The sequence below is a fragment of the Ictidomys tridecemlineatus genome, chromosome 3 (assembly GCF_052094955.1).
Source record: "Ictidomys tridecemlineatus isolate mIctTri1 chromosome 3, mIctTri1.hap1, whole genome shotgun sequence".
NCBI classification, from domain to species: domain Eukaryota; kingdom Metazoa; phylum Chordata; class Mammalia; order Rodentia; family Sciuridae; genus Ictidomys; species Ictidomys tridecemlineatus.
The window spans coordinates 115,348,078-115,636,435 of NC_135479.1; the positions used below are offsets into that span (position 1 = coordinate 115,348,078).

Consider the following 288,358-nt stretch of genomic DNA (forward strand, 5'->3'; position numbering starts at 1 on the left):
ATCATAGCCGTCTTAGTTTGTGCGACTGTACTCTGTGACGTCTGCACAGGGATGAATCACCTAGAGATGCATGGCTCATTACGTGATGCGTGACGGTGTATGTTTGGGGTTTACACTGTGGCACTACATTATGAATGAGGCAGTATTACCATGACATTCTTCAGAGACTGAGTCTCTAAATGTCCAAGGCTGACCTAGAGCTAAAGGATTCTGTGCTATCACACTGATGACCATATTTTCAGAAACCCCAAATACACTTTTTCCCCCAACTGAGAATTTATACACATCTATGTGAAATGATGCTTACATCCTGAACCCCAAACCCCCATATACATGTAAGCCAAGCTTCCATGCTAAAGAAATCTATTCAAGTGTGGACTCCTGAAGGAGTAGAAGAATCCTAAACTGATATGTGCCAGTGTAGAGAGAGCAGCCATGTATGGGGTAACCTTGAGGGTGCAGCTTCTGGTGTTTTTCTCATTGCTTGATGAGAGGTGCCTGGATGCCCTTGTGGTTTGTTAAATATCTGAAAAGACTCTTATGTCACAGGAAATAAAGATGAATTGCATTTATTTCTGATTATAACAGTAAAAATGTGCTTTGAAGAAAATCTGGTAAAATGTGAAAAGTAAAAAGAGGAAAATGCAAAACCATCTCAAATCAAACTCCTCAGACAAAGGGGAATGAGGGAAGTGAGAGAGAATGATAATAGGAAAGACAGTAGAATGAATTAGACATAATTTTCCTATGGTCATATAGGAATACATGACATAATAGTGAAATTCCACATCATGTATAACCACAAGAATGGGATCTTAATTAGAATAAGTTATATGTATGTATAATATGTCAAAATATACTCTATTGTCATATCTAAAAAGAACAAATAAAAAATAAAACCCTCAGAGGTAACAATAATTGATATTTTATGTAATTTCCTTCTAAGTGTTTTTCTATGCTATATAAATTCATATATATGCAAAATGAAAGACTTATTATATATAATTTTTGCATACTGCTTTTAGAATTTCACATGGCTAATGAAGATTTCCCATGCTGTTAAACATTCTTTGAACACGTGTTTTTAGATGGCTGCATAGTACAGTTGGTTCTCTGACTTTGGAGGTGTTCTGCATCTTGGATTTAAATAACCACAGATTGAAAATATTCAGGAAGAATGCATTTGTACTGAAAGTGCACAGATTTGTTTTTTGTCCTTATTCCCCAAACAATACAGAGTAACACTATTTACATACCATTTACATTGTATTAGGTATTATAAATGATCTCAAGATGATTTAAGGTACATGGAAAGATGTGCAGGTTGGTTATATGCAACTAGTATACCATTTTATAGGGAATTTGAGAATCTGTGGACTTTGGTATACTTAGGGAGTGTCCTGAAACCAATCCCCTGGGGCTATCAGTCACCCCTGAGGAGTGACTGTATTGAGTTCTTTTATTGTGTTGTAATTAATTCAAACAATTTCCATTTTGGGGTATTAGATTGATTTCAATATTTTTGGTTATTTCCCCCTGTAATAATAAATATATTATTTAGCATAAACTCTTGGCCATATCTCTGATTATTTATTTTCTTAGGATTTATTTCTAAAAGTGATTCAAAGTATATAACATCTGTCAGAGAAGTGGACTGTTATTTTACAGAGTGATGGAAAATATTCTCCACTTTAGCAAAAGTGCAGTATGACGGTGAGGGCCTCTGGATGATGGAGAAATACTTAAATTTAATTTCCTTTTATCCATTTATTTGGTAGATTTTTAAAAATGCTTTTAGTTGTAGTTGGATACAATATCTTTATTTTATTTATTTATTTACTTAATGTGGTGCTGAGGATTGAACCCAGTGCCTCACACATGGTAGGCAAGTGCTCTATTACTGAGCCACAACCCCAGCCCAACAGATAATTATTGAATACCTTTCGTATCCCAGGCTAGGCACCGGCTGCTGGGGTACAGCAGGAAGCTAAAGGGATGTGTTCACTGTCCTCTTGGCAGTGACCTGGGAAGTTAGAAATCGTGGGTCAACTTCTTGTTTACTGGGTCAGCTTCTTGTTTACACATAAAGAAAGAGGGGAGGTGGCTTGCCCATGCTTATGAAGCCAATGATGGAGAGCTGAGTACAAGCCACTCACAGTCCAGGGCTCTGTGCACATCTTTCCCCTCAGTGGTACCCAAAGCTTCATTTCAGGGTAGATTTTTGGTGTTCTCTAGCTTATCATATTTACATTTAGCTCTGGGAAAGGTTGTAAGTGTGTCTTTGGTACCCTGGTCTCTCCCTTCTGTGCCCTTTCCCCATTTTGGTTTCCCCCCCAACTCTTCCCAGGCATGCAGGGACCTCATAATCTTTTTTTTTTTCCCACGATTTATGAAAATCTGCTTTCTATGAAGGAGCCTATGGTATCAGTCATTTATATTTCATGGTGGACAAGTTAAGACCCTGTGTTCCTTCTTCTGGGGAAGTTAGCAGTGAAGGTATTTAAAGATTCCCTTCTTATTGAGAAACACCAGACTTTGTTTCCAGTGGGAGAATTCTAAGCATCAGGCAACAGATAGGGCAGAGGTGCTTTTCTCTGCTGGGCTTCAAAGTTCCCAGCTTTTCTATGGAAGGATCCTTGGCAAAACATCTGCTTCTAGGGCTGGGGTTGTGGCTTAGTGGTAGAGCACTTGCCTGGCCTGTGTGAGGCACTGGGTTTGATCCTTAGTACAACATAAAAATTAACAAAATCAAGGTATCGTGTCCATCTACAACTAAAAAATTAACAACAAAACAACAACAACAAATCTGCTTCTAGCTGGGTGCAATGGTGCACACCTGTAATCCCAGCGACTCAGGAGGCTGAGGTAGGAGTATTGCAAGTTCATAGCCAGTCTCAGCAACTTAGTGAGGCCCTTAAGAAACTTAAGGAGACTCTGTTTCAAAAGAAAAATTAAAAAGAGCTAGAGATGTGTCTCAGGGGTTAAGTGTCCCTGGGTTCAATTCCTGGTACCAAACAAACAAAAATACAAACAAACAAAAAATCTGCTTCTATTTCTCTGCCCATTTCCACCAAGTTTGCTTAGCCCAGTTTCCATCTTCTTGTACAAGACAGACAAAGCTGGGGGAGAAAGTCAAGGACATTGTATCAAACCTTGAACAAACTTAATCCCAGTTTTTTCTAGAGGCTTGTTTGGAGCTTTATGGAACAGGGAACCCCATTGCCAGGAAACCCCTTTCCTTTTCCCCACTCCTCCCAATGAGGAGGGTCTCTGCTCAGAAGGAAATTCAATCATGGTCGTCCAGCCACCAGAACTGAATTTGGATGGACTGTTTCCTCTTTGGATTCGGTTCCAAATTGCATTCCTGTTTCTGTGTTTGAAGTTAATTAGAGCCACAAATCATTTGTATTTCCCTTCTATGAAAGAAAGCCTGCCATGGTACTTATCTCATCGAGTTAATTGACTAACAGAAGGCTCGTTCTTTCCTGAAAACACTCTAAATGGCACCGATGGGTAAACACCAGGCTTGATCATCCGTGTAATAAAAGCTTAGAGAATTCGAATTTCTAGGTTTTAGAAATGGGGGTATGTGATTTCTTTCTCTGAGCCACACAGTCAAGCATTCTGCTGTCCTGGATTTGATTGAGACCAAGGTGAGAATGGATGAACCTACCCACTTGGTAGGGGACACAGTGTGTGTGGACAAAGGAGAGGAAGTGAACAGAGCATAAGAAAGACTGTTTGCCAGCCAGTGGGCTATTGACAGCTGGAAATCAAATGTGGAAGCTCTGTCAATGTAATAATGTTTGCATTATGAGGACCCCTTAAATTTCTATTAGAATATTTAATTTTTAAAAGAGTTTTGAGTTATGGCCTCAGGAGAAGATGGCCTCTAAACCAGCTTTGATACTCTGAATAAACTTTTAACCTCCCCCAATTTGAAAAAACTGTGATGAAATACATATAACGTAAAATATGCATGTTAACTATTTTTAAGGGTAAAGTTCAGTGGTACTAAGTATATTCCCATTGTTTTGTGACTGTCATCACCATTATCTCCTGAACTCTTCATCTTGCAAAATGGAAACTCTGTATCTCCTAAATATAACTCCTTATTCTCGATCCCATAGACCTTGGCAACCACATTCTAGTTTCTGTGTCTAGATTTTGACTAGTCAAAGTACCTTATGTAAATGGAACCATACAGTATTTTTATTTTATTTTATTTTTTTGTGACTGGCTTATCCAGTTAGCACAATGTCCTCAAAGTTCATCATGTCATAGCCTGTGTCAGGATTTCTTTCCTTTTCAATTGTATGAATTTTACCACTTGTGTAGTAGCATCCATATTTTGGCTACTGTGAAAAATGCTGCTACAAGCTGGGTATACAAATGTCTCTTTGAGATCCTGTTTTCAGTTCTTTTGGATACATGTAAAGATTTGCTTGGAGGAGGTCAAGGTGCAAGTCTCTTTGGTCATCCCGAATCCGGCTTCATTTGACACCAGCCACCTCCACCATGCCACCCAAGTTCGATTCCAATGAAATCAAAGTCATGTACCTGAGGGGCACTGTTGGTGAGGCTGGTGCCATGTCTGCTCTGGCCCCCAAGATTGGCCCCCTGGACTGGCTCCCAAGACGGTTGGTGATGACATTGCCAAAGCAACTGGTGATTGGAAGTGTCTGAGGAATACAGTGAAACTGACTATTCAGAACAGACAGGCCCAGATTGAAGTGGTACCTTCTGCTTCTGCCCTGATCACAAAAGCCCTCAAGGAGCCACCAAGAAACAGAAAACATTAAACACAGTGGCAATATCACTTTCGATGAAATTGTCAACATTTCCTGACAGATGTGTCACCAATCTTTAGCTAGAGAACTTTCTGGAATCATTAAGGAGATTCTGGGGACTGCCCAGTCTGTGGGTTGTAGTGTTGATGGCCGCCATCCTCATGACATCATAGATGACATCATTAGTGGTGCAGTGGAGTGCCCAGCTAGTTAAGAAGTACATGGGAGAATTTCTTTCCCACAGAGTTAAGAAATACATGGGAGAATATTTTAATAATAGATCATCTGATATAAAATAAAAGAATTGCTAGATCATATGGTAATTATATTTTGAATTTTTTGAGGAACTATATTGTTTTCCATCACAGCTGTACTATTTTACATTCCCATCAATGTAAAAGGGTTCCAGTTCTCCACATTCTAACACCTGTTTTCAGTAAACTTTGAATTGCAAGATCCATGTAATGAAGTTATATTTTGAAATATTAAATAATTATTTTTTATATTGATAACATAGTAGTGCCAGGTTGGCCAGTGACTCCTCTTGGATACTCTATGGTTTCTTCCATGATAAAATATGGATAACTCTTCCGTGAGTCATGAGACTTATTGTCCCTAAGAAGAAGAATGAGGTGTAGAGAGTCCTTTTCAGACAAGAGGAAGAATGGAAATCTAGCCCCTCCTGGTCCTGCTGGATGGTGATCTGGGGAAGGGAAATCGAGGTAGGAAGGGGAGGGAAAAATACTGATTCAGACTTTTCCCTCCTCTGTGGGTAGAGGTGTAGCAGGAGTGAGGAAATTTAAAAACTGTGAATGGGTTAGTGGTGTACTTGGTTGAAAGGGATATAAGCTGTAGTGTGCTGGTAAATATTTGCAGCCAGCTTTTTGTAGAAATTAAAAAGTCTCACTTTTGTAGCGTGTGCCAGTTTCCATGGTCTAAGTACTCCCACCATGGCTGATTTCAAGTTACCAAGGTGAGCTCTGTGCACATGCAGCTGGGAAGGGCTGTGCAATAGCTCATTATTAGGGAGCATCCCTTCCCCAGACAAAGCAGTTCTAATTAACTTCAAGAACATAAATAGTAAAATGTAATAAAAATAATTAGCTTTGAGTATTTATTACCTTTTTTGAATATAATTAATTTAATTTTTAGTAATGGTTGTGATTAGCAACTGAAAAGTCATGAAAAATTAGCCATCATTCTCATGATCAGGTTGCAGCACACCACTGGCTCTAAGTCTCCATGGACAGAGCCCAGAGATGATAGTGCTTACTGATGGAGGAAATGGCCCGACGTGCTGCTCATGATTCCTTTATCAAGTCTCAAGGCAATATTGCAATGGATCCTAAAGTGGACCAGCAAAGTCTGGAGTCTGAACAAAGAGGTGTCAGTGTGCAAGAACTTCACGATTGATTGAATTCAATGCTGGACTAGTGGACTTTGAAAATAAACATCCTCATGAAGTCTACATGACTGGATGGACCAGTGATCACCTGTCCAGGAAGCAGTCCAGGTAGACACTGTGCAGCAGCCTCCATTTAAGGTCCAGAGCATCCTATTTCTCATCTGCAACCCCAATCTCCCCCTCCTTAGGAGATCATATAAACTCTGTTCCCTGATGCCATTTTGGAGAGAAGCAAGATGTTGGGTAGAGAGGGGTAGGAGGAGATCCAAAAGATTGAGCGTTTACCCCAAGGAGACTCACTCATCTAAAAGACACTAAACTGGAAGGTAATTGTGATTCTGTAAATTAACACATTTAACATATGTTTTCTTTCTCTGCTACCCAGGCAGGTGGAACTGTGCAAGGGAGATCAATGAGTTGTAGAAAATGAAGAAGTTGCAGGTTCTTTGTATTTCATGTTTTGTGGAAATTATGTGAGTCTGTTACATCTTCTACCTTTTCTTCAGGCGTCAACCTGTACAATAAAAAAGAAAAATAAATTAAGCCACCATTATGCTATAGTAATTGGGTTTGGGGCTGAAGGCAAATAATATATATTTTCTAAAAATCTTGGATTTAAAATGAATGGGAACAATGACGGAATGTTCTGTATTAACCATGCTGAGGGTAGTGAGCGGCTATGGCTTGCGTAGCAGCTGATATTGGGGATGGCTTAATCAAGGAGGCAGTATAGTGAGCAGGGTCCAGATATAGACCTTGTATCCTTGTTAGAGGGAGATTGAAACCCACTTTGGGTTGTCCCAAGTTCACTAATTGGAACTTCTCTGCTCTTCTTTCAGAAGTAAAGTAAATTTAAAAAGGTTGGATGGCACTGACTTTTTTCAAGTTTAAATTTTATTAGTCGATCAGCTGTCATTTTTAAAATATTTTTATTCTGAAAATGAATTTTCCACAATAATGCAATAAGTTTCAAAATGAGATATTTATCTGTCTCTTCTACAAGGAAAATTAAAACACTTAAGGCAAAATTCACTCATTCATCTCCATTTTAGGATGTAAAAAAAAGTAACAGACTTCAGATACTATTAAGGTTAGCATAATATGGGAAGCTTCTTTGTCTTTTTTTCCTCTTTCTTTTCTCTTTCTCATTGTCTCCTATGTAAGAGCTTTCCATTACTATGGATATTTTTAAAGTAAGACACTTTTGTTTCCAACTTTCTTTATAAACTCATTTTTAAATTTAAAGGCACACCAAAAAGCTTTATGCATTTATTAAAATATACACATTTTGGTAAATTTAGAATTTTCCCTTAGAATTTTGACAAATCAATATATTGTCAACATCATAGTCATTTAAAAATAAAATACACTCAATAATACATCTGCATATTATTTCTTTCTTCATGGTACGTTACAACACCCCATTGTACAGTGCACCAATGGGAATTAAAAACCACACAACAAACAAACTTTAACAAGTACAGCAATTCTATACAGAAAAAAAAAAAGTAGCAGAAAACGACACCAGAAATCACCATCTGCAAAATGCAAGTTGAACTTCTCAAGGACCAAACAAAAAATGAAACAAGTTAGTAGAATTTACAAGCTGTATTTATAACTTTGGATATGAATTAAACAGTAACATTTCTTTACCACAGTGAGAGAGACTAGAATGTCAAGTCCTGTTGTCAGATGGTTGGAACCACATGGAATGAGGACTGTAGCTGCTCTCTTATAAACCTGCAGCCCCTTCTCTCAGCCCAGACAGTTGAGGTATTTATGCGCCATCGTAACATTAACAGTGTCTCTGCTTGGGAAAGTGAGGGTTCATGGTTTCCAGTGTAAATTCTCAACTTTGGGACCGTGAGTGAGACAAGTGTATCAGCAACTGCCAAGACCAAGCAATAGGTGTGCATGGAACAAACAGTTTCCTCATCCCAATACTGGAATGAACACAATCCTTCAAAGTCTGTAACGTTGGGAAAAATTCACATGACCCACAATTTCCTTTCGACAATGTCACCCATGTCAATGTCAAGAAAGCATAATAGAAATAAATAAATAAATAAATAAGCACAGAGGAAGTCCCTAGCATGAAAATCCAGGCTGCCCTTGTTTCCTATTAGTAATAAAGAGCCATTTTCTTTCCTCATATGCCACGGGCATGCACTGCATGTCTCAAAGAGTTAAGAAAGCAGAGCTACCTGCTGTCAGGCCCAAGCTGATTCCGGGAAAGTTCTGTATGGGTTGTGGAATTCCATGCATGTAGTGTACTGGTTAGTGACTTATAACACTATTTTAGTTGATACTACAGAATACATGTTCACTTTTGATGGGCTTTCAAAATTCCACTGATCCTTTTCAGGCTTTAAATCCTAAAAAGAAAAACAAAAACACCATTCTATTTTTCTTAGAGAATTAATTTTGGCAAAAGGCAACTGCCTGGGTATTTCAGAATGATGCACGCGCTCCTCCAGCACAGCGAGATGAGCCCAGAGAGAAAAGCATTTCAGAAAGGAAGCTGCTCTTGAGGAGGAAAATAAAAATCTAAATAGCCTCCTCTCAAAAGTCTTAGAGAAAATCAAAGTAGGACATAGAACCAATTATTATGTGCACAAAAGGGGCTTTTTGCTACCCATCACCATTGAATGGAGAAATGCAAAGGAAACACCTCATGAACAACATTCCAGCTCTTGCTCATGGCCTGGGATGCTGTTTCTGTGCTTGCAGATTGTTTAATTACAGATATTGGCTTGTTCATGACCAGACCACCACTGGTTACCTACTGGGGTGTCTTTATTAGGGTCTCCAAAAGAAGTCTGTAGACAAATGGATCTATGGCATCAGAGGGGTATGTGTGAATGGGGAAGCAGAGGGTCCACGAAAATTGTAATGGAAACACTTATCTGAACAAATCTTGTTGCACAGGGAATGAAAATGGAACACTGAGACACAGCCTGAATGGCCAGCTTTGGGGTGAGTTTCCTTGCTCTCTTCCCTCTCTCTGCTCCATAGGAAATTAAGGCCATCTCTGGACAGCTCACTAATCTGAGGTTTCAATCCAAGAGTTGGACCAACCACTCACTGCCACCAGAACTCCACATGATCAGATCCCAGCTCTGGCTTCAGATAGTTTCCTATCTGTCTTCACACAACAAAACAGTGTAATCTGAGATACAAAATTAGGCCAACCTGTGATTGACTTGCAGGGGACTTTCCACTGACATCTTAGGTCCCTGGTAAAACCTGGTGGCAAAGGGGACAGCAATTTAATTTAGCCCTGTCTGCAGACTCTCAATCTCCTGTAGCTTCTATTTATGATGCAGAGAAGAGGTAGTCTCTTGAAAGTAGGCTTCCAACAAGCGTGACTTAAAGGATAAGTTTGTCAACCTTTTCAGCAGTAGAGAGTAAAGACATTTCTTTGAGTTTTGTTTCCTAATAATTCCTGGGTTTGTATCCTGACTGATCCATAGGTTCTAGAGAAGGATGAATTGTTAAATTCACCCATTTCCCACCCCCCATCCATTTATTTAAACAGGTTCATCATGACTACCATATAGGCATTTCACTTGTTATTTGTTACTAAAAAGTAGAACTGGATTCTTCACCTAATTCTATTATTCAGCTTCTTCTCTATTTCAAAGTGGCTTCAAATTGAATAAAACAAGGAGCTGAAGTTTTAGTGTTTAGATAAACATAAAAATTGTTAGATTTGTTGTTGAAATTTATTATTGAAAACTTTAAAGTAGTTGTAAATAACTTTAGATTGTGAGCTTGCTGTGTTAGTATTTTAACCTGCCTTCCCAGCATCATTTTGTATTGTTCTATGTTTAAATCATGCAAAAATTGTAAGTTCCAGTCAAACTAGCTCCTTGCTTTCCCTTGAAGGAGGCACAGTACAAATTATTAATCAGAGGACAGCCATGAGCCACAGTCTGTGTTTTTGCTCACTCCCTGCTTGGCAGGCCTGCCTCCTATTTCTACCCGGCAAGATCCTGCTCACTCCACAGGCTCAACACAGGGCTGTCTTCTTTATGATCTTTCCAATGGAAGGAGTTCTTTTCCATATTTGAACCCCCACAGTATATTCTCACCTTCATCTCATCTGGTAACATTCACTGTGATTCTTTACTTGTATATCCCAGTTCCCTATTTCTTAAGATCTGGATTTCTATCTTACTGATTATTGTATCAACATATGCCATGTAATATAATAGGAACTCTATGAATAATTGCTGAATAAAATTTGTTTTCCTTCAGTCTGTTCATCCATCCATCCATCCGACATTTATTGAATACCTATTATACACCAGGCACATACTTAGTGAAATCCAGGTTTAAAGAGTATCTACAATTTGTGACATTCAATTCTTGTTATTTCAATACTTTGCCATAGCCTTCTATTTCTATATTTATTGAGTTGCTCACTTTTGTGTATTTTAATAGCAGCCTCACACCCTTTAGAAACAACACAGTACCAATAAACAAATAAAGAACTTTTAAAAATCAAGTAACTAGCTCCAAACCACAAACCCACACACTGAAACTTCACTGGAAGAACTCTTGCTGTAGAGAAAAATTCAATAAAATGTAGATCTTCCATGAACCCTTTTCAAAGGAAATGAGTTTCTAAGTTAATTATTATATGTTCTTACTTCTAATGTGTCCCACAAACATGGTGTTCAGAAATCTGATTAGAAAGCCCTGATATATTAATTCTAGTGGTTGATGATATATGACAATTGCATTGTGAAATCTGGGATCATTTCCCAAGCTGGAAAACATGAGAAAAACATGTCTACATGCCTTGAAAACTTTCCCTACCATTTTAATTTTTATTTTTGAGCCAAGATTACCAGGATACAATTTTTTTTTTTTTTTTGCCATCACCCTAGGGATCTTCCCAGGTAGTCACTCTGAGAACCCTTCTAATATCCTTGCATCCATTAGGATGCTTGTAGCTACAAGAAGATTTCCTATCACCTTTTAAAAAAAGGAGAGCAAGGCTTAAAATACATAAAGATACTGTTTTGGAAAAATGGCTTCTGAAATGTGAGTGGCTCATAGGATCTGTACAAAATCAAGACCAATAGTGTTAATTAAAGCTTGTGTTTTCTTGTGCTACAGAAATTGCATATACCTGTCATCTGGCTAATGCTACTTTAATACCTAAATGTCACCAGTAAGAGGAAATTATTTACCCACATCCTCACTTGGGTAAATTGGTTATTTTGCATTCATATTTCTCTTGAGTGTATTTGATGATTATCTAGATGTTTATCAAGCTTAACAGATTCTATTTAAACTGAGAAGATTCCTTGAGCTGTAAAACCAATTTAAAACTTTGTTTTCATGAAGACGACCGGATAGTTAGTTTACAGTAAATCCCCAAGGATATATGTCACAAACCAGATCCTCTCTTTATGGTTAAGTTTAGGGAGGAGAAAACAGCACTGTCAAGCCTACATTAAAATACAAAATGAACACAGACAGCTGGCATTCTAAACAATTAATATGGAGAAATAAAAAAAGAAGATCTAACAGATTGTTGTGTTTGAATTTAATGGTATACTTTGGCTAGGGAAATGAAATGCAATTTATCTAAAGGCATATTTTTAAAAAACCTGGTTTCAATTGATCTTTGTTATGTTAAAGCCCAGTTCACCAGTCATGAAGACTTATGTTTGTTTGTTTCATCTACATTTATCAGGCTCCAGAGCTGCTCCTCCCTGGATTGTAATCTTTCAAGGGCAGCTGTTGTAATTGTCATGCCCATGGTTAGCACTTGGTATATTCTCAATCACTGTTAGTTGATTGAAGAAAAAAATTGGACTTTGGCCTTCTTTCCACAACCCTAAAGCATTGCCAAAAAGTCATGAGCCTCAAATTTCAATAAAGAATAGATTTGCTGGGTGCAGTGGTGTATGCCTGTAATCCCAACAGCTTGGGAGGTTGAGGCAGGGGGATTAAAAGCTCAAAGCCAGCCTCAACAATTTAGTGAGATCCTGTCTCAAAATTAAAAAATAAAAAGATAATAAATAAATAGGGCTGGGCATGCAGTTCATTGGTTGAGCTCCCTTGCCCCTGGGTTCAATTGCTGGTTATATATTAAAAAAAAAAAAGACTTAAATGTTAGTTGATGTGTTTTGGTAAACTTTCGGCAAGATGATAAATTGAGGAGACAGAGGGCAAAGAATTTTTTCCTCCTTTCAGAAAATTCTCATGAAGATTTTAGCATATACATCTCAACTCTGCCATGGGAATCCTTGCAGGGTTAAAGTAGAATTTACAGCCTTTGTTGCTGTTGTTGTTTTCCTTGTTGCAAATTCTCTCATCTATCCTATTTCTGAGAAAATTCTTTTAAGAACCCCTCTGTGACCCCAATTTACATCTAATCTGGTAGATATTTTGCTGGAGTTTGATGAAACTGCTTTGGGAAATAATAGGAAAAATAAAAGTGGGTTACCCCAGAGGAATAAGGTTCCGAAGTGCAATGTGATCTCATGGAATGCAATTACCTAAGTGGATGTGCTTCCAACATTTGTTTCCAGAGTAGCCCTCACCAATCAAGTGGTTACATGTCCCAAAAAACTACAGAATTTATAATTTTGGAAATATGAAATAGAACTTGCAATGTGATCTTAGCGGCTGGGTCACTTATCTTTGCAAGGATTTTTATCTGATCCTAAAACAAATGGGCTACTTCTTCAAGGCATATTAATGCTATGAAATCATGTTCCACCTTTGCCCCCTTTCATGTCAGCAGGAGCTTAGGGAAGGTATGACAGACAGTTCATTTCTGCCAATGCATTTCTGGCCTTCACTTCAAGAGAAGGCTATTTCATTTTCTCTGGGCATGTAAGTAGAACTTTGATGGTGCTTCTTACTATATTTTTGGGTCTGCATGATGCTTTACAGTGAATCTGAAATCTTTGGAGGAAAGATCTCAAGAGTCCTTGACCTTTGTTGGGTTCTAAAATTATAGTGTGGAAATTAAATAAAAAGAAGTTTGTGTCTTCTTCATGAATATTTTTTTGGGGTGAGATTTCAGGACCAAATGTTGCTTACTGAGGGAGAGCTGTCCCCTACCCACCGTGACCCTGGAGAGCAGCTGTCAGCCCTACAGGCTGAGAACAGAGCTTTGCCATGGTGATCTCAGGTGGTTGAAATGCTGCCTTGTGCCCATACAGGCTGCTTCCGTGCATCTCCAGAGGAGCTGCAGTCTTAATGGGGTCCAAGAAGTTTTCCCCTTGCTTCTTGGGGTCTCAAAAAAGAAGCAAAATGATTCAACCAGCAAAACAAAGGCCTGAGAAACATTTGCAGCCAACAGATCCTGGAATTTTGTGTAGCCTTTTGTTTAGTGCTGTTTACAAGGGGACCAGTTAGGAACCCTGGGTTAAACACTTTGACAGATCTATCCTGAAGAGCAAAAATAGCAAATGACAGGCTATGACCGGGGGATTGACTTTGAGGGCAGGCTGGATTTGTGAAATGAGAATCAAAAGAGTTTTCGCCTTCTAGCCCACAGGTTAAAATACTGAAAATCAATCACCATCATCATCTCTACCCTCTTGTGTTTACTCTTACTCTGGAGAGTAATCTAACTCATCATTTGCAATCAGGGCCTCCGAGTTCTGTTTGTGTTTGCTTTTGCTCTTTGCTTTGCTACTCGTCCGGCTGTTTGTCTTCGCATCTGACATCTGTTGGTAATAGAAGCCTTTGTCTTCCGCCGGCCCGCCCCAGTCCTCCTGGCTCTCGCCCTCAGTGGCGTAGGAGAAACCGTCCTCCACGGAGAAGGGCTCATCCATATCGTAGCGCTGGTACGTGCTTTGATGCAGAGCCTCCTCGCGGGCGCTGATTTCCAGGGTGCTGTTCCAGATGCCATACCCAAAGTAGATGAGCACACCTGTGGAGGAAAGCACAGGCGAATAAGAAGTTGCTTGGGGATCCAGGGCACTAGCAGGGGAATCACCCTTGGCGAAACCAGAGCAGGAAGCTATATGTATTCTTGGATCTGTGGAGTGTCTAGAATTAGATGCTATTTAAAAATTAGGAGATCTTTATAGGGTGTGGTGGCGCATGCCTGTAATCCCAGCGATTCAGGAGACTGAGGCAAGAAGATCGCCAAGTTCAAGGCCAGGCTGGGCAATTTAGAAAGACCCTGTCTTGCAATAAAAAGGGCTGGGAATGTAGCTCAGGGGTAGAGTGCCCCTGGTCATTCCCTAGTAGGGGAAGGGGTTGGGGGGTGATCCTGCTATAAGCATATTACAGCTTCCCTAAGGTCAAAAAATCTGACAACATTGCACCCGCATTCCTATGTGGCAATTTTTGGCTAGAGGTGAGAACCAGCTGCCTTTTAGACAGGATACAGACCCACTTCCCTTGCTGACATCCAGTTCATTACTGTCATATAGCTGCTAGCCAGGAATTTGCATTTTCTGGCCTGGGTTAAATATTTATGGATCAGTAACAGTATATTCCCAATCTTCTCATAACATGTTATTATCCCTTGCCTTCACTTAGGTACTCCGTCTCTTGTTTCATGGCTTAGCAACATGTATGAATCATTTTATTTCTTATCTTACCATTTGTCAACTTGCCAATAACATAATACATTGCTGCCCTCCAAGTTGCCCACTTTCTTTTATGGGCTCTCAGAGTGTCTAGTACACAGCACTTCTGTGGCCCTTAGAACATCTGTTGTGTGATTATCAGCACAGGGTGGTTCTGTTTTATAGGCTGCAGAAAACTGGCACTCAATGTTTGCTCAATGAATGAATGAGAATTCCTGATGAGCATGAAATGCCCAGCGCAACTTCTCTGTGTGGACGTCATTCCATCCAAAGGAAATTTACCTCCCCTATGGGCTCATGCTTCATTTCTATGATCTTTTTGGAGTAATATGATAATATAGTTTGAGAGCCCCCATCTTCCACTTTGAAAGGCCCATGAGAACCAGAGTGGTGGCAGCCATAGAGCAGGAGGAATGAGAGTGTGGGCTCCATGTTCAGTATCCTGCCTCTATCACTGCTAACTGTGCAACCCTGGGCTGTTACTCAACCTTTCAGGTTTCTGTTGTGTAAAACCACGAGAGTCAGAGCAACTGTATAAAGTGGGACTGCTTGAGGATGAAATGAGTTAAGTGATAAGCCTCAACCCTGCTTGCGCTGGAGAGTCACTTGGGGGAGTTTTTGAACAACTCTGATACCCAAGCCCCATCCTTGGAATTTGGATTTAATTGGTTTTCGGTATGACCCCAATGTAGTTTTTTTTCTTGGTACTGGGATTGAACCCAGGGGTGCTTTACTACTGAGCTATATCCCTAGCTCTTTTATTTCTTATTTTGAGACAGATAGGGTCTTGTTAAGTTGCCAGGACTGGCATTGAACTTGCAATCCTCCTGCCTCAGTCTCCTGAGCTGCTGAGATTATAAACGTGCAGCACTGTACCTGGCTCATAGTTAAGTATTTTTTTTTAAATATTTTTTTTGTAGTTGTAGATGGACACCATATATTTATTTGATTTGTTTCATTTTTATGTGGTGCTAAGGATTGAACACAGTGCCTTACACATGCTAAGCAAGTGCTCTGCCACTGAGCTACAGCCCTCATAGTTAAGATTTTTAAATCTTCACAGGTTATTTCATTGATCAGGCTGAGAACCCCTGGGACAAATTGCCTGATGCATATTCTCTACTAGCAGGGCCCTACCACTTGGGTCCACCAGTCATGCAACCTCTTTCAGACCCTCAACACCCTCTTCTAAGTGGCACTGGCTCCTTTGACTTTGCTAACCCTTACTCCTTTGTGGTATCTGCTTGGTTGTTTGTACAGAACCACAAGTTAATCCTGCTTTCCTGTACTGGGCTTGAGAAATCTTGCTCCCTTTTGCATCCAAAGTATGTCTTTTTAAGCTTGGATTTCTCCCTCCTTGTCTCAAATGACATTTCCCCTTCCTCCTCCCCAGCGCCCCCCCCCCAGTGAAATAAACTTTCCAGGAGCCAAAGTAAGCAGAGATTTATAGTCCTAATTGGTAATAAATCCTAGAGTTAATCATTTGCAGATATAGCTATTACTGCTCAAATAGCAACTTCATCTTTTTGAGCATGGGTCTTTACTCTTTCTTGTCTGGTGGGGGGTGGACATGGGAGGTAGTTATTATTCTTGTGAAGAACAAGGCATCACATTAAAGCTTATTCAAAAGGGCCAATGGGCCAGTTCTTGGAGAATGCCTGTTTGAAGCATGTCTGGGACCTGAAATGAATTTTAAGTGACCAAGTGGGACCAGCAGGCACATACCTTGTTTTACCTGATTTTGCTCTTTTGCTATCTTTATTTCTAGATATCTAGGCAGGTGCCAAATCTTACCGCCTACTCCTGCTTAGTATCTATTATGCCATTTCTTTTCTTTCTGATCCCTTACTCTGACCCTATTTATAGATGGGTCATTTTCCTTTCGAACTGACTACAATTTACCCCTTTCCCCTAATTTCCCTCTTCTGCCACTACATAGGCACTACAGAACTCCATCACTGGTAGACACCTATTTCTTTTTTCTTTTTTTAATTTATTTCTTACATACATGACAATAATGGAATGCATTACATTCATAATTATCCATTCACACCTATTTCTAAAAAGCCTTTCCCTTGCTCCAACCTGGAGTGGGAATTCCTCTGGGAATTCTCTAAAAACGGTGGTGTGATTGCTCACAGAATCATAGATGCTTGAGTGGAAAGGATCATATAAGTCATCTATGTATTTTAATGTCTTCACTTAACAGAAGAAACAGACTGGCCAACATGAAGTGACATGCCCAGGCTCCTACAGGGACAGAACTGGCTTTCCCTATGGGTAAGGTCTTTTTCATATGTAATCTTTCACACTTCTCTTCCCCAGCCTGTCTTATAAACATGCTTATTGCAGTAAATATTCAGTAAATGCTTAGGTGTTTTTTGGGAGTAGCCAGGCCTGGGAGGAGCATGTTTGTGCATATGCATGTGTGCTTGTGTTTGTGTGTGTGTGTGTATAGACCATGATTACTCTGGAGAAGGCAACCCATGGAGACCTGCTCCATAAATATTTATGGGTCTTTTAATGTTTTTCCAGCCCCTGCAGTTCCAAAGGTGTGTCACTCTGTCTTCAAAAATACAATTCAAATATGGAAGTAAGAAGCGCCTGCGTGAGGCAGCCTGAAGGAACAATCCGTCAGTCGCCTCAGGCAGAGTCATTTTCCCAGGTCTTGGCATTTTGTCCTTTCTGCTGGTTCTTGAATCAATTCAGGAAAAGTAGTATGAAGCAGAGGAGGGGAGAAAAGGAATATTGGAGGTGGACAAAGAAACAGAAGGGAGCAAATGAAGGGAGTGAGGGAGGGAGGGAGAGAGGAGAAGCTCTACCATCTGTCACACATAAACAAGGGCTTTGTGTGAGGAGTAAACAGCGCTGCTAAAAGCCTCCTGTGTGGAAGCAGGGTGTTTTGTTTCTGCTCCTTTTTTTTTTTTTTTTCCACTTGGCTTGGAGAACTGTGCATGAGGTAGCTTCTGAAAAATCTGCCGGATTCTGGGAAACCTGAATTAACTAAACTTCGCACAACACCTGTGTGCTGAAGCTTTCTAATCATGGCAGTGAAGCTGCCCCTCTCTCCTGAGGAGCTTGAAATGTTACACAAACACTGTCTTGTTTAGACTCCATCTGGCCTGTTTGGGAAGGTGTGATGCATGCATGCGTGTGTGTGTGTGTGTGTGTGTGTGTGTGTGTGTGTGTGTGTGTGTGTGAGTGTGTGTGTGTGTGTGTTATGGGGGAGGTGGTCATTATGAACATCTCACAGACAGGAAACTGGTGGGCAGGAAAATTAAGGGGTTATCCCCAGCAATGTGGTGAGAGACTGGACCATAAATCCTTCCAGGTCCTTGTGCTCTAACACAGGGGGCTTGGCCCTCTTTTATTTCTCCCATCGGCCAGAGGAGGCTCTGAGGTATATATTGATGGGAAACAATTTTGCACTTTCAAACATATAGGAAAGGGTGATGAGTGGTATAATGAGTCCCATGTCCTCTCCTGCCTGCTTCTCTTTAGGTTATTTTGAAACAAGTCCCTTCTATCATGGGTTTCATCTGTAAATATTTCAGTATCATTAAAAATAGGTTTCTTTGAAGACCACTATTTAGAATCATTACCATATCTAAAAATTAGTAATAATTTCTTAAAATTCTCTATTATCAGTAGTATTAAAATTTCTCTCAATTGTTACACATGTAGGGGAAAACTTTCCACCTTAGCCTACACACTTGTTCTACCAATGCTATCATAACTTGAAATAGTTTTTGGGTACTGTTATTTAAGAAAGTCATTGGTCCTGGCATCATATTCTCCTGTGAACCCTTACAGACAGCCAAGTTTTATCTTTTGAGGGTAGATTTGATTATCAGCATAAAACAGAAGTGGAAGCAAGCTTCAGGAATAAGGTAGCTAATTAAAAAAATAAGCTTTTTTTGGTTCTACCTCAGTATTGTGTTCTACCTGTTCTTATCTACTTTGATCTATTGCTTTGCAATTACACATCTTCTATTAGTAATGAATTATTTAAAGTAGGTGTGGTGCTAAAAATCAGAAGGGAGTAGGCTTTTGTGTTGTAGCAGGGTCTGGAGGCCTCCCTGTTGGGCTGCAGTGGTTTTCTTAGTTGTTGGGTTACACAGGGTGCGGTCAGGGCAGTGAGCCCAGAAACGCATCAGCATTTTAACAACAGCCAGGGCTGCACCGGGGCTCACCGGGCGAGTGCCAGCCCTGGTGGGGGTTCTGGCAGTGGATCCTGTGAAAGGCTGCAGTGAAGGGGGGATATTCAAAGGGAGGCTTTGGCTTCTTTTCCAGGCAGAAGTTCCCTGGTGGAGAATGTACCTATGAGAGGTTCAGGTTAGACAGGATAAAGAACTATGCCTGTACCAATTGAATGGACTTTGTTTATATAATAAAATATTCTGTGATCTTAAAGCCCTTAATGAAGAAGTACTATCTCAGCCATCATTCCAGAGTGATGTCAGTCACTGAAATAGTGTTGGAGCTCACATCTCCGGATGCTAAAGCTGAGGGCTGTTCCTGGCCCACTCAGGTGCCCCTTGAGAAGATTTAGGAATGTCAGGCCTGCCTCTAGATGCTGGGGTACCTCAGCATCATCATCCAAGCACTACTCCCCTATTTGTGTTGATCTATCCTGTGCAAGTTAAGCAAATGATCCTCAAACTATAAATGAGAGGGGTCCGGGGAGGTGGATCTCCAACAGGTGGGAGAAAACCTGGAACAAAAATTGAACTCTGAAAAGAGACTGGGTACCATAAGCCATAGCAGCAGATTTCTGACTCTGTGGGTACAAACTCGTGTTGAAGAACAGGTCTCTGATCTCTAGAGTCCCCAGGGAGTTCCTTGCCCTCTGTATGAAGCTCCATACTCAGGACCAAGAGGAGAGGGGCCACTTGACCTCAGGCTGGGTGGAGCTGCCTCTTCCTGGGGTGTACTTTCCAGCAGGAAGCCCTGCCCTCCACAGATAGCTGAGGCCCTCTGTTATGCCCGGAGGGGTTTTTATTTTGACTACTCTGGGATCAACTTTCCAAAACAGACATTTGCCAACACAGGAATGGAGACTGGATGGTAATGAGAAGGTGTCCTCTCCACCCACCACAGTCCCCACCAACTCCCATTCTTGCTGATGATTTTTAAAAATACTACTGTGTCCTGTTGATTGTAATAACAATGAGGTTTGTTTAATATGGTGTGGTCAGGAGGAGCAGGCTTAGCGTGCAGTTGAAAGGAGAGGAAGGTTTTCTCCCTGGTCCTGCAACTGCTCCGATATGAAACCATGTGACTTTATGCTCAGTTTCTCATCTGCAAAATGGAGTTAGAGACCCTTATTTTATTTGAGGCATATAACAGCCATGACAGGTAACACAATCCTCTTAAAAGAATGTGGAGCCCATGCGTTGGCGCATGTCTGTAATTCCAGCTGCTCAGGAGGCTGAGGCAGGATGATGGCAAGCTTGAGACCAACCTTGGCAGCTTAGTCAGACCCTGTCTCAAAATGAAAAACAGAAAAGGGCTGGGGATGTAGCTCAGTGGTAGAGCATCTCTGGGTTCAGTCCCCAGTGCTGAAAGAAAAAAAAAAAAGGTGGGGGTGGATGGGAATCATCCAGTATTAAGAACCAGCAATTCCACTTCTAACTTAACAAAAATTCTAGAGATATGTCTGTATGTGTCCACCAAGGACATGCACAAGAATGTTCATAGCAGCCGTGTTCTTAACATTCCCAAACTGGAAACCACCTAATGTCTGTGGACACTGAAATGGATAGATATTGTGGTGTATGAAAGAGGTGAAGGCTAGCCAACGATACAAATAAACGATACAAATAAAACTATAAAACCACAAGCAACAATGCCAGTGAATCTCACAAACATAATGTTGAAGAAAAGAAGCCCATTGTCCCCTATTGGTGGCTGGGTATCTGTTCCAGGTAAATGTTCAAACCAGCTCTAGGGCCTTCTACCTCTGCAACAGTTCTCTCCCCGGGCATCCTTTTGGCTCAAAGGTAGTCAACATTCTGGCTGCCACTGGTGGCAGAGCCCTGCCATTGCCCTGGCTCTTCCTGCCCATGCATCTCTGGTTGCCCTGGCACCCACTGCCTGCAGGCAGCCCCCTCTGTTGCAGGATTCATCTGCATACACCCTCTTTCTTGAAATGGCATCAGCCCTGTGCCTTCCTCATCCTGGACTTCATGACTTTTTTTTTTTTTATTTTTTTAGCATGATTTTGATGTGGAAAGTACAAATTGTTTTCTGCTCTGCCTCTGAGAAGAGTTTCAGATCTATCTATGGGATGCGTCATCAAGAATATGGTCATCTTGGTGCCTTCTCTGACCCAAATTCATAACCTTCTCCTTCCCTCCTCTTCTTTCCCTAACAATGGCTGCTCCTGGTCAATTTCCAATAGGACTTCAGATGATAGCTCAGGTAAAGACCACAAGGGTGTATCTTTTCTTTGGGATTTTTACATTTTGGTATGGGATTTATGAAGTCCACTGCCCAAATCCCAAGTTCTGCATGTTCTCTAAATCTATAGACAATAATTCATTCTCCTCAGAGGGATTGAAAAAATATTCCAAATGAGACCTTGGCAGGTCTCAAGGTAAGGGTGCCAATGAGCAAGGCTACCAGATGATTAATTCATAGTAAAGGCCCACAGAGAGCAGTAAGCCTGAACCGTGTCCTGGAAAACACCATGGTAGGGTGTTCTCTCTGAGTCCCTGCTAGTTTCACATTCCCCCAGACTCTGCCCAGCCCCTTGAGATGTTCTTTTACGATTCTGCATCAGCTAAAAGGAAATGAAGGCAGCTTTGTGTTCACTTTGTTGGGATTAATAAACATTTACTGTTTGCATTATTGCTCTTGTCTGAAGGAGAAGAAACATGTGCTGGGTAATCTTGTTGGAGATTGTATTACATTTTACTCTATGAGTTATGCTTTTCTGAAGGTCAAAAGCTTAGCAAAACATTGTTACAAAAATCCTATAATTAAGATTCATTTAGAGAAGGTTGAATAAAAAAATGTATCTAAGATTATCAAGTTATGACTCAGCTTAACCATGTAAATTTTCTTTTTAAAAAGTAGCTGATGTTTCGTAAGAAGCTCCATTTAAAAATATCTCTACTGCTCTTCCTAGGAAACTTATACAGTGAATAGAGAAATTGAGAAGAAAAATCGGATCTTTTAGAGGCTTAGAAGTGAAGATATGGGGTATTTATATGATCATTAAACATTTGATAAACCATCCGGGCGGGGTGCATGCCTGTAATCCCACCAGCGCGGGAGGCTACTCTGCAAGGTGGGCTGGCCAGTCTCAGCAAAAGCAAGGTACATCCCTATTTTGTATTTTTATTTAGGGATGTTGCTCAGTGGTGAAGTTCTGCTGAGTTCAATCTTCAGTACTCCCCTCCAAAAAATTTGATAAGCCAATTTGGGGTTCTGGGATGACTATATTTTAAAATTTTGTAAAAATTTGTTTTTGAAAAACAATTTTTGTAATAAAATTATTTGCCCTGCTTGTTAATCTATTCTTCTTCTCTTTAGAGCAGTGGCTTTCAAATTTGAACATTCATTAGAAACACTGGGAGGGCCTGTTAAACCCTAAATAACCCTCAGAGATTCTGATTTGGTGGGTCTGGGATGGAGTCCAAAATTGCCCTCTAACTACTTCCCTAGTGATATGGCTGCTGGTCTGGGACCACACTTGGAGAACCATTGATCTCCATCATTGTAAACCTCACTGCCTACTAAAATGACCTAGGGGAGCTTTCAAAAGTACCCCAAACTTAGCTAACCCAGGCCAATTGAATTAGAAAATCTACAGGGGGTTGTGGGGGGGGGAGCCTGGGCTTACAGTATTTCAAAAGGAACCCACAGTATTACTGATGTTTAGCCAGGGTTGTCAATCCTTGGTTGCCTTAAAAACTCATGATACCAAAGCAATTATCAGCAGCTGCCCAGAAATACCAGCCATTTTACCCAAATGTGGTTTGTGGGCTGCGCATCACGATCAGAGTGGTGCCTGCTGTCTGGCCAGCTCACTCTGCAGGGTGGCCTCCTCCTGAGTCAGTGAGTAGCAGTTTCTGCAGGGACCTTGGAGTTTGTGCTATCAGCAAGATTACAAGAGGCGTTCAGGGAGTTTCCTCCGTTTGATAATTAGAAGGGCAGCCTGAGTCAGTACATGTTCACATTGTGCTTTGTGATAACTAGTCTGTCCACACTGGCAGACAATGAATCATTTTTAGAATTTTCAAAAGAAAAGCAGGAAATAAATATTTCTTATGACTTTCTCTAATGTTTTCTCATTTGCTCCCTAAGCAGGAATCAATTTAAGGATGATAGAATTATCTGCATTTTTACAGATGAGTAAACTGAGGTCCAAAGAAATTAGGTGAATTTCTCAAAGTCATAAGACAGGAGGTGGTGGGACTATCTATTGTTTGAAACTAATGCAAATTCCAAAAGCGAGGGCCCCTGCCACCTTCCCAGTTTTGCAAAATGCCTCTGATGCTCCAGAAACCATAGCTATGCAGAATCAGTTATAGATTTGTGAAAAATGAACATATGAGGACTCTTGTTCAGAAAGTATAAGGAATTCAAGATGCAACAGCAACAGCAGAGCCTTAAACCAAGCTCAGGAGGTTGTGCACAGGTTGTATGCCCACAAAGCTGATCCTGATGCTAAGTGTCAATCCCCACCAAACATTTTTTTTTTTTTTGGTGGTGCTGAGGATCAAACCCAGGACCTTGTACATGTGAGACAAGCACTCTACCAACTGAGCTATATCCCCAGGCCTCCACTAAACATTTTGATCAAATAAGAAAGTCTACTATGTAAGGGATATAAAAAAAGAAGCTATGTAAGGGACATAAAAAAAGTTAATAAGGAATTTTAAAATTAGGCTTCTTTTAGGTGCTTAGAGAAGCCCCACAGCTGAGTGTGAGCATATTGGATTCTAGTAACAGCCCTTCAAATAACTTCCTGTTGCCATGCAAGCTATCGAATTTCTTAGTTTTGTTTACTCTTCTGTAAGCCCATAGAGGGCAGGGTAGGGAGGTAGTGGACTACATTAGTGTCTCCCCAACTCTAATTATTTATATGCACATTTTTAATATAGTGGTTATGACCATGGACTCTGGACCAACCCTTCCTGAGTTTTAATCTTGACTTTAGTTAAGTGATCTCAGGCAAGTGCCTCAGTTTCTTAGTCTGTAAAATTAAGACCGCGAGACTAAATATGTAAGATGAGTAAATGAATTCACTAATAAAGCCTTCAGAATGATGGGTGATGTGTGATACATGCTTATTAGTATTGTTACTATAAATCATATGGCACCTTTACTAGTACTACTAGTACAAATGCTTTTTTTTTTTTTAAAAAAAAACATGATTTGCTTTTTAAGTTAAAAAATCATCTATAGTTTTGTCCTAAGCAAAACTATCTGTGAAACCCCAGATTCATGTGTATGTGTGATTTTTTTTAATGCATGTGAAAATCTAGGACTATGGAATATTCTAGAAAGTTCATTTAATGTCTCTCTAAAACCAGCTGAAATATTACCAATGGGATGGGTACCACGCTGTGGGTGGCACTGTGCTAGCGATGGAAGCCCCTCCAGCTTTAATCATCTGTAAATGAGGGAATGTGTATCTTCTTTCACTTGACATATTCATGACTGAAATATTTCTACCCACTTTGGTCACTTCTCCCCAGAATAAAATCTTTCCATTGGTTAGCTACATGTTCCAGTGGCAAAGTATTTAAACAGAGATGAGAGATTGTAAGTAAATAATATAAATGGTGAAAATATTGATGAATCAGTGGAGTCCTCTCAAGAAATCTCCTTAAGTCTAACAAGGGATGAGACTTAGAGCAGTGAAAGATTGGGACAAAATACAAACAGGAAGGCACAGAGTGGCCTGCAGAGGCAAGGAATCTGCTGGAAGATCCATGCCATTTCCTTTGACTGCTGCGTTTTACCCCAGTTTCTTCTACCTAAATCTTACATCACAGGCCCTGTTCAAATTCTACCTCTTCAAAGTCCTTTTTGACTGTTCTAACTTGACGTTCCTTTTTCCCCCCATTTGCAAAGTACTGTATAATAATGTAAGACATATTTCTTAAGCACACAGCATAGGCACTGTTCCAGGCACACAGGACACATGCTGAACACCAGTACCCTGGCCTAAAGCAGTGGACAAGTTGCTAATGAATAGGAAGCAGTTCTGTTCCCTTGGCCAGGATGGTTGATTCAGGGATTGTCTTGCCCTTTGCAGGGGGGTACTTAATCTATTGCTTTTCTATAAGCTCCGAAGGATCCTCCTTAGCTAAGTATTTGTTATCAAAGAAGCTATGTAAGGGACATAAAAAAGAGTTACATAAGGAACTTTAAAATTAGGCTTCTTTTAGTTATCCCTCTCAAGTTACCACGAATTCAATCTCTGACCTTCTCATAAACATTAGCAATTGTTAGATGTGAAAAATCTGTAATGAAAATATAATACAAATTGATCAGAAGTAAAATTTGAAATTTCAGAAGAGGTAAGACCTCGACATCAATGAAAGTGAATTTAGAGAACAAGTTGAATTCATACGTAAAGCTATGAACAGTTGATCTAAGAGAGTCATATTAGTTATTAACAACAAAAGAGAGACAATCAATGAGGATGATGGTGTGGTGGACACTCTCCAAGGGAATGGTTGGAATATCCAAGGATGAAGAAAATACCTTGGAGGAAGAAATGAAAAGATCTTGAATATTCTACTGAAGTCAGTATGAAGTGAAGGCTGTTAAATGGTATCATGATAGCAATATTGTCAGAAAAATAATGCCCTCAAACCCACATTTAATCCATACTTTGTTCATTTTAAAAACCAGAGTACGATTGTTTTTCTCATTTAATTTTGCCAAATGAGAAACAAATTTTTTTCATAATTTTTTGTTTCACCATTTTAATTTTCTTTAAAAATTAAAAAAAAACATTTTTATTTATAGATGGACACAATACCTTTATTTGTTTATTTAGTTTTTTTATGTGCTGCTGGGGATGGAACCCAGCTAGGCAAGAGCTCTACTACTGAGCCACAACCCCAGACCCTTCACCATTTTTATTTTTTACAGCAGAATTCCAAGCAAACTCTTCCTCTTTCTCGTTTCTATGCTATTTTTGTCCCTCCCCTCTTTTATATTTTAAAAATATTTATTTTTTAGTTGTAGGTGGACACAATACCTCTATTTAATTTATCTATTTTTATGTAGTGCTGAGGATCAACCCAGGGCTTTGTATGTGCTAGGCGAGTGCTCTACCTCTGAGCCACAACCGCAATCCCCCTCCCCTCTTTTAAAAAGTGTATTTATTTTAAGCAATTTTTTTTTCTGATACTAATTATCCTTGTACAAGAACTTCAGTCATTCACTATTCACTAATTCCATCAGGGTTGGTCAGCATTATTCTTCCAGAACCAAGCAGGAAGGAAGGGGACAATTGGCTTTCTTGATTCTAATGCAGAGAGCAAGGGTTCAGTTTTTCACAGATTAAAAACAGTTCTAAAATTCATTTGGAAAAATAAGAAACCCAGAATGGCCAAACTAATTAAAAACAAAAATAAATGCTGAAGGCATCACAATACCTGACTTCAAATTATACTACAGAGCTATAGTAACAAAAATTGCACAGTACTGGCATAAAAACAGACACATAGGCCAGTGATACAGAATAGAAGACACAGAGACTAAGGTGCCAAAATAATATGTTGGAGAAAAGACAGTCTTTTAAATGAATGATGCTGGGAAAACTGATTATGCATATGTAGAGGGAGAGATTAGTCCATATCTTTCACCCTGAACTCAGAGTGGATCAAAGAACTAGAAATTAGACTAGAAATACTGCAACTTCTAGAAGAAACCACAGGGCAAACCCACCAAAATATTAGTGCAGGCATTGACTTCCTTGATAAGACCCCTAATACTCAAGAAATAAAACCAAGGGCTGGGGGGCTGGGGTTGTAGCTCAGTGGTAGAGCACTTCATTAGCATGTTCGAGGCACTGGGTTTGATCCTATGCACCACATAAAAACAAATAAATAAATAGAATAAAAGTATTGTATCCATCTATAAACAACAACAATAACAACAACAACAACAACAAAATTAAAACAAACAAACAAACACCAAGGGCTGGGGTTGTGGCTCAGGGTGGAGTGCTTGCCTTCACATGTGAGGCACTGGGTTTGATTCTCAGCACCATGTAAATAAATAAATAAAGAAAAAAAGAAAGAAAGAAAGAAAGAAAAAAGAAAGAAAGAAATTGTGTCCATTTACAACTAAAAATATTAAAAAAAGAAATTAAACCAAGAATCAAAAAATGGGATGGAATCAAATTACAAAGCTTTTGCATAGCAAAGGAAACAATAAAGAGTGTGAAGAGAAGCCTACAGAATGGGAGAAAATCTTTGCTAGCTACTCTCTGACAGGGGATTAATATCCAGAATATATATAAAAAATTCAAAAAGCCTCTAACCCCCCCAATAATCCAATTAATAAATGGACAAATAAACTAAACAGACACTTCTCAAAAGAAGAAATACAAATGGTCAACAAATATATGAAAAAATATCCAACATCTTTAGCAATTAGGGAGATGCAAATTAAAACTTCACTGAGATTTCATTTTACTCCAGTTACAATGGCAGCCAGTGAGAATACAAAAAATAACAGATGCTGGAAAGGATATCAGGGCAACGTTGTTAGTGGTGTTGTAAATTAGTATAACTGCTATGGAAATCAGTATGAAGCTTCCTCAAAAGATTAGGAATGGAATCACCATTTGACCCAGCTATACCTCTCCTCAGAATATATCCTAAAGAATTAACACATGCATACTCATGATTATAGCAGCATAATTCACATAAGCCAAATTATGGAACCAGTCTAGGTGTCTCCATCAACAGATGAATGGAAAAAGAAAATGTGGTCTACATACCCAGTGGACTTGTATTCAGTCATAAAGAAGAATGAAATTATGTAATTTGCAGGAAAATAATGGTACTTGAAAGCATGATGTTAAGTGAAATAAGCCACATTCAGAAAGCCAAGGGTCATATGTGGAAGCAAGAGAGATAAAAGAGGGGGCGGGGGAAAGCAAGCAAGCAAGCAAGGGTCCATAGAACCAGCCAGATTTCTCTAAGAATGGAGGCGTCTAGTCCAGTTAGGAGGTAATTTTGGGATAAGCCTGTTCAAGACCTTAAAAAAAGGCTCCAGGGGAAGTTGCTTACCCACAAAGCACCAGACCGCAAACCGGATCCATGTGATGGTGGAGAGCTTTAGCATGAGATAGATGTTCACCAGCATGGCAAAGGCAGGCACAAAGGGGAGGCAAGGCGCCATGTAGGGCAGCTTCTTGGGGTTCTCTGGCTGCTGCAGGATCACAAACACCAGGGCGCTGATCAGCAGCACCATCAGAACAACCAGAAGGATGGCCCACCAGCTCTGCTCTGAGATGTAGTCAGAACCAAAGATGATGAAGGAGCAGAAGATGAACATGAGGATGAAGAGCAGGAGCACACAGATGGTCACCGTGTGCCCTGTTGCTGCTGTGGGCCGGTCCATCTTGCCTGGAAGGCCCAGTCGGATTCTCAAGGTGTAGTAACGGGGCCCAATCAGCTTCTTCAACTTGATGAGATAAATGTTTTCAGATTCATCAGCTTCTATGCCTGTGGTCATGTCCACGGTGCCATAGTTGGGGTGGTTGACATTGTAGGTGGACTTGTCTGATTTCCCAATGAGCATCTCATTGTCTCCCAAAGATGGTAGGTTTTTGGCCCCACATGTATTGGTGGCTGGGCTGGAAAACTCTTCCCCTTCACTCACAGGAGAACAGGTTTCCTTCTCACATTCGGCCAGAATGCCCTCCTTCTTCTTGGTGTGCTCCTCAGACAAGAACTTGACAAAACCATCAATGTCACTCTCTGGTTGGTATCGAAGGAGCAAGACACAGACGGAGACCAAGGTGTAGGCAAGGAGTGTGCCGATGGACATCATCTCTATCAGGTCTCTCAGGCTCACCAGCAGCGAGAGCAGGGCTGCCAGGAACCCTGACACAATGCAGGCCACCACTGGAGTCTCTGTGTAGGAGCTTACGTGAGCCAGGAACCTGGAGCAGAGGAGCAAGCGGAGAGTTAATGGTATGCCACACAGGTGGTGACTGATTCTAGCATGGCCAATGTAGGGGACCAGAGTGTTTGTAGGTTTGTGTGGTTAGCTCCTCCTCCTGCCCTTCCAATTTACTTGTGCACAATGCCTGAATTCTAATTGCTATTTCTACTTTATGGGTTGGGTCCTGGAGTGTCATTTAGAGAGAATTCACTTTAATTCCTTGATTTTGAGGCAAATGTCTTCATTAAATTTTCTATTCACTATGAGACAAAGAAGGCTGATGGAATCTAGGAGGTCTGGGGAGATCTAAATTAGAGCCCAAGGCTTTGCTGGGAAAAAGGGATGGTTAGAGGAAGTCATGCAACTGCTTGGGAATCCCCCAAACCTGCGGGTTTGCAGCATCAGCATCACCTTTAGCTTGTTAGAAGTAGATATTGTCAGGTTTTACCCAAGATCTGCTACCTCAGAATCTCTCAGGGTGGTGCTCAGCAAATTGCTCTTTAAAAGACATCTAAAGGGTTCTAGAGCTTGAGAAACACTGCCTTGCAATAAAAGAACAGAAGTGTAGCTGGACAAATAGCACAATAATCAAGAACCTGTGCTCAGAGATACAGGATGTGATTCTGCAATCTGCATTTGGGGTAAAATTGGGAGTTCATAACCCACTTCAATCTAATGTATGAAATATGATATGTCAAGAGCTTTGTAATGTTGTGAACAACCAATAAAAAAAATGTTAAAAAAAAAAAGAGATACAGGTTCAAGTTTAGCTAGTTACTCCCTAAAGAAGAGAAGACCAACAGGGCCATCAATGACAGGCACTTCTGTTGCAGTTCCTATAGGATGAAGGAGGCTCCCTCTTCCTCTCTCTCCTTCTGGTCCTGCCTCCTTCATTCTCTGTCATTTCTCCCTTATTTTCATGATTCACACAGAACTATAAATTTGCCCAAAGTCCTTGCATCTTCCCTCTTTGTTTTCTTTGACAGCATAAAAACATTTTGGATGTATGACATGTTCACTCCTCCATCAATGAAAGCCCTTCTTCTTCTTTTTCTTTTCTTTCTTTCTTCTTATTATTTTTTAATTTGTTCTTTTTTTAAAAAATTTTTAAGTCATTGATAGACCTTTATTTTATTTATTTATATGTGGTGCTGAGAATCAAACCCAGTGCCTCTCACATGCCAGGCAAGTGTGCTACTGCTGAGCCCCAGCCCCAGCCCCTTAATTTGTTCTTTTTAGTTATACATGATAGTAGAATGTATTTTGACATATTATAAATACATGGAGTATGACTTCCCATTCTTATGATTGTACATGGTGTGGAGTTACACTGGTTGTGTATTCATACAGGAACATAGAAAAATTATGTCTGATTCAGTCTACTGTCTTTCCCATCCTCATCCTCCCATTCCCTTCATTCCCCTTTGTCTAATCCAATGAACTTCTATTATTCCCCCCCTCTATATTAACTTCAGCATGTTAGACAACATTTGGTCTTTGGTAAGCCCTTCTTGATCTGCTTACCAACCCATACATGGAGCAGATGACAGTTGGTGGTAGAGATAAAGTCCCTGGGGCAGCTCTGTCTGCACTCCTGAGAGTTCTTTAGCTTCCCATGGTGGGCCTGGGGACCAAGTGACAGGGCCACATCCCTTTATACCCTGGGCAGATAGGCCAATTCATTGCCAATGTAGGGGACTAGAACTATCTATATGTTAGTAGTTAAGAGTTTTGGCTTTGGGAGTTAGAAAGTTCTGGGTTCAAATCCTAGCCTGCCACTCAGTGAATCAGAGATTTGAGGTAAGATTTGTTTTTTAATATAATTCCTAGTAATTTTAATACTAATTCCTAGTATGCCCACTTGCAAAACAGAGTTGTTGTGAGAACTAAATGGGATACTATACACAAAGCACCTGGGAAAGTCCAACAATAGTAGCTATTGTTGCTACAGTTACTAGATTCTGTTGTGAGGATTTTATCTTCTTTCTGATTGTTGATTGATTTTTTTTTTTAACTTCAGTGGAGCTGTGAAGATAGGGACAGGCAGCTGGTCTCAATATGAGGGCAGGTCTAAAATGTCCCCTGGGCAGGTTCTTCCCTTTGGAGCCCCACCCACACCCTTTCCTCTAGTCCTTTGTATAGTGATTTGACACTCACCATCTTCACAAGGGGGATACAATGTCAAAGAGAGAAGGGCAGGTGAGGGAACAGGTCCATTAGTACCAGTTAGTACCAGACTGAGGGACCCTGAGTCACTCTGAGGGACTGTTTTAGGGCCTGAGCTCTTTAGACTCAAACTCTCTCTCAGGATATATAACAAGGTCCACAGTGTATGTGAAAAGCACTTATCAGAATTCTGTCCAGTTGACAGTGGGTGACAGTCTTCCTTGAAAGACACAGGACAGCAGAGGACATTTCACAGAGCATAGCCCTTACCTGAAAAGGAGCCCATCACCAGCCATGGCATAAATGACCCTTGGCATTGGGAAGAGGGAGCCCAGCAAGCTGACTGTCAGTCCTGCAACCGACCCAATAGCTACTACAAATTTTGCAGCATAGAAACCGTGAGCCACAAACATCTCCATGAGTGGGGACTCTGTGTCAATGGCGTAATATGGCACCATCAGAGTTAAGATCATGCTCACCTGTGAAAAGAAGAGAAGATATGGCTGGAGGTGGAGGAACTGACAGCATGGTAGATGGCCTGCAGGAGAAGAGGTCCTCTGGACCTGAAGGCAGAGCCTTGCACAGCAGTTTGGATCTACCACTGATTGGCATGTGGCTTTATTTTAGATCAGTTATTCAGCCTCTGTATTCCTTATCTGTATTCCTTTTACTCCAAACACCCAAGATCAAAACTCCAAAGGTAAGCTCCTAGGAGGCCCATAACCAATTAACAAATGCGACCACAATGAAAACTCATATTTCCATTTCCTCTCTCTAGCTCAGTTATGGGGGTCATGCAAGCCAAGGAAGACATTATGGCATCAAGATGGAATCCAGCCCTACCTTGGTAAGACCACTATGGCTTTGCTTAACCAGGGAATACTTGGCTGGGGGCTCCAGGACCTATCTTCCTTCACATGGCATAGATCTGCCATGACATTGGTCTTCAGAATTGGCTCAACAAAATGGAGCCACCGGTCAGAGATCAGATATGAGTTCCCTCAGGCCTGTGAAGACCAATCCTGAACTAAAGGAGTTCAAAGCCTGAAAGGGAGAGGGTAGTCATAGGTAGACCGTTTCTTTGCCAGGTCCCCAGGAGCCAAGATCCTCTACTGAAAATATGAGATACTAGGGAAGATAGCAAGATGTATCATCATAGTCTAGCAATTTGGGTTTTACCACAGTGATGGGGCCTGCTGACCAGTACAAGAGCAAGCAGCTCCCGAGGCAAAGCTAAAGCCCACATAGTCTAAAATAGAATGCTTCCCAGGGATACCACCACTTGCTACATTCCCTTTGGGGATGGGGTAGGGTTGGATTACAGCAAGGCACATTGAGTCTCCTGGCCATGTTAGATCAGGATGAGCAAAAATTTGGTAGAGGCAGAGACTCGTTCTATAGTCTATAACATTGCTTTTCTAAGAAAGGAACTGTGAGTATTGACTTTTTGTGTGTGTGCTGCCAAGGATCATTCTGGAGAAGGGGAGGCATGAGGAAGGGGCAGAAAGCAAATGTAGAGCAGGGTGTCTCTGCTGCCCCTACTACCCTGCCACCCCTCCCTCAATATTCTGCCCTCAGGAATAATTAAAGTGCAGATAGGATGAAGCTGCTTGCACCTGTGTGTATAGAGGGAGGTGATAAATTGACCCATGCATAAAACATATGTCTGGGCAACTAAATTGCTCTCAACCATATCTAAGGATGCTCTCCTGTTTTTGTTTGGCTTCTAGGACAATCCTGTTTTTGCAGATTGCCTTAACCATGAATAGGTCAGACTTTCTTAGTTGGTTGCAAAAGATGATTTTTTTTTTTTTTGGAATGAGGAATGGCAGGGCTGGCAGGCTGCACCCCCAGCTGCTAGCTCTTTCCTAATCATGACCCAAGTCAGTAGGACCCTCAAGACGTTGGAGCATTTGTGTGACCCCACACTTGATGGCTCAGCAGCCATCAGGCTCTCTCTGTTGCCAGGCGCTGAGGGGATATCGGATATTTCTGTGATAGAAATTGGAAGTGGGAGCTGGAAGATGAAACATCAAAGGTGTACGAGGAGCGTCTCAGGGGTCCTGAGAGAGGAGCTGAGGGCTTTACTCTGAGAGTCACCTTAGGCAGGGAAACCCCAAGGATGGATTTGAGCTAGTGTGAAAAGATGGGGCAATAGACGAAAGAAATTGCATCTCCCCCATCCTAGGATGAAGGGGAAGAGAGTCTCCAGAGGACAATGGATTCTCTCTCCCCATTGCGGGAGCCTCGCCTCTTTGCTGCCGGGAAGCTCCCAGTAGACAGAGGAGCATTGAGGGCTATGCACAGAGGCCACAGTGGCTCTGCTCACACACCACCCGTTACTGCCAGCCTATGACCTGAGCTCCTTGGACGGCAGCCCACTCCCTGCACACCATGCCCTGGGACAGCGGCAGGAACTGCGAGCCTGGGTGTAGCGGGGGATGAGGGTGGGGGACTCCAGAGGTGAAGGCCGAAAGGGCCTGGGGCTGCTCCTCTCCTGAGGGGAGTCCTGAGTTTCTTCTTGATGTCTTGGCATCCAAATGCCCAGAAGGCAGAAGGCAAGGCCTACTTCCTGACAGAGGAGGGGACACAGTCCTAGAGCCACATTTTCAGGTTAAATATAAAAAGTCCAGGAGAAGGGTCCGTTCAACATTTGGTACTCACAGACACGTAGGCTGTCAAGCAGATGACCAGGGAGGCAGTGATAGCGTAAGGGATGGACGTGTTGGGATTCTTGGCTTCCTCTCCGGTGGTGGCAATGATGTCAAAGCCAATGAAAGCATAGAAACATGTGGCCGCTCCTTGCAGCACCTGTAGGGATAATGACATCTGTCAGGCTCAGGAGTTTAGGGCAGCACCAGGGCCTTCAATGTGGCGCCCACAGTGGCCCAATGTCCTGCAGAAGTCACTGAGTAGAGGAGGGAGTAACATGGTAGAGCTGGCACTGAACACCCAAGTTCTGATCTCCTCTGCATTCTCTCTGTGTGACTGAGCAATTTCCTCAGGTGTTAAATGGAGATAAGAATTTTTTATGGCCAAATAAAAATTGGATCATTTAACACATTTGAATCCTTTTTTTGGAAGCAAGTAGGAGTATATCAGTAAATCAATATATCGGGTATCTATGTCTTAGGGAACTCATTAGCTTTTATTTTCCTCCAACAGTTCTCAACCACAGCCATGGGCTATGTGGCTTAAGGATGTTTGGCGAGGGAGGGAGCTTCTGACATTTAGTGGAGGGGACTCAGGTACTTCTGCACAAAGAAGAATTTTCCTGCCCCATGTCACGTTAGTGTCCCTGATAGATGATCTCTGTGAGTAACTTCCAGATCTGAAATGATATAAAAGATTTTTCAGATCTTTAGATGTTCTGTTGCCTTCAAAGGGAAAACAGTAGAGACAGAGTTTGATTTTCTGTTCCTTTTGGAGGTTTAATTGACCTAGCTGGGCATGAGGCAGGAGGTCAGAGTGAAGCTGGGGAGTGGGCATTCAGCCACATCTGCTGCATGTCTGTCTGCCAGAGCCTGTGAGCCTCCAAGGGTGGTGGGGTCTATGTTTAGACGTCAGTGAAAATTTTCCACTGAGGAGTGTGTGACTTCCTTCTAAAGAATCTATTGAAATTTAAATGAGGTTTCCCCATCTCAGTATTTTCATTATTAGCTGGAAGTAAAAAAATCTTCCTCTGGATACTTGGAGGATCTTGTAGGGGAAGATGAGAGATTTTTTTTTTTTGGACTTGTGTGACAATGAGGGGAAAAGCTGCAACCTCTAGAGGGGTCCAGGAAGTGAGGTCCCTTGTAGACTGGAATATTTCCCCTGCTTTTTCTCTACATTCAACTTATAAATGATGTCATTCAAAGCCGAGCAGATGCTTGTCTAAAATTTTTGCTCTTACCTTACACACTAACTTCTTCATATGGAAAAACCAAGATACTAGATACTAGAACCTACAAGGTATATCAAAAAATTGAAGAGCTTCTTAAACCTTCAAAAACAACCTTTGCTCATCTGTAAAATGAGCTAGTATCTTCTACAGTCCCTCCCAACTGAGATTCTAATGTTTCCATCCCTAGCCTAGCTAGGGGTTCTTACCCTCAGGTCAGGGACATTTAGGGGCTCTGCTGGGAAAGAGTTATATTTTTATTTTCAATAATTTCCAACTGGATATTAGCATTTCTTTCCACCATGAATGCAGGTGACTCAGCGTACCTGTGATTTCTGTCACCAATAACAATTTGATATAATAATAGATATTAGTATTTAAAGCACTAATTAAGAAGCACATTATTATTATATCACAATTAAAAAATATTTATTACTCTATATTAATATGATTGATTTACCTTGAATTACTGCATAATTGGGTTCTTCATTGAAAATCCTAATTTTCATAAGGTGTCCATAAGCCTCATCAAACTGCAAAGGGGTCTATGGCACAAAAATTTAAGAACTCCTGACTATTCTAGTAAGTCAGGCAAAAACAACTTCCCAAACATAAGTGGTTCCATCTTTCGGGTGCTACTTTCTGGGAAGCAAGAGAACTACTTTGCCTCCTGAAAAACCTTTCATGTCAGGGTATGGAAAGTGGATTTGGCTGCCAGACAAGGAGAGAAAACAGATTTCACCTCCCTATCCAGGGAGATTCACAGTCTTGAAATGGTGCTGGCTTTCACTTGTCTAGAACACATCACTGGTATTCAAGGATGAACAGATGATGGGACTGCAGGCTCACTAGGTTATCCTGAGCAAGCCAAGCCTCACTTTAAGACAGCTTCCAGAAAACAGGTCTTGCTTTCCTTTCCTTTAGCATCTTTCTTCCCTTCCACAGAGGAAGACAGGCACATTCCACAGAGGAAGACAGACACTCAGCCATGGGCACATCCCACTCTTGTAAATCACATGGTACCTGGCACAGTAGCAGGTGAATTTGAATAATATCCTTAGAAAAAGGCAAGAGGTCTATGAACCACAATACGTGAGGCATAATGGGGGACCCAGGGATGTGTAACCTGAAGAACGGGAGGCTCTGTAGAAAGCATGGATACCTACAGATTTCTGAAGTACCAGAAGTATCACAGCTGAGGTGGAGGTGCCCTGTAGGCTCCAGAGGGGACTCCAGAACCATGAATTTGTGGATTTGTGTTTATTAGAACAGTAGACCTTGTAGACTGTCAGACCTAGGCTGGTTCTGCCACATATTAGCTTGATGATATAGAACAGATTCCTAACCTTAAGTTTATTTATCACTAAAAGGGAGATAGTAATAACACATAGTTTAATTTCATTGAATATTGATTTTTACCACCATTACTATAATTACTATTGTAAATTTTTTTAGAGCAGATAAAACCCAAGAGAACAAATTCCTTCTCCTTCCTATCTTTTTCTTTCTCCTCCTCTTCTTATTCTACTCTCTTTCATTTAGAACTCTCTCTATTTCCATATATATATATATATACTGAGAGAGAGAGGGAGAGAGGGAGGGAGGGAGGGAGGTCGAGAGAGAGAGAGAGAGAGAGAGAGAGAGAGAGCGAGAGAGCGCTGCCATGTGTCAGGCACTGTGTTTGGTAATGGTGATAAAGTCATGAGCCAAAAGTACTCTGAACATGACCTTGGGAGATTTGAAGTCTGGAATATTTGGAGTCTGCAAGAACCTAAATGCAAACTTGACTGTAATAACAAACTGGAAAATATTATTAGGTATTTACATTATTTGGAAAACATAAATGCTTTTATTTTCCAGATGAATGAAAGAATGGATGGCGATTATTGATAACGATTAGATACCAGAAAATTAAGTATTATCAAGCTGGGAAGAGAGAGAATGTTTATAAAGAGGATGTATGTGAGGCGGAATTTGGATATATGGAATATGAAAAGCAATTAGAGTTGAAGAAAAACTGAACAAAGTTAGGACATCTGGAGGTTTTGCTGCATTAGGCAGTCAACAGAATTTAACTCAGATGATTCAAATGAAATGACATCAAAGAAGGAACTATAGGTGGATATGAACCAGTAGGACAGGGTTAAGGACCAACTTGGGATATTGAAGCAATAGTAAGATGGTATAATCCCTAAGCCCAGAGGCAGGGTAGAATGGTGTTCCTGGATGCCACCGGGAGCTGGAGAAGTGGAGCAGGGACTGCCAGTGTGGTTCCAGGGCTGGAAGGGAGTGAGGAAGAAATCCCCTGGACTTTTCCTCTTCTCATCTTCTGCTCACCTGATAACATCTTCCACTGGCTAAACCCAACAGGAAGCAATGAGCAGGAGTCTTCTGGAGCATAGGACAGAGCATGAGGGGTGGAGAATGGACCTGGGCAGTGGAGGCAAAGGGGCAAAGACCAGCACAGCTGCCAAGGTCAAGCACACCTGGCTAATCGAGACACAGATTAAATAAACAGATTATCAAAGGGAAGACAAAATTAGCAAAAAGGTTGCCTTTGTACTTGAGCTAATTCAAATGAGTTTTTCTTCCCTGCAAATGGTAAATATAAAAGAGTCATGAAATGAGACTGTGTAGGTACATCTCTACCCAAATAATCACTAAAACTGTTTTCCACTTCACTCTCTCCAGATCTCCTATCTGTCCGTTTATGATTAGGATACCTTTACATGCATGAAAGAATATGTGAGGTTCCCTGGGAGTGAGCATCTGGGAATAAAATTGGTGAATAAAGTGGTGTGTGTGTGTGTGTGTGTGTGTGTGTGTGTGTGTCTGTATGCATGTGTATGTGTTTCTGGGGTTATTGGTGCTTTATCCTAATTCTTTCCTTTAGCGTTTTACATAATTTAGAAATTGTATTGACTTTTAAATTTGATGGCAAAACTGAAGTTGTTTTCCAAAGTAAGCCAGGTGATCCAGAATGGGTCCATGCCTCTGAGAGCTTTGTGGGGAAGCAGCGTGTGCCTCAGTTGCTGGAAGGCTGTGGCTTACCTCATTGTAAAAAAACAATGTCACAGTGGCCTGCTACTCAGTGTGTGGGGTCCTTGAAAGCAGGCTCCCGTGCCTTGATGATATTTGAGAGGCATTAGGATGAGGTGGCCCTCTTATATTCTGTCATGGCCAGTCTGCCAGATGCCTGGGAGACAATTAGGCACCTTTACATAATTCACTCCCAAGGTACAAGACAAATTCCCACTTTAATAGCATTTTTCAGCCACCCTCGGGCCCCAGCTCTATTAGCAGCCCATCCACCGTGACACTGGAATGTGCTAATAGGTTCCAACAAATGGATTCAGATGTGGGGAACATGAGAAACAACTTTCTCTTTGTTTGGGAGGTTGTCAGAATTCCCCACACATGCTTGCTGCAGACCATTTTCCTGGGAGCTATTTGTGCTGGTAGAGTATCTTACGTGGTGAAATAAAAACTGTAAGATAGCATCAAGAACAAATAACATAAAGGGAACACATATCCAACAATTTTCAGGGGATGAGAAATTGCAGATGGAAGCCGGGGTTCAGCTCAGGGCTGGAGTTACTTGATATAGGGGAAAATGTTTGTTGTTCTTTAGCTCTTCAAGACCCAAGAAGCATTTGACCCAGACCTGCAAGTGAGTAAACCATTCCTTAAGCTATTTTCTTTGGAAGGAAGCAATTGGAGCAGGGGAACTAGCAGGCTTGTGAGGACTGGCTGTTCCTTAACCCTTTTGATGTTCTTGAGAATTATGTTTAATGTCATCCTTACAAATGCATCCTTACAAATGATGGCCCGAAAAATGGTGATCCCCAGTCCATCCTACCCAAAGTAGATTGGAACTCTGCATTTGTCTCCCAGTCAGCAGTAGGGGTCAGGGTTTCCCAAAGGAGTGAAGAGTTCATGCAGCTGCAAAGTAGGAAATACACTTTTGTTGATATTTGTTAGGTAAGAATCGGAAATGTGTTTACTTCCTCAGTGGATAATATGCTCATGAGAGGAGACCTTCAAAAATAGGATTTAAATTCACAGGGGCCTTGCTGGACTGGAAAAGTGACCTGAAACCAAAGTTGAGAAAGAATAGGGCCAGGCCCACATACTAGGGAGGAAATGTACTCTGTAGCAATCCAAGGCCAAGCAGAGAGCAGAGAGGATGAGTCAGCAATGTCTTCACACTGGGCTGGGCCTGGGCCTCAGATGATACTTTTAGTCACAGTCACTAGGACGTACACTTGAGTTCCCTTCAGGGATAATGGTTTGGCGCTGAAAATCCAAAATCCCAGTTAAGCTTTTTTGGTGATAATGACAAGTCGACTGAAGATAGTAGGTGTGTGTTGGAGGAGGTGGTAACCAAGGTGTAAAAAAAGACAATGGGTCCCACAGGTCCAAACCTGGGGTGGGGCAGTGGAGTAAATATGGGCGTTGGCTCATCCAGGATGGGGATTGGATTTTCCTCTATTAGAGTCCAGATCTGTGATCTGAGATGGTCATACTTATTTTATAGGGCTCTTATGAAGATTAATTGAAAAGTATATATGAAAGAGTCTATCACACAGAAAATGGAAAACGGTAGGAAAGTCTGGCTTCTTTTCTTTTCTTTTTTATGCCTAAATTCTGATCTTCCCTTGGTACAGAAGCTGGTGGGAACCCCAGGACGAGGGACCCCTAAGGCTGACTTGATTACTGCTTCCTTGACAAGGTGGTCCTTAATGGAGGAGGGCTGTGGAGCCCCTGAGAAGGGAAGAAGGGACCTCAAAAGAAAATCAAGACCCCAGAACAAAGCACCAGGGGAAAGAAAAGCCTACAAGTCTTGTTTAATCTTCTTTTGAGTGTGGAAAGAGCTTTTTCACAGAGGATATGAACTCTTTCTACTTTGCCTGGGGCCTGAGCTACAGTGTGTGCCATGCAGGTGAGCCATTAGGAGGACTCTGGCAAGAAAAGAGCCCGATGATCTTTTAATGTTCCTCCCAGCTCCAAGATTCCAAGACTTTGTGAAAATTTAAAAAGAAATAGAACATGCCACATGAATTACCTTATTATTTTATTGTTTTTAAGAAGGCTTACAGCAAGGTACTTGATAAAGTAGAAAAGAGCTTGGGAGTTACACAGAACTGGGCGGGAACTTTAGTCCTGGAACTAACTGGCTAAGTGAGATCAGGTAGGTTACCCCACGTAGGCTGCCCCACAGCTGGTCAGGGGTGAGTTTCTCTGCACCCTACATTCTCTGCTTTTAAGTTGGGGCTAACATCACCCACTTTGAAGTATTATTATAAGAGAGATAATATTCAAAAGTGTGATGCCAGCATTCCACAGGGTAGTCAGTAAAGTGCCAGCTCTTTCCTCTCACCACCATAACTATTTGTAACTGCAAGAATGTACGCATAAAAACAGCTAAGGTTTTGTTCTTGTTTGAAAGCATATGGTGCAATTTGTTTTTCCGCTGATACGAAGAGAAGAATACCAGGAGCACGAAGGTTAACTGATGCCAAAGTCTTGTACGAAATCCATGATCCGATAATTTCTTATATTGTTAAGAAAATGGTGAGAACATTTTCATGAACTATAAGAAAAAAACGCAATTGAATTCCAGGAAAACATTCTCTCTTTTCATTTTTATAAGTTGTTGTTTCTTTTATGTGATAGGAAGGGAACAATTTGTATCATAAGAAAATAAAGATGTGGAAATGCAGAATAGGGTCAACAGTATTTCTTTGTCTCTTCTTCTGGTTTTAACCAGTTTCATTGTTTTTTCATTTCAGAAGGGAGTGATGAACTTGGTGGTTCTGCGGAATTCGTATAGATAAGCACAAAGATAGAAATTTTGACTTAAATTACTCCCTTGCTTGTTTCTCTGCATTGAACAGCATGGCACAGTTCAGAATAAACAGAAGTGATTTTGAGTGTTCTCCAAGAGTGATTTCGGATCCCTGGACATCTTGGAGGGAAACCAGTTTAAGCAAAAGCTACACAAGCAAAGCCAGTAGACTCTTGGACTTGCATTTTTGCCCCCAGAACTAAGTAGTCTCTTCTCTCTTGGCCTCTGGTTATTCATTCTTTTGTCAGATGAGGGAATAGGACCAGAGGACCTCTAAGATTCCTGCCAGCTGAAATTCTCTAGAGGATTTATGTTCTACCATCAAAAAAAAAAAAAAAAAAAAAAGCTTGTGAATTTTACCAATAAATCCCAAAATGAGCATTTTTAGTTACACTAGAGAAAGAAACCAGACACAACTTAGAACCACCTGTCATTGTAAGGAATTTGCCACTCTGACCTTCTCATTTGGGTTTAACATAAACCACACCACCAGATCATGGGGATGAGACCTGAAAGTGTCCTTTGGTCTAGCCTGCTCTCTTGCCAACTCCCTGACAACATTAGGTAGATTTCTCTGCTGTGAACCATGCCTCTGGAATGGAATTTACAACCAGCCCTCCACTGAGCCAGCTCAAATGCCCTCAGACTTTCAGCGGGTCAAATGTTGGGACTGGATTAAAAACTGTCCTTTGCCTAGTTTTATACCAAGGCAAGCCTCATCCTTCCCTTTTGTGTCCACTCTCCCTGGCTTCCTTTACTGCCTTTTCTATTTATTTAGGTGCCTGTTTGTCTTAGTAAACTGGAACAGACTTCTACAGAACTGAGCTGTTCTTGTACAGGCTTTGGAGTCCACAGTCCTGGTTTTGGGTCCTGATTCTGCCACTTAAACAGTGTGCTTAATAGCAAGTCCTCTGTCTTCTCCAAGCATGTTTTCTTTTTAAAATGTGTATCTTTAAAATAATTTTTTTTAGTTGTTGATGGACCTTTATTTATTTATAAGTGGTACTGAGAATCGAACCCAGTGCCTTACACATGCTAGGCAAGCACTCTACTACTGAGTCACAACCCCAGCTCTCCAAGTGTGTATTCTTTGACCTGACTGTAAATACTTTCCTTTTGAGATTATTGGGATGATGAAATGAAATATCAAATGCAGAGTACTTTGCACCATGTTCGGCATATTGCAAGTGGCCACGTGGGGGGTCATTATTATTATTTGTATAGAATAGAATCATGACAGATGTTTGTGAAACGAATACTTTTTTAAAAAAAAAAGACATTTCTTCAGAACATTCCAATTAAATTCAGATGATAAGGATGAAGAGGGTGCCATGAGAATTAGGGAACAGAACAGCATTTTCTTGAAAAAATGTCTTAGACGGATCTCAGGGTGGAAGACAGGCAGCATCTACAGGGCTTTAGGAATGAACTCACCCCTGACCAGCCATGGGGCAAGAACTGGCCTTCCGCCCAGTACTTTCCATTGATGAAGAAGAGGCCTGCGATCATGATGAATACCCACACTGCCAGGTTCAGCACATTGAGCATGTTGTTGAAGCCCACGGAATTCTTCACCCCCAGAGCGACAATGATGGTCACAATGACAGCAATCACCAGAGCCAGAAGGTCTGGGTATGATTCTTCACCTTTCCCTAGAGCAGAGAAACAGGGTTTAGTATTGTCCAGAGGGAAGAAAGGGTCAGGTCAACTCCTGACCCACCCCATGTTTCTGCACTCAGCTCTGTCCCTCCAAGTGATGGTCAGTCTGTAGGGAGGAGAAGGAACTCTGTGTGTGTGTGTGTGTGTGTGTGTGTGTGTACATGCCTAAGCTGTGGTCCATAAGCAAATATAAGTGTCTATCAGGTAAGATGACCTGATATCCTGGACCCCAAAATTGGGATGTGTGATGTGACAGTTACGGCAGTATCTATGGAAACATGGCGCAGAGTTTTTGAAATCAGGACAGTCCTAGAACCTTTGGGATATATCTAGAGGTCTAACATGTTCTTTGAAAATGGTTTTATCTTCATGGTGGTTAATTTTCTAGTGTGTAAAATTTCCACTACCTTCCAACAGTCTTTTATTAACGAATTTAAAAATGCCTGTCTCTCAGCTATCCTACTCCTCGGTCTATATCCAAAGGACTTAAAAACCGCATTCTACAGGGACACAGCCACATCAATGTTTATAGGAGCACAGTTCACAATAGCTAAAATGTGGAACCAACCTAGATGTCCTTCAGTAGATGAGTGGATAAAGAAAATGTGGCATATACACACAATGGAATATTATTCAGCATTAAAAGAGAATAAAATCATGGCATTTGCAGGTAAATGAATGGAGTTGGAGAATATAATGCTAAGTGAAGTTATCCAGTCCCAAAAAACCAAATGCTGAATGTTTTCTCTGATTTAAGGATGCTGAGTCATAATGGGGGTGGGGGGTAGGGTGATGGGAGAAATAAATGAACTTTAGATAGGGCAAAGGGGAGGGAGGGGCCATGGGGGTAGGAAAGACGTGGAATGAGATGGACATCATTACCCTAAGTACATGTATGAAGACATGAATGGTGTGACTCTACTTTGTGTACAACCAAAAATATGAACAATTGTGCTCTATATGTGTAACATGAATTATAATGCATTCTGCTGTCATATATAACAAATTTAAAAAAATACACTGAAAAAAAATGCATGTCTCTGAAAACAATTTTAAGAGGAATTTTCTTTCGATTCATGGGGATGTAATTATAGAGAGAAAATGACCAGCACAAAGGACCTGCCTGCTTAGTGTTGCCCATTAGTCAGTGAACTCCTGCCCTCTATAGAGTAGAAAAGGCACTGCTGCCACAGGCATCTATGGAACATAAATGAATTTTGTGCTTAGATTTGGGTCCTGAATTTCAGCTGTGCTTTGTCCAGCAGCCGGTGGTGTGGCCTTGGGCGTGTTGTCTTGTGCTGGACCTCATATGTAAAGTTTAGGAGATGGATGACTGAATTTTGGGCCATGTTACTCCTAAATTTTCTGAGATCAGTATATGGCACAGGCCACAGTCTGTGTACTTTTTACTTTGTCATGGTATCTCGGTGCTCAGCATTTTTGTCAGTTTTTCTGAGCTAGAGACACTGAATTTAAATGACTTGTCACAGCCACACACTCATTCCTTGGGAGTCTGGAGGAAAGGCTGCAAGACTTCCTCACTTAAAGGTTAATTTCCACAACTTTGAAAGGATAGAAAGTGAGTGGCAGGTGACAGATGGAGCCTGAGGTCTTGTGGTATGCTAGGTGTTTCACTGTCATTCAGCTCTATTACCCTTCCTTGAGCTTTGCTAAAATGGAATCCATTTTAAATATTTTATTTTAAATTTGCTTACTTATGAAAATCTGAAAAATATATTCTGATGAAGCTACCAGAGAAGTTCTTTCCAGTTCTTTTTTCTGAGTTTGTTTTGTTTTATATAGTCATTGACATGGTGCAGGTATGGTCCTGTTTGTATCCCTTTATATATGACATTATGTTAAAATATATTTCATATTATTATCACAGGCTTCCCTAATCATCTTTTTAATTGTTATGTGCATAATATGTACAATTTACTTACTTACTTGCTCCATTAAAGAATATTTAGGCTCTTTATAATTTTTTGATTATTATAGGTTCAGCTTCCCTAATCCAAAATTCCAAAATCTTAAATGCTGAAGAATCTGAAACTTTTTGAGTCCTGACATGATTTTGCCACAGTGGAAAAATCACACCATGAAACTTTGTTTCATGCATGAATATATTAAAAATATTTAATGAAGTTATCTTCAGGTTATGTATATAAGGCATCTATGAAACATAAATGGATTTTGTGCTTAGATTTGGGTCCTGTTGCCAAGATATCTCATTAAGTATTGGCAAATAATCCCAAGTCTGAAAAAATCCATAATTCAAAAAACTTCTGGTCTCAAGCATTTCAGACAAGAGATGCTCAACCTTTTAAAAATAAGGCTGTAAAGAACATCTTTTTTGTATAAAGCGTTCATGAAAGTTAGAAAATTTTTCTTAGTATGAAGAATTTGCAAAACCAAAAAGAAGCAGATGAGGTTCTTGATACATTTTGCCAAATTACAGTCTGAAAGAGGAATCCATTTATTTGGCTCAGTAAATTTGCATGTTGGGGAAAGAGGCTACAGCATTCTCACCCAGCCCATTGAGGGTTCCCACGCTGTTCACCATCCAGCGACTGATGGTATGGTTTGCCAGTGAGTCAAACATGCTGCTCAGAGCACTGGCGCCAGCTGCAGTGCCAATCAGGTACTCCAGGATCAGGTTCCAGCCAATGAAAAATGCCACAAATTCACCAACAGTGACATAGCTGTAGGTGTAGGCAGATCCTGTGGTTTTGGGCACTCGGACTCCAAACTCTGCATAGCACACACCTGCAAAGGACAAACACACACAGATGGTGACTTCAGGAGTGAACTCACTTTTTGGTGGCTAACAATCTTGGGTGGAAGATATTGGGGATCTCTGGGATCTTAGAACAAATACACAAAGTTTTATGTACCAATCATGTGTCACCTAAGAGTGGGATACTTTCTGAGAAATGTGTTAGGTGATTTTGTTGTGCGAACATCTGAGAGCTTATTTTCATGAACCTAGATGGCATAAGCTACTACCTACTGAGATTATATGACATTTATAAGTATATATCTGTCTATATCTATATATGAAATAGCTGGTTTACAAGAGAAAATGATATGATCGAGAGGTGCAGTAAATACAGTATGAGGCTATTGCTCATGTAACACAGCCTACTGTTTTACAGTAACCATTTTTTTTATAAGTAGAAGGAGTACAGTCTAAAACATGGATAAACAGTATGGTATATTAAAAACACAAGCCAGTGACATAGTCATTTATTTTCATTACGAAGTATCATGTTCAGTTAATAATCATATGTGCTCTACACTTATAAGCTTGGCAGTGCAATAGGTTTGTTTTATACCAGTATACCCACCAACATGTGAGTAAATGTGTTGCACTACAGATATTGAACCATTATGATAGCTATGATGTAATTGATTGATAGGAAATATTAAGCTCTACTGTAATCTATGGCACCCAGTCATATGTGTGCTCTATCATTCACCAAAACATCATTACGGGACACATGACTGGACATGAATCAATTCTACACTAATTCTAGCCAATTCCAATCTCTTTTCCAAAACACTTTTAAGTGGAATGTCTGGGAAGGCAAACAGAACTAATTCTACAGAACTATTAAAAACTGATCTTTATTTAGAAAATTTCCCCTTTGTATGTTGTCTCTGTTGTATTCCTTAGGTGACAAAAATCCTGAGTTACTTGGGCCTAATTCAGTGTGATCCCTCCAATGGCACCAGGGTTATAGTAAGCAGTAACATTCTTTTTTTTTTAAACATTTTATTTTAGTTGTCAGTGGACCTTAATTTTATTTATTTACATGTGGTACTGAGAATTGAGCCTAGGGCTTCACACATACTAGGCAAGTGTTCTATACCACTGAACTACAACCCCAGCTTCCTGCCATAACATACTTCTCGTTCAATGTTGACATGTTACAGAAGATACTCCTCATTTGAGAGTGATGCTTTAAGCAGCCTGTGAAAATGCTTTACTATAGCAAGGGGATAAATAAAAATATAGTTATTAATAAGGAAGTCAGCACATGAAGATTATAATTTAACAAACACTTTTGGAGTGCTTGGCAGAGTGTTAAGTGCTAGGAATAAGAAATACACATGCCATGTACCCCTACCTTCAGGGGAAGATTTGCCATAAAATCAGGGCACATGGTTGGTTGTACACACTCAACAGTGTGGAAACGCAGGAGAACAATGAAAGCAGAGATGTGAGATGTGTACTCAGTTGTTTGAGGTCTAGGGAGGAATTCATTGGATAAAAAAGAGATAAAGATATGGCAGAGAGAGACAGTGTGAAGCATTTGGGTGGAGGAGTGTGTACATGGGGTTATCAGGAGATGAGTCTGGAGGGAAGCAGAAGCTGTACATTTTCCAAAGCAGGTTCAGGGCGTCTTTTCATCAGATCATCCACTGAACCCTCATTTCCAGGGGAATTTGCATTTTAACAAGCACCTCAGTAATGCTCTTGTTCACTTACATATGAAAAATATCAGAACATTTCTTTATTCTTCAATGTGATTAGAGATCAAATTAGAAAAAAACTGAGCATGCACCAAATTTCTGGAAGCTTGCAACTTCTTTTGGCTGGCTGCAAATTCTGGGTGTGTGGCCACTGGGAGGACAGAAACACCAGGAGTTGGACAGACGTAGGCCGATGTACGTGGAACTCAAACTTCACCTTCAGTCCCTATTTTATTAAGGGTCAACCCTGAGGTTCTCTCATCACAAACCAGGGAACAATAGTTCACTCTTTTGTGAATAAAGAGAGCAAGTTTCTTCTCCTTTTGAAGGGGGTGAAATCAATGCAAGGAAGTGAAAACAGAGGTGTCAAAAGCAGTGTCACAATACACGATTCAATGTGATGTAATCTCTCTTCCTTCCCCTGGATTGCTTCAGTTGGAAAGATGTCCCTATGGAAGAAACACTGTACCTGTTAGGCTGGGCTCCTGTCTCCTTGACATCCCTTTAGATTCAGTTTCCTTATTTGTAAAAGAAAAGTATTATACAAGATGCTGTCATAAGGGTCTCTGAACTCTGACACTCTAGGGTTCTATATGTTGTATTGAATCTTGCTGCAAAATATGCTGAGCATAACTTAACTCTTCTTCTGTTTTTAAGTTAACTCTTTCCTATCAAATACTAAATTGTCCTGTATTATGCAGATGCTCTTGGGGATAGTCAAGCCCTTTGTCCCCACATTAAATGGCTCAGGTTGCTATTTAGTTATAGTTCCTCTGCCCTCCTCCAAATCTGAAAAATAACTTTTCCATTTCCTTCCTTCATGTTAGACTGTCAGTTGTTACTTCTTGTTGCTGTCGTGGGTGCTTACCTGGAGCAGTCAGACCACCTCTTTTCTAAATTGCTGCTTCTGACACAGGATGTTTAAACTGTTAGAGTGAGTCTAGAATTAAGAGGAAATGGTCTTTGAAGGAAGGCCTGAAGAACTCTGTCATGAGGAGAGAAGAGAGTATGCATTAAGTATGAGGACCTAATGATATTTTCTTGGAAGCCTGGAGATGTTGTGTTAGCTTCTGAGTTCTTGGGTATTGAGTTTGCACATGCAGATTGTGTTGATCTACTAGTTTTGGGTGAAGAAGTGATTAGGAGGCAATTAATTTCTCTTTTTGATGTAGCTTTACCTAATAATCCCTGTATACCATGAGCTTATTCTCTCTACCCATTTGAACCTCCTAAAAACATTCAAGGCTTATAAATAGAATTTTTTTTCCAAGTGATGCTTTGAAACAGCATTGATTTGACTGTAGATTTAATTTGCAGAGCCAGTGAGTATTGTGGAGTTTGTGCGATCAAATATTCCCTCCATAATATTCGATCTGCTAAACTAAATGTAAAAACACCCAATTCACCATTAGACCCCACGTGTTGAGGGTAATTTAGTTGAAAGCCAAGTCTTCCATAGGTCTTGGGAAGGGACCAGTCCTTTGCTGTCCTGAGTCAGAGGAAGAGGACCTGATTGTGCATGGTTTAAGCAGTCTTTGAACCTCAGTCATTCATTTTACAAGGTCCTGAGGGGAACCTGGTGACTATAGCGTGGGGAGAACAGGGAGAAGGTCAATCAGCCAGTAACCATAGAACACAATTTCTGTTTCAAGAAATTCTTCTTTAGACACATCTTAAGTGCTCTTCTAGTGTTTTCAATTCCTCCTGATTTGTTTGTATGCAGGAATCCAGGCTTCCAGTGGGTGGACACCAGAGATTATCTAACTGGGCATTGAAGCTTAATGGAGAAGTGAAAGTTTACAAGCCCAAATATCCTCGATAAAACTGGAAATTTTGTCAGTCAATCAACCATTTAAAAAATAGCTGATGCATGAGAGAGATACATTTAAAAATATCCTTCTAATTTCAATAAAAAATAAAAACTATGGAAAGGGAAACCTGATTTTCTTCTTAGATTACCAAGTAACTGAATGTCCAAGACTAGGTTTCTTACCGCTCATGTGGGTGAAATGAAGAGACCTACTCGATAAGCTTGAGTCTCTTCTATATTGCATCCTCCTTGGGTTTCACGACTAGAGTCAACTTTTAATCATCTGGGCCAATGGGGAAACCCTATAGAAAATACTGCCAAGCTGTGGTTACCAACAAAGGCAGAACTTTCTCCTAGGGGGGATTTTGGAAATCTTTGGGTGCAACTATGATTCTCACAATGATTGTGGTCACTTGTGGCATTAAATGGTCAGGGGCCTGGGCTGCTAGACATTCTGCGAATAATGTCCCAGAGCATAAAGCACTGTCTTATGTTTTACATGACTTCTGAAGGTTCCAATGGACATTCATTTAAGTATAAATCTGTTCACAGTTTCTGAACCTGGAAGTATCTCTATTTACATATAAACTTTTTTTTTTTTTTTAGCATGGCTTTATATGCATTTTCTAGGATTGTAACAACGGGGTCAATTGAGGGACAGCTGGAACTTATTTTCTTTGGAATTTATCAAGACTTGGTCATCATTTTGGAAAACAACATTGTCAACACAACATCACTCACAGTCTCTGAGCATCACATATATGCCCAGGTGAGTGTGCGTTTGTGACAATTGTATTCATATTGGCTCTACAAATGACTGCAAGCCTCTGACAGCTTCATTATGTCTCCTAATGTACTTGGGGCCCAGAGTTCACACATGAAATAAATATTGTTTTTATTAGAAATTTGCTTATCTTTCATGCTCAGGGCATGATTTTTTTTTGAAGAATTAAATGGATAGGAACATAGCATTATTTCTAGTTTTCATTGCAGAATACTAAGGGAAGCATTACACAGTGTTTATTAAAAGAGTTGTTTTAGGTGTACTAGGACGGAGAATCACTATTCTGAGAAATAAATAAAGAATCTTTACTTCGTTTGAGAATTCAGTAAAAATATTTTTGTTCTAGAGTTATCTTCCTAATCATATGTGCCTTATGTTTTTATCCAAGTAATTTTGCTTTTCTTGATTATCCATCAAATGAGTGGAGAAGAAGAGGCATATTGATTCCACAAGAGGATCACCTTGTAGCTGGAGAAAATCAATATTGAATACAATATTGGGGTGCAGGTGGCTGTCAGAAAGTGACTGCATGCTATAAAACACATGCTGAAAATTTTCTCATTAGAGTTTTTCAGAACTGGGAACTCCAAGGCAGGCCTGGTGGGGATAAGAGTGATTTCCCACAGTCACAACTTCAACACCTTATCCCATCAGCCTTCCTTTAAGAATACTGTAAACATATCCTGATTTACATTTTGTCATATCCCTGCTGTTCAGTTTTATTTCTATATCCAGAACTATTTGAGGGTTAATTGACAAGTTGCTAGCCTAAAAGCAGTTAAACTTAGAACTTACACATTTAAAAGAGGGTTGGTAAAGACCAAATGTTTTCTCTGATATGCGGATACTAATTCACAATAAGGATGGGGGAAAGAATAGAGGTCATTTGGATTAGACCAGAGGAATGAAGGGAGGGGAGGGGGCATGAGGGTAGGAATGGTAGTAGAATGAATCAGACATTCTTACCGTATGTGCATATATGATTACATGACCCGTGTAACTCTACATCATGTACAATCAGACAAATGAGAAGTTATACTTCATTTATGTATGATGTGTCAAAATACATTCTACTGTCATATAGAACTAATTAGAACAAATTTAAAAAATAAGAGGTTGGGATAAGATACCAGGAGGCTCTTTATTTGAAAAAGCTCCCGCTAATTCCCTCTTGTATATCCTTGGTGATGTGTGATATGGGGTTCAGAAAAATATAATCTCTTCAGTGTGAAGTTCTTTCCAAGTCAGAGTCTAAGGTTCTTCCATATGTAGGAAGAGTCATCTTGAGGTTCAGTGTTCCCAAAGAGCCTGTGTATGATGTTGAACTTCCAAACTGGATCTCATACAATGTTGCCCAATAGTAAACATATTTAGCCCATGTAGTTCCATCCCACCCCTACCCCAGATCTTGTCATGTCACTTACAGCCTGCCCTGGCTCTTTACACAGGCAAAGATTCTCCGTCCTCAGAGGTGGGTGATGGAAAATGACCCAGCTGGAAGTAGGAAGAGGGTGGAGAAGAACTTCTCCCCTTAAGCATTTTATTTGCCTCCACATCCCACCAAAGAAAGCTATGAGAGAAATAAGTACTTCCAAATAGACGTACTTTCACCTGGAATGTTGAAGTCTCATGGTTCTTCACTCTTGAATGCCAATCACTCTACACAGAGAGGGATTCCCATTAGCATGTAGCTTAGCTTACTCTAATTCCCTAACCTACTTACCAGCTAACTTGGCAATTTTCTAAATTCTGACTTTCTAATTTGCTTGCTTTATGTGACATGCATTAAGTGCCTACTAAATCAGGCACTGTAGTGAATGTCAGAGGTATAACCTGTAAGTTGACCTTGAAGCATTTATTTTCCAATCAGGAAGAAGCTTAATAAACAGCTGAGCCCACAATATTAGCTGCACACATTTGATACTGTGGAGTACCTATGAGGTACCTGGGGGCCCAGTGGGGTGAGTGTAGCTCTTAGGGAGTACTTTCCTTTACTGCTGGGGAAATAGGAAGGTAGGGAGGCTTTTGAGCTGCATATTGAAGTGTGAGCTGGGATTTGCCAATCACAAAAAAAAGGGGGCTAGGGTAGTTTTAGGCAGAAGAAGGGGCATTGCTGGAAGGCCATGTGAGGCTCCTTTGGGGATTGAGGAGGAGTCTGCAGAGGTGGGTCAAGTGATTGAAGGGCTGGCCTTTCATATATTAATAGGATTAAGCAGCAATGGACTATACATTTCACCATTTTCTATAGTTTTAAAAACTTTCTTGGTTGTAGAATCCTTTTTTTCACTCACAGTTTCATTTGAGAGCTTAGTACATACATAAGCAAAAACAGGACAGCTCTATCTGAGGGGGTGGGGAAACTGAGGAAGGTCTGCTTAGGATCCCCTTCATCTCACACTTCTCCAAAGCCCTTGACACCCCTTTGTGGACCCACAGAGTAGTTCTGAGCACAGGAGAGGGGAGACGTGTCAACTACTCATTGGGGTTGTTTCTTTATTTTATAGATGATGCCACTGAGCCTCAGACCTAAAGTTGTCTGTCCATTTAATGACAGAGCCAGGGTTGGAACTAAGGCCTCCTGATAGCCAGTGTAGTAGCTTTCCAAACCATTCATTCATTCCAGACATTTATAAAATATTATCTAATTGCATCTAAGTTAGATTTTCGGGATTTAATGGTGATCAGGAAAAATGTAGTCCTTTTTTTTTTGTGGGTCTAATAGTCTAATAGAGAAAAGTGATCTGAAAATCTACCCACCAGAGAACTATCCAGAGTGGGAGAGAGAGATGGGAGGGAATGGAGCAGGGAGTCCAAGGGAGCAATCTTGCAGTTTCATCCAGGCCTCTGGGATGGGCAAAAGTGTGATGGGTCAGAGGTCATAGGTATGAGGCCTGATTGATAAGTTTTAAGCATATTTTATCTATTATGCTGCATATAGGGGAGAGGGCAGCAGGTTGGGGTGGGCTGATCTAGTCAATTCTCTTGAGGGCCAGTTATCTGCTCTTTCCCAGGCCCAGGATGGAACCCACTGCAGGTCTACACCAGTGCACTTTCAGAACATCCTCACAAAGTATAGCATTTTGCAGAGACAGTTGTTACCCCTTTTCTTAGTTTTCATAAGACATCTCTGTTTCTTTTATAAATTCACAGCAGAGCTAAGACATGTGTATCTTCCTATGGTTGCCAGTCCTGCTTTAATGTAGACTGGAGATGGGGTAAGAAGAGAAATTATAGGATCAAAGAGAAAAATAGAGCGTGAATTCTCTGGGAAATGTTTGTTTTCTCTGTGAAACCGAGTTCCAGATGGCAGGTAACGAGGTGTCTCCATCCTTGCTGTTTCCCTTGAGAGGCAGGTTGCTGAATTCTGAGAATCACCTATGTAGCCTCAAGTCCCGTGGGATCCAGCTAACCAGTCCTCATGTCCTCTTTCTGATGCTCTTGGTTAGTCAAGAAAATCACAGTTTTCTTTTTCAAGGGAGTGATCTGTCAGGCTGTCTCTCTACCTGAACAACCTTGGTTACCCCATCGCCTGTCAGGGAAACCCAGGCAATTTTTACAAATGTGTCTGGAAGAAAAGCAATTTGTCTGGGAATGCCTATGTATCTTTGTGTCAAAGAAGAGACTTATGATTACTCTGCCAAAGCAGGGCCCAGGTGGACAGTAGCAGCCCGTGTTCAGGGGCTGGGCAGCATCGTCAATCAGGGAGGGCATGACACCATTAGTTATTGAACCTGACAGGGCTCCAATTAAAGCTGGGTAGGGAACAGAGAGCTCTCAAGTCCCCAAACCACAGCACCCATAGATCAACATATAAACAAGGAGGAAAGAAGCTGTCCTTATGGCCAGAGAAATGACTTCAAAAGCAGCTTCAGGAAGTTTAATCACTAGCTGATTAAATGTGTGACTAGCCTATCTGTTTACTCTCTTCTCTGGATCTTCTTCTACGAAACTATTTCAAAGATTATTAGTGGTGCAGTTTCCATAATATGGTGAATTCAAGAATTCTATTTTTTTTGGTCATGCTATTATTAATCATCTTCATTGATTAATGCTCATGGGACTACATCCACAGGGTGAGCTGTTCCCTGAGCCAATCTTAAGCCCCAGATTGGTCCCCACCTGGGAATGGCAATGGTGATGCCTACTGTTTGGGTCTTCAAAGGACACATGTAAAGCTCCTAGCATAAGGTAGGCACTCCTTTAGTGAGAGATAATGGCTGTTATTTACAGATGAGGAAAAGAAATTAGAGGAGTCTTAGTTAGCAGTAGCTTTTGGAATATTCATATAGGAGGATGGGCTTTGGATATGGGATAAAACAGGTTGGAACCCTGTATTATTGACCGATGATTTTAGAGCCTCAGCAGTGACAGATTTGTTGGAAATCATCTGGAGTATAGACCAGGTCCTACATGAGCTCAATGCATTGCTAAAACAGAATCTGGAAAAATTTCTTCTTATATTTAAAATCTTTAATCTAGAAACTTCTTGTTCCATTCCGTGACTTCAACTAGAAATTGTGAGGGTGAAGAGAAAGCTCCCATTTTCTTGCTAACCTCGATGAAACCTGCTGCCCCTTGTCCAAGTGACTTTGATAAAACTGAGCTGAAAAGACTGTGCACACAGGAAAAGGAGTGGGAACTGAGCAGTTCTCTCTCACCCAAATATTTTCCAGTTGCTCACTCTCAAGGAGCAGGCAGTGCCCATTTCTACTGCAGATGAAAGCGACACGGACAGAGACAACAGAAGCTCCTGCGTGGGAATGAGGCCATCATCTATTTCCTTGAGAACATGATGGGCAGGTTAAAGGTGAGTGCCTCTGGGACACTCCTGAGCATCACACATCCTCCTCAGCTCACTCAAGGAGCACACACCCCTGAGGTTCCACAGAGAGAGGTGCATTCTAATCAGGTGCCCTGGGAGGGTGGGGCATAGCACATCTTTTGAGGACATGAATCCCTCTCTATGGGGAACCTTCCCAAAGGCATGAGAGACTCTCATGAGAGGGATGCCACCTTGACTTTTTTCGAACAGGGCCAGCATGTAGGGAGGAGAAGCATTGGGGCTGAGACTCAGGATTTAGGAAACTTGCTGGAGAGACTCTTTTGGGCATGGGGATTTGGTTACAGCTCTTCCTTCCAGTTCTCCCTGTTCCTGTGATGTGAACACCCACCATCACCTCCCTCTTCCTCTCCTGCTCTTTATACTCCTTGACCCTCAGAACTATAGGAGAAACTGGTCTTCCAAAGGGCACAAGTATTAAATTTGTATTTCCAGGCATGAGTGTTGCCACCTGCTGGTCTGTGAGATCAGTGGGTTGGTGTGTGAATGGTGAACGGTGGCTGCAGTCTCTTCTGTGCACAGGTGACAATAGATCAGGTTGCTATTCTTCCCAAGAGTCTCACCTACATGGTCCTGATGGATGACTTCCACCTAGACAATCCCTGATGAATGAAATGGCAGTGGTGGGTTTTGGCTGAATTTTGTATGATGGTACAGTAGGGAATGAAGAAGAGTGACTCCCTTGGATATGTTGGTGGCTTCTTGGAAGAGGCATTTCCTACAAGGAAAACATCAAATGTTCTTAGCTGGACTGACAGTATTCTGCCACATGAATATTCTCAGAATTAAAATATTCTCAGAAATGTTTTGAAAGGGTGTTTATCCCATGGTTGTTGGCAGGCACCTTACTTATCTCTGCATACCTGACACCTGTTTCAGTGCATAGAGATGAAGCTACTTAAAGATCACTTCTTCTGAGAAGGAGGGAGGGAGAAAGAGAGAAAGGGAGAGAGAGAACTTTGCCATGGTGTCCTGCATATTTTCCTTTATGGCACTTATCAGATTAGTAATTATTGTATGAATTCATTCCTGTGTTTTCTGAGGCGCAGCCTATTTATAGAAGGCTATCCCTGTGGAGAAAAAAAATTCTCTTGGTTAAAAACTTTCAGGACCCAAAGCATGCTCTTCTGCAAGGTCCACCTGGAGAGAGGTGTGTAGGAGGCAGGCCTCCTGTGTTCTTTAGCTAGGAGTGGACTTCAGGACTTCAGGATGGGAAACAGGGACTGCTTGTTTGCAATATGAAAGACTCTAGCCTTGTTAGGTTGGCAACTGGCCAATAGTATTGATGGTGATAATGATGAGAATCAACATTACTGAGAAAGTACTATGTACATAGGCCCATATTAAATACTTTACAAACACAATCTCCATGAAAACGCTATGATGTAGAAGCTCATGTTCAGCTACATAGTAATTCACTTACTATCTTATTATGTTCCTCTACAGATGATGAATTCAAGGTCTAGACAGGTTATCAGGTTATCCCAATCTTTACCATCTTATACCACAAGCTTAGAAAATAATATTTGTATGCATATGGCAAAGAAGTAATGTGTAAAAGGGTCAGACTGTTCACAGGCAGAGGTGACTAGCCTGGGGCCCCTGCCACATGGCAGCTGCCCTGAGGGCTGAAGGATCGATACCTTGGCACACCTGTAACTTTCAACCTGTCTGGGAAGTTGTGGGTTGAATATACTTGTCAAGTCACTCAGGATAAAAGGCAGAGAAAAAATTGGATGGAGACAGCTCAGCTACAGGGAGTAAATACATCTGGTGCCCAGATGCTGGGTAGGATTGGAGGGCCTGTATGTGTGGGGAGTTGAGACAATGGGCCTTTTAAAAACACATCTTTTCCTTCCTGAGTTTATCCTAACTCTTGTTATGGACAACCACACACAATCTCTTCATTTTTCAGGGGAGGTACCAGACATCAGGAGATGTGAATGTCTTGCCCAAGGGCCTCAAGCTGCCTAGGGGCAGACCTGGAACAAGATCTCAGGTATCTCTACTTCTGACCTGAGCCTGATTGTATCTTGCAGCCCTTACAATTGTTTCATGGGTGCTTGTCTTGTTTCTTCTCACTTCTTGTTGCTTTGTCTCAGAGTTCTTTCCTATGTTCAGCAGCATGTCCTGCCATGCTGAGCCCAGAGCAGGTGGTCAGTCCCTTCTACAGCCATACTAGGTGCTTTTGATATACACTGTCCACTCTACTAGGTCCTGCAGAAGGTGTAGAAGGAGTCCAGGGTTTCCTGGGATTGCTAGAGGAGGCTCATTTTCACCATCAGTGGTTTGAGAACCTTGCAAATTTCTTTTAAAATGTGATCACTGACTCTGAACTAGTAACTGACATCCTTCCTACAAGGGCTGTCAATCAAGCTCTATATAGAAGAGCTACATGAACTTTATAACACCTTTCTCCTCACTGCTGACAGGTAACAGAAAGATGCTGAGTTTAGGAGTCATTCTCATGACCTAATTTCAAGAAGTTTTGATCCAGGAAAGTGCTCTCCTAATCAATAGAACAGGATGAGATACAGGATCTTTTGAAATCCCAATAAGTGTGAGGGTTTCCTCTTTGCATTAGATTCTCTTTGATAGGTTTTTCATTTGGGGCTGTGTGTTTTTATAAAGTGGGAGTAAGAGTCTCTGGGTCAGGGGCAGATTGAATTTATACTCAGCCTTTGTTTTTGACCATTTTGAGATTCTGGATAAGTCACCTAACCTGACTGACCTGGGTTTTGTCATCGGCAAAATGCAAAATGGCATTGATTTTGTAGGGTATTGTAGAAGGATTATGTAATTGGTGTCCAACTAGGGCTCCAGATGTCAAAAGTCCTCAAGATTTTGGCTATCATGATGAGCCATCACACAGAGACACTAATATCCAGCTGGCAGGAAGGCTGAAAGGACTAAATGAGGTAAAGTGGGCCCGATAATCTGGTGCATAGTATTTGCCTAATAATAATAAAAACAATAGTAAAGGCTAACATTAATCAAATGCTTGCTAAGTTATATCTTGGAGTTTTATAAACTTGGGGGTAGCTGCTACCCTTATTAAGATTTCAGCATTTGATTGTGTATTGAATCCTAGTTTGGAGAGCTAGTCATCCCTGGGTTGGAGGACAGACATGTACACATTCATCTTTGCATTTTCTCCCCACCCTCTCAATATTTTTTTGTTTCCACCATCCCCAAGTGTGGTAAAGAGCAGTCCTCAGAGGTGTTTCAGGGAACAAGCAAGTGCAAGTTTATGGCACAAATGAGTGATCTTAGATCACTGAGAAGGGGTTGCAAAGCACCAACCCTCCTGGTTCACCTCTCAAGTCTGGCTTCAATCTGAGAAAGGAAAAATTGGTTTGTTGTCCTGAAAAATAAAACCAGGGAATTCATCAGGCTATATATAGAGACTCTGAATCTTTAGAAATCTTTCATAAAAAAGATTTTTATGTCATGGAAAATCTAACTGGAGATAAACAGCAGAATAGGAGACTGTGTTTGTGCTCCCGGGGGAAGGCTGAGAGGCTCCCCAGAGTTCTGCTCCCCTACTACCTCCCTAAGGATTCCATTATGACAGGACTCACCTAATGTCCATGACAAGATGTAAATGAAGGTGGCAGGAAGCACAATTAGAAACCCTAATGCTAAACTCTAACCTAAGAGTGCCAAGAAAAATACAACTCAGTGTGATAGCCCTTCATTGCTTTTTAGATCCAATCAATGAGAATTGATCACAACTTGTCAATCCATATGGAATGAGAAAGATTGACTTGCTTCAAACATCTCAAGAGACTTTCCCTGAAGTGGAAGAAAATGAGCTATGGAGTCCAACGTATTAGCTTTGAGTTCTGACTCTGTATACCTGTGGGACTTTCCTTTAATCTCTCATCCTGCTTCCCCTTGGTACAGCAGACAGAAGCCACCTGCCTCTCTCCAGAGGGTGGGTGAGGATGGAGGGAGGATTCACACTCAGGCCCCTTCTGCTGTGCTCTGTACACACCAGAGCCCAGCATCCCTTGGGTGTTCTCTGGTGGCCCTTTTGCTAGAGTTTTCTGTTTCTCCTTTCACCTTCTGTTACCAATACTGTGTTGTAAAAATTGTTATTGTTTCAAAACGTTCTCATTTATTGCATGTTCTCTTTTTGGCTATAAAAACAATTTCCCCTTTCCCTCATCCACCTATACCCAAATCCTCTCCATTCTAAAGCTTCCTCTTGACCTCGACTGTCAGGGAACAGGCACTCATAATTTCTTGCCTGTTTAGTGCAGTATAATTCCATTGCCTTACTGGTCACATCACTGCACTTCTCAATGCCTATAGAACGACTCCTAATCTTCTTGGCTTCACAAGTTTCATGGCTTAACAGTGAGCAGGCTCAGAAGATGAGGTAAGGTGGAAGGACAAAGGCTGCTTATCAATGGGGGCAGGAGGTTACAGCCAAGAAAAGGTTGAAGGCCTTCTCTGCAGTCGCAGAGAATTGGAGTGTCCTGTATTCAAGGGTCAGCTTGGCCTCTGCTGGGATTGGCTGTGTTGTGTCCTCCATTTCTGGCCCACACTTTCCATGAGATCCACTGTGCATACAACCTTGCATTAGTTATGCTTTGGGGAGAGGAGAGATTGAGTAGTTTCTGTTTGATGATAATCTAAGGAAAAGAAGCATCAGGAGGTGATGTGCTGAGTGGTGACAAAGGCTCTGTGGAGGAAGAAGTTCAGAGCTAGAAAAACCCAGAAAAATGTAAGCTTTACAACACCCTATACATATTGAGGGGGACTCTAGATTTTTCAACCTCACATAGATGGGAAATCAGAACCAATTTTTTTAAAAATATTTTTTATACCTTTATTTTGTTTACTTTTTTTCTTTTTATGTAGTGCTAGGGATCGAACCTAGTGCCTCACGTGTGCTAGGCAAGTGCTCTGCCACTGAGCCACAACCCCAGGCACCCCCAGAACCAATTTTATTTGAATATCTCAGTATTCAGCCTACTGGAGATCCTAGGGGTTATACATCAATTATAGATGTGGTAATGCCAGCCACCTAAATGTGTCCTTTGAGTCAGGGACAATTCCTTTTCTATTTTTGGTACTACCCAGGATTGGTATATGGTGGGAATTCAATAAATTTTTACTGAACCATATTTCATTATATTTTTGCCAACTATTTCTTATGGGTAGATGATAAAAATGACTAGCATTGTGTACCAGGCAGGGGATGCTGTGTGTGCATACTGTCATTTAAATCCTTACCCAAACCACTTGAGATATGGGTATGAAGGTTTATTATAGAAAGTGTATGAGTTTAGGAGTCACTTAGACCTATATTATGCCTGAAGTTCAGCTTTAGTAATATTGAAAGAGAACTGGACATAAACCTAGGGGAAAAAAACCCAAACCTGCCATTCTTCCACCATTCAAGTTCAGGGGAGCCTCTTTGGGCTTTGAATGGCCAGATGTTGCTGGACTGATGGCTTTGCTTTGTTTCATCCCCAGCCAACTAAGTTAGAGAAACTTCATAAAGCATCCTGCCTCCACCCCTCCGTCTCTCCACAAAGCTGTAGGTGGGAACCAGGAAGAAAGAAAATATTTTCCTTTATCTGGGTTTTTATAATCTGCAATATACAAAGGGGTTTTTAGGGTTGGCATGGGCATGGAGCCTGGCGGTAGCCTACTGAGCTATTAAAGAGTAGATAAGCCCTTTAGGACACGGGGGAAAGGTTACAGGGCCAGCTGCTTCCTCTGATAAGTTGCCTCCACTTGTGATAGGCCTGTGGGCAATCATGGTGTTGCAGCAGAACTGGTAGGAGGAGCTTGGGAAGTTACTGTGCCTTTGGGTCTTGACACATGTAAAGAAAGTTTCTCTCTGAGTCAGATTTGCCTCCTATTATAAACTGGCTTGCAGAACATAGGGAGTGAAGCCACACGACCAAGAGAATCGCTTGAGATTCAGCTGGTCAAATGATTCTGCTTTAACACATTTCCTCTTTGTGTGGGTCACAGCTGCAGCAGAAGCCCTAGTTCTTACAATTCAGTTCTCAACTCTGGCTGTACATTAAACCTCTCCTTGGGAACCTTAACAATTACCGATCATTGGGCTCCACTCCTATCCAATCGAATTAGAATTTCAAGGAGTGACGTCTGGGCATCAGTATTTTTAAAAAGAAATAAATAGAAATTGAAGGAGAATTAACAGAAAAGTCACAAATTACATGAAAGTATTTGCAAAAATACGTGTCAAATAAAGAATGTGTATACAGAATATGTATATAGAACTCTTAAAAGTTAATAATAGGAAAACAAATAAACTAATTTAAAAATGGTAAAAGGTTTAAATAGACACTTCAACAAAGAGAACATTTGGATGGCAAATAAACATATATCAAGATATTCAACATCATTTGTAATTAAGGAAGTGCAAATTAAACCACACTAAGATATCACTGTGTACCTTTTAAAATGGCAAACAAATCAACAACCAAAATAACAACACCTGACAATTCTGGGGGCTGGTAAGGAATGGAGCAATTAGAACTCTGATAACTGGCATGAATGAAAAATAATGCAGCCTTCTGGAAAAAAGTTTGGCTCTAACAAAGTTAAACAGCTACTTACCATACAAACTAGCAGTTCCACTCCTAAATATTCACTCATGAGAAATCACAACTTGTGTTCTCACAAAAACCTGTACATGAATATTTACAGTGACTTTATCCACAGTGACCACAGACTGGAAACAATCCAGTTGCCCTTCAGCAGGCAAATGGATAAACCAACTGTGGTATTCTCACATAATGAGATACGGCTTAGCTACAAGATAGAACCAACCTCGAATGCACATGACAACATAAATGAATCCCAACAGCATATCTTACTAAGTGAAAGAACGAAGATTCAAAAGGTGATATGCCAAATGATTCCCTTTCTATGGCATTCTTTAAAAGGCAAAACTGTAGGGTCAGAAAACGGATGAGCGGTCATCTGGGGCTAGGGGTAGGAGGAGGAGATAAATAGAGGTGGCTTGACGGAACATTGGGGGGTGTACAGAACTCTTCTGTAACTTAATTGTAGTGAAGGTTATATGATGGTATGTGTGTGTTCAAATTCATAGAAATGAAAAAAAGGTGAATTTTACTATATGGAATTTTAACTCAATAAAAACTGACTCCCAAATCCATTATTCCAGAAAAAAAGGAAAAGCTCTTAAGTGATTGAAATCAATAGTCATGGTTGAGTATTGTTCTTGGCGTACAGATTTGTACCCAGGCTCTGTCATTTAAACCTTGGTTTTCACATATGCAATTTTGGAGATAATAAAACCTACTTCTATTGTTTGGATGTGGTTTGTCCCCCAAAGGTTCATATTTTAGTAGCTTGGTCCCCAGTGTGGTACTGTAAGAGGTGGTGAGACCTTTGTGTGTGTGTGTGTTGGGGGGGGTAGCGCTGATTGGGGGGTGCTTGGGTCACTGAGGGTGCTGCCCTCAAAAGGGATTAAGGTGGTTCTGGTAGGATCCTGGTTAGTACCTTTGAAAGTAAGTTGTCCTAGAAGAGTAAAACTGACCCCTTTTCTGTCTCTAACTTTCTGTCTCACCATGTGATCTTTCCTTTTCTTTTTTTTCCCAGATTATTTATTTATTTAAAGAAATAAGTGACAGTGGAATGCATTAAAATTCTCATTACACGAATACAGCACAATTTTTCATATCTCTGGTTGTATACAAAGTATGTTGACACCAATTTGTGTCTTCATACATGTACTTTGGATAATGATGTCCATCACATTCCATCATCCTTGCTAATCCTCTGCCTCCTCCCTTTCCCTCCCTTCCTTTTCCCTATCTAGAATTCATCTATTCCTCCTATGCTCCCCCTCCCTACCCCACTATGAGTCAGCCTCCTTACATCAGAGAAAACATTCGGCATTTGTTTTTTGGGGATTGGCTAACTTCCCTTAGCATTATCTTCTCCAATGTCATCCATCTATCAACAAATATATGAAAAATGTTCATCACCTTTAGCAATTATAGAAATGCAAATCAAAACTACTCTAAGATATCATCTTACTCCAGTCAGAATGGCAGCTATTATGAAGACAAACAACAATAAATGTTGGCGAGGATGTGGGGAAAAAAGTACACTCATACATAGCTGGTGGGACTGCAAATTGGTGCAGCCAATATGGAAAGCAGTATGGAGATTCCTTGGAAATCTGGGAATGGAACCACCATTTAACTCAGCTGTCCCTCTGCTTGGTCTATACCCAGAAGACTTAAAAACAGCATACTACAGGGACACAGCCACATCAGTGTTTATGGCAGTACAATTCACAGTAGCTAAACTGTGGAGCCAACCTAGATGCCCTTCAGTGGATAAATGGATTAAAAAAATGTGGCATATATACACAATGGAATTTTACTTAGCAATAAAAGAGAACAAAATCATGGCATTTGCAGGTAAATGATCTTTCCTTTTCACACATGATGCCATCTGCTATGATATGTTATAATCAAAGGGGCACTTCTCCAGAGTTGGAGCTATATGTTATTTGTATGTTACCCAGATTCTGATATTTTTTATAGCAATGGAAATAGACTAATATGCTTACCTAAAAAATACAATTACCTTGAAATATTGTGCTATATGGTGAGCACTTAACATAGGGTTTGGCACAAAATAATAATAATAATCGCTTATTCAGTGCTATGTGCTAGGCAATATATGGGCAATTTTTAGGCATCTAATTTAGTTTTTACACCAATTCTATGAAGTATGTATTTTTATTTTTAAAGTGGAGAAACTGAGGCTCAGAGAAGTTATGAAACTTGCTCAAGCTGACTGAACCAGATTCCAAGCCTGATTACTGAACCATTTCAAAATCTATGTTTTAAATATTCCCTTCTGACCTCATTTTCTAGCCTCCCATCTCACTTTCTCAGAATTTTTATTCCCACGATTTCCTGATCTTGTTGAAACCTCCAGTTTTCACCGATCCTACCACTATTCATGAATCATCCTTGCTTTCATGTTTCACTTTTCTCCTCGATCAGCCAACATTATGTTGTTCAGCATGGTTTGCTTTTCCTTTGCAAATGCCTTTAATTCCACTGCTCTTTTCTTCCTGGGCTCAAAAAAGCCAAATCTAGTTATTCTAATTAGCAATTATTGCTAGAGATAAATACACCACTGTGGAGATTGGACTTACCTCCAGGTGAGCCAGGTTTTAACAAAGGCCAGAAGGAGGAAAGGGCCATGTATCCACAGGGTGGAGATAAAGGGGAGATGGACTACTGTGGGATGAGAAGCAGTGGGAACTTTGGTCACGGGGGAGGCAATCTGGGGATGAAGATATGGGAGTGGATAGAAGACAGTGGGGAGAGGGGGACTTTAGTGACCCAAGATCTCAGGAGTGAGAGCCCTGGTTGAAGAAAACTGCTGGCAATATGCTAACATTGGCATGAGTTATTTTGGTCCTGGCCTTGGCTGGGGCTAGGAGGATGCTGGCCGGCCCCAGCAGGGAGATGAGTCAGTTGTAAAGTGCAGAGGCGTGTTCTTCATGGGGCCATGTGTGGAGAAGGGGAGAGGCAGGGTTTTTTTTTTTTTTTTTTTCCCCTCTGGTGCTTGATGTCGTGGTGAAGACATCGGTTACTGGGAAGTGCCAGGGTCTGTGGAGGAGCTGGGCCCGTGATGTGCTGGTCGATGTTTAACAACCAACCCTCTGAGAAACAGCCACACATTGACAACAAACACAGAGTCCCACCATTGCTGTTTCAGGTCAACAATGTAAAATCACTGATTGTAAAGTTGGAAAGAGGTTTGCACAGCCAGGGATCTTGGCAGCTGGTGCAAACTGGCTCCAGCCCAACACTGCGCCCATCTGTGCAAAAGTCGACGTTCTATAGTGCTTATGAGAGCTGAGGCAGGAGGCAGGTTCCCGGGATGCAACTCGACCAGGTTCTGGTTTCTGTAGCACTGTGAAGGATAATTCAGGAATCATTGTGGTCTGGGGTCTGAGTCAAAATAGTACGGGGATCCTGGCACGGTGGCACATGCCTGTAATCCCAGCAGTTTAGGAGGTTAAGGCAGTAGGATTGTGAGTTCAAAGCCAGCTTCAGAAACTTAGCAAGGCTCTAAGCAATCCAGTAAAACCCTGTCTGTAAATAAAATTTGGAAAAGGGCTGGGGATGTGGCTCAGTAGTTGAGCACCCCTGGGTTCAATCCCCAGTACTATAAATAAATAAATAAAAATTTAAAAAATAGGGGTTTAGAGAAAATTGTGTAGGCCTTATTAGCTGGGAAGAACCTGAGGCATCTGCCTCCTAGGTGTGTGTCTGCCTTTTGTCCTATCATCTCTGATAATAATTTTGGACCTATGGATTTCTGATGAATAAATTTCTTCATCAAAGATGTTCGAAAACAATTGTGATCATGTTACTAGAATTTCAAGTATCCACCACATTCACTCATGTGAATAATTTATTTTCATCTATAAGGGAGAACAATCCTCCATTCTGCAGAAACTTCAATTATTAGCATATTCATGCATATGAGAGAGTGACTTCAGGAAAAGGGGACAGTGGTAAGACTGACAGGAAGATCAGTCATGACAGATCTTTTTCTTATCAAATTAAAAAGGGGTCCGATGTGAACCTGCCTACTCTCAGGTTATGTGTTTGTGGTCTCTCTTTGTACCCTACATGCATGAAGGCCATCTAGGCTGGATGGATGGTGTCAGTGTCATGCTTTTCTTGTAGTGGTGATACTGAACTCCTGGTGGGAGTTAGGTCCCTACTTCTTTTGCAACATTTGAAGGGACCAAACGCTCACTGCCTGTCATGGGTTGATCCATAAGAGCTGCCACATACAAAAACCATTTTACTTTTGCAATATCACACCAAGAAGCAGGAAGTTTTCCTTTTCCTTCTTTTTCAAGTTGTCCATTGACCTACTTCGGGTATTTGGGGAAGGTACTATGGATTGCTACTCAAGAGAAGAGGTGGGAAGAGGGGAAGGCAATAGGGGAGTCATCCCACAAATTAGAGTCCCACCATTGCTGGTTTCAGGTCAACAATGTAAAATCACTGATTGTAAAGTTGGAAAGAGCCTTGCACACATATATCCTGGCACCTTCTTTTTTTAAAGTGAGTTTTGTGACTGTAAAGGGAAGAGAAGGAGCTAGTTGCTCAACCTCTGTAGATGATCAATCTGCTGAGGTGGTTGTGGCAGATGGCATTTTGTGATTCTCACAGTGACTTTAAATCTCCTAGCTTGGCTTCCTTCTTGGGAGGTACAGTGACAGTTTAAAGCTTATTGAACCCTAATTACGTCAGATTTACTGACTTATCATTTTGCTACTCTATTCTTTGTTATTATTTTTTATCCTTTGCCCCTCCCCCTAAAGGATTACCTATCTTCAAATATGAGGGAGAGATCGAATAAAAATAGAGCCATCAGAACATAACATAGAATGAGAAATTGGGAGACATCTGGGCACCAGAATAATTATTCGCATTGAAAAAACAACAAAAAAAAGGGAAGATATTACAACTGAGTCAAAACCTAGCCCCAATCCCCCTGCAGTGAAGGCCAAAAAAAAAAAAAAAAACCCACAATGAGCCAGTTCACTGCCAATTAGTACATCTCATCACCAAATACTCTGGAAAAATGGGATGAGCAGTACCTAGTTTAGCAAGCACGCCATCCATTTCCCTTCCTTGAAACAATTACCTGATAATATAGATGCAACGGCAGCAATGATGAAGGACACAATGACACCAGGTCCCGCCATTTCCTTGGCCACCAAGCCAGACACCACATACATGCCAGTGCCCACGCAGCTGCCAACGCCAAGAGAGATAAGGTCCATGGTGGTGAGCACCTGGGCGAGCTTGGTGCCATGTGCCGTAGTGGCCCCCGTTCCCTCCAGCATGGACTCCACTGGTTTGGTGCGCAGGATCCTGGAGTGCATGGCATACCAGGCTGACCCCCACTGCACCCGCCGGGGGTCCATCGAGGCCAGGAAGCCGCTCATCGTGAGTAACAGGAGTTGCAGTGAAGGTCAGCTGATGGAAGAGGGCTACAGAAGACTTAGTGGATGGTTCTGGAATTCATCTAGTGAATAGGGATCTCCCTTTTAGGAAAGGTCCACAGCAGAGCAGCCTTCTCCTGGGCATGAATATCTGCACATACACAAAAAGAACACAAGAAAGGAGAAGGTGAGACCCAGTGGGAAACAAATGATGACTTGGAGGCATGGTTGAAGTGCCCATCAGAGCTCGTTTGTCCTCTGTGCCAATAACATGGAAGGTTCCATTTGCCCTGCTGTTCCCCTTCAGTCCTAAGTGACAGTCTGAAGCTTCTGTGTTGCAGAGTTGTTCTGAAGGGGTGCAATGAGTCAGGGCTCTGTCACTTAGGCTATGAAACCTTGGGTAAGTCATTTCTCTGTGCTTCCATCTCAACTGTCTAATGGGACAATGAAGTCTTCTAGTGCTCATGTGACCATTAGATGAGCATATGTCTATAAGGAGCTTACAACAGCGCCAAACATGTGGAAAGTGCTCCTCTGACTCAACTCTAAGTTCTTCTTTCTTGGCTCTGCCAAGACTTCACCTATGATTCTTCAGCAGGCTCTGTGGGGTCAAGATACCTTTATTTTTTACACAAGGATATAGAATGAGACCTATGATTCTCGAGAGGGGTTACGCCACCCACAGGGTCATTTTGAACTTGAATTTCAAATAAAATGAAAATGTCTTGGGTGCTTTTTGTTCTTGAAGATTAGGGTGGCAAACAGTACCTCCTGGCATTTGGGGCTGGGGCAGAGACAATAAATTTGTAGGACAGTGTCCCATCACACAGCTTTCAAATATCTTGCCTGACATTCCTGTAGATGAGCAACCTGGAAATGATGATCTAAGGCTAGAACAATGTTGGATTGTTTTAATATGCAACTACATTGAATTCTCCAGGAAGGTAACTACAGGGCTTGGTGGTAGAGCACTTGCCTAGCAAATGGGAGGCACTGGGTTCAATCCTCAGCACTTCATAAAAATAAATAAATAAAATAAAGGTATTGCATCCATATATATATATATATGAAAGTAACTATAGGATAAATCAAAGGAAAGTGGTAATTTGTTTACTTTAGGACTTAAGATGAATTGCCCACCATTTCGGAAAAACAACACTCCACACAGTGCCACTCATGGTTTGTGTATGTCATTCACACCCCTGTAACAGCCTGTCATTTGGAACTGGCACATTTGCAGTGATTCTTCATATTTTTCAAGCATCTGACAACTTCACTTGGATATGCCTGGAAATTTACATACTGAAATATGTTGGATATAGGCAGGTTATCCATGTACTCCACTTCAGTATACTACAGAGGACAAAATATTTATTATACAAAAGGATGCTGGGTCCTATAGAGTTGAGAACTATAATTTTAGGTGATTTCTAAAATTTTGTCAAATTAGAAAACACAAATATTTTATAAAGCTACTTTCCTTGGAAGCCAGAGACTTTATAAGTAAGATTCTATAAAGAATTTTTTGCCGTCTAGCCAAACATTGATTCCAAGTACTATACTGTTAAGCGTAGACATTAACATGTATAATAAGTACCTGCTTACATAATCTACTATTATTAATTAATACTACTTAGCACTTAATGTAGCACTTATCTGTTTCTGAAGGCTTTGCAAACACTATCTAATTAGGAAAATCAGGTGTGTGCGGCAGTTTGGTTCACAGGGGTGGGGTGACAGCCCTTCTGGTTTCATTTCCTCCTGGAGTCTAGAGTGTCTGCATTTCCCCTTCTCCTCATCGCCCCCAATCTCCCCCTGCACCTCCTCCTCTTCCACCAATATACCAGGGAGGCTTCTAGAATTGCTTTAGTTGTAGTCTTGTGGGCAAAAGAGTGAACCTCTCTAGTTTCAACTCATTCAGCATGAACTGAGCATTTATTAACTGCCAAACATGGTATTAGGTGCTTGATTTGCTGGTGAACTGTTAGTCTGGGATGGTAGATGATGCCCACCTGCTTCATCCTGCAAATGAGAAGCCTTATTTGTTTTTTTTTTTTTTTGAGAGGCTCGTCTTTTGTTATTTTTTTTTGATTACAGAAGCATTGCATGCCTATTGCAGACAAATGGGACAGTATAAATAATAAAAAAATGAGTAAATAAAGTACTATGACTAGCAATAGCCCACCAGCCCCTGCTTTATTTTCTTTTAGACCCTTTTCTGCAAAAAATATGTGTAAGCATATATTTGTATGTATATGTGTGTGTGCGTGCACTTTATAAGTAGGATTATATTACTTATTATGATTTAAAACTTTCTTGTTTTGCTTGACAGTATGTTAGAATGTTTTCTCATATCTATGGTTATGGAACTATTTTAAATAACTGCATAGTCACTTCATAATTCTGGCTTGAACAGTATTCTTACTCAGAAAACTGACTTGTTGTCTTGGCTTTATTTCATTCATTTATTCAAGAAAATGTGCCCAGCGTCTTCTCTGTGACAGCCAGCCTTGGGCATCAGTTGCTGGGGTAAATAAGATATCCCTGGGTCCTGCTTTCCTGGAGCTGATGTTTGGTGAGGAGAGACAAAATACATCCGACAACAAATGAACATAAGGGCTACATTATCGGTGGATGATGTCTCTCCCTCAAATTCATGTGTTGAATCCTAACTCCCAATGCCTCAAAATTGTGGCTTAAATAAAAACAAGACTACTGTTTTCCTTAGGATGGTTTCTTTCATGCTGGAGTAGGGTGGGCTCTTAATCCAATATGATTGGAGTTCTTTTAAAAAAGGGACATTTGGACACAGACATACAAGGACAATACCATGTGTATATGAAGGCAGAGGCTGGGGTGAGGGTCTATAAGACAAGGAACACCAAGGATTGCTGCTCAATCACCAGAAGCTGGAAGAGAGGCAGGGAGCAGATTCTTCCTCACAGTCCTCAGAAGAAACCAACTGTTGACACCTTGACATTGGCTTCTAGCCTCCAGCACAGCATTGTTAAAACCAGCCAGTGTGCTGTACTTTGTTATAGTAGCCCTAGAAAACTAGTAAAGGCTCTAGAGGAAATAAAACAGGGTGATGAGAGGCGGAACAGTCTCCAAAGACAGGGCATTGGCTCCTGAGTGACCATAAGGAGCCAATCGTGTCAGAAGGCAGAGTAAAGGTGGGGTCTCCCCAAAACTGTGTGACTCCTACAGGGCAGGGAGAAAAAATTTGAGTGCCCTAAGTTAGCTGAGTGTCAACTAACTTAATCCTCACAACAAATTTGCCTTTGTAGAGGAGGTGATGGAGGCCAGGAGAGGGCAGTCACTTGCCCACAGTCAAGGTTTCCAAGCTCTTAAGGGACAGAAGCAGAACATGCCCTTGGGCATCTGCTTACAGAGCTCACATCTGGACTGCTGGATCTCCTGCTGGAAGTGCATAGGGGTCAGACTGCTGAGGGACAGGTAAGCCAAGATAAGCAGCTTGAGTTTGACTCTAAACGCTGTGAGAAGCCATTGGAGGGTTTTGTTACTTCTCTAAAAGTAGCTGCTGTGCAAAGTTTAGCAGAAGAGTCATGTCCTGAGGGACACTTTAAATCAGTCCTGGGATGGACATATGTGAAAGGTGAGTGGGGTACGGGTTTGCGGTAGAGGGAGGCTGCTAAGTGAACACAATCTCTGAGCCAGTGCCAGTGCAATTCTGCAGCCAGGGCAGAGCCCACAAATAAAGGGGTTGTACACAGGAGAGAGACAGATAAACTTTCACAGGATGGAGAAGGGCCTCCTGGGCCACATGCTTTTGGAAACAAGGAGAGCGATCCCACGGCAGGGCATGACCATGGTAAATGTAGGTGGCTTCATTCCCAGCTTTTTGAGGAGAGGTGCATGGGTTTCCTCATCTTTAGGCTTCTTTGCAGTGGCTTGATACACATTGGGATCACCCAGGGAGTTTTCAGAAAATCTGGGGTCTCAGCATCATCCAGAGATTCTGATTCAAGTTGTCTGAGGTGTGGCTACATATAGGGATTCTTTAAAGCTCTAGAGCAACAAAGCTGGGGCCCCATGTCCCTTGCAGGCTTAATGACTCAAGTGGGCCCTGGTGTCCCACAGATACCTCTTGTTTCCTGTCCTAGCCTGGGCTGGTGGTGAGGTCTTTCTTCAGCTCTTCTCTGCAGGCAACCACTCTGGATACTGCACGGGTATCCCAGGATACTTGTCCTGCTCAGCCCTTAATCAGACACCATCCCAAGAACACTGAGAAATAAACAGGCCTATTAAGGAGACAACAGGTTCTATTTGCATTCCACATACATGGTAATTAGAAATCGGGGTGAAAATGTGGATAATTAACTGAAACAGAGATGGAGGGTGACAAGAATTCTGTGCTGGCTCAATTCCCTTCACACAATGCATCTGAGCTCTGGCTTTATTGATGCAAACAGGGGTTTGGGGGCATTTCCTTTCTTGGTAGGAAATTTACTGGAGAGAACAAAATGTACAAAAGAAAACATGCTTCTAGGTGACTATTGACAATATCCATATTCATTACCCCCAGAATATGTTAATCAAAGACAGTTTTGAAAGCTTACTGCTGTTGTCTTTCCAAGATGAGCAATAAATGCGTGTTGTGCTTTCTCTAGCACTTTAATTCAAGTTTCTCAAAATACTTCACTGCTATAACTAAGGAAGGCTTATGAGGCCTCTGGGAGGGGAGAGTCATCATTGTGGTGTTTACTGGCATGTCTGAGGGTTCATGGGCTCCAAGTATAATGATGGTAAGAGCAGGTTTGTTTCAGAACGCAAATGATTATGGTTTAGAAACTCACTGAAGAGGAAGGATTTAGGACGAGATTAGAGCCTACCTTTGGAGGTGAGGAAGGGAAGAAAATGAAGGCTAACAAAGGTAAACAGCGAAAAAAAATATCATTCCTGCCTGATTTTGCAAATATACCAACGGATTACAAAACATTCCTGGTGAATAGTAGACCAGGCTTTGCCAGAGTATCTGGGGCAGCAGAGAACATTGGCTGATGGAGGCAGCCCGTGTGCATGGTTGGACAGTTATGAGGGCTGCAAAATCCTTCTCATCAATGTCCCCAAGCGAAATGAAGTAATAGAGTAAAAGTAGCTTGGTTTTCTGAGCTCCACCTGCTGATTGCAGGTCCAAATGCCCTTTCAACCTGAGCTCCATCCCACTGCTGTATCCTGGGGTCTTGTGCTAACTTTCGCACTGGACTTACTGCTTATCCTCCTCTGGATTGAGCTACTGGCTTCTGATTAAGGTATAATTTGGGAGCCAGTTTCCATAGGTTCAAATTCTGGCTCTGCCTTTACTAGCTAAATGACATTGGGCAGATTCTCTCAATGCTTTAGCTTTGCCATCTGTAAAGTGGGGTAGCAATGGTTCCTAGCTCATAGGGTTGGGGTAAGGAGCGAAGGAGCTAATGAGCGAGAAACTTTTAGTACATTCTTTCTTACAATGAGCATCAGGGAGTGTTAGCCAGCATCATCCTGTGCTGGGCTTTAACCAGGTCTTCTTGTCCCCAACTGCAAACTTCCCTCCCATCTTCCTCTCCCGAGACAGATCTCTGAGAGCCCTTGGCTTGCTTCTCAGTCTTTACCCAGGGATTTGTTCCTACAGAAACTTCCCTGGGTTCCTCTTGGCTGTAGACTTGGTTACCTTTTCTCAAGCTTGTAGACCCAGACTTTCTTCTTCCCTGGCTGCCCTTATTTAAATGAACTCCTTGGCAGATTTCTTAGAGCTTAGGGTGCAATATCTTCTTTCACTCTTTATAACCTTGACTTTCACCCACCTCCAAGATGCACACACACTGGTGGGTGTCTAGGACATGGTGGGTCTACTCAGTTACCAAATGAACCCTGAAATCATGATCCCCTCTGACGTTGGCATCTGCAGCTACTCTTTTGCTCTTCTCTTCCTTCCAAACTTGCTTCATACAGCTCTTTGTTTGCACCCCAACTGTGGATGTGCTTGTGTATCAGTTGCTATGACTTTATACTGGGTGGCCAGGTATAGGCCAGCTGTATCTGAATCTCAGGGTCTTCTCAGCCCTAACAGAACAATCTAGTAAATTGGATTGAGTTATGTGTCCTAGTATCTCTTTTTTATTGTCTGCCGTTTTGCCCTCTGTAACTATACCAAGTTGAGCTAATCTATTTATGGCTAATCCACTTCAAGTTTTCAAAGGCAACTATCATTTTTTTGAAGTCTTATGATCCCTAGGCCAAATCTTTTTAATTTCTCTGTGATCAAATGTGGCTCACATGTTATAATTTCTAGATCAATCAATTCTTATTTGTAGTTCTTGAGCAGGTTGCAATTTATTATGGTTGATGTTTTTGGACCATGAGAGAATGATAAGGGAGATATTTTGGGTTGTTCTGGCTGTGTGTGTGTGTGTGTGTGTGTGTGTGTGTGTGTGTGTATTCCCACATATGAGCATTAGCATGCACCCTTAAATCATATAATGCTGGTGCCTGACAAATTCATTTAGATATACAACTGGATTTAAAGCTAGAATTCCCTGCTTGCTAATATTCCTACCTGCATCTTTGCTACGTGTTGATTGATTAAGCCACTTTTCAAATATTTTTTGCTACATATAACTTAGTGATGTGCTAGCCTTCTTTGTATATGGCATCTCAGACACAACTGACTTTGTTTTGCTTGGAACGTCTTTTGCATCTATTGCAACCCCATATATTAGCTCTGCAGAAGAGGTGGTACCAATTCAGCTTCCTTTTCAAGGTTACTGTTTATTTTTCTACTTCTATATAAGTCATTGAGTATACTAATCAGTTTTTGCAGGAGTAACAAACAACTCTTAATTTCAGAAGGTTACACATGACATTTGTCTCTGGCTATGGCTCTACTCCAGGATGTGGGTTGGTTTTAGGTCTCTTCCTAAATCCAGAGTGTGTATCTACTCCACATGTCTTCTTATTCTTCGACTCAGGATGATGGAGCAATCTTCATCTGACACAGGCTCTTCTCTCCAGGTGCAGGCCTGGGTCTCAGGAGTAGTGGAAATGTGAAATGCCTCTTTTTGCTTCTGGTGGGTTCTGGCACTTCCACTGGCTCTCTGTTGGCTAAAGTAGGTCCATATGACTAAACCCAAAGTTACTGGGAGGGGATGTATCCTCCCCCATTGGAAGCAGGTGAGTCACATGGCAAGGGACAAGGTTGTGTAATATTCTCATAAAGGAAGATGTGACTAATTGAGTTGAGAACATCTCACTGAGCCCTTGGTATGTATGAGGCAAAGCAATTGTATTTTTCTTCTGAGACTTTTCCAGAAATAATCTGTTCACCTGAAACATGAGTTTAAAGAGAGTCTGATACGTTTATTCCTGTACTTCCACAATTAATTCTTTATAAAGATACAAATATTGATTTCCTTTAATGACCAGTTTAAATTAAAAATTCATCTGTTCCACACTGAGCAGAATAAAACAAAGAGAAATCAGTTTTATTTTGTTTACTTGAAATAAATAATTCTTTTAAAATGTTTATGAGGATAGTTGATCTTTTCCTGGTCTGGGATGATATTTCTACTTAAGAAAAAGGAAAAGCTTCACCAGGCATTGTGGTGCATGCCTGTAATTCCAGCTACTCAGGAGGCTGAGGTGGGAGGATTTCAAGTTCAAAGCCAAACTCAGTAACTTAGCGAGGCTCTAAGCAACTTAGCAAGAACCTGTCTCAAAGTAAAAAATAAATAGGGCTAGGGATGTAGCAGCCGGGGGTTCAATCCCCAGTACCAAAAAAAAAAAAAAAATGTTTCCCATTCTGTTTTAGTTTGTCAATCAGCCTATGTATTTGCCGGGAATTGTTGTGAAAATGCTCCCAAGAGAACATCTGGCATCTACATGGAGAAGCAAGGAGAAACTTGTTCAGAGATTTGGCTGTTACCATAGAACACTGTTGTTCTCTAAAGCCTCAGCGTGGGAGGGCATCACAGTGTGACACCACTTCTCCCCTCCTCTCTTCCAGGGCCTCAGGTCCCTACTGGGGTCCATGGACCTCTGAATGTGTGGTGACAGCCTGAATCACTTTTCCCTTCCACTGATGCCAGTTTGGGTGCCTCAGGACCGTGCTTTGTTTCATGTGTTCTTTGCTGGACCTACAGTCACAGTCACAGAGCCAGAGCTCAGGAAACGGAAAAACTACATTCATCAGATTTTTGTTGGGAAACTCTTCTTTTAGAAGGACAAAGAAAACCAGTTAAGTCTTTCATGCCACCAAAAAAATATTTAAGAAGTTAAATTAGAATAATCTTCAAAGAAATGTTTAATGAGTTCCTACTGTGTGCTTCACTCAATGATAGCTATTATGGTCATAAAAGAAATTACTATGAGAATATCAAGAAGTTAGATGCAAGGTAGCTTCCAGGCTGCAGGTATCCTCTGTTCATCCTTTTGGATTCTCTCACCAGTTCACCAGCTGTGTCCTGGGGACACAGCATGGAGCACATCAAAGGCTCCTTGCCCTTTGGCTGGATTGGTCAACGGGAGGATGAGCAAGCCATCAGGAAACTGGAAGAGAGGGAGGCTAGGTGTTTATCCCTAGCTGCCCCCTACTAGGTCAGTGTGGGTTGACCAAGTCCATCTATTAGAGACCATGGTCTGTCTCAGGTGGCCTCTTTATGTGTTCCTTCTCTCTGGTCCTGATAATCCTTCGTTCTCCTTCTCCTTTCAGGCAGGGAGTGCTACCCATGTGTCTAGCTCCTGCGACTGCAGTTTGCCTCATAGTTTCTCTCTCTACTCCCACACCTTTGTATATAGTTCTTTTTATTAACTTGCCTCAAAATATCAGTTTTGAGTAGGTGCTTCCTGATGGATCCTGCCTGATAACATGGGTATGTCCTGAGGGTAAGAAAGACCCAGGGCAATCAACCATACTCTCTGCGGCTCCAGAGATATTGGGTTTGAACTCAGAACAATGAGATCTGGACTTTGACTCTGCTGCATGACCTCAAGTCTCTTAAAGTCCCTGAGCTGCAATGTTTTCATCTGAATGATGAATATAATATGGAGTTAAGCAACTTTTATCCAAAATACTTAGGGCCAGAGGTATTTTGGCTTTCAAATGTTTTTGTGGGGATTGGGATATTTGCATAACGAGATATCTTGGGGATGGGATTCAACTCTAAACATGAAATTCATTTATATTTCATATATTCCTTATATACATGAGCAGAAGGTAACTTTTTTAATATTCATTTTTTAGTTGTAGTTGGACACAATACCTTTATTTCACTTATTTATTTTTATGTGGTGCTGAGGATCAAACCCAGGGTCCTGCTCGTCCCAGGTGAGCGCTCTACTACTGAGTCACAACCCCAGCCTCCAGAAGGTAACTTTATACAATTTTTTTGGTGGACATGTGTTATGACTGTTTGCAGGGCTCCTCTTGTCAAAGTAGGAGAGAGAACCATTTCAGTTTAGAAAACTTTTGAATGAATGGCTGCTAAGACATTACTTTTTTTTTTCTGGCTCACATTTAGTTAGCCAGAAAATTTAATTAGCTAGGAATATTTTCCAAGCATTCCAGTAATTGGGGATTTAACTGCATGCTTAAGTTTTTGGGAAAGAGGATGAGCCCACCCCATACATAGATCATTCCTAAAACACATAAAGTTTTTTTTTTTTTTGAGAGAGAGAGAGAGAGAGAGAGAGAGAGAGAGAGAGAGAGAGAGAGAGAGAGAGAGAATTTTAATATTTATTTTTTAGTTTTCGGCAGACAGAACATCTTTGTTTTGTATGTGGTGCTGAGGATCGAACCCGGGCCACACGTACGCCAGGTGAGCGCACTACCGCTTGAGCCACATTCCCAGCCCCAACACATAAAGATTTTAAGGTTAACCTGTGAGAGGTGAGAGGGCACTATAGTAGGATGGGCATCTGATTGAAGGTCAAGAGACCTGAGGCTTGTCCTAGTCCTGTGGGACAAGCTATAGGTGAGACCTTCAGTAAGCCATAGCTTGCTAAAAGTTCTGTTTTCTCATTTAGAAACATCATGATAATGACTGCCTTTTTGACACTACTGGGTTTCAAAGTGCAGTCATAGGTGATACCTAAGGTGGCTTTTTGCACAAAATTCTGATCTCAACTTCAAATAAGATTTTAGAGTCCATTGAGTAATAGTGAGATCATAGGATGTTTATGTTAGAGATCAGCCAGCTTGACACCTTCAAAGCCATGTGTCATCACAATGTCGCGGAGCCTCCAGATACACCTCCTTGGGTGAGTGTCCAACTCAGCATGTCCTCACACTCAAGACAGAAACATCAACTGGACTCCTAAGATACTGAAGGGAAAGCAGGCTTCACCGAAAAGGCCTGACAAAATAGAGAAATGCTGTCCCATGTCACAGAGCTTCCTTCTGTGTTAGGGTCCTCTGACTGTTGGAACAAATAGCCACGTGCTCACTGGACTAAAACAAAGTAAGTTTGTCCTTTTACACCTCTGAGTATGAAGGGCTGTGTACCTTGTGGATGCTGTAGGGGACAGTCTGTTCCCATGACTTTCACAGCTTCTAAAATCTAGAGCTACTTTCCTTGGCTCATTATCCTTTTCTTCCTCTTAAAGCCCAGCAGCCTAAGATCTTCTCTCTGAATCCCTGCCTTTTCCTTATAAGGACCTTGTGTGGACCATTAGGCCCATCACTGAATCCAGGATGACCTCCCCATTTCAAGATCCCTAACTTAATCACCTCTGCAATGTCTCCTTGGGTAACAGTCACAAGTTCCAAAGATAGGAGTGGATATCTCTGGGGGAACATTATGGAGCACGCACACCTTCTAAGAACCGTTCTTATCCCATACATGTCTTTCTTCATATTTCCACACTAACAAACTGTCACCTCTCTCTTCTCCCTTTTCCTGAAAAACAAAATGGCCTCAAGCTTTCTCTATATATTCTCTCCAAAACCATGTCTCTGATTAAAACAAAAACTTAACCCAAATGATAACTACTTATTGCCTCTCAAAAATACCCACAGTAAGCTGGGCTCGGTGGTGCATGCCTGTAATCCCAGTGGTTCAAGAGGCTGAGACAGGAGGATCATGAGTTCAAAGCCAGCCTCAGCAAAAGGGAGGCACTAAGCAATTTGGTGAGACCCTGTTTATAAATAAAATACAAAATAGGGCTGGGGATGTGGCTCAGTGGTCGAGTGCCCCTGAGTTCAATCTCCAGTACCAAAAAAAAAAAAAAAAAAAAAGAAAGAAAGAAAAATACCCACATTAGGTCATTTCAAGCTACTCTCAGAGGAGCAGCTCTGGAGCCTGAGCCCTGGCATGACTTACCCACGGCCATGCACAGGTGATGCCACATCTCCTCACAGCAACCCAACACTTTCCCTTCTCTCCATACTTAAGAAGGTCAATGGAACAGCCTGTATTTTCTTTGTATGATATTGATCTCATGCAGGCATGGGATGATCTCATGAGATTAGTCATTTGCCCAGTTGTCTATGTGGCGATGTTCCTTTTAAATGCATTCCTTGTAGGAGGCGAGGGAAGAGAGAAAGGTGACATAATGTTCTTCAAAACACTTGCTAGTGACTTAGCCTCCCTGGGAATCTCCTCATCCCAATCTGGAGAAGCACAGCTCTAGCAAGAGTCTTCTAAGTGCATTTGCTCACACGATTAACCAGCTGGCTTCCCCAGGGTTGTTCAGGGAAAAATCCTTAAGTGGTTACATCCTGCAACTACTCACCCCTGATACGCTAAGTAGCGCTGCCCTTGTGCGAAGCACCCTCCCAAATCAATAACTGCAATTTGGATGACTGATTTTGTGGCTCTGGGTTTGAAGCTCATATTGAAAACTACTTTTTTCTTCTGTTCCTCTTAACCCATACCAAGGCTTCTTTTGTACTTTGGATTCAGCAATTTTGAAGGCTGGTCACCTGAGATTCCTTCCACTGACCCCAAAGAAAAATTCTAGTATTCTAGAGTCTGTACTTTAAACCAGATAATCTCAATGAGACCGATCCTTTGAGTTTTCAGAATGGCCATTTTACATGATACAACAAAAAACAGACAAATTGAATTTTAATTTTATTAATGGAGGTTATTATACGTGTTCTATGACCTTTCAGTTCTCAATAAAGCCTGACTCCAACATGCCTAGCCCCACTCTGCTCTTGGCTTGTACTCTTCTCAAGACACATTTACCTTAAATATATAAATACTTATGATACATCTAGTACATACCTGGCACTTTGTGTGAAAGATGCAGAGACAAAAAGAGGAATCAGATGGCCCTTGCCTGCCAAGAACTCTCTGTCTGGCTGGGGAGATAGTCATGAAGTGGCCATCCCATGTGAAACCAGCCGATTTCTTTGCTAACAATACACCATCCCCCTTCTTAGCTTTCTTGTACTCTGAAACTATCCATATTTCCATGTTTCTTTGGGACTCAGCTCATATCCCTTATGTCATTAAATGCAGGTTAACCACCTGAGCCGTCTCTTCTCTGACTTCCTATGGAATCTTCAACTCGAAATATACCCTTAAATTGCCTTGTGCAGAGCGTTAAACACTCTCGGGCTAAGATCTCTTGGTGTTGTACTGCAAACACAATGAAATCTAAAGTTCTTACCCTGGCCTCCAGAGCCCTGTACAGTCTGATGTCTACTGGATTTGAGTTGTCCATCTCCTTCCACCCTCGCTCGAGATTCAATCACACTGACTTCCTTTCTGTTTCTGAAACATACTAAGCTCTCTTGTCTCAGAGACTTTGCACTTGCTCCCTCTCTCTGGAATTTCTTGCCCCTGGTCTTTGTATCATTTGCTCCTCTTGATTCTAGTCTTTGTAGAAATGTCACCCCGGCTGACATTTAGTTATTCTTGAGCTAAAAGTGGCCCTGGTCTTTTGTATACTTTCCCTGCCTCCCTCCCTCCCTTTCCTTCCTTCCTTCCTTCCTCCTCCTCCTCCTCCTTCATCTCTCTCTCCCCCCTCTCTCTTTCCATCCATTTGTTTTTGAGTGACTTATCTTGATTTGACACTTAAGTGACAATGCTTTGATTATTGTCTCCCCCTCTGGGCTGTAAGCTCCCTGAGGATAGGGATTTGTCTTGTTCTTTGTTGACTCACCAGTGACTAGAGCATGTACTCACAGGAAGTAGGTAATCAACAAACATTTGTAGAATAAATGATTCCTCTACAGCCCTTAAAAGAGAGTTGAGCACAAAAAATGTATTCATGAAATGATACACTCCCAACAGTAATTTTAAAAATCCCTGTTATCTTGAGACATCTATTGCAATATAAGATGGCTTTCTTTGATAACAATGTGCATAAAAATCACAGAACAAAAAATGTTAGAAAACATCTGGTCCAAGTCCCAGATCCGACAAATGAGAAAATTCTCTTTTCCTTGAATACTCCCACAAATTCTTTTGAGAAATGAGATTATCTAGAAATAATCATATCTAATTATAAATAATCATAAGGATTATGATTATTATATGCTTTTTATCCTTTTATAACCATTAAATCAAGGGAAGCCTGAGTTAAAACCCTAAGACCTTATAATATTAAAATCTTTAATATTAAAATTTATTTAATGTAGAGTTGTCCTTTTTGATGTAGAGATACCACATGTCTCCTTGAAAACCTCAGGCTTTTACCCAGTCAGTGCAGTGAAAACCTTGTAAATCAAAGAGTATTCAACATAGAAGAGAAGGTACTTTTTTTATCTTTAGTTTGTTTCATTTGTTTTCATCTGAGAGAAAAATAATTGAGATCTTTTTTTTTTTTTTTAAAGAGAGAGTGAGAGAGAGGGGGGACAGAGAGAGAGAGAGAGAGAGAGAGAGAGAGAGAGAGAGAGAGAGAATTTTAACATTTATTTATTTTTTCTTAGTTCTCGGCGGACATAACATCTTTGTTGGTATGTGGTGCTGAGGATCGAACCCAGGCCACACGCATGCTAGGCGAGCGCGCCACCGCTTGAGCCACATCCCCAGCCCCTAATTGAGATCTTTGACAGCCTGAAAATTTAAAACTTTTTTGAAAAATGGAGATGTACATTGCCCTACAGGTGCACTGTTCATTTCTAGCTTCTGGAATCTTCTTTGAGGAGGCTACACTCAGGACTCACAGCCCAGGGAATTCCTCTCTGGAGGCAGGTCCCTGTCCTACTACCATCCTGCCTCCCATCAGGAGAATCTTTCAATGCTAACAGCCTTAGTTCACAGAAGAGTACCAGACTTCACTTAATGACTTTTAAATGAATTTCTACAAGCTATTCAACCAAGAAGTGCTTGCTTCCAAACTGTTGAGTTAAAAATCTTCCAGATTGTAAGTTCTTAAGTTTGAGTGTATTTCTCACAGAGCGCAGTAAGAAGCAACTGTTAATGCACATATAAATATGAACTAATACCTAAAAATACATCCACTATCACTAGAAAATAATAAAACTTATTTTATTAAAGGAGACATTTTGAAATTATAAAGGTGGCAAATGTTAAAATAATAAAAATATGTATTGCTTGTGAAGGGTCAAAGAAATGATTCTTCCATACATTGAAAATAGGAATACATAAAATATATTTATATTTTATATAAATTTATATAAATTATATATTTACATATTTGTGTGAATATATAATTTATATTTAAATTTTGGAGAGCAATTATATCCTGTGGAAATAATCAGGTGCAGAAAAAAGGTTTTATTCAAGGACGTGTATTGTGATAGTATTTATATGGTGAAAGTCAGAGTGTCTAAAAATGGCAACACAGTTAAATGAATAAGACACATTAGGGGAATGAAACATGAAGCAATCATTGAAATGTGGTTCTAAAATAATAGGGACATGAAAAATTACTCAAGATATATGGAAGGAAAATAAGTATGACAGCACAGTATATAGAAATGAGGATAGCATAGGATCCAATTTTACTCTGAAATGTTAAAAGTGGGTGGTGGGGTCTGGTGCAGTAATCCCAGCGGCTAGAGAGGCTGAAGCAGGAGGACTGTGAGTTCAAATCCAGCCTTAGCAAGATGCTAAGCGATTCAGTGAGACCCTGTCTCTAAGTAAAATACAAAATAGACTGGGGATGTGGCTCAGTGGTTAAATTTCCCTGAGGTTAATCTCTGACACACCCCCCGCCCCCCAAAAAAGTGGGTGGTAGGATTAGGAGTGATTTTTATTTTCATCTTTTCTATGTTTGGCATGTTTTCCTTTAAAATTAGAAAAAAAATTCAGATAGTCTCTCTAACTTACAGTTTAACTTAAGATGGTACAAAAGTGATGTGCACCATACTTTGAAATTTGATCTTTGGGGGCTGTGATGAAGCTCAGTGATAGATCACTTGCCTAAGCTTGAGCAAGACCCTGGGCCTAGTCTTCAGCACTAAAAAAGCAGACACAAAATAAAATCCTTGACTTTTGCCAGGCTTCTGATATGTAGTAGAATACTCTCTTGTGACACTGGGTGGTGGCTGTGGCAGCAAGCTGTATCTCCCAGTCAGTCATGTGATCACCTGGTAATCAACCAATCTCCACAGTGTACCATCTTGCTAAGCTATGATACTCATCAATTTAGGTGAATTAAATGCATTTTTGACTTATGATACTTCCAATTTATAGTGGGTTTATTGGAATGTGACCCATAGTGAGTCAAAAGCATCTGTATTTAATTAAGAAACAAAACAGGGCTAGGAATGCATGTTAGTGGTATAGTGCTTGCCTAGCATGGGTGAGGCCTTGGGTTCAACGCCCAGTACCACAGACACAAACAAACAAAACCAAACAGAAAACAGAAGCTCCTAGAAAAATGAGCATGTTTCTGCTCCTGACCATGAAGAAATATCACAATTTTTATAGTTATGCTTATATGCATCTCCATTCTGGCAAACTGATTTAGGATCTGTTCTCCCCACGGGGTTAGATTCACCAACATTATCATTATCATTCTTTTCACAATTTTTAGGCCAAGAGAAAGGTCTGTCTGACTTGGTTGCAGAATCACCAGGAGACTGGAGTGGAATTATTCCATTGCTACACAACTCTCAGGCCAACACCCTTCCTGGAAAGACAGCATCTACTCTTGAAGCCAATAACTCAGTTCCATGATCTTGGTTTCTCAAACTTGGTTTTCTTTCTATGTTGACTCTTCCAAAGACAACCAATTCTGATAATTTCTTGGGCTGTTCTAAGAATTTTAATTATTCTCAACAGTTCCATCTTACAAAACAAATAAGTAAAGCCCTCTCTTAACACCATGTCCTCCTTAGGCACTGCCACATACTGGCTACTGTCCTCCGGACCAACTCCCTTCTTCACACTTTGTCGGCCACTGGCCCCCTCCATTCTGCCTTCCATAACTCCTTCTTCTGAGAGCATCAATAGTTTCCATTTTATTAAATCCAATGAACATATCTCAAGCTCTCGTCTCCCTCACGTGACCTATCAGAGCATCAATAAAGCAACAAAGTTGTTACTGTCCTCTTTTAAGTGCTCTCATTTCTTTTTTTTTAAAGAGAGAGAGAGAGGGAGAGAGAGAGAATTTTTAATATTTATTTTTTAGTTCTCGGCGGACACAACATCTTTGTTGGTATGTGGTGCTGAGGATCGAACCCGGGCCGCACGCATGCCAGGCGAGCGCGCTACTGCTTGAGCCACATCTCCAGCCCCATTTTTTTAAAAAAAATTTACTCTTTAGTTTTAGGTGGACACATATCTTTATTTTATATTTATGTGGTGCTGAGGTTTGAACCCAGGGCCTCATGCATGCTAGGCAAACACTTTACCACTGAGCCACAATCCCAGCCCTCTCATTTCTTGACTAAGAGATTTGGGCTCCATCTCAGCAGTGAGAGCCCGGGGTTGGATGTGTGTGCTCATGTTCAAGGCTGATCACCTTATATCTTTCTTTTAAGACTATGTCATTGTGATCTTTTTCTTCTTCAGTATATTAAGGTCACAATGGCTGATGGGAAGAATATGGCCGCTAGAAGATCCTTACTGCTGGCACAGTTGCAGTCCTTCAAATGGTGTCTACTACCAGGTGGAATCACATGAGTATGCAGAAGACAGTGTGATGTGACACCATTCAAACATTTTGCCAGGATACCAGGAAGATCTTTGCTGAAAGGGTGACCTTCAGGGGGAGAAAAAAAGGCCATCTAAATGGTCTTTAATTCAAGAGAGAATCTACTTGTCAAAGTTGAACAAGAATAAGAATATCTGATGAAGTCAAGGATCAGATAGTTTACAAACTTGCAGGTCTATCTGGACCATTTGGTCATTTCTGTACCTTGGCCCAAGCTCTGAGAGTGTCTGAGATGTGAGACTCAGTTTGAATTGTAAAGTACCGTTGCCAAGCATGGCAGGTGGACCTGCTGCCCTTCTTTTGGACCCTTCCAGAAGAGAAGGCCATGATGCCTGGTGTCAAGCATCAGCCCAAGAAGAGCCCCTTTTATTGTGTCTGCATTGAAGAGACCCTTGAGCTCCTGGCCCTCTCTGCAAGAAGCACAGTCTTTCTTGGGTCAAAGGGTTGGGAAAGGGGATGGACGAAATGCATCTCGGATTTCAACAACTGAAGAGTATCCCAGCAAACAAGTCTCCGTGTTCAGAGGCTGGTATTGAAAGTGCTTAATTTGTCTTGTCCGTCACAGACAAGCTCGGAGTATAAGTTCTCCTTGCCTGTGGTCTGCGTCTGGCCAGGGCCTCCATCCCATTCATTTAGTGAGAAATCTCCAAATAAAAAGGGGTAAACTCCCTTTGGGACACATTGTAGGACTGATATAGCCTCCTTATTATTTTGAATTTTGGGTCTTAAATTTTGTTGCAAATAGACAAAGGATAAAATGAAACAAAAGAGAGTCTTTTTTTGTGAATTTAATACTTGAGAGAGAAGATTGGAATCACAGTGCTTAAAAAGAGATCTTCCTTCTCCTTTTTGAAAGCGGGTGGGTATTGAACTGTGGTGCTCTACCACTGAGAAATATCCCCACTTTTAAACTTATTTTTTATTTTGAGACATTTGCTAAGTTGCTCTCACTAAGTTGCTGAGGCTGGCCTCGAACTTGTGATCCTCTTGCCTCAGCTTCCTGAGTGGATGGGAATCACAGGTGTGTACCTCCACACCTGACCTCCCTCTTTGTCTTTTATGGGTACACTCCTGAGGTAGAAACATTTGCTGATCCCCTCCTGTGTACCAGATGCTGTCCATATCTTGACATAGGTGGCCTTCACCTAAATAGCAGCATGACTTTATGTCATGCTCACCATGTATTGGGCACAATTTCAACGGATTCATATAAAGTCTTACAATAACCTTAAGAAATATATTGGTGTTAACCACCCTCAAACTAAAAATGAAGAAACTGAGGCACAGAGCAGTTAAAGCACTTGAGGAAAGCCGTGCAGTTCCTGAGGGCAGAGGTGGGATATGAATCCAGGGGGTGCAGCTCCTAGGATTGGGCTCATGGGGGCAGTAATGCCCAGATGACTTCCTGGGATGAAAATGTTTTCCATGGCATTCAATATGGCAGCCACAACCACCAGTGGCCTCGGAGCACTTAAAATGTGGCTAAGAACTGAAGAACTGAATTTTAAATTTTATTTAATTTTAAGTACAGGCGTACCATGAGATATTGTGAGATTGCTTCCAGATCACTGCAATAAAAGTGAGTCACATGAGTTTTTTTGGTTTCCCAGTGCATCTATAAGTTGTGATTACACTATGCTCTAGCCTATTAAGTGTGAAATAGCATTATATCTAAAAAAGAAACCAATGTGCAATCCTTAATGAGAAATACCTAACTGCTAAGAAGTGCTAACAATCACCTGAACTATTGGAAAAATGGTGCCGATAGTCTCAGCTGGAGGCAGGGTTGCCACAAACCTTCAATTTATGAAAAATGCAATATCTATGAAGCACAACAAAGCAAGCAATAAAAGGGGGCATGCCTGTAATTTAAATTTAAATAGCCACATGTGCCCAGTGGCTATTGTACCAGATGGCACAACTTAGGTCTGTGCTTAATAACTTCAGAAATAACATTGGAAGAGTGGATGGTATCCTGAACGGAGGACACTGAGGGTCAGGGCATTTGGACAGTTGATCCACACCTCTGAAGACAGTCTCTAGGCTCTGGCCACCAGCGCTGCCTGTCCCACCCCCATCCCACCTGTAATCCATTCTCTTCATCTCTTTCCACAGAGGATCTGAAAGCATATCTTTCCCCCTTTGCTCTTATCCAGCAGTCTTTTTCCCTTCCTCTATTATTAACATAGTAATAGTAGAACAGCCCTTTGTGACAGACTGCATGCTACATGCGTGGGGACCGTGGGATGTCCCTGTTAATGGGCCAAATTGGAAAAGTTCAACTTGATATTAAGTGGCATATTTATCTTAACATTCTCAGGGCTTATCCCCGGCTATTCTTCTGTTGTCTCTTTCTTGATTAATCTTTCCTCTACCATACCCCAAATCTTCCTTCATTTGGAATAAATATGTGCCATATAGATAAAATAGTTTTGGCTAATGTACTGAAGCTATTTCTACCTCACACTTGGCATTTAATTTGAAGTTTCCTCTCCTCTGCCAAGAGACCTTCTTTCTATTAGGTTCACATTATTATTATTATTATTATTAATATTCTAGAACAAAATCATTTATGATTGGGGAGACTGTCACCTTTTCCTAAGCAATATTTGGAATAAACCAACTTTATGGTAATCCACATCAAGCCAAGCAAGTGTGTTGTACCCAGTAGCCTCTCAATGACTGTTAACACCAAGTCACCTTCCTCTGCCTTCCTTTAGCGACTTAGGACTAACCTCAGTAGGAAACTTCACTGTGACCACTGGGAAAACAGAACTCGGTTCAACCAGGAAAAGCCAAATTCCGATACTGGAACATCCAGGCTTAAAGCACCCAGGCAATTCCTTATGGCTCGAGAAGTGAAAGAATTCTGCTACTTTGTCAGATAACAGCCTGCCCATCTAGTCACAAAGTGCAATTGCTGTATTATCTGGAAACAAAGACTCATCCAGCTCCCAGACAGACCAGCAAGAATCTCATGTTACCTGGTGGGGAGGAGCACACCACTGTTTCCAGTGACCTGGAAAGTACAGCCTGTTGGAAAGCAGCAGGAGGAAGTGACTGTGGAGGACTCTCTTTTAGAACAGTAAAAACATGGGCAGAAAGAGCATTTGTGGGTAGGTCTCCTTGATGCCGCCAATTCCCTTGTGATATATATTGGAGTGGGAGGGTTTCAAAGGAAGACTGACCTATGTCAGTACAGCCAAACTGCTAGTATTTAAAAAAATTCAGAAGCTTGATATCAATTAGTGTTACCATTTCCAGGGACTTGTTTAGAAAGATCAATCAGTTCCTATGGCGGAATGAACAGTGAAAGAGAAAAGGATAAGAAGACATCTCAGGGCTGGGGTTGCGACTCAGCGGCAGAGCGCATGCCTCGCACATATGAGGCACTGGGTTGGATCCTCAGCACCACATAAAAATGAGCAAATAAAATAAAAGTACTGTGTCCATTATAAGTTAAAATAATATTTTCCCAAGGTATATAATCCACCCTGTGCTTTTAAATAGAAGTTCTTTCCATTTCCAAGCAATCAGACCTCCTGGAACATCCTGATATAAAACCGTGCCTGTTCCTTGGTGCCAACACAAAGCACTCTGTGGGGTGGCCCCTCACACTGAAGGACAGCTGGCTGGAGAAGGTTATTTGGGCCAATCATTGTTTTCTCCCTACAGACTGGACTGGACTGGGTACTTCCAGGGAGAGCTATAGCACCACGGACAATGTAACAGGCAGGTGGATGATGGACAGATCTTCTTGGTTTGTTAAGACAGCCCCTCAGGTGTTCACAGCACTGGTATACTGTTAGAATCACCAGGGGAACTTTTGAAAATAACAGTCCTATTCCTAAGATATGAATATTTAATTGGTTTGAGTAGAAACTCAGCATGAGGAACATTAGAAGCCTCCCACGTGATTCCCATGTGCACCGGGGATGGGGCACCTAGATAGAGACATCTTCTCTTCTACGCTCTCTCTTCCTCCCCCTCCTCTTTCTCTGCTCTTCCTTTCCCCCTTCTTTCTTCTCCTTTTCCTCTTCCTCCCAACCCCTGCTATATCTTGCAGACTCTATGAACCAAAGGGTGTCACTTCCACTTTGGAAAGGGACTGTTTTGCTTTCTCTTATGAACATGGAGATATTTTCCATCTCCAATAAACAAAACAATATATGCCAATTGTAAAAAATTTCAGATAATTTAGAGAGGTCTCGAAAAGAAAATGAAAACTACTCATAACTTTCCACTAGAGATAAGAACTGTTAATATGTTGGTGTTTGGCTTTTTTAGAACATTTTATACAACTATCGCAATATCTAGATATTATTTGACGCCCCTTTTTCCACTTAATATATCAGAGATGTCATATATCCAAGATAGAATATATACATCCACATCATCTTAAAGAGGACAGGGTTGCTCATTTGAAGTATATTCAACAATGGTTAAATCTCCTTTTAATGGAAATTGAAGCTAGTCTCATTACTTTGCTCTTATGAGCAATGCTGCAGATGACATATAATTCAGACAGACATTCCCGAGGCTGAGTTCCTAGAAGTAAAATAAGCAAGAAACTGAAGGAGCTTTGAATTCTCCTACCCTGAGCTTCTAAGTATTTTAGTGTGCATAAGAAATCACCTGAGAATCTTATTAAAAGGCAATTTCTGCCTCTAGTAGTTGTAGGATGGAGCCCAAGGTTCCACATTTCTAAGAAGCTTCCAGAAGATGCTTCCATCTGTGGGTTGGTCTGTATCTATCGGCAAGGCTCTTCAGCTTTTCCAGCTGCCCGTTTTGCCCTTAACCTAACCTACTCTTGCCTACTTCAGTACCTCAGAATTATCTGGGAATATTAAAAAAAAAAAAAGCATAAATGTTACTCCTTGGATTCTTCCACGGAGCTTTTGAATCCACATATCTGGGACTGGGGTCCAAGAATTAATATTTTAAAGAAAACCATTTGAGCAGATTCTTGCAATTGCCACTGAGTCAGCTCTTACTAACTTTCCAGGCCTCACTTTGAACATGGCATCTGACCTCTGAATGAGTTTTGCTTATCCCACCTCTACAAAGTTGTATAGCACCCTGTACTTTTCCTCGGAAGCACTTCATGTGTTAGATTAGCTAATAGTGTCATTAATTATTAGTGTTTGTGTCTCTTTCAGTCTCTGAATTCCCTGAGGACTGTGTCTGTCTTCAGCCCTATAGTGCCCCTGGTGCCAAGCCAGGGCGTGCTGGCAAGTAGGTAGGACTCAGGACATAGGGTGAATAAACACGTAGACATGTCTTATAAAGCACTCTGCAAATATCCACATTCAATTATCATAAGCCTGTAAGACAGGAGGAACAGATGTTAATATCTCCAAGTTATAGCTGAAAAAATGGGAGGCTTAGAGAGAGAAAAAGACCTGTTCAATGTTAACACTCTGTTCAGACTTGAAGGCTGGTCCTTTGAGCCCCAGACTAGATCTCTCTGCCTCTCTCCAGGCTGCCCATCTACGGCTCTTTCACTGAGTCCACGTTGAGGAAATTTGCTTAAACACCCCAATATGACACTTATTATGATCTCAGAAATTAAAAATGCTAACAGCCGTCCCCATCTGACATCCTGGGGAGAGGCACTTAGCTTAAACAGTGACATGGCCTTTGAAAATAAACAGTGGTTCCCCTGGTCACCTCCTCAGCTTACTTTTTTAATATGAGCAAGGGAGAAAATGTACTTAGATCAATCAGCTAAAAACCACCTTTGCTCAAAGCTGTGGAGGTGTGAGAGCCTGAATCCATGAGAACTGGAAAGCAACTTAAGCTCTCTACAAGGAATCTTTATAATTCCAGGGGCAGAAGCCAGATGGGTGAAAGCATTAGTCTAGGGAAACGATGAAAGCTGTGGCTACTTGGCTTTACCTGCCTGTAATTTTATTCGCAGAGGGGAAAAGACGGAGCCGTAGGGCTATAATTATAGGCTGATTGTGACTAGGCATGTGTGTGTAATGAAGGGTTGATCTGAAAGTAGGTCAATGGTCGTAATTCTATTAGCCTGTTGTCCCCCTTTTAATAGCATTTCAAATGTGATGGAGCATCACACCCATCCCCATCCTGAAGTGAAATCCATAGATAATATAACCAACTCTCACCATTATTTAGGAAAAATCAATATAGGCACTCATGGTAGTATGAAGAACTAGAAGACAATTAATTAATAATAAAAAAATGCTCTTCCAGCTGTAAATGCCCAAGTGCAAAATAATGAAGTACTTAAACTTACATCTAGGCACAGAATCACTGTGGTCTCAATAGCCACCAATGATTAAGTTGTGGGGTGTTGGTGGGTCATGACTACTGGCAAGGGCTGGTGGATGAAGTGACTTTCTAAAATGGTAAATGATTGCTGTAAACTTCCAAACTAAACCTAATGCTGTCTTTCCTCGATTTGTATGTTCAGTTGTCTTTCTGAAAAATTCAGCACATAGAAATTTTAAAACTTCAGGAATAATACACATCCTCCAAAATTTGCCTTTTAAATTAAAACACATCATTGAGTGTTTTTAGAGTCATTCGACTGTTACAATAATCTAATTTCAGCAAAATTTTATCACTCCAAAAGGAAACCCATAGTCCTGAGCAGTGACTCCCCCCTTGGACTGTCTTCTGACTCCTGGCAACATTAATTTACTTCCTGTTTTCATGGATTTGCTTAATTTGGACATTTCCTATACATGCAATAATATAATAAATATGTGGCCTTTTGGACTTCACTTGCCATAATGTTGTCAATATGGATGATCATCTTATCATTACCATCATCATCATCATCATCATCATCATCATTATCGAAGCAACAATCAAGGGTGGTAGTTCTCTAATGCAGGAAAGTCTTTTGGTTCCATAAAGAAAGATGCAGTTTAAAATACAAATTCCCCATGTGAGATATTCAAGGGCAGAGATCATGTCTGGTGGAAGATGGCAGAAGCTATGGAGACAAGAGGAAGCCCTAATGCTTAAAAGGAATCATAGTGCTCGGGTCTCTGAAAAGACAGCAGGAGGGAGGATAAGCTTGTGGAGTGGCAGCTACTATGTTTAAGTGACTTGCTTACAAACATTGGTACTAGGTCAACCATAATCACCAACCCCCCTGTTTTAGTCCTGGTGCCCAGCCACTGTTAAAAAAATAAAAATAAATTTTTGCATGGTTTGACATTTTAAGATTAGTATTCCTCACCCCCTCCACCCCAATTAATAGATGCCAATTAGAAAAATCTTAATGGCTAAATAAAACAAGCAATGCCAATCATCATGAATTCCACTGCCTGTGGATGGCACTATGAATGTTTGGTGTATATGCTTCCAGTAACTTTGTTTCTCTTCAGTATTTTCAACCTCTCCTTGCTGTAACTCTGAGAGTCATTTGTTAGGGAAAACTGCAAATTCTGAGCTATAAAAGAAAACCAAAGGCAATAGCAAGAGAAGGGAAAGACAAGAATTATTGAGAGGTTTGCCATCTCTTCTCTGTTCAGGGACTGTGCTGGGCATGGTTAAGTGTGATGAGAGTATTTATTCTATTACATCTTCCACTGCACAGCCATGACGTCAGTAATGCAATTCACAATGATCGGAATGAAATAATCCATGAGTCAGACAGCAGTTTCTGGCGTGTTAAGCTAAGGAGAAATGATTTTGTAGGGGGTTTATTAATTCAACATTTTCTTCTCTATATCTGTGTTTCATTTATTCAGTGCATAGTCCAGGGGCCATATTGACATTGTGCAGTAATTGACGTTGCGCATTTCTTTCTGATGCTGGGAGGCTCGTCCTTCTCTACAAATAGCTACCGCAAGGCCTTTGCAAGGCAAGAGGTTCTTCTCTTCCCTCAGGCTTCATGAGCCAGCTGCCCCCACCACTGCAGTCACAGCCTGTCTGACCTCTTCTTTCAGTCCTTGCCTCCCATTCTGTGCTCCATGGCAGATGCTCCTCCTAAAGCCTAGTTCTGGTTATTACTGCTTTGCAACAACGCCCTACTGCAAAGAGAAAGAAGTTCATACCCTTAGCAATTTCTTTTACCTTTCCAGCCTTACATTTGCTTACTTGAAGCTGGTTCCAGTGCAAAGTAATCTCTAAAGAGGTTGCCAAGCATTTTGAAAAAGAATATTGCTTGTTTAACTAATTGTAAAATTGTAATGCTCATTATAGGCAGTTTGGAAAACACAGGGAGTATAAAGAAGAAAATAATAATCACCCATAGCTCAATGTCTAGAATTAGCCACTGATAACATTTTGGTGAAAAATGGTCCCCAATAATGCACAAGCTATACATAAATATTGCATCTGCTATTTTCACTTATTTTATTATGGACATTTGCTCAGATCATTAACATATCCTTATAAAATATGATTTGAATGACTGTTAAATGTTCCATTATATATCTGTGCCATAACTCATGTAATCATTCATCATTTGTTGGATTTGTTAGACATTTAGGTTTCTATAAAATTTCCACTATTATAATTAATGTTCCAATGAACTTATTTGCATATAAATCTTTGGTCACAGTTTTGGGGTTTGCTTAGAAGTTTTTCCAGAGATGGCATCTTACAACTCTTCTCCCCATTACTTTAATAATTGGCATGCTTGTTTTTATCTACCTATTAAATGTGCATTTACCCTGTGCAAACTGTCACAAAGTTCTGCCATATTGGATGCACTACACATGGTAGTTGAATTAAGACAACTTATTTCCTTGAGCCTCAGTTTCATCATATGTGAGATGAAAAGGTTCAATGTCACTTTGAAAAGTTACCTTCTCAGGGTTTTGTGCCATCTAAGATATGAATATCATATCTTAGATGGGTTGTGATTACAGAGGTGGGAAGTGTGATGAGAAGATTTATTCTATTATCCTTACCCAAGCTTCAATTTCCCATGTGAACTTGGACAAGTACTTCAGCCTTTCTGGATTTCAGGTCTTCCTTTGAAACAGCACTAATTGTGTCTACATTCAGGGTTGGTGGGAGGACTAAATGGGATAATGCATACAGGGCTCCTTGTAAGAAAAGGGCTTTAATTGTCGCAGCTCTTACAGTAATGCTCATTTCACTACATCTCTTGGGAATCATGTGACCAGAAGGATCACAAAATAGCTAGAAAAACCAGGGCTATTCTTTGAGGAGGGCATTAATCCTCTTTTTCACTGTCACCACATGAGCCTATTTTCTGCATGTGTATTTGAATAGCAGAATCTAGACACAGGGCCTATTAGGCATCTCCCCCACCCCAAATCTAGAGAACTAGGTATTGATTTTTCCTAGCATAGACAGACACACTGAAAGAAGTCAATTCATTGATTTTTCAGGTGAATTATATGAAGGTCTTCATTATCCCACTGAAATAACCTACCAGGCCCAGGCCCTCCTCAGCTCATCATGACCTTTGTAATGAAAGTAATAATAAATGAATAAATGTGAGACTCAGTTAAAAGTAATTTTCATGAGGCCTTTTTGGAATTTCTCTCTCTTGCCCCTGTCTCTGTGTCCTAATCATTCAGAAGAATGGATCCGGTTTCCTGTGGGTTCTCACTATCTGTGCTCTCCAGTGGTTTCCAGTGGATCATGGGGCACAATTTTCCTAGTGTATTTCTGTGGTAACTCTCTGCCTTTTGCGGGGAGGTGGAAGGTGGGGAGGATGAATCCATTGATCCCTTTGCCAGGTATGGGCCCTCCAGGACTTAATGGGATCTATTTTGGGGATCCACTGGTAAGGTCATACTTCACAGTGTGGAGCTCATTTTTCCAGAACTCACATGATGGTTGGCTGTTCTGCTGCCCAGCTGAGACTGAGTCATCATTGAGGGGATGCAGGAAGCAGAGGCAGAGCTGGCCCAGCAGAGGAGGCCAAGTGTTGATGGGGAGCGCTGGGGCAAGTTACAGGTAAGGTGCTTGCGGCCCAGGTGTTGGGTGTTGCCTGGATCCCTGCTGGGTTGTACCTCAGAGGAAAGGGCAGCCACGCTCAGGGCTCCCCACTGAGCTAGCTGTGCCTTGGTGTCTGACTCCTGGGTCCCCAGGATTATTCTGAGCAGCTGGAATAGGATGAGGATGTGAATTTTAATATTGACAAGCAGATAAAGAAATTTTGGGAAAAACATCAAACTGACCGGATTAACATAGATCTTATGTTTATATTAGTAATATGTATCCTTTGGACCTTGTTTGGTGGGGAGAGCTTGTTTGTTAACAGGGGAGCACAGCTACTCATATATCCTTGACCGAAGAATGGTCCTCATCTATTGGGTGTATGCAGCTTTGGGAGGGACACACATGGAGTGGTGAGGGAGGAAGGGACACCCACATAGCCAGCCAGATCAACTGAATCAACTCTGGTGAGCAATGGGGTGACAGATACTACAGTCAGCTACCCTCACACCCAATAGGTGTCCTTTGGAACAAGACATTCCTGTGACAAATGCCTGCTTCTACCACTTACTAGTTTCATGGCCTTGGGCAGGTCCCTCCATGTCCTCAAGTTTTCATTCATTTTGTCAACTGTAAATTGCACGGCAGAATAGCACTTGTCTTACTGTGTTGCGAGCAGCTATGTGAAATACTACATACAGTGCTTAGCCCTGTCCAGGCACACTGGAAGTGCTGCAAAACACACCCAAACAAAGCCCCAAACCAAACATTTTATTATTTAAAATAATAAAATCAGGAAATTTTCAATCAGATCTTATTTGTAATTCTTCCTATCATGTACATTACATCATGATCCTAAAAATAGTACAATTGGAATTGGCCAATTTTGTTACCTAGAATAGTTTAATTTCATCCATTAACATTTTAAAAGATGCTGATCCAAGACCAGTAGAGTGGAGGAGGGGGTTTGAGAGGAAGGGAGGAGAGGAGGGCATGGGGGAAGTACTGAAATCTACCAAATTAGGCTCTGTTCCCATACAAACATGCTACAGTGAATCTCGTGTGTGTGTGTGTGTGTGTGTGTGTGTGTGTGTGTGTGTGTGTGTGTGATTGTAATGCACTAATTAAAATAACAATCACAATAACAGAAGGGAGATTAGTAGAGCAGAACAAGTGAATGGGGAGGAAGGAGGAGAGGGAAAGGGAAGTACTGGTGAATGAAATTGATCAAGTTATGTTATGTGCACATATGAATATGGCATAATGAATCCCACTATTATGTATAATTATAATGCACCAATGAAAATATAAAAATATTCTGATTCTGTGTCAGATACTATCCTGGGTTCTGAAGCATGAGATGAGAGGGACCAGGTTCTTGCCCTCAGAAATCTCATACACAGTTCCTTGTAGCCTATGTAGGAGAGATGTTATTAAATTGGGAGATGTGGACCCAAAGGTAGTGGTAGGGGTTAAGAGTGGAGATCTGGTGCCCAGCTTCGCTGTTGGAATCCTAGCTCGATCATGGACCAGTTGTGTGGCCTTGTTACTTGAGCTCCACATCTCTGTGTGATATTTTCCATTTGTAAAATGGAGTAGTAATAACATTGTTTTAGTCAGCTTTTTTGCTTCTGTGACCAAAAGATCTGACAAGAACAGCACAGAAGAGGAAAAGTTTATTTTGGCTCATAGTTTCAGAGGTACGGTCCATGGCCAGTCAACTCCATAGCTCTGGGCCCAAGATGAGGTAGAATGTCATGGGCAGAAGGGCATGATTAGGAAGGCAGTTCAGGACATGACAACCAGGAAGCAGAGACAGCTCCACTCACCAGAGACAAAATATAAATCCGAAAGACACACTCCTAGTGATCTACTTCCTCCATTCACACCATACCTGCCTATAGTCATCACCCAGTTAATCCATATCAGTGAATTAATCCACCAATTAGGTTAGAGCTCTGTAATCTAACCATTTCACCTCTGAACTTTTCTGTACATGAGATTTTTGGGGGAACACCTTATATCTGAACCCTAACCAACATCTTCCCCAAAAGCATCATTGTAAGGAGTTTTAAAATGAGATGATTTCTGGAAAGTGTTTAGAAAATGGGAGCATATAATATGTTACGGTTGTCATTGAGAGTCAAGGACCTTGAATTCTTAGATTTCTCCTTGAATAGTTTCATGGCCCTGAAAAAAGATCATATTTCTATATCAAAAGGCAATGAAGGAGGTTGCTAAATCACTGGACTGATGGGTCCTGACTATCAAGGGGGAAACTGGGATATACTCACTAGGGGCAAGGGGAGTTTGTCTGGAAGAAGGAAGTGCCCTGGGGCATCTCAGCATTCCCATACCCTGAGGTTGAAGGCAATGGAAATTGCTTCAGCCCAGTCCAAGAGAAGAACTGTAAACCATTCTCAGCTTGAAAAATTCAAGGACAAGGTGGGAAGAGTTGATGCAAGGAACATATCTGGATGGCATATTCCAAAATGTTTCTGCAGCTATCAGTAGGAAGCATGCTGAACATTGGAATATTCTGCCTGGGGGTAACCAGAAACAACCATGGGAATAACCCAACACACCCATAGGCCTAACCAATGAATGTTGAGCTCAGCACCAATTTAAACTGAAAGCAGGAGACTACCATAGCAGCATTCGAGGACACCCCAACAAGACTGATCATCCTGTCTTCATAGGAGGATGCTGACCCACCAGTCTCTCATCTGAGTCTGTTGGAAGGAACCACCGAACCACGTCCACCTTTCGGCTAGAAGAAGTCACATGGCCTTGGAGGTACTCTGGGATTTGTAGTTATCCCTGGGTTCGACTGTAACTATTAGCTGAAGTGTTCATCGTATTTTAACATCTGTGTGATTGTATTGGAATTGTAGCTGTGTGATGTTAGTGTTAATATATGCATTGCACGGAAAGACAATCCACCTCTGAGTTATCATTCAAGTAAGCCACCTGTGACATGATTACCCAAATTTCCCTTCAGATTTATAATTCTCGAGTTCTAAGTCCCCATTCTACTTCTCCCTTGTTGGGTGTTGTATGCCAAGGTATCTGGGCAAATAACCAATTTTATTTTTTCAGATCACCATGGTCGATGTGAATAGTTCAGTAATAAGAACATGTGGCTAAAGTTCAAATAGGAAACATGCCCACTTCATATGGAAAATGTCAAATGACAGAGTTAAACATGATGTTTTTCCTACAATGTCATTCTATATGGAGAATTACTAAGTTGGATTTCAATGACAGGGCTTTTTTGCTGGCTATAAATATAAGGTTATAGTATAAAAATGGTTTGTTTAAGCTTCTCCTTACACCTAAGCAGAAGGGGGTGGTAATTCCTTCCTGTTTTAATAGTGCTTAGTACTGGTTTAAATGGTTCTTCTCTGTGCAGCTCTGCTCAACTGAAGGATGTGAGCTGCTGATTTCCATGCTAGTAACTGGTTGGCTTGATGACTATATTGGGAAGTTTCTATAGGAATCCAATTGCATGGAAGTCCATTTCATAAAACCACATGTGACAAGCAGTTCTTTCTAAACTTGTAGCCTACAAAATTACTAGTTAATATATTCGTATTAATTGTTGTTATAATACTGATAGAGGACTTATTTAAATAGTGCATTAGTGGTTACAAAGGGTTGTCTCAACTTCTAGATTAACACAGGAGGAAAATACAGAATTCAATTTTTTTCTCTTTCAAAAGGTGGCTTGTACTAAATGAAAACTGATTAAGTTTTTGTAAGATTGCCTTAAGTTATTGTAAGGATTGCCTTCTGGGTACCAGAAGAGATGCATTTCTCTCAATCAGTAGGACTAATTGATTTCAGAAATATAATGCTATCCCATTTCTTTAAAAAAGTTTTTTTTTTTTTACTAAAAATGTTAATACTTGCCTTTATGGAAAATGTGTTAAGTGGAAAAAAGAACTAGCACCTTAATGTACCTACGATTACATCCATTATAAAATTATTTTTATGTAAGAAATGTACCATTCACAGAGTTATTTTTTTGCTCATTTCTCTCTCTGGGAAATTTATTTTAACCTCTGAATACTCATTAGTTTGCATTATTCCAGAAAGAAATATTGATTCATCCATGTTCTAATTAAAAGCTATAAATAGATTTTTTTAAAAAATTTACCAATTCTAATACTTGGGTTTAAAAACAAGCCAATTTATTCAACTGAAAACATACAATTTTCTTTCTCCCTTTCCCTCTTTTTTCCTCCCTTGAACTTAGGAGGCCACTCTGTGATTGGCTTTATTAAGTGGGACATCAATCTCACACGATGTATAATTAGCAACCAAATTGAACCAAACACTTTCAGTCCATTGGCCTTTCAGAGGGGAGAGGGACTGGCTCAGCCTTTGCCCGGTCTGGCCTGGCTGAAGTATTCTCCAGTTAGGTGATTTCTTCAGGTTCTATGATGCAGGCATTATTTTTTATCAAATGTTTTTGGAAAGACACAGTAGTATTATCTTTTTTTCTCATCAGTGATTTCATAAGAAATGAGTGACTAAAAGCATTATCCTGACTAAATTCCCTTCTTACATTAGCTATTGGAATGAAAAACAAAACAGCACAAGAGGTTGACATTTGCCTTCATAATTTTAGCATCTTTAATAGTAGGTTCAGGAAAACCTAGCTTGATGGGAAAGAAAGATTCCTTTCTGCATTTAGGATTCTGTAAGCAGAATGTTAAGTGTAAATAGCTGTAAATCTCCTTGACACCATAATAGACCAACTATAAAAGGTGGTGGTTGGAAGTAGAGAAAGAAAGAAAAGCCACAGACCCAGAAAAGACACAATCAAAGCATATAATTAACAAAAGATTTTTTTTTTATAAATAAGATGCATTATAAAATATCTACAGATGCATAAGAAAAAAAGTAAACACAGTGGGAAATGGGCAATGGTTAGGAACAAGCAATTTGCTAAACAGGAAATCCACGTGGTTGAAAAAATATGAAAAGATCTGCACACATATAAAGAATAAACACATGAAAAGACCTCATGAATAATCAGACATACAAATTAAGCCCATTTGAAGTTATTTCAAATCCATTATTTAAACAACAATGGTAGAATCTGCTAACACTAGGTGTTAGTGAAGATGTGCAGAAGCAGGCACTGCCTTCTCCTCAGATACCCTCATAATGTGCGTCACATAGGATCAAGGTTTTGGTTCATGGAAAATAATAGCAGAAAGTGGCCTGGCATTTGCAATTGCTCTTAATAACTGAGGAGAGCCAGGTTCAATGTCACACACTTGTAATCCCAGCTACTCAGGAGGCTGAGGCAGGAGGATCACAAGGTAGAGAACAGTCTGGGCAATTTGGTAAGACCTTGTCTTAAAATAAAAAGGGCAGGGGATATAGTTAATGTAACTCAGTGTAGAAGGACCCTGGGTTTAATCCCCAGTGTGACTAAAAGAAACTTTTAAATCAATTTTTAAACATTTATTTTTTAGTTGTAGATGGACACAATACCTTTATTTTTATATGGTGCTGAGGATTGAACCCAGTGCCTCATGCACGCTAGGTGAGTGCTCTACCTCTAAGCCACAACCCCAGTCCTTAAATTAATTTTTAAAGAAGGAAAATTTTAAGCATAGCTGAACAGTGATTTTTTAAATTTTCTAATGGAAAGTAATACTGAGTGGAGAAGGGATTGAGAGGGAGGGAGGGAAAGAGGGAGGAAGGAAGGGCATGGGAAGTACTGGGGAATGAAATCTATCAAGTTATGCATGTCCACTATAAATATACCACAATGAATCCCACTTGTGTATATAATGTATTAATTAAAATAATAATAATATAGTAATAGAAGGGAGATAAGAAGAACAGAGCAAGCAGATCAGGGAGAGGGAGGAGGGGCGGGAACAGGAAGGTACTGGGGAAGGAGACTGATTTTGTTACGTGCACGTACAAATAGAGTACAATGAATCCCACTCTTACATATAATTATAATGTACCTTTCTTCATTCTCTGGGCCTCAGTGTAGGCCCCACAACTGTCAGCTCCCTGAGGACACAGTCCGTGTTTCAACCTTTTCCAGAGTTGATATAGAACCTGGCAACCTTCTTGCAACTAATATTTGTTAATTGATCCTCAGATGCCCCAGTTTAGGCAATTGCTATGTTATATCTTCATAATGAACTGTTTCAGCTGTGTTCTGCTGAAACAGAATTGACCGGATAACTCAAGGCTCCATTCCTGCTGGAATGTCATAGATAGAGCCCTGAATGAAGAGTTAGAAACCTAGAATTTTAAAGACTGATCCTTTTAGAAAAACTGTGTGTCTTCAGACAAATTGTTCTACCTTTCTGAACAGGTTTGTTGTCAAAATGCAGATGGTACATCTGCTCTGCTTAGCCCGCAGCACTGTAACAAGGATTAATGACAAATGCCACAGGGAAGGAAACGTGGCAAACATGCTGACAGGCTATCCACTGGGTGCTGCTGAAAATAAATTGTTCATGGACCAGGACATGGTAAACCACACAGGCAATGATGAGATTTCCCGGTTCTCCCTGGAAAACATTGCTTATCCTGGCATTGTCTTGCCTTACTGCAAGAAACATAGTTTTTACCTGTCAAATCTCTTTAATGGTCACCATGCCTACTAAGGAAACCTATGAATGTTCTTTTTAATTTTTTTTAAACTCATACATATGAGCTTAAAAGTTGTACCTATTTTAGGGGTACATGTGATGTTTCAATATCTGTATACATTGTATAGCATTTAAATTAGGATAAAGATACTTATCTCCTCAAACATTTATCAGTTCTTTATGGTGAAATATTCAAAAGCCTTTCTTCTAGCTTTTTTCTTTTTTATATTTATTTTTCAGTTGTAGTTGGACACAATACCTTTATTTATTTATTTTGATGTGATGTTGAGGATCGAACCCAGCCCCTCTCACAGGCTAGGTGAGCGCTCTACCACCGAGCCACAACCCCAGCCCCTCCTAGATTTTTGAAACAGACAATTATCACTGCCTGGAGCCACCTTACTGCGCAATGGTTCCCCAGAACTTATGACTCTAAACTATAACTTGTGGCCCATAGATCAACCTCTACATCCCTCCCCATTCACACTCTTCCCCCCTCCTCTGGTAACCACTCTTGTAGTCTCAACATTTTTAGATTCTGCATGAGTGAGGTCATGTGACATTTTGTCTTTCTGTGCCTTATTTCACTTAACATAATGATCTACAGTTCAATCTATATTTGCCACAAATGATAGGATTCCCTTCCTTATTATGGCTGAACAGTATCCCATTGTGTAAATGTACCACATTTTCTCTATCTATTCATCAGCTGAGGGACCCTTGGTTGATTCCATTTTCTCGGTTATGGTGAATAGTGCTACAATAAACATGGGGAGTGTAGATGTCTCTCTTTTTTAAGGGAGGGGGTTGAACTCAGGGGCACTTGACCACTGAGCCACATCCCCAACCTTATTTTGTATTTTATTTAGAGACAGCGTCTCACGAGTTGCTTAGTGCCTCCCTGTTGCTGAGGCTGACTTTTGAACTTTTGATCCTCCTGCCTCAGCCTCCGGACCCACTAGGAGGCTTACAGGTGTGCATCACTGTACCCAGTGCAGATGTCTCTTTAACATACTGACTTCATGTCCTATTGATACTCAAGTGACTTGGAGGAAATTGCCCTTTTTGATGGTTTAACTCAAGTAATTACATCAAATATCAACTCTCCTATCAACCAATATTTTTATATTAAAAGAAATACAGCCTTGGCCACCACAATGCCTTTCTAAGCAGAATAGCTCATGCGTGCTTTTCTTCTACTTCTCTCCCTCCTTCTCTCCCCAGTATTCACCCTGCCCCTCTGTACATATTCACACCCACGGGTTTTCCTGACACATGAAAAATGCACTCACATTAACTCATTCAATACTGGTCCCACAGGTTGGGTGTGAAGTAAGACTTTTGCAAACAGAATATTCTATTTTCACATCAAATGGAACACTCTCCCTCTGGTCTGGAGCTGTTTTCAACAGCTTCAATTCCCAGGGCCTTAGATTTGGTACCACTCTCTCTCTCCATCATATTCAGTCTTTGATGGACTATAAACACATGATTGGTCAGAATCCTGGGTTATTCCTTTTCACTGAAGGAAGAAACCTTGCCATTAAATAATTCCAATGCCATTTACCATTAACATGTCGTTGTAATGGGTTTTCATATAAAGGATATGTGTGGGTGTGTCATATTTTTCTTTTTTCCCCATTTCACTTTTGAGTCACTACCCTTTTAAACCCATCAGTGACAATTATTGGGCACAGGTCCTCCCTCTGTTGTCACCAGAGAGTGCCATGAAATGATGAAGAAATAAATGGCAGTGAACGTTACCTAAGCCAGCCCTGACCAGTGGGAAATCACAGTCGTACCAATTATAGTTTCTCTCAGGTGAACAGAATTATTTTGTGACTCACTTCCAGGATCTCTGCAGTGGCTCTTCCTGTTGTTAGAAATCTGTTGTGCTAAGGGTTAGATGTTAGTTGCAGGCCCCTCTGGAGGAGGCACACGGGAATTAGATAGCACACTCCCAGGTGCTAGAACTGAAAGAAATAATTGGATTTAACATTCTCCTTTCATAGGTAGAAAACCAAAACTCAAAAGATGTGTCCAGATCTGACACTCTCATTTCACAGACAAAGAAACTGAAACCTCCAAATCATGCCCAGGGTCACACTGCTAGTTAGAGTCATGGACCAAGGAACCAGGGGCTTCTCCTTTCCAGTGAACTGGTTTGGGTCCTATTTTTTGAAGCTTAAGTTTTAGCTATACAGTTTCTGAAATCAGACAGATCTGTGTCCTTGCCCCATCTGTTTATGATTTTATAGTTTTTCTGAGTCATGGTTTCCTTATCTAAAAAATGAGGATAATAATACCTACTTTGTAGAATTGTTGCCTATATCATGTTAATGAAATGCCTAAGTACTAGATCAAAACACAGATACTATTAGTATTATTATTGGCACTTGGGATGGACTGACTTGTACTTTCTATAATGCTTTTTTGGCAATTAAGTCTTTCCTCATTTTACCAGCTTTGAGTTCTTTGTATATTCAGGTTCCCCATAAGCTGATCTTGAGAATCAGGTATTTCTTTTTAAGGTTTGCTAGCAATCTGGTTCTTTTTTTCTTTTAAAGAGAGAGAGAGAATTTTTAATATTTATTTTTTAGTTTTCGGTGGACACAACATCTTTGTTTGTATGTGGTGCTGAGGATCGAACCCGGGCCGCATGCATGCCAGGCAAGCACGCTACTGCCTGAGCCACATCCCCAGCCCTAGCAATCTGGTTCTTATTGCAGAATCCTGGTTTGTCAGGAGGAAATCTCTAGTCTCCATAGCTTGTGAGGATCAGGAGAAACAGATTCTATGTTCTCCTCTTAATATTTCAAGGGCAGTATCAGTTTTCTCATATGAGAGGGCCAGATTGTCATTGGAGGGAGGTGAGATGTCCAAGCAGTAGGGAATAAGCCCTAGGTTGGGGCTGAAGGTGGAGGAGGGTAGAAAGGTAGGGGAGAGCCTGCTGACCTTAGCTCCAGTGGAGATGAGCAAAACAAGGACATGATGATTCTCAAATGCAATAGTAAGTCAGGGAAATAGAAGGCAAGTGACTACTCAGGGTCTGATCCTTTCCCTGGGAATGAGGTAAGTGGAGCCACTGCCCATAGGAGGCAGGGAGCTGTGGATGTGGATGTGCATGTGGGCACTGTGTCTATTTTCCAGCTAAGATTTGTGCAAATCATCTCCCTCTTTAATATTTTCCCTAGGAAAAGGAAGTGACAAGAGTCACCTTTGCTTGCTGGGTCTGCAGGTGGTGAAGAGGAGAGTTGTCTAGAACATCTGGAAGCCTGCAGCTTGGCAGACGAAGCAGTAATAAACAATAAGTCAAAAGGAAGGCTGAGGTCATCTTTCTCTCTGTGCTGGTACAGGGTTGAGGGTCACCAGGAGAACAGTCTGGAAAAAAGCTGGCTGGCTAAGCCCTGCCTTGGCCCTTCGTTGTCCTGCGGATAAACAGATGACCTCAGCTTCTTGTCTTTTTGAAGCAGTCTCTTTCCTGCTGTTGCTAGAAAATGAAGAACAACACAGAAGAGGGGGGGGGGGAATACTGCATTGGAAAGTTAATGGAAAAAAAAACATGAAGTAAGGGGTAGGAAAAGAAAGTGAGGAAACAAGCCCTTAGGAACTCTGGCATTTTATACAATGGTGCATCCTGCAATTGAATTGAATTGAATATGATCCATGAAATGCATCTTTAAATTAATAATATACTGCCGATGCTATAAACTTTCCAGCTGGAAAGAACCATGGCAATCATCTGTGTTTGCCTTTCTGTCTTACAGATCTCAAGCGCCGACAAGCAAAGGGACCGGTGCCAGGTGAGGCTCATGCAGCTGGAGGAGGGCTGCACGGACACCACTACCCCACTCCACCTCTCCAGGGGCTTTCTTGGCATCAGTTTGGCTACAGGCATACAGAGGCATCTGTTTTTCTTCCTCTGCTCCTCTGCCCGCCCCCCCATCCTTTACCAAGCAGAGTGACTCCTGCCAGTTGAGAGAGAAGAGGCCATTGAAGTCAGGTGTGAAGCCAAAGAGAGAAGCAGTCTTTGGAGTTGGGCTTTTCTCAAACATGATTTAGACAACATGGTTCAACACTAGCCAACATAGCAACAAATTCTACAAGCTGATTCTACAAGCTGTGAAATGCTCTTTTTCTTACACAACGTCCACAGTTTAATATCCTGATTTGATTATTTCTAGCCTTTCTTTCTCTCTCCACCCTCTCTGCTTACCCCCTCCCCCATGTCCCACTCGCTGTTGTCGTAACTTCTGTCATTCTGCCAATCATAGCCAGGTTTGGTGGCTCCCACTGCTGTGGCTTAAAGCCTAATCTCCTTAGCTCAGCATTCAGTCTAGGAGAGTTGAGTTTCATCCATCTTATAGCCATTGAGCTTGTAATGAACGGCTTCTCTAAAATATGCAAAGAGCTAAGCCATAAACAAACTCAGGTAAGAACCAGTCTATATAGTTTTTTTTTTTTTAACCTGAGACTTTTGCCTTAACATTTAAAGCAAAGTAGAAATAGACCAATCTGAATTATGGGATGCAGTCGCACCATGAGTTACACCTTGAACATTCCACTCTCCACCAATGTTGCCCTACTTTTTACTAAAAATTGGCCCTGTATACATGCTGAGCTGTAAGTTTTGGCTGGTAAACATATCACATTTTCAAAGAATAGTGGTTTCCTCTAGATTTTTGTTTGTCTTTGGACTTGGTCTTATGCTAGGTAAGTCTTGATGTCCCTCTGAAGATGAGAAAAATCACCTTCAAATTCTAAATGTAGTTCACTGTACATAAACTACGCCTCTAGGCTTGGTGCAGGTGCAGTCTTTTAGTTAATGGCTTCGTAGGGATGTCTCTTGCATGTGATTCCTGGAAATTAGGGACAAATTCAATGATTCAGAACTGAAAAAGAGCTGGCTGCTTATTTAGGTGTACTTCTTACTCCCAAGCCCAAGACACTGGTAAACCTTAGGGGCAATGAGATGTATTTTCACTTCCTGCCCAGAAAATACCCCCACACTTTCCATCCTGATTTTCCCTTTCAATGAAAAGTACTTTAAAAAATCTGCAATTTCTCTCCCCTTCTTTTTTGGTTCACATAATTTTCTTTACTCTGTCACTCAATCTTCCTGCCACACACTCCAGTCCATCAGCAAGATTAAACTTTAGAATTCTCTTAAGCTGAATTAAATGACCTTTCAAGTTACTTGCCTTCTTTTCAAATCCTCCCTTCTGTTTTACTTAATAAATATCTCTTCTGCCATCAGTTCTCTCATTATGGCTCATTAGTCTTTTTGCACTATATTCTTGCTTTGGGGTAATTAAACAATCTCAGACTTCATAAAAAAGAAAAGAGTTCCTGGCATATGAAAATGCATCTTGAACTTCTAAAATATTAATTTATTTGGCTTCTAGAGACATGGTGCCCATTGCTGACACTGTAGGACAAATCTCTTTTCTACAAACCACTCCCAGGAAACTGGAGGCTCTAGGTCTTTGCTTTTGTGAGGAGTAGCTTGCACCATGTTGGCCAGTTAAGTCTGTGATTTTGGTTTCTTTGACAGCTGTGTGAGGAGAATTTAAATCACTTTACTAATTAAGAAAACTAAACCAAAATAACTAACCTTGCATATAATCCTGCACATATCCTAGGCAATGAGAACTTTAAATTGTTTTTGTTTCAGTAACACTACTCTGGACTGTGGCTCCTATTTTTATCCACAGTTCCAGTCTGTTTTTATTTTTCCTCTGTGCTTCAGTTTTTAGACTATTTGTTGAAGAAATGAATAACTAAATGAATAAAGAACCATTATTTCTCTTTTTCCCAGAAGGAATGACTGAGTCTTAAAAAAGGCACAACTTTGCCAAAGTCCCACCCAAACTTGTGGACCCCTGGCTCTCATTCTTGACTAAGGCAATGATAGACCTGCTAGTCATTCTTGTTGTTGACACACTCACATAAGATGCACTAGGGTTGATCTGTTCCAAAGAGAAGTGAAAAATGGTGAATGGACTGTATAGATAGGAAGGATAGTCTGTGTCTGATGGCACAGCATTTCTTGACTCTAATCCTTACTGGCTAAGACTTACCTTACTGGGTAAGTCATTTAAATGCTCTAATCTTCATCTGTGAAATGGAGAGCATAATACCTGCTTGATATAATTAAATAAGTAAAGGTGGGAGATTGCTACTATTATCAAAAGTATTATGAGGGGCTGGGGAGATAGCTCAGTTGGTAAAGTACTTGTTTTGCATGCATTAGGTCCTGGGTTCAATCCCTGGTGCGCGTGCGTGCGCACGCACACACACACACACACACACACACACACACAAGTATTATAATATAGCTATCCACTTATCCTTGACCTTAAGAATGCTCAGTCACTTGCCACTCTGGAATCACATGCATATAGAGATGACATCATGACGCCCCAATGACCGGTGATCCCTAAATTCTTAATATACTATCATGGCACCATAGTATTTATTTATAGATGAAGGTTAGAATAGATTGGGAGTAGCAGGAAGAACAGAGGCTATTCACTAGGATAGTATTGAAGCAGCGAAATCTTGTTTCTATTTTGATAGTTGAATTCTTTAGTTGTCTATATTAGGAATTTATTTCTGGCACGACAGTCTATGCTCATTCAGATATTTTCTTCCTTTGCATTCTGATGTTGGAACAGAAAGTGTGTCAAAAGTCTTTGTGACTAGGACAGAACCTAAAATCAATCTCAAATTGTCTGTGTAGTTTGTTCCTACTTGGAATCAGTATAACCAGTCAGCTCAAAGGGAAAATAAAAATAGTCAAAAAATTTGTCCTCTTTTAGAAACAAACAATATTGTCTGATTTTTAAAAAACAGAGAGTCAATTTTGAGAGTCAATTTCTTCTGCATTTAGAATATGAGTCATAGCCACCCCAGGACTGTTTTCTGCATTAAGTGATGAACAGATACAGTTTCAAATGTCAGGGTCCACACACAGTGACTACTGAGGAGGATAAACCAGACCCAGGTGGACTCAGAGCAAGACCAGATGATAGCATCCTCTGAGTGGAATAAACAGAATCGGCACGAAGTACAGAGATGTATCCACTATAGAAATAACTCAGTCATTCAGATGCTTTATTCATTGTTGATAGTGAAGCTGCAGCATCTCCCTAAGGGAGACTGATGTAGCTAATATAAGACAGGCCACGAGGAAAGTAGTTACCACACATCTGCAGTAATATCCTAACGGAAGATACGGGCTACAAGGAGATCAGATTAAGTCTGTATCATTTGTCAAAAGAATTTTCCAGTTTCTCTGCCACTAGGGAAATAGAAGGAATAAGACCCTTTATTTGAAAGGTATAACTATTCCAGTAACCTGAAAGGGGTTTGGAAGAATCCTCTCAATCTGCTGCACCCCAATGGGCACTTTCCAGCCCCACTGGTGCTGGTGTTGTGCCCACAGGTTATATTTGATCACTTGTTTGGTTTTCTTATTATCTCAATACTAGGAAGGGAATCACCTGGGCCACACCCATGAACACAGGCCATTGTGTGTGGCTAAATTTGCATCTAGAATACAAATTAATCTCTTGGGACTTGGAGAATGTGGCTTGGTTCTGCAGAGCTGGATCACTCTTGATAGAATTGATAAAATTGAGTTTTTGTACTTAATAAGCTTGGGCAGATTATGAAATGATTGTGACCCTACAAAGCCTTACTTGGGTAGCTGGTTTTTGGTTTCTCTCTCTTCTCCTCTACTTCTCTTTTCAATATCATCCTTACTGAAACATATCCTATTTTTGTCTTAAAATAATTCATCAGAAGTAATTTAAACAGAAAATAGCCATTGAAATAAAAAAAAAACAAAACAAAACCTTTTATGACTATAGACTTTGTCTACACTAAATGAATTATGTGGATTAATTCAGCCGAAACACTTTGACCCTGAAACAGAAATGGTTTGGGAGTTGTCTTTTTTCACTTTATTGGCCACTACTAGTTTTTAAAAGATCCATCTGATTACCCAATTTGGGGGCTCTAGGATTATGAGTCTAATAACCTGGCACTTACAGTGAACTCTGGGCAATCTTTGCTTTATTCTTAAATGATGGGAGCCGTGGACCCTTCCCACCCCTCTTTCGTCTTGGGCACACTGTTTCTTGTGGTGATCACCCCCTGAGTGATGATGGCCTTGACAATAAGTATCCTCTAGACCGGAGAGAGTGTTTTAACATCTTCCCTAACCAGCATCTCAAGGTGACAGATGGACCTAGGGAATAACAAGTTGTGGGTGTTCTAAATAGGTCTTGGGATGATCCTCTGAGCACAGTGCAATCAGCCACTTCCACCTTTATGCAATGAGAGTGAGAAAATAGTATGTCATCTCTGATGCTTGGGAAATAGCAGTTTGTTGTGGAAAGAAATGCACTTGACTGGGAGTCTAGGGATCAGTCACAATACTTTATTTAATTTAACTGTGCAAACTTGGGCAGTGGCTTCACCTCTTTGGGTCTCAGCTCCCATTCTTGTAAATTGAGTGGATTAGTTTAGATGATTTCTGTTGGATGTGTATCAGACAAGAGGTGGTAGAAAGATAGCTGGAGAAAAAGCGGAGTGGGAAACAATTGATCTCAGAAATCTAAATATGCACAAACTAACTTGACTAAGAGGTGAAATTTAAGGCCAGAAACCTGAGTAAGTTATTAGGATTTTGCAGATGGGAGAAAACATTAACCCTGTTAGAAACAGGGCTGAAGCTTTGCAGCCTGAAATTCTATCTCTGCTGTGCTGTGTGCACAGGCAGCTTCATCTTTCTGAAGGTTCCCTCATCCAGAAAATAGAGACGCTGTGATCATTTATACGTGAGCATGAACAACACATTATTTACAGAACCACCAGAGATTAAGATGCCGTCTGTTCAGGCTGCGCCTCTGTAATCTCTGGCAGTTTGGAAGGAGGAGGCAGGGGAGGATGTGTGAGGTGGGGGAGGAATGTCATGCCCACATGTTGGTATGCCGTTCTGTCTGCATTTCTGAAAAGAGTGCTCATGTGCAGATACAGCTCAGGATCTTAACTATCACCTGGTAGCAATGAAGGAACCATGTCTTAAGAGTGAGCAATGGAGAACTTGGAGCTTCATCAATACTTACTAATCACATTGTGCATTACATTGGATTAAGTTCAAATAATGAATAAAATTCCCAAAGGCAGCACAGAGCAGGGCCGAATCCTGTGAACTGAGGATGGACTAGGTTCTGGACCTTATATTAGCACTAATTTGCTGATTGACCTTGGGATAGTCATTTAATAGCTTTCAATTTTAATTATTTCAGCTACAAAACCCAGGGAAAGGAAAAGGTCGAGATGACTTCTGAAATTTCTTTTAATTGTAAGACTAGACTCCTTGATTCTAGTGTCTACTGTGAACTAACCCTGAAGCCAACAATGTTCCTGAAGTACTCATAAAATCCCTATTCAAAGGATAAGCTCTAAGCTGAATGCGTACATCTACCCAGCTGTATTCAAGTCTCTTCAGAGTCTTTCCATTACAACCTCCCAGCCTTCCCAGGTAAGTACATCAACCTGTACATGTGTCATTGCTGGTCACACCTCCAGCATCTGTTTCTTTTGTTCCCATTTCGACCACAGTCTTCTCTCCCATTATCCACCTGAGAAAATCCTCCATACTATTCAAAATATGGTTCAACTGTAATTCCTCTTATGGAGGTAAACTTTTTTCCTGGTCTTTCCTCAGAGATTCCTTTACAACATGTTACAGCATGTGTCACATCATAGACATAATTAGTGGAGTTTGCATCTGTCAGATTACTATTGGTGACTTTAGGGTAGACATTGTATGTTCAATGCCTAGATAGATTCATGTACATCATAAACTAAGGGCATAATCCAATGTTTCTTTAGTAAACTTTGAAGAAGGTGGGTTTTGGAGCCATGATGTATTGATTTTGGGTCCCTAAATCCAAACCTTTAGGCCAGATCTTTTACACTATGGGAGTATTAAACTACTGGGATTCCTTGCCCCAGCTGAAGTTAAGAGAGGCTTCTTGTAGAATTTTGGGGGGCTGATTTTAAAACCATTGTTCTCTGATTCCATTTTTTGTTTTACTTCTTCATAAAATTACCAAAATCCTGGTAATGCTTCTGAACTATTTTAAATCTCACATGGATGGATTTTGTCTGGGGGAGGAGACCAAAAGTAAATTCTGTCTGCATTAATTGAAGAATGAGGGACCATGCACACCATATTGCTTTGAGCAGTATTTCTCAGTGGAGGAGGAGTGCTATTGGCATTTTGGGTGGAGCACATTCTTATGTTATGGTACTGTTCTGTCTATTACAATATTTTTAGCATTCCTCATCCCAGCTTCAAAATCTAATAGTAATCTCCTTCCCTGGTGTCTATGACAAAAAAAGAATACTCTTTCTTGAAGTGGCATTGCTCATGTTGAGAGTTATTGATTTTAGAAGAAGCCAGACAGCTTCCCATATTATAATAAATACCATTTTTCTGAACTTGGAAGTTTAGATTCAAGATTTTTGTAACCCTAAACACATCGACTTAGCTGTCAATCCTAGTTCAGCAACTGGAGAGTTGCTTTTGACTAAGAAAAACTGAAAAGAGAGAAAACATATACCTTTCTTTTGTCTAGACTTTTTAGATCACAAGGAACTTTAACAAACACCATCTTATTTTGTCTTTAGCGTGGTCTGAGGGGCAGTTTCTATAATCCCTATTTTAAGAAAAAAAAAACAACCTTGAAGAAGTTGAATGGTACTGACTCAAGTTTCACAGCCATATATTTCAAAGCTGAGACTGGAAACCAGGTCTTCTGACTCTTAGGCCATTTCACTCCTCACAAAATGTCTAGAAAAACCACAGAGACAGAAGTTATGCATCCTGTAATTACCTTTAATATTGGTGGGATATGTGGCTAGCTTACCAAACCAGAAACTAGACCTAAAGAATAATGTGTGTGTGTGTGTGTGTGTGTGTGTGTGTGTGTGTGTGTGTGAGAGAGAGAGAGAGAGAGAGAGAGAGAGAGAGAGAGAGAGAGTATGTATGTGAGCATTCTCAGCTGATTGACATGTTCATATTAAATGCTGAATGCCCATTAGGAGATTGAGCATGTATTAAAATCCATAGAGACAAAGATGGGTACTGTGATGAATTGTTTTTATGACTAATTTGGTGGCACAGGATTAATGGGAAGAAAATGAATTTCAAAACATGATTTTGAAAGTCTTAGTCTTACACTTTACCAAGGCTCATTTTCAAGAAATGACACTCTAGGAGCTTTCCCTGTCTGCCTTAAAGGCTGTTAGATTGTTGCTCTGAGTCACAAACCCAGAAGCAAAAGCCAGAAGCCTCCACTGAATAGTGAGGATGTGGTGGGCTGACTTTTACAGCCTTAGATGGTGCTGGATCCTGCACTGGTATCCATCCATTTCTGATGGTTCAATTGTCCACACTTTCTGGGGAAAGGCAGTAAAGTGTCATCATTGCATGCATCAGCCTGCAGAGCACCAATACCCAATGCTGAAATGTTGAAACAATTGAGCAATAATATCAATTGCAAAAGATCAAGAATTATCTCCTAGAAAGAAAATGCTGATTCCTAATGGCATTACAACTGCAGACTTGAGTTCTATTCCCTTTCTGAATTGCTCTTCTAGTCAGAAAAGGGAAGTTAAATAGGAATTTCCTAGAGAAGCAGTTTGGTGTTAAATGAACTATAAATGATGGACATTAGTTATCTGAGAAACTCATGGTTTTCACAGAGGAAGTATAGCATGGGAGTTAAAAGCACAAATTGGTTAGTTGTGTGGAATCTGGACAGGTTATTTAACTACTGTAAAGTAGGAATAATCAGCTTATAGGGTCATAGTAAATGTAAATAAGTGCTAGCTGTTACTGTCATTATTGTTATTATGACTGTTGCGTGGTGAAGTTCTATAACAAAATGTCAGTACTTTCAATCAGTAATGATCTAAAAAGAGGAGTTTTGATTTCTGATTCTGTAGGCTTGACGAGGAAGAGTACAGATTATTCAAGGCTTTGGTCCTCTTTAATAGAACCATGTTAGAATGTTAGAGCTTTCAGGACCTGGAACACTATATAGAGATTTAGACTAAGTCTCTAAAACATCTTTCTTGTTTTAGAGATGAAGATGGAGAAGGAAAGAAGAGTTAAATCCTTACCCAAATTCTTGCAACAAGGATTCTCACGTTTTGAATCTTTCTTTTCTTTCTGGCTCATAGTTCTACCTGTGAAATTTCCACCTGGTATATCCTTAACCACTAGTTCTTTCACCTGAAGGTGCAAAGGGAAATAATCTAAAATCAAACTACTTCAACTTTCCTACTCCCAGAAAGTCTGGAACAAGTTTGGTAGAAGAAGCTAAACTCATTGACTAAGCAAGTTTTCATGACTTACAAAAAATATGCATGCTGTTTAAAGATGCAAAAGGGCAGTGGATTGAGAGAAAAGAGACTACAGTTTTGCTTTTTCCTCTGCTATTAACTCAAGGGCCTGTTCTAAGTTGCCATTTCTATGGTTGGGTTACAAAATTTTGGTATGATAATGTTTTGTATAGATATAATTTCTAGTGCACAATCAATGAAAACAAATTATGAAGACTGTTCTGTCAGTAGAATGTTCAAACACCTGGGTGTAATTGTTTTTTGCTTACTGGTTATTTTAAAAGCAAATAACAAAATTTTTCAAAAATTAGGAGACCATGGAACCAGCTTGCTCATTTCTAAGGCAGTTTATTGGGTTGGAATATTTTGCCTTTGGCAAATGAAAATGTTAATTCTGAGCATTTATTTATTGACTTGTTGCAGTAGAATGATCTGTTTTTCTTTCATTTTTGTCAGTAATCACCAGTTAAAACTCTTAAAGCCAGGCCTGGTTATTTTTGGAAAAGGATAATATTCCATGACCCATCAGGCTGTGATGTCATCTGCTCTCCTCTAACTAATAAATGTTCTTTCAATCTAAGCTATGCTTCAACTGAATATAGGAACAATAGGAATTCCTGCCACTCTCATGAAGCCTGACCATGTGAACTTTCAAGAAAATGGCAAGTATCTTTTTAAGGTGAAAGTGGAAAAGGACACATGACTCCACTGAAGTTTTGTGTTTATAAGTTGCCTTATCACAGTGAAATCCAAGATCCTGGAGCTGATGTGTCTCTTGTTCTCTGGGAAAGACAGCAAAACATAATTCTCAGGAGTAGTCTATTTTGGCCATCATTACCCATCCCCACAGAGGGGCTGGAAATGTGGTTGTCAGGGTAAGATTTGATGATTTATGTTTGCCTCCTCTTTTATGTGCTAAAGAAAAGTGCCACAGAGAACTCTGAATGCAATGAATATTTATAGAGCACCTATGTGTCAGGTTATAGGAGTTCCAAACAAACACCCTTAAACACAGTATTTCTGTGCCAGTATAGGATGAATTTCAAAATGAGTGATTACATGCTATGAGCATGAGTATCAAAGCCACATTGTCAATTCTCTTTGTTTCCTGGGATATAAAATTAGAGAAACCCTTTAAGTCACTGACAGAGAAAATTGAACTCTCTTCAGCTCTGAGATAATGGTAAGTTTTCCTTTCCAAAATTCAGGCCCTTCCATGACATACACAAGATCCACCAAATGAAAAACAAGACTCCAGACAAAATATGCTTATTATTAAAGCTAGCATAGTATACTAGAGGCCAGAGTTGACAGCCTCACTAAATTTCCCTTCAGTAATATAATTTCATATGCAGCAAAGGCCAGAGAATGGCATACCTTACCAGCGTCAGGGGCTAAAAGAGCACTTACAAGTTACTACCCATGTCTTTGTTAAGACATAAGTCCCCAAGAAGAGAAATGACCTGTCAGAGACCCTGGAACCAGAGATCTAATTACTGATAGATAAATGAATAGATAGATAGATCAATGACAGACAAAATGACCTCATTGAGTTTTCAAGATGAATAGCAACCATAATAAATAGAATTAAGAATCATCTGATAGAACAGCTTTAATTTCAGGCTTACTTTCTACAATGCCTGGGCATTGTGTTAGCCTTTGTGGTATAAGAAGAAAATATTTAAGTACCAAACAGTGATTCATTAAAAAAAAGTATGGTTGCATTTGAAAAAATGCTCCTGTTTTAGGCATAAAAAGCACAAAGCAAAGTACAGGAGTAGTCACTAAACATCAGGAACACAAGGTTTGAAAATAAATGTTAGCTAGACACTCAAGTTTCTACTCATGACTCCAACAGATTTTACTTAGGGAATAGATGGTATAAAGACTATTTATTTACGGTCAGAGTCCTCAAAGAAGCCTCAAGAATTTAGTCAAATTATTGGATTTACTTGGATTTGGGGTTAAGCAGTGCATGAAATAAAATTATTTTTGCTCACATTGATTTATGAGATGGGTAGAAGCTCATTTCAATAAGTAATTAGTAAAAATATTTCTATTTATCCCTTTCACCCACCCATATTGAGAAATATCTTTAATACTTTTTTGTTATCTCTGAACCTATTATCATGACAAGATAATTATTGACTTAAAACTATTAGTTAAAAGGCAAAAGCTGTTTCAAACCACTGAGACTTCTTAGTTAATTTTTTTTTAACCTTGAGATAGAAATGGTCCGGATCAAGTAAACTAAACCACAAATAATGCACAGTTTTTCCATTAATTGAACCCAACCAGGCCCAAATCTCCACAATCAAAAAAATTAATTCAACATTTTACTTTTCAGTAAATAAAAATAATAAAGGCAAAACATATTCATGTTGAAGCTTAAAAACATTTAGAAACACATTCAACTTGAACTATCCTGTTGACTATCCCATACCTATATGAAATAATCAATAATTGCATATTCCATCATGCTCATTACAAGGTGCCTTCAAATATCTACACTTTGTATCTTGCCAATAACTTTTTGAGATAGTTATGTCAGTTATCTCATCAACATTTTGCAGATAAAAGAATGGAGCTTTAGAGGATTTTATAATGATGCCAAGTTGTAAGTAGCACACTTCCTACTGACTACAAGTCTTGTGTCATTTCCATGTTTATCATACTGTACTTACTAAGACAAGGCAAACACACACGCATACTTGAATTAAGAACTCTCGAGTTATTTCTGAGTTGGATTTCAGGAAATCAGCTAACTCTTTCATGGAACACTGTACTTTATGGTAAAATGGAATCCATATGAAGCAAACCCCAGGTTCGTAAGTACGGCATGTGCTATCATTGTTACCCTGGTTGTTCTGGGCATCTTTGGGCTACTGGACATGTACTAGGTACAAGTGGCCTTTTCTCCTTTCTCAAAGAACATCTAGTTCTTGGTTACTGTGAGGATGTTTTTTAGCACATTCTAAAACAGCATTGTCCAATAGAACTTTCTGCAATGATGGAAAATTTCTATATCTGCACTATCCAAAAAAGTAGCCATTAGCCACATATGGTTATTGAGCATTCAAAATATGGCTAATGTGACTGAGGTACTGTATTTTAAAGTTTTAAACTAATTAAAATATAAATTTAAATAGCTACATGAGACTAATGATTAGCAGTCAGAGGATATCTAGACAGTTAAGATTCTGGTCATTGGGACTCAGAGTACCATAGCAATAGCATCCTTGCAGGATCACCGAGTGAGGGTATAATGGAAGCTATGTATTTAATTTTTGCACTTTGCCTTAATTGGTTCTAGAAGGGGTTGGAAGCAGAATGCTGCCATGAGCAATAAGAAAGCATATGTGAATCTTTAAGGAATAACAAATGGAAGAGAATGTGTTGTGGTAAATATTAAGAGATGAAAGAGCTAAACACTGTCATTTGAATTGAATTTGAATTTCTAAACATTATGTATTGGAACAGGACAGAACTATCAATTCAATATAAAAATATCCTCCTTGCCAATGAAATTGCAGTGCAATTACTGAGGCCACAGAATTCCAATTAATGAAGATGGAATTTAACTATGAGCTGGAAAGAAAAGCAAGAAGAAGAAATGAACAGAACATTAGGTTCTGCTATATGTTAGAATGAATTTTATCTCTAATGAAGCTACTTACTTGAAAGAACTGTGAATATTCAATGAAATGACTGATGAAGGGACTTAGCATAGAACCCAGCAAGTGGTAAGCAAGTGGTTAAAAATATATATATATATATATATATACCATTATAAGTACTAATATATATATATATTAGTATCATATATAATTACATATTAGTATCATATATATATATATATATTAGTACTTATAATGGTCTTTGTTTCTCTCTAGATTTTTGTAGAGCCTCTTTCAAATTCCCATGACAGCTTAGGAAGCTGCTTACAGTAATCAATTTGGGGAAAATTATTTTGGGGGGAGGAATAGGTCAATAGAAGGTGTACAGACAACATAAGGGCAAGCTGAGAAATACCACAGCACAATTCCTATTTGTGAATTGCTACTGTAGGGAAACTGTTACTGAGGAAGGTTGATGATATCTCTCAGGTATGTTGAGACCAACAACACTGTAATAGTATAACTAAGCAAAGTGCAGGAAAAAATAGTAGCTAAAAGGTTTGCTTATAATTTAGCTTTTTGGCATTTTGCTGATATTCTTGTCAAAATTTGTGGAAAAGGAAGCATGCAAGAGTAGTAGGAAGGGCCATGGAATCAAGTTAACCAGGTTCTAATCCTAACTTTTCAATCATGTGACTTAGACTGATGACCATCTTTGGGTTCCCAAGTTCTCCTGTGAGACAGTGGTGCTGAATGGATCTTTAAGGTTATTCCCGCCCTAAACTCAATAGTGTAACTCAAAATATGATAGCCTATATGGATTCTGGCTTTCCAACCTTTCTGCAATTCCATTGCTGTTTCAGAAAAGTCTGCTCATTTATTTCTCTAACCTGTTTCTGTAAACGCAGAGCTCAAGTTGTGTGAACAGTGGCATCTCTAGCAGCGTGCATAAAAGCAGTTGGGAGGGTGGGAGTGAGTGACAGTGGGTGGGTGAGCAGATTAAAGAGGAGATGGCTGGGAGAGAGAGTAGTAGGTATAAAAGAGAAAAGCAGGTCTCCCCCTTTATTATTCTTTTGCTATATTTCCCTATTACAGCTATTCAAAGCGAAACACCAAATCAAGTGCATGAAAATGGCTTGGACATTGCAGGTGAGCAGAACTGAATTTGAGTTCAACTTCTTGATTCAATATTTCTAACTTCAGTTTCCTTATCTGTGTGATACTAATGGTTAGCTGCTGCTGTGAAGTTCAAATGTGATAGTGGATAATGAGTGTTCTGTAAATATTCTCTTAACTTGGTCTCCCCAAACTGGCTCACTCCCTTTTCCATCTTACTCACAATAAAGAAATGGACACACAAGGCTGCTTAAATATCTGTATCTAGAGGATGTAAACAGTATGTACTGGAGAGAGAACTGTGCAGAGGAGGGAAAAAGTCATAATCTGAAACAGAAATGCCAGTCTCCCTGTTAATGAAGCCTCTTTCTCTGGTTCCCGAGAGCCACAGAAATGTTTATTACAACAGCGTCCCTAACTGTGTTGTCAACACTTTACAGACAGGAAGACACACTGCACAGGAAGAGAAAATAGGATGAGGCAACACCCGAAGTTTCAAGCTGTATCCTGGAGTGATACGGGCTTTTTGGCTCTTCCATCCATAAGTGCCAGGGAACCTCTCAAGGGGTTCCGGGGTGGGGGTGGAGGCAGAGAACCGGGAAGTCAGAGTACCTTTACAGTTTTCTAGGTAAACACCAGATCCTCTTTATGTGATTCAACGCTTGCAGGGAATGCTGGCCTCCAGTGAGCCACCAGCTCCTGGGGGCATTAGCTCCCAGCTTCTGACAACTTTCAGCACCGTGGACAGCGCTCATTCCTTGGTCAAACCAGAGGCCAGGGCTCACCCGAGCTCTCCCTGGCCCCTCACCGCGGGGGGATAGGCGGGTTATCCGGCGACCCTTGGCTAAATCCAGCCAATGACTACCTTCTCCACTTAGGCGAGAACATTTAGAAGGATGAGGAGTGCCAGAAACAGGCAGCAGCCCTGCTCCAGCCTTCCCGCATCTTTTCTCTGCCTTGCCTTTGCGCCTAGTCTTTTGACAGCTTGTATCTTTACCCTTCAATCACAGTATAAAATACACATGGGGGTGTTCAGGAGAGAAGGAGGTTCGGGGTCACGCTGCCCTACCCCAGCCCTCTGGATTCGTGGGAAACTGATGTGTTTTGGGGGTGGGGGAGAGAAGGGACTGAAGGGGTAAAGTAGTGCCTGCTAGAGTCATCTCCCCAGGCTGCCCTCTCTGGGCAGGAAGCTTCCCTGGACACTTCTCCCGTCACGTCCTCCTCCCAGCCCCCGGCGTATCACCATTCGCCAGGGACGGATGCCCCTTGCGGCTCACCAGCCTAGTTGGGGCGCCGGGGCTCAGCTGGAGTCCCTTTGAAGAGTTTGCTCTCAGGTAAAGGGCAGACATTGCCCCCGCCCTCCTCTCCCGCTGAGGCTGGGAAAGAGTCTCTTCCTTTCCTTGGGCTCAGTCCGAGGCCGAGAACCGAGCTGCCCGAGCCTGATGCGTGCCCAGACTGGGAGGAAAGGACGGGCCCGGCGTCTGCCAACACCGGGCGGCCCAGACCCAGCTCCAGCTCCAGCTCCCTCCTGGGCTTCTCGCTCCCGCCGCGCGGGGACTGTGCTTGCCCCCGCCCCGCCTAATAGCTCTAGCGAGTCCGGAGCCCCGCCGGACCCCTTTCGCTGCCAGAGGCGGAGAGACCCTGACCTCAGCTCCTGCCTTATTTCAGGGAGCCCCTTCCCAGAGTGCGCCCTCAGCCTCCGCGCCATGTTCCTGCTTCCCCCCTCCTAGTGGCTCCGGTTCCCTGCTCATCCCAGTCGCGGGGTACAGATGAGTCGGGGTGTCGCGGAGGGGGATAGACTGTGGCGAAGGGGAACGTTCACTCACCAGAGAGGCTGGAGGCGATGGACTGCCTGCTGGCGCTGGTGGCTGGCCGTCCGCACTTAAGGCGCGGGCTGTCTCTCCGGCTGTGATGGGGGGTGATGGTGGCGGCAAAGGAAGGCAAGAGTCAGCCGCTGCTGTTGAACAGCTCCTCAATTATTCAGATGGAACCCCCTCCCGCAACCTCCCCATTCCTGCCAGTCCTCTTTCCAGCTCGCCTGTCTCCGCCTCCTTGGAGTCACGTGGCTAGCCCAACCCCTTACATTATTGAGTCCAAGCCTCATACCAGACCCCTCTCCCCTCTGCTCCGTTGTCTGGCACTCAGAACTCCTCGCTGGCCTTCTGAGCTTCAAGGTGAGGCCTCCAGTCTCTCAGGCTGCAGGGTGGCTGAGGGGGCCTGGAATGGGGACAGTTCTCTGTCCTGGGAGAGCAGGCCCGGCAAGACTCTGCAGTGTTGGTGTGTTAGGAAGACATCCACCACTTCTCTGTCTCTGCTACCTCTGGGACTCAGCTACCCAGGCCTGTTGCCTGCCCTCTGGAAGCTTCCTGCTTGCGGCCTGGAGCCCTCCTTGGTCTTAAACTTCTTCCACTCTCCTTAACCTCACAGATAAGAAAGGACCTGGAAGCTGATTCCCTCACTATTCACAAAGAAGGCAAGATCCAAAGCTCAAGTGGGCAAGTAGGCCAAGTTTATCTTGGGATTCACAACATCTTGTGTGTGCAAAGACCATGGTTTGAGATTTTAAAGACCCACTAGAAATTTCAGTCTTTTTTTTTTTTTTTGTAATAGAAATTGAACCCAGGGGTGCTTAATCACTGAGCCACACCTCAAGACATTTTTTTTTTTTTAAATTTTGAGACAAGGTCTTTCTAACTTGCTGAGTTTGTCTTTGAACTTGTCATCCTTCTGTCTCAGCCTCTCAAGCCACTGGTCATATGGGCATACACCACTGAGCCGGCTAGAAATTTCAGTCTTTATGACTTTAGAGTTTTTTTCAGTTTCTTTCTTCTCTCATCTGTGAAATGCCCAACACAGTAGTGTCATGAGAATTAGAAATCATCATGTTCTTAAAATTTCCTAACCCAGGCTTGACACATATTTGGAGGTTAGTAAATGAAAGTCCATCTTCCCTTGTCAGTGCTTTGATAAATTTCAGAAAACAAGGAGAAGCTTATGCATACCAGTAGAATAGAGATATCTTTTTTTAAACATAGAAGGAAACTTCCATGAGGTCAGGTTAGACATAACTGGTCTAAGTGGGGAGAGCAGAAACACAAGCTTGTATTTTACATTGATTCCTTAAGATGGGAGTCCTAGAGGCATGTTATGTCTCAAAAATATGGGAACTGGACGGTACCAATCCAAGTATGTTTGGCCTTATCAATGAATGAATCATTTAACATGCACTGAGTAGATTGATTTGGATGGAAGATATCTCCATGAATTCTTGCACCTTTATCCAAGCACTCAAAATACATGGGGACTAATAAAATGTAACTCCCTGGACTTTAAAAATAAATTCACTGAGCTTGTGTTTGAGGAGTACACCGGCTGTCTGATATTCTCTTACTAGGGTAGAACAATTCAAATCTAACTTTTGATTTTGGATCTGTGTTGGACCCCAGTGCTCCTGGCTTCTGCTCAGAAAGATGGCTGATCATGACTAGGACCCTTGATAAGTCCACATAGCTCATGTTCATTACTGCCTTGAGTCAGAATTCAGGCCTAAATATCCATGATTTAACTTCTGAATAGTCATATAGAGTGCATTAGAGCTCTTGAGATCCCCCAAGAAGTTGCAGAATATTGAAGAAAAAGAGTAAAGAATCAGAAGTTTGGAATGTTAATGCAGACTCTGCCAGTTACTTATATAATCCTTGACAAATCATTTCTACTCTCTGAGTCTTACCTTTTAATTGGGAAATTAAATTTTAATGGGAAAAGAATGTCTATTTTCTCTATAAGATAGTTAGGGTGTTCAGATGGGATAATGCGTGAGAAGCCACTGTGAAACATAATGAGTAAACAAATAGGAGCTATTAGTACATAGGTTGAGGAAAACTCTTGAGTCTGCTTTAGTCCAAGTGCATTATAGGGGTGAGAAATGGGAAATAGATTTGTTAAAGAACAGGCAGTGCTAAAAAGTCAGTGTCTCTGTAAGTTTGCTAGTGTGCCTGCAACTTAAGGGCTGTGGTATTTTGAGTACTTCATTCTTTCAGTTTCACACTCCTTTTTGATGGATTTCTGAATTAAATCTTCATTCTCACCCCTTGGCTTTTCATCTTTCAAATACCATCCATATACTATCTAAGATAATTTTGTGCTTTTATTTTAAAACAGCAGGGTTTAGATTTTTCTGCCTCTGCTAGGTAAATTTGATTTGGGTTGGTAATTCAAAATGGATTTGATTTCAAAGACAAAAATATTCAGATTCCAGGAGGAATTTCTGGATACTCAGCGGCAGCCTGAATGGTGATATGAGTTTCCAGTTCACTGCCAATGAAATCCTTACCCAAATCAGGAATTCATGGAATTCCCTGAATTTTAAGCAGATTCCAATCTCATGTCCTGGTACACTTCCATTAAATATTCTTTAGAAATTATCAATGTAGACCTCTCTATATTTAGGGAGACCATAAAATCAGAAAGTGTCAACCATACTTATATATGTATCATTTTTAAAAAAATTGTTCAAGCTAGGTAAAATATTGCATCTGATTCTTATCTGCCTCTGAGTTGTAATCAGGTAGTGTGAAAAAAGGGAAGAATAAGCATGAAAGCATTCAATTTGGCTTCAAAAATGGTGCCTTTATGAGCGGTTACTTAGATGAACATACATTTTAGAAAAATTTGGACAGTCTCTCTATAAATTGCTTTAAAACTCTGAATAATCTTTTCAAACCAGTTTTAAATGCCCAAGTCAACTTTACTCAGCAAATGGCAGAAAGGGGAGATTAGGGGACAGATCTTGCATAGATTGCAATACCAAGTTACACCTTAACAAGATTTCTTGATAAGGATTCCCTTGAGTCCTTCTCCCTTACTTACAAACTCTTACCTTTTGCTGGTGACTCTTAGCTTTATCATAGACCACTGAAAACACTTCCCAGCTATAGGTCGAGCATTAACTAACCAATAAATTAGAATGCAATAGACATAAATGCAGTTAAGCATTTGGAGTCTTATAAATCGGCACATATCTCAGTTCTAAAGTTAAACCATGATGCTACAGAATGACTACTAATTAAATCTTAAAAGGACACACCCTAGTTTTCTTGTTCCAACAAGTGGAATAGGGATATGTTGGTTCATTTATTTCTAGTTGCTCAGGATACAGCCATGAACAATACAGAAAAGATTCCTGTTCTCCTTGGGAACTTCTTCCCTCTTCTAAGGGAGGAAGTCAGATCATAAACAAGTAAATAAAGCAGTAGAGATAAGGACTATGATGAAAATAATACAGCAATAGAATAAGGAGGAAAGGGCACCACTCTAGTTAAGTGGTGGACATTAATAAATGTGGGGCCTGGACACAAAAGCTATTATGCTCCAGGGAAAGAGTTGGGCCCTCTTACCCAGGGCCTTCATCCAAAACAGTTCATATCAGGCAATCACTAAAATCGCTTGATTGACCTCCTTGGATGGATGGTGGTTAGGCTACAAGGGGACTGATCAGATGCCTTGAAAACAATTATGTATTTTGTCTCATGATTTATGATGACTACCCTCTGGTTTCTTCTAGAACTCTAAGCTCATCAATGCACCTGATTATTTTCTGAGCAGATTCAAATGTTCAGAAATAAGAGACACTGCAACAGCCTGGTTGGAGAAAGGCTGGTCTGGAGCCCTCCAAAGAAGTTGTATTTTGGGGTAGCAGGAGGTCAGAAAAGAAGACACACAACCAGAACCCGGAATATTGTAGGCAAACCTTGAAGATATGTTAACCCACTGCTAGTATCCTACCGACTGGACTGGAAACACTTATCTACAAGAAAATTTTCTTCTGGGTATCTAAATTCCAAGAGGAAGAAGGACAGTGCTGGCCTGAGCATGTTTATTTCATTCTCAAATTTGCAAATAAGACATGGCACTCTCCCACCTTCACCCCATGCAGAGTAAATAAATGTGTTTAATGAGTGATGTGTGGAGAGAGGTCAGGGTCCTGCTAAGTTGTTCAGATCAGTCTTAAACTTACAATCCTCCTGTCTCAGTTTTTCAAGTGGCTGTGGTTACAGGTGGGTACCACTGTTCCCAGCATTATTGTGTGTTTCCTTTAAATACATCCATATTTCTCAATTAATTTGTTTTATAGATATTTCTATCACTATTTTAAATAGGAAACTGGGATCAGTTGCAGTAAATGCAGGGCAACCATTTAAACACAATGAAAATAAAAACAATGCTATGATAACCAAGCCAAATATGTTTGCCTTTCCAGGAACTCAAGACTTGTTTTCTCCTTAAGAGAGAAATCATCAGCTGTTTGTGAGGTGTTAAAGACATAGTGGCATCAAACTGAGACTTTCTCCATCTCATTATTTCTCTAGCTTTAATATGCATAGGAATCCTCTGAGGGATCTTGTTAAAAATGTACAATTAGATTCAGTTAGTCTGGGGAGGGAGCCAAGAGCCTGCATGATCTCAGTGATGCTGGTGCTACTGGTTCTTGGACCACTTTTTGACTAACAACCATCTAAAGTACCAGTCATGGTAAGTGCCCCACATTCTGAGAAATGTTAATCGTAGCTTATAGATGAGGAAATGAGGGCATAACTAACCTAAAGTTCTAGAGTTGGTTGATAGACAAGACAGGGCTGAAATTCATATTTCATAGATCTCCTTCCTTACAATCCAGTGCTCTTTCCCAAACAACTTTAAGGTCATGACTTTCTTATTGAGGGGGAACCCTGAATATGAAAGTCAAGGTTTCGAATGCTGTATTCTATAGGTTATTTTATGATAATGAACACACCCAAACTCTCAGCATCTTAGAATGCATTTCTTGATCACTTTGTGCATCTACTGTGGGTCACTGTACATTCTGCTACATGGACTCACTCCAAGATTGTGATTTTATGATGCCCTGTCTCCTTATGACACTCTGGAGTTCACCTTGGTAAGCAAGGCTAGAGCACCTTGCACTAGAAACTAAATGCTCTGTTCTGGAAGTGATGCTCCTCACTATTTCCTGCAACTTGTTTTCCAGAACTGCTCATATGGCCCCACTGGACTGTAATCCCAAGAGGAGTGGAGATGAGTAATCCTTCCATCAGCATGGAAGTAGAGTCAGAACAGTGAACAGAAACGTCGACCATAGATTGTTTTTTTTATCACCCCAAATCCTTGATTCTATCACCTTGATCTTATCTATCTTCTCATAATCTCCCCTAGCCAGGTTTTGCAGGCCAATGGCTTGCCATTAGTCTGCTTCCTGTCCCCCGGGTCTTGTCATCATATACAGGGAAAATGTCCAAGAGAAACACAGGACGCCAGGAAACTCTAGTGACAGCAAGGTCATCAAAAAAGATAGGTGAGTAAGGAAAAGGGGTCAGTGTGGCTTGGAGGGAGAGAGGGTCTGAGAAAAAGTGAAGGAAGGGGAAGAAAAGGAAAAGATCACTTGCTTAGGGCCTAGTAAGTGTTAAGCCCTGCATTTGAAATTTCACTTGATTTTGTCCTCAAATATTCTTGTCAAGTTATTGTTAGCCTGCTTTACATACAAAGAAACAAGAGGCACAGAGGGTTTATCTACCTTCTCAAGGTCAACACAGAGAGTAAACCAGGATCAATGCTAGACTGTAAATCTATCTCTCCTAGGAAATCTAGAAAAATCACTCTTATAGAGCAAGGCCACTTCAGTTCTGATGAATGAACTACTTTCACACCAACATTGGAATTCCTGAAACTTGGTTTTGCTGTATTAGGCATTTGCAGACAAACTGTTGAAAACATCCTGATTCCATAGTGGCTATATCTTGAGCAGCATCATCTTTCTGAGAAACCAAGATTTCCCTGAAGCCACTGAGAGGAGGTGTATTCCTGAGTCCCCATCACCGCAAAGGCGAATCCCTCTCCTCATTCTTTTCCATCCCATGAAAACCTCTTTCTGCATAAGACATGATGTACTTCTGCATAAGACATGATGTACATATTAGCAATGGTTAAAATAAATAGTCTAAGGTTGTGATAAAACATTTTCTGAGCTTATGATGAAAGGTCTATAATAAATGTTAGAAAGAACTTTGCAAAAAAATTAATGGACTTATCTCACAGTATAGAATGGGCAGATGTTTAAAGTTTGCCCTATGCTAGACAGTAGAGGATATGATAGGCCAGGCTAGTGTGGGTGTTGGGGTGTCTTTCTTTGGAGCCCAAAAGCGGTGAGGTCTATAATTTTCCCATATATTGCTAAGATCTGCAACTATATACTCATGATGCAACTATATACTCATGAAAATCTTGAAGTTTTCTGAGACTTAGTATTTTGACCCATGAAAGGGGATAATAATGCCTAACTACATGATTGTGGTGAATATTGGAAGTAATTTGTATAAAGTGCCTGGCATATATTGTTGCTCAATATTGATGAATATTCTTAGTGTTATTAATAATAAGAAGATGGATATGAAGGGAATTATAGATAATCAGCCTCTATCCACTGAAGTGAGCTTGGCCATGACAGTTTCCTATTCTGAACCACCATTTCTTCTTCATAAAAATGAAGAAATGGGAACGGGTTTCTTCTAAGATCTCTTCCATAGTCTCAAGTCCCTGATCCAGGAGCTGTGTGGTTTTCCTAGGGAAGGCTGAATGTAGTCTTGGTGGGCAGCTTCATTAAGTGCAACCATGAAAAGTAAAAGCTTGAGCTGAATAAAGATATCGCTGGGCCAATCCGCAGAGATACAAAGTCTCAAGAGAGGGTCACACTTCTTTTCCAGCCACCACCACCACCAATCATGATCTACTCCAACCATAGGTTAGAAGGAATGGCCACAGAGCATGGGGCAGTCTTTTTAGTCACCTTTGTACATAAGAAAGGTCACATTATCAAGGCAGCAGCTATAGCAGCAACTCTGAATACAAAACAAAAATGTCAATAAGCACAGGGGAGAGTTAGAAGGAAAGAAAGAACATTCATTCTAATGGGATTGTTAGCTTGCTCCTGTCTCATCTGCCCATGCTATTGCCACCAAGTAGATAATGGATTACACTGGTAGTGGATCAATTATATCCACAGCAGATTCCCTTCATGAGACAGGCAGGTAAATCACTATTCTCTGAGTAAGCATCCATCACATAAAACAGTGATTATTTTATTGTCAGCCTTTTAAAGATATGTATTCACCTGCTGTGTATAAGCTTTCTGCTGCTTAATTCAATGACTTTTAGAAAATGAGAATATTTCATTCCATTTACTTATTTCTTAAAGCTCTTAAGAAGACCAAAGACACTGTAAAACGTTCCAGCACATTAGGTGAAAGTGATGAGACAATTTAGAAAAGGGAATGAAGTTCCAGTCTTTATTTTCTCCAGGTCCCAGCTGGAGAAGGCTTAAATCATCCACCAAGTTGTCTTTCTTCAGAATCCACAGGGATGGAGGGTTCACAGCTTGGCTACTTCATCCCCGCCTCCTTCCACAAAATGTTGAACTGTTTAATCATCCTTGTGTTAAGGTTTCCTATGCCTCATTGGGTCAGGTACCAGGAGTGCCTTTAGGATGACTGAAGGCAAGAACCAATATGTCCTGCAAAGTGGACTACATCCTTCAATCTGTCTTCAGGTTGGTCAATCACTCTGGGCACTGGCCCTCAGCTCTGTATTCAACTTGCTCTGGGATGTCTTCCCCATGTGGCTTGAGAAGCTTCTAGTAAACCTCTGAAAACATGATATGACCTCTTGGATCAAATACTAAACCAGACACAAGCTCACTGCTTTCCAGGTCAGGCAGATCCCACTTTTAATCATCCTTGTAGAGGGGACACATTGAATTTTTTCTTGTTGTGATCTATGCTCATATATCCATATTCAATAGAGGCTTGATCTTCTATTGAAATGATGATCAAAAAGGAAGAATCAAGAAATGATGATGACTCTCGATAAGCAATTGCAATGACTTGCTTCTTCCACAAGGTCTTTTTCCAGTCTTGTGCTTCTCTGCATGTTCTTTCAAATCTCTACCTTCTGATGTGACAATAGGGCAACGATAGTGACAATTCAAGAACAGTTCTATGACTCTCTTCCCACTTTTGCATCCCCAGCCCCCTATCTTGGAAGGGTCGGCTTCTGCTTTTTTTCCCCTGTGATTTGTCTTGGAAACATTTGCACCAGTTAATGTGTCATCAGAAGAAGTATGGTTAAGCTATAATGGCAAATGAGGCAAACTTAATCCCATCTCACAATAGCTTAAAGACTATAATTGTTTTGTCCAAAACAGATGCTGACAATGGCTGGTTTAGCAAGCAAGTGAGTGTCTCCTTTGAATTCTGTAAGTAGCTTTCACATTCTTAATTCTTTACTCAATGAACTCTGCATAAGATTTGGGTCATCTCACTCATGCTAATGTTTTTGGCTGGAGAGGCACCCTCATAACAAAGGAAAAGAGGTCAGTGTGAAAGAGAAAAACAATGGATGGTGATATGACCCCTGGCTTTGAGAGGGCAATGTGTCAAGTCAAGGGAGTGGTGCTGAACATTTTGAGGATTAGACTTTTTCTCATCTAGTAAGGGAATTCAAGATAAAGGAATCCTAAATTGAACATACTGTGTTGTTTATGTGGGAGTGGGATGGAGGAGTTAAGGTAAAAGGACTTTCCAAGATGTGAGATTTGGAAACGACCACTGTGATATGAGGCCTCCCCTGCTGTGACTAGGGCTGATTTAGGACTTTTGTTGAAGGTGATGCTCAGCTGAACATAACGGAGAAAATGTAAATTAAAATGCACCCTTTTGTGTGTGATTTCAGTTTGAAGAAAGGACTTTTTGTGGTAAAATACATATAACCTGAAGTTGACCAGTTTAATCATGATTGAAAGTGTGTGTTTTAGTGGCATTAAGAACATTTCCATTGGTGTGCAACCATCACCGCTATCCATTTCAAGAATTTCATCTTGAACTGAAACTCTGTACCCACCAAACAATGACTCTTCATTTTCCCCTCCCTCAGCCCCTGGCAACCATGATCTTATTTTCTGTCTCTGTGAATTTGATTGTTCTCAGTACCTCAGAAGTGGGATTATACAGGTGTTAGTAAACTTTTCATCACTAAGACCAAAATTCCTGACAAAGAACATCTTAGAAGAGGGAAAGTTTATTTTGGTTCCTGGTTTCAGAGGTTTAGTAGATGATGGGCCAATTCCATTGCTTTAGGCCAGAGATGAGGCACAACAACATGGTGGAAGGGAATGTCAGAGGGAAACTGCTCAGGATGTGATGGCCAGGAAGTGGAGAGAAGAAGTGGGGAAGGGAACACAGGGACGATGACCTTCCCAGGGCATGACCCCAGTGACCCACCTTCTCTAGCCATGCACTACCTGCCTCCAGTTACCACTCAGTCAGTCCATTCAAACTAGGATGGACTGATTAGGTTACAGCTCTCATAATCTAATCATTTCAACTCTGAATATTCCTGCATTAACACAGGAGTTTTGGGGATATCTCATATCCAAACCATAACAATACTGATAATACTGTGCTAATCTTTTGTGTCTGGCTTATTTCACTTAGCATGTTTTCAAGGTTTATCCAGTTGTGTAGTATGTGTCAGAACTTCTTTTTAAGGATGAATGATATTCCCTTATATTTATATTCCACGTGTGGCTTATCCAATGTGGAGGTTTAGGTTTTTCAGTTTCTGATTATCGTGAATATTGCTTATATGAATATTGGTGTATAAATATTTGTTTGAATCTTTGCTTTCAATTCTTGTGTGCCTACGCTTAGAAGTGGAACGTTTGGATCAATCATATTATTTTTTCTATAGTGGTTGCACTATTTTATATTCCCACTAGCAATGCCCAAGGGTCCAATTTTTTTTCCTTATTATCACCAACACTTGCTACTTTTTGTTGTTTTTTTTAAAATAGTCATTCTAACAGCTGTAAAATCAAAGAGCTTTCAAAGATAAAAATGATAATGGATAACATTTTTGGAGTGCTGACCAGGTGGCAGATGCTATTTAGATCATAGATCCCAGTCATTTGTTGACTTAGTCAACACAAACTCACTGATGAAAGGTAGGATCTGGTGTATGAGTTTTCAGGAGAGAATTTTGAACAGATGCCTTGTGGAAATTTTGTTCAATGAATATCAAACAAATATTTCCTGAGAGCCTACTCTGTGCATGGTGACCAGGCTGGACCTTTGCAATTAAAAAAAATTAGAAGAATAGTACTACTGAAAACCCTAAGTTACTGAATAGAACTGATACTGTCTTGGGGCCCCAGGATGGTGTGTGTGAATGAAGCACACATAGAGCTTTGAGGGGTGGTTGGAGCGCAGTAGCTTGCAGTTCTGCAGTCATCTGTAATTAAGTAGGCCATAAGGGTAATGTGACTGTGACCTAGCCTCCAGTGTTCCCATGAATGGCTTTCTAAGTGGAAGTCACATCAAACTGAAAAGATATGGGCCTCAGGCACAGCTAGGTCCAGATGCTGAAAGAGCATCATTAAATGTCTGTCTTCATCCCTCAGCTCTGTTTTTTTTTCTGAGTTAGTTTCATCCTCAGTAAGTTCTTAAGGGTGGCAAATGCCCAACAATAGCTCTGGTATTACTTAAAAAACAAACAAACAAAACCAACAACAACAACAAAACCAGACTAACTACCGCAGTAGAAAGGGAGTTCTTCTTTTCCAGCAATTATAGCTCAAGTTCTAGAGCTGACTGTTACCAGACTAACTGGTGTCATTTTTCCATTCCTTAACCGATCACCAAGTTCATGATTGGCTGGTTTAAACCTTGTGCTCCTGCCATAGTTCTGAGAGGTGCTGTTAGTACCACATGAATTATGTGGACTGGAAGTGGGGTTAGGACACTGTTATTAGAAAAAAGATTCTAGGTGGGTGCAAAAAAAAAAAAACTGGAGTATGTTCCAAATTTTATTGCCCATGGACACATTACTATTCCAAAGAATCCAGTCCTAAGTGATCTAATCCCCAGTCATCTCAATGAGAATCTTGTGCTTAGAATCACATCTAACTTTATCAGAGTGATTTATAAATAAAGATGAAAGATATATTGCCTGTTTTTTATAACCTCTAGGAACTGCCGTATTAACAAAAATAGTGAATAAATTCCCTCTTAATAATACCATCTTACTTTCTTCAGTGCTTTATACTCTATCAGGTTTTTCCACACATACCATCTCATTAGCTCTCGGATGCCATCAATGGAGGTAAATTATACAATGACCTCAGCTACCAGATATCAGTCTTCTTGTCATAGTTGTTAAAATACTATACCTAATTGTCAGCTTCCCTTATATTAACCTTCACCTTGCTGGACACAAAAACTATTAGTGAAGATGTTAAGTATGTTAATTAACTTTGTCATGGTGAAAATGTTTTATTTTTGAGCCATAAGAAATTAGTAGCAAGGTGCAGTGGCACACATCTGTGATCCCAGCAGCCCAGAAATCTGAAACAGGAGTATCACAAGTTCAAAGCCAACCTCAGCAATTTAAGTGAGGCCCTAAGCAACTTAGTGAGACTGTGTCTTAAAATCAAAAAATTAAAAATGGGCTAGGGATTCCCATGGGTTCAATCCCTGGTACCAAAAAAGAAAAAAAGAAAGAAATTACTAGAGGACTGAGTATGTGGTGATGCCTATAATTCCAGTTATTTAGAAAGCTGAGTCAGGAGGATCACAAGTGTGAAGTGAGCCTCAGTATCTTAGTGACACCCTGTGTCAAAATAAAAAATAAAAATGAGCTGGAATGTAGTTCAGTAGTAAATTGTCTCTGGATTCAATACCCAATACCAAAAAAAAAAAAAAAAGGAAAAATGTAGTAATTAATAGAGGGAATGGCTGCTTGAAAGAAGAAGATTGGCAAGCTGTTCCAAGCTGTCAGTCTGAAAAGTGGCAGATGGCAATGAATGAGACCCCAATTTATTTATGTTCAAGAGCAATAGCATTGGGATAGTTTAGATGGAGCTACCAATAAGTACTGAGCAATTCGTTTTTATGCAGAAATATATAAATGTATGTTTGCATGTATCAATGAAGTTGCATTTTCTTGCAAGTAAGGAAAATTCAACTCAAACTGGCCTAAAATAGAGGGTATTTATTGGCTCTTATAATCTTATGTCTGCCTGAGATCCTTTTAAGTCAAGTACGAATAAGATAGGTAGATAGATAGATAGATAGATAGATGATAGATAGATCATATATAGGGCAGGGTTTGGGATTTGTTTGATTGAGTAGCTTGACCCAGTTATCAAAAGGAGCAATTTTTTATGGTGTTATAAGGGCTGCAAAGATTCCAGGTCTAACATCTATATCATATCCCACCTGGAAGGAGAGAGTATTTCTTTCTTTCCCATAAGCCCCTAGCAAACATTTTCTCCAGCCTTAGTGACCTGGATTTGATCATATCACCAATTCTGATCAAAAGTCCTGACCAGATATTTGGATTATGCTAATTATTAGTCTTCCTGAAGCCAGATTTGGGATCCACTTTCTCTTAGATATAAGGGGGTTGAGTGAGATGAAGAATGGAGTTGGATACGGGGAAAGCACCTTCAAACAAATCCAATTAGACTAGGTTTGTATAATTATATTCTCTCTCATCCTTATAAATATTACCTATTTATCCTTAGAGAATTTCAGGTAGACAATGGCCATCTATAAAAGGAGATTGGGGATAACAGAAAGGGTGCTGGATGTGGCATTCAGTGTTTAAAGTGTGGCTGTGCCATATTCCACCTCTATGACCTTGGGCTTGTTCATTTCTCATATCTGAAACAGACTCTGTTAATGGATGAATGAGAATAGTATTTACCTTATCTGCTTCACAAACTGGTTAGGATCAAGAAAAAGATCACACATTTCGATTACTATGTAAATGTAAGTTATTACTATTTCTTTTCACAGCTGGCATCATTTAACGAGGAATAGAGATTTCAGAATAGGCACCCAGAGCAGCAGATTTGTTTTGGAAAGTGTTCCAACCAAACCTCCAGTTACAGAAAAAAGCAGCAGCAGTGGCTTTTAGATATACAGTGCTGCGTGCAGGAAACAATGACTTTGGAATAGCTGGAGAAAGACCAGATGGATGCCTCTATGATCGAAGGAGTTATTTTTAGAAAAAAAATTTCAGTATCCCAGGACAATGTCATGTGGGGAGAAATTGTCCTCTGCAGTATAAAATGCTGTACTGCTTATTACCCTTAGAACATCCAGAGGTAAAAAGCCTGGATTTTGGAACAGACTGTCATCAACTTGCCATGCAACCTTGAGGCAATCATTAACTTCTTCCATTCTCAGGTTTCTCATATGGCAGAAAAGATAATAACACTGGTCTCATAACATTTGGGGGATGGGTGTAGAAGCTGGTGTCTATATACAGTGCCACATACTGCCTGACATGCAGTATCTGCCGAACAAATGGTACCTTTCTCAGTTGCCTGCAGTCACTAGTACATTTGCAAGTGGATCATAAAAGGACCTTAGGGCTAAGACTTTCTTTTCCAAGCATCAGAAGTCCATAGCATTTTGAATTGAGTTTGCTATATTCTTAATCCTAGAAGGCACTAGTATATTTAATGCCAGTGACTTCTGAGCCCCTTAAAGTGTCTTAACATGCTTAACTTTATGTTTTCAAATTTATTTTGATTACCAGGATTATTTGGATATGAAACACAAGTAAGTAGCCATCCATTTAGTTATCAATATATCAGTTTACCAATCTAGTCCTTACTTAAATAAATAGAGCTGCTTTTCAGAAATATAACCTTCATTTTGAAAATTCAATAGAATTTGATGCTTCTTAGTAACTTGGATAATGCTAAGTGAAGTTAGCCAATCCCTCCAAAAAATTAAAAACAAAAACAAACAAACAAACAAACAAAAACAAATGCCGAATGTTTTCTCTGATATAAGGAGGCGGACTCATAGTGGGGTAGGGAAGGGGAACATGGGAGGAATAGATGAATTCTAGATAGGGAAGAGGGGAGAGAGGGAAAGGGAGGAGGCAGGGGATTAGCATGGATGGTGAAATTTGATGGACATCATTGTCCAAAATACATGTATGAAGTCATAAATTGGGTGTCAACCGACTTTATATACAAATAGAGATATGAAAAATTGTGGTATATATGTGTAATAAGAATTGTAATGCAAAAAAACCCCAAAGTACATGTATAAAGACATGAATTGGCATGTACATACTTTATATACAAAGATATGAAAAATTGTGCTCTAAATATATAATAAGAATTGTAATGCATTCTGCTATCATGTATTTTAAAAAATAAAATCAATTAAATAAAAAAAGAAACAGAAAATCCATTTTGGGCCAGGTATGGAGGCATATCCCTGTAATCCCAGTGACTTGGGAGGCTAAGGCAGGAAGATTTGAGCCCAGCAAGTTTGAGCCCAGCCTCCGAAATTTAGCAAGCCCTTCAGCAACTTAGGGAGATACTGTCTCAAAATAAAAAATAAAAAGGACTGGAAATGTAGCTCAGAAGTAATGAGCCCCTGGGTTCAATCCCCAGTACTGGGGAGGGGAGGATCAGAGAAAGAAGGAAGGAAGGAAAGAAAAGAAAAGAATTAAATTTTGGCCTTTTTATATTGAAAATTTCTAGTAGCTGGTGTATCCATGAATTAATAATTCAGAGTTAGTAATAACTTTTATGTTACAGCAAGCGCTTCAGAATCATTAGACACAAGTGAGTAACATTTGTGATGGCTTTAATGTTAAGAATATTTTGTTCTATTTGAACTTGTTGAAACCTGTATTTATGGCACAAACTATCTTATCACTAGACATTTTTATAGGTTTGACTTGATAACTTCATTACTGGATTTGAAAATATTGCAGAAATATCAATCCAGTTGGGAATTCCAAGTAGACTTTGTACTCTATTAAAAGCCATAGTTACTGTGCAAATGAATGGAAGTTATGTTTAAAGCTAACTGTAAACATTCATGAGCAATGGTAATTATCCAAAAGTGTGGTATTAGTATTCCAAATGTATAATTTTTACATCTGAGGTTGGAGTACATTATTTTATATAGGCCATTATGACTAAAGTAAACTACATTGATAATCAAAATGTAAGCAGGTCTGTTTCAAGCAAATTCACTAATATTCTTCCCCCATAAATAAATATTACACCAAGTGCTTTCTTCAGTCTTAATATGTAATAACTTCAATTATAGGAACTATTATCTACATAAATGCTATTGCAGCAAATATCCACCAATTGATAAAATTCATAAATAATCCTCTCATGAATATTGTTGATATATGTGCTTAAATTTTCGAGTGATCTCTTTTTAAACTCTTAATCATGAAAATACTTAGCACATCTAAAAAAACTTCAAAATGTTCTATTATGATAAGCTTTGGGATCAACAAACTGGATAATGACTGTAAACAGCTATCAATAAAGATGGCAGGTGTACAGTTCTAAAATGCCAGTCATTGGTGGATGTTAACCTGCTGGTGGACTTTGGTCACGGCATGTTCAATCAAGTTGCAATAGTATTTGTGATGGAAACTCCCCTAGGAGACAATGTAGCAGCATCCATTTTAGTTGATTAGATTGCAGCTTTAAATATGCACCAGAAAGTAACAATTTAAGGAGACAGCTGACATGCTGCAGGAGCCAGAGATCAGACACAATGAGAAATGTACTCAGGCTTCAGCCACAGGAAGTCAAGAGATGCCCCATGTATGTCAAGAAGCTGACATGCCTGTTGAGGTAGAGAAGGCATACTGTGACCCTTTCTGTGATATCAGGCTTTGGTGGAGAAAGAAAACATGACTTTCTGTGAAAGCAGAAAGAAAAATAAGTGTAATTTTAATTATAGTTACTGTGGTGAATAGCTAGCTATCCATGGAAATATCCTTAAGGTTAGCCTAAATGCAAGCAAGCACATATTATTTACATGGAATTTTGTGTGTTATATTCAAACTACTGTTAGGCTCTAGGATATTAATAGTATGGCTTCCACTAAGGAAAGAAAAGTATTCTTTCAGGATGGTAGAGGCGAGTCAGCAGAGACCAGCCTCAAATGAGGTACACCTGACAAACAGACAACACCAGGAACCACCACGTGGAAATCATCTTAAAGAAAAATGAAATTGGCCTGGAATCCAGAAATGGAGCAGACCACTATGTTAACTTAATCCATTCACTTCCTCAGTCTTCCTTCCATTTTCTTGATTCTACTCTGTTGGATAATTTCATGTTGATATTGAGGGACTGCCTTAGAATTAGAACTCATATTTACTAATGAGATAACACACAGAGAGATAAACTATTTCTTCTGGGGTCTTTCTTCTAGAAGATTAAGGTGTAACTTTCCCATAAGCCATGGGGAAACTTCTTACTGCATTGAATTGACCCAGTTGACATCATATGACCAGTCTGGAGCCAATTATTGCAAGGGAGATGTAGGGTCTCCAAATGAGTCAAGCCCACCTAGATCCATGGATAGCTTCCTGTCAAAACAAGTACTCTGCACACAGAAGAGTGATTATGTGAAGAAAATCAAAATTCTGTTAGAAGAACAGAGGAGACAGAGGATTGGATGCTCATGCCAATGGTGTGGAATCTGCCCTTACCAATTGTGTGAGGTCAGCCAGCTAGCTATTTTGAGCTTTATTTTCCTTACCTGAATAACAGGGAATACTCACATACTTGATATCCATTTTCTCTTTCCTTTTTTGTTTTGATTGGAAAAATGCCAACTAAACTCTGCATTTCTTAGTCTACGCTGCCTTACGGCTTTGGGGAAATCTCTTTAAAGGTGAACAGACAGCTGTGTGACTTCTTTATCTGTTTTATTTGCTTCCTACCCTTTGGATGTGATCATTCCAGCCATCAGTCATTTTTAGATGAGGAGATGATCCTGAGTACACAGGCCCAATTCTAATGATGGCAGAGCAGAGAGATTGAGAGGAAAGAATTGGAGTCTTTTATGACTATAGGGTTGACCAGTCCAGCCCTGGACTTCCTGACTGGAGACTTCTTTTTAAGTGAGAGATAAATTAACTTATAAATCCTTCAAGCCACTCTTATTTTAAATGTTTTACTAGCAGTAGGACACATTATTCAAGGGTCATATCTCATCACCAATATATGGATAATTTGTTAATATAAGTTCACATCACTATGACAAGTCATGACCACTCCAATGACCTCTCAAAGCTTCCATATATCTGTGTAATGTATTGTTCTCTTCCAGTGTTCCAATGGGGACTTTTAATTAAATAAAGTTCTTATCCAAATAAATTATCATGCTTTTTATTTATTTCACAGATGAGTAACTGAAAAGTAAGGGCATGAAGGAAAGACTGTGAATTTATAAAAAGTAAAAAAAGAAAAAAAAAAGGAAAGATTGGACTTTCTTCACCAGATTGCTTCTCTGTGAAACAGCATGCTTTGGAGTTTGTGACTCATTTGATACTTCAGCACCAATTTTTCAAGGAAAAGTGCTTCATTTTGGAGCAGAGCACTTATGTGCCACTGTAAAACTCAGAGAACTGTTCTTAAAATATTTTAAATTGGAACCATGTCTGGAGCCACTCAATGATGGCAGAAATGACTAGAGATGATTAGACATTGCCTGTGTTTATGCTAGTGGCTATTTGTGAAAATATTTTCTGGAAAAATCAGAAGGTATTTGTATTCAGTTTCTCTTAAACTGTCTTGATAGATAGCATCTACAAATGGAGTCTGGCTTGCACTCTTGCCTCCATTCCTAAGGATAATGACATTCACTTAGGCTTGCCCTTGCTTCCATCTGACTAGCCTTGGATCTTTACTCGGGACTCTGACTTCAACACCTGCTGTGGTCCATTTGTCTTTGGGCGATTTCCTGATATTTTTCACAGAACACAACTTACATACACTTATATAACTGTCTCTTTCTTTCTCTTTTGATTTTGGGCATTGACAATACCTTGATGAATATTATATCCCTGTATCTTCTGGCAAATAGAACTTCCCTTACCCCATCTCTCCAGACATACTCAATTTGTAGACTACATTTTGAATGCATGGAAAAATTATTTTATGATTCTTCTTTCATTTTAAGATGGTTGCTTGAGTGAATGCGGCTTGTAATTTTGAAGGATGTAAGGTAGGACTGAGGAAGTGGCATAATTTACCTCTTAATTTTAGTTTTGAAACTTGATACATCTATTTGACTCATCATCAGACTCTAGATCTCATTTACATAAGCAACCATTTATAGAACCTTTGTGTGCCCAGTGCCATGCTAGTTAGTAGGAATAAACAGGTAGAAGATATAATCTCTTCATAGAAGATATAATCTCTTCATTTTAGGAACTTACTATCTACTAGGGGAGGCAGAGTAGTAAATCAAAGATTATAGCTCACCATGATAGGTGCTATCAGGAAACTCTAAGAGGATGGATTGCCTTAATCAACCCTTTGTTTATGGCTTTCATTTCATGTGCTGGCCTGGAAATAGTGCAGGGGTTGGTTAATTTTGCAGGAATAAGACAACACTACAGGCAATATTAATAAGCCCCCTTTACCTGCTGAGGACATTTCCTTACATGTGGGTGGGTTGTTTGTTTAGTCTCTCAGCTATTCACCTAAGGGTTTCTGTCCTTGGTGCTGAAACATTTTTGGGAAGAAGAGTAGATCTCCTAAACAGTACTCCTTCCTAAGTACTGTTTAGGTAGGGGTGGTGTGTGTGTGTGTGTGTGTGTGTGTGTGTGTGTGTGTGTGTGTGTGTAGATATTTATCTAAAGAGTAGTTAGGAAGAAGGATGGACAGCCTCCCTTTTGACCAAGAGATGGAAGTGTTGGTGATTGTTCACCAAAAGAAAGAGTATAAGTCCTTCATGGCCTAATTCCTTTTACAATTCACTAGCTCCAGGGAGGGACCCTTACACTGGTGTGGGGGCAGCAGAGTGATTGGAGGTGCTCTCTGCCCCCATATTCTGAAGCAGCAAATGCCATGGATACATGTAGGCAACGGGGGTGGTGTCTGTCAGCATCTGCTCCTACTCCCACTTTCCCAGCAGCTACTGTCAGGGTTGTGGCCAAGATCATCTTTATAAATGCACCAATTCTGGGGACATGCTTTTAAAAAATAATGTTTAATCCTGGGCTTCTTTCCATCCCCTAGCCATATGATGTCAGGAATTTTCATTCCAAAGGGTTCATATCTGTTTCTTTTCCTAAGCAACCGTGGAGGCAGAACAGTGTAAACAGATAGTAGAAAACTAGGCAGACATGGAACTCAGTTCTGGACAGACTTGGAAACTTGGTTCATTTATTTGCTCTGATTTTATCTGTGTGATTTTGGGAAGATTAACAAATTCTATGAGCATTGGTTTACTAATCTATAGAGTGGGGTAAAAAGCTTAACTTGAAGAATTATAGTAAAGAGTTGCTGGCAAACAGTAAGTACCCTATCGATGGTAGTTAATAAACATAATGATTACTATTTCTAGCAAGCTGTTTTCCTCTAGAGGGGTGGGTGGGTATGTGGGCAGGGAAGCAGAAGGCATTAGATTTTTATAGGAGAAAATACAGTCTAGTTGGGGAAGGACAAGAACATTGTCATTTCTCTTTTATTCTTGCTAATAAATAAGCTGACTGACATGTATATGGCAGAGTCCAGGATAATCAGGCAATTAGCTATTAAGGTCTTTGGACCCGGCTTTCCTATGTAGGTAGTCTAGAAATGAGCTTCCAGTCTTCTTGAATTTCCTTTTCTTCTCATGTACCCTGAAATTCACAGTTGAATTCATTGAATCTGCTTCCTTCTCCATGCCTCACTCTCAACGTTGGTTCACAAAAACCCATTTATTTTGTTTATATTTTATTCCGCTATTTTCTCCTTTTCCCCTCTAATCCAAACTGATTTTACTTCTTTCCCCAAAGGTACCCATTCTCCCTTATTTTATTAATATTTTTCTATCTCACTATTCATATGTTTACTTACACATAGGTATATCAGTAAAATATATAATGTTTTTGAATATTTGTGAATGTTTTTAGTGAAAAGAAATGGCATTTGCTCAGGAATCTCATCTTGTTTGTACTTTAAAGCTCAGAATTATTTGAATGTTATTTTTATTGCACTGTACAGATCTAGTTTGTTTTAGCAGATGTTTGTATAGATGTCTTCCTTATTCACATATTGCATTTTACTTATGGAAGTTCCTGGTTTACTTCCTTATATTTTCAAATCACACTCAACTCATTCACATGTTTCTCATGCACTTACATGAGAGTTTCTGTAGGTTCGTGCCCCGGGTGGATTATAGACTGCTTGGGTATAGCATGTTCTCTAGGCTTGATTGCTTTCCATGATGACTGCATTAGTTTTTATTTCCATCAGAAAATCAAGAGAGTTTCTCTTCCACACATCCCTATCAGCACTTTACACTATTCACTTTTCTATTTTTTTTCCATTGTGATATATTTCTATAGCTTTACTTGAGTTTCTCTGATTATTGGTCAAATGGGCATTTCTTTATGTAAGTTTTAATTGTGTTTCCTTTACTGCCAATTGCATTTGTTTGCTTGTATTTATTTGTATTATAGAGTTCTGTGTTCATTTTAGACATTAATCTATTGTCACTCATGAACATTCTAAATATCCTCTCTCAGACAATCGCCAATCTGTTACTTTTGTCTTTGATATCTTTCTAATAGTCAGAATTTTTTTGTATGACATAATTGAATTTAGCAAAATTCTCAGATTAGTTTTTATTTGAATGCAATATAGCTATATAAAATTTTACATAAATCATAAATGTACAGCTCGATGATTTACCACAAAGCAAACAAACATTCTTGTGTTCTCCCTCCAGAACAAGAAGCAGAACATTATGAACATGTTTCCCTTGTGCTGATCTTTCTTTACTAAGTCCTCTTTCTTTTTAAAGGTAACAACTATACAAGTATCTATTTCTACATAATTATCTCATACTTAGTGGTTTAGGATAATAAGCATTTATTATCTCAGTTTTAGAGTGGCAAGGATCCAGGAGCAGCTTGGTTAGGTGGTCTGGGTTCAAGGTTTCTCCTGAGATTGTAGTCAAGATGATGGCTGGGGCTGTGGTCACCTGAAAGCTTGATTAAAAGTGGAGAATCTGCTTCCACGGAAGCTGTTGACTGGAATCCTCAGCTCCTCCTTAGCTATTACAGGAGGCTTCAGTCCCTCAATAGATAGGCCTTTCTCCAGGGCTATTCACCAAATGGTAGGTAGCTTTCCAGGGTAAGGGAAGAGAAGGATAGACAGGCACTTCAGTGCATTTTTAGGACTGAATTTCTGAAGTTGTACCGTATAATTTTTACTTTAATTAATTAATTAATTAATTCTAGTCTCTGAGTCCAGCCCACCCTCAAGAGGAGGATAATTAGATTCCATTTCTTGAAGTGAGCAGTATCAAAGAGTTTTTGAACATATTTTTACAACCACTTCTACAGTTATCTTCACTTTTAACCTCTTTTAGTTTCGCTTTGTGAACTTTATATAAATAGAATTATGTGATTTGTTCTTTTGGTTTTAAAATGTGTGTGTGTGTGTGTGTGTGTGTGTGTGTATGTATGATAAATTCCACTGTATCTTCCTTACATGTTGATGTTTTTCTCCTAAATATCATTTTTTAAACAGTATGTTCCTGTACTGTTGCTTTGTCTTGTCACTTTGATTATATACCAGATGAGAGGTGATGGTCAATCACATCAGTGTGGGAGTGGTGGGTTTGGTGAGACATGGCCAGATTGGGGTTAGTTTTTGAAGGGCCCTTTTCTAATAAAATTCCCCATAGAAACCTTATGAATTAGGTGCAGAAAAGAGTGCACATATTTTGGACATTGCCTGAGAGTGATGAAGACTCCTAATTGTTTTTCTTGACCTGAGAGTATATCATTCCTGTCATAGATAGTCTTTAAAAGGAAGGGGAGTAGTTCATTATAAATTTCCTTCACACTAAGGGTCAAGACAATGATAAATAGCCTCTTGACACTATCATCTGAAGCTGCTCACATGGCATCTTCTCTGTTGGCAAAGAAGAACAGAGGGAATGTGTATCTGTACACATGGACCGTTCAAAAAGGAAATAGAATCTTCTTTTATTTTCCCAAAAGCATTTTTAAAAATTGAAAATAGGCATTGGACTTTATTAAGTACCTTTTCTACATTTACTCATTGACTGGATTGTCACATGTAAAGCTACAATGTGATAGAAGTCACATGGATATGATTTTTAATGTTCACTGAATTCCCATGTTAAGCTCTACTTGTTGGGTAATGCTATTATGTTTAGCGTTCTACTCAAGACGTTAGGTAAAGTAGTATGTGCTATTTGCTTCCTGCTCATAGCCACTTGATAGGGACCATTTCTGTGCAGGCCAAGCCAACCTCCAGAATCTGTGCATATCAGGCCCAAACTGCCAGAGAATTAATATTTCTCCTTTTTCCAGGATCAGCCCTCAACCTATGGCTGATGAATTAGAAGGAAAATTAACCCAGTTTCCATGCCTTTCAGGAGAAATGGCATTACGTCAATTGTTGTACATTGGCTCCCAGTCTAAACCAGCAGATTAAGCTCAAGTTACTCAGAGTGGATACTTGTTTGAAAATGCACTTCCTTTCTTCCGTTTATTCTCTCACTTCTCCATTCAATTACTGGTGTTTCTTTGGATCTCCTTCTAAATAAATCATTGCCCATAACTCCTTACATTGGGGTCTGCTTCTGGAAGATCCCCAAATAAATAGCTAACATTTTCTTCTGCAATATGTACCTATGTTCAAAAATAAAGTTTGCCTATAAACTTTTAAATCATATGTTTCCCTTTTCTAGTATTATTACAAAGATTATATAATCATAATAAAGTCAGTTAAATGTCTTTTCCTTATTTTCTTCTTAACTCATATCAAAGGGGGATGATCTATCCTTTGAAGATTGATAGAACTCATAAAGCCAAACTCATAAACTCATAAAGCTTTTTAGAAAAAAAAAGGAGATTTGAGCAATTATGATTTCTTTAATGGCAAATTGTACAAGTTTTATTTTTCTTGTGTTGATTTTGTCATTTTTTGTGTTGCTGGAAGGTTATTCATTTTAACTAGAATTTCACATTTAAAATTGTTCAGGATAGTCACATAAGTGATGTAGTCTTAGAGCTGGCTCAAACCGACTCATGATAGCTGAGCACTGTTAAATTTTTAAGATGAATGGATGACGTCACATTGGTAACTTAACATTGGCTGTACTTACACCATGGAAATTGACAAACTACATATTAGGAATTTTTTTTCCCCTGATGAACTAATTGTTATAAAGTTTCCCACACACCATATGATTCTCATCCTTCACTGTTCTTTCCTTCCCAGCCCTTTCTTTCCCGGCTGCCATTGTTGATTTCTCCTCTTTTCATTAACCTCCTAACAATCCACTGTTCCACTGCACAGTCCTTACTCTCTTCTCTGGGTACACTGAAGCACTGCACTTGAAAAACTATCCATATGGCCCTTGGCTCCCAATTTATATTGCTGGTCTGGACCCTTTTCCTAATTGCTGGCTTCCAACTCAACATCTCTTCCTGGGTGTCTCAAATTTAATATGATCAAAACTGACCTCCTGACAAAACCCCTTACACTTGCTTCACTTCTGCCTTCCCCATCTCCACAGTTAACAACTTCATATTCCAGTCGCTCAGCTAAAAATCTTAAAGTCATTTATGATTTCTAGTGTTCTTTCATACCCAGCATCTTCATTAGAAAACCATGCTGGCCCTACATTTAAAAATATGTGAATTTGCCAGGAGCTGGGGTACATGTCTATAGTCCCAACTAGTGTAGGGAAGCTGAGGTTGGAAGAATGCTTGACTCTATGAGTGTGAGAATAGCATAGGCAACATGGTGAGACTCTATGTCAGGAAAAACAAAACAAAACAAAAAAAGGAGAAGGAGAGGAAGTGGAAGAAGAGGAGGAGGAAGAGAAAGAGGAAGAATAAGAAGGAGGAGGAGAAATAAAAACATACCTGGCAATTTCTCACTATTTCAGTCAGTATCCATAATCTCTAATTATTGCCATAACCTCCTAAAGTTTTTCCCACATCCACCCTACCCTCCCTAGAGTATAACTTTAAGTCCTTCAAATAGCCAGAATATTCCTTTTAAATGTAACTCAGATCATATTCCCTCTCTGCTCAAAGCCCTCCAATGGCTCCCAGTCTCAGAATACAAACCAGAGTCCTTAAGATGCCCCACGGTCTGACCACATCTAGGAAGTGCCCCTCTATTCATTGTCTACCCCTGACACACTGGTCTCCTCATTGTTCCTAACAAAACAAAACAAAACAAAACCAGACAAACTCCTACCTCAGAGTCTCTGTCTGGAATGCTCTTTCCCAAGATAACTTTATTTAAAGCACATTGGTTATATTTCATTGTTTTATGTTTCTTTCCCTCACTACAAGTGAGCTGAGCAAAGGTGGAGATTTTTCTTTTCATTCACTGATGTGACCCAACAGTGTTGCAGAAGAATTGTGGACACACTGCACTGAAGTGGCCTCATGCCTCTTGTAAAGATTCAGATCTGTTATCAGGCTCTCCAGGGCAGCCTGAGGGGATGGACACACCAGTCACACAGAGGCTTGAGATCCCTTCAGTGCTGTCCTCCTTGAGGGAGGAGACAGACAATAGTATTAGGAAATCAGAAGTGGTTGGAACCACTCAGTACCATCTGGGAGTGAGAAAGATTTTATTATTATTCTGACTAGGAGCCCCATCTGCTCTTGGGACCCTTTTGGGACAAGGGAGATTGAAAGGCAGAATTAAAAGACAGGTTTTTACCTGGGCTTACTAGGCCATATTCCCCGAATTGATGCACATTCTTTAAAGGAAAAAGAGTCAGCTTTTAACTCCACCCCTAAAATTAGAAAGTTAGTCTTAATCAGTCAAATATGCGCACAGGTAATGACTCAAAAATAGGCTTAACAGTGCATCATACTCAATGGAGTATGACAGTCTTATTTCCCCAATTACTGTTTTAATCTATGCTCTGATGAGTCTTCCATTTCCTATTTCCTAACAGCATATTCAGCTGATTCCATAACTTTCTTTTCACTTTTGCTAATTAAGACTCAGTTCAATTTCAAAATCTATTAAAGTTCATCCCATCCCTTCCCTGCAGCACAGGCATGGGGAGGGACCCAGGGATTTGAAGCCAAGATGAGGTTTTCCATCCTTTATGGTGATGGGAGCAGGAAGGAGAGACGGTAAAGGCAGAGGCCACTTTACATAGCTGGCCACTGTGTGTGGTTGGGCCATGTACCTGGCCAAGCATTGTTTTTTGTTTTGTTTTTGTTTTGGGTACTAGAGATTGAACCCAGGGTATTTAACCACTGATGCAGATCCTCAGACCTTTTACTTTCTTATTTTGAGACAGAGTTTCACTAAGTTGCTTAGGGCCTCACTAAGTTGCTGAGACTGGCTTCAAACTTGCAATTCTTCTGCCTCAGCCTCATGGGATTATAGGTGTGTGACTTTAGCTGTTTTGATCTAGTTCTGGTTAATGCTGGTAGCCTCTGCTAATGGAGTGGTTTTGGGTAGATAGTATTTAAGGTTTCTTTGAGGGCAGTGTCAAATTTTCTGATTTTTACCCTAAACTGGATACCGAGGACCACTCAGAGACATTTGGGTCTCTCTTTTTTTTTTTTTTTGACATGACTGGTGGTCCAAGTCCTCACTCTCCTCTTCCAATAGAGTACCTCCTCATCTAGCTTGACGCTGCCCTGGCAACCTTATATCTCTGCCCTTCTGCACAACTTTCATGCTTCTTGGCATGATACCATCGAGATGAACGAGTTGCATTCCATGCCCTTGGAGAGTCATGAGGGGCTGGGATGAAGCTGTCCCAACCATCATATTTTCACATGACATAATATATTACTGTTGCTTCTCATTCTGCTAACTCTTCAGAAATCTCTAGACAAAAAGCAAGTGCTAGCCTCTAGATTCAGGAGCATCTCTTACCCATCAGTGAACTTATGTTAATATGTCCTCAGCATTCTGCACCACAGAATTCTCTACCCTCTCTGGGAGGCATTATCAAAGGAAGACAGATTGTGTAGCTCAGCTGGTATCTGTCCAGAGGGCAAGATGACAGCCTCTGCTGCTTGTGAGTGCCTCCACTCTCTACAAATGATTCCCTTGGAGCCTTCTTTCCATCATTTGGTACTAGGTGATATAGATGTTTAGAAATAGCCCATTTTTGTGAATTAAAAACCAGCCTTGGGCTGGGATTATAGCTGAATGGTAGAGCATTTGCCTAGTTGTGCTAGGCTGAGTCCAATCCCTGGTATTGAAAAACAAGCAAGCATGCAAACAAAAAACAATCTCAAGCTGTTGTAAGACCAAAGAAAGAGAGGCATATAGATCTAGGATTACACAAAGTGCAATTTATTGGTGGACTTACTAAAAGAAGCCTGGTCCTGGGCTACAGCAAGATCAAGGAGATCTTGGCAATTTGTATCAGAAGGAGGGGCATATACATTGATTAAGACCAAAGTGACATTATCCAAGCCAGAATGCACCTGGTTTATCTTAAGCTAGTATCTTAAGAGTCAGTCAGGCACATTTCTGGTGCCAGGGTCTGGTTGTAAAGTTCCACATACCACTCTAATGGTCTTGTCTATTTATAGTTTGCTGGCAATGCAAACAAAACCAACAAAGGTTACTCTAGGACATCATGGTAGTTATAAGCTGCAGTCATTTCAAAGCTAGATCCATATAATAGATGTTCCCCTTCCACCTAGGAAAATATCACTGGGAAAGGACTTCTGAATCATGGACTAAAATTCCTACATCCTTTGCCTTGTTGTGGAATTCCCTTATGACTGGTTTTCAATGGACTGTGAGCAAAAGTGACACTGACACCACTAGGTCAAAGCATTGAAGAAGCACATGTGCCCCCTCCAAGCACTTCCTCCACTTCTAAGTGCTGGTTGCAGATGATGATGATGAGGAGGACCCAGGGAATAATGGCTAAACCACAAGATGGAAAAAGCCAGAATACCTGAGTCACTTACAGAGGAAAGCTCTTAGCAGAATAAGACCATCTGCTTTGAACTGTTACATGAGAAATAATGTATTGTTTTTGAGCTATTGTTGAGTTTGGGGTTCATTGGTTACAGTGGCTAATGTTACACTAACATGCATGGGAAGAGTGTCCCTTCCCCCAGGGAAGGGGAGAAAAAGCCTCCCAGAATGAACACTGAACTGCCCATAAGGCCTCTAGTCCTGGGTAAACTGGAGAATGGGCTGGAGTGATGGTGGCGAATAGTAGGGAATATTTTGTTGGCTCCTATTTCACCCTGGGGACAGTGTGTGGTCCAATCACAAATGGTCCAATCAAAGATATTGGTGCTTGCTTTCCAGACTGCTCAGTAGCACACCTTTCTGCAGAAGTGAACTTTGCCTTGCCAAGCTGAAAGAAAGAAAGAAAGAAAAAAAAGGAAGGAAGGAAGGAAGGAAGGAAGGAAGGAAGGAAGGAAGAAAGAAAGAAAGAAAGAAAGAAAGAAAGAAAGAAAGAAAGAAAGAAAGAAAGAAAGCAAGCAAGAAAGAAAAGATACCTACTTACCAATTTCAGGGCAACAAAAAATGTTCCATTCAGTATCTGTGACAGAAATTTTTGAAATTATGAAAATATATTCATGGACCTTCATTACCATCATCACAAATCCTTGAGGGATTCCAATACCCCAGATGGGTAATCATAGACATGGACTCTCTGTTTTCATTTATTGTGGTCCCTGTTCCCTGTCACTGGTGTGATAGCACTAAGACTTATGGAGGGGCAGGTATGGTGACCCCAATGACTGAAGTCCATGTCTTAGGTTGGCAGCATGGAAGAGCTACTTAAGGATTATGAGCCAGAACTGACTTTGGCACCAGTGGTGACCTGACTCCACAAAATATCTCCTCCTCTTCCAGCTGCTGAGTTGGAGGGAAATTGGTGGGACCATCAGAATATGGTTAACTGGGACCAAATCATCAATGGGGGCATGGCACTTATGATCAGCTAGTCACAGGTCGGGATCCAGTTGAGCCAACAACAGGTAAATGCCTCCTATGGGAGGCAAAGGGTGAATGTGGGAGAACGGTGGCCATGTTTAGTTTATATTAGAAGACTGGAAAATAAGAAATCCCAGGCTAGGGGTCAGCACGGGCACTCTGGTTTCTAAGGGATGGGAGTCAGTGTGGCAGAAAAGCAGGCTTTACAAGTCAGGGATGCAGGTGGAGAACTCAGAAGGGACTCAGGCATTGCAACCTATCTTCAGGGTTGTATTGGTACTGAGTCACCAAGTGTCTGTTCTGTGATTATGTAGCCCTCTCCCGTGACAGAGGAATAGCCCCAGAGCCTGACACAGGGCTAAGCCACAGGTCAAGTTTATGTGATCCAAACCAGAAGCTTAGAGGTTCATGGTCCAGGGAAGCAAACAGTCAATTACATCAGCACTTTTCAGTGTCTGAAATTCCCACTATTGGAGTTAAGACTTTTGGTTAAAACAGTGTGTAAGACATTATTAAAAGGTAAGTATTACCCATGAGAAGTAATTAACTTTGTCACATCTGCATTTTGGAGTATCAGAATAACTAGTTTCAAAGGGATGAGAATTTCTTTGACAAGTCTAGAATACAAAATATGGGAGGAAAGTCTATAGAGTATAAAATGTGGGAGTAAACTGACTTGTTTAGTTCCTACTATATTCTCAATTTTTAATTCACAATTTATTTAATTATCCTATTATATCAGGTCTACATCATCATTCTCACCTCACAGTAATTTGCTAAGGACACAGAGCTAGTAAGAGGCTGTGGCAAGTTGTAGTATTGTTCAAATGTATTTGCCGTCCCTCCCTGGAGATAGGATAAAGATCCCTGCTCTGTTGGTGTTTGGCTTGGCCACGTGACTTTTTTTTTTTTTTACAATAAAATATGGAGTACTGTGAACAGAAATGTGAAAAACCAACATAAAGTTCCACTGTCTCTTTTCCTTCCTCTACAAGATCAGTTTTCCAGATAGAGGCTGCTGCTTTAGCCTGGGTCTGAGATGAAGACTTCATACAACAGAGCTTCAGCTGGCCTATGATTGATATGTGTCCTGGTTGAGAAATAAACTTTCTTACTTCAAGCTAATGAGACTCGGGATTGTTTGTTACTACAGCACACCTTAGCCCAAGCTGATTAACACAGTGGCAGAGAGAGGATTCTGACTCCAAAGCCCATGACTTCTCCCTCACAGCACATTACTTGCCAGCAGAAAGGATACAGAGGCTTGACATTATGTCTATGCAGTACACAATGACTCCTTCTCCTTTCTTTTACATAAGCCCAGTAAAAGCCTGCAATGTTTCTGGAGAGCATAGCCAGCCCCAGAGGAGCCCTGCCTAGGGGTGAATGCAATGCCAATGGCACAGCAGTTCTAACTCCCCAGTATTAGTGTTGGCCCCCCTCTCTTGGAAGCACTGAAGTGGGGAGAAAGGAACACAATGATGACAGTAATGAGTTACAAGGGGTTTCCCGATGCTCTCCTGGCGCAGTTTCAGGGAAGCTGGTGCCATCTGGTAGATAGGCATGTAGACTGAGTAATGGGACAGCCTTCCTTTCCCAGTGTTCTCCCCACCCTGAAATAACTGGGGAGTCCCTCATCCCATGTCCAAAGTGGACCCTTCTTTGTAAGAAAGGAAATGCTTCAAGAGTCCCTCATTCAAAAGAGATGTCTTAATGAAAACTAGCGTGAGTCTCGGGACCAATGGAAATTTGTTTGGAAAACAAACAAACAAATCCAAATTTGTTTAAAAAAACACCTTTACAGGAGATTAATTAATCTAAAAAGTGATCTGATAAAAAAAAAGTGATCTGATATTGCTTGTTTTGGTAGTTGTTAAAAAAAGAAAAAGAAAAAAACACCTTTGGCATTTTCTTATTTGGATTTAAACTAAGGCTGTAGAATTAATAGTCTCATTCTTTGCTTGAATTTCCCCCCAGGATTATGTGTTGCAGGGGAACACCCATCCTGGGTCAATGACCTGATCAATTATCCTGAAAAGTCACTCCTCTGGCATATACTGTAGGGCCCAGTCAGGCAGCTGCCATAGCTGCTTGGGGACAGAGACTGGTCCAGAGGATTCTGCTGTTGTAACATGACTGTGGCTTTCATTTTCAGGGATCTGTGTGGGACCTGAGAGAAACCTACAGGTCACCGAGTTAGGTTCATCATTTCTTTGCTTTTAAACAGTTTTTGAACCACTGTATCTTTCCCCCAAGTGCTTGGGCAGCTGATTGGCCCTTGAGTTTCTTGCTCGTTTCTTGTGTTCCTGAAATTCAGAGCACCATCTTGTTCTGTTTTAGGATGTACCCTTTTGATAATTTTACAAAATAGGCACTTCGTCAGTGGAAAACCTTAGGGTTAACACTTTTAACGATTCATACAAAAAGGATACCAAAATTCCCTTTGTTCTGTGGTGTGATGGTTTAGATATGAGGTGCCCCCAAAAGCTAATGTGTGAGACAATGTAAGAATTTTCAAAGGCAAAATGATTAAATCATGAGAGCTGTAACCTAATAGTGGATTAATCCACTGAAATGGATTAACTAGGTAATAACTATAGGCAGGGAGGGTATGACTGAAGGAGGTAGGAGGAGGTAGGTCTCTGGAGGTGTGCCTTTGGAGTAAATAAATATATTGTCCCTAGTAAGCAAAGCTCTCTCTGCTTCCTGGTTGCTATGTTCTGAGAGGTCTTCCTCCACCATACTCTTCTGCCATGATGTTCTGCCTCACCTTGGGCCCAGAGCTATGGAGTGGGCTGACTGTGGACTGAAATTCTACAACTGTGAGCCACCATAAACTTTCCTCTCTAAATTGCTCTTTTCATGTATTTTAGTCATAGCAATGGAAAGCTGACTAAAACATGTAGTATGCATTATTTGCACCTTGATATATTTCCTGGTGAATATTTCTTCATCACACAGCTCCTCCTTCCACCGTCTGAGGGAACAAAAGCGTTTTCTTCATTCTAGCATGATCCTCATGGTTACAATAGACTCAATCAATTGACTAGCTTCAATTGATGGTTTTGTTGTTATTGTTATTTGTTTTGTTCTGTTCTGTTTTAGTTCTCCAATGTAGTGAAGAGGGCTTCACTGGTCCAAATATGCTTTTACATGTATTGCCAATCATACTCCCAGAATTTCTCACAATGGGTTGAACAGAACATTATTAGGAACCTTGTATATTGTAAACCACAGAATGGTTTCACCATTACATTTTGTGGATCTGGGAAGTTAGGGACAAAGTCACTTTGGTGTGGATGTGGATCACATATTCTTTGACTTATAAATATGGTTCACAAAATGGGGCAAAAACTGGAAAAAAAAAGAGGAGGAAAAATTGGGAGAGAGCAATCAAGGAAGGAAGGCCAGTGTGATAAACCAGGAGACGGGATGAGTGCTTAGCAGACAGACACGGTGGTCCCTCCTGTGATCTAGCTCAAGCCTCCAAATGGCTGAAACATACCACAGGGACTCTCAATTCATTATTTTCTGCATGAATGGATTAATAGGGATGATTTTCTTGGATGGAGAAATGTTTGTATTTTTTTTTAAAGAGAGAGAGAATTTTTTAATATTTATTTTTCAGTTTTTGGTGGACACAAACATCTTTATTTTATTTTTATGTGGTGCTGAGGATTGAACCCAGCGCCCGCATATGCTAGGCAAGCGTGTTACCGCTTGAGCCACATCCCCAGCCCTGTTTGTATTTTTATGTATGGAAGTCTCACCTGTTCTTGTTATATAAAAAATTGGCAACAATAAAACATTCCAACAACCTAATTTTCTCTATCCTAGATAATTAAGGATAATATTTTCCACCAAATTGGTTAAATCAAAGGTATTGTGTCTACCACATTACAATTTGGTGAAGTAATGTTTTCCCAAAACAAAAGCGGTTAGATTCCTGCCCCATGCATAGTGAGTATGAGAAGGACTGATTTTCACTTTTGTCCTCATGTGTTCCTGGTTTTTTGCATTTGTTTATTTATTTGTTTGTTTGTTTGTTTATTTATTTATTTATTTTTGTGGTGCTGGGAAACAAACCCAGGGCCTTGTGCATGAAAGGCAGGCACTCTACCAACTGCACTATAGCCCCAGCCTATGTTTTTTTTTTTTTTAATAAGAGATTGTGCCTAGAAAATTGACAATCCCCAAAAGTCTGAGTTTATTAGTTTCTATATTATTATTCACCTTTACATTTATTTGTTGTCTTCAATGTTGTTTGTTTTTTCCTCAAGAATATATGGTTTTACAGATGAATGAAGAAAATGATATCTATCTATCTATGTGTGTATTCATATATATATATATATATATATATATATATATATATACACAGATATAATAATGTCATAAAATAATGACTTTATAGCATTTGCTGATAAATGGATGGAACTGGAGACTTTCATGCTAAGTGAAACAAGCCAGTCCCAAAAAGTGGAAGGTTCAATGTTTTCTCTGATATGTGGATGCTAATCCCAAATAAGGGGGCTGGGATAAAAAGTAGAAGAAAGATCAGTGGGATAGACAAAGGTGTCGCATTCCCTGAATAAACACTCAAGGTCACTCCAGGTGAACTGGACTGCATGAAAAAAAAAAAAACACTCAGAGACAGACAAATACCTTTTTCTTTGAGTCCTGTGATGGCTCCTGCAACCTTAGGAGTCCATGAAAAGAGAGAGAGGAGCGTAGGCTGAACCTTTTTATTGGGAAGAAGCCATTCAAATGAAGCGAGGGGCAGGATTACAAGGGAACAGGTGAGTGTAGCTCAACTCCTCTGGGTGTCGCCTGCCCCAGGGCCACACCTTATTATCCAAGTGAGAAAAGCCCGAGTCATGAGTCATGGCACTACTGCGCCAGACTACAGTGATATTTCAGATCCCGTGGTGCATCAGGACTTAAGGTGTGTGCACTTGGAATGGCTCCCCACACAAAGGAGAATGAAGGGAAAGGAAGAGAAATGGGATAGGGAAAGACAGTGAGATGACCTTACTTTCCTACGTACACATATGAATAGACCAAGTGAATCTCACCATCATGTACACCCACAAGACACTAATTAAAAAATATATATATATATCAGAAGCATCAGTAGAGTAGAGGGAAGTGAAGGGGGGGGGAGGAGAAGGGGAGGAAGAGAGTAAGTATTGGAGACTGAATTAGAGCAAATTATATTCCCTGTTTTACAATTAGGTAAAAATGAATCCTACTGCTACATATAACTAAAAAGAACCAATTTTTTTTAAAAAAATAATATACGGTTTTAGTTCACTGATTAAATTGAAAATTCAACAAGAATAATGTTATAGAATGAACTGTGTTCCTTTAAAATTAACCTCTTGTACTTCAGACTAAATTTGGAGATAAAGCCTTTAAAGAGAAAAATGAGTTAAAATTAGTCCATTCGGGTGAGCACTAATTCAGTCTTCCTGGTGTCTTTATAAGAAGAGGTAATTTGGACACAGAGAGACACCAGGGGCATAAATGTACAAAGAAGAGACCAGGCGAGGACATGGTGAGAAGGTGGTCGTCTTCAAGCCCAGGAGGATGGTCTCAGGAGCAGCCAAACCTGCCAACATCTTGAACCTGGACTTCTAGCCCCCAGAAAGGTGAGGAAATAAACTTCCACTGTGTACCCACACAGGCTTTGATATTTTTGTTAGAGCAGCTATAGCAAACTAATACAGATAATGGCATCTAATGCTTCTTTGATTCCGTGCCTCATTGTGCCTCATGAAATATTCAGCACACAATTTAGAATGCACTTAACATCAGTTGCATTTGTTTAACTTTTTTTCACCTTTATATATGTTAAAAAAAATCTATTCATGAAACACATTTAATGTAATTCACTTCATTGGGCATTTATTTTGGTTTCTTGGCAACTAGCTCTCTGTCTCTGCTAACAATGATTTAATCTCTTGTTTGAATAGATAAAACATGCCCATGTTAAATATTTTAAACAGTATGAAAGATTATAGAATGAAGAGTGAGCCTCAGCCCTCAGTTCCCTATTCCCTTAGCTTTCTTTCCTAGAGGCAACCATTATCACCAGTGTAGAGTCTATCTTCCCAGACACATCTTTGCTTAAAAACAAATGTGTGTGCGTGGATGTGTGCATGTGTGTACATATGTACAGTATAGGCATATAAATACATTACATATATTCGTGCAAATGTATGTCTTATGTAAATCTTTATGTAGATATAAATATATATCACCTCTGATTTCCTTGTTTTACTTTGTTTTTTAAAAAAGGTAGCATAACATGAACATTTTTATTTTTATTTACTTATTTTTTATTTGTTTTAATTAGTTATATATGACAGTAGAATACACTTTGATTGACACATCACACATAAATGGAGTATAACTTTTCATTCTCTTGGTTGTACATGATGTAGAATCACACTGGTTGTGTGGTCATGTAGGCACATAGGGTAATAATGTCCAATACATTCTACTACCTTTCCTACCCCCATACCTTCTCCCCTCCTTCTAATACAAAGTACCTCTATTCTTCCCTAGCTGCCCCCCCCGCCCCTTTTTGTGAATTAGCGTCTGCATATCAGAGAAAACATTCAGCCTTTGGTTTTGTGGGATTGGCTTATTTCACTTAGCATGATATTCTCCTGCTGCATTCATTTACCAGCAAATACCATCATTTCATTCTTCTTTAAGGCTGACTAGTCCCAAAGGACTTAAAATCAGCATACTACAGTGACACAGCCACATCAATGTATAGAGTAGCTCAATTCACAATAGCTAAAGTATGGAACCAACCTAGGTGTCCCCTGAATGGATTAATGGATAAAGAAAACGTGAGATATTTTTATTTTTAAAAGAGATTTAACTTCATGATATTTCTTGGGAATTGTCTTTAAGGACACTGTCTTCCCTGCTTCCTCTACCCTGATGCGTACATGTTCACACAGATACCCACATGGAGAACAAACAAAAAAATATAAATTTTAAAGAAGCTGGTCTTTTTTGTGTATGTATGTGGCTATTTCCTGATAGAAATGTTTTGAGTGACAGATTTAATCAGGTGATAAAACTAGAGTCAGGAAACAAAAGGGCATAGTTTCTAGACAGTCCAAACAAGCAGGAACATCACATGAGACTTTCCCAGCTTCGGGGGACACAAGCAGTCATGTTGACAGCCTTCATTCCCTCTGAGCTTATTGTACAATTAATATTGTAGCCAGAAAAATGAAAACCATTTTTGAAAGAATCAGACATAAATCTAACATACTAGAGAGTCAAGGTGTTTTTTTCTTATTCCCTATTAAGAATTGCTCACTTGTACACATACTTGAACAGTTTTAATTACAAATCAGAGAAATTATGTATTTTGCTTTCTTTTAAAGTGAATCATATCACAATAGCTAGACTAAGAACACCAACCTAGGTGTCCCTCAGTAGATGAATGGATAAAGAAAATGTGGTATATATACTCAATGGAATATTACTCAGCTTTAAAGAAGAGTAAAAGTATGGCATTTGCCAGTAAATGGTTGGAGTTGGAGAATATCATGCTAAGTGAAATAAGCCAATCCCACAATACCAAAGGTCAAATGTTTTTTCTAATATGCAGATACTAATTCACAATAAAGCAGGGGGCACTAGTGAAGAATAGTGTTACCTTAGTTAGGCAAAGGGAAGTGATGGGAGGGGAGAGGAGAGGGTGTGGGGATAGGAAAGATAGTAGAATGAAACAGACATTATTACTGTATGTATATATGTGACTACATGAGCAATATGATTCTGTAACATGTACACTCAGAAAAATGAAATTATATTCCCATCTAGGTATGATATATCAAAGTGCATAAGTGCATTCTACTGTCATGTATAACTAATTAAAACAAATTTTAAAAATTTTTTAAAAAGAGAATACAATATAAAAAAATAAAGTGAATCACAGACATTGTTTTATGTTACTGTGTTTACATAATAATAACTTTGTTTGCACAGTAGTCCATCTAGTTGATAGATTGTTTCCTCTAATTTTATTTTTATTTGTTTTTTGGGGGGAGGTACTGGGAATTGAAACCAGGGGTGCTTTACCATGGAGCCACATCTCCAGCCATATGTGTGTGTGTGTGTGTGTGTGTGTGTGTGTATATATATATATATATATATATATATATATATATATATATATAGAGAGAGAGAGAGAGAGAGAGAGAGAGAGAGAGAGAGAGTCTTGCTAAGTTGCTTAGGGTGTTGTTAAATTGCTGAGGCTGGTTTTGAACTTGTGATGCTCCTGCCTAAGCCTTCTGAGTTGCTGAGATTACAGGCACACAGCACCAAACCCAGCTCCTCTGGTTTTACAAAAGAGAAACTGTACTGAGATACAGTTTGAAAAAACTTACAAGAAAATCAATGACACATATTTAATGACATACATAAATGTTACTGAGCTACAAGGTAATTGACCATAAAATGGGAAGCAGCTCACATAAATGATTATAATTAATATTCCTCATACTGTGAAATCAAAACTTCCTAGAGGAGATGCTATAGAAAAAAACAAAAACTGTTTAGATACCCTCCTGAGAAAGGAGCAGAACTTTCTACCTCTTTAACAGTTTCTTTCAGGAAATAAGTTTGCTGATTCTTTTTCCCTTCCCTGTCGCTGAAAGTCTATTTGAACAGAGGTGGAGGGAGCAAAATAGTATGTCAGAATCCGATTAGGTTAATCAGACTGATTTACTAAGATCTGGCTACAAAATAGTAATAGCATAGCCTTCTTCAATGAATTAGTTTAATTAACAAATATTTATTGAGCACCTATTATGTTCTGAATGTGAAAGATATAGGAAAGAATATGCCCAGGACTTCTGCTCCCTTGGAGTTTACAGTCTAGAAAAGGTATAGAATAGGAATCAAATTAACAATAATTTCTTTAAATTACAGGTTTTAGGTACAAAATACAATATAGAGGCAGGTAAAGTCTTAAGCAGGTGAATGGCATTAGTCAAGAAAGAACTTTTTACAGCCATGTGGAAAGTAGATTGGAGGAAGGTAAAAGTCGGAGTCAAGAGAGAGGAGGAGGTTGCTGGTGTCACCCATGAGAGGGGACAATGGCGGGAAGTTGAGTGTTGGCATGGGAAAGGGAACAGCAGGGGTGTCTCAGTGGAAGAGAGAGGGCCAGCTGAAATCACCATGAAGGATGAGGGGAAGGAACATGGCAATCATGGCTCCTGTGTTTGGATGGGGTGGGGGTTGCCAAATTTAGAAATGGGAGGCGAAAAAACCCAGAGGTATTTTCTGGATATTTAAATTGAAGACGCTTTGTGAGGCATCCAGATGGACCTGTCAGTTAGATACTTCATTCTGGTGATATCGGAAGCCTCTGACCCGGAGGAGATTCTCAGAAGGTATAGCTGGGGAAGACAATGGGGCCCACCGATGAACCCCTAAATTCCCCGAGGTGCTCAGTCATGACCTAAAGTCCATCTCCAGCTGGTGGAAATATCTGAGGGTTTGTCGTATGTTTTCACTATTGCTGACCCCCTCAGTGGTCAGGGAAATGATCCAGAGAAGAGAATTTTCTACTGGATCTTTTAGTTTCTCCTGCCTCTGTCTCCTAGTTCTTCTATCCTGAGCCCTAGTAATCGACCCACAGGGAGAAGGGAGGGAAAGTGTGGATGGGTTTCTTAAGCTCAGTGACTGTATAGGCTGTCACCTTAAGCAGTGCTACATTGGAGCCCTGCCCATCTGTCAGAGGATTTTGCCACTTGTGTCTGTTGTCATGGGTTTAAGTAACTGAGTCTTCCCTGAGAGCCAGCACCCTGCAAATGCCAGACTCTCCATCTTCCACTGGCGTGTGAGGCAGTGCTTGGCAGCTGTAGATGCTCTACAGTGAAACTGTAAAAATCTGGGAGGGACCTTTGAAAGAGTGAGGCCCAAGTTTCCTGTTTTGCAAATGAGAGGATTGACTCACCCACAGCCACCCCCTGCAATGAAAGGTCTTTTAGGTTTCATTTCACCGCTGATTTACTTCTTTGATCAAGGCAGGCTCATCAAAGCATCACTCAATCCAAGCACTGACACATTTTCTTTGGACCCTACGAAATGATCAGCTCCATGTTTAAAATCCACTGAGTTGGGAAAAGAGATTGCGAATACTTCTAAGTCCTAAAGCATGGATCTGCCAAGAAATATCCCCACAATGCAGCTTTTCCCCCCCAGCCTGAAGGAATCAGGTAGATTAATGTCCAGGATTACCTTTAGTTTGAACTTCTGCATTGGTAGAGAGGCTCAGGGTTGCTCCATTGTGAATGACTATATAAAAGGTAGGAAGGTCTATAAATTAAAGAAAAAGGTTTTATATTGTCTTAAGAGATTCAAATTCCATTTAAGGCACTGCCTCTACTGGCTGAATATCAATAGGCTGGAATCCGTGTTTAATAATTGATAAAGCTTGCTCTTCCATAAAGGCTGATTTGAAAAACAAGAACCGGAAGATGTTATGAATTCAGTGAGAAAGGGCCCTGTTTAATCTTTTCTGAGAAATGTCTGATGAGAGAAACACATTATTTTCTGAGTATGTCTCTTCTTGTCTGACATTTTGCACCTGATTTATGTGAAGTGTCTGGAAGTCTGTTTATGATTTCAGTGAATAGAGGAACATGCTCTTCTTCAAGATTCAGAGATTTTTTTGGTCCAGAAGGAGCTTTACAGAGAATTCAGTGCATCTCTTTTTCTTTCTGAAAATGAAATGAGATAAGAAACATGGCCAAAATTATACCACGATTAGAGAGATGGGCCTGCTACCCCAGTGGACAATGGCTGCTAATGTGACCTGGGTAGCGTTTTTATTTTCTGTAAGTTTTCATTTCATACAAGTTTCACTTTTTATTCTAAAAAACGTAATCATAGTAGAGCAAGGAGAATGCAGGTGGGGAGAAGAGGAAATACTGGGATCTGACATGGAGCCAACTGTATTCCATGTCTGTGTGATTATGTCAAAATGAACTCCACTATTATGTGTGACTATAATGTGCTAATAAAAGTACTTTTCCAAAAAAGGAATCATATTAAAATTATGGGAAACATAGGAAAAGAAAAAATTCCATGAGCTAAGCATGGTGGCACATGCCCATAATCCCAGTGACTCAGGAGGCCAACGTAGGTGGATCACAAGTTTGAGGCCAGCCTCAGCATCTTAGTGTGACCTTAAGCAACTTAGCAAGAACCTGTCCCAAAACAAAAAGGTGGGGGTGTAAGGGGGAGGATAGCTCTGTGGTAAAGCACTCCTGGGCTAAATTTTCAATTCACACACACACACACACACACACACACACAGAGCCATGCACACGGTCACTGTTAACATTTTACTGTTATTCATCTTAGGATTCCCTCCATGTAGAGATTTAAAAATAACTGTTATTTAGTGTGTATATATATTTTTTCAATTATATATCATGAACATTTCTAATAGATGCAGAATACTCAGGCAAATAGATATGCTATAATGTGCTGAATCTTTCTGTGATTGTTGGATATTTAATAGGATTCCAATGTTTTGCTATGATACATAGCAACATTATGGGATATATAAGCATCTTGTGGCAAAAGGCTTTTCCAGTAGATTATACTCTTACTTGGAACTCTATGAAATTAGAAAGCCATAGTTATTGCTACTTGGATTGTCATAGGGTGAGTCTAAGTCATTATTACATTACAACATCAACCATTATCATTAAAAACATTTGCTAATGTTCTCATTGAAAATGGTACCTATTTAAATTGTTATCTTTCCTATGACTGCTGAGTCCTCCTGTGGCTATATTCAATCCTTCCTTGCCTCAGCATTCTAGCTTTCTTAATTGCTTGTATATTTTTCTGAATTGTTTATTGTCCCCTAAACATGACATGGATGTTTGCATAGATCTTGTTTCCAGGTCTGTTTTGCTAAAGTGGGAAGCCCTCAAGGATGGGAGTCTGTGTTTTATTCATCTATTTGTTCCCAGGTTCTTGGGTAGTGCCTGGCATACAGTGAGTGTTGAATAAATATTTAACAAATGTATGAATGAATTGGTGAATGAGAAATTGAGGCTACACATTCCCTCTGTGTTTGTTCAGTAAAGGCAATTTCTGAATGCATCGTCTCATTGTCTGTGTCCTGTGTTCTTTGTCCATTTACTTACTGGTGTCACAGTTTCATCAATTCTTAGTTGTTTCTTAATCTGAGAAGACATTTCACTTTGTCTCGTTTGGGCTAATAATTCTAGACTATAAGTTTGATATTAAAGGGGAAAACTAAGTGGTTAAAATTGGGCTAACAACTGTCATCTCCTGCTGTATTTTCTTTACCTAAAGTGTGCTCAAAAGGTAAAGAGTGGGAGTGGGGAATAGAGAGCAGAAAAGAGAGAGAAATGAATTCTGTGGAAGGTTGACTAGCTGGTTACTCTATTTAAACAGACTGCATGGAGTTGTTCATGCGAAAAGAGAAAACGTGTTGGCCACATTTCAGGTCCTCCGAAGCGGAAAAGATCAACCAGCCCCTGTAGGCAGGAAAAAACAAATTCTGCTCATCCATACAGGGAGGTAGGTTTCAATCAGAAACCACACAGAGTGCTGGTTGAGTAATTTCTTAACGTATTCCATTCGTAAGTGAGAAGTAAAAAGGTGCATTAATAATTCTTGAGCCCTTGCTGAATCAGCACTGTCCACAGAAAGCAAACACACCACCTGATTAGGTAGAAGGGAGAGGAAAGACTCACCTGGCTTTTCTTCCTTTGTTTCTCAGATGTGCCTTTCATGATTTTTCTAAACATACCCCAAATTGTATAGTATATGGTTGTTCTGCCTCTGCTGCGTCACTGCTTTCTAGTTAATTTTTAATAAAGCAGTCATTCATACAATGCAAGCTGTCAGGAGCCCTCAGGATAATATCAGCCCTCTTTGATCACCTAAAGTGGAAGCGGAAGCCATGTGGCTGGAAATAAAAAGCCCCAGTCCCCAAGGTGGTTGGACCCATTCTTTGGAAGAGGAAATCTCTGATTTACAGGCAAAACAACCATTTCCCCTGCTGGAAAAAACCCTCTTGAGCTTAGGGATCCATAATGGAAATGTCAATATGTCCCCAGAATATGGGCCAGAACCTAGCTGGCAGCTCTAAACATATATGAAAGATAAATACATAACTGGGGCTGCTTTGCCTTGGACAGTGGACTGGATATTTCTTATGCATCCCCGGATCCACATTCTACCCTGTGCTTCCTGCTCTCTGCCTCCTCCTTTTACCCCTGCCTTTCTAGGTGACTTCAGCCAAAAAAGAGTCCCAGAAGGAGTTGGGAGGGCTGGAGCAGAATGACGCTGGGGTATTTTCCCCCCTAACCTACCTAGGGGATCTGCCCTGTCTGGGCTTTTCCCAGCAGTCACAGCTCCTGTCAAAGTCATTCTGTGCTTGATCCTCTCTTTCCAGGTCCCAGTGATCCTCTGGCCCTTCTGGCTTCATCCTAAGTGCACTGTGCTAACCCTCAAGCCACCCACGTCTTGGTGAACACCCCTTTGTTAAACTCTCCTCTAATGATCCTAATTTGAATATTCCATCTATTTCCTTCTGAAGTTCAACTAATGGAGACGTAGATAAGGACGTGCATTCTGGTATAGTGGTCGCACCCTAAAATTCCTCCTCCCATCTGCTCACTCAGGGAAGAGGTGCTTTTCCCTAATGTTCAGCAGGAGGGTATAAGATGCCATCTTGGGATGAATGTGTGTGTGTGTGTGTGTGTGTGTGTGTGTGTGTATGATCCTTAACTTATTCTTTTAAAAATCTGCTGAAAGATCTGTCTCTGTTCCCCCTCCTGCCTCCTGTCCTGTTGCAGTGCAGCATGAGTGAGTCATCTCTATCCCCAGTTGTGGTCACGGAAACAGCAATAAGAGGGGCTCCCATTGCTATCCAGGGGTTGACCACTTTGGCTATAAAACAGGCAGAAACGGAAAGACCACAGACCAAAGCTCACAGTCCCTCTGGTCATTGGAGGTTTCATGGGCCCAATGGCCATGAGAGGTTGCTTTTAACTGTTCCTTCTGTCCTGTTTTCGTGCAGGCTTGCCCTCCCAAGGCTCCCTGAGGACGGTTCCTGGTGCAGGCCTGCAGCACGCTAGCAGACACTGTCTTCATCTCTATCTGTAGTGTGGGTGATGGAAATGGAGCTAAAGGACGGAGGACACCTCAGTACAGTGAAGTCATCCACTCTGTCTCATCCTCTCTCCCTTGAGGAATATGAGATCCACTCTGGTGGGTGTATTTAGACTCCCAGCTTCTTTATGGTTCAAGTTTTCATGCCAATCATGGTTGATGATTTTAATTACTTCTCAAGTTCTGTCTCAGCACTTGGAATGCTCTCGAGGAAGGGTGCTGTGGTTGCATGTTGGGAATGCAGTATGTCACTCTATTCGATCCTCATGTCTTCAGTGACTGAGGGTGTTGCTGGGTGCAGTGAGGGAAGGAGGCATTTATTTCCTCATTCACACCAAGAATTGACAGTTAGCTGGGTTACTAGACCATGCGAAGGCCTCTAAAGCTGATCTGATTGTTTGGTTCAGAAATTGCTTCCCATTTTTCTCTTCCAGGTGCATTTTGAAGTTCAGTGGATCCCCTGACTATTCAGGAAATGGGTGCCCCTGACACTAAGCTCAAACTGATTTTAGATCAGAATCCAACAGATGCTTTCAATAGCACTCAGAAAGATGAAATCCCTACCTCCAGACTGTCCTTGCTGCTGAAAGAGACTGGCTAGATTTGAGCAGCAGTAATTAGTTTTAAAGAAAATTTCCATCTCCAGGCCTTTGCATCTCACTAATTATTTCCAAGGTAAATTAAATTTGCTCTGCAGTATCTCCCAGCCCTACCTTACAATAGACAATTTAACATGAAATTGCTGACCTGTAATTGCTCCATCCAGCCATGGATTCCTAATCCTTTTACAATTTACAGTTACATCAGTTTCCCACCAGTATAATCATCTCTCTGTTTATACCTGCAAAAAGCAGCAGCATTACTGCAGAGCACAGGAGAGCTTCAGCGAGGCACTGAAAATTACAGAATATCAATTGCTGACTTCCAAGTGGTGGGTGGGTGGCAGCATATTAGAAAATGGAACTGTAGGTCATCGGGGGGAAAATATTTCAATGAAACCCATCAATCTGGGTGATGTGCTGAATCTTAAATCAGAAAGAAAGGCAAACCGATCAAAAAAAAAAAAAAACAAGTTGTTTTCTCCCTTTGGATGAACAAGCTAAATAACTAGCCCAGAGCCCTGGAGGGCGCACCTCAGGGGTTATTGTCAGAACTGCCAATCAAGTCTCTTGGTTTCTGTCCTCACAGGGTGCTTCTTTCCTTTGTCAGTTTTTGTTAGTTCTGTGGTGATAATAGAGTTGTTGGCCTTTTGTTTCCAAAGCCTTCCCTCTAATATCAGAGCTTTATTAGAGTGATTTGCAAGTCAGTCGTGGCTTAATAACCTCACAATTTCACAGCAGACAGAATCGCTGGACTGTTGGCTAATTTCTGTTTGGCCCCAAGTTAGGTCATTTCTCCATCAAGGTTCCAAGTGCATGTCCTGGGTGCTTCTCGCTCCTGTATGTGACAGAAACACAGTGGGGTGGGGGGGATGGTGGGTGAGGGGGACAGTGGGTGTGAGGACAGTGTGGAGAAAAGGGTACAGCCAAAGGATCACCAATGTGGGCAAATCAGGAGCTCACCATCAGTCAGGAAAGATGGCTGGCCAGTGCGGGGAGCACTCTTAACCCTGCCCTTAAGAAGGGCTCCAACACAGCAAGTCCACATTCCCAGGAAGGAGTGGAGAGAGCTTCCTTCTCTAGACTCCTGGTTCTCATCCAGGGGCATTTTTGTCCCCAGGAGGCATTTTTGGTTGGCACAACTGGGGCAACTGTGGTTGGGTGGGTGCTAGGCCCAAAATGAGGGATTGACTTCTGGAGGTGGTACAGCAGGAAGTAGAGGGAGCAGCCAGGTTTTTAATACTCCCTCTCCGTGCAAATGGACTCTGTCTTTCAAGGTCCAGATCAAACTTGTCCTCTGCTCACCCTCCTGCACTCCTGTCCTCCCCACACTGTCTCTAACCTGGTTTCTCAAATCACTGCTCTTGACATTTGGGGCTGGCCAGTCTGTGTGGTGAGTAGACTCCCTCAGCATCGTGGATGGTGAGCCGCTCCTCTGACCTCTATAAGTCACTCCCTTGTTTTCTGAGCTTTAGTTTCCTCATCTTTTGAGTCAGTTCTTCGTTCGGACAACAACCATCTATTGTGACTCTCCCACGTTCTAGCTGTCCTAGGCACTGGGGATGCCACAGTGGACAAGAAAATGCACGGCTTGCAGGACCAAACATCCTGTGTGTGGGGATGGTGGTGCCGTCAAACAGCAAACACAGAAGCAAATAGAAATTTGGTACATTATCAGGCAGAGAAAGGGACTCAGAAAAAGAATAAAGCAAAGCAAGGGATGGAGAGTGGCAGGAGCTGCTCTGGTAGCCAGGAACTCATTGAGGCAGGGCCACTCTGGGAATGTGACATTTTAGCACACCTAAATGGAGCAAGCCATGGGACGGCTTTCTTTTCTCTGTCTCTGTTTTTTTTTTTTTTTTCCTGAGGTCATCCTGCTTCCAGGGGTTCAGCCCTGCTTCGATTCTCTGCTCTTTCTTGACCTCTGGTTCTTTGAACTCTTCTTTGGGAGCACCCTCCCCAGAAGTGTCCCCAGCCTTCACTGAGATCTCCATAGGTCATTCTTCCTGAATTATCAGGTCCTGTTTATACGTGGGAACAACTAAATATTTTTTGAGTTCATAGGTTATTAGACAGTGATAAGAAGGGCTCTGTATAGTTTGGGATTGTATCCCCCTCGAACCACAAATTTTTAAAAAAAATTTTATAACAAATGAATGGCAAATAGTAGAAGCCGTTACATCATTCAATCCCCTTTCTCATACCTGTGCCACATCAGAAATCCATAATCCAGCCACTGGTAATTGTCACATAAAATGAAGCCCTGGCTTAAAGATGCCATCTGTCACCTTAAACGGCAGTGTGTGTTGGATACCTGTTGGGAGAGTGGTCTATCAGGAATGGAAACCCCCCACCTGTGGTCAGAGGGGAGGCCTTCAGATTCACTGCTGTAAGAAAACTGGATATTTCTCTCCTAGCACATGAAAGTTAGTTAATTACTATGGAGTGGGGACATCATTTGGTGGTGAAAACTGGAAATGGTCACAGGTTTTTGGCAGGTAAGTGACATGATGCAAGCTGTGCTTTAGGAAGATTGATCTTACAACTACTCCATGTAGGATGAACAGAGTTGGGTGGGGGGAAAAACACAGGAGGCATGCAGACTTCAGGGAAGAGGGGCTTAGGGCAGGAGGTCCCAGACTTCTCTCTTGGATCCTGGGTCAGCTGAATGGTGGGACTGAGTAGAAAGGGTTAAAAGGCACCGAACCTTGCAGTCTTCAGCCAAGTCCAGGACCCACAAACACTGAGATAAGGAGCCAGGCCTTCTCTGGAGACCAATCTGGTCACCACGCAGCTAGAGCAGCATTTAAATGGAAATGTTCTTGTTACCAGCAATTAATTACCATCTAATTTGCATAGTCTGTTGAGTTGATGAGTTGAAGGCCAAAAATCCAGGCCAAAGCTCCTTAATGGAGCTGGTGGCACTTCCTGGCTTTCTCGGGGAGAACATGAGTTCAGTTCAGAGGTGGTGTTCTAAGCCCAAGCCACCCAAGTGAACAGAGACAAGGGAAGGAGCAAGGTATTTCTCACCCTCCATTCCTGGCTCCTGCCCTAGGCTCCCCCTCAGAGGAAATGTCCAAAATGTGGCCAACCATCTGTGAGAAACTGTGTTTATTTATGAGGCTGACTGCACACTTCAACGAAACACCAATTTATCAAGTATTTTGGTGTGAAACCAAAATATCTCTACTATAGATAATTAAAGATTCTGAAGCCCAACTGCACTCCATGGAGTACACTAATTATTATCGAACCCATTCATGATGAAGAAAAACTAAATGAATAAATACAAGTCTGCCCAATCATGGAACCTCAGGAGTAACTTCCTTGCTATTACTGATGGACACCATTTGTGAAGCCAAAAGTAGCAGATGTCTGCAGAGAGAAATAAGGGACAGAGAGGTTCTGTGCCCATGAGCTGTCATCTTATCCCTTTACCAAATTAGATCTGGGCCTTCTCCTCCTAAAGGCCTTTGATCTTGGTTTGAATTTAGAGAAGATAACTATGGACACCTTGGCCCCTGGCATGGAGAGGGTCTATCTATCCCCCGGGCTTAGTTTAATGAACACTGTTTCCTCTGGTCTTCAGAAGAAAACCTTCAGTTTTGATGGAGTGAAATGTGAAAACGCCTGGCATCAACTGGACACCAAACTCTATGGAAAAAAAATACCACATGGAACAACAGGATGACCCAAGACAGATTCATTGTGGGACACATCCAGGCACTGGGTCTGCACCAGAAAGAATTTCAGAGATTTTCTTGGGGGAAGTGGTTGAGCCTAGATCATATGGGTGGTTGATGGAGAGAGAGAAGCTCATCCTTACGGTTTTATTTTGTTTTTTTTTTAAGAACCAATCTGGCCACAGTACAAAGAATCCAACAAGGCTAGTTTACTCTCCAGATCCACTGTTACACTCCTAGTGAGATGAGACTCAGTCGAAGCTAGAAAATGACGAAGTTAAGAAAGGGCTCTGTCGTAGGATTGAGTAAAACCCAGAATGGGGGATGTTGTGGACAGAGTTAGTTTACAGCTAAGACCATCCTGTGCCACTTTGGAGAATTCCTAAAGGTCACCCTATTCATCATTTCACAATGATTCTGCCTTATATTAGCAGCCAGTGATTCTTGATCCTTTTTTATACCATGGGAGATTCCAGGGATAGTTTTTATTAGGAAAAAATGTATTATCACAATTAAATATAATAGTCACAGGAGTGAGACTTGGCCCAGTGATGGGCCCTCCTTTTCTTTTTTCTGCCCTGCTGTGACAGAGGTAATGCACCTGACCAAGACATAGGTGTCACTGTTGGGGATGGCTGTGAGAACTCGCCTATCTCAGACACACTTGGTCCGCCTCTTAGAAGAAGCCTATATCTGTGCTGAGACACATCCCTTTTTCCTCTCAGCACCGAGAGCAGCAGGAGCCTACAGCAGAAGTGTCTGGGAGACCACCACTTCCTCTGTGCCTGGCTGGTTTCAGTAAAGAAGGCCCTGCTCCTGAGGACGTGTTCATTGTGTCACCCTAGCAATCACTTCATGAAGGGATTTCCTCTGCCAGATTAATACTATTCTTGATGCCTCCTCTCCCCTCTCCCCCATCATACTTTGATGACAATACAGTGACTGTCAGAAGCCATTGAAACCTTTGGGTATTGCTTCCCCTCTAGGGCAAGGAGCTCTGCAGCCTCTCGTAAGATCTGTGCTTGGAGACTGTGACTCAGTTGTGGCTGGGAGAATGGTGCCCATGCCTGTGGAAGCCAGGCCATGTAGATCTAGACTGCCCACTGTGCCCCTGGAGGTCCCTTGCTCCCCAGGTGCAAAATAGGAGGTGGCCTGTGGGAGGGGAGAGTCCTGAGCTTCTCATTGTGTTTACAGGCTCAGAGGGAAAGTTGCTTCTGCACTTCACAAGCAAGGAAAAGAAAGCCTAGGGAAGGCGTGTGGGTGGAGTCTGGGTTGCCTTGGGACCTGTGCTTTAGCTGTGAGCACCTGTGGCTTCCTGTCTCTTCAGGAGAGAGTGAAGATGGCATGGGAGTTGGCTCCCCAGGCCCTTTCTCTTCTGCCCAACAAAGGTCAGAGCTGATGAGGGAAAGTACTTAAAATGGCATTTTGGCAGAGAAATTCCCCTAACTATAAGGTGCATATTTAGAAATGAAAAATCATCAATGGCTGACTTAGTAATAACGGTTTCCCCAGAGCCTACCTGGCACCAGCCCAGGGCTGTCTCCTTCAGCACCTCCAAGAGCTGTCAGACCTTTGGTGGAGAAACAGGTGCTATGTCACATGAGGGTGTCACTGTCTCAGAAGGCTGACTGATGCACAGCCCCCTGGTGCATGGGGGGGACTGTTGTCTTGACAGGGCTTGTTCTGTGGGGTCTGAGTTGAGGCAGGCAGATGCCATGTGTGGAGGGGGATGCAGTCTGGATGGTCTGATGGCGTTCTGTAGAAGGCAACACACTTCCAACAACAGCCCCTTCGCAACACGCTGGCTATTGTCACCTGGAGAGTGAGCCTTGGTCACAGCACATGCTGAACTGGAGCCTCCTCTGGCCTGTGAAAGGACAGGCCTCCAAATTCACCTCATCATCGGGACCCTTGCTTCTGCCTCCCCTCCACTCCCTCTCTCCTTCCTGTTTGGCCTCCCTTTCTTTCTCTTCCTGGCTCCTTCCACCACCCTCATCCCATCCTCTCCCTGCCCCCATTTTCAAATCTTCCCCTCCTCTTCTGATGGGCCATTTTCCTCTTTGTGGGCTTTTAGTGTGTGGGAAACTGTTTTGTGCACACATTATTATTAAGAAGAAGAAGGAGATCTGGGGCCTACAGACAGCTCTGTCATCTGGTCACTTACATCACCTTGGACAAGCTACTTGGCTTCCAGTCTGCCACATCACTGACACATTTAATTGAACTTTTGAATAAATAATCAAATAGGTCTAAAAGTTTAACATTTTTAGAGTCAAAATTCTGCCTCTCATCTTCTACACAGTACTGCTTCCTAGAAAAATAAACTCACATGTTCATATATTTTTACTCTTCTCCTCCAATCTCACACAAATAGCAACACCCCATACACGTTGGTCAGCACCTGGGATTTTTCACTCAACACATCTCAGGGATCTTCCTTATGTGCCCATGGAGAGCTTCCTCATTCTGTGGTCCCTTACTGATGCACATGGAGGCTGTTTTTAATCTTCTGCTTTGCAGCAGTGCTATGATGAATAAATAGCCTTGCTTATGTATCATCATGCTTGCATATGAGCAAATCTCTTGTATGAAGTCCATGAAGTAGAATTTTCAGGCCAGACAGAATGGACAGACAGCATAGACCAGCACGTATGAGTTTAATGTGTGACCTCAGAGAATGCACTTGAAGTTTTTGCTCCTCCTTTTCTTGTTTGTAAAATAGAGGGGCTGCCCTGGGTGACTTTCAGGTCCTTTTCACCTTGGGAGTCCCTGGGATTTGGGACTTCTCACCAGAGATGTCTGCTCTGGCACTTGTGATCCTCCCACAAACAGAGTGTCCCTGGGTCTAGGCCACCATAGCCAGCTGGGAGCCAAAATTCATTCTGTGTACAGCCAACAGAGCAGAACTTGAAGAACCAAGTCCAAGGGCCAGGCATGACCTCATTTGTCCTCAAGTGGCATCTCAATGTTTTGACCTCCTTAAAAGGTAGCTGCTTTTGCAGGCTCTGTGGAAATCAGAGGGAGTATGGAGGCATTTTGTCCCAATTTATGGAAATGAGGAGAATGAAAGGGCTAAATATATTTAAGAAGAATATTGTGAAGCATTAGGCAGAATGCTGGGGGATATGATGACATTAATTGGGGCATTTAGCAGAAGATTATTTGACAACCAACCAACGCACGTTTTGTTGTTACACTGACTAAAAACAAGCCCGTTGTGGCTACCAGGCTGTGTTAGAATAGCTACAGCCACAGTGAGGAATGTCTGCATAAGCCCTGATGCTCATTGTTATCATCGATCAGATTTGAGAATCTCAAGAATGTTTGACCTGAAAGAGGCTCTTGGGATCACTCATGCAAGCCTCTTACTTGTGCACAGATGAGGAATGGAAAGCAGAAATGAAAAAGTGCACATCTTGTTATATTAAGCACAAGGGAAAGAGCCCTGGCCGCAGAGCCAGCCGCTGGATGGGGCTTGAGAGTAGGTGGGGGAGCTGAATGTGCATTGTGGCAATAGAGAAAGGTTTCCAGAAGACTCTGCAGCAGGTTGACACTTTCCATTGGCATGGCTGGCTCACACCAGGGGCCAAGCAGTGCATGGCATGTGGAAAAGTAAGCCCAGGATCACCAAAATTTAGAGGTCCAGGGAAAAGCCTTCAGGAACCTCAATAAAAGGAGAATCAGTGAGAGTGTCTATCCTAGCAGGATTTGTGTCAATCCTAGCAGGACTTGTGTTCATGGGCAGGCTGCCAAGATACAGACAGAGGCACAAAGACAGGCACCATCCAAGCATCTGGATCCCAGGACTGAGACAGGGCAGAAGAGCAGCTTTGGGGATCAGAACCAAGCAAGAGGGATTTGATTTAAGCTTATTTTATTTTATTTCAGCTTCTTTCTAATTTTGGTTTGTATTTGGCTCTAGAGACTACAATGTCAGCTTGTAGACAGACCACTCCAGCCCAGAGGAGGGAGAAGGGAACTGGCAACCAGGCTCCAGCCACAGGTTCATTCTGATTGCTTCCTAGATGAAATCCCCACAGGTCCTTCCTTCCTCCCTCTGCAGGAAATGACCCCCTGCCCCCAACACACACCTTGTTTAGGATCCCGTGTCCTTCTCCAGGCCTAGTGCAATAGCCTAGCTTGTGTTATCTTCTTCACCATTTCCTCCTCCAACTTGTTCCCCACCTGGCAACCAGATCTGAACTTGTTCCGCAGGGGCTCCCCATGCCTCCCCCAAGTTGGGTATGAGTGACCGGGTCTCTTCCTCCTTTCCAACCTCACCACCTGGGCCTTTGCACTTCAAGGAATACTAAGCACCCATGGTGTTTCTAGCCTCTGAATCTGTGCTCACATCACTGCCTTTGCTTGGAATTGCCTCTTGGCATACTTACCTGGATGACCCTGGGTTTCAAAACTCAACCAGAAAGCCTCTTCTCTTTTCTAAGAGTAGCCTGGTTCCACAGTCCCAGTTTCCCAGAGGTTCTCGACTTTGGCTATCATTCCAAATGGAGAATTTTTTAAATGACACATGCCAGGTCCTCATTCCAGACTTATTAAGTCAGTAGGTCTTTCCTACGCATACTGATGCATTTGACTGAGCTCATGATGTCTGCTTCTTATTTCCCAATCGTTCAGGGAAAAAAATGTGTGTGTATCTCTTTATCCATCTGTCTATTGATCTCATGTTATTAATGTATGTATGTGTGCGTGCGTGCATGTGTGTGTGTGTGTGTGTGTGTGTGTGTGTGTGTGTGTGTGTATATATATATATATATATATATATATATAGTTGTTATGGTTTGCATGTGAGGTGTCCACAGAAAGCTCACATGTGAGACAATGCAAGAAAGTTTGGAGGAGAAATGATTGGGTTATAGCCTTAACCTATTTAGTGGATTAATTCCTGATGGGATTAACTATTAACTGAGTGGTAACTGGAGGCAGGTGGAGCATCGCTGGAGGAAGTAATCCATTGGGAATGTGGCTATGGAATATATTTGAATCTGGCCAGTGGAATCTCTATCTGCTCTGCTTCCTGATCATCATGTGAGTTGCTTCCCCCTGCCACACTCTTCTGCCATGATGTTCTGCTTCCCCTCAAGCCCTGGGGAATGGAGCCGCCCTTCCATGGACTGAGACCTTTGAAACCATAAGCCTCCAAATAAACTTCTCCTCCTCTATAATTATAGTTTTGGTTGGGTTCTTTAGACACAGAGGCAAAAAAGCTGACTAAAATAATTATACTGTCTTTCTACCTTTTCTGTATGTTTGAAATTTCTCAAAATAAAAAAAAATGGGAAAAATGGTTAGTACTCCCAAATTGATTGACTAGCTGCTTTTATTTTATTTTTTTTAACAAAGTTTTTGAGTGGTGCTCCTTCCCAGAGCTGGTAAACAATGGCTCTTATCATTTGTCATGCCATTTTGACTCTTTCCATTATGACTCTGACTTTCCTAGGAGACCACTGGATTCTGAGAGCAGAAACTTCTTATGTTTTAAACCTATTCATACCCCTTTTTCCCAGCATCAGTGTGTACCTCGCATGTAGCAAGAATTTAATTTATGGGTATGGAGTGTAACAAAAATGAAATTATATTCACAGCAGATAGATGATTTTAAAATTTATTTATTCTTTCAATTAATCAATCTTTTTATCATTTATTCAGCATGTATTGCTTCATACATCTGTCAGTCAGATTTTTGTCACTGTAATAAAATACCTGAGAAAAACAACTTAAAGGAGGAAAGATTTATTTTGACTCACAGTTTCAGAAGTTTCAGTCCACTGTCCACAGGCTCCATTATTTCTGGGCCTGTGGTGATATAGTATATCATGGTGGAAGGGCTTGGCAGAGCAAGCTACTGGCCTCATGCTGGCCAGGAAGCAGAGAGAGGAAAGGTCAGGGGGAGAAAGAGTTGGGGATAAGATATAGTTCCTAAGGGCACACACCCCCAAGGACCCATTTACTTTTATTAGATCCCAGTCCTACAGTTTCCATCACCTCCTAATGGTCCATTCAGCTGAGTGAAATTCATCAATGGATCAATCCATTGATGAGGTAGAGCCTTCATGATCGATTCCCTAAAGCCCCAATTCTGAACATTGTTCATTGGGGACAAAGCCTTTCACACGTGAGATTTTGTTGGTGGGCAGGGTGGGGGGGCGGTCATTTCAAAGCCAAACCATAACACATGTCTGAGATACAATGGGTCATATAATGATCTGTCATAGGTTTACAACCCTTGGCACAATCAGCATTTTGAACCAGATAATTTTTTGTTATACAAACCTGACCTGTGAACTGTATAGCACTAACCCTGGTTTTTACGCACTAGATGTTAATAGCACACTCACTCTTCCCCCACAAGTTGAGTCAATTAAAAAAAAAATATCTGCAGACATTGACAAATGTTCCCTGGGGGCAAAATCACCTCTCGTTGAGAACCATTGATCTATAAGACAAGGTAGTCTGCCTTTAAAAACCTGAGGTATAATAAAGGAAACAGACATATACTTGCAATGAAAAACAAGATGCATGAGGGATTGTGATATATCACAGAGTACCATGGAGCACAGATAGAGGAAATAATTAATTCCGTTTAGGTTACTTGGGAAGATAATGTATTGAATTGAGTCTGGATTTTAATACCCTTACAGGAAGGAAGCTCTTTCAATGTAATTTCTTTTCTTACGTTTCTGCCCCTGACATTTATTTGTATAGTTTGTGGTCACCCATGTCATCTTCTGATCTTCATTATAATCACAGGGGGTAGACAGAAGAGATATTATTAACTCTGTTTTATAGACAGAGAAACAGAATCCAAGCTGGTTGGATAACTTGAAGCAACAAAGTAATTGGCAGCACAGACCCTGGATCCAGGTTGCCTGGATCTGGATGTGGGGAGCCACATTGAGTTCCCACGCCTTCCAGTCCTGAGGCACCACGGGGATCTGAAAGATCATTGTAGTCTGGCGTGTAGTGCCATGACTCATGACTTGGTCTTTTCCCACCACTGGGATAGCAAGGCCAGTCTTCTGAGTAGTCATACCCCTGGGGTTGAACTACACTCACCTATTCTTTTGTAATCCTACCCCTTTGCCCTGTTTGGGATAGAATGTTCCATGGAAACTCCCTTTGTGTGTCCCCTTCTCTTGTTCTGCCTTTGGGTATGGCCTTCCTAGATGTCAGTCAACCTGCTGACAGCAGACATCACAAAGCTAGACTCAACCCCGTGAAACCTGACCCCTTGCCTTATTTGAATGGCTTCTCCCCATAAAAGGATTCAGCATGTGGTCTATGGTCTCTCTCTCTCTCTTTTTCCAGGATCCCTAAGGTCAGAGGAGCTGTCATTGGACCCAAAGAAAAAGGTATCTCTGTCACTTGTGTGGTTATTTCATGCAGCCCAGTTCACCTGGAGTGACACTGAGTGTTTTAGTTGTGGAACGTGACATTTGGACTCTAGCTCCAACACTTTCCCATCATGACATCTGACTTGTATTTCACCTCTTCACACTCCAGTGTCCTTGGTGGAAAAAGGAGCTAATAATTCCCATCTCTTAGGGTTGTTGTGAGAAGTTTTTGTGTATCAAATGCTTTGAACAATCCCTGGCCTCTAAAGGCTATGACAGTAGTGTTGGCTGCTATCACTATTCTTCCCAAGGCCCTGCATCAACTTGATGGCCAGGGTGAAATGATAAACTGGACCTATAATCTCCTGGTTCAGGATTTTCTCCTTTGCAAAGTCTTCTTGCTGAAGAAATCATTGATGGTTCAAGTAGCACCACTGGGAAAAGCAAACCCCATGACAGCATCCTCTGTCTAAACTCCACCAACCAATAGAAACGTCATGTGAATCACATAGGTAGTGGTAAATTTGCTAATAGCCCATTTAAAAAAAAAGTAGAATTAGTTTTAATACTATATTTATTTAGCCTGATATTTAAAAAATATTAGCAATTATTTAAAAATCATTCATGAGATAATTATGTTTTTTTTTCATTCTGTGCATTAGTTCTTTAGGGTGTAGACATACAACTCACTTTATGAGCCACATTTCAAGTGCCCAATTGCCACATGTGACTTGTGGCTGCCATATTGGATGGTGCATATATTCTAAACATTGCATGGCTGGACAATCATATTATTTCAGATTGTGCCCTGGAAATGGCAATTAAAACAAAGAATGAAAGTTTGAGTTTTATGAAGAATACTGAATCCTCTCCTTACTTGCTCTTCTCCAACTTCCTTAAAATGGGGCTGCTATATAATTTAAAGACCATCAGTGTTTATTAATTAACTCTTTAGTCATGATTGAACTTGAGTACACCTTCCAAAATTCATGGCACAACAGCTCCAAGCACTTACACAATGAGAACACACACAACACACAGCTCCAGTGTGACCTGCCCAGAAGCAGCTGTGAGTCCCCTCTGCCATCAGATTGCCTTGTCACCTCTTTGAGGGGCTTAGGTATGAGGTGTCCCCCAAAGACTCATGTGAATGATAAGGCAATAAAGTTTAGAGGTAAAATGGTTGAATCATAAGTGTCTCCACCTAATCTGTATTAATCCACTTGAATGGATTAACTGAGTGGTAACTGTAGGCAGGTAGGGTGTGGCTGGAGGAGGTAGGTCCCTGGGGGGCATGCCTTTGGAGTCTCTCTCTGCTTCCTGATTGCCGTATCCTGAGCTGATTTCCTCTGCACACTCTTCCACCATAATCTTCTGCCTCACCTTGGGCCTGAAACAATGGATTTGGCCATCTATGGACTGGGACCTGTGAAACTATGAGCCTCTTTTCCTCCTCTAAAATTGTTCTTGTCAGATATTTTGGTTACAGTAATGAAAAAATTGACTAAAACAAGTGGCAAATATGAACCTGTCTGCCTGACTGCTGGGGGTCAGATGGCCTCCCAAGCTTCTCGTGAGACCATCATCCACTCCTCTGCCATCATAAGTCTGGGGTACAGGATGGAAGCTGGAGAACAACTGGTGACATGTCTGAGGCTAGGCCACCATTTGTCACCACTGAGGGAACATAAGCTGGCAGGCCCTGGGTGACATCAAGTGCCATCATTGCACACTTGCAGCATTTTCGATTACAAAATTCTCACCTTGCTTCCTGTGTTCCACACACTGTTCTGAGTGCTCTGAGTACCTAGCTTAACTGATTTTGAGAAACTGATATGACTCCATTTTTGAGAAACCAGCCTCTACCTCAGAGCAAAGCCTGTCCAAGGAAGGGAGCGTGACCCTTGTCCTTGGAAAAACCCACAGAGCACTCCTAGGCACATACCTACCCTGCTGAGTTGTTTGTTTGCAAATAATAGGAGAGATCTGCAGTGCCAGGTGGCCCTGACTCAGTCAGGCTAGGTAAGGACCCATGGCAACCCCCTATCAACCACCAATCAGCATGAGACAGGGAAAATACCTACTCTTGTACTAACCAATCACCCCTACCCAACTTGTTCCCGCCAGTGAATGTGCTAATCAATGTTAAGAGTTGTTGTTTGACTTTCCCGCTGTGTGGAATGATTTGGTGTGTGACGTTGTGATGCATAGAGGACCCCAAAAAATCTATAAAATCTCACTGAACAAAGGACCGGGACTCACTCTTGGGGACCTCTTCGTCGGGAACGGTTGTGAGTCTAGGCTCGAGCTTGCAATAAAGACTCTTGTGTGATTGCATCAGATTCAGCTCCTGGAGGTCTATTAGGGTCCCATAAATCTGGCATTACAATTTCATCCTCACAGCAGCCCTCTGAGAAAACTGAGGTTCAGAGCTTCTTGGCTTGCAAAACACCATACAGATGTAAGAGGCTGGTCAGAGACAAACCCAGAACGAATCTGAGCTCCTCGCTGCACTACAGAGAGCACTTCAGCCCTGGGTTGACCCACCACTGGTTTCTCCTTGGTGGGGAATGGAGGCTTCAAGAGGGCAGGGATTCCTGTGTTTTTCTTTCCTGCTCTGTGCTTAGCACCTAGAAGAATGCCAACATTCCCTAAGAGCTCAATCACTCCCTGTTGACTGCCTGACTGTCACTCTTTGCGGCTGGTAGTGTTCAACCTTAGCTCTAGATCACAATTCAAGCACTGTTTTGGTCCTGCGCGTGAATTGACTTTGACTTTCTGCCTTGCCTTGTACTTGACTTTTGTGTGTATAGTCTTTCTGTAAATTATCTGAGTTCTGCCCCAAAGCTAGGGGGGAGTTCAGTTCCCTGAGGCAACCCAGACTTGAAACGACTCTGATCTGGCTTGAGTGCCACCAAGTCTCCTTTTCCCAACTGCTGCTAGACAAGACTGGACCTGATGATGTCTGAGTGCCAAGGTTCCTACCTTTCCACTCCTCACAGGCTTTGGAATGGAGGGTGAATGGGTTGGAGAGGACATGGGGTAGAGGCTGATGATTCAAAGATTTCTGTATGCAAGAAAATGTACTGTGTGCTAGAATGACTCCAGGATCCATTTTGTTTCCACACAGTTGAAAACCTCCTTACCTTTATGCATCTGGGTACTGGGTTCAGAGACCACTAAGGCTTCCATGAATGGTGGAAGGCACTGCCCAGGGATGGCTCTGAGGAATGTGGAGGAACTAGTAGCCTGCTGTCACACTTCTCCCCTGTGTGTCCCTGGAGATGTGCAGGCCCTCCCAGCACTGTGCCCACATACTCTCAGTATTGCTCTTGGTGGAAATATGGGATCCCAAGAGAGGAGGCCTGGGACTTCATGAGGAGAAGCTGGAAAGCCGGGCTATTTTTGGGACAGGACAGAGGTCCACTAAACCCAGGTCAAGTGGAGGCTTCTCGGGAGTCTGATACCCTTTAATTCTCATATGAGGATGATTTCATAATGCCCCTGGGCAATTTGTTTGATCAGTTCTCTCTCATTCACACTGCCAAGCCTAGATAAGAAGTCCTCAAAAAGGTCATGAGGGTAACCTTCTGAGAGGATTAATGTCATGCTTCTGAATGTGATCAAACAAAGCCATCTGAAAACTCTCTCTCTCTCCCAGAGTCTGTTATTCTCTAACTCCCTCAAAAGCAGGGGTCAGTGGCTCTGAATGCAGAATGACAGTTAACCAGCGGAATAACACCAGACCAAAGGTTTAAAGGCCTTGATGGAAAACCCATCTTTTAACCCAAGCAAAAGAAGACTAGTGTGCTTTGTGGGACCTTCTGGAGTTTTAATTTGTCAGATGCTATCCATCGCTTTCAGGGCCACCCCATCAGTCAGGAGACAGACTTCAGAGTTCCCCGCTCATACAGACTGACAGCTCATCTTCCAAAGGTCTTCCACACCTACATTCTTGGACAACAGACAACTGAAATCAGGAGATTCAGACACATCCTGGATGAGAGAATCACCACCAAGTCCCCCCAACAGGTTGTGGGGTGATGGGATAAACATGGCAGGCCCAGGGCATGGAGGGGTCCAGCATGAGGAAGAGCTACCACAGCATAGGGGAGGCCTGAGTTGGGCTCCTGGAGAATGTAACCCCAGAGCCAGGACGTGAAGGTGAGTAGACATTAGCCAGGGCATCCTAGCAGAATGGCCTAGCACGAGGGTGTGGGCAGCATCGCTGGAGGGGCAGTAGGATTTACTTGACAGGGGATAAGCTATAGCCCCCAAGGATGCCCATCATGGAAGGCCTGTGTGCTGATAGGGGCTTGAACTTCATTCTGCAGAGTAGAGCTCTGTAACTATGGCAGTAAGTGGATGAATAAATAACTAACATTAAGTGGATAAATATTTTTTTCCAAGGCAGACATTGTTCAAAGTGCTTTCATGTATTTGTCAAATCATCTAATCTTTTACAAAAGCCCATTAAGGCATATCCTATTATGGTTTGGATATGAGGTGTCCCCCTAAAGCTCCTGTGTGAATGCAGGAATATTCAGAGGTGAAATGATTGAATTGTGAGAGCTGTGACCTAATCAGTCCATCCTGGTTTGAATGGACTAACCTGTTGGTAACTTTAGACAGGTGGGATGTGGTTGGAGGAGATGGGTCACTGGGGATGATGCCCAGAAGGGTTCATCTTCCCTATAGACCCTTCCCCTTCTGTATTTTCTGGTTGCCTTTATCAAACCATTCCTCCATGATGTTCTGCCTCATCTTGGGCCCAGGGCAATGGAGTCTATCCACCATGAACTGAACCTTGGAAACCATGAGCCAGGATAAACTTTTCTTCCTCTAATTTGTTCTTGTCTGGTATTTTAGTCACAGCAATAAAAATCTGACCAATACATATGAATATTCTTACTTCACAGCAGAGGAACTGAGGCTTGGAGCGACCCCACATTTGCCCAGCTCCTAAATTGTGGAGATGAGATTTAATCCTAGGAAGTTGGGTTCCTTGGCCCCCTTTCTTGGTCAGCCTACTTTTATGGTTTTCTAATCCTCTCTTTTCAAAAGAGATTTTAGAAGATTTATAACAAAATCACATATGTGCATAATAAGCCTATTAAATTCAAAACGAAAGAGAATAGAAGCATAGAAAAATAAAGAGACATTTAAAACAAGAATCTGGGGTGTGAAATCACTGAACTTGAACTATAATCTCCACTTGAGCTTTCCAACCGGAAAAGTATGAAATTGTCACATTGCAAACCTCTTACTCCTTGCTGGCAAGGGCAAGCATTCATAATTATCTGAAGAGAGACTCTGTTCCTTCTACTGAATTCTAGAAGGAAATTTGTTATCTCATCCTTGATATAAAGGGTGATGTAATGTACATGGTATATTTGTTTCCTAGGATTGATGTAACAAGTTATCACAAACTTTGTTGTTTAAGATGGCAAAAATTAATTTTCTCACTGTTCTGGAGGCTGGAATAGAGACGTTAGGAGGCTCTGGTGGAGAATCCCTTCCATGCTGCTCTCTCAGCTTCTGATAGCTGCAGGCAGTCCTTGGTGTTTCTTGTCTTATTCTCTCAGTCTTGGCCTCTCTCCACATGGCTTTCCCCTTTGTGTTTGTGTCTCAAAACTTTTCCTTTCTCTAATAAAGATACCAGTTCATTGAATTAAGGACCTACCCTAAGTCCAGGATGGTCTAACCCTGAGACCCTTAACATTATTACATTTGCAAAACTATTTCCTCCTAAGGTCACATTCTCAGTTACCGGGAGTTAGGACTTGGATGGATCATTTTTGGGAGGTCACTATTCAACAGACTACACAAGGCATCCAGTCGCATTTAGCCAAATAATTAGAAGTATTTTTAAATGACTGTTTTTTTCACAGTAGAGTTTTGATTGCAGCTCAGTCTACGTGAGAACTAATTGGGCCACCAAGGGTTTCCTTGTCCTCCTGAAAGGGCCTCCAAATAGAATGTCTTGTGAGCTACATCATTTTGGTGGAGGTAATTTCCCTGAAGATGAACTCAGATGGTACACAAGACTGGTGGCATGAAGCAGAGTTTTGGGCCAAGGTCTGTTGGTGGGAGGCTGTCTCTAAGGAAGAAGTTCCAACTTGGGAACAGGTGAGAATGATCAGGAAAGATCATGCAACATACACACGCCCCAGCTGTACCCACAAGACAAATGAAGCTGAATCCTGACCTCTATTTTCCCTTCCCTCGAACTGACACTGTAGTGGGAATCTCTGTGAAGGAGTGGTTGGGACAACTTGTCCCAGGTTACTGGTTTCCTGTCAGTCTAGCATTCATGAGGAAGGGGAGATGAGGCCCATGGTGTGTCGGAGTAAGGATGACCTCCATTTTCTATTTAGGTTTTCTTTCCTGGCTCCTTTCCAAAAACAGACAATGCCCTCATCTATAAAATGGATAAGGAGGTTTAATACATAAAGTTGTTATGAAGATTAAATGAAACATCATTTGTAAAATATCAAACACTGCATCTGGCAGATATGGAGAAAGAGAGAACCGGACTAAGGACATTTTTATATGTTCTAGAAACCGCTGTTTTCCTAGGGATTTCTGATAATGATCACTCTGATGATGGACATCCATTCTGGTTCCTCTCAACAGAGCTTATGATCAAAACCCCTAACCACCCAGGCTTGTCCTTTCTTTGTGACAAGATTATTGATTTTTACCTTTGTTCTTCAGCGGTCATTGATTCTCAGGAGCAAAAACCATTTAATGAGACTTGTATGTCCTTCTGGAAAAATGAGGATGGAGAAGGGAGGCTGTGGCAGAACCCCAGGTGCTCCTAATTAAAGTTTGACCCTCTGCTTACCTCCAGACCCAGCCCAGGCCTCAGAGTAAATCACCCGAAGCCTGCATACACCAGAGCTAGAATGGGATAGGACAGATTCCTAGGAATATCTTTAAGGCAGGGGCTCCTTTTCTAATACCAATTTTCACAGAAGTAATAAGCATGCCTTTACAACAAGACTTATGTGGGGCTCAATATAAAAACTGTAGTTATTGTTCTCCTCCTCCTCCCTCTCCTTCCCGTGGGCTAGGAATCAGACACGGGACCAGTGCATGCTAGGCAAGTACTCTACTATTGAGCCTCACCCCAGCCTTCTTCTGAAGTATGATCTACTCTAAAGCTGTCATGCAAAGTCTTCCTCCCGAATAAAGTCATTATCAAATGATTCATCCCAGGCTCTGGTCAAGTGTGTTGGTTCGCTTGGGTTGCCATAACAAAATGTCAAATTGGGTGGCTTGAGCAACAGAAACTTATTTTCTCAGTTCTGGTAGTTAGAAGCTCAAGATCAGAATCCCAGCAAGCTCAGGTTCTTGTGAGGGCTCTTTCTGGCTTGCAAAGGGCTGTCTTCTTCCTGTGTCATCCCATGGCACTTTCCATCATGGAGAGAGAGTGAGCCCTCTGGTCTCTTCTTATAAGGACACTAATCCTATTGGATGAGGGCCCTACCTTTAGGACTTCACTTAACCTAATTACCTTCTTCCTTACTTTGAATACAAGGGCTAGCAATTCAATATATGGGGGAGGACACAACATTATTCTCTAACACCAAGCAACTCCTCTCACACAGGGTTTGAGCTCTCCTACAATCAGGTCTGGGCTCCACCAATTTTCTCTACCTGGAATGACTTTTGCCCTGTCAATTCATATTCTAGTGCTCTCTACTGCAGGTGTCATTTTCTCCATATGATCTTCTCCAACTTCTTCCTGTGTTTCCCTCACTCTGAAGTCGGGAGTGTCCCCCAGGCTTGTTTTGAACTTATGTAATATTTCCTCTCTTCTCATTTCTTTTTTCATTTTCTTATCCTGGACACTTTCTAGGCTTGTGGCTTCCAATCCTGGCCAGGCAGTTATTTGTAGAGATTTTAAAAGTTCAGACTCCAAGTCCAATGCAATGGAAGAATGCTTCCAAAGAAGCAGCTTGATGATGGGACCCAGGACTGTGTGTCCTGAGGATGGGGTCATACTGATGTGTGGCAGTCAGGAGTGAAGCCCATGGCACTAGGCGGCAAACTCTGAGAATGCCATCCCTGTGGGCAGAACGTGGTGCCCTTCTGTGTTTGATACTCTTTCCTAGCTCTTGGCTGACAATTCCTAGACTCCCTGGCTGTCAGGGTTCCAGCTGCAAGTTTGGTTCTGCCAGTGAGTGAGATGCTCTGTGGACTCACTGGCATTTTGTGGGTCCTGGGAGAGAGCAGAGCAACTTAGCAAGAGGTCACTAGTGGAGGAGAAATAAGAAATTCTATTTATTGAACTTACAATGAAGCACTGGAAACTGTGCTAGGTCCTTTGCATACTTTATTTTCTTGTATTAAATTCACATCATATAACATTCATGTCTTGATCATTTTACATTTGTTATTCACTGGCATTTAAACATTTACAGTGTTATGCATTCATCATTATCTAGCTTCACTATATTTTAAACTTCCCAAATTGAAACCTGGTGCCCACTAAGAAGTCTCTCCCTATTTCCCTTAAACTCCAACCTCTGGTAGCTACTGATCTGCTTCCTGCTTCATAGATTTAATCTATCCTGGTTAGATTATATCAGTGGAATCATACAGTATGTGGCCTTTGTATCTGGCTTCTTTTATTTAGCATAATGTTTTCAAGTTTGTCTACATTATTGTATGATTACTACTTCATTCCTTTTATGGATGAATAATATTCCTCTGTATAAATAGATCACATTTTATTCGTTTATTGGCTGCTGGACATTGGGGTTGTTTTTGAGTATTTGTACATCAGTTTTTGTTCGAATATCTTTTTTCCCCCTAATTATCTTTATATGCTTTTTTAGAGTAGCTGTTATTAATGTCTTGCTTTATGATGAAGAAGTTAGGTCTGGCACATCTTACTTGTTCAAGCTGTATAGCTGGTGAGTCACAGAGTTGGGAGAAATGCAGGTTTCTGTCTCTAGATTCTGAGCAATCTCCCTACACTGTGAGCTGCTCTCGAGATAGACCTGAGTTGTCCCCTGTGGCCCCCCTGGAATTTACATTCTCAACTTTGGACAAATCCTTTCCAGGCATCCAAGACATGTTAATTCTAACAAAGAGCTTGCCAACTCTTTGACTTCTTCTTTGTTATAGTGGAGTAACCAGGCCTTGAACTGACCGAGGGAGATTCATGTGAACAGCTCCTTGAACACTCCGTTGTAAAGGATTGCACAAAGCATGTGTTTAGTCAGCTTTTTTTTTGCTGCTGTGGTTAAAGGACCTGACCAGAAGAATTTTACAGAAGGAAAAGCTTTTTTGTGGACTCACAGTTTCAGAGGTCTTAGTCCATAGAAAGCTGGTTCCATTCCTTGAAGCTTGAGCGAAGCAGAATATCATGGCAGGAGAGTGTGGTGGAGGGAAGCAGCTCAATGGTGATCCGAAAGCAGAGAAACTCCACTATCCAGATACAAAACATATACCCCATAGCCACGCCAAGTGAACCACCTCTTCCATCCACACCCCACCTGCCCCCCATTACCACTCGGTTAATCCCATCAGGGATTAATATCTGATTAGGTTAAGGTTATAACCTAATCATTTATCCTCCAAACCTTGCATTGTCTTACACATGAGCTTTTGGGGAACACCTCACATCCCAATCATAATGGCAAGGTTGTTTTTTAAAAATGTGTAAAAATGGGTTGGGGTTATAGCTCTGTTGATAGTGCTTGCTTAGCCTGTGTGAAATCCTGGGTCCAATCCCCAGTTCTACACACATATGCGCACGCACGCACACACACACACACACACACACACACACACACACACACACACGGGTAAATAAATTGCCATTATAAGAAACATTTCCTCCCTCATTATGATAAATGTAACATTTCTCTCTGGATTCAGCTCTGTTATGTTTTACAGCAAGGCTGTGGGATTTATAGGCATTCACTGTCATAATCAGTCAAACGTGAATGACAAGAGAAGGCATCATAGTTACCGCCATCTTCACGCTTGTTGAAGATGATAGTAAAAGGTAGGAGAGAGAAGGAAGTATAATACCTTACAAGAAAGAGCCAGTGGGAAGGTGCTTGGGTGTGTGTGTGGGGCAACAGTTACTGGAAGCCGAGAGAGAAAGCAGGTCCTGGCTGACCCTGGGCAGGGCTAAGCCTAGTGTATTCCCTAAGGCTCTGGTCTGATGGGGCTGGCTGGAGCGTGAGCTTCTGTTGTACTGCCAGGAAGAGAACTGAGAGGATTGAGGATGGCTGTGCTTGGATTCCTGCTCCAAAGCCCCAACATCCTGAAGGACCAAGTAGCCTTTTGGGGCTTGACAGAGGTGGGACTGAGCCAGCCAGGATTTTGCTTTGCCAAGGAGTTTACCACATTCATTTATTGCTGGATTAAAAATGATTCCCAAATAGTGACTGAAACAAGGAAATCAATATCTGGTTGTTATGGTTTGGGTATTAGGTGTTCCCCAAAAGCTCATGTGTGAGACAATGCAAGAAGGTTTAGAAAGGTTATGAGAGCCTTAACCCCATCAGTGAATTCACCTTCTGATAGAGGTTAACCCAGTGGTAACTGAAGGCAGGTAGGTTGTGCTTGGAGGAGGTGGGTCCCTGGGATTGTGCCTTTGGGGTATATATTTTGTTCTTGATGAGTGGAATTCTCTCTCTGCTTCCTGGTGTGATGTCTTCCCTCCACCACACTCTTCTGCCATGATGCTCTGCCCTGAGGAATGGAGATGGCCATCTATGGACTGAGACCTCTGAAACCACAAGCCTCCAAATAAACTTTTCTTCCTCTAATTGTTCTTGTCAGTTATTTTGATCACAGTGATGAACAAGCTGACAAAAACACTCATAGTTTCTGCAGATCAGTCAGCCAGGCTCTGACTCAGGTTGTCACATGCAGTTATGGCCAGCCAGTTCCAGCTGGAGCCAACGTGAGGCACAGAATTCTGGAGCAGTGGGAGATTGGCCAGTATCTCTTCCTCTTCATCTGGTCACAATGCTTTTCCATGCATTTTTCTCTACGTAGACCAGCTTGGGCTTCCCTACAGCATGGCCGCCTTGGACTTCTTCATGGCAGCTCAGTGTTAAGTATTTCCAGAGACAGGGCCTGGCAGAAGTTGCATCGCAATTATGACTTAGGCTAGGAAGGAGGCATATGTCACACCTACCCACTAGTCCAGGTAGTCAAAAGTCTGCTCACTTTCAAGGAAAGAGAGAAAACCTGGACTCCATCTTGTGGTAGGAAAGTGTCAAGGTTCTAATAAGAGTGTGTGAAACTGGAAAAACTGTAGCAGCCATTCAGGAAATGCAACTCATTTTTAAAATGTATTGTAACTTCTGTATTTTGTTCTTCTTTCTTGTTTCCTCAAGATCCTATACACTACAGTAAGATGGGAAATTTCCATGGGCAGAGAAGACCCAGTACAAGACCTGGTCATGAAGCCCTGGAGTCAGAATATTTATTACTCATCCATTCTTTCAGCAAATACTTACCAAGTGTCAGTTATATGCCAGATTCTGTTATCAGCATATCAGAGATCACAACAGACATTGATCTCTGCTATCATGTGGCTTCTGTTCTAATGGAGCACTTATTAACCATGTCCTATGTGCCAGGCTCTGTTTAAGCACTCTACATGTATGATCTCATTTAATCCTCACAATTCTGTAAAGTAATATTTTTTTATCCCTATTTTATTTTGGCACAGAGAAGGATAAGTAATTTGCCCAAGGTCACTCAGCAAGCATGAGATGAGATGTGTATCCAGGTATTCTCTGTTTTGTTGCTTCACGATATGAAAGGGATCCAGTTGTGGTGGTACACACCTGTAATCCCAGTGGCTTGGGGGACTGAGGCAGGAGGATGGCAAGTTCAAAGCCAGCCTCGGCAAAAGTGAGGAACTAAGCAACTCATTGAGATCCTGTCTCTGAATAAAATACAAAATAGGGCTGGGGATATGGCTCAGTGGTCAAGTGCCCCTCAGTTCAATCCCTGGTACCCTTCTTCACAAAAAAGACATGGGAGGTAGCTTGCAGGTTACATAGTTAACTCCCTTATTCCACATATGTGGACTTATAAGTGCCAGGTGGTGAGATAAATCGCCCAAGGTCAAATGGTGGTTAATATCAAGACTGGGAGTAGAATCTTCCAGAACATGATTGTTTCTATTGTACCCTTAGATTCTTTAGGCAGAGAATTCTGTGATGGAAGAGGACTCAACTATATTTTCATGCCATACCCCACTCCCATCCCTTGAGTGAAAATTCTTTTGGGACCAAGATGGCGGTCACTGCTGCTGTCTGTCTTACCCCTGGTTGGTGGTCCTTGTCCTGGTCTCCATAAGTAGGGAGAAGATGCCCTGCTCCTGTCCACGTTGGTGTTTTCTAGCCCAGTGCAGCTCCTCCTCTGAGATTGCATCATGTTCCTGATTATCTGCAGGACAAATGCTCTGTGTGGGTTTCTGGGACAGCCTCGTCCTGCTCAGTGTTGGTCTCTCTTTTCCTTAGCCCAGCTTCCCGGTGGCAGCGCCTCCCAAGGCTTGCTAAAGAGATTGCAGGGCTGTTGCTCCTTCTCAAGCAGCCATCTTGGAGCATGAGGGTCCTCAGGGAAAGTGCCTTGGGGTGGTGCCCCAGTTGGTACCCTTTTGCTACCAGCAGCCTCTAAGCTGCAAAGCATCCATTAGGCAAAGGGAGCAGAGTGGGGCACAGCTGTCCTCTCAGGGGGCACTGGAGAGCACAGCTTAGACTTTAGGTTGGTAGTTACAGAGTTTGGTGGTCATCCTCAGATTTTCCAGAACATTTCCAATTTCATGCAACATAGTTTTTTTTAATAAAGATGACTCATTAAATAAGTAGCTAAATGTGATTTAATTTTTATGCTTTTTCTAGGACTTTTTGTTTAAATAAACCTACAAATTTTAATAAACTCTCAGTTCCAAGAGTATTCATTTGGATTTTGGAATTACATTCCCTTTGTTTAATAGATCATCTTGACTAGAAAGGAGTGAAAGTGTAAGGTAGCTGGGATCAAGGAAAGAGTCAGGGTTGGAATCACACACCTTCCGTTTCTAAAAGAGGGTTATCATAAATGGTTTTACAGGTTGTGCACTACACAAGGCTGCCACACACATTTGTACTGAAGGCATTACTGATTTGTATATCTATCACAACAATTTTATGACAGATGGAAAGATCTTATTCTGGCATAATCAATATATAATATTAAGAAGATTTCAACAAACTGAAGCAATGTGTCCTGAAGGACAGGTACCTGTTTTAATTTATACAATGGTGAACTACAGACTACTGGTGACTTAGAATTAAATTCTGGTTCTATGCCATTCATAAGCCTGAGATAAAGAAACCGAGATACAGAGAATACAGGGAAAGTGGAGCCGTTGATCACACACCTGGCAGGTGTGTTAATTAACATTATTTCAGTGGTTCTCAAACTTAACTAGACATTAGACTCTCTTGGGGAGATGTCTGGGACCCACTCCTAGAAATTCTGATTTAACTGGGCTGAGATGCTACCTGGACCCTGGGATAATCAAAAGTTCTTCATATGATTCTAAAGAGCAGCTGAGGTTGAGAACCGCTACATCATTGGTCAGGTGAGAGCCGGCTAGATAGATGGAAGGGTGGGTGGAGGGTGAGCAGATGAGTGGATGTATGGGTAGATGAGTAAATGAACCAGCCACAGAGCTGGTTATAAAAGGCCAAGCTTGACATGGTCCTCATGATGTGGTGTTTGCTTAGGTCTCCAGACACATTCTCTCTCATGGTGCGCCAATTCCATTCTCTAGTGGTACCAAATTTCAGGCAGTTCTTCTCAAGTGGAGACTTGAAACTCTGGCCCTCACCTTCCTTGTGCTTGGTTAGAATGTGCTTCCTTTTTCTGTTACTTGTTGAACTCCTCTTCAGATTTCAGGACTGCACTTACAAAGTTCGTTTCATCCTGGGAAACTTCCCAGACTCCTCTAGGCCCTAGTTTGGATGCTGCCCCTGCTGTTCCCTGGCTCCTGTCCTTCCCCTTCAGAGCACCCACCTCCTGGAATCGCACACTGGGCCTGGAGGGGGAGAAAAGGAAAAACTCTGGCTCTTCTCTCCTGGCCCCATGCTATGTGGCCTCCTACTGAATCCAGCAGTTGGGGACAGTTTAACAACAATCTGTGCACCATCTTTTGATGGCTCACTAAAGGATACAAGTCCCCTCCCCTTATCCTGCCCTGAAGTCATTGTTCAAATCTGCCACATGTCAATCTATAGAGTGCTCATTGAGAGTGGCTTTCTCTGTGTCCACTCAGATCAGGATCAGAGAATCTTGACGAGGGCCACAAGGGACAATGTGGATATTCACATCAGATTCTGCATTGTAAAGATCAGCAGATGAATACTTAACTGGCTATAACTTCCCAGGGTGCCACAGACTCAAATCCGAGTTTCCAAGCTCCCAGCCCAGCTGCCCCCACATTCAAGTCTTTATTGGAAAATTCCCCAAATGCTAGAGCTTGGTCCCTTCTCCTGTACCCTTCCAAGGCCAAGGCCATCCTGTGTGAATGAAGCCTTGCTCTGAAGTCACCAGTGGAGCAAAGGTGAGAGCAGTTGGCAGGACAGCCACATGTCACACCCATGTCACTGTCATGGACATAGTTACTCCCTGGGCAGCTCTTAATACTAAGATACATCTGTGAAGGGTACAAGCAGAAAATTATTTGGAAAGATTTGCTCTGGAGATTCAGAATTGAACATTTGTGTTTAGGACATTGTAAAGGTTTGGTGACAGGGTCGGGGGGAGGTGGGGGGGAAGGGAATCATTAGGTGAGACAACAGGGCTATTGCCCTGAGTGTTGACTCCATCTCTGCGTTAGGAACAGAGAGCTAACCAGAGTTTAATTCCTGTTTCTGAACCACAGTTTGGACTACCTATTTGCCCAGGGGGGGAGCTATAGGAAGCACCTGGAAGCCCGAGAGCAGGGGTGTCAAACTGCCCTCCTGTTTGAGGGCCAGCTGGCTCCTTACACACATAAGCTACTACATTGAAGTTATCAGATTTCACATTAAACAGGAAGGTCTAGAGCACTGGGCCTCATTCCCATGAGGGACTGATGGGCAGCAGCACAGCAGTGGCTGCTCCTTGTGCCCAGAGGTGATGTTGCTCCCACAGGGTGTCACGTGATCACTGTGCACCTGGGCAATTTGGTCAGGACTCTGGAGGATCCCCAAGGCCAGGGCGTCCCATCTTGTTGGATTGTGCTCACAGCTAACATTGCATTCCACCTGGGGTCATAGGTTCTTGCTTGTCCTCTTTCTGCATTCAAGCTCTCTGAGGGCTGGGGGCATGCCTTACTCGGTTCTGGGATCTGACCGCCTCTATAGGCCCTGGTACAGAATAGGACCTCCATCAATGGTCCTGAAACAAATGAATACAGCAAGGTCTAACTTCCAATATAGCTTTGTACTTTAAACTCAGAAATTATTCAGGAGCTTGTCTGCTACAAGACATTAAAACATTTTGCTAGAGAAAATTATCTCTTAGATATCATTAAAAAAAAAACTACAATAATCCTGGATTTCTTTTAGTTCCTGAATGTAGCAGGTGTCTCTCAGGTGAGGTTCAACACAGTCCTCTGAAGACAGGAAATGGAGCCTGGTCAGATGGCAGAGCTCTGTTTTAACACTAGGATCTCATTAGCCAAGGCAAGAGAGGGGGTGAGCAGGACACAGAGCAGGCAGTGTGGTGCTGAGCAGGGTATGTGGATGTGGGGGCTAGGAGACCCAGGGTCACATCACTTTTGACCTTGTGCAACCTTGGACTTGTGCCTTACCCCTCTGAGTCTCAATTGAGTATCACAGACTCCCTTTAAATCACTAAAACAGTTGTTTTCATAGGCAGTACATGTACATGGTATAAAATTCAAAACATACAAATGGAAAAGTCACTTTTCTACTGGTCAAGAAAACCACTCAGCTCCCCTCATGGGACATAGCTTCTGTTACCAGGTTTTTGTGTATCCTTCCAAAGATATCATATATATATATGTGTGTGTGTGTGTGTGTGTGTGTGTGTGTGTGTGTGTCTGTGTGTGTCTGTGTGTGTATGTGTGTATGGATATAGCTATTGATGTATATATATTCCATATATACTTTCTGGGGGGTATCAGCAATTGAACCCAGGGGTGCTTAACCTCACCCCATTTTTAATTTTTTATTTAGAGACAAGGTCTCACTAAGTTGTGCAGATTTCACATTAAACAGGAAGGTCTAGAGCACTGGGCCTCATTCCAGCTACGTTGCTGAGGCTGACTTTGAACTCACAATCATGCTGCCTCAGATTCCTGAGCCACTGGGATTATAGGCGTGCCCCACCATGCCTGGCTAGCATGTACTTTTTATGCAAACATTTTCTTTGTTCTTCTATATTTTATTTTTTCTCTGAATGCATCTTGAAGATACTTTGACACAGAAAGAATGGCCTCATTTTTAACAGCTATACAACATTCCATCGACAGATGTGGTATAAATTGGCTTAAGTAGTTTACTCTCAATGCACATTTAGTTCGCTTCCAACACTGCTAAAATGGACATGGTACCCATGCAAATTTTGCAGGTGTGCATGGGTCTGTGGGATAAATCCCAGTGCTTAGGATTGTTGTTTTAGGTTCTACCTCCTCTGCTCAGCTCAGTAGAGCACCTTTCTACATCTCTAATGGGATGCTGCTAGATTCATAAGTTACCAATAAAAGACATTTTAGAATTAAATTTGTTGATTAAAATTTTTAAAAATTTGTAGGGTTGTTTTAAAAATTAGAGTATTTGCCACTGTTCCTCTCTCCCCACTTCAGAAGGCTTCTGAAAGAATCTTCTTGGGTGTCTGCATCAGGCAGATGCCCGGCGCCCACTGTGGCAGCCACATGTCCCCTGTAGTACGATGGCTTCCATGTTGGAGCAGGACATTCTTGAGAGTACATTGTTCTGAGCCCAGCGAGAGATGCCCTTTAACACTTCTGTTTGAATGTTAAACACTGATCAAGAATTTCATTTAGGTGAAAGGAAAAGATGAAAGCAAATCTTTCTTTGGAGTAAAAATATTGACTTATTACCAGTGAAGTGGAAAATGACTTTGTTTTTCAACCTCTATTTAGTCAAGGAGCAAATTCCATCATAAATTGAAAAATAGCCAGTTGGGGGGTCTTATATTATATTTTCAATGACTTTTAATCTCTTCCTTATCACCGTGCCAGCCCACCCCCTTTTTTATTATCCAGAAGGACTCTTTTTGTTTACCATGTAGTGGCAGGGAGTTTACCAGTGACATTCCAATTTTTTTTTCAAAAAAATTTTTTTTGTGTTATTTTTCAATTTATTTAACAAGAAGAATACAGTCCAGTGGGGGTGGGGTCATGGGCCAGGTGGGGACATGGTGGTGCCAAGCTGCATCAGAACCAGGGCCCTCTCAGAGGTCCTCATGCTCCCTCTGGGGCTTTTCTTCCATTGGCTTGAGGGCAGGTGATCAGTGATGAGGAGTCCTGAATCAAGCTCATGACTTTGGGGTCCTCACGTGTTTTCTAAAATAGAGGAGTTGGATATCCTCAGCCTCACATGCAAAATACCTCTGTACAAATGCAAAGACTAATAATTTTCAAAAATAAGTATTATAATTTTGCAATTTAAAATCTTTTTTAGTCCTGATACAAATTATTGCCTAGGGTTGTGTTTTTTTAAATATTGAAATGATTTACGTATTTGAGTTCCAGCCCTTACAGTGTGCTATTTTTAATCTTGGTTTTTATCTGTGCCAAAAATGGTATTAACAGCAAGCAGAGGAAGAAAAGAATGGGTATTATGGGCCTGTTGACACTGCATTAAGTCCAAATTCACTATTACTGTGTCTATAATGACAGCACAGATTTGCCCAGTGCTGGTGAAATGATGCCCAGAAATGTTTTTCTCCTTAGTAGCAATTTGGGAAAGGTGGGTCTAAAATTAGAGACCTCTTCCCAGACATAGGAATGGAAGGGGGTTAGCTGTCAGAGTGGTGATTGTCACATTGGCTACACATTGGAATCCTGTGGGGGGGCTTTAAATCTCCAGATGCCCAGACTGCGCCCTAACCTAGACCAGCTAAGTCAGAATGCCCCGGGTGGGTGAGACCTGAGTGAGAACAACTGTGTGGGAGAGAAAGACAGCACTCCTGCATGACTCCATCCCCCTGCTCTGGACTCCACGGGCAAACAGAGCATAGGAGAAATGAAAGGATGAAGAATTGGAAGCTTTAAAGCATAATATGTTTCACTATAGGAAGCACAGGAGCCTGGACCTGCAGGTAGCCTTGTACCCAAGGGAGCTGGAAATACAAGAGATGGTCTGGGCTGTGGGCATTTAGGTAGGCCCAGCCTTCTCGGGTTTCCTTTTTATAAAACATACATATTTATACTTATGCTTATTTATTTTAAATTGTTTTCTATTTTTTCCTTTATTATGTGTATATATATATACTTTATTATGTATATATGTATATATATATATATACTTTATGTATTTTTATATTCCATATAAAACAATAAATTGATTAAAAAAAAAGATGTCAGCTATGAAGAACTCTAATGTATTCTGGTTTAAGTGAAAGTGAGGCCAGACAGCAACGCCATGTTTTCCTGGTGGGGCCTGATGTGGTGCTAAGTGACCCCTTTATAGGTAGGTCTGACCTCTCCTTCAAAATACACACACACACACACACACACACACACACACACACACACACACTCCCCCAGTGCCTGCTCTTTTCTGAAAGTTTAGCATTGGTCACAGTCTTTCCTCATGTTGACCCCAACTCTGACGCTCTCGTCTTCCTCCTCATGTTTAAATTCAACTGCATACATTCTGACCTGTGGGCCAACCATATAGAAAGTCATGATGTCCTTCACCGGCACTTAGTTAACAGTCCCTGCCCTGCACGTGGTGGGGTGGAGGGATGATGGATTCATCCCGGGGCTGCTGTGCTCAGCCCTGTTAGACTGGGCTTCTGCAGCCTTGACCAGCACATCCACTCTGCACAGCCAGGTGAAGGGCATTGTTCCTTTCCCCCATGTCCTTGTTAGCATGTATTTTCATTTGTGTTTTTGAGGGCTGCCATTCTAACTGGTGTGAGATAACGTTTTAATGTAGTTTTGATTTGCATTTCCCTGATTGCTAAAGATGTCAAGCATTTTTTCATATATTTGTAGGACATTTGAATTTATTCTTTTGAGAACGTTCTTAGGAGTTCAGAGACACCAAGAGGTGTAGAAACAGTGTCTAACGAGGACAAGACAGGGAGACCAGTCATGTCCCTGTTTACGATTAAGTCACAACTCCCACTACAGGTTTGGTGTTTTAAAATGACCAATGGGGGTAAATTAGACATTACTCTAATTAGGTTTTCTAAAGGAACCAATGGGGGAAAGTTGGACAATATTCTAATCAGCTATCCTAAAGTAACCAATGAGGGTAAATGGGGTGAGTTCTCAGATCTGTTTAGGGAAGAGAAAAACTCAGCATAAAAGACGCCAATTTCCAGACTCTTCTCTCTGCTCAGTCCACTTTGCTCTACCTTACAGAGTGCTACTTCCTCCTTCATCTTCAATAACTCTGTACTTTGCTTGTTACTTGTGTGTGTGTTACTCAATTCTTCTCATGCAGTACATCAAGGACCTGAACCTCAATTAGCAACCCTGATGCTAAAAAAATGTCCATTTAGTTCATTTTCCCATTTACTTACTGGGCTATTTTTTTTTTTTGGTGTTAAGTTTTTTTAATATATATATTCTGGACATTAATCCTCTGTCAGAGAGTAGCTGGCAAAGATTTTTCTCCCATTCTGTAAGTTCTCTCTTCATACTCTTACTTGTTTCCTTTGGGTGCAGAAGCTTTTAAATTTGATACTATACCTTTTATTAATTCTTGGTATTGTTTCCTTGGCTTTGGGGGTCCTATTGAGGAAGTCAATGCCTCAGTGATGGAGGGCTGACCGTATGCCTTGTAACAGTTGTGGAGTTTCTGGTCTAACTCCTATGCCTTTTTTGGGGGGGAAGTGGGGTACCGGGGATTGAACTCAGGTGCTTGACCACATCCCCAGCCCTGTTTAGAGACAGGGTCTCACTGAGTTGCTTAGCACCTCCCCATTGCTGCTGCTGGCTTTGAACTCACGATCTTCCTACCTCAGCCTCCTGAGCCACTGGGATTACAGGTGTGTGCCACTGTGCCTGGCTAACTCCTACATCTTTGAGACACTTTGAGCTGACTTTTGTTCAGGGTGAGAGACAGTAATGTAATTTCATTCTTCCACGTATGGATATTCAATTTTCCTAGCACCATTTGTTAAAAAGGATGTCACTTATCCAGTGATTTTTGAGGACTTTTGTCAAGGATCGGCTGATTGCAAACAAATCAAAGTTCCTTAGATAAACCAAGTTCATTCCTGCCTCATGATCTTTGCTTTTTCTGTTCCCAGGCCTAGAACACATTTCCTTGAGATCAAGATATAGCTGGATCCTTCTCATTCACTTTGTCTAAGCTCAAATGCCACCTCCTCAATCAGACTTTTCAAACAATAAAAGGTAGAAAATTTCCGTGTCTTTCCATTTTCTTCTGGCCTCTGATGATTTCTCAGTCTTTCCTTGTTTTTCATAACCTTGACAGGATTATGGGATCCTGGCCAGGTATCCTGTAGAATGTCTCCCAATCTAGATGTTTTTCTCATGATGAGACTAAGGTTGTGGGTTTCTAGAAAGAATGTCACAAAGGAGAATTGCCCTCTCTTGATGTATCTGGGTTGCTGTGCTTTCCTTTCTGCAGAGGTCCAAGCAGATAGTGTAAATGAAGTGAAGAGTGGAAAAGTGCAGGATATAACAACAGAAGTCAACAGAGGGCAGTGACAAACCCGAGGGGTGTGCTTAACCTAAAGGTATGAGAATTCATTTTGTTTTCTCAACAGCACTCTGCTGGCCAAACCAAACATTCTCTAGTGGAATTTGGCTCAAGAATGTTCTGCAGGGGGTGGGGTGGGGAGGTGTCTGGTATTCCACTCTGAAGCACAGCCATATAAGTTCATACAGACAGACTCTTTGCTGATGTCAGCTGCTTTCAATCTGATACAGCTCTGTAAGTATTTTCTTGGCAGATCTGAAGGAGGAGAAGAGCCTTCACTTGGAAGCCAAGAGCTCAGATCCAAGCAGGTTTTTACTTGCCATCACCAATACAGCCTATCTCCCCTTAGGCCTAGATCTTGGAACCCACATTCTTACCAACCTCACATGGTTATAATGACTTATCTGTTAGCCATTTATGAATGGATTATTTTTACATTTTACACATGCATTAACATATCAATCAGGATAGGCTAGGTTATGCTGCAGTTAAAAAAAAAATCCCAAGTTTCAGTGGTTTAACACAAGTTTTGTAACTGGCTAAGTGGGTTCTATAGCTCATACAGAATAGAAATCAAACACAACAGAGAAGGCTAGAAAGAATAATTTATTCTATTGATTAGTATAGCAAGGTGGTTACCATATATATGTATATATACATATATATATGTACACATACACATACACATATATATATATATTTATATACATATACATATGTTTTATATATATATGTGAAATCAATTTCATATATATATGAAAGTAACATATTTATCATTATTTAAAAGCTATGGGACAATCTCTTACTGTACCTGCATCAATTTGCACATGGTCAAAAATGTTCATGAATGATTCAAAATATACCTAAAATTGTACATTTCCTGGGTCTATCTTTTAACATGGAGATACATTTATTTAAATGAGGGTCCTAGTTACTTTGGTCAAGGGATTGTGGTTAGATAAGTTGCATAGTTTTGATGTTTTCTTGTTTCTCTTAATCAATGCATGTGGTTGGAGAGGGCTTTCTACCATTCATTTAACCACAAAGCAAACAGTGCTTTTCTCTTATCCATCTCCAACTTAAATTTTAACCCAATAATCCTATGTCTACCAGTTATTTTAAGCATAGAGCATGTAGGGCTTTTCTGTTAACTGTCACCAACTTTTAGCCCTGTCCTCCTGCCTTAGTTTAGATCTTGCTAGGATGACCATCCTTTTTTGAATCATACCTGTTGTCTCTTTAACTCTCAAAATTGTCCAGTTTGGAATCTTAGTTCTCAATTGTGCTACGTGTCCACAGCAGTTTAGAAGAAAGGCTTGGCATCCTCTAAACTCTCAGATTCAAGTAGTAGAGGCATCATCTTGACACACATTTTCATCAGAATTTCCACAGGAGAAAAGGCATATGGCAAATCACACACCAACTTGTAAGATTTCCACTCAGAACTTTGACTATAGCAGATTAGGTGACCACATCTAATTTCCGAGAGAGAGATGAAGTGCAATGTCTAGAAAATGAAATCCAGGAACAGGTTGTGATTCTCATTAATGACCACACTACTTAGGACCAAATGTTATATTTAAAACTCATTAGAACCATGAAGGTATTTAAAAACTATCAATGAAGATGGCATTTATAAATGCTTCATCTGATCTTGTCAGTGCGATGATTAATTGCATGTGTCAACTTGACTGAACTATGGATGCCCAGAAGCTGGTAAATCATTTCTTGTTGTGTTTGTGAGGGTGTTTCCAAAAGATATTAGCATTTGAATCAGTGGGCTGAGTAAAGAAGATCCATCGTCACCAATGTGTTTGGACATCATCTAATCTTTTCAGCACCTGAATGGAACAAAAAAGATGGAAGAAGGGGGAATTCATTCACTCTGTTTGAGTTGGGACATCCAGAGTTTCCTTTTCTTGGATATCAGTGCTTCCTGCTCTCAGGTCTTTGGATTTGGATTGAATTATACCACTGGGTTTCCTGTTTCTTCATTTACAGATGAAAGATCATGGAACTCCTAATCATATGAACCAATTCAAATTATCAGTCCTCTCTTTTATCTATCTATCTATCTATCTATCATCAATCACTGATCTATTTCCTATTGATTCTGTTTCTCTGGAGAACCATGACCAAATGTTGTGAACTTTTAAGTAAATAGCTCTTCAGACCTAACAATTCATACTTCCTACTCCCAACCCACTCACTGACTACTAGGAGAGGAGACCCTCCATCTCTCTGTGGCCTTGAGTTTGGTTTCACTCTTTTCTACCTGTATCTCACTTGTGATCCCTCTCAGCATTGATACTTCTTACTGTGACTTGCTTTCCTCTAATCCTTAAGAATAGTTAGCTATTTCACCCATGCACTTTCTCCTTGGCTATGACTTTTTCAGGCACAAACATTCTTTTCAAATTTCTCTCAGTCCCATGAACTCCTATTCTTCAATTTTAGATTTTACCCTCAATGCTGTGTATACAGTTTACATAACCCATTTATGTGTTTTAGTAAACAAGGAATAGGTTACTCATGGTACAATTGCTATTAAGCTTTTTGCAGGAAACAAATGCATTAGTATTCAGACCACCTAAAGTTTGAGTCCTGCTGCTGCCCACTGCTCCAGTCAGACCACCTCTGGAGCACTCTGGTCAAGAGTGACTCCCTGCTGGAAAGGATTCCTTTCAGTGGATCAGGAGGGATAGAAATGTGATGTCAGTAGGAATGGAAGAATGCAGGGGTTGGTCAGGGAGTGTGAAGGTAAATGTAGTGCAAACATCAGAAGTTAGCATGGTCCCTGTCACTGTATATTTGAAGTGGCCTTAGTATTAACACTTCAGGGTAGCACCACCACTCCTGTGGCTGTTGCTTATTGTAATTGTCATTGTTTCTTTGAAGGAGTCTTCTGACTTAGTTTGATTGTTGTCCAAGGTAAAAAGAAAAGGGAAGGATCTTTAAAAGACACACTGGAAAATATATTTATTGCTAATTCCAGAGGTCAAGGATGATGAATGGTTTTTGCAGAACATTTGTCTGAACTGTTTATTAAAAATACATCATGCGACATGCACTTTGCCTGACAGAGAACCATAATCTGACCCAGAGAATTTGTTTTTCAAAACCTGGAAGAAGATTTTACATTGCTAATGAGAGAGGAACTCCTTATCTCAATTATTTATGACCTCCAACAACTATGTTAATTTATGGTTATATCCTTTCACCGGTTGCTGGGCAAGGCCAACTTAGACACTCCAAAGCAAGAAAACTGTCCAGAGCACTTAGGTAATGGATTGCCCTTACTAACACAGACATGCATTTTCCTCAGTAGGGTTGTTCATTTCCTGCTATGGTTTAAATGCTAAGTGTATAAGTAAAAGAACAACAGAATGACACAAAAAGGACATCCTACCATGAAAGACCATTCTAGGCGATAATGATCAATCTAACATACCATGGTCTCATAAATTTGGAAGCTGGTTACCTTATTTCCTAGAATCCTAAGTAACTATAAAATGATATAAAATTTGAATGTGTCATTGGAGAAATGAACAAAAATTCAGGAAAATAAGAATATCTATTTTGCACTTTGACTGTTCCCCTACTCAATTCTTTTATTAAGCCTAGTGTGTAGACACAAAATGGAAAAAGGGCGGGGTTCTTTTTCAGTCTCAAATGGGCAATCCTATCAAAAGGCAAGGTAGAGAACAAGAAACAGAAAAGAAGGCATTTCTGTACATCAGTGACAAATCCTCAGAAAGAGAAACTAGGAAAACTACCCCTTTTACAACAGCCTCAAAAATAAACAAACAAACAACAACAACAACAAAAAAAAAACACACGTGGGAATAAACTTTACAAAAGAGGTAAAAGACCTCTACGATGAAAACTACAGAATGCTAAAGAAAGAAATTAAAGAAGACCTTAGAAGATGGAAAGATCTACCTTGTTCTTGGATAGGCAGAATTCATATTGTCAAAATGACCATACTACCAAGAACACTATATAGATTCAATGCAATCCCAATCAAAATCCCAATGACATTTCTCATAGAATTAGAAAAAGCAGTCATGAAATTCATCTAGAAAAATAAGAGACCCAGAATAGCCAAAGCAATCCTTAGCAAGAAGAGTAAAGCTGTTGGCATTATTAGTCCAGACCTTAAACTATACTACAGAGCAATAGTAACAAAAACAGTATGGTATTGGCACCAAAACAGAGCTGTAGACAAAGGTACAGAATAGAGGACACAAAGACTAAACCACATAACCACATAATTATCTTATATTAGACAAAGGTGCCAAAAACATACATTGGAGAAAAGATAACTTCTTTAACAAATGGTGCTGGGAAAACTGGAAATCCACATGTTGTAACAAAATGAAATTAAACCTCTATCTCTCACCATGCACAAAACTCAACTCACAGTGGATCAAGGACCTAGGAATTAAACCAGAGACCTTGTGCCTAATGGAAGAAAAAGTAAGCCCAAATCTCCATCATGTCAGATTAGCCCCAATTTTCTTAATAAGCTCCTATAGCACAAGAATTAAAACCAAGAATCAATAAATGGAATGGATTTAAACTAAAATGCTTCTTCTCAGTAAAAGAAACAATCAGTGAGGTGAATAGAGAACCTACAGAATGGGAGCAAGTCTTTATCACAAGCACATCAGATAGAGCACTAATCTCTAGGATATATAAAGCACTCAAAAACCTTAACACCAAAAAAAAAAAAAAAAACCAAAAAACAAATAACCCAATCAATAAATTGGAACTAAACAGATACTTCTCAGAAGATGATATACAATCAATCAACAAACATATAAAAAAATGTTCAACATCTCTAGCAATTACAGAAATGAAAATCAAAACCACTCTAAAATTTCACCTCACTCCAGTCAGAATGGCAGCTATCAAGAATACAAACAACAATAAGTGTTGGCGAGGATATGAGGGAAAAGGTACACTCATACATTGCTGGTGGGACTGCAAATTGGTGCAGCCTATCTGGAAAGCAGTATGGAGATTCCTTGGAAAACTTGCAATGCAACCACCATTTAACCCAGCTATCCCTCTCCTCGCTTTATACCTAAAGGACTTAAAAACAGCATACTACAGGGACACAGCCATATCAATATTTATGACAGCATAATTCACAATAGCTAATTTGTGGAATGAACCCAGATGCCCTCCAGTAGATGAATGGATAGGGAAACTTCGGTATATATACACAGTGGAACATTACTCAGCATTAAAAGAAATAAAATCATAGCATTTGAAGGTAAATGGATGGAGTTGGAGAATATAATGCTGAGTGAAGTTAGCCAATCCCAAAACACCAAAGGCCAAATTTTTTTTTTTGATAAGAGGATGCTGACTCATGATGGTGATGGTGGGGAGCGTGGGAGGAATGGAAGAACTTCACATAGGGCAAAGGGGAGGCAGGGGAAGACAGGGGATAAGGGGGTAGGAATGATGGTGTAATGAGTTAGACAGCATTACCCTAGCACATGTATGAAGAAATAAATGGTGTGAAAATACTTTGTGTACCATCAGTGACTTGAAAAATTGTGCTCTATATGTGTAATATGAAATGAATTGCATTCTACCATTGTGTATAACAAATTAGAATAATTAAGTAATTTAATTTAAAAAAAGAAAAAAATCAAAGAAAGAAGAAAAAAGAAGAAAAGAAAAGTTGGTTCAAACCACACAGATTATTCAAATTGCTTATCATTTTGAAATAGCTAGGTAGAGACAAGGAAACTGGCTATAAGACTCCACAAGAAAAGCAGAAAACCCAGATAAACTTGAGAAATCTCACAGTGAGTATGCAAGGCAGAACTCTGATGATTTTTCAAGGTTAAGAAGGTAGCCGTGATGTTCCCACTGGACCTTTACCCAGTCACAGAATCTGCTTCTTCACCTCAGTGGATGTGATAAAGGGAAAACTTCTGAGAGATCTTCAAGTTTAATTACAAGGGCCAGAGGATGGGACGTGGGGAGGAGAGAGGGAGAAGTTAATTGATTAACATTGACAGGCCACAAAGCACCATTTCACCCTCCTAAATATGTGTTCAGACCTTAACTGAAATCCCATGCTGAGCCCCTAGGCTCTACCACATCCTGCTTATCACCCTGGCCAATACAGAGGAAAGAATGATTTCTTCTTATGGACGGCCCTCCTATCCCAAAGCTTCCTCTGCTTCATGCATTTCCTCCCCTCTTATGTATAGCCAAAGTGGAATCAATGTATACTTTCCTTCCCCAAAGTTTGATTATAAAAATATTCTTAGCTACAGGTCCAGTGGACTTTTTTCTAGCCCTGTTGCTACAAGTTATAGACTTGTCCCAGGACCTGGTCATTTTTCCGGCTGTCATCTATAATGGCTCAATAAACCCTTTTACTTCAGAAATCCCATGATTCCAGAGCTATGGTTGAACAGGTTGGTCAGAGGTAGAACAGGAACTAAGATGGATCAATGAAACTCTTTCCAGACTTTTAGACTTGGAATCAAGAAAGAACAAAAATAATCTCTCCAACAGCTGAATGCTCTGCCACAGCCGTAAAGGATGTCAATAGGGAAAGAGAAAAAGCAGGGCGCAATTCCTTGAGATGGAAAAAAGAGTTCTTGGTAGCATTCAAGTCCCTGGTTCCAGTTGACTGCATTACTGTCCTTTGTCATACTTGGTTTCGTCGAGATATAACATCAGTAAAACCCACTCCTATATGAAGGCTTCTTCAAGTTCATGATTGCACCCAGGAGAGTTTAATAAGGACAACCACCAAATCCTGCTGAAATACCTCAATGACTAGGTCACCTGTTTCTGTTTTTCCATGATCTCTGCGGGATGATGTTTTCCTGAAGGAATCATGGTGTCTCGCTTATCTTAATGCCCTAGCACATCGGGCAGAGAGGGTACCAGGAAAGCACACATTGGGGATGACTTCCCGCTGCGCAACCCAGTGGCCCATCTCTGTTTGTCTAGTGCTTGGATTCAAAAATCACTCTGTGCATTTTATCACCGGTGATGTGACCAGGATATATAAGAACAAGAATGTGACTTAGGCGGTCTGGGTTTGATCTTGGCTCCACCATCTAAAAGCCTTCGATTGTCACATTTGATTCCCATTTCTCACCACTCTTTGTCCACGCTAAAATAATGAGGCTCTTTCCTCTTCATCAGCTGTTTCTCTCCAATTGTCTGTTTTCTTAGATAAAAGGGAAGATAATTGTTAACACAGAACGACAGCCGGACACGTCCTCTCAGCATGTACCTTGCAAAGAAGACAGGAAGTACGGGGCAAACAGGAAGGGCAGAGTGACACAGGCAGGCAGGCAGGGTGGCCTCTTGGACAAACTGTCAGAAAGACACATCTTATATCACGGTCTTCTGTCAGCCCCCTGCCTTCTATTGACTGAAAGGTTGGGTTCGTCCTGCGCTCTCTGCTGACACTCCCTTCTCTTCTATTTCATTCCAGGGCATTCAAGCCAATAATTTGTTTTGGAAATGCTATCATTTGTTAGCATAGCTTTTATCTCAGTTGGATGCCTTTCCTATTTCACTGCTTTCCTTTCAAGGAGGCAGAGCCAACACTTGACTTTGGCAGTTTATTCAACACACCCCTGTTGTTAGATGAAGCTAAAGAAACTTTGATTAACAAGCCTACCCAGGACTCCAACCATGGTCAAAGGTACACATCTGGCCCCCTCCGAAGCCTGGCGGAGAGTTGAAGTGAATGGAGCTTCTGTTTTGAAGACTGGCCTGGTAAATAAACCCCAGTGAGATGTGGACTAGAGGGCGATCGGCTTTGAGTCTGTGAAGTAACTGCCCTTAGGAAGATTGTTCCCAGGTTGATACCAGGGTCCTTATTAGAGTGCTGCTCAGGGCTGTTTCTGATGATGCTAAGTTAATCTTCCCAAGCAATGCAGAATTCTTCACTGGGAATTCTGGAGTCTGGAGAGAGGAGGAAGAAACAAAAGGGAGTCAGGAATAGAGATATGGGATGATAGGGAAAGAAGTACCTGCTGATCAGCAAAGTGGAGGCCTGATGGAAATAAATTGATCCTCTTCTTCTTCCTAAAACTTTATATTTGAATATATTATAATTTTTAAAAATTTCTTTATTTTTTTTCTCCAGGTATGGTGGCCTACAGCAGTAATCTCAGCTACTCTGGAGGTTGAGGCAGAAAGATTGCAAATTCAAGGCGAGCATGGACAATTTAGCAAGACCCTGTCTTAAAATGAAATTTTAAAAGGGAAGGAGATATAACTCAGTGGTAGAGCATTTGAGTAGCATGTGTGATGCCCTGGGTTTAACCCCAGTAACTAACACACACACACACACACACACACACACACACACATACAAAATTAGTTTTTTAAATTACTTTCATAATTACTAACACACTTGTTCTTACAAATCTCGGAGGGCCAGAACTTCCCAGGGTTGGGGAGGCCATGATGTAATGGCACTGATGATCTGTTATGCCCTAGAAGACTGGGAGCATTAGCCCGTTCATTATAGCTAGAAGAGAGAGGATCTAAGTATTAAAAATGAAAACCTAGAACATTATAAGAACTGGATGAAAATATAGGAAATTTATCTTAGCATCTTGATGGGGAAGGAGGAAAAACTTTACTGATCAAAAAATCCAAGAAGTCCTTTCAAAAGTCTAACAGATTTGACTACATCAAACCTTTAAAAGAGTTTTGTTCTCTCTCATGTATGAAACTTTCATCAGATGTCTGGGGACTCTTGCCTGCTTATGATTCTGAACGAAAGAAAGGAATAATTAGAAACTGTGTACATAGGGTTTATTGACTCTCACCTTCACTATAAGGTGAACTGGGTGAACCATTTACTGAGCAAAGCCCAATGCCAGTTTATTAGCTTCTTATTGCTGCTATAACAAATCAGCACAAATTTAGTGGCTTAAAACAACATGTGTTTATCTTCCAGCGATGGAGAGTAGAAGTCCTAAATCAGTCTCATTGGGCTAAAGTTAAGATGCCTCCTGGGTTTGGTTCCTTTCTGGAGACTCGAGGGAAAATGTGTTTTCTTATCTTTTTCAGCTTCTACAGGCTGAACTTCTTGGCTCATAACTCCCTTTCTTCTATTTTCAAAGTCAGCAAGGGTGAGCCCAGCCTTTTGTCCCATCACGTCACTCCAACATAGACTCTCTGCATCTGTCTGACACATTTTAAGGACATTTGTGATTGCATTGGGCCACATGGATAACCCAGGATAATCTATTAAGAGCTTTAATTCCCCTACACTCTGTAACCTAATTTATTCCAGGGATTAGGGTCTAGGTAACTATAAAAGGCCTTTATTCTGCCTACCAAAGTGTCTGTACACTCCTATGTGTGTAAATGCATAAAAATAGAACGACAGAACATATGCCTAACTACACAGCAAATCAATCACCTAACGGCAGATGCTTTTGAAGACTAAGAATGGAAATGGGAGGAAAAATAAGAGAGAATGGTTGTGTTTTATCTGAGAATTGTCCCATTGACTTTGGAGTAACACACTTGAACCAAGGACTTTTAAATGTACTAATAAAAAAAACCCCATTAAATTGTAGTTATTTATTTAGATGTGGCATTGTAACGTACAACCTCCATTTTCTTAAGATATTATACTTGATAGGTTCAGTTGTGGAATTACTGAGCAATCAGAGTGTAACTGTGAATAACAATAGATTTTAGAGGTATGAGCAGCAGATTTGCTTTGTAAAAACCTTCCCCTTTGATTTGTTGATGGTGATGGTAAGTGTGAGATGTATAGCAAGCTGTCTCGCTGTCTCTGGGAAACACACTTGTGTCAGATGCAGTGACAGGTGTGTGCAGCAGGATACCCGCGTGGGAGTTTACAGAAAGCTGACATGTTTTCTATCTTGTTCTCCTACCTGGATTATGGCTCCTTAGCTATCTCATCAGGTGCATCTATTTCACAAGCCTTTTGGCATTTGGCTCCTTGTTCCAAGTATGCCTCTCTCTTTGTAGTCTGACAATTTCATTTTGCCCCTCAGCCCATTTGCCCCTCACTAAAGCCCTTCCTTGATTTTTCAGCTATTTTCATGCTCCTCAAGTCATTTGAACTTGTGATGAAATCCACAAAGAACTTGCGTAAGTAGATCCTTGCAGATGCATTTAATTTCCAAAAATGCTTTCATAGCCTACTTTAAAAACAGGTAACACTAGTTTAAGGTCACACTTGAAGAAATTTTGAGCTTACTTTAAAAAACAAAATCCTTAAACACATAATTCTTCCAAGGACTAGCAACCTCATGCCTATTAAGATAAACACTTAAAAATTCATAGATATGATTTTTATATGACTACAGGATGTTAGCTAATTCACTGACTAGACTGATCCACATGAAAATCCACATTAGGCTATACCCAATATGACTTTTTAAAAAAATATATCCTAATTGGTTGCACATGACAGTAGAAAGCACTTTGATACATCATACATAAATGGCGTAATAACTTCTCATTCTTCTAGTTGTACATGATGTAGGATCACATTGATTGTGTAATCATATATATACATAGGGTAATAATGTCCAGTTCATTCTACCATCCTTCCTACCCTCATACCCCCCTTCCCTCCCTCCACTTCGCTCTGCCTAATCAAAAATAACTATTCTTCCCTAGCCCCCCCGCCAATTATTGTGAATTAGCATCCCCATATCAGAAAAAAATATTGGCCTTAAGTTTTTGGGGGATTGACTTATTTTGCTTAGCATGATATTCTCCAGCTTCTGCCATTTGCTAACAAATACTATCATTTCATTCTTCCTGAAGGCTGAGTAATATTCCATTGGGTATATATACCACATTTTCTTTATCCATTCATCTGTTGAAGGGCATCTAGGTTGGTTCCATAGTTTAGCTACTGTGAGTTGAGCTGCTGTGTGACTCTTTTAAAACAATAATATATATGTGATGTCTTCGAGAGAAAGAGATTCCTACTTAGAGAAGAATCAGTTTGGAATGAGTCCGGGTGTGGTAGAAATAGAACCAAATGGCTGCCTAACACCAGGAGGCTGCAAGGTTAGGGAGTGGAGGTCTGGTTAACTCAGTTTATGGAGGACAGTTGTTCTGTGTAGCCCTTCACAGCCCTCCAGCAGAGATACTGTGGAAGATCTGTAGCACATAACAGAAATGTTGTGACTCAGAACTGAGAGGTGAGGGAAGAGGGGATCAGGAAGAAATGTGCCACCATGTGTACCCAAGAGGGTACCATGGGTGGCTGGGTTCCAAAAGTAAGTGCCCATGAGGGCAACAGAGGAGCATACAGCTTTCTTAGAATAGAGTCTCTTTCGAGATACAGTATTCCAAAGAATAAACTCAGCATTGGTTTTGAATTATCTGCCCATATCTAAAAAAAAAAAAAAGAAAAAGAAAAGAAAAGAAAAACAAAAATCACAGCATCATTACTGATGTTTGGGAATTACATTACCCCCTCCCCCTCCCCAGGCTACTTTGCTTTGATTTCAATTCTGACAATCCTACAGATGCTCCCATTTGACTTCCAGCCCCTTGTTTGCAGAGACTTCAGTTCTTGTCTGATGCACTCAGGGCTCTTTTAAGTTCAATCTCGGACATGCTTGGACCACTGAAAGTTTGACATTATTATTCAGACCTTTAATTATTTTATATTGGCTTTTCAATTTTATCACTTAAGCGTCTGCTCATGGCAAATCCACTATAGAATGTTCTGCAATTGGCATCTACTGACCAAAGGTGGCTTGAAGTATCTCAGCATTGGTCAGAGTCTACACAGCAGGCAGATGAACGGAGGAAGAAACCTGCTTTTCTACCCAGCTGAACTCTTATAACATACAACATTTGAAGGATAGATATAAGAGCACTCTATGTAAACACACTATTCTTACAGAGTCAGAGTTACAGAGGTCAACAACAACACACATTTTCAGCATGTTATTCCCTAAGCTTCTTTAATTATTCTATATCTTTCTGCAGACAAAGGCCTGACTCTCTTCTCTCCCCTGTTTGATTTCCCACAGAAGCTCTAGTGGGGATGAAGCTTCACTCTGCTCTGAAGTAACATGGCTGTTCTCACGCAGTCACAGTTGCTCTCATACATAGTGCTGTTATTTCAGTCTCCTTGTTGCCATTCATTAAACGGAGGGAGAACTGTGAGTAGAGTGAGAAAAATAGCACCCCTCCCTCCTGGAGGGCTGCTTCCACAAAACAAAACCAGAAAGTGACACTGGAGTCACACTCCATTCACACAGCAGTATCAACACCTTATTTTCGCTAAGGAAAGGTGTTTTGCTTCTTTTCTCCATCCCTGAACAGCTCCTCCCCAGAACCCCAGGTGATGTTGGCGGCCACTCCCACCATTTGTAATGAATTCCCAGAAAATCCAGAATTACGGGAAAATCTTACGCTTTGACCTTTGGTGTCAAAGCGTAAATTATTTAAATCTTTATTCTTCTGTGTTTTAAAGTGTTATTTTAGAGTTTTATACAAGATTTTGTTTTGTTTCAACAGCACCTGTTTCTCACCGTCTTGTCATCAAGGGCTGTTCTGCCTGGCTGACAAGATGTCTTCCTGTCTTCCACCTCTCCCCTGCCAGACCTACTTTTGGGTTCTGGTCTCCCCAACCTTCCCATTCTGCCACCAATTCCCCTCTCCTGTGTTATTTCTTCCAATTCCATTTCCAACCCCAGCATCACACAGGTCAGTTTTCTATAAGGGGAGGTGGAAACTTAAAAGAGGTGACAGGTCCCATCTCTTGGTTCTCTGATCTGGAATCAGATGAGTCTTCACATCACCCCTCCTGGGCCAGAATACACAGGGTAGGTGGACACACCTTTGAAAGAAAAATGAGAGGGAATGAACACTTTTATTTGATTGAACCCAGCTGGAGTGGCGATAGACAAGCAGGTGGAGATGCATACCAAGTGTTGGGGACACTGCTGGACCGAGGCTGGGAATATGAGGGGATAAACCTCCATTCTGTGTAGACAAAAAAAAAAACCAGTTCTAAACCCAGATTCTATTGGGAGGGCCTCTGACAATGCCATTGACAGTCTTGTCACTGCCATTTCCTGAGATGGACATTCTGAGACGTCCTCAGGGACTGAATACAGAGTCTAAAACACTGTCAAATGGAGAACATCTCAACAGCCTTTATGGCTTTTGCATGAAGAATGAAAACTTTGAGACACACCACTACCACCTCACTGGGGAGCCAAGCTGGAATCAGGAAAAGTAACTTTTATTTTTCCGTAAGGGAATTCAAGTTGGCCCGGGGCACACTGAGACACAGCAAATTTTATCAAATCTATGGAGTCATCTTCCCCTGCATTCCCAAAGCTCCCTGTGTGTGACGTCCATGTCTTCCCGGTGTTCTCCCCTAATTGTCTGCTGACTCCCCTTTCTTCTTCCCTTAGCCATAAACTCTTTGAAGGTAGATGTCATGTCAACTCATCCCAACCCAGTACCTATCGAGTGTCTGGCCCTGAGCAAGCACTCCTCACATGTTTATTAAATGAAAGGTTTGATGGCGGGAAATAAAAAGAGGTGAGTGAATTTTTTTTTTCTAAAATCAAAATTTCAAGCAGACAGATATCTTTGTTACCCATAGAGGCATTGGTTTTAGAACTATCGTGAGCAGATTCTCCTTGACTTGGAAAACCTTTACAAGGACTCCACCAAGCTAATTAGGTAGCCATTGGCCTCCTGCAGTCTAGAGCTCAGAGGACATCAGTGAGAACTTCTAAGGGCTGACCCCACGCATCAGAACAGGTGGCCCGGGGAAGACAAAAATCGGTGGGGGGTCAGCCAGGTGAAATCATCATCTAATCTAACAGAAAAACATAGATTTAAATAGAGTATAGACAGGTGAGTGTCAGACTGAGTCTGTCCAGGTTTTTACAAGACCTTTCTGACTCCTGAGATTATTAGTTTCTTAGGAAAGGATCAAATCTGTTCTGCTTTCTCAGCTCCTGGTACAGTTTTAGCAGAAATGTCTGAAGATGCTTCATGTCTTGAGGTAGGCTAGAAATGGGTGTGGCATGGGAATGCCAATACAAAGATGATGAGAAGGCCACGTTCTTTTCCAAATGACCCTGGCAATGAGGTGAGCGAAGGAAGAGAAAGGAGAGCAGTCATGTTTGTTGTGCACTAACTGTATGCCAGAGGCTATGCATATTTTATGTATATATTACAGAAGGTAATTGTTTCCAAAACTTCCAAGTTGATGTATCCCAGACTAATATATTTCTGAAGTTTGGATATATTAATTCCAAAGAGAAAAATAATAGAAAAAAAACATTTTCCAGACCATAAGTTGTGCTAATAGATAAACCAATTTTGAAAGAAATTTGTTTTAAAACTCTTTATATAAATACATCTTGCAAGTCAGTTGAAGAATGTAGTATGTGTCATTATTTTTGCATAGATTAAAAACATCTGGGTGTATCTGAAAAAGGAAAGAGCATGTTATGTAATACCCTTAGTCTTTAGACACATAAGCATGCATGCAAAAATAATCCATTCTCTTTATTCATTTCATAATGAAAATCAGAATTCACAATGCTCACGCATTCCCTTAAAATTGGCAAGGTCTATATAATTTTTATTCGTTGGAAATGCTTGTTGCTCTGCAGTAGATTCCCTCATCCTTGGAAGTTGATATAATTGCATCTGAAGAACCAAAGGAGAGGATGATGCAATAGCTCTTTTGAGAAGATCTCCCAGTGCCATCTGTTTCTAGCAGAGCCTTCTTTTTTCTTTCCAAACTCCCCTCCTGGCCTGTGAGTGTCTACAGATGCTCACAATGTCTCCCAGCCTGGTGGAGTCATTTTGTCCATCCATCAGCTTCCTTTCCCTCTGTCTGGGGAGTCACGGTGACACCACCCTACAGCCACATGAAACCCTGGAGCTCATACCTTCATACCTTTCCCTTCTGGGAGCAGTCAGTCCCCCCAAGTAGCAGTTTCTTATTTTATTTAATTCTCACATAACCACCATTGTCCAGATAAGGAAATTCACACCAAAAGAGTCTACGACGTACTATAAGTTTGCCTTAAAAATAGGAACTTGAGTCAAGAATGAGAGTTAGGATTTGAATCAAACTCTGACTCCCCAAACTGCACTCTCTTTATTTTACCACTCCAGTGGGTTAGTTGATAAGAACAACATAACTTTAGGGGAATCGCTGGGTAATGGGTACAGATTTTAGTCTAGAAACTTGGGTACAGAAGAGACATCCTTGCCTTCATTTGACTATAATTCAATGCCAGACCTCACTCTATCAGAGGTAGAACTCAATCAGTTCAGATCATCTCTCCTAAAACTTCTCAGGTCCCATCCTAGTTCCTAGAGAACTTTGGAGTGTGAGGGGAGATATCCGGTTTTTAGCCTTCCGAAGGTATAATCTGGATGTAAACAAGAAGTTTTGCCAAAAATGTCCATGAATTAGAAGTGTTTTTATAATAGTTAAAAATTGAAAACTGCCTAATTTGGAATATTGTTAAATGGATTATAAAAATATGGTGTGTCTATTAAATGGAATATTATGCATGCACTCAAAATGCATATTTCATGACTTGAATAGGATAGTCATGTTTAGGACTTTTTCCCCCATTGCTAGAAGTGAGGGTCCTGCCTCTACATACCTCTGTTTACAGTCTTTATGGTCCCATAAGAGGACTTCTGTGAGGCAGTCCCAGAAAGAGAAGGAATTGGAGGAAGACAAACATGCAAGTAGGTGATGTGAGCAGAACTAATATCAACATCACAAACTGAGGAACAGAGACTCAGAGGAACGGTGGGAGAATGCTACCCCACTTCCTTGGCTACTTGCTTGGCCCATCTGCACTCTGTCCCCAACAACGCAGCAATCACAATGTCTACCACTCCTTGTCTTCCTTCTACCCACCACATCCCATCCTAGAGGCTTCTGAAACATAATTTATACTATTTCCATCAGTCTCTGAGAAAATATCACAATTTCCCCCTCCTTTTTTTTTAAATAGGGAAAGAAAGGCTCAGTATGACTTTTAAGCAAACTCTAATATTCAAACTCTAGCATTTCTATTGTTTAGAAGATTAGGGTGAGCGACAGAAAAATGACAGTCCCTATGTGATGGATAAGTGATTACTACACTCTAACACAAGACCAAGGACGGACGTGTGTGACTGCAGGAGCTTAGGAGGCCTATCCTTCTAATCCATGCTGGGCCGGCTCCTGGTGTGACCACCTGCAAGGTGACCCTGTTCTCATCTTGTTTCTTTTAATTATGTATTGAACCAATGAGTGGTGGGCTTTCCACCGAATATGGAACCATAGTTTGGTCTTTCCTTACACTGGGGCCAGTTCTCAGGGCAACAAGCACTCATCAAGAAGGCATTCTAGTTGGGAGATGTGTATCAAGGCATGTGTCTCAAGGGTCTGGAAGGATGCTTTCTCTGCTTCTAGACAGCTGCAGAGAGCTGGATGAGTTGGCTCCTTATTGACTTGAGAAAGCTGATTGTGTACTCCTCCTCCTATCTCTGTGCTCCCTGATGCCATGTGGGTAGATTGAAATCAGCCATAGTTCAGTGTATGTGCATCACAGAAACTGGGGAAACTCTCTAGATAAAAGCTTTCTTTCTCAGAGATCAGGTGACTCCTGTGTGTCTCCCTGAAGGACGAGAGGCTAAATTATACACAATGTCATGTGTCCTGTCATGGCAAAGTCAAGGTGGTAAAACACAGTGGATAAGATAAACTATGTCTACAAATCTCTTGGGGGCGGGGGAGGCTTGTATATGTATATATATTCCTTTTCTCCTATCTAGTTTTGAATCAATTGGGATATACAGGATGGTCAGGCAAAGGAAGTCTAATGTATCAGCTTTTTTCCTGATGAAAGCAATGTTGGCAAATGCAGTTTAGCTCCAGCAAGAATGAGCTTCCTAATGCTGACCCCAAAACTAGGCAGGCTTACCTATTTGGTCACAAGCCTTACGGTCTCATATGGAGCTCTCCTACTGCAAAGCGCAGAGCAGAGAGAATCAGAGCAGAATGTTCATGTTCTGTGAACAGCTGACTCCCCAGAAGAAGGAGGAAGGAAAGGACTGAATTGCCTTTGCCTAGCTCCTCTCCCAAAGTCACCTATAAGAGTTGTCACTCCTCCTACGCTGGGAAGGAATCGGTGAGAGAACAGATAGCAATGCTTGTGTTGAGCATCCAACACATGGAAGGAAATAACTGAGTAAGGATGTATTAGTTATTTTTTGTTATTGTTATCATAAAAAGGTACTTGAGACAGGCTAACTTCTTAAAGAAAAGAGATTTATTCAGCTCATGGTTTGGGAGACTCAAGGGCATGGTGTCTGCATTGGCTTGGTTCTGGTGAAGGCCCTCTCAGCTGCAGCACAGCATGGTGGGTGGCAGTGGGGGAAGCAAGTATGGGAGCAAAGATCACATCTCAGACAGGAAGCCAGAGAACTGGGTGTATTAGTTCTCTTTTGAGAACTACCTTAATCTCTTTAGAGGGCCTACTAGAACAATATAGGGCCAGGTGCAATGGCACATGCCTGCAATCGCAATGGCTCGGGAGGCTGAGAAAGGAGGATCACGAGTTCAAACATAGCATCAGCAAAAGTGAGGTGCTAAGCAACTCAGTGAAACCCTGTCTCTAAATAAAATACAATAAATAGGGCTGGGGATGTGGCTCGGTGGTCAAGTGCCCTGAGTTCAATCTCAATCCCCAGCCAAACAAAACCAAACCATTATGGGCCTGAGACAATTTAAATTATATGGTTTCCATTTTTAGCTCTTAGCTTCATTTCCATTATAGTGAAATTGTTCAAAAATGGAATGTCCCTTTGGAACCCTAATTTAGTATGAAATAAAAAAACTGGTTAGCTATTCTTGATGTGCTTTTGTATACTCTTATCTCATAATGTATTTTTATTTTGATTACTTTCCAGATGTCAAAAAAAATCAATGATAATTTTCTCACTGAAATATAAAATAAGAATTTGAATCCTGTAGAATTTCTCTGGTGCAAGTTGGGTCACGATCTTTGCCTCCTTCTACTGACCTTGAGAGTCTCCATCTCAAAATGACCTGTAATCTCTCCTGGGTCTAATTCTGTTTGTACCATAATTTCTAAAGCTTTGAGATTCAATTAAAACCAAATTGGAAATTCACTTTAGGTTTAATGGTTAGAGTTTTCCTGATTGATTATATTCAATTGTTGATACCTCTAGTAGATGTTCTTATTTTAATTTATTGAACACAAGCTGGGACTTTATTGAAATCCACTCTTTGCTGAATGCCTATCACGCACAGGCTCTGTGCTGGGCACCAAGTATTAATTTACACTTAAAGAGTTCAATGAGGAGAAAGACACGCTGGTAAATCATTGCCATTTAGTGAGCATTGTAATAAGAGATCACTGGAAACAGTGGGAGGATAGAAGAGATATGTGTGATTGAGCAGATGAGTCACAAAGTACTTGAGTTAAGCTTGAAGAACGAGAACAAGTTTTTCAAGAGAAGAAATAGAGGAAGGGCCTTTCAGGCAGAGTGGAAAAACACTGACTCTATAGAGAGAATGTAGTATGTTTGGGGAACTTCAAAAATTTTATTATCGTTGGCACACAAAGAGCAAAAGAAGCAGAGGGTGAGGATGACAGGTGTCAGATCACATTCTAACTGCTCTATTCTGATTTGTCACTTGATTTCTTTATTAAGACTGTGAGGGTGGTGCAACTGGCCCCATTTTATAGAGGAGGAAATTGAGGCTTGGAAGGGTTTGGTAACTTGCTCAATGTAACTGACCTAAAGATGGCTGAGTTGAGGTTAGACCCTTCTGAAGTAGTGCCATCATTATTAAATATACAAAGCTGTCTCCCCCATGTTTACATTTATACCCACTTCACAAATAAGCTTTCTGTTTTTTGTCCTTACCAGGTAGCTGCCAAAATACTTGTTTTTAATCAATTTTTTTTTTAATCCACAGGTCAACAAAGAAAGCCAGTGTGGTTGAGCCTGGTGGAGCATACCTGTCATCCCAGTACTCAAAAGGCTGAGGCAGGAGGGTTACAGGTTCGGGGCCAGCTTGGGCAATTTAGGGAGAACCCTGCCTCAAAATTTAAAATTGAGGCTGGGGCTGTAGCTCAGTGGCAGAGCGCTTGCCTGCCATGTATGAGGCACTGGGCTCGATCCTCAGCACAACATTAAATAAAGGTATCATGTCATCTACAACTAAAAAATAAAATAAAATAAAAAAATAAAATTGAGGGCTAGAGCTGTAGCTCAGTGATAGATCTCTTGCCTTGCAAGAGTGAGGCACTCAGTTTGAATCTCAGCATCACTTAAAAAATAAATAAATAATCAAAATAAAGGTATTGTGTCCATCTACAACTAAAAATGCTTTTTAAGAAAATTAAAATTGAAAGAAAGAAACAAAAGGTCTGGGAATGTAGCTCAGTAAAGCACACCTAGGTTTAAACCCCAGCATCAGAATACCAAAAAAAAAAAAAAAAAAAAAAAAAAAAAGTGTAAGGAATGAAGACATTTTATACTACCATTACCCCTAAGCTAAAAGGAAAGCAGACCAGACCCTATTCCTATAAACAAACAGTCTCTGAAAGGCAAAAGAATTTTAAGTTTGACTTTGAGGCTCACTAATTACTAGCTAACCCAATTGCAGCTCCACAAACTTAGGCACACCCTTAAAGTGCGTTCAGCAGGATTTAAACTATAGAGGGAATTTTGGAGAGAGCAGTGTATTTGGAATTGGAGAGATGAGTGTGTTCATTAAAATGTATGAAAGAAACGGGTGCCTTTATTTCTTCCTCTGCCTCGCTTTTTGTCAGTCTCTCTTCATTTTTCTAACACCTTAGCCTTTGCGTGACTAGCTAGTCTGAGGTAGGATGGGTACCTCACTGAACCTCTAGTCTAAGAGCTTAAGTTCAGTCACTCAGGATACTGTAGGAGCTTGAGCAAGAACCTTCCTCCTCTTTATTTCCTTCTCTGTATAGAAGAGCAGTTCAAAGTGCAGATTCTGGGGCCAGATTTGCAGAACTCTCATCCCAGTGATGCCTGTGCACCCTTAGAGAGGATACCTAACCTCTGAGTCTTGGCTTTCCCGTCTGCAAATCAGGAACAACCACAATCTTTTATGGGGCTGATGGGAAGAATCACTGAGATTATCCATGGAAGGATCTTAGAACAAGGTCTGGTACAGAGAAAGACCATGATAAATGTTAGCATTTAGTATTGTTTTCTTTTAGCTCCAGACCTCTCTGCCTCATTCAAAGCCAAGTGCTCCTCCCTGGAGAAAACCATTCTTGCTTCTCCTGAATTGTTTTTTTTCTACTTGAGAAAGACCGATGTAAACTTCTTTGCATTTTAGTACACTTGCAGATGGGAAGGAGCCAGGCCTCCAGCCTTGGCACAGCACGGGCAGCACATCCTGTCCTCTGTACGCTGTGGCTCCACTCAGCAAAAGGAATCCTTCTTGTTCCAGACAAGCCATGGTGACCTTATTTCCCGTTTGCTCTGTGGAGAGGATTGTTGTCTCTTTGCCATAACCAAGCATTGCAATCTGTCTGTAATGGAAAAGCAAATATTGATGATCTTTTCTATTTGTTTCTTTTAATGAGGGAAGCCTATTTTAAGTTGACAAATTCTATTGGAACTAAATCATATTGCTATGGAAACCATGCCCATTCACGGCTACAGTGTGGTTGCTATATATGTTCTTTGGATGTACATGCTAGAAGAATTACATTTTAGCACACATTTGACTTTCAATTCTGTTTCCATAGTGTTAAACGAGAGCCCATCAGCTGCTTCTCTGTTCGGTCTTTTAGGATGCTTTCCTGACTTTGGGATATTGAATCATGTGATGGAAACTATGAAAATCTTATGATTAGTTTTGGCTATGCTACTTCTCCCCTGGGGAAGTTTTTCTAATCTTCCTGATCCAATAAAATTATCTATAGATTCTCTGGATTTTAAAAATAAAGATTAGGGGTCGGGGATATATAGCTCAATGGTGGAGAGAATATTTAGCATGCCCACAGCCCTAAGTTCCATCCTCAGTGCCAAAAATAAATAAATAGATAGATAGATAGATAAAAATAAAGATGATATCTCATAAGATTTGAGTGAAGATTAAATAAAGAGGTATGTATACAAGTTCTTAATACATTCTAAAAGGCTTTATGAAGGTAAAATAGATTCTCTTTCAGAAAAGCTACTCACTGCATACATTACACACCCCAAATAGCCTTGGGAATTTCTGTTTCTTCTTTATAGTTGGTTTACAGGAGGTCTGAAGATGCAGAAGATGACTGCAGACCCACTACGATAAGAACCTGAACAGCATTGCTTGACATCTACGTAACGTTGGCACATTACTTAGCATCTCTTGCTTCACTTTTTTCATCTTGAAAATAAAATATTAAAATTTGTATCTAGGGTTATGTAATTGATTGGAAAAAGAATTAAGATACAGTGCTTAAAAAAAAAAGCCCTTAAAAATAGTACTCACTGCTAAACATGTTCCTGTGACCACCATCAAAAACATTCCAAACTCCCCTGTAATTTGGAACTGATTTCTTGCAAAGGGAATTCCATTTATCAGCACCTGAAAGTTCTTCTCCATTTCTGAAGAGCATTTGTTAGAACAACTTACTGATTCTCCAACATTTATTGAGCATGTACTAAGTGCATGCAAAGATGAATAAAAGGACAGGGTTGCTGCTCTCCATAGTGTCATAACTTATAGGAGCAAACTAAGAATGTACCCGGTGACTGCAGTTAAGTGGTAACACACTGATAGCACTTGCATAACAAGGGATTCTGGTGAACAAGGTAGAAGTGATAGGGGATAGACAGATGTAAGTGGTGGGAACAGAGGGTTAACAGAATAATTCTATAATCTGGGCCCATTGTGCTAACCCACATGGTTTTGTTTTTTTGTTTTTTTCTTCTAAGAAGCAATTTACCTTCAGCCCTGCCTGGCTTAAGTGGACAGGGTATGTTACATTCCTCAGCAAACTACCTGTCACCTGCAGGAGAAAGGCAGGCCTGAAATAATTCTGACAAGAGGAATACAAGTTACCCTGAAGGAAGCGGGTCGAGGAGATTTTTGTGATCCTTACACAGACCAGATCCTGCAATTCAGGGAGATAAGGATAATTCCTCCTAGCCATAAAATCTGTACAAATTTATGGTTAAGAGTCCAAATTAGAACAAATCACCTGGTCCAAAGTGATCTAGAGTGGACATGGCTGTAGGGACTTGAAAATTTTATGTCATCCCATTGTCAGTCAAAAGTCAAGAGGTGGGGGCTGGGGATTGGCTCAAGCGTTGGCACGCTCGCCTGGCATGCGTGCAACCTGGGCTCGATCCTCAGCACCACAGACAAATAAAGATGTTGTGTCCACCGAAAACTAAAAAATAAATATTAAAATTTCTCTCTCTCTCTTTCTCTCTCTCTCTCTCTCTCTCTCTCTCTCTCTCTCTCTCTCTCTCAAAGAAAAAAGAAATCTCTTAACTCTTGGTCATCATGCCTTGACTAGCAGGGTGCTCTTTGGTTTCCTTTAAAAAAAAAAAGTCAAGAGGTGGACTTGAGAGGAATTCTGGAAACTTCTCTGGGATCCCCAATAAAACTGGAGTGTAGGAAAGATACATTGTCCCTCTCCTGTCTGAGAGGACCCACTCTCTCCCTTGAGTGTCCCCTTTTCCCCTTTCCCATCCCTTCTAATAAGCTCATTCCTTTTCCTTTGACAAGTCTGAAATCTTTCTGACTTGATGCAAGAATTGGGATTTGAAGGGGGTGGGGAAGGGCGTCTTCGAGCTTCCTCAGTTCCCCACAAGGCTCCAGCCCTATAACAGTAGGACCAGGAAGGTACAGCTAAATTCTTTCAAACAGAATTTCTTGCACAGAAGACCTTGAAAATGCAGAATGAGAAACACGTGCCATGATTCATAGCGATGAGACAGCACTGGTTGCATCTGTCTCTGAAAAGCTTTGGAGAGTCTCCGACCTGACCTTAAGATTGAAAACTGAGTGGGAAGAGAGTGCTATATAATAGGATTCCTGTGGACCATATTTCAGCCTGATAATTACCTTCTGTACTAGCACAGTCATTAAACCATTCAATTTGGATAGAAGTTGAAAATAGATGGTCTTCCTGGGCCAGAATTGACCCTCATTCAAGAAAAGAAGCAGGTCTAAATTAGAACAGACTCAATCAAGGAATGTGAAATCAGAGCCAAGAAGGAAGGAGACATCTTGTTTTCACTTTGGGGGGAACGGCTCAGCTTGGACAATTTAATAAATGAAACGTTGTTGTACCTTAGATGTAAAGCACGTAAATAGCCCCTTGGCCATAGATCCAATGTCAGAAATTTCAAGAAAATTTCTAAAGCAGTAGCAAAAACTGTACGTGCTTGTATGTACACACCAAAAATAATACAAAAAAACAAAAACAAAAACAAATAAAACACTGGATCCTGGATTAGGATGACCTCTGTAACCCAGTGAATTATCCACCCTGGACCAGCAGGGTGAAATGGCTATTCTCTTTCCTTCCATTCCGTTCCCTCCACTCCCCAGCCCTTTCATTCTTTTTCCTTCCTTGTTCTTACCTCTACTTCCCTGCCTACCTTCTGAATGCTGCCTTGGACTTCCTTTGTGGGAGGCAGCTGAGCATTTATGGAGCCTCCCCATGGGGACGTGTCCTGAGGGGTGGGATGACGCCTTAGAGAGTCTATAATGTACTCCCAGAGGGGATATGCAGAGGCACATTTTGAATGACACTCTGCTTTATAAGGACATTGATGAGAATACACGTTTTCCCCCAGGGAAAGTGAACATAGAGCCCTGGAGATTCAATGAGCAAATTGAATCGGGACACCCAGGCAGTAAGGGAGAGAGGCTGCAAAACCCAGGGTCAGGCATGTGTCGGCAGACCTGCTGGCAGGGAGGCTGTGTGTTTTTGCTCCTGAGTCTGGGGTGGCACCAGAGAGCTTTCAAGTGCCCCTGATGTCTCCATGACACTGAAGCAGATCCATGTGAGGGACTCAAGCTTAGGCACAGAACTGTGGAGCAAATCGATTGACCAACGTGGAGAAAAGAAGAAGGGTTTATTGAAGGTAAAAGATGGGGAATGAAAGAAAAAAAAAATGACTTCAAGTTCTAAAATACCCCATATCTGTGTTCCTTTCCCTCCCTGAACTACAGTTTCTAGTTTTTCTTTTACCATCTTCCTGCACAGCGTCTGCTCTGTTCAAACTCCACAAACACACACTCCAGTGATTCCTTCTCACCTATGCCCAGGATCCCTGCCACTGAACCTTGTGCCAGGATTGGGTATACCCAGTCCCTATAGGCATGTCTGGTCCTAGTTCCCAGTATTAGAGATCCAACCATCAATCATGGATTCCAACAGCACTGGATCACCCAACTCTGGTTTGCCCATGGAGACTTCTATATTCCCCAGTCAACAGGCTGATCAATGTCTTATGGTGAAACTGAGGAGACTCATCCTCTCAGTTACCATCCAGTTCTCCGAGGCCTTCTTTCTGGAGCTATTGTGCCACCTTAGTCTGCTGAAGGCAAAGGGAAGAAGGTTCTGATAACAGCTACTCATGTAAAATGTGCAAAAGGGAAGGCTTTCCAATTGAGGTGAGCTCAGATGGAGCTAGCAGGTAGGCCAAGGAGGTCAAAAGGGGAGTCAGGGCACCGGACTGTCTGGAAGTGAACAGATACAGGAGCTGGTGGTTAAAGAGAATGCTGAGGGAAAAGGAGGGTGTTGGCATCAAGCCCAGACAGGCTGACAGTTAGGAGAAACACAACATTCTTGTTTTTGTTCATTCATTTGCTTATTTTTCAATCTATGGTCCTATAAACTGAAGCAGAGTTTACTTTAACTCACACACCTACATCTCTCCTTCCTCTTGTTTCTGGAGGAGCAACCTTTGGTTGGTCACCACCAGTGTGCTCAGTCCAACCCTGGGTGTCCCCACAAGTGAGGCAGTCTACACTGGTTGACAGAGAAGAGTCTGGCAGTCACTCAGATCTCCATCAAGCATGGATGCAGCAGCCAGTTCCTAGCTGTGTGATGCTTGGCAAGTTACTTAACCTTCTCCAAAACTCAATGTCTTCATTTAGAAATGGGGAAATAGCAGGTACTTCACAATGGGGCTGTGAAGACTCAGTGAGGAACCCGTGTGAAACATCGGAATCATGGCACAATGTCAACATGCCATAGCTTTTACAGTTGTTGTGACTGTGGAAACCTACCTCTAGGGAGGCTCCTCCATGAGTGGCCTCTCCCAGGCATGGAGAGAAACGGAGGCTCAGATAGGGTAAGTGGCCTTGAGTCCACACCAGTTAGTTACTCTGTCCAAAGGGAATATCATGGGAGCTGAGAGGTGGATGTCAGACATGGTTTTGGTCAAAATGGCAGAGGGCCCTGTTTCCTACAGCTAAGCCTCTGGAACATCTGGGCAGCAGGAGTTGAACAGTGAGTCTCATTAAACACTCCTACCTTGTACAGATCTCCAGCTTCATCTTGGTCTGACATCTTGCCCTTTGGCTTTCTATTTTAGACACACAGCCTCTTGGCTGCTGGCCAAAAGTTTGAGGAGCTCAGAACAACAATGTCATCTCCAAAATCTCATGTCCAGCCATTCCCATCTCCCACGGTGGAAATCTAAATCTCAGGTACAATGCTCTGCTCTCATTTCAAGTTCATTGTATCGTAGGCAATTTCCTGGATTGTTATTGTCTATCTGTTAATGAAATGAACAGGAAAACGATCACTTCGATCCTGTCTTTGGGACGTTCTTACAAGTTGAAATCATTTTTAGTATTTAGGACCAAATAAACAAATTAACATCAACATCATCACCAACAAAAGCCAAGCAGAAAAAAAGAAAGTGTAGGCTTTAGATTCAATAGTAGACTATTATTAGCTCTACAGATCTGCAATTGGCTGAATAAAATGGTAAAAAACAAAATTCAGAAAAACATAACCGGTGTGATGTGACTTCTCCATGTCATGGGTGACAGACCCTGGAGAGTAGATGGTCACCCACTGGTAGCCTAGGATAAAAGGCAACAGGGTGGGGCCAGGACTCCCAGACATCAGGAGTCATATCCACTAGTTTACGTGTATCCTTGATGTTGATTGTCTGCGGGTCTCTTAAAGGAGAATGCTTTCTCCAAACCTCAGTTGTCTTTCTTGTCCAATTTTCTAAGCCCACTCCAGGTTTTATGGACAAGTCTAGCTCAGAACAAGACACACTTTGGCTTAAATTCTGATTCTGCATTTGATTATTTATAAAGTGATGGACAAATTAGTCTTCTAACCTTAGCTTTCTCACCTGTGAAGAAACACACTTCATAGAGTGTTCTTGAGCATTCAGTGACACTGTTGTAGGGACAGACGAGGCAAGGCACTGAAGACAGCAGGAAACAGTTTTATTTGGCTACAGCCAAGTTCAGAGGGCACCTTTGCTGTAATCAATCAATCCCCTGAATCCCGCGAGTTCAGGTAGTTTCAGAACTTTATACCCAGCATGTAAGGGGAGGGACTCAGAAGTTCACCTTCTGCAGAAGTTCACATAAAAGCAGCTTTTTCTTTCACTATTCTGGGCATGTTAACCCTTCAAGGACAACACCTGAGAAGGGGAGAGCTTCTTCTCCCCTTTCTTTCCTCCCCCTGCCAGCTGTTACCATGGAGCCCAGTTGGTAACTTCTCTTATCTCAGAAATGTAGACATCTCTGTGAAGCCCCACTCACATGTTTACCATTTCTACAAACTAATATACTGTTTGTGGAAAAACTAGTAAGGGGTGTCCAGCACCTAGAGTGCCGATTTCTTCCAGACTAGCGGCCAAGTAAAATAGGGCAACATGAAAATAGGAAGTTTATCTACATTGAATTCTTTTGTAGAGACTCTTTGGGTGACAGTCCTAAAAGCAGCCATGGCGAAGATTCCTGGAGAAGCCCAGTTAGGATTTTTTGTGGAGGAGGGGGGGCCACTACAACATAACAGAAATGAAGTGTCTGTGACAGACAAGTAGATGCTCAGTAACTTAGTAACCTCCCCACTTGTTCCACAGGGAGCCAGATGAAATGGCCCTGAGCCTCATCCATCAATTGGTAATAATATCTACTTTACTGATTCTAAGTTGCTCTTTTGCCATTTGAATGTTTTACAGTTTGAAACATCTTACAGCCTTGGTCCATGGCAGTTTGTCAGTTGTTATTGCTATCACACAATCAAGGGAATTTATTGTCATTTCTGAAGACATGTCTAGCCCAAATCCTCCCTGACCATTTAAGAACAGTTTGAGGAAAGAATGTGAGTCTTGGTTGTGGGCATAAAATCTTTACAACTTCTGATAAGATAAAAACAATATCCTATCACCAAAACTTGCAAAATGGGCATGAGCTGCATGAAAGAAAATATTAGAGAAAACACTAGAGCATTAAAGAACAAGAAGCAAAATAAAGGGCTGAGGCTGGGGCTCAGTAGCAGAGCGCTTGTCTTCTTGCACCTGTGAGACACTGGATTCGATCCTCAGCACCACATAAAAATAAACAGGTAAAATAAAGGCATGCTGTCCATCTACAACTACAAAAAATTTTTTTAAAGAAGCAAAATAAAAAAATCAGTACATGGGGTGGCATCAAATTAAAAAGCTTCTTCACAGCAAAGGAAACAATGAAGAGTGTGAAGAGAGAACCTATATATAGAATGGGAGAAAATCTTTGTCACCTTTAGGGCATTAATATGCAGAACATATAAAGAACTCAAAAAACTTAACATCCCCCCCCAAAACCCCAAATAACCCAATCAATAAATGGGCAAAGGAACTGAACAGATGCTTCATGGAAGAAATATGAATGGTCAACAAATATATGAAATAATGTTCAACTTCTCTAGGAATTAGAGAAATGCAAATTAAAACTACACTGAGATTTTATCTCACACTACTTAGAATGGCTACTATCAAGAATACAAGTAAAAATAAATGTGGGTGGGGATGTGGGGGAAAACGTACACTCACACGTTGTGTGTAGGACTGCAAATTGGTGCAACCACTCTGGAAAGCAGTATGGAGAGTTCTCGGAAAACTAGGAATGAAACCACCATTTGGCCCAGTTATCCCACTCCTTGGCATTTGCCCAAAGGACTTAAATTAAATCAGCATACTATAGTGATGTCGCCACATTGATATTTAAAGCAGCACAATTCACAATAGCCAAACTATGGAACCAACCTCAGTGCCCTTCAACAGATGAATGGATAAAGAAAATATGGTATATATACACAATGGAGTATTACTCAGTCATAAAAAGTGAAATTATGGCACCTGCTGATCAATGGACAGAATTGGAGACTTGTGCTAAGTGAAATAAGCCAGAGCCAAAAAAGTAAAAGTTTGAGTGTTTTCTGTGATATGTAGAAGGTAATCCAAAATAAGGGGTAGGGGAGGAAGAAAAAAACAAGGAGAGAGAAAAGGAATAGAAAAAAAAGGAAGAGAGAATTTCATCAAAATAAAGGAAAGATTGGTAAAGTAGATGAAGGAGAGTGAGGAGGAGGAAGAAGGGATAGGAAAAGGGAAGAACAGTGTAATGCATCTGACTAAACTTTTGTCTGTACATGTATGGATGTGGCATGGTGGGTCCCAGCATCAGGTGTATCCACAGGACACTAATAAAAAAAATTAACTATAAATGGATTAAAGAGGGATTGGTAGAGTGGAGGAGGAGAGGGAGAAGGGTGGGGGGAGGGTGGCACTGAGAACTCAATTGGAGCTGGTTGTGTTCCATGCTTTTATGATTATGTCAGGTGTATACTGGAGTTGTATATAACTAAAAAGAATAAGACGAATCATCCATATCCCTGATGGTCCAGAGGACAATATCAAGTGCTAAAACTTGGATATCTTTGGACAGTTCAACAGAAAAGTATTTCCAATGAGTCCTACTGAAAATGAAGAGTTTTTCAGAATACCTTATATAATTTATTTTGCTATGTTTTCCTTTGAAAGTACACACAAAATAATATGTAATAAAAATATGTTTATGAGTCAAGAGATTTTTTGATATATACACAACCAAATGCTAAGTGATGAGAATATTCTGTCAAAATTTAATCGGTCCTATTCTTTGAGTCTTATTTTTTTTTCATATAATAATGGCTCAGCTTATGACTGGTGTCTTAGATCCAAAGAAGTGGGGGGTAAAAGTGCTTCCTAGTGTGTTACAAGGAATGAATGGGACAGCGTATGTGAGAACACGGGACATGTAGCAGTCATCCGACACAGGCTAATTGAATCTCAATCTGAATTGGCTGTCAGAGACTCTTAGAGTTAAAAGTGACCTCAGAGGTCATTCTCTTGGAATGCTTGAATACTTCTGACAGTTTCACGGGTGCCCACTGGGTCTACAGACCTCTTTGAGGAATTTCGTATGCATACACATCACATGGCATCAAAACACCTGAACAAAACCAGTCAGTCGTCACCAGTGGTGAACTGATGCCAGAGCCTGGCCCAACAGTCTGCTCTGTTACACAGACTGTTATCTTAGGCAGCAATTTTCTTGCTTATGAATCTTGAGAAATGGTAATTTCCCTTAAAGCATGGCATATTTACTATAATTAAAAATATATATACTTTGTTCTCGACTCAAGTTTCCAAAAACACAAGCCTCTATCAGGTCCTCTGCGTTAGGACATTGAGAGGCCTTGCTGAATAGAGAAGAAGCCTAAGGGTCCACAGGAAGAGAATAGAAGCCATAAGGCAGTAGAATTACACAGCAGCAGAAGGCAAGAATCAAGGCCTCAGAGGAATAAGAAAAGCAGAAGGAGAAGGAAGGAGAAGTGGAGGAAACCTGAGAAAGTCCAATTCCGTGAAATTCACCCTGTAATTGGGATTCCTTAATTTCTCATTAATTGCATGAGTTTTACCAGAAAATAAAGATACATTTTATACACATAGAGCACAATTTTTCATATCTCTGATTGTACACAACATCTCTATGTTGTGTACACCAGACATGAATGTCACACCATTCATGTCTTCATACATGTACTTAGGGTCATGATGTCCATCTCATTCCACTCTCTTTCCTACCCTCATGACCCTCCCTCCAATGCCTCCCCTTTGCCCTATCTAGAGTTTGTCTATTCCTCTCATGCTCCCCCCATCCCCATTATAAATCAGCCTCCTTATATCAGAGAAAATATTCAGCATTTGGGTTTTGGGGACTGGCTAACTTCACTTAGCATTATATTCTCCAACTCCAACCATTTACCTGCAAATGCCATGATTTTATTCTCTTTTAATGCTGAGTAATATTCCATTGCGTATATATGCCAAAGTTTCCCTATCCATTCATCTACTGAAGCGCATCTAGTTTGGTTCCACAGTTTAGCTATTGTGAACTGTGCTGCTACAAACATTGACATGGCTGTGTCCCGTAGTATGCTGTTTTAAAGTCCTTTGGGTAAAAAAAAAAAAAAAAATGTGCTCTATATGTGTAATATGAATTGAAATGTATTATACTATCATATATAACAAATTAGAATAAATCTTTTTAAAAAGATACATTTTAGCTGGTCATATAAAATTCTTTCTTGTCAACTGATTCAGTGATCTTTCTTCATAAAACATTTTTATGAGGTCTTCAAGAGTAAGTTTATGATGCCTAGGACAATTAAAGAAAACTCAAAACATTTCCATATATTTGCGATTTGCAAAAACCACAATGACACTGCACAGATCATATTTAACTTCCCAGCAAATTATCTTAGGCAGCAATTTTCTTGCTTATGAATCTTGAGAAATGGTAATTTCCCTTAAAGCATGGCATATTTACTATAATTAAATATATATATACTTTGTTCTCGACTCAAGTTTCCAAAAACACAATCTGTATTATGTTGCTGCACATTTAACATATGTAACATATTTATAATTAAACCTATGTATGTTTTGTGTCTATAACTCATAAAAGTTTATAGATATGTTTATTATATTCATATGTATGATGCATTTGCATCTGAAAACATGTAGGGAGAAAGCGCCCCCATTGAGTGGTGCCATCCACATGCAGACACTGAGCTAGTTGCTTTATAATTTCCATTTTTGCACAAGTTGTGGAAGGTAGGTCCACATTTTATGACAAATTTTATTGTTTCCTTGATTTCTGGAAAATCATTTTTTAGTCCTTTAGAAGCCATTTCTAAGGCACAGAATGTGGTCAGATCCTTAAAGTTGGCAGCATCCTTTGTAACGGCCCCCTACTGCCAGGAAGCAAGTAAACTGAGGCCGGTGGAAATGTCTGAATTACTGTAATTACATAATTCTGAGCAAGCCTGCATAGCACCCAATTACTTCAAAAAAGATGGCAGGATACATCCTTACCCATTTCCTGGTATCATTCAGTTGTCTATTTCTCTTATAACTGATGCTTTCAAGTGTGTGCTTGTTAAGACTTTAAATAGGTCTGTTTTTCTTAACCAATTTGGCTATCTCACATGGACACAAAACAATAAAACACTTCCAAGTGTTTCTTTCCACCATTTTTTTTTTTTTTACATTTTCAGGTGTTTTCCTTACTACTTTGCAAATTTCACAGGAGAAATGTAGTTCACATCTTTTGGCACTCTGCCCTTCCTCTCAATCTTTTGAGACACTAGCTTTTCTAATTGGTCAGCTATTAATTTGCTAAAAGTAATAATTGTTTACATTTATAAATCAGAACATTTTACACTTTGTAAAGTACTTTTATGTGTTTTGTATAATTTAATCCTTTCTTTATCCCTGTGAAGTTGAAAGACCAGAAGCATAATCCATATTTTACAAATAATAGCAAAGAATAATTAGGCCTTTTTCACTTTGAAATACAGAAAATGGTGAAGACTTGAGAAAACTTTCCAGTTTGATCTCCCCCTACCTTGTTCTTAACTTTATGCTTAAACATTGACCAGCAAAGTCTTTATTATTGACTTAAGATCCTAAGGAATCAGTGAACTGCAAGGCTAAGTATTATTGGTAGGAAGTGGTCAGGGTGCTATTCCAGCATACATAGGAGTATAGTACATGTTCCTTGCTTTCAGGAAACTTTAGTTAGGTTGGGAATATATAATTGCAGAGGAAAATACCTATTAATTCAAGGCAGCCTTTGATATGGTACATGAAGACTTAAATCAATAAATAAGGTCTGCTAGTATATAGAGAGGAATGGAAAGATATCAGCCAGGGTCCTGGCAGGAAGCAGATAGCAGATTCAAATTGGGTAATTTAAGGAGAGCATAATTTCTTTAAAGCTATTTAAAAATGTGGGTGCTGGTGGAAAAAAACCACAGAGAGTTCAGTATTTGAGAATAAAGGAACTAGGTTCACAGCAGGGTTAGAGAGGTGGAGAGAGTAGAAGGTGGATCTGGAGGGATGAACAGAAGGCACTAGACTGAAAGAATCGCCATATAGGAGGCTAAGACAGAAGGATCACAAGTTCAAGCCCACTTTCAGTAACTTAGCAAGACCCTAAGCAACTTAGCAAAATCTTGTCTCAAAGTTTAAAAAACGGGGGGTAGGGGGCTAGGGATGTGGCTCGGTGATTAAGCAGTCTTGTGTTCAATCCCCGATACAAAAAAAAATCACCACATGCTGAAATGTTGGGGGAAGGCTATTGAGAGGTAAATTTTTTTTTCATCTTTGAAAAAACAAGAAGAAAAAAATCCATAGACAAAGAGGAGAGAGGAAGATACTGCATTCAGCGTAAACATAGGACAAAAAGATTCAACTTTGGGAGTATTCTTACTTTGGGATAGCAATGGGTGAAAGAAGGGTGCATTTAAGATCGAAAAGTAGTTAGGGATCAAATTGTAGGGACCTTGAATGCCAAGCTAAAGAATTTGTACCTGATCCTGAAAACAGTAGCCAGCAAATGTCTTCCAATCAGCAATGAAGTTGGCATTTTAGGAATATTAATCTTCATCAGTGCAAACACTTGTTTGGAAGAAAGAGGTATAAATGCCAGAATATTCAGCCAAGATCAATACCCCAGGGTGAGGTAATGGAGGGCAGCGGAAATAAAAAAGGGGAAGAAACAGACATAAGACTAATGAGGAAAGGCTCAGTCTTCTCAAAGAAGAATGAAGAACATCCCTGCTGCTGGGATGTTCTTCCCTCCCAAATGGTAATTTGGATTAAAGTGTAGCAGCAATTAGCCAGGACGAATGCCCCTCTGGTTAGACTCTCATGAGAATAGGGCTGGTTGTGGTGATGGAAAGGCTAGTCTGGACCAAGGAGATGTGGTTTGAGTCACTGCTCTGCCACATGTGATCTGGGTGTCCTTGAACAGATCATCCGGCCCCTCCAAGCCTCCATTCACATCCTCAAAATGAGTTGCTGATTCTAATTGCGCAGCTGTGAGAGCTCAGGCAGCAAAGTTCGTGGCCCGCAGAAGACCACATGGGCTTCAAGGTGGGAGTCAATGTTACCCTCAGTCCCTCTGGTCTCTCTAGACAGGGTAAGGAAGCAGGATTTTGCCAAAGTGTGAGCTGCATCTGCATCCCCTATTTCTCTTCCTTGCCAAAGGGGCTCTGTGTGGTCAGATTTGATTGATTACTATAAGCCTCAGCCTCCAATTATCCCTCCACTGAGAGGTAAGGCACTATGTTTTATCTGACAAGGTTTATTTATTTATTTTCATAAATCTTGCTCTATTTTCATTTTCCCAGCCTATGAACCTCCCCCTCACCTCAAAATTTTGGGTTTTTTTTCTGTTAGATTTCCCTGAGTTTGCCAGTATGGCTGATTTGCGCTGAAGATACCCCCCTACCCCCATGCTTGCTACTTTTTGCCTTAAGTATTTGGCAACCTGCTGAAATATAGAATAAAGCAGTAAGCCCATTTAAAATTTGGTTGTTTTTATATTTTTGAGGTTTCCTTATGGAGGCTCTGTGGATTACTTAATGGAAGCATGACTTCTTTCTTAGGTGATTTTTGCATAGAATCCATTTTCTTCCCTTTAAGAGAGGTCTGCTGATCTAAAAATAGCTATAAAACAGCATGACCACACTGAGCTGTATACACTAAGTAGCCAACTGGCTGGTGTTGCTCCTCAGCTAAGACTCAAAAACCAAGAAGCTTAAGTTCACACTTTCACAAATTACAAATTATCTCCTGTCATGGAATACTATGGTTCATTTTGAATAATCAAAGTCATTACTTTAATTCCTCTAAGGCCAAGGATCCCTTTTAGTCAATCCCAATGTCTTGGCAATAATTTTCTTTGCGGGCGGGGGGGCGGTTCTAGGCAAAAACAATGGTTAATAGTAGAAAATCTGAGTCTTGATGCTGATTTTGTTTTAATTCTTCGATTTTTTTCCATTGCAAATACATAAATGTTCATGAAGCCCTTTCTGAGCTCATGGTACCTGCTAGAATCTTGGGAAGATATGGGTCCTCCCCTTAAGTGTTCTTGGGGACAGAAGATCCAGGGGATAAGGATTAATGATCTCATCCTCTGCCTCTCCTCGGTCATGGATTCCAGTCATGCCTTAAAGCTGGCCAGTTCATACACCCCACACTCATGCTTCCTCCTGCTATTTTTCCAACCATGCCCTCTAGTACTCCAACTCTAACAATTCTTCAACCTCACCAGGACCTGGGATCCATCCCTTCACTGTCCTTCAGCCCTCCCTTTACTTCCCTCTCCAACAGCTTACATTCCATAAACCATCTTTAAAAATTACTTTGGGTAGGGATATAGCTCAAGGGTGGAGCCCTTGCCTAGAATGTGTGAGGCCCTGGGTTTGATCTCCAAGACTCCAATAAACAAACAAACAACAACAAAAAATATTTCCATATTTTTATTTATAATATATATATATATATTAAATATTGCTCACTTGCCCTCACATTCAAGTTCAAGAATGTGAATATTTTTTCTTCATCACACTTGTCTGGTAAAACTCTACTGAAATCCAGCTCCCATCCTGTGCAGACCCACCACCCTAGCAGATGACTGTGGTTGGATAAAATTCCCGCAATCACTGATAAGTCTTATTTTAAACTCATGGCCATCACCCTCAGCAGGCCCATAGTGCTGTTGGCAATCTTTCCTTATTGTCCCAATCCATTCAATCTCCTTCCCTAAAACCACCATACATGTTCTCTTCCTCTTCACACCTCCAGCACCTCCTCCATCCTTTCATTACTTCCTATTGCAATGGGTTGTGGTGGTGGTGGTTGAGGGAGGACGGGAGCTCTTAGAAGAGACCTTCCTTATTCTTCCGATTCCCACTCCTCCTGACTTAACCGTGTCTGTAGGCTTGTGCCCTGCCTTCCTGTTGCTGTGAATGATCTAGTCGAGTTCCTGTCTAAAGCCACTGCACTTGATCCCATCCCTTATGGCCTATCTACAAAATGTTTTCCCAGAATTATCTCTTCTCTTTCCTGATCAGAAATATTCCTCTTTCTATTGAGTCCTTCCTAAGAGCATATGGATATGCTGAATTAACATGCATCTTACAACAAGAAAGCAAAACCTCCCTAGACCACACAACCACACTCTTTCCTCTGGCTACTGTTTCCCTTTACAGCAAATCTCCTTGAACAAGCCTTCAAAAACCAATACTTCCAGTTCATATATATATATATAACTTTAAGAGTAAAAGAAGTAGGATTTATTCAAATGAGAAGACTAGAAACAGAACTCACACAGGGTCCAGAGGGGACCTGATAGCAGGTCGCCCTCCTCATAGTCTTTTAAAAATATGCTCCAGACAGGCTTTCATCCTCAAAATTTCCCCTCCTCCCCAAAATTGCTTTTATCAAGATGGCCAGTGACCTCCACAATTGCCAATCCAATGGCCAGTTCTCAGTGTTGGTCTTATCCAGCTTATTGGCAGCATCCTACCCAGTGGACCAGCTCTTTCTCTGGTGCCTTCCTTGCTTTTCAGATCACTCAGGTTCTCTTTCCTGGTTGCTTCTTCTCAGTCTTTTCACTGGAGCCTCCTCGTCATACAAGTCAGCACACGGCAGGGCCCCAGAAGTCACTCCTCCAGAGACCTCTCCAGTGTCCCGGCTTTACCTTTTACTTACCCATGTTTGACTCCCATGCTCATATTTTATGCCTAGATTTTCCCTCTAGGCTTGCACGTCCAGCTGCCTACTGAATCTCTCCTTTTATTTCTAATAGACATCTCACATTCAGTAGATGAACAAATGAGCGCAAAATTCTCTCCCAACTTAAAACAAAACAAAACAAAAACCCCCTCCCACAATCTCCCCCCATCCTCCCAGTTGTACAGAATAAAAACCTTGGAGTAGCCTCAGTGCCTTTCTTCCCCTCACATCACATTCTCCATCTATTGGACAATCTTTTTGAGTCTTTCTTCAAAATGTATCCAACCATTATTCACCCCGTCCATTACAACCATCTTGACAATCTGCCTTCATCTCTCCCTTCCTACTGCAAAGCCCTTCAGCCTGGTCTTTCCTTCTGTTCTTAATCCTCTGAAGCCGATTTTCAACCCAGCATAGGAAATGAACCTTTGAAAAAATTGAAACAAAACAATGTGACCTCTCTGCTCAAAGCCCTCCATGGTGTTCCATCTCAGCAAAAGTCAAAGTCCTCGTCATCACACGCCAGAGCCTTCCTTTCTGACCTCATCTCCTACCTGCTTCTTTGGCTCACTCTGCTCAGCTACAATGGTGAACTTCCCAGAACATACCAGGCTTGTCCCTGCTTCTGGGTCTCTGCACTGGTCAGACTCTTTACCCTGAAATTTCACCCCATAGATTCTTCATGGATCACTCTCTGCTACAGGTAAATGGCCTCCTTAGACACATGCTCCCACTATGAAGGGCTATGCTGCCATGGTCAAAGACATTGTAGCCAATCAGTCATAGACTAAAATCTCCAAAACTGTGAGCCAAAATAAATCTTTCCTCTTTACATGTTAATTATCTCAGGTATTTTGTCACAGTGATGAAATGTGACTAAAACAAACTTGTATTAATTAGGCCCAAGCATCCTCCACCTATCATACTCCTTTCTATACTTCATGATGAAGAATGACCTTTGTTGGTGCTCAACTAAGTGATACATGAGAAATGAAAGTAATGAAATGTATTCTCAAATTTTTTCTCATTAACCTCACAAAGGTTAAACCTCTTTGAACTTATACTGGCGGCAGCACAAACTTTCAGCTTGTGGCCAGCATTAACCAAGCCATTTCCCCTGTGGTCCTCTCAGCATGAAACATCTGTTCCTTTATTTCTTTGCTAAGCCTGAATGGAATATTCCACCCTTGGAAAATAAAGCTTCAAGTTTAAGTTTGAAATCTTTATTTCTATCTGGCAAGTTGGCGATATTCTCAACAATTTGGAAGGAAGTGATGTTTCTGCTGCCATCAGCTACAAAGTGTTGGACGCCCACGGGGCTATTTATCAGATTTACATGGGTTCCAGGTGAATCTCATCCAGTGGCTACAAAGAGTGAATATTTAGATGATTGTTATTCTATTTTCCCAGAATGCCTCTGATATGGAAAGAGCAATTTAATAGGAATAGAGTCAGAAATTAAAATTAGGTTTTGTTCACCACTGAAATTCATACAACTGCCAAGGAGGGGAGAAGGACAAATTTTTTGTTGTCTTTTACAAAATCCATTGCTTTTCATAATAAAGTACAAAAAAAAGTTTATTAGTCAGCTTTCCTGGGGCAGGAAATGACTTTAAAATGTCAATGACTTATAATAATAAGGATTTGTTTCTTGTTCATATTACTTGTTAGTTACGGGTCATTGTGGATTCAACTGCGGGTCTGCTCCCTGGGTCATGTTCATTCCATAACTCAGTTGAAGGAGCAGCTCATTTATGGATAAGCCATTCTGTTGTCAGAGGGTAAAAAGCAAGAAAGCTGTTGGAAATGAGGAATAGCCTTATGGCTTCTACTCAAATAGATATGTAACATCTGTACATATTTCATGGCTAAACCAAGTCACAGGACCAAGCCCAATGTCAAGGGGACAGAAATGGATAGTCCTCCCCTAAAAGGCATTGAGAATTCCTGGCAATCACTGAAGATGCACAATTGTCCTACTAGAAGGAGGGGTGAAGAGCTGAGAATCATAAAATCATCACGAACCCTTCATCCTAGCATTCAAAACCCAGAGCATGTCCAGCTTCATCTCCCGCCATCCCTTATCTTGTTTGTGCTCTGGCCATGTCAACTAGCCTTTTCCCTCCAAAACCCAACATGGTCCCACACTTCCATATGTGTTTCCTGGAAATGAATTTCATTCCATTTTCTGCCAACTGAAGTGACTGTCAGCCTACAAAGTTCAGCTCCATTTCCTCCTACTTCCTTAATTCCCCAGTTAAAATTAAATACCCCTCTCTTGGAGGTACTGGGACAGGCAGACTGATGGTACATCTATCCAGCTCTAATCTCAGTCTTTTTTGGCATATCTGGTAACTTCCTTGGTTAATTCCTCATTAATAACTGAATAAAAAAACTCCTAAAGTTCAGAATCCGGGGATTCCATTATCATGGAGCCTCTCTCCAGCCTCTGAGGTCCGTCTTAGCTGCGAAGACATTTAATAAAGTCTACTGAGTGACCAAAACTCTACATACGCACCATCAAGATTACTTTAATGTGAATTCTACGTCTTTTTCTGTACCAGCTGTATGTGGCAGAACTACAAAAGGGAGATCTTTTGGGACTCCTTCTCAGGTGTGAAAAGTTGTGGATTATCCTGTTGGTTCCATAATAGTTTCTCTCTCTCTCTCTCTCTCTCTCTCTCTCTCTCTCTGTGTGTGTGTGTGTGTGTGTGTGTGTGTGAGAGAGAGAGAGAGAGAGAGAGAGATCCCCATCTTCCTAAGAAAACATTTTTGACCATGTTCTCACAGCAACATTGCTTCCATTGTTAAGGATCTAAGGATTCCTGAGTTGAGAATCCGGGATTCTTTCCTGTCTTTTTCACTGCAGCATTATCTTCTCACGCTTGACATTCTGTGTGGAGCAGTTGCCCCTGGCTTCTCAACAGGAGAGGCCCCAGAGAGAGAGGGTGGGCCACAGGAATGGTGCCATGATATGGTGGAAATGGAAGGAGCCTTAGAGCCCAAGAATCTAGATGGTTAATGGTGGTCTTTGCTCCTTACTAGCTCTATGGACTTGGGCAAGTCACTTGGCTTTATCACCCCTTGAGTTTTTTTTTATTAGTTAAAACAAAACAAAACAAAACAAGGAGGAATGGATGTGAAGATATGTTAGCACTAATGTGTGAACAGAGCCTCGCACCCTGTATGCCCTCAATATCATAGTGGTATATTTTATACTTTAAGAAAAAACGTTGTCAGGGCTCAGTGGTACACATACACCTATAATCCCAGCACTTCAGGAGACCGAGACAAGAGAATCACAAGTTTGAAGCCAGTCTCAGCAACTTAATGAGACCCTGTGTCAAAATAACAAATTAAAAAAAAAAAAGGTTTGGGGGTGTAGCTCAGTGGTAAAGTACCCCTGGGTTCATTTCCCAGTACTGGGGGGAAAACAAACAAACAAACAATAATAAAATTTAAAAAAGAAAACAGAAAACCCCACAGTGTTGTAAGATTTCTTGTTCTATAAAGATAGATCACTGATCCATAATGGAGCAAGAGATCATTGTTCCACAATAGATCCCAAATGATCTTGCTGTTTCCCAGTATGGAAGGAGCCATTGGGTTCCCAAAAGCTCCCTCATCCTCATTCCATCTGTTTACCCTTGGGCCTTAATAAATCCACAAGTTAATGAGTATTTTCAGATGTAATGAATGGCCCCATCCTGCCTCATATAGATGTGGTAGTGAAACATCAAGGACAACAACCCTTGTCTTTAGTTCCTGGGAAAGCCGGAATTCACAGGGAAGGTGGGAAGGGAAACACTGTCATGGTCCTTCTCCATCAGTTATTTGACAGCAGCCCCCTCCCCCTTCACTTGACTGTCAAAAAAACATAAGATATTTGATCAAAACAATCTCTCACAACAATACCCTTTTCTTTTTCTTACTCAATAAATGTGCTGTACTTTATGAAAAACGTGGAAATTCGTTTGAATAAGCAGACATCATATGCAGAACTTTGTTCTGTTCAGAGCATGGGTGGAAAATCATAAGTTTTTATCAGATTTCAGAGGCATCTAGAGAAATCTATTTCAACAACTCTCTTTTCTCCCATAGTAATCGTATTAGTTTAGATGCTCCAGAGAAATAGAACAAATAGCATATGCATATGTACATACACAGCAATTTTTTTTTTAGGAACTGATTCGTGTTATTGTGGAGGACTGAAGTATCTAAAATCTGATAGAATGGGCCACCAGGCTGGAGGCTTGGGGGCAGACTTGCAGTTCAAGTGTAAAAGCCTTGTGCTGGTGGAACCCTTTCTTGTTCAGGAGAGGTCAGTCCTTATTCTATTAAAGCTTTCAATTGATTGGTTGAGGGCACCCACTTTATAGGAGGTAATCTGCTTTACTCAAAATCTACCAATTGAAGTATTAATCTTGTCCCAAAACGATCTTTACAGAAACATTCAGAATATTTGACCAAATAGCTGGTCAGTATGGACTTGCCAAGTTGACACACAAGATTAATTTTCAGAATAATATAAAACCAAATATCCATTGATGGAGCAAGTAGACTCACAGGAACCAAGAACAAAAAGAAATACTTGAGACCAGCTAGCCTGCCCTTCCGTGCTGTAGACATGTAAATGGAAACTTAGAGATGACAGACTTCTCTAGCCAAAAAGCTGGAATTGGCAGTTCTCCTGATTCTTATTGTAACTGCCAAATCCAGTCTTGGTTTCTAAATTCAGTCTGAGAGGCAATTTAATACCCTTCCATGAAAATTAGATTTGGATTTAAGGTCAAGTTTAGATTTGGGTTAGTTGTGTGACCAACTGCAAATGGCAATTAGAACCAAGTTTCCTTCTTGACACAATATACAAAAATGTAACTTGGTACCATAACAACATAAGAAGGGATGGGACTGATTAGGAGCAGAGTTTGAAGACCACTGAAGCTCAGTTGGTACTAATTCAACCTACATTGTTACACACTTAAGACGTTTGTTATAATTCACATTTTCTGAGCTTGCCCAAGCCACCTGTAGATATAAGACACTCTCTAGACCAGAAGTATTTGGTTTAGATATATAAGAAAAAATTTATGTTTCAGTAGAAAACTATGCCTTTTTAAAAGTGTTGGGGATATAATTCAGTGGTAAAGTGCTTTCCTAGCATGGGTGATGCCCAGGGTTTGGTCCCTAGTACAGAAAAAAGTATAGATAGACAGATAGATAGATAGATAGATAGATAGATAGATAGATAGATAGATAGATAGATAAGCACATCCTCCTGAATTGTCTCATCTGGATACCATGGGAGACTTTGAACTGTATAAACTGAAGATAACTAATAGAAACACCAAATAGCTATCTTTGTAGACATGCAAATGATTTACTTTCTAGGGAAGAACATCTCTTTTTCACTTCAAGAAAAAAATTGGTTTTGTATCCATTTGTACTTTATTTCATAAAAATTCAGAGTAGACTTGTCCCTCATCCTTAGGAGATTGGTTCCAGAATGCTAATCCCTTATGTAAAATAGTGCAGTATTTTCATATAACCTGTGTGCAACCACCCATATACTTTAAATCATTGCTAGATTACTTATAACACCTAATACAATGTAAATGCTCTATAAAGACTTGTTATGCTGTATTGTTTAGAAAATAATAACAAGAAAAAGCCTGTACATGTTCAGTATAAGAAGAAATATTTTTCCAGACATTTTTCAGTCCAATTGGTTGAATCCATGGATGTGGAACCCTAATATATGAAGGCCAATTGTATACATTTGTGCTTCTTTGTATTCTCCTTTAAGCACGTTCTCACATTTGACATTTGACTGGTTCCCTCAATTAATGTGTCAAATAATATATTTAATATGTGTTCATTTCATATTCCTGAGAGTCATAATTTTATATATATATATATATATATATATATATATTTTAAATTACCCTTTAATAAATGCCACCAGTACATAAAATTCATCGTCTTCATGGCTATCCATTCAACTCCATTTGGCTCTAAATCCATATAAATATAAATATAAATATGGATTTGTATATATGTTAATATTATAAATATTCAGTGAAGTTTTTCACACAGTTTGTTACATTGAAATCAGGAAAATTAAAACTGAAAGTAGGACTAGAGACTCTAATAGCAAAAGAAAATAGATTGGGAAAGAGAAGCAAGAGCACATAGATTTTTTTTAACCACTCAGTAAAAGATCTGAGAGATTAGGCTGGGGTGGGAGGAGGTAGAAGAATGTAGGATCAGCAACAGCTCAAAGCAATTGCCTTTGAGATCTACCCAAACCATCAGTTATCCTCCCAATGACCTTGTTTCTATAACCCACACTCTGCACACAGTCTTAAAGGATTATTTGTAAGTGTTTGCCATCTCTAGAATGCTTGTCAGTGTGGAAACCTGGACTCTACCCTGACCAGGGAACCACCAGGGAGGACAGAAAAGTGGAGAGGAAGAGACACAGGCAGATCCTGACTCCCAGATAGCTTTAAAGCCTTCCAGAGCTATTGAGAAGGGAGAGCCAGGCGAGGAGATACAGTGCATACTCCCCAGACTAAACCCAGGATCCCACCTCAGCCTTCCCGTCTTCCCCAGGCTCTGCAACAGATGTTTTCCTGTTGCTTTTGTCCCTGTCAGGTCACTGTGCTCCCAGCTTCTTAGGAGCCTTGCTGGAAGTCTGTTGCCATGACTACAACTTTCCCTTACAGATACCTCCACCAACTGCTCTCTTTAAGTGTTTGACTACTTGCTTGGGGGCCGGGAGGGGTCCTGCTACTATTATCTCTAGACAATGGAGTTTTCATTCAACTACAAGGGCCTCCTTTTCCTCCTTTCCATTCCCCTGAGGGGTGTAAGAAAACCTTCTGGGGGCAGGTAAGCCACTGTTTCCCTATTCTGTTCTTTCCCTTATGGCCACATCCCTAGAACAGGCTGGTCATATCTTTTATGGGCCATGCAACAATCTTCTCAGTGAATTGCATTTGCTCAAGGGGAGCACATAGAGCCCCAAATTACAATGACTTAACCACAATAAAAATTTAGTTCTTGCTACAAGTTTGATGAGGCTGTTCTCTCTAACTCAGTCTTTCAGACTTTCACTGATGGAAACTTTTTGGTGCCCAATAGTTGGCTCCCAAAGGCTCCAGGGTCATTGACATTTCAATCAACTGGAAAGGAGAATAAAAATGGGAAAACATGCATAAGAATCCTTTATGGGCCAGGTCTGTTAGTGGCACACATCACCTGCTCTCAGAAACACAGCTACTTGGCCACAATTAAGGGAGTCTGGGGAATATAGTACAAGCATGTGCTTAAAGGTGGGGAGAATAGCTTTGGGAACACTGGTGACTGCATTACAATGTCCTCCTCCTTCTGATTCTGTTCCCCTACAGTCCTTTATAGCAATCATTGTTCCAGAGCTTGAACTTGCAGTTTCACTTTGAGTGAGCATTAAAGGCAGCACCAAGTCTTGATTTGTCTGCCTCCAAAATCCCAGGCTTCCATTACATCTCTCAGCCTCTGTGGCAGCTCTCCCCATCCCGTCTTCACCTCTTCATTTCTTCCTCCTCTCTGAATGAAACCATTGCCTCCATAATGGAGAGAATCAGGAGCACATGGAATCATCCATTCTCCTTTACCCAAATGAGGTCTAGGTGAGTATGAAAAATCACTCTTCTTTCTCATGTCTCCTCAGTTAGTCCACCACATCCCCTTCCAAGGCCATTTCCTACTTTTCACCTTTGTGGTCTCAGCTTTGCAAATCTCAAACTGTCACTGACTGATTGGAGCAAAGTTGAGCCGTAACCCTCGTGACTGAGAGAAGGGTCTCCTCCATCTATATTTTGGGGAGACCCCAAGATCCAGGCCTCCCTCTTCTATATTATGGCTCAACCTACTTGTTTCCTGATCTCAGGTTTATTGGTCAAGGCAAGTCACAGATAGTCCAGGGTTCATGTGGGAGAGGAAGTAGTTACCACCTCTTGACAGGAGGAGTCGCAAGATACATGGCCATCTCTAATCAGCCACAAACAACTAAAATTAATGATAAACATTTGCATCATGCTTGGTGACTATGGTATTTTTACCAATATTATCCCTTTTGAAAAGTTTAGACTTTATTTTTACTCCCATTTTGCAAATAGGCAAACCATGACAATGCAGAGAGTTAAGGAGCTTGCCCAAGACCACTTGTCCAAGAAGTGAGAGAACGGGGCTCTCAGTGGGTCTTCCCTCTGTTTATGTATTCCCACTGGCTCTCACTGCCTAGTCCTAGCCCCAAAGGGATCGTAGAAAGGATTCCTCTCTCTTCTCCAATTGTGTTTTCATTTGGTAACCTCAAACAGCAACAAAAATTAGACAGCTAGGGAGAGAGGATAAGAGCTATGAAAAATAGACTGTGGAAGCAAAGGGACTAAAACATGTACTCGTGACCTTAAATTGTCACCTTTAAGCTTTACTGAAAATGTGTTGACTATGAAAAGACAGAACGCTATCAATAACTTTGCAGTGTAGACATGTTTTATAAGTATCAAAGAAATGATTACAAACGTTTCAAGGAAGAAATCTCCCAGCAGAGGAAGGGCAGATCTTGGTGTGTTTTCAGCTAATGCTTTGCAAGGTTAGTTCAAGCACGTAAGTCTCAATGTGTTATTCTGAAATAGCATCTTGGTGTCCTGAATGGGGCCACACAAGCTACCTTAGCTTGCAGTGGGAAAAGAAAGAATATATAAAGGAGGAGAGACAGGAAGGAGGCAGGAAGAGGTGAGGGAGCAGCTTAAGAGGCCCAAGTCTCACCCAAGCTTTCTTCTGTGCCTTCAGCCACAGTAAGGGTACAGGTCTCAAAGGTCTGCCTTCAGTCCAGGAGACAGTGGGGGCTGAAATACAGCCTTCACTCACTCTCCAAACCATGCCTTCTAGACAACGCCACCTCATTACAGGGGTGAAGGGAGATTTCCTTGTTTTACCAAAGGCACTTCTCTCTCCTGTATCAGGTGCCTAGAGGAGGTGCTTTTTCCTAATTTGTCATGAAGGTGCTTTATGATCTGCCAGGGGCTCTGCCTCAGCAACAGATGAGCTGCTTGCTGCCAAGTATGCTTCGACCTCATAAATTAAAAAGTCACATGGAAGTGTTGTCCTTTCAAAAACCTGTCACCTCTGACCTAGACTCTCATATGGATCACATGGTTGGTGGCCTCAAAGAATGAATCCTACCCAAACTGATCTTGGCTTATTCTACTTCCTTCCCAGTGGCCATTTAGACAGATCACTAAGCTTCTCTTTTCCTCCCAGGCTTGTCTTAGAAATGAGGAAGCAGGACCGGGACATCGGCGCCCCTTTCTAGTTTTAACATAATTTGTAATTTTTTGAAAAACAATGTGTGGGTCAGATTCGAAAATCTAATCTAGGCTTTTTTCTGTATAAGTTCTTTTTTTTTTCTGGCCATTTTGTTAGCCTTAAACAGCTGTAGAGATTAGAAAACCTCAGGTAACTGAAGAAGAAAAATTTCAGCTTGATATAAAACAAAGACTAGTAGATAGAAGCAAATATTAGATCTCTTTCTCTTCCTCAGTTCACTTTCCTATCCAAACACACACATATACAAGTACGTGAGGGCAGATGTGCGTGTGAGTACACACACACACACACACACACATACACACCCCAAACTTAGAACAGAGCTTCCCTTATTTGATGTTATCAACAGTCTGCTTTATTTTCCCAGAGGTAATCATTTAATGCACTCTAGTTCACTTCTCTGAAGCCCAAAATCAACTAAAGTGCCCAGAATCCATGCCCTGAGGCATTTATACGTACACTTTTCCATATAAAATGTTTGAAGGAAGTAGTTCATATTTATAAATGAGTTGGTTTGCCTACCCCAATCTCCTTACAGTAAATACGACCAAAAATCTCATAAATCATCCATCGCCCCTGGACTTGTCTTTGTGACATGGAGGAAGCTCTGATCCACTCACATCCTCCATTCATCTCCCACACACTCCAAGCATTTTCATTATTTATATCTCTTTATAAAGTAAGTGATTCCCTAGTAACAGAGAGAGAGAGGAGAGAGAGAGAGAGAGAGAGAGAGAGAGAGAGAGAGAGAGAGAGAGAGAGAGAGAGAGATTTTGTTATTTGTGCTGACAGGTTATGAGGAGTCAGGGAGAGCAGAGCAGAGGTGGAAATGGTGGAGAATGGCAGAGCCCTGGGATTACATGCATGGAAATGAGGGAGGGGGAACTTTGGGAACAGGGAAAATAATGGAATTCAGTGAACACTTACTTGATGCTTATCCAGCTGTATATGCCACTGCCTCTGAGATGTCTGCCTGGATGTCCCATAAAGTACCTGGTCATCAGTAAGTCCCAAATCGAATTCATTTCTCTCTGGCCGAAAGACACACCCCACCTGTCCCCCCCCCCACTGTGAAGAGGACCACCATCCATCCAGGAGTTTTCATATATTATCTTATTCCATCCGCACATCCATCCATGAACTAGAAATTACTGCCCCAAATTAACAGATGAGGAAACTGAGGCCTAGAAAGCTGAGGGTCATGGTCTGCTTGGGCTTCTGTAACTCAGACCCACAGATCAGATGTCTTAAACAGCCCACGGATGTCTTCTCACAGTTCTGGAGGCTAGAAGTGGAAGATCAAGGTCTCGGTAGTGTTGGTTCCTTCTGAGGACAGCAAGGGCCTCTTTCCCTTTGACTTATAAGCCAATCTGATTTCCTTTGAAAATAACTTACCCCTAAATAAGAGGCACTTGGATAAGGAATGGAATATATGAAATTGGGGCAAAAGTCACTCCATAACACTACTAACCCCCAAAACTTATCTGGGAGGCAGTGTCTGAAGAATGGAGCTGACTCGGTGAAAAGAAGAGCCATGTACAGGTCACAGGGAGGAGCTCGAAGCTGCCATGTATGCCCGAGGGATTGCCAGGGACATACCCATCAGCATATCCTGGAACTTGCTGCTAAAGCATGTCTGTCCTCACAGGTGATAGACACCCTTCTGAGTGCATCATGACTGAAGGAAGAGCTGAGCTTGGACCAGAAGAGCCAAAATACACCAGAAGGGGCTTTAAGTTCTAAGAATAAGCATATCCAGAAAAGGGGCAAGGTGCAATGATGAGGGGGAAGAATGAGGAGCAGTACTTGGAGGAGAAGCTGGACAGAATGGGACAATTTACAGTTAGTGCTTCAAATGCTGGGAGCTGTCCCACAGCCCTTATCAGAGAGCTGATGGGAGGAGGAGGGAGACAGTGGTATTTGTCTTCCTTCACAGTTCTGCCTTCTCTAGATACAAACAGAAGTATGCACCAACTATAAAATAGGGACTTTTTAACCATTTGGTAATATAGGAAAGTGTCAGAGGAAGTCAGACCAAAACCACCTGAATGAGATTTTCACCAACCAGGGAACAGGTGTTCATTTTATTCTAAACCTTTACACGTAATAGAGTCTTGGCACATGGGATAACAACACTTGACGGACACTTGAATACTAGTCCATTTGGTTGCCTAAGAGGATATCCCAAGGATTCCAAGGATTTCCAGGTGAATCCTATGACTCGTCCCCAGCCTGGGAGACCTGCCTCTGGAAAGGGAGCTGTTATTGTAGTTCACCCCATTTTAAATTCTTTTCAATGCTGATTTTTCTTTTTGATGAATCATTGCTGCCCAAGTCTTTTTTTAGCAGGGAGTCTGAGACATTATAAAGTATATATCTTAGAACTTAATAGCTTTTCTCCAAGGATGAAATCAGATCCTTTCTGAAAAGTATCTAAAGTACACGGCTTAATTGCATAAGAAGAGCAGGCTTCATGTGAAGATGTGGATATTTTTAGACCATGTGTTTTGAATCTTATATTTTTGGCCCTATTTACCTGACTGAGTCATACTTTTAACTTTCCCTATGTTATGCCTTTAAACCCTGAGCTTCTTTGTGTGTCTTTGAGGATGTTTGCTCAGAAGAGCACCCATAATGCAAATCTTCCCATCATCAAACTGCTAGGCTATTTATCAAACCTACTGTTTGCTTTTTTTTTCTTTTTTTTGTATTGAGTAGCATCATAATATCAAGAAATTGTCAGAAAATGTTATTATTCATTTCCCAAAGGAGCAGCTCTGAGTAAATGAATTATGAAAAAAATAGCTGGGAGACTTAGAGTGGAGTTTTTTTTTTTTATCTTCTCTAAATGGTGGTTTCAGACACTCTATCAGGGGGAGGTAGGGAGCAGTTGAGGCCCGGAGGTCTCTAGGGGCAGAAGTACAGCTTTAAAAGCCAGGTGGAAGCTGCTAAGTGAAAGGAAAGCAAGGAAGGGGGGGGAAGGGCAAGGGAGAAATGAAAGTTTATTTGTCAGAGGTGACAAATAAAGGCCATCTCTCCACAGATTTCCTCCAGCCACACCCTACTAGCCTGCAGTTACTACCTAGTTAATCCATATCGGTGGATTAATCCACCAATAAGATCATAATCTGATCATTTCACCTCTGAACATTCTTGTATTGTCTCAGACATGAGTTTTTTTGGGAGACACCTCATATCCAAACCATGAGACTTAGTTCTGCTGAGGGACTTCTCAGCCACATCACATCAGGCAGATAGGCATGGTGGGAGCACATACAGAAGTGATCACATCTCAACACAGGAAACCAGGAAGAGACTAGGTGGGACCAAGCTCAAACTTTATAATAATGTGTTCTCAGGGGAGATAGCCATGCCTTAGATGACCTAAGCACCTATTCCCTACCTCTTAGAGGTTCCATCAGCTCCCACATTGCCACACTGGGGACCAACACATAAACTTTGAGGGGGGGGCACACTTAAATCTTATCCAAACCATAACATTCATGAGGTTTATTCTGGTGCACAATTAAGTTCTCTAGAAGTGGTTCGATTCTTTGGGCTTTGGATTTTAAGGTTTTCTGGGTAGGACTAGAGCTGCATTTATTCTAGAGCTCATTCTGCTCCTCCTTTAAGGTGAAGAATTTTTCAGTGTTCTAACAGATGCCCTGTAACCATGAGCTTTCCCACTGTGGGTAGTGGAATTATAGTGGGAACCAGCTATGGCTCCTCAAATCCTTTTGGTTGGTTCATTTATTGGTCTCAGGTAATTTTGTCTCCTACATGTATGTACCCATCCGTGTGGAGAGAAATCTTCTGAAGACCTCTGGAATTCCCTATGTGTACAGTTTCTCTTCTCTGCAACCTGTCCTGAGAACTTCAACCGATGTGGCCTTTCCAGACTCCCTCTTAGCCCCTTACTCAGAGAGAACATGGGGTCTGCTTGTATTCTGCCTCTTTGTGCCACAGCTTGTACATTTCCTCTGGGCAGTAAGTTGGGAACATCATTAGACTCACTGCCATTCATTGCTAATGCCATGGTCTTGATTGTTTCATGTATTTTGTCCAGTTTTTTTTTTTCTTTTTCAGATATGGTGGTTAATCCTGTCCAGGCTACTCCATCTTTGGCTAGAGTGGAAGTCAGCTGTTTGAAATCATTTGGTTTTAAAGTAAGTCCAGAACCATAGACAGAGCCGGCTTAGGCCATCTGTCTTGATAAAATATCTTTATTCACAGCAGTTTACATTTTCTTGACATTGCCTCATCTAACTATCTAGTGAATAATGGACCAAAAGTAGCCCACAGGATCTTTGCTGATTATCTTTTCTCTACATTGTAAGGCCCTTCCTGAGAAAACCAGTGCCAGGCACTGATGCTTAAGCACTAAAACAGAGATTAAAGTCAGACAAACCTGGCTTTCATTACTGCCTCTTCTACTTACTGACTGTATGACCTTTGACACGTGTTTTAATCTAGACTGTGTCTAGCAGCAAAATGGACGAGGTGAAAGGTGAGATGTGTTGAGAAAGATATATTCTATGCATGCCTCTATACTCTGCTACATTTTCTTGTACTCTTATAAATAACTTCAAATATCAAAATACAAAATAAATGGTGATGATGATATCTTATCAACGGGGCCACAGAAGTATTAATTGAAATAATATTTGTGCTCAGTGAGGTGGAGATAAAGTTTAGCCCATCCACGCACAGAGCAATCACAATCTAAACAGGTACTTGAATTTCACAGCTAATAAAAGTGCATCTACTATAAAGGGTCCAGTTTGCTTTCTTTCTCTTCCACTAAATCCTGAGAGCATCTCTAAGGTCAGGTTGTATTGCTCAAGAGCAGTTTGGAATTCCTTAAACGTGTATGGATGTTGCTGTAAAGATTCCCACTGAGTAAACTATATATATATATATATATATATATATATATATATTAGCACAGAAAAACTTTAAGTCATCTTTAAAATGAACAGGCATTAAGGTTTGGATCTTAAAATGCCCCCCAAAACTCATGTGTTAATGGTTTGGTCACCTGTGGTGCTATTGGGAAGTGGTGGAAACAATGGGGATGGGGCCTAGTGGAGAGAAGTGAGGTCATGAGACCAGGGGAGCATGTCCTTGAAGGGAATATTGACACCTTCCCCTTCTTCTCTTTTCTCTGCTTCACAGTTGCCATGAGGTGAGCAGTTTTCCTTCTCCATGTGCTCCTGCCATCATATACTCCCCCACCACAGGCCCAAAGGCAACTGAAGCAAGTGACCATGAACTGAAACCTTTAAAACCATGAGCCAAAATAAAACTCCTCCTTTCAAGTTGTTTAACTCAGGTATTTTGTCATAGTAATGGAAAACTGATTAATATAACTGAGATTTGCATCCATATTGGTAACCAGTTGTCAAGAGAAAAGAAAGGATTATACAAAACCTAGTTAGAAAAATAAATCAACTTCATGATTAGTATCTATTGTAAGCATGAAATTCATCTTGAATTGGTCACAATCTCTCATTCTTCGAATTCCTGGGCCATACCTCACTCAGCTTTCTCCAACGTCCTAACTCCTGCATTCTTTATATCTGGCCCTGAAAATGGCCTCAGAATCCTTCTCAACACTGCAGTCCAGGCAGCCAGAATATTGAGTTGACATGAAATCTGAAATGTCATGAGGGTTTCAGTGTTCACTTAAGAGACTCATCTGATAACCTAGCCCTTCACCTCCCAGACCTCCTTATATTTCTGACCTCCCCATCCACTCCTACCCCAGAAACTGTTACCAATTGGAAAAGTTGTCTTAATAATTGCCTTCCATATGACAACATATTGAAGCTTTTCAATGCTCTCATCACCCCACTTAGTTTTCCCTTGTTCTTTGACCATGGAGGTCCATTTTATTCAGAAGTTTCTCTTTTAGCTTTTCTTTCCAATCCTGGATGCCATGGTGAGACCCTAAACTACTTTCCACCATCATCTTCAATTTCCTTGCCATCACCCACTCCCTCACCTCTTGCTATGTCCACCCAGCATAATATATTACAGGATTAGTACTGCAGTTTTCTTTTTCCTTCTCCAAGAAGTTGAGCACTTAAGGATAAAACCCTACAACCATACAGACTCATGGCCTCAACCCTTTACCAGGCTCTTGGTGTTGCCAGTCCATTATTGTACTTGACTTTGGCTGATTCCTTCTTTCCTTGCTCTCAATGACTTTTTTTTTTTTTTTTTTTTTTTTTTTTTTTTTTTTTTTTTTAGTTCTCGGCAGACACAACATCTTTGTTGGTATGTGGTGCTGAGGATAGAACCCGGGCCGCACGCATGCCAGGCGAGCGCGCTACCGCTTGAGCCACATCCCCAGCCCTCTCAATGACTTTTTGATATTTTCTCCATTTTTTTTAGGACTCTCAATCCCTCCAAGCTCAGCAAATAATCTTATCTATTACTTTATTGAGAAAAAAATCATGAAAATATCATTTTTTCTAACCTCTTCAGCTTTTTGAAATCTTCTTGCAAATATATCAACTGGGATGCCTGACCTTTCCACGATGTGCAAACCATGATAAGTGGCAGTGTCTCATTCACTGTCATTATTCTCAAGTTGTGCACTTTCCAGAGGATTCCCAAAGTTTTGATGAATGAATTAGGCCAGATTCTTGTTTTCAACTTCTATAGGATGAAGATGGCTAATCATGGACCCTGGGGTCTGTGTATGGCTTGTCCACCTTGCTCAGGTTCCCAAGGCTGTTTTAGCACCTCTCACCTTCTGACACTGAGCAGAAGGTGACCTCTGACCTGCAGCTATCCTCTTTGGTCTCCTCCTTTCCATTGCTCTAGAGCTCTTCCTTTACACCCATCACTGAGGAAGTAACCCATACCCCAGGATAGCCAATCCTACCACCTCTCATTGAAAACCCTCGGCCTTATCCATCAATCATCTTCTCTATTGTCTGCTTTCAAACAATTTTTCAGACTCACCATATTGTCTTTATAGTGAAATCTCTCACAACCTTAAAAATAAAACATGAAAAATTTGAATTTCCTTTGCAATCAAGATACCCCTTTATTTTATCAGAGAACATTTTGCGAGTCTATGTTATTGGTTTCTAATTCCCTAAAATCTATTTCTTTCCTAACCCCTTAAAATGGGGCTTTTGTCCTCACTGTCTTACTAAAACCTCTCTTGAAGGGTAAGTGTGTAACCCACAAAGCCAGGAGTTTCCCTCTGCTCTTATCTACCTAAGCTCCATACTGCAATTTCTATAATTTTTTTTTTACTTTCCCCTTCCTTAAATTTTTTTCTGCTCTAAAATAGGATTTGCAAATGTATATGCCACATAAACAGTTTGGTAGAATATTATCCATGTAATCCCTTCTCAGGATAAGAAATCAGACAGTGCCAGGTTCCCAAGATTGGGTTGTGACTCTTCTAGTCCCCTTCTTACCCTCTAATGGACACTTCTATCCTGACTTTTGTATTAGTCATTTAACTTCTTTTTGTTTATTCTTTTACTAGTTCATCCCTAAATACTAAGTTTTGCCTTTTTTTATGTGAATGTAACACACAATATGTTTTTGGATCTGCTTCTTTCACTCAATATTTATTGGTGAGATTTATCTGTTTCTCTGACTCTAGCTAGAGCTTATTCATTTTTATTGCTTTATAGTGTTACACATAATAAACCACAATTTTTTTTATCCATTCAACTGTTAATGGCCATATGGAGTGTTTTCAGAGGACCTGGTGTGCTATGGAACATCCTCATATATGTCTTTTGATGAGTGGGCATACATTTCTTCTGAAAACATGCCCAAGAGTGGAACTACTTAGTTACTTAATAATAGATTGCATTTTCCTTCACTTTAGCAAACAATGCCACACTGTTCTCCAAATCATGTGTCCTCATTTACACTCCACTGGCAGTATATCAGTCTCCACGGGTCTAAATCCTCACCAAAACTTGGCATAGTCAGCTCTCGCCCATGGCCCATGCAGACAAAGGAAATGAGTTCCTCTTGGTGGAATGGGTTGGCTATGGAATAAAAGCTAAGAAAGAGAAAACAGTGGGGAGAAAAATAAGATACAGAGAGTAATTTTAAAAGCCAGGTCGGGATGGGCTAGCCGATCTTAGGGATTGAGCTTTCACACTAAAAATAGGGCAAAAGCCAAAAGCAAGATGGAGCCCATGCTTGCTTTATTTATATTGGGGAACATCAAAGGTTTTCCATGGAATGTTCTTTGCCAAATAAGATATGAGGTGGGTTGTCCAGTTCCCAACGGGTTATGCCCAACTCCAGAGCTACAGACTTCCAAGTAGAGTGGAGATAGAGGTCACATGCTTTGGGCAATCCACTGAATGAAAGGAGCCATAAAATAATTCCCAATGGCAAACCTAAATCTCCCTGGCTCCAATGTGAGTGAAGACCCTCAAGTAATTCACAGGTGGCTTCCCACAGTCAGCCATATTAATTTTAGCCATAAAGTTAGATGTGTGTTTTTATTTTGCTTTCCCATGATTACTAATTGAGATCCTCTCACACATTTTGGACAATGGGATGCCCTTTTTAAGTCTGTGCCTGTTTTTCCTCTGTGTGGCCTTTCGATGTCTTTTTTATTCATAGCAGTTCATACAGTTGCCATCATGTTCACCGTCCATTGTATATGTTTGCAAGTATCTTCTCCACTCTGTGGCTTACCTTTCCGCTGTCTTCCTTTGGTTTCCTAGCAAACAACTCCTTGGGATCTCAGAAGTGATGAGATGTCTTTTTAATCTATGCTGATGGGTTGACTGAAGGCTGGCAGCCCCTGGGAAGCTGCAGAGTGAGAGCTGGTCACTGGAAACACCAAGGCAGGATTAGAGGTCTGAAGCTTTCAGCCCCACAGCCCTAGCCTCTGTGGAAGGAAGAGGGGCTGACAGTTAAGTTGATCACTAATGGCAAATGATCTAATCAATCGTGCCTATATAATAAAGTCTCCAAAAGGCCTGGGTTTCAATAACTTTGTGGAAAGCTTGGTAGATCGTGGAACACATGAAGCATCCCAGAGGGTGGTATTGCCTATAAAAGGCAGGGAAGACGCATGGCCCTTCCGCACAAGCTTTGCTCCATGGATCTCTTCATCTGTATTATAATAACCCAGTAAGTGTTCATGATTCCTCAAGTTCTCTGAGTCACGTCAGCAAATTAAATCAAACCCACGGAGGGAGTTACAAGAATCCTGATTTAGAGCCAGCAGGTCAGAAGCACAAGTATAATGACTCCTAATGCTTCTGATTGGCATCTGAAGGGGAGGGTAAGGGGATAGTCTTGGGGACTGAGGGCTCAAACTGTGACATGTGATGCTATCTCTAGGTAGACAGTGGCAGGACTGAATGAATTAGAGAACACCCAGCTAGTGTCTGCTGCTGCAGAATTGATTGCTTGCTTGCCGGTGAGGAGAAATCATCACACCTTTTGAAGTTATAGAAGTCTTCTCTGTTGATTATTATGGTATGACAGCAAATGAGAAGCAGTTTGTTTTCCTACATACTCTTAATAGCTACTTTTGAAGGACAGACCTTTGCAACTTTAATTAAATTGTTCCATCTTCTCCTTAATCCATGGTGCTTTTGGTCTCCTGTTTAGAATATATTCCCCAACCCTATTTTTAAAAAAAATTTTTTAGTTGTAGATGGACCTTTATTTTATTTATTTACATGTGGTGCTGAGAATTGAATCCAGTGCCTCAGACATGCTAGGCAAGTGTTCTACCACTGAGCCTCAACCCCAGCCCCCCCAGCCCTATTCTTAACGTCCTTTCTTCTCAATGTTTCTGGGACTCTGCATAAGGTGTTGTCCTCTGCCTCTGATCGTACTCTTCCTACTCAACTTTATCCTATTGGTGAATCCACTCCTGTCAAGCACTGAATTGTTCCATCCAACAGTTCAATCCCACAACATCTTCTGACATTTCTCAATATCAGGCATTGTGCTGGGTGCTAGTATTGCTCAGGTGAACATCACACCACCTCTTCCCTTGGGCAAACCACTGAATGAAGATATCTATAATCTAGTCACACTAATGTCTCAAATATTCTAAGATCCTCAACTCCCACATTCGCCAGTATGCTCTTACCATAGGGCAATGGCACCATCATCTTCAGCAGCCAAGATGCAACGGCACATGTTGGCCTTCTCTTTCTTGCTCATCTACTGTCCAACGACCTGAAAATCCCTATTTGTCTTAATTCTATATTTCTTGTGTCTTCCCTTCTTTCCATTCCAACTGGTGACCCTCACATTTAGTTGCTTACCAGGACTCTCATAAAGGGCTGAATTAGCATCCTCAATAGCCAATCTCTTCCACTGTCACCCAGAAGGCTCATCAGGAAACCACTTTCACTTGGAGGAATTGTCTTATTCTTCCAATAACCCTGAAGTCTCTTTGAAGATAAAAACTAAAGAGAGTCTTATTCATCTTTCAAAAATATTTACCTATTCCATCATCTAGCATAGACCTTGGGGCTCCAAGTGCTTCATAAGCTATGGAATTTGATTGCCCTGAAAACTAAAGAGCACAATAATCTGGACAGATAAAGATTAAAAATCAGTGACTTTGGACCAAAGGGCCATGGTTACCAGCAGCTCTTGAAAAATTCCTATTCTGGCCTTGGCAGTGAATCCCAAATAATTCTATACCCTTGTACTTTTATCACATCCTTGTGAGTCTGGATTGCATTTCATCTGAGTATTTATTCTTTGCTCTTAGAAAATTGGAGATACCGTTCGTGTTTTTCACTTAATGAGGAGTCTTCCATGTCTTTCCTATTCCCACATCCCCTCCCTTCCCTTCATTCCCCTGTCTTAAAATAACAAATAAAAAAAAAAAGAACTTTTTTAAAAAAAGGATCTTCCATGAACAACTCCTGGTCTCCCAGTTAGTATATCTGTCACTATCTGTCTACAAAATTTCCTGCATCATCTCACCAAATCCAGATCTTGCGTCTTTTTCAAATCTCAGCTTAATGGTCTCCTCCTTGAAGTTTCAGGGAGGCCTCCAGTCAGGAGCATTCACTCCCTTTTTGAGCTTTGTTTCAGTCAGTTATTTTGCTGCTGTGACCAAAAGACCTGATATGAACAACCTTAGAGGAAATAAAGTTTATTTAGGATTCACAGTTTCAGAAATGTCAGTCCACACATGGCTGGCTCCATTGCTCTGTGCCAAGGTATGGTGGAAAATCATGGTGAAGAGTGTGGTGAAGGAAAATAGCTCAGGACATGACCAACAGAAAGCAGAAAGAGAGAATCCCCTACCACAGACAAAATATATACCTCCAATGACCCACCTCCTCCAGCCAAACCCTACCTACTACACCAAATTAATTCCTATCAGGGGATTAACACACTGATAAAAAGGATAGGGTTCTCATAACCCAATCATTTCACCCCTAAACTTTCTTGCATTGTCTCACACCTGAGCTCTTAGGGTACACCTCACATCCAAACCATAACAAACTTCCCGCATGTAATCCTTACTTCTAACCACACTTTTTATTTTCTCTTTATGCTGTGAACTTTAGTGGGCTGTTTAATTACCACTTGTCCTCTAAGACACAAAGCCTGTGTTCTATTCCTCTTTGTGTTCCTTGCAAAGCCTTGTAGATTGCTTCCCAGGTAGCAGATGCTCAGGAACTAATTGTGGCATAATTAGGATTATTGAGGGTATGTCATAGGCAAAGCTCAGTGGTAGGCACTGTTGAAAATATGTAAGCAAATACAATTCCATTTCTGCTGAAAAGACTCGTCATCAAATAAAGGATTAACACAAGCACTAACATAGTAAATATTAATATGTTACACATTTTCTAAATAATGTTTGAAATGTTGTAATTTTTAACTTGCAAAGCCCATAGAACTCTTTAAAGGAAAGAAAATATTGCAAGCAACCAGTATTTCCTTGAATTATTTTATCATATTATTATTACTTAAATAAGAACAAACATAAGGCTTATGGTTATAGCTATTAATACCTATAAACAAAAACACACTTATTAATTGTCATCAAACAAAATTACTGTTTGCTCTATAAACTGGTTCAGGCTACAAAATGCCTACTGCCAGTTGAGAGGAGCTTGATGTAGCGTGGCCTGAGAGCACTGGGTCTCAGAGCTTCCTGCACAGCCTCTGCCCAGGGAGGGAACATGCCTTCCTGGGAGCAGGAACTTCAGGCTAGGTTAAACCAGAGTCTGCACTTCTGAAATGACACAGTGGGAAAGAAAGATGTAGCACAGGAAACCCCCAGAATAGGGCTTCTAGCAGACAGAGTCATAATGGTCAAGAGGAAGCCCAGGAAGATAGCAGTTTGGACGCATGTTTGTGGGGGGCGGGGGGGGGGGAGGGGGGTGTTTCAAGCCCTTGCACTCTCTTAGGCTCTCTGCTAACCACTTGCCTCAATGCCATCCTTGAATCCTCACAGTGTACTGATGAGACAGGCGCTATTGTTAAACATAAATCAGAAAAGGAACACAAATCTTATATATTTCTAATTATAATTCCCCCCAAATCATAAAAATCGTCAAGTGAGATTTGAATTCAGGTTTGCCTGACCCCAGCTTCTGAGTCTGTAACCAATATGCAGGGAACCTCTTGACTGGCCTCTGGGCCCCTGGATTTGTTTTCTTTTTATTCTAAATGGCAGCTGAGAATATTATCAGGAAGGTAACTCCCTACATTGACCCCACAGTCACTCAGGATACGGCACTAATCCAAGCTTGCCTGTACCCTACAGGGAACTGTGGGGTGGGGAGGGAGGAGAGCAGAGTTGTACTATGTTTTAGGGACAACCTGAAGTAAGCCATGCTCATGAGGACCAAATTTCAGAAGGATTCCCTGAAACTTTTCTCTTTCAACATTTGATTTCAACTCCAGTTATCCTTAAGCTTGTCCTGCATGCCCAGCCCAGTGTTTAGTGGTGTTCAACACAGTATTTTTTTAAGGACCTCAGAGATATAAATATTTCCCCCACACTGGCAGGGTGTGTTGAGGGTGTGAGACAAAAGGCTGGTGTGATGGGCTGGAGTTTAGTGAAGCCACTTATGGAGTAAAGAGGGAGCTCCCTCTCTAAGAGCTGGTGCTAACGCTGACCTGTACATTCCCTGAGGACAAGGTGATGAGAAATCAGTAACATGCATTTATATAGCTCTCAAATCACACACAGAACCCATGCGGTGTATAATACTGTATGCAGATTCCAAATAAATAGAAGCCATGGTCTCTGCTCCTTTTTCTAGTTGGTGGAGTGAGAGCTGAGGAGATGTGAGGAGGGCTTGAGCTCATAGAACAAAATAAACAACTCCAGTTCAAAATGGCCACAGCCACCCAGAAGTTTCTCTGCCCATAGACAAGGCTAGTTAAAGGAATTAGCAGAGGAATGTTAGGGTTCATCCTGACCTCTCTTCTGAATCTTTCCCTTGGATCCACAAAATTAGATTGGGAAAATAGAAATCTGATTAAAATTCCATTCATTTCATATTCTTCACCTCTGCGGGATGCAGAATGGGCCTGCTTGGGTGTTGGGGACCTGAAGCCTGACTACTCTGGGAGCCCCAAGTGATTAAGAGGTCAACAGATTTGTCCTTGAAAATAGAGACAGTATCTTTGGGTCCCCTCACCTAGAGCGGGATCTAGAATGTGGCAATTATTTTATAAATGTTGGTTAATTAATAATTTATGCTGTTCCAGGGATTTCAAAAGTCTGATGAAAGTAACATGATGCTTGAATGATGAGTGGGAGAACAGGAAAAGCAGCCATTTCTGGAAACTTCTGATGCCTTGCAAGATGCCTGACTATCACAGATCTAGACAGAATGCCTGGGCTCCACCAGAGACCCTATGCTGCTGCCCTTTCTCCTAAACAGGTGTGCTGTCCACTGCATCAGAAAGGTAGGACTTTAAAAAATGTGTCTCCAGGGGCCATTTTAGAAGATGAGAGAGAATAGTCATATCTTCCTGCTCATTCAATTTAAACAAGCAAGATTCAGGCATGAGCAAACCACTAATGCTTAAAAAAAAATGTGAAATGCACTCACAAGAACTCCTATGTGATCTTTTGACAACATAGCTGGGTGACACTCAAAAGTGATTCATGTCATCATTACCAGTTGGGATGAATTGTTGTTCACTTTAGTTCACTATTTTATTTTTGACCTTGAGACAGAACCAAGAAATCCAGTACTATTCAAAAACTTGAGAAGATAAATATCTCACCTTCATGGAAAAGGAACTTTGAATATAACTAAAATGTGACAAGGTATCTTTCCTTCTTTAGGTGTGTAAGAAATTTACTTTGTTATTTATAGATTTCAAAACCTGTGATTCATGTTCAAAGAGAAAGCAGCAGCCCACCAGGGAACTGCTCACATGAAAAGTGTACTTATTATATTAACTCAATTAGACCCACATTAGACTCTGTTCTCCATGTGGAAGAAACTGAATAATAGCATATAAAATCACTGTTATTTGAGACCCTGAACAGCATCCTGGGTTTCAAAATGACTCACAGGAAAATAATGAACAGCTCAAATCTAACAAATTAGGGTTAGAAAAAAAGTATTTTTCATAACTCATCCATTGCAGTGATGGAACAAGATTGGTAGTAGCCATAGAAATAATGACTAAGTTGATGTTTGTGACATGGAGAACAAGAGGGGAAATGACCTACAATTCTAGAGTCAACTGGTATGAGCTTGGAATATACTGAAAAGTAGTGATTTCAAATTATTGTCAAATTATTCTTTCTATGTACTCATTTCCCTTAGAATTTATTTGTTTTAGTCAGCTTTTACACTGCTGTGACTAAAGGACCCAACTAGCACAATTATAGAGGAGGAAAAGTTTATTTGGGGGTTCATGGTTTCAGAGGTCTCAATCCATAGACAGCAGGCTCCATTCCTCAGGGCTCAAGGTGAGGCAGAACATCATAGTGAAAGATTGTGGAGGAGGGAAGCAGCTCACATGATGATCAGAAAGCAGGGAGAGAAAGAGACCCTGATACAAATATATGCCCCCAAACCACATCCCCGATGCCCACCTCCTCCAGCCACACCCCACCTGCCTTCAGTTAACACTTAATGAATCCCATCAGGAGATTAATTTACTGATTGGGTTAAGGCCTTCATAACCCAATCATTTCCCCTTTGAACCCACTCACATTGTCTAACACGTGAGCTTTGGAAGGGACACCTCACATCCAAACCATACATTTATATATCTATACATGTATTATCAATAGCAAATAATAACAAATCAGTTTGGGAAGCTATAATATAGACTTTAACTTTGCATATATGTGTATATATGTGTATTGGTGTATCTATATCTATATAGGTAGATATATTTGTATATATATGTACAAATATACATGCACATATACACGTATGTTACATTTATACACATTTACACATATGTGTACATTTTTCCTATCCTGATCTCTTCTGAAGACTGTGAGGATAACTGATTCTGGAGAAATTCAGTACCGGTACAATACATACATGGAGTGTAACAGTCACAATTTTAATCAAGTTCTGGTTGTCTTATCCTTTGACACTTCTAGAGGAATTAGAGTGAAAACTCAGACTACTAAGAATTCCCTAAGTCAGAAATAAAAGGCCAGATGGAACCATCCTACTGATGAACTCTTTCTTTATAGCTCCCTTAGTGAAATCAGAGGGCAGCATTAATGTGTTGATTTTGTAATTTCCTTACAAATTGAAACCCCTCTTTTATTTTCTCTCTGGCAGATCTGAAACTTAAATCAGCTTCTGTTGAAATGAGTACAGGTCGGCTCTGAGGCCGCTCTGTCCAGGGCTACAGTCAAAAGATAATGATCACCTTTTACCTCACAAATGAAATATCTATTCTAAAATGTGCTGATTTAACAATGTAACGATGGCTATGGATTGAACTATCTCCCCCCAAAATGAGTTTTTTAAGTCCTAAATCCTGGCATCTGAAATAGGGTCATACCCATTGGGTGAGGTTATACTGGGGTAGACTTTGTCCTTATAAAGAAAGAACAGACTCAGCACAGAGGGAAGATGACTTGAAATGATGGTGACTGAGATCACTGTAGGCTGCCCCAAGCTACGGTCACCTGGAGCTACCAGAAACTGGAAAAAGGTAAAAGAGTGTTGTCCTGCTAACTAACATCTTGATTTTGGACTCCTAGTCTCCAGAACTGTGAGACAGTAAATTTCTGTTGTTTTAAGCTACCTGGTTTGTGCTACGTTATTAAGGCAACCCTGGGAAACTAACACAGTGATTATGATAATACAAAAGCAATAACAGTGCCCCGTTTTTTGGAGTGTTTTCTATGAGCCAGTAACAATTCCAAGTGCTTTATTTGTATTAACTTGTTGTTTTTATGGTCTTGTTTTATCGATGAGGAAGCCAGCAGGGAAACCCTGATGGGAATGTGCAATGGGGAGACATGTTTGCATAGAAATAAAACAAACCCTGTAAGCAGCCTTCGAAAGTGGACAGCTTTTCATCGCTGAGCATTAGGGTGTCAGCAGACAAGGCCTCTGGCCTTGATTTCTCTGCCTACTTCTGCCCTGTAATGCTTCTTGGGTCTTCGTAAAATGAGGGAGACTGGATGATCAGTGGTTCCTCCCAGTTCTGAAATCCTAAGATTCCAAAGGGAATTAAAGTGATCAAATAGAGAATGATCACTTTCTTGGGGTGTGAGATGCCCTGATGCCAGTATTAGACACTTCCCTGAGCTGCTTGTACAAATTCTCATGACACAAGGCTCTGGATTTCTACTTGAGCCCATGAGTAAATGCCCAGAGGTGGCTCTGGTCTGGTCCCAGGGCCTAAGGGATCAACAGGACACACTACTGGTGCCCTGCACTGGCCAGTGTGGGTGGTTCTCCCTCTGTCACCACCTGGGGCTCTTGGTTGGCAGCTTCTTCATTTGCTGGAGGGACTCCCTATGACCTCAGGGTCAGAAGTTTTCCTGGTGAGACAGCAAACACGGAAGGCTGAATGGTAACGCCCGTTTGATATCCGAGACAAATAATTCTAAAATGTAGAAAAGGTAAGAACATCTCAAATCCACTGCTCAGTTCTGCTGCAGTGCCAGTCCCCTGATCTGGGGTCACACTCTTGGGACCCGGCCTCCCATCCTCTCACCGCATGCATGCCTCAGAGTCTCTGTGCACCTGCCTACCCTGGCCTGGTGTAAACTAGACACATAAAGCCAGTCTAGAGGCATTTGGAGTTGTAAACCAGACACCTTTAGGTGGCCTACTGGGGCCAAACTTGCTTATTGAATCCAATCCTAATTGAAAAAGTAATTGTTAAAGGTCCCCAAAAGGGAGGTCTCAGACTCAGCTTTCCAAACCCCAACTGTTCTCTTGCCTGGTTCTGAAAGGAAACTGGGACTTATTTCTACAGTAGCTCTCTTCCTACTTCCAGAGATGGTGTAGAACACAAGCATGTGGGCTGTAGGGTCCTGTATTTGAATCCCAGCTTTACTACTTACTAGCTCTAGAACCTTGGAAACTTATAATAACTGCTCTGGGCCTCAGTTTCTTCATTCATAAAATCTTCTTTTGGAGTGTCATGGATAAAATTATGTCCCTTCAAAATTCATATGTTGAAGTCTCAATCCTTAGTACCTCAGAAGGCAACCTTCTTTGGAAATAGGTCGTTGTGGTTATAATTGGTTGAAATGAGGTTGTACTGAAGTAGGGTGGAGCCCTCATCCAATATGACTAGTCTCCTGATACAAAGAACCACCATGTGGACGTTGTTACTGCAGTGCATGTCTGTAATCCTAATGATTTTGGAGACTGAGGCAGAAGGATCACAAGTTTCAGGCCAGCCTTAGAACTTAGAGAGACCCTCAGAAATTTAACAAGACCCTGTCTAAAATTAAAAACTGGAGAGCACTGGGGATGTAGCTCAGTGATAAAGCATCCCTGGGTTCAATCTCCAGGACCAAAATATAAAAATAAAAAATAAGGAGGAAGAAAACCACTTCTTTTCACATGAAGAGAAGAATGATATTCACTTAAAGGGAAAACAACATAAAGAGACTCAGGAAGAAGAAATCAAGGAGAGAGGCCTGGAATAGAACCTTCTCTCAGCACGCAGAAGGAGCCAACCCTATGATTTTGGACTTCTAGCCTCCGAAACTGTGAAACAATGCATCTCTATCATCTAAGCCACTCAGTATACCATAATATCTGGGTGGGGACAGGATGAGGTTTGGGGATTGTCAAACAACTACATTTCAATAAACTGAATTCAAAGATCTAATTGTTTTTTCTTAGCAATTTGTGAATCCAGCTGCGTTTCATTTTCAAAACAGGTGCTCTGATGAGCTGAGCAGAGGGTGGCCTGGTAAGTGGGAAAGGCTGAAGAAAGCAGAAACCAGAAAGAAATGTGGGATGGTTGTTTCAAAGTTACTTTCCTCATAGGGTTAAAGCAGAGGGGACTTCTTGTCAGGTAGGCTCGGTTGACTGGGCCCCTTTGGATTGGTTGCAAAAAAATTCTCCCTTTTTTAGAAAACGCACTCATTTCTAAGTTCATTTTGATTACGCGTATGGCAATTAACACAAGTGACTCTATTGGGGTTTGGTCTGGTCTGTGGGACTGAGCAGGAACTCAGTCCAAAATAATAGCCTCCCACAAATTTTTATTTTAAAATATAAAGCACTTAAAGTAGTTTCTGGTACTATTCAAGCAATGTACAATTGACAGCTGTTGTGATTATTATTTACCTGATGTCATGCTACCAGGAAGACTAACAATGCGTGTTAGGCCCAAACATATTTCAGGATGTTTCCTGATACTCTAGTTGATATATGTCCTTGGTCTGGCTTTCTCACATGGTTGGTTGTTAATTAGCTTTGTTTTTAATTAGAAAATTGACTATGGCTGGGCCTGGTGGAGCACACTTAATCCCAGCAACTCAGGGAGACTGGGGCAGGAGGACTGCAAGTTCAAGGACAGCCTGGGCAACTTAGTGAGACCCTCAGTAACTTAATAAGACTCTGTCTCAAAATAAAAAATGAAAAAGGGCTGTGGATATAGCTTAGTTTTAGACCCTGGTTTCAATGCTTAGTACTAAAAAAATATGCTTTATGTTCACTAAGGAAAATTTAATTTTCAGAAAGGAGAAAAACATAAAAAATAATCTCCTTTAATTGCTTACTACTCAGATGCAAACAATTTTCTTTTCTTCTTTCTTTTTCTTTCTTTCTTTTCTTTTTTTTTTCTTTTTTGGCAATAGGGATTGAACCCAGGGACACTTTACTACTGAGCCACATCCTTCATTCTTCTTATTTTTTTTTTAATTTTGAGACAGGGTCTCACCAAGTTACTGAGGGTCTTGCTAAGTTGCCCAGGCTGGATGTGAACTTGCAATCCTCCTGCCTCAGCCTCCCAAGTCATTGGAATTACAGGTGTGCACCACTGCACCCAGCTCTACTCTATTTTCTTTCAAACTTTTTTTTTTAACTGTTCTTGTACAAATGATTGTGTTCTCTGCACACATTCAATGTTGTATCTGTTTTTTGAATTAGCCCTAGAAGTCCTTTACATGCCACTCAAACACTTCATAAACATAGTTTTTAATGCACAACATTCCATCTTACCAAGAGACACAACTGATTTTTAGCCTCTTTCTATTTCTGTTTTCAGCTGCTTCTTCATGGTTGATCGCTTACCACTTATCTTTGACCTACCAAACTGCCTTCTTTTGGTTCCTGAAGTTAGTATCTTGAAGGCTATTTCCCCCCATATGTATTCTCTTCTTCTTCCCACTGACATCTTTTTTTCTCTTCTCATCCTGCTTCTCCTAATCTGTTTTACAGATTTTCTTTCATGACATTTTTTTTCACTAACACCACTTTTGCCTTTGAGAAGTGTTTTCTTACATCTTATTTGGAGTGCACAATAACCTTCTGAGACAAGCAGGAATAGGGACTAAAACTAAGAGAGGTACCCCAGGACACTCAACCTGGAAGCCTTGACTCAGTCTACCCAGTCCTTCCATGTGACAGTTCTTTCCAACATGCAAGTTTTCTAAAGCTACCCAAGATTCACCCAAGTTCAAGAAAGTAGATTTCATTGTTCATTTTTACTGCCAGGTTGATATGTCTTGCCCTTATTAATGGTTATAATTTCTACCAAGTTAAAACAAAAGGAAAAAGAAAATAATGGTTAATAATGAGCTTTAGCAAGGGCTTTAAAGTAACATAAAATTGTCATTTTGACTTTCATATCTTATTAGCAGTTTTCTAGGCATCATACTGGCCTTAGCATATATTTTCCCAGCATGTTTTGAACTGACCCTACTTTTTTTTTTTTTTTTTTTTTTTTGCACAAGGGATTGAACCCAGGTCTCTTAACCACTGATCCACCTCTCCAGCTCTTATTTTATTTTTCTATTTCGAGACAGGTTCTAAAAGTTCTTAGGATTTCTCTAATTTGCTGAGATTGGTCTTGATTATTCTCCTGCCTCCGCCTCCTGAGTCGCCAGGATTACAAGTGTGCGCCATCAGGCCCAGCTCTGACCCCATTTTTAAAAATAAACAAAATACTAATTTTCTAATGAGTATATGGGGAATTGTCTCCTGTGACCTCCAGTAGTATCAATTATCTCCCTGAAAGGGACTAGCTTACCTCACTATAGCCCTGTCTTTTCATGTTCAAAAAGTATGTTCAGTAATGAGATGAGGTTTCCCCTTCATCCAAGTCTTCCAAGAACTCTTGACTTTCCCTTTCCTGAGGAAATTGAAGAGACCCAGATCACCTGGGACATCTCCCTCCTTCAGGTGGTCTCCCCAAGCCAACATCACCTCTGAAATTTTCTTTTATCAAAGAAATACAAAGGAAATGGAACATCTTAGTCTATTCACCACCAAAGGTTAACTGCTTCACTTTGATTTTATCAGTTTTTTTAGGACAATGTTTTTAAAGTCACAATTTATTTCAGTAGCTAGTATAACACTGGCACCTTGGGATAATAATAAAAGACACTTTTATAGCGTTTGTCACATGCCAGGCAGTGTTCCTAGCAATTTTCACACATTCGTTTATTCCTCACAACAACCCTAGAAAGTTGACTTAATCATTGCCCCATTTTACAGATTGGCAAACTAAGGCACACAACAAGAGACTCAGGAAGAATTTGGAGGAGACAGTCCAGCTCCAGCTCCTGTTCTACTCAATACCCAATACTGACTTCTTAGTCACTGTGCTGAGAACTTTATAAACACTGCCTTCATTTTAATTTAATGCTAATTTTCATACCATGTAATTCACGCTATTACTTCCATTTTACAGAGGAGATCTAAGGCTCAGAGGAGTTCAACCAGGATCCATACTGGTAAGCTCAGTGAAACAGAACCCATTTTCCATTATTTTTCTCTTAGTACATAAAGCCATTGACCTAGTGATGAGGCTACCCAGAGACTGCTCTGAATACTGATCAGAGGATCTTCCTAGAGATCAAGTGGTCTGGTCAGGTAAGGAGGGCTAATGAGGCTCTTCTGCCACTGTTATATGCCGCAGCATGTCTCCTTAGGGAAATAACTGCAGCACCACACACAAAGCCAAATACGTCAGCAGGGAGCTGGGAAGCAAGGGGGATTGATGGTATCTGCAAATAGATTACAGAAAGTCGGCAGGGTGGGGAGTGATACTTTTAGGGTTGGGATATGATTTTCAGATTAGGTATAAAAACAGACAACATAGGAGAGCTTCTTTGATCTTGACCTTAGGCAGAAAGGGAAGTCCAGTCTAATCACTTAATAAAAGATATTCATCAAAGAGATCCAGTCTCACACTATTACTTCAATAGGCCTCTTACCCTTGTGGCAAAACCACTTGGTTTCCAAATAATTTTTAAGTTTGCCTATTATGCAATGGGGAGCTTAATTTGGGAAGTAATGAGACCACCAAAGGAAATTAGAGTCATTAACAGAGGCATAATGAAAGCATGAAGCTGTTGGTAAAAGAAAATTATATTTGTGGAATTATATGGTATAAAGAGAACAAAGGGCATGGTGACTCCTGAGATCGTTCAGAGCAAAACAGAAGATTTTTAGGAAGAGGAAAATTGTTTTCCAAAAAGACAACTTTATGAAATGAAATCACAGATGATTTCTCAGTATCAAGTGGGGTTTCATGTCAGTAACTTCTCAGTAGTGATTAGAAGCCCATTCTTTCAGAAGCACAAATCCGCCAGTTGTCCTATTGCACTCTAGGGGATGTTTGAGAATGAAGAGCTAGATTTCTTTATGAGCTCATTGGTACTGCAGATACCTAGGCATCCACTGTAGTTCTATCCATCATAATTGGACAAGAGTGAGCTTGGCATCCAATCCTATAATTTCCTTTCTGTAACACTTTCTTCCAAATACTCCAATCAGTCACACCTTCCACTCCAAGGGAGCAGGGAATGTTCTTAGCAAGAAATGTGGATACTTGTGGAATTTCTGGCATGATGACTGACTACAAGGTGTCTCAGGTGTGTTCTCATCTACACGAAAAAGACCAAGACAAAGAAGAAACAGCTACTGTTCAACTAGAGTATTTGAATATGGTGGGGATATGGTGGAGTCACTGGTGGAGAACATGGAAACTCAGGCTGGTCCTGTGAGGAAGGAGAAATGCCCTGGATTCACTGTCCTGTTAAACACTTGAGATCAGCTCACAACCAACAGGGACTTTCCAAGGAAGGGGAAAGGTGAGCAGGAGGCCACGGGTACCCCCAATAGCATCATGGGTACCTGAAGTCTTTGTTACTGAAGAATCCTGCAGACCTCAGAGCTTCTGAGGCCCTGGAGCTGCTGAGGAGTTCCCAAGGTCACTGTAATACAGAGAAGGAGTCCAGCCTATTGTGTGTCCTCCCACACTGTGTTGGTCAGCTTTCCACTACAGTCAAAATGCCTTAACCCCGCTGGCCCTGATTCAAACCACAACCGTTCCCTGTGTTCTCTCATTTCATAGCTTGTCTTTTGGAGAGACACCTTAGGTTACATCAGGCATTACTCCAGTTTTCATTCAAACTTTTTCTCAAATTGATTTATGGCTAACCCTTCAAATTGTGAGGTCTCAGCACACTCAATATGGACACTTTGGGAAGAGAAATTAGGAAGACTGTCCCATTCACGATAGCCTCAAAGAAAATAAAATATTTGGGAATCGATTTAACAAGAGAGGTGAAAGACCTCTATAATAACAACTACAGAAAGCTTAAGAAAGAAATTGAAGAAGACCTTAGAAGATGAAAAGATCTCCCATGTTCTTGGATAGGCAGAATTCATATTGTCAAAATGGCCAGACTACCAAAAGCACTATACAGATTCAGTGCAATTCCTATTAAGGTTCTGATGACATTCTTCACAGATATAGAAAAAGCCATCCTGAAATTCATTTAGAAAAATAAAAGGCCTAGAATAGTCAAAGCAATCCTCAGCAAGAAAAGTAAAACAGGAGGCATCACAATACAGACCTTAATTTTTACTACAGAGCTGTAGTAACAAAAACGGTATTGGCACCAAAATAGACATGAACACCAATGGACAGAATGGAAGACACAGGTCAAACACACATAAATACAGTTATCTTATACTAGACAAAGGTGCCATCCACGTACATTGGAGAAAAGACAGTCTCTTCAACAAATGGTGCTGGGCAAACTGGAAATCTATATGTAATAAAATGAAATTAGTCCTCTATCTCTCACCCTGCACAAAACTCAAACTGGATCAAGAACTAAGGCTTTAGAACAGAGATCCTGTGCCTACTAGAATAAAAAGTAAGACCAAATCTCCAACATATTGACTTAGGAACTGAATTTCTCAACAAGATTCCTAAAGTGCAAGAAGTAAAATCAAGAATCAATAAATGGGACTGTATCAAACTAAAAAGCTTCTTCACAGCAAAGGAAATAATCGAGAATATGAAGAGAAAGTCTATTGAATGAGAGAAAATCTTTGCCATCTGTACCTCAGATAATGCATTATTTGCTGGGATATATAAAAAATTCAAAACGCTTGACAGCAAATAAATAAATAACCCAATCAATAAATGTGCAAAGGAACTAAACAGACACTTCACAAAAGATATACAATTGATCAACAAATTTATGAAAAAATGTACAACATCTCTATTAAAGAAATGAAAATTAAAACTACTCAGAAATTTCATCTCACTTCAGTCAGAATGGTAATTATCAAGAATATAAGTAACAATAAATTCTGGTGAGGAGGTGGGAGAAAAGCCACTCATGTATTGCTGGTGGGACTGTAAATTGGTGCAACCACTCTGGAGAGCAGTATGATGATTCCTCAGAAAACTTCGAATGGAACCACCATTTGATTCAGTTATCCCACTCCTTGGCATGTACCCAAAGGACTTAAAATCAGCATACTATAGTGATGCAATCACACCAATATTTACAGCAGCTCAATTCACCATAGCTAGGCTATGGAACCAACATAGGTGTCCTTCAACAAATGAATGGATAAAGAAAATGTGATACATATACACAATGGAATATTACTCAGATGTAAAGAAGAATGAAGTTATGGCATTTGCCAGTAAATAGATGGAACTGGAGACTATTGTGTTAAGTGAAATAAGCCAATCCCCCAAAACCAAATGCTAAATGTTCTCTCTGATATGCAGATGTTGACTCACAATAGACCAGGGTAGGGAGGAGTCTGGAGTTTTACAGATTGGAGAAGGGGAAATGGGGGTAAGGAAGGGGGATGGGAATTGGAAAGACAGTAGAATGAATCAGATATAATTTTCCTATCTTCATATATGAATACACTACCAGCATAACTCCACACAGGTAAAACCACAAGAATGGGAAGTTACACACTCTCTCTATATATATGATATGTCAAAATACATTCTACAGTCATGTAGAACTAAAAAGAACAAATTTTTAAAAAATAAAAGCTAAACTTGATTAATATAGAAACCACCCCCTCAAAAAAATGAACACTTTCAATTCAGATACTTAAATTTTTGGTTAAAAAATAAAATATCAGGGGCTAAGGTTATGGCTCAGTGGTAGAGTGCTCGCCTACATGCATGAGTCACTGGGTTCAATCCTCAGCACCACAAAAATATAAAATAAAGATATTGTGTCCATCTAAAACTAAAAAATAAATATTTAATACAAATAAAAAAATAAAATACTAGAACTCAGTGCTTTCTCCAAAGGCATGTAATATGTGCCTTGAAATTTAACACAAACCCCAAGATTACTACATTTGCACAAAGCAGTCATCCTGTGAAGTTTCATAATAAAGATAAAATGAAATATAAAAGGGAACCAAAAGAAAGGAGAAATTGCATTTACAGACAAGTTAACACATTGAATAATGCTTTAAGGAAGATGTGGAGAAAAGTAAGAATTCTATATCATTAGATTTACTGTGAAATTTAGTTGTCAATCCATTATATTCTAATAGTTGATCTCTAAGGAAAAACAATCATTTGGAAAGGAAACAAAATAAGAACATTTTCCTCTCAAACACTTGCTTATTTCAGCAGTAATGGCAGTAACTGTCATTTTTGAGAACTTTAAGTATGTTATGCCTTCTGCTGATGGCTTTACATACAAAAACTTAGTAACTGCAATAGACTAAAGCAGTAAGAAATTTTATTGATGTTTATGAATGAGATCATTAGTTGAAACAAAGTGTGCAAAGTTACACAATTAAGAAGTGGCCAGGCCAGGATTCAATCTTGAACATACTTGAGTCCCAAGCCCGTGCATGATCTTAACCATCATGCCATTAACTCCTAGGCTTTGTGGTCGGTATTATTTTATCTCATGATGAGCAAAAATAACAATTACTTGCTTCAAATGGGTCTTCCCAAAAGGAAATAAACCTGGCCTAGACAGAAGTCTTGTGCATTCCAATAGCTCTGCAGGGATTCTGACCCTTGGCAACACAAGGTGTCAGCCAAATTCTCCAAGTAGAGTCATATCATATGATCATTTCCCACCAGCACAGTCCTTGCCCCCTTAGTCATCAAAGGCACACATCCTTCCTGCTTTCTTCCCCTTCGGTCCGGAGTCCTGCTCATGACCTGCAAACCTCAGGCCATCTGAGGTTTCTTCTGCCTTCCCACCATCACTGATGGGCCCCAGGAAATCTTTTCCAGCCCTGATGACAAGAACCTTGTGGGAGGGAATTCATGGTTGATGTGTGTTATCTGCGTACCAGGAACGTCACTGGACATTTTGCTTAAGTAACATCATTTAATAACAATCAGCAACAATAGAGAGATCGTGTATGTAGAAGTGCAGGCTTCAAAATCAGGTGTGTATTGAAATATGAGCTTTAACTAACCTGAATCTTCTTTGTAAGATAAAAGGTTTTACTACAGTTTGAATCTCGAGTATTCCCCCAAAGATCTGTGTGTTAGATCTTGGTCCTCCACATGGCACAGTAGGGAAGAGGTGAAAATTTTAAGAGGTGGGGCCTAGTGGAAGGTCTTTAGGTCATTGAGCCCATGACCTAAAGAAACCCTGGTCCCTTCTTCTTTCTCTTTCAGTCTCCAGCCATGAGAAGAATGGTTTTGTTCCATACCATGTGCTCTTGCCATGATGTGCTGCCTCACCACAGGCCTAATTGACCATGGTCTTGAGCCCCCAAAACAGCCAATATAAACCTTTTCTTTTTATATGTTGATTATCTTGAGTACTATCTTGGGTTATAGTGATGGAAAGCTGACTGGCATAAGTTTGCTCTGAGGACTGAATGAGATCCCTATTAAAACTCCTAGCAAGTACTTGGCCCATGGTAGGTATTCAATAGCTGTTGAAAATTAAAAATGGAGTCCGGTGCAAACCTGTATTCCCAGAGACTCGGAAGGCTGAGGCAGGAGGATTGCAAGTTCAAGGTCAGTCTTAGCAATTTATTGAGACTCTTTATCAAAAAATTTAAATAAAGGTCTGGGAACAGAGCTCAATGGTTGAGCACCCCTGGTTCCAATCTTCTGTACCAGAACAAAGAAAAAAAAACAGAGAGATAGAGGTAAGGAGGGAGGGGAGAGAGAGAGACAGAGAGAGACACACACACACACACACACAGAGAGAGAGAGAGATATTGAGGCTAGAAGAGTCAGAATTAAAACTGAGAAACTGAGATAAATAAATCTTTGCACCCAAATCTTCTATATTGTAAAGGAAATCTCAATTCTACCCATTTTTTGTCTAGAAATTATAAATTGCATAAAGTTTATAATTGAACCACTATGTACAAAAAAAAATGAAAACACACCTTCACTGATTCTTATTTGCAGAAATTAGACCCTCTACTCTCCATTTAAAAATCTGTTTCCATGTGGCACAGTCCATGTCATCACACACTGGCCAGACGGAAGACAATAGGGTACAACCACTGTTCTTCAACCTGGTGAGGGATATGAACTACACACCAGGACCAAAAAATCTTCTCCACCGATTCTAATAATCAATAGCCAAATTTGAGCCACTGGTATAGGAAGGCATAGAGCATAAATCTGGTACTTGTTAGCTGTGTGGCCTTGGAACTCACCATACCTCTCTGAGCCTCTGTTCTCTTATCTCTAAATTGAGATAATAACTATCTTACAGTGTTGCTGCAAGATTAAAGATAATATGTGTGAAATATTAGCCAAATAACAGTTTTAATGTGCAATAGGTATTTAACATTTATATTGAGATATGATTTTAATATAAGTCACTTGTATTAAATATACAATTTGATGAGTTTTGACAAGTACATAATCTTGACACCACCCTTTAATTAAGACATAGGTAGTCCTTGCTTTGCATAGTAGTGCAGGACTATAAAAATGACCATGCAAGCTGAGACCAAGAAAAATGATCTTAATAAGTAATGAGGAAAATCTCAGTTGTTCTGTGTCCTATAAAATTTTGTGTCAACAAGTTTGTAACTCTCCTGCTCTCCATTATAAGTTAGTAAAGAAATTTAAAAAACAGTAAAATGAATATTTATTTAGTACGTTGTAATTTAAAACCCTAGAAACATTGAGGATGAAAATATTTTATTGACTTGTAAAAGCTTATCAAGACTAGTTGGGACAGGTCTTGCCCTGTTTGCTGTATAACCAATCAACAGCATCTCTTTAAAGCCTTGCCAAACCCTTTCTAAATCTGGATCAGTTTCCAACAATGCTTCTTTTGCATTTTTAAGGTTGTGAAACATCTTTCTTAAGAATGCTTTTAATATGTTTTGTTTTGCTTTGTTTTTCTGGTACTGGGGATTGAACCCAGGGGCCCTCTACCACTAAGCCATACCTTGAGCCCTTTTCATTTTTATTTTGAGACAGGATCTCACTAAGTTGCCCAGATTGTCCTTGAACTTGTGATCTTTCTGCCTCAGCCTTCTGAGTCACTGGGATTATAGACATGCACCACTGTGCCCAGCTTGGAGTCTGGCTTTTTAAATACAAGTTTCAATTCTTCCAGGACACCTTCCTCCTTTTCTTTACAACTATCTTCCTCATTTCTGTCAATTCACCTTCTCCTGCCTGCAGAGCTAGTCTCTCCCACAGTCAACCATTTCTTCTATAACATTGTTCATGCTTGAATTTCCCACCCACTTCTCAGTTCTTTGCTGCATTCTCATCTCTCTTGGCCAATTCCCTCTTTTTTTGATTATCCAGTTTTTTGGTTTTTTTTAAACGTCACATGGGCTTCATTATTGGACACCAGCAAGCAATACAGAGCCTGCTTTGCAAACTTCGAGTGAGCGGAACAGGTCAACAGCCAACAGCTTTGGAAGCTGAGGCGTACGTGGCCAGTCACCAACTCTATTATTCATGTAGTGACTTATAGATGGAAGCGCTAGCAGCAGTTTGTGTTTTACACAATCACTCAGTTAAGAGATTGAAATTTGACTGTTTGCTGATAACTGGAACCATGAAAGTTAAGAGAATAAAAATCATGGCATTTGCAGGTAAATGGATGGAGTTAGAGAAGACAATGCTAAGTGAAATTAGCCAATCCCCCAAAAATAAATGCTGAATGTTTTCTTTGATATAAGGAGGCTGACTCATAGTGGGATGGGGAGAGGGAACGTGAAAGGAATAGACGAACTCTAGGTAGGGCAGAGGGTCTAGAGGGGAAGGGAGGGGGCATGGGGTTAGAAATGATGGTGGAATGTGGTAGACATTATTATCCAAAGTACATGTATGAAGACATGAATTGGTGTGAATGTACTGTGTATACAACCAGAGATATGAAAAGTTGTGCTCTATAAGTGTAATAAGAATTGTAGTGCATTCCACTGTCATATATAAATTTTAAAAAAATGGAAAACATGCAAAGCAAGAACTGCCTGCCTGGACTTTTCCAACTCACCAAGCAGCTCCTGGGGCCCAGTTTTGTCGTCAGTCCCCATGCCATCCCCCCAGGACCTGGCAAACACTGATCTGTTTTTTGTCACTGTAGTTTTGTATTTTTTGGAATTCCAGATAAATGAAATCAAGCAGAATGAAATCTTTTCTGTCTGGCCTCTTCCATTTAACAGGATGCTTTGGGGATTCCTTCAGTTTGCACAGACATGATGGCTTTGTGTTTTTTTTTTTGTTGTTGTTGTTGTTTTTTAACACCACTATATTGGTTTCTGATCTGAAACACAAAATACAATGAAACAAAAAACAAACTCCCTGTGATTTACAACCTCCCTCCCTCCACCCTTGTCTGTCTCTGCCTCATAGTGTAACCTTTTGAAACAGGCATCCCATCTACCTTTTCTCTTCCCACTCTTTTCCTCAGTCCCTACCACACCCCTAAAGCTGCTCTTAGCAAGGTCACAAACAACCCCCTTTTTGCTACACCCAATGGACATGCCTGTTTTCTTCCTCCTTTACTCCACTTGGCAGGTAGAGAGTGGTTCCTTTAAACCCTCCTGACGTCATATTCCCACCATGGCCCTTCCTTCTCAGCTCTTCCCTTTAACGTGAGTGTTCCTTGAAGTTCAGACCTAGGGCCTCTGTTCTGGTCATTCTGGATCCTGTCCCTGGACAGCCTGAGACTACACCTGGGGCTTTCCGCAGTTCCAGGTCTGTTCAGACAATGTAGACTACTATCTGATCAACAGCTGCATTTCTGTGTTCCACAGATACCTCGGAATCAGATGTTCAAAATTAAACAAGTAATTTCGATTTCTTCTTTCTCCGCTGGTGCACCCTGTTTTAGGGAATGACCTGAATACCAAGTCATTTGCCCAACACCCAAACCTAGGTTCCTTTCTGTCCCCTCCTCCTAACCTCACATTCAATAACTCAATGTGCCCTCCCAAATCTCAGGCATCCGTATGCTTCTCTCCATTCCCACTCACACTATCCTCACTCATCTCCCCTTACATCACCCTTACGTCTCCCAGGGCCACTGTGCTGCAGTGACATCTGCTTTCATCATAGAGTGTTTTTTCCTAAAAGGGAAATCCGATCTTCGATCTTCCCGTTTCCTGCAGAATGTTTCCATCCCAAGCTCCTAAGAAGAAAGGCCTTCTCTGGCCAGGTCCCCATCCCCGGCCCCGGCTCACACTCCAATTTTTACAGAGTATCCATATCTTGTGGGTCTGCCACTTGGGAGAAATCATCGACCCTTTGTCCACTGGATCCCTAACAGCAGAAAATGGGAATGTGATTCAGTGGTAGGTTCTTGGCCACCTTCACAGGGCTGGATCTTGGCAGGTGACCAAGTTTCTGTTTGCTTTCAGCAGTGATTAAGTACCCCGTGCAGAAGGCAGGGGAACTGTGTTCGGGTGATGATAGAACTTCCAAGGAAGGAGAAAGACAGGACAATGGGGAAAGTCACCTGCAAGTGAATCACCAGAGCCTCCTTTACTCAGAGGCCTGTGTCAAGCAACAGCCTCACATCACAAAGGACTTGGTCAAAGGACCGTTTCTGAGGACAAAAGTGTTCCTGATCTCACAGTTTTTCTGATAATATTGCAGAATTTTTTTTTTAATCAACCAGCTTGGGTTTAGGGGTGGGTCAAGAGAGCCCACAAAGCCAACTCCACCCCCTTCCTAGCTAGGAAGGAAGGAAAACAAGCCCCTTGAGAAACTGATCAGGGACCCTGGCACTCAGCTTATCACCAAATGTTTGCTTTTTTATTTTGGAAGTACTGGGGGTTGAACCCAGGGCCTTGTGCATCCTAGGCAAGCACTCTGCCACTGATCTATGCCCACCAGCCCCAACTGTTTGCCTTTGGGGATTGCTTTCTGCTCCACACCTCATACTCCAATTCCTCTTCTCTGAGTACAGAATCTCTTCTTTGTTTTAGAGGCTCAACTACCAGCAAGATCCCTACAGAGACAGCCAGGCAGGCTTTTTGTTGCCAAGTGAAGCTGGAGACAGAATAAACACACTCTGGCCTCCTGCAAATCAGGGGCACCAAAACAATTATTTTTAAAGAATTTTCTTTTTTTTTTTTTCCCTCCAAGAAAAGATTTCAAAACCAGTCATAATAAAAATAAAAGAGAGAATTTCATTGCACTTCTTAGCACTTGCTTCATAGTTTCATACTGTTTTTATTTTAAATTATATATGAAGGCACTCAGGTGTTATAGAACCGATTCTGTCCTGTGACATCTGTTCAAAGACCAAGTCGAACAAACCCTTGAAGAAAGTCAGAGCAACAAACAGTGCTCCTGAGAATAAGTGGTTTCTTTCTGTATGATCTTGTGAACATAGAGCCCTCAAGAGACCTCAGAGGTCATGGCCTCCACCTCCCATTTTGCATTAAGGAAATTGACAGTTGGGGAGGTCAAGTGATTTGACCAAGGTCAGGTGACTTTCTCAGGATTACACAGGTCAGAGTCAAAGCCAAGACCATGGACCTGGTCTGACTCTGGGATAATACTTTTCCTACAATATCACATGTGGCTCAATAAGTGTCCACTGACACCTTCCTGGCCTCTACACTCAAATAACATTTGGACCGTGCACACTGCTTTGGAATCATCAGAATCCTCAGTCTCAGCTTGTAGAAGTTGTTTCCCTCTCCTTTTGGGGTGTTGGGCTGGCAGGGGAAGCTGGTGACCTCATCACAGACCAGGCTGTGAGTCAGCAACTAAGCCAACTCCCCAGAGCTCCTTGATTTTTCTTTCTGCTCTGAGTCAACTGAGCTGGTCAGCCTCCTACACTGTAAACACCACTGAGCAGGGAAACAGTGAGGCTGCTTGTTTAGAAAAGACCTGCCTCCCTGCTGAGTGTCACCACATGCTTCTTTTTATGCACTTGAACCGTCCAGTTCCTGCAGGTGGCTTCTAGGAAAATAGGCAAGAGGATGGCCCTGTAATAAAGTCTCTTCAGGGGTCTTGCCACATGTTTTTATCCATGAAAATACGCCCACTGAAATGTAGGTGGGAGCATAAATGAGCAACAGAGCTGGAGTGAAATGGAGGCCTTGGGCAAAGCTCAATATAGTTAGGACCATTTAGCCGTATGCGTCCTTATTAGATCATGCCTCACACAGACCACATGCAAATAAATAATACTTCCGCCCTAAAAAGAAAACTGCATCTCCCTTAACAAAATCTAAACCCACACTTGCAAGGTAGCCATGAAGGAGGGAAAATCCACCTCCTTTTACTCTGCTCAGGTGTTGCTTCTCAAACTCTAGTGAAGGCTTCTTCAAAATGCAGATGCCTCCCCCAGAGGGAGGCAGGTCTTGGGTGGGCAGGAGGCCTGGACATCTGCATTCTTCACAAGTACTCTAAGAGCACACTTCCCCATGTATTGATCTTACCCCTGTGTGTTTCCTTCCAAATAAGGTTGGAACATTTAAACAAGACTGCTGGCTGGGTGCGGTGGTGCATGCCTGTAAGCAGCTTGGGAGGCGGAGGCAGAAGGATTGCAAGTTCAAAGCCAGCCTCAGCAACTTATCCAGGCTCTAAGCAACTTAGTGAGACTCTTTCCCAGAAAAAGAAAAGAGGGTGAGGTGGATGTGACTCAGTGGTTAAGCACAGGTTCAATCCATGGTACAAAAAAAGAAAGAAAGAAAGAAAAACATAAGACTATGCTAAAGGTTGTGGAATGAAAAGGAAAAATGAGTAAATAAGCAGAGAATAGCTTGCAAGTAAATCATCTGGTTTATAAGAGACTGTTTTTCTCATCTTCAGCATGGGGTCCCCTACAGGTCTGTCTCTGCAATAGGGTTCTGGCCTATCCATAGGAGAGGAATTTTTTCTTTCTTTTTAAACCACCCAAGTGGACATGCCTTCATGCATATGGTGGCACCTAGAAGTCCAGATGCAGGAGAAGAGAGCTCAGGAGAAGCCAAGCACTTCCCCTCCATCCGACGTATGGCTCCCTTCTGATTTTTACTCTCCTGACTAGACACCACCCACCTCTTCCCATAGCACTTGCTCCTGAATAAAAACCTAAACTGGTCAGGAAAGAAGATGCAATCCCTTTCTAAATGTTCATGATTTTACCTAAACCAGTGTCACCTCTGGACAAACATCAATTCCAGGAAATAAAAATGGAAAGGGATTGGGAAGAGAGTGGGTGGTCAAGCTCATTCCCATTTTCCCTTTCCCTTCCCTCCTCCCTCTTCCTGGTCCCTTTCTCTACTCCAGTGATCTCCCTTTGATTTTCATGAGATCCTCTCTCTCCCCACCTTTCTTTTCCTTTTCTCCTCTGAAACAAAACAAACAGCCCTTGACTTTCTGAGTTTGGCTTATTTTATTAACATGACATTCTCAAAGTCCATCCATCTTCCCTCAAATGACATAATTTCATTCTCCTTTCTGGTTGAATAAAACTCCACTGTATATATACACCATATTTTCTTTAGCCATTCATCTCTTGATGGACACTTAAGCTGTCAACCGGTATTTTTTGAGCGCTTACTATGCACAAGGTGCTGTAAAACAATGGAGACGTGCTTCTGCCCCTGTCTTTACACTCTTTCTAGCCCAGCAGTGAAGTCAACTAAGACAGTAAGCAGAAGCCTCCTCTGATGGTCCATAGGCCACATCTGGGTTCGCACAGCATGGTAAACATCGAGGCATTTCCCATAAAAATGCGAATTTTTATTTCAAATTTCTCTTTAAAAATCAGAAAAGATGGCAAAGTATTTCTAAGTGGTGACATGTCTAAAGCTGACTAGTAAAATGGGTATGTACTTTCCAATTCACTACACACACAGAGACACAGACACAGGCACACACACTCATAATTGTCTCAAATAGAGCCAATTTTGCCCCTTTACATGTTCTGTACTAGAACATATCTAAGTTGAAGACTCTTGTGTGAAGCATATAAAAAAAAAAATACCTAACCTAGGCATGAGGCTGAATAAGGACTTTCTAAGTGATGAGGGATAAGGAACGGAGTGGGCCAGAAAAGTGAGCAGAGAAAACAGCATGTGCAAAGGCCCAGAGGTGAAGGTTGGAGAGTCTGAGAACAAGAGGATATGTGTGTTTGAGGAAAGGAAAATGCTGCTCATACCTAGAGCACTAGGTAGGAGGTAAGAGATGGAGCTGGAAAGGTAGGCAATAGATGCATTATATTAAAAATGTCAGACTTACTTTATACAGAGGAGGATGCTGAAAGTTTTCAAGCAGGATGACATTCCCATTTGTTATTGGAATACTGTGTGGAGAGCAGATTGGAGGGGCACGATTGAGCCAGGAGCTGGTGTTTTAGCACATTCATGAGCAGTTCCACTGCATTGAGGCCACCGGGGAGTACTGAAGGATTGTGCTCTGTCTTATCCTTTTCCTGGCTTCTGCCCCTAATTCATAGCAGAATCCTGAGCACAGAGCAGGTACTCAGGGCGGGATTCTGACTCTTTGCATGCAGGGGTTGCTCTGGATTTGCATAGAAATCTGATCTTTTCTCCTTGACCTTATGGGAAGAATAAATTTTTTAAAGTAAAAAAAAAAAAAAAAGAAAAGAAAAAGAAAATGAAGCCATTCCAAAGCTACTGACCTACTTTGCCAGCTATTCAACTCATTTTTTATTTGGGTGACCCCTATGTTTTGGACACGACTTTCCAGAGAGCTGCCACATAGCCCTCAAACACCCATCAAGTTTAAGGAAAAGGCATTAAAATACTGCAGGGTCATAAGGGGAGAATGTTGCATATGCAAATATACAAGTAAAGTAAGAAAATATTGCAGACAGCTAGAGATAGGCCAGATTTTCTATATTTGATGGTGAATGGGGCCAGCTTCGCTAAGATTTTCTAAACACTATCTCATTCAGGCTGAGATACACAACCACCCTCTTATCTTCAATTTACACATGAGATTTAGGTTAATGAAAGCCTAGATTTAAACCCACTTCTGACTTCAGAGCCTGTACTTCTTCATGCATTATCTCATTATTATTTTTAATAAATTTTCCAAGGAAGATTTTTGTTTTTCAGCCTGACACAACAGAACCGTCTGGAGGCATAGAGCCATTAAAGTCAAATTGATTTAGAGAGAGAAAACACTCCTCTTTTCCAACACACAGCTCCCCTCAGCCCCCTCACCACCAAAGCCTCAAATCCTGGCTTAGGAGAAACCCATTAGAATTCAACTTGATAGCACTCAAGTGATCTGCTTAGATTTTATCTACTGGAATATTTACTTTGGATAAAATACAAGTTCTACATGGTTGTTGGGGGGAATTATAATAGGTGAAATAAGCAAGGTGTTTTGTAGATAAACCCAAACCCCAAGTGGAATGTCCCATTTTCTCAATTAATTGGCTCTCAAAAGCCCATACCTTTCCTTGTCTAATCTTGGATCATCTACTTTTCATTCTAGGTTCTCAAAGCTCCTTTGAAGCAGATATTTTTCTGCCCCAATTGTTACAGAGGCAAAGTGAGTTGCAGCGAGTCAAATCAAATCATCCTCTCACCTGTTGGGAGTGAGGGATTGTTAGAGTCTGTAAACAAGTCAGGATGGCGCCTGGCATTTTGCCAGAGGGAGTAGCTTGTGAAGTAACACCAGCGAGCCATTAAGTGTGGAGATTCCTTATTGGTTGACTGCTGTATCAAGTTTATGTTAATTAAGATAAGCTGTGTGGAATGTATATATACCCCTCCTGTCCTACAATAAACGGCTCCCACTCCTGCTGCATCAATGTACACAAGTTGTTCGTCACCCCTCTGGTTATTTTACTGCAGTCAGACTGTGGCAAGGGGTGAGAGTTGGAGTCCAAAAATTAGAGTTTCCATTTACTTTGACCTAGGTGCATCTAATGGGTGTCCTCCAATAACCTTGCTCGAAGCGTCTGAAAGACCACAGTCCTTGGTCATTCACACTAATGTGTTAGTACTTCTTCTTTATTAAAAGAGGAGCTTAGGGGCTGGGATTGTGGCTCAGCAGTAGAGTGCTCACCTAGCATGGGTGGGACCTGGGTTCGATCCTCAGCACCACATAAAAATAAAGGCATTGTGTTGTGTCCATCTATACCTAAAAAATAAAATAAAAAAAAGAAAAATTAAAAAAAATAAAAAGGAGCTGGGGGTAGCCTAGTGGCAGGGCGCTTGCCTAGCATGTGTGAGGCAAGGGGTTCAATCCTAAGCACCACATAAAAATAAATAAATTAATACATTTTATAAAAGGAAAAAAGAAAAAAAGAGGAGCTAGGCATGGTGGCACCCATCTGTAATCCCAGCAACTCGGGAGGCCAAGGCAGAAGGATTGCAAGTTCAAGACCCACTTAAGCAACTAAGGTCTTCAAATAAAAAATAAAAAGGGCTGTGGATGGAGCTCAGTGAGTGGCAGGTGTCCCTGGGTTCAATCCTCAGTGCTGTACAGTAATAATTATTATTATAAAGAAAGAAGGAAGGAAGGAAGGAAGGAAGGAAGGAAGGAAGGAAGGAAGGAAGGAAGGAAGGAAGGAAGGAAGGAAACGTGCCTTCTGGGGCTCGCCTGATGATCTGCAAGTCAGAGGGCACCTGGCACCTGGCCTGGTTCTGATGTTTGATTTCTTAGCCCTAATACCTCAGCCCCTGTCTTATTTACTTTAAATCCGTGAAGTGAATATTGGAGACAACCAATAAAGTAAAGCTCCTCAGAAACCTTTATCCCTAATTGTTAACAAATATTTATGGAACTTGTCCTGATTCCAGGGACTGTTCTGGGGACAGAAAGGAACAACACTGGCAAGTCCTTGCTCACACAGAGCTTGCAATCTAGTGTGGGGAGGACAGACAATGCACAGATAACCATTGAACAGCAGCAGCACGGCAAGTGCTAGATACGAGGAACAAAGGTGTCGGTCACCAGTGGTCAGGAAGGGCCTTTCGGGACAAACTGACGTTTGAGCAGAGGCCAAAGGGAGCAAGCCACGCAAAGACAGCTGGAAGAACATTCTAGGGATAAGGAACAGCATGGACCACAGGTCTAATTGGAGGATTGTGTAACTCCTGTCATCCTAGCACCCACTCTGGGTGATTTAGGCACAGCACAAGAGGATACCGCCTTTCTTTTTACATCTCTCCCCTTCCTTTATTTTCCTTCCCTCATTTCCCTTCCCTTTCTCCTGTTCTTCCTCTCTTTCTTCGTTCCTTCCTCCCTGAACCAAAACCTTTGCTGACTGAAGCGGCCTCCCCAGCCACTCCTCTCTGGGGTCATTGTGCTAAAGATGAGAAACCTCAAGTGCTTTTGTGGTAGGACAAGTATCCCTTTTCTGGAACCTGGGGACTCCTGGGGATGGAAGGAGAGAAGCAGATGCTGTCTTAGCACAATCAAGCTTATGCTGTTCTAGCAGGAATTGGGCACATAGGAACTCTCTCAGGTCAGGGTCTAAAGAATCATGCTCCCCACTCATACCTCCACTCATAGGGTAGCTGATGTGTTTTCTTGAAGATGAGACACAGGCAGACCTGCGGAGTGGGGATCTGGAAATGGGATATATTTCAGATTGGATGAACTTTGCTGACTGAGGGCTAAGCACAAGGTAAGTCCTAAGGGTCTCGGGTTAAGTTCATGTGTCTACAGATGGATCTCAGGACAAGGTGCCTGAAATAGGGACAGCATCTCTGGACCTCCACCACCTTCCCCACTTCATACCAACCATCACACCTATCCTTAGTCAACCCAGTATGGGTGGGATTTTATGCCTTGATCCCAGAAAACTAAGCTTCAAATTTAATAATTCTGTGTGTTTGCTTAATTCACAATAATCTTTTTTGTTACTGATTGCACCATTCCTTTTTTAGGTGTTAAGGGATATGGCAGGTGGGCTGCATTCCTTAAAAATACTTCATTTGGGGATCAGAGGTATAGCTCAGTGGTAGGGTGCTTGCCTAGCATGCCTGAGGCCCTGAGTTTGATTTCCAGCACCATCAAAAAACAAACAAACAAAAAAACAAAATATATAAACAACCCACCTCCCACATACTCACACTCCAGTTCATAAAAGCTAGTCAACCTAGAATTTGGCATTTTTGTTTTCTCAGAATAGAATGTTATGAGAACTCTTTGTTATTTGCTTTTTTATACCTTTCACCACCTGCAAAAGTCCCATAATTTTCTTTAAATGTACTTGTAACTCCTTCAACATTGGTTAAAAATGAAATACCATTGAATTTCCTTAGTACCAGCCCCCAAAATAATGCTATTCATTTGACTGAAGGTGTATTAAAGACTTTAGACTGAGTTCCATTCTGCATCTTTAGTGCTGGTAAGTCTAACTGCTAAATCTGCATCCTTATTTCACTTGTCAGCCTCTTAGCCATTAGCTTACACACACACACACACACACACACACACACACACACACACACACAAATTACTGTAGAATCTTCTGTTATACATTCAAGGACTGAGAATTACCATGGATTATTCTGAGTCACACCTGTTTGGGACATTCATTGTGGGCCTTTCTGCAATATATAAATTGATAATAGAATTATCTGGTCAATCCTTGAATAATTCTTTATTAACCTTGGACATGGTACATCCCCAGATTGTCAGATTACGTGGGATAAAGTTGCCACATCCCACCTAAATCTGACATACAAGGATTGCTCAGAGTATCTCATATTCTCTTTCAGTGAAAGAGCTCCCACCTAGTACTGATGACTATTTTTTTCAGTCTGACTCTTACCAGGTTAAATTACCCTGTTCTGACCATCTTATTAACATTGGATGTCTCTTCCACATTGCATTCAGAAATCACAGTGCTCTAGACAATAAGATGCAAATTAGTTGATTGCATAGACAACTAGATGATGTCCCAAGAACCTCCAGGACAAGTTGGTATATAATTGTTTCACTTGCTGTACATGACCCAAACCTCTCATGTAGTCTGGAGAAATTTTCCATATTTGTGTCAGAAGATATACTTGCCCCATGAGGGATAGAACTGCCCAGTGTCCCTTTCCTGGAAATATAAATACAGTACCGTGATTTTCTCTATAAAACTGCAATGCTCTGCTGCGACGTGTCCTCTGTGCCAGACCCCTGCTGCATCCGTGCCAGTGTATCCTTGCTTTGCAAAATGATTGATGTTACTGATGGGAAACTATTACATATAAAAACCTCTGGAGTCCTAAAAGAAGTTTGAAGCCTTGAGCTGAAGAAATGGGCCAGCAGCACAGATAAAGGAAACTGAGGTGGAGGTGAAACAGCTTTCATTCTCACTTCCAAAGAGTTCAATAGGTTCCATTGAATGAGTCTCTCACTTGGGACTCCAAGCTGAGTAAGGCATCATTAACTCCAAACTCACTAGTAATCGCATAGGAACCTCCAGATATGAAATTCTGCTGTTTTCAGAAAAGATCTTTGGAGACCACTTTAGTCCCTGGGCTCATCCTAAACCCAATCTAGCCATCTAAGGTATAACAATAAGATCAGAGATAGGGCCAACCCCCACCAGTGGGCCCAGGATTGAGGGGTTCCTGGGTTACAGGATTTTCAGTACCCAAACTGCAAAACTTCTGGGCAGATCAAAATGTAGCAATCACCCTGTAAGAGACCATCATCATGTAAACAGTAAGCTTAGGTGCCTGGCTTCCATTTCCAGTGCTGTAGTAGCAACAGGGAGATGTTTCACTTGTTTCACGTATTTGATAATGTTTCATGAAATATGGAAAGCCATGGACTCATGTGTAAGTTATATATACTCTGATGCTTATTTAGATTAAAAAAGATTAGGTTATCTTCTGCAATGCCTGGAACTCAATTAGTGACATTCCAAAATTAGTTTTAAATGATAAAATTTTATGTAATTATGACAACTATCTCTAAAATAAGAGATTAAGTGCTTCAATACAAAAAAAGGATTGGTCTGAAAACAAATCTCTGAGGAATTATAAATATTCTCTTAAGATATTTGCCCAATTAAAAGCTCTTTGAATCTTGTTTTACATTTCTTGCCAACAAAGGTTGCTTAGCAACAGTCAGCCATCTCTCCCCTCTCATTAGCTTCCTCTTTTTTCCATCTCCCACCTTTGCTACTGTTGAGTAAAGGGAAGAACAGCTAATGCTCTGCGATGACATCCTCTTCTCAATTCATAAACAGGAAAATGAAGGCTTTTAAATATAACAGCCCCTGATGCTTACGTGAAGGTGTGTACAGTTTACAGGGTGTGTCCCTGAAAGCAGTTGAATTCTGATGGGGCCTTAACTTATTACAGCCCATATGAAAGTGAGAGGGGTGAATGCATCAACCATTCTGGAAAGACAATTGCTTAATTAGTCTGGTGTGTTTGTGTACCAGAACCTTGACCCAGCTGGTAGAGGAGATTACATTGTGGTATGTGCCAGGTCTTGACTGGGTGCCAATTTAATTGAGCTCTTAGAACTGGATTGGCCTGGTTCAGGTGGATTTTTGTTGTGTGTGTTTGTTTGTTTGGGGTGAAAAGGGAAACAAGGAGTTAGGAAGGAAATAGATATCATATGAGACTCCAAGAGCAGAGGCCACAGTAAGACCTGGGCTTCTGGAGCCCAGAACCATATTGAGGTCATCAGCAAGACAGAACCGACTTCTCCTCTGGTCATCTGCCTTCACAGACTCCAGGGCCTCCTCAGCTCTTCTCCTTCTGTGGCTTGGTGAGTCTCCTTTTGCTCCCTCTCCCTGTCCTGGATCCTTACCTTAACCATGTATCTCAGCTTATTCAAAACTCTGAGCTGCTGCTGTAACTGTAACTGGATTGCTCAGGGCTCTAGCCTACCTCAGGGACTCTGTGTGGCTTTGCAATTCTGCAAACTTCCTGGTTGTCTTCAAACTTCTCAAGCCAAATGCCCAAGAGTGACCTTTCCATTCTAAGCACTTTCAGAGGCCAGTGGCTAACCGTACGTAAGTAAGTACAGATCAAGTGCCTAAAGGAGATGTGGCTGCCTCTCCTCAAATTCATATGTCAAAGGCCTAATTCCCAGCCCCTGAGAATGTGACCTTATTTAGATACATGACATGGCAGAAGCAATTGATTAGGTTAAGATAAAGTCATACTGGAATAGGGTAGGTCCCTAACCCAATAAGACTGGTGTCCTCATAAGAAGGGAAATTTGGAGACTGACATACACCTAGGGAGATTGGCACATGAAGGGACACAGTAAGAAAACGACATTAGGTCACAAGCCATGGAGAGAAACCTGGAGCAGAAATCCTTCCCTTACAGCCCTAAGAAGGGACCAACCTTGCTAATGCTTTGATTTTGTACTTCTACCCTCCAAAACTGTGAGACAATCAATTTCTTTTTGTCTAAATCACCCAGTTTATAGTACCTTGTAATGACAGCCCTTAAAAATTCATACAGATTTTGGCACCAGGATGTGGGGTGCTACTGTAACAAACTAAACATATAGAAATGGCTTTGGAATATGATCCTGGGCAGAGGTTGGAAGAGTTTGGAGGTATATAATAGAAAAAAGCATCTATTGCTTTAGAGAAACTGTTGGTAGAAACATGGGTGTCGAAGGAGACTCTAGTGAAGGCTCAGAAAGAAAAGAGGGGCACTGCAGAGAACACTGCTGTTGTTTTAGAGAACATATTTTTCATCATGAACAGAATGTTAATAGAAATAGTAATGTTAAAGGTACTTCTGGCAATCTCAGACCTGTTATTGGCAAGTGGAGGAAAGGTTGCCCTCATTATAAAGTGATGGTGGACTTGGCCGAGTTCAGCTCTTTTAGGAAGCAGAACTTACAAGAAATGAACCTGGATAGTTAGCTGAGTAGACTTCTGAGCACAGTATTTGTATTAGTCAGGGTTCTCTAGAGAAACAGAATCAGCAGGAAGTATAATTATAAAAAGGGGATTTATTAGGTTGGCTTCTATGACCAGAAGCTGTATAGTCCACAATGGCCACCTGCAGGCTGGAGAGCTAGAGGAACCAGTAGCTGCAGTCTAAGAGGCTGAAGCCCCAGAACAAGAGGAATCAACGGGGCTACCCTAGTCCTAGACTGAAGGCTCTGCAAACTCCCTGGAGAATCACTGGCAGAGTCTACTTTGAAAGAGTGAAGAAGCAAGAGTACAATACCCTCAGATGATTGTAATCCTAGCAACTTGGAAGGCTGAAGTAGGGAAATTACAAGTTCAAGGTCAGCCTGGGTAACTTAGTGAGACCTTAAATAAATAAAAAATTTTAATAGAAAGGATTTGGAATGTAGCTGAGTGGTAGAGCTCCCTGGGTTCAATCCTCCATATAGAAGGAGAAGTTTGATACACAAAAGTAGAAGACAAAACAGGTAGTAGCCTTCCTAGGATATATGCGTGTCTCTATCTATACACAGCAGTCCCTTCTTAAGTATAGTTTTGCTTTCTGAGGTTTCAGTTACCTGTGATCATCTGTGGTCTGAAAATATTAAAATGGAAAATTCCAGAAATAAATAATTCATGTTTTAAATTTCACATCATTTTAAGTAGCAAGATGAAATCTTGAGATACCTCACTTCATCCCAGCTGGGCAGTGGATCATCTGTTTGTCCACCATAGCCATGGTACATATGCTTCCACCTGTTGGTCACCGAGTAGCTCTCTTGGCTGTCAGATTGACAGTCACAGTTTCCCAGTGCTTGTGTTTAAGTAACCCTTATTTGACTTAGTAATGGCCCCAAAGCACAAGAGTTGTGATGCTGGCATTTTGGATATGCCAAAACAAAGCCATAAAGGCTTCCTTTAAGTGAAATGATAAAAGTTCTTGACTTAAGGGGAGAAAATTATATGCCAAAGTTACTAATATCTACAGTATGATATTTTGAGAGAAAGATTATGTTCACATAAGCTTATTACAGTTTATTATTTGAATTGTTCTATTTTATTATTTGTTATCTATTAATTTCTTACTGCCTAATTTAAAAATTAAAGTTTAACATAAGTAGGATGTATAGGAAAAAACAGTGTTCTATACATAGGTGTGTTAATTTTCCATTGCTGTGACAAAATACTTGAGAAAACCAATTTAAATGAGGAAAGGTTTATTTTGGCAGAGAAAGAGAGGGAGATTGATTGAGAGACTGGAGCAAGATTCAGCTTTCAAGGGTATGTTAGCTGTTCATCACCAAAATACCTGACAATAACAACCAAGCAGAGGAGAATTTTATTTTGGTTCATGGTTTCAAAGGTCTCAGTCCATAGTCAGCTGACTCCATAGTTCTGGGCCTGAGATGAGGCAGAACATCATCATAGGAGGGCATGGCAGAGGAAAGCGTCTCAGTTCATGACAGACAGGAAGCAGAAAGTCAATGAGGAGCCAGGAACAAAATATAAACCCCAAAGGCAAACCCCCAGTGACCTGCTTTTCCAGCCACACTCTACCTGCCTATAGTGATCCCCAGTACAACAGTCCTTTCAAATGATTAATCCATCCACTGATTATGTTACAGCTTTCATAATCATAAGGTTTAGGAGACACCTCATATCCAAACCACAGCAAAGATCATGCCCCTAAGGACGTACTTCCTCCAATTAGGCCCCACCTCCTAAGTTTCCACCACCTGCCATTAAATTATGATCCATCCCATTGATGAGATTAGAGCCTCACCAAAGGCCTGACCTCTGAACATTGGTCTCTAGGGGGCCAAGCTTTCAACACATGGACTTTTGAAGGACATTTCAGACCCAAACCATAGTAGTAGGGTTCACTGCTACCCATGCTTTCATGCATCCACTTGAGATCTTGGAAAATATCAGAGAAGGAGAACTATTGTATCTGTATCTATGTAGCTATATTCATTCCGATGTCTATATGTGCATATCTGTGTACTTAGAAATTTGATGCACAAAGATACGTGAGCAATTATGCAATGGCCCTTCCAAAATGGGTGTGTCTATCATCTATCTATGTCTATGTTATACCTGTATTCATATCTATCTACACATTATGTGAGTACATACATACAGCAAATAATACTCATCTAGAACCTGGCAATAACTTTCAATCCTTCAATCTCTCTTCAGTAGGAATTATTGGAACTCTAACCAAGGGTACCAAGGGAAATGTCTTTTTTTTTTTTTATTTGCTGTCAAGCTATTTACTTCCCTTTCTGAAGGCATTTACCACCCTCAGCATCTGCATTTGAAATGATTTCTTCTTATAGCTGAGATTTTAATACTATTTTAGAGAATTCATAAATCTCTTATTGGTAATGATTTTTAAAGTTCACTCTTTAAGACTTCATTGTATGCTACAGTTTAAGCTGATTTATTCTTTAATACATTCTGCAAAATGCCAGCTGTTGTTGCATACTACCTGGGAGATGTCTTGTCTCCTTTTAAATGGTATTGCTTCTCTTCGCCCTGACTTTCTGAGCTTTTTACTCTGATGTGTTCTGTGCTGCTGTACGAGGTACTAAGGAGAATTTTATGAACTTATAGCCTTTGAGCTAAGAGACAAATTCCAGGCTGATCTTTCCTTTTAAAATGTCCATACAACATAATAGAGCCTGGATTTTATGATATTTACTGATTCGCCTCATCGAATATCCCTTCTGCATGCAGAAACACAGTTTTACAATTTATATATTTCATGGCCATTATTATATAAGCCTCATTGAGGTAAAAATAGCTAAAGTAAAATTCCAAGAAATTCAAGATCCAACCTCTAATAGAGTTAATCTCTGCTATTGCTGCAGTCCTGATTTTGTTGTTTTGCTGTGTTCTTTTTATGAGTAGATGTTAATCTGGTTCTCTTTTGTTTTTATGTATCTTGTTTTTGTGTATCTTTCAGCTGAGTTTCTTGTAGCTTTTTAATCAACCTGTTCTCTGTGAAGCAACAGCCACATTTTTATTTTTTTTATTGGTGCATCTCAGTTACACAGAATTGTGGGTTTCAATGTGGCCTATTCACACATACTTTGATCAATTTCACTCCCCAGCACCCGGGACAGCTATAGCTTTTATCTGTATGAAAGACCACAGAGCCCTCTTATAATGGAGGTGATCTGACAACCTAATTCCAAGAGAATCTGCTGTGTTCTCTGTGCATCTCCAGCAAAACACCTGGCATATAGTAGGTTCTAAATAATGACAAGAGAAATTAAAACAAATTCCAAATTCCAAAGAACTGGATATGAATGATATGAACTCAAGAATTCTAAGAAATTAGATTTCATGCAATTTCTATCAGAAGCAGAAAAATATAATGTAGTACAATAACCATTGTATATGCTATAAGATCACATATATTTCTGGTAGGACAGAACTTTTGGTTCGATCAATTATTGATGAGACTAGATCCCTCCACTTATAATTTTACACATCTGATACTTGGAAATTTTCACAGACTAGTTCTGGCTCTGCACATTTAAAATAGTGCTTTTTCTCCTCTACCTACCCATAAGCCCTGGGAGCCAACTGGACATTTTCATTCAAGCACAATCTTTTTCTTTTTCTTTTTTTAATATTTATTTTTTAATTATAGTTGGACACATTACCTTTGTTTATTTATTTTTATGTGATATTGAGGATGGAACCCAGGGCCTCGCATGTGCTAGGCGAGCGCTCTACCACTGAGTCACAACACCATCCCCTCAAGTACAATCTTATACAGTGTATCTTCATGTTGTAGTGTCATATAAGTCAAGCCAAAGGCCAATAGGAGTATTCCTGAAGCCATTTCTGTATCAGCATGACTGATATATCTTAATCGTGCATGGAAGTCATTGCAAAGAATATAAATACATATCATTCAACATTCCTGGACACAGGGGAAGTGAGATGGTGAGATGGAAGGGATGTCAGAGTGGAAAGAGATATAATTAAAATATCTTACTTTTGCAAATTTTACAATTTAGCTGAATTGGCTTTCTAGTAAATATAACCCTGATTTGTTGGGACATGAGCAAATACCTACAGGGCATCATCACAATCTTTCCCCCATTAGTCTACAGGAGAAGGGAGAGTCAACTCGCTCCTGTTCCTTCTGCTGAGTTTGCTAAGCTGGATGAAGTGACGAGCCAGCAGTGTGTGGACAAATAAGGCCACACAGAAGGAAACCACCAAGAGAGGGGAGAGAGAGAGATTTCAACATCATTTTAAGCCCTTGAATTGAGTTGTGACTAAATCTAGCTATGTGTCTACTAGGTCCTGCAAGGTCCTATTCTATAAGTCAACAAGCTTAATCTTTCGTTTTTTTTTTGTACTGAAGATTAATCTAGGAGTGCTTTACCACTGAGCCACACCTTCAGCCTCCACCCCTTTTTGTTTTAAACAGGGGCTCACTAAGTTGCTTAGGATCTTGCTAAATTGCTGAGGCTGGCCTTGAACTTGCAATCCTCCTTTCTTGGCCTTCCACCCAAACCTGCTTTTTAACTTAAGCCAGTTTGAATTTAGATTTCTTGCCGTTAGAAGCCAAGAGTTCTAAGCAGCATGAAAGATGACAGCTGTCAGCCTTGATTTACTAGCATAAGTCTGAGACAGTTTCACATTGCTGAGAAAAAAATGATTTAGGGTCCTATGGATAGCTTCTCCTCGACAAGTCTGGAACTTATGCCTCTACCTCAGATCTCCTACACCTGTGTTTTTCCTCCCTTTGCTTTTTTTAATCAGAAGGCACAAGTGGCCTCCAGTAATAATGATAGTAATAATCTTGCATGTACTTAACACTTTAATGTTTCAAAGTAAGTTTATACATATTATCTTTTATTTTTCTTCTATTTGTAGCTGTACAGGGATTGAACCCCAAGATGCTCTACCACTGAGCTATATCCCCAGCCATTTTTTTTTTCCTGAGACAGAGTCTTGCTAAATTCCCAGGCTGATATTGAATTTGCAATTCTCCTGCCTCAGTCTCCCAAGTTGCTGGAGTTACAGGTGTGTGCTACTGTTCCTGGTGATTGCACATACTCGGTTAATTTCATCCTCACAGAAGGTAAGTGTTCCATCAAAGCTTTCCAAATGAAGAAACTGAGGCTCAGAGAGATTAAGCCACAGGGTTGTCATGTGGAAAAGCCAGGATTAAAGTTGTGTCTTGTACTTCCTTGTCCATTATATTTTCTGGAATACACCATACTTCCCTGAACATACCTACAGACCTAGGAGTGCAAAGTGTAATTCAGGACAGAAGACAAACTCATCTGGGCCTGATGTATTCCTGCCCAATGACCACTATTTCTCTTACCATCATCAGCTAACTTTCTGGATTGTTGGTCCCCACAGCCTTAACTTCTAAGTACTTTCTCTCTCTAATCCTTTTGCCTAGATGCCACACTTCCAAAATCTTTCCCATATTCTAAACCCTGAGAACCACGAACTCAATAGACTTTGCCTCAATGGCTCAATGTCAATTCCCTGTTCCAATTTTAAACACCAGGATCTTCAAATATGATTTCTCCCAAATCATGAACACTTTCCCATCTACCATAAAATATAGGTTCTTGGATTTTTTACTACCTAATTCCAATCCTGATCATCATTGTCCTCCTTCTCTACTCCTATCCTTTTCTCATCCACCCTGCTCTGTTTTATTTCTGAAGTGGAGAGAAAGATTCAGCCATGGGGCCAGCATTGTGTCTGTTCCCACTGTCTTAAGCTTCTTCTTTGAGATGCAAAGTCCATCACAACTTAGGGAATCTAAGGACTTTGAAAATGGCACAAAGTTTCAGAGAGTTCACTGGTAAAGAAACGGTGAGTGTTGACTCTAGAGAACGCCACATTACTGACCATATCAACCACAAACTCCCTGAATGACAGTGTGGATAGAGCAGCTTTTCTCCTTGCAGCATGATAGAATTCTGAAAAGCCAAGTATGGACTGGCAGAGGTGCCCAGAGGCTGCCATGGGGGGGCGTATCATGATCATTATATCAAGGGGTCTTCCCAAAACCATTTCCCCCTGAGACCTCTACAAAGAGACCTTTATAAGAATTAGACAAGAAATAACTTTGTGGAATAAAGAGTTCAGCATGGCTCTACATCTAAAAGGCAAGATACTGTGGATGCGGCCCAAGACCTCTTTAGGAATGGATACACAACTGAGAACCATAATTCAGCAGGTATTTAGACTCCATCGCAGAAGGGCCTTACGAATTCTGGTTCAGAGACCATAAAATTAAACTTGTCAATGCTTTCCAAAACTTTGTAACTTATCCAGAGTTCATTATTAATCCCCTTTGTTTCCTACAATCACCTACATAAAGACAAGGAACTTATAATTTGCAATAAGATTTAAAAGTGCAAGGATTTGGGAAACCCATTGCCAGTGGAGGGTGGCAGCTTCAAAGACCCTGAGGGAAAAGTATGTTGATCCTGTACTCCTGAACCAGGACCTAGGATTCAGTAATAGAAACACATCTGAGAGTTCTTCAGTGACAGTGTTTATTGTCTCTCCCCCACCCACTTCCCTACCAAATATCCTTTTTCCACACTGGGAGAATAATATTTTGTTCCACACTGTTGCAGAAATAAATTTGCTTAGCCTAAGCCC

At 40.9% G+C, this 288,358-nt stretch overlaps 1 protein-coding gene, 1 long non-coding RNA gene and 1 pseudogene across 2 annotated transcripts; 2 read left to right on the top strand and 1 right to left on the bottom strand.

The window, feature by feature from the left end:
• The first annotated feature begins 4,268 nt into the window (after window positions 1-4,268).
• Window positions 4,269-5,044, top strand: LOC144376319 (large ribosomal subunit protein uL11 pseudogene; annotated as a pseudogene).
• Window positions 5,045-7,450: 2,406 nt separating this feature from the next.
• Slc7a14 (solute carrier family 7 member 14) lies at window positions 7,451-119,312 on the bottom strand. Its single transcript, XM_021731157.3, has 8 exons — window positions 118,989-119,312; window positions 66,101-66,552; window positions 45,005-45,241; window positions 42,251-42,468; window positions 33,750-33,896; window positions 31,356-31,564; window positions 28,040-28,917; window positions 7,451-14,101 (listed from the first exon to the last, which is right to left on the bottom strand). The coding sequence occupies exons 2-8, from the start codon at window positions 66,402-66,404 to the stop codon at window positions 13,779-13,781; spliced, it is 2,316 nt and encodes a 771-aa protein (XP_021586832.2). The 5' UTR covers window positions 66,405-66,552; window positions 118,989-119,312; the 3' UTR covers window positions 7,451-13,778.
• Window positions 118,371-123,119, top strand: LOC144376320 (uncharacterized). The gene is made up of 2 exons (XR_013436634.1): window positions 118,371-118,496; window positions 122,726-123,119. It is a non-coding gene; the product is annotated as an uncharacterized LOC144376320 (long non-coding RNA).
• Window positions 123,120-288,358: the final 165,239 nt, after the last annotated feature.

Excerpts from the sequence above, each read along its gene's own strand:
- Slc7a14 (XM_021731157.3), bottom strand. The coding sequence starts at position 66,404 with ATGAGCGGCTTCCTGGCCTCGATGGACCCCCGGCGGGTGCAGTGGGGG. Across the intron at positions 31,565-33,749 it reads GCTTGACAGCCTACGTGTCT|GTGAGCATGATCTTAACTCT; the intron begins GTGAGTACCAAA and ends TTCTTTTCACAG. Across the intron at positions 14,102-28,039 it reads TGCGGTCTGGTGCTTTGTGG|GTGTGCTCATCTACTTTGGG; the intron begins GTAAGCAACTTC and ends TTTCCTCCACAG.